At 40.9% G+C, this 278,141-nt stretch overlaps 34 protein-coding genes and 1 long non-coding RNA gene across 49 annotated transcripts; 20 read left to right on the top strand and 15 right to left on the bottom strand.

The window, feature by feature from the left end:
* Positions 1–293: 293 nt before the first annotated feature.
* On the bottom strand, positions 294–3,673 carry LOC106648502 (nuclear hormone receptor FTZ-F1 beta). Its single transcript, XM_014365429.2, has 8 exons — positions 3,519–3,673; positions 3,351–3,443; positions 2,974–3,215; positions 2,452–2,874; positions 1,755–2,372; positions 1,222–1,680; positions 640–1,152; positions 294–560 (listed from the first exon to the last, which is right to left on the bottom strand). Exons 1-8 carry the CDS (start codon positions 3,637–3,639, stop codon positions 294–296), a joined length of 2,736 nt encoding a protein of 911 aa, XP_014220915.2. The 5' UTR covers positions 3,640–3,673.
* A 24,662-nt stretch (positions 3,674–28,335) lies between these two features.
* On the top strand, positions 28,336–29,360 carry LOC106648667 (NADH dehydrogenase [ubiquinone] iron-sulfur protein 6, mitochondrial). The gene is made up of 3 exons (XM_014365739.2): positions 28,336–28,611; positions 28,833–29,009; positions 29,125–29,360. Exons 1-3 carry the CDS (start codon positions 28,474–28,476, stop codon positions 29,197–29,199), a joined length of 390 nt encoding a protein of 129 aa, XP_014221225.1. The 5' UTR covers positions 28,336–28,473; the 3' UTR covers positions 29,200–29,360.
* Positions 29,361–29,383: 23 nt separating this feature from the next.
* Positions 29,384–30,976, bottom strand: LOC106648666 (protein SYS1 homolog). Of its 3 annotated transcripts, XM_014365737.2 has the most exons (3): positions 30,889–30,967; positions 30,260–30,532; positions 29,384–30,110 (listed from the first exon to the last, which is right to left on the bottom strand). In XM_014365737.2, the coding sequence occupies exon 3, from the start codon at positions 30,016–30,018 to the stop codon at positions 29,536–29,538; it is 483 nt and encodes a 160-aa protein (XP_014221223.1). In that variant the 5' UTR covers positions 30,019–30,110; positions 30,260–30,532; positions 30,889–30,967; the 3' UTR covers positions 29,384–29,535. The 3 variants fall into 3 exon arrangements, with proteins under 3 accessions (XP_014221223.1, XP_014221224.1, XP_014221221.1); XM_014365738.1 differs by lacking the exon at positions 30,260–30,532 and having other exon boundaries at positions 30,889–30,976; XM_014365735.2 differs by lacking the exon at positions 30,889–30,967 and having other exon boundaries at positions 30,260–30,877.
* A 107-nt stretch (positions 30,977–31,083) lies between these two features.
* LOC106648665 (HCLS1-associated protein X-1-like) lies at positions 31,084–32,948 on the top strand. The gene is made up of 7 exons (XM_014365734.1): positions 31,084–31,295; positions 31,437–31,526; positions 31,633–31,787; positions 31,913–32,017; positions 32,094–32,217; positions 32,296–32,579; positions 32,659–32,948. Exons 1-7 carry the CDS (start codon positions 31,225–31,227, stop codon positions 32,769–32,771), a joined length of 942 nt encoding a protein of 313 aa, XP_014221220.1. The 5' UTR covers positions 31,084–31,224; the 3' UTR covers positions 32,772–32,948.
* A 1,690-nt stretch (positions 32,949–34,638) lies between these two features.
* On the bottom strand, positions 34,639–40,790 carry LOC106648519 (E3 ubiquitin-protein ligase Su(dx)). 4 transcript variants are annotated; one of them, XM_014365451.2, is made up of 12 exons: positions 39,922–40,790; positions 38,730–38,880; positions 38,039–38,473; positions 37,541–37,946; positions 37,231–37,462; positions 36,745–37,049; positions 36,423–36,665; positions 36,191–36,350; positions 35,846–36,120; positions 35,551–35,776; positions 35,376–35,472; positions 34,639–35,289 (listed from the first exon to the last, which is right to left on the bottom strand). In XM_014365451.2, the coding sequence occupies exons 2-12, from the start codon at positions 38,830–38,832 to the stop codon at positions 35,117–35,119; spliced, it is 2,655 nt and encodes an 884-aa protein (XP_014220937.1). In that variant the 5' UTR covers positions 38,833–38,880; positions 39,922–40,790; the 3' UTR covers positions 34,639–35,116. The 4 variants fall into 4 exon arrangements, with proteins under 4 accessions (XP_014220937.1, XP_014220938.1, XP_014220940.1 ...); XM_014365452.2 differs by lacking the exon at positions 39,922–40,790 and adding an exon at positions 39,478–39,778; XM_014365454.2 differs by lacking the exon at positions 39,922–40,790 and adding an exon at positions 39,418–39,475.
* A 477-nt stretch (positions 40,791–41,267) lies between these two features.
* Positions 41,268–44,574, top strand: LOC106648534 (cytochrome P450 4C1). 2 transcript variants are annotated; one of them, XM_014365477.2, is made up of 12 exons: positions 41,268–42,041; positions 42,141–42,247; positions 42,304–42,412; positions 42,673–42,858; positions 42,939–43,008; positions 43,077–43,203; positions 43,357–43,402; positions 43,476–43,591; positions 43,660–43,728; positions 43,795–43,972; positions 44,040–44,219; positions 44,282–44,574. In XM_014365477.2, exons 1-12 carry the CDS (start codon positions 41,876–41,878, stop codon positions 44,449–44,451), a joined length of 1,524 nt encoding a protein of 507 aa, XP_014220963.1. In that variant the 5' UTR covers positions 41,268–41,875; the 3' UTR covers positions 44,452–44,574. The 2 variants fall into 2 exon arrangements, with proteins under 2 accessions (XP_014220963.1, XP_014220964.1); XM_014365478.2 differs by having other exon boundaries at positions 42,322–42,412.
* A 64-nt stretch (positions 44,575–44,638) lies between these two features.
* On the bottom strand, positions 44,639–47,557 carry LOC106648545 (glutathione synthetase-like). 2 transcript variants are annotated; one of them, XM_014365497.2, is made up of 11 exons: positions 47,093–47,557; positions 46,664–46,962; positions 46,396–46,579; positions 46,245–46,320; positions 46,039–46,172; positions 45,936–45,978; positions 45,624–45,862; positions 45,406–45,559; positions 45,233–45,340; positions 44,882–45,153; positions 44,639–44,780 (listed from the first exon to the last, which is right to left on the bottom strand). In XM_014365497.2, exons 2-11 carry the CDS (start codon positions 46,761–46,763, stop codon positions 44,654–44,656), a joined length of 1,437 nt encoding a protein of 478 aa, XP_014220983.1. In that variant the 5' UTR covers positions 46,764–46,962; positions 47,093–47,557; the 3' UTR covers positions 44,639–44,653. The 2 variants fall into 2 exon arrangements, with proteins under 2 accessions (XP_014220983.1, XP_023314252.1); XM_023458484.1 differs by lacking the exon at positions 47,093–47,557 and having other exon boundaries at positions 46,664–47,069.
* A 235-nt stretch (positions 47,558–47,792) lies between these two features.
* LOC106648629 (far upstream element-binding protein 3) lies at positions 47,793–54,989 on the top strand. 2 transcript variants are annotated; one of them, XM_023458483.1, is made up of 12 exons: positions 47,793–48,772; positions 49,315–49,393; positions 49,728–49,907; positions 50,038–50,167; positions 51,377–51,655; positions 51,739–51,871; positions 51,959–52,171; positions 52,244–52,355; positions 52,417–52,869; positions 52,950–53,167; positions 53,251–53,509; positions 54,090–54,989. In XM_023458483.1, exons 1-11 carry the CDS (start codon positions 48,683–48,685, stop codon positions 53,482–53,484), a joined length of 2,121 nt encoding a protein of 706 aa, XP_023314251.1. In that variant the 5' UTR covers positions 47,793–48,682; the 3' UTR covers positions 53,485–53,509; positions 54,090–54,989. The 2 variants fall into 2 exon arrangements, with proteins under 2 accessions (XP_023314251.1, XP_014221152.1); XM_014365666.2 differs by having other exon boundaries at positions 47,794–48,772; positions 52,241–52,355.
* A 266-nt stretch (positions 54,990–55,255) lies between these two features.
* Positions 55,256–58,730, bottom strand: LOC106648630 (GMP reductase 1-like). Its single transcript, XM_014365668.2, has 6 exons — positions 58,644–58,730; positions 58,187–58,306; positions 57,828–58,085; positions 57,563–57,751; positions 57,272–57,474; positions 55,256–56,930 (listed from the first exon to the last, which is right to left on the bottom strand). Exons 1-6 carry the CDS (start codon positions 58,728–58,730, stop codon positions 56,741–56,743), a joined length of 1,047 nt encoding a protein of 348 aa, XP_014221154.1. The 3' UTR covers positions 55,256–56,740.
* A 3,028-nt stretch (positions 58,731–61,758) lies between these two features.
* On the bottom strand, positions 61,759–92,873 carry LOC106648526 (dual specificity protein kinase splA). The gene is made up of 7 exons (XM_014365463.2): positions 92,064–92,873; positions 76,823–76,920; positions 71,356–71,938; positions 65,790–66,065; positions 65,214–65,716; positions 63,409–64,289; positions 61,759–63,334 (listed from the first exon to the last, which is right to left on the bottom strand). Exons 3-7 carry the CDS (start codon positions 71,681–71,683, stop codon positions 62,872–62,874), a joined length of 2,451 nt encoding a protein of 816 aa, XP_014220949.1. The 5' UTR covers positions 71,684–71,938; positions 76,823–76,920; positions 92,064–92,873; the 3' UTR covers positions 61,759–62,871.
* Positions 92,874–92,969: 96 nt separating this feature from the next.
* LOC106648564 (EARP-interacting protein homolog) lies at positions 92,970–94,984 on the top strand. Its single transcript, XM_014365521.2, has 7 exons — positions 92,970–93,080; positions 93,157–93,454; positions 93,541–93,766; positions 93,837–94,048; positions 94,127–94,308; positions 94,404–94,694; positions 94,782–94,984. Exons 2-7 carry the CDS (start codon positions 93,404–93,406, stop codon positions 94,942–94,944), a joined length of 1,125 nt encoding a protein of 374 aa, XP_014221007.2. The 5' UTR covers positions 92,970–93,080; positions 93,157–93,403; the 3' UTR covers positions 94,945–94,984.
* Positions 94,985–95,022: 38 nt separating this feature from the next.
* Positions 95,023–96,721, bottom strand: LOC111693218 (RNA-binding protein pno1-like). Its single transcript, XM_023458457.1, has 3 exons — positions 95,923–96,721; positions 95,711–95,800; positions 95,023–95,620 (listed from the first exon to the last, which is right to left on the bottom strand). The coding sequence occupies exons 1-3, from the start codon at positions 95,962–95,964 to the stop codon at positions 95,090–95,092; spliced, it is 663 nt and encodes a 220-aa protein (XP_023314225.1). The 5' UTR covers positions 95,965–96,721; the 3' UTR covers positions 95,023–95,089.
* Positions 96,722–96,974: 253 nt separating this feature from the next.
* Positions 96,975–101,916, top strand: LOC106648616 (serine/threonine-protein phosphatase 2A 65 kDa regulatory subunit A alpha isoform). Of its 2 annotated transcripts, none has more exons than XM_023458456.1 (10): positions 96,975–97,432; positions 98,046–98,237; positions 98,305–98,524; positions 98,613–98,773; positions 98,851–99,063; positions 99,135–99,349; positions 100,604–100,798; positions 100,885–101,128; positions 101,232–101,475; positions 101,568–101,916. In XM_023458456.1, exons 1-10 carry the CDS (start codon positions 97,349–97,351, stop codon positions 101,570–101,572), a joined length of 1,773 nt encoding a protein of 590 aa, XP_023314224.1. In that variant the 5' UTR covers positions 96,975–97,348; the 3' UTR covers positions 101,573–101,916. The 2 variants fall into 2 exon arrangements, with proteins under 2 accessions (XP_023314224.1, XP_014221130.1); XM_014365644.2 differs by having other exon boundaries at positions 96,976–97,432; positions 101,563–101,916.
* A 543-nt stretch (positions 101,917–102,459) lies between these two features.
* On the top strand, positions 102,460–103,524 carry LOC106648618 (60S acidic ribosomal protein P1-like). The gene is made up of 4 exons (XM_014365648.2): positions 102,460–102,661; positions 102,753–102,906; positions 103,144–103,239; positions 103,437–103,524. The coding sequence occupies exons 1-4, from the start codon at positions 102,590–102,592 to the stop codon at positions 103,448–103,450; spliced, it is 336 nt and encodes a 111-aa protein (XP_014221134.1). The 5' UTR covers positions 102,460–102,589; the 3' UTR covers positions 103,451–103,524.
* Positions 103,525–103,628: 104 nt separating this feature from the next.
* LOC106648585 (synaptotagmin-11-like) lies at positions 103,629–110,755 on the bottom strand. The gene is made up of 7 exons (XM_014365578.2): positions 110,143–110,755; positions 108,673–108,887; positions 108,451–108,602; positions 108,022–108,383; positions 107,833–107,938; positions 104,236–104,627; positions 103,629–104,149 (listed from the first exon to the last, which is right to left on the bottom strand). Exons 2-7 carry the CDS (start codon positions 108,813–108,815, stop codon positions 103,865–103,867), a joined length of 1,440 nt encoding a protein of 479 aa, XP_014221064.1. The 5' UTR covers positions 108,816–108,887; positions 110,143–110,755; the 3' UTR covers positions 103,629–103,864.
* LOC106648586 (serine/threonine-protein kinase NLK) lies at positions 104,669–107,566 on the top strand. The gene has a single exon (XM_014365579.2). The coding sequence runs from the start codon at positions 105,928–105,930 to the stop codon at positions 107,239–107,241; it is 1,314 nt and encodes a 437-aa protein (XP_014221065.1). The 5' UTR covers positions 104,669–105,927; the 3' UTR covers positions 107,242–107,566.
* Positions 110,756–111,640: 885 nt separating the features above from the next.
* LOC106648584 (BUD13 homolog) lies at positions 111,641–114,016 on the top strand. The gene is made up of 3 exons (XM_014365577.2): positions 111,641–111,903; positions 111,997–113,519; positions 113,752–114,016. The coding sequence occupies exons 1-3, from the start codon at positions 111,800–111,802 to the stop codon at positions 113,922–113,924; spliced, it is 1,800 nt and encodes a 599-aa protein (XP_014221063.2). The 5' UTR covers positions 111,641–111,799; the 3' UTR covers positions 113,925–114,016.
* Positions 114,017–114,663: 647 nt separating this feature from the next.
* LOC106648582 (DNA-directed RNA polymerase II subunit RPB1-like) lies at positions 114,664–122,256 on the bottom strand. The gene is made up of 4 exons (XM_014365576.2): positions 122,041–122,256; positions 121,330–121,599; positions 119,293–121,234; positions 114,664–119,210 (listed from the first exon to the last, which is right to left on the bottom strand). The coding sequence occupies exons 1-4, from the start codon at positions 122,116–122,118 to the stop codon at positions 115,738–115,740; spliced, it is 5,763 nt and encodes a 1,920-aa protein (XP_014221062.1). The 5' UTR covers positions 122,119–122,256; the 3' UTR covers positions 114,664–115,737.
* Positions 122,257–122,397: 141 nt separating this feature from the next.
* On the top strand, positions 122,398–124,639 carry LOC106648522 (mitochondrial intermembrane space import and assembly protein 40-B-like). Its single transcript, XM_014365459.2, has 2 exons — positions 122,398–123,591; positions 124,030–124,639. The coding sequence occupies exon 2, from the start codon at positions 124,041–124,043 to the stop codon at positions 124,458–124,460; it is 420 nt and encodes a 139-aa protein (XP_014220945.1). The 5' UTR covers positions 122,398–123,591; positions 124,030–124,040; the 3' UTR covers positions 124,461–124,639.
* An 851-nt stretch (positions 124,640–125,490) lies between these two features.
* LOC106648521 (myotubularin-related protein 10-B) lies at positions 125,491–129,286 on the bottom strand. Its single transcript, XM_014365458.2, has 11 exons — positions 129,163–129,286; positions 128,744–129,096; positions 128,292–128,483; positions 128,065–128,214; positions 127,866–127,990; positions 127,612–127,767; positions 127,229–127,533; positions 127,018–127,164; positions 126,773–126,945; positions 126,525–126,695; positions 125,491–126,446 (listed from the first exon to the last, which is right to left on the bottom strand). Exons 2-11 carry the CDS (start codon positions 128,804–128,806, stop codon positions 125,973–125,975), a joined length of 1,956 nt encoding a protein of 651 aa, XP_014220944.1. The 5' UTR covers positions 128,807–129,096; positions 129,163–129,286; the 3' UTR covers positions 125,491–125,972.
* An 819-nt stretch (positions 129,287–130,105) lies between these two features.
* On the bottom strand, positions 130,106–132,315 carry LOC106648503. The gene is made up of 4 exons (XM_014365430.2): positions 132,062–132,315; positions 131,563–131,987; positions 130,833–131,273; positions 130,106–130,772 (listed from the first exon to the last, which is right to left on the bottom strand). The coding sequence occupies exons 1-4, from the start codon at positions 132,101–132,103 to the stop codon at positions 130,106–130,108; spliced, it is 1,575 nt and encodes a 524-aa protein (XP_014220916.1). The 5' UTR covers positions 132,104–132,315.
* A 1-nt stretch (position 132,316) lies between these two features.
* On the top strand, positions 132,317–136,837 carry LOC106648544 (arrestin domain-containing protein 17-like). The gene is made up of 6 exons (XM_014365496.2): positions 132,317–132,711; positions 134,013–134,168; positions 134,916–135,130; positions 135,206–135,603; positions 135,679–135,938; positions 136,068–136,837. Exons 1-6 carry the CDS (start codon positions 132,594–132,596, stop codon positions 136,205–136,207), a joined length of 1,287 nt encoding a protein of 428 aa, XP_014220982.1. The 5' UTR covers positions 132,317–132,593; the 3' UTR covers positions 136,208–136,837.
* A 579-nt stretch (positions 136,838–137,416) lies between these two features.
* LOC106648587 (lon protease homolog, mitochondrial) lies at positions 137,417–141,872 on the top strand. Of its 2 annotated transcripts, none has more exons than XM_014365581.2 (11): positions 137,417–137,813; positions 138,045–138,278; positions 138,355–138,527; positions 138,687–139,036; positions 139,102–139,293; positions 139,370–139,674; positions 139,750–139,889; positions 139,966–140,248; positions 140,324–140,930; positions 141,002–141,301; positions 141,387–141,872. In XM_014365581.2, exons 1-11 carry the CDS (start codon positions 137,569–137,571, stop codon positions 141,615–141,617), a joined length of 3,060 nt encoding a protein of 1,019 aa, XP_014221067.1. In that variant the 5' UTR covers positions 137,417–137,568; the 3' UTR covers positions 141,618–141,872. The 2 variants fall into 2 exon arrangements, with proteins under 2 accessions (XP_014221067.1, XP_014221068.1); XM_014365582.2 differs by having other exon boundaries at positions 138,747–139,036.
* A 269-nt stretch (positions 141,873–142,141) lies between these two features.
* LOC106648590 (gonadal protein gdl) lies at positions 142,142–143,352 on the bottom strand. Its single transcript, XM_014365586.2, has 2 exons — positions 143,160–143,352; positions 142,142–143,096 (listed from the first exon to the last, which is right to left on the bottom strand). Exon 2 carries the CDS (start codon positions 143,058–143,060, stop codon positions 142,536–142,538), a length of 525 nt encoding a protein of 174 aa, XP_014221072.1. The 5' UTR covers positions 143,061–143,096; positions 143,160–143,352; the 3' UTR covers positions 142,142–142,535.
* Positions 143,353–143,501: 149 nt separating this feature from the next.
* On the top strand, positions 143,502–145,752 carry LOC106648589 (poly(U)-specific endoribonuclease homolog). Its single transcript, XM_014365585.2, has 4 exons — positions 143,502–143,641; positions 143,716–143,929; positions 143,993–144,431; positions 144,506–145,752. The coding sequence occupies exons 1-4, from the start codon at positions 143,578–143,580 to the stop codon at positions 144,740–144,742; spliced, it is 954 nt and encodes a 317-aa protein (XP_014221071.1). The 5' UTR covers positions 143,502–143,577; the 3' UTR covers positions 144,743–145,752.
* A 99-nt stretch (positions 145,753–145,851) lies between these two features.
* Positions 145,852–159,161, top strand: LOC106648588 (alpha,alpha-trehalose-phosphate synthase [UDP-forming]). 2 transcript variants are annotated; one of them, XM_014365584.2, is made up of 7 exons: positions 145,852–146,375; positions 153,095–153,200; positions 156,024–156,180; positions 156,513–157,789; positions 157,876–158,203; positions 158,283–158,576; positions 158,656–159,161. In XM_014365584.2, the coding sequence occupies exons 2-7, from the start codon at positions 153,124–153,126 to the stop codon at positions 158,878–158,880; spliced, it is 2,358 nt and encodes a 785-aa protein (XP_014221070.1). In that variant the 5' UTR covers positions 145,852–146,375; positions 153,095–153,123; the 3' UTR covers positions 158,881–159,161. The 2 variants fall into 2 exon arrangements, with proteins under 2 accessions (XP_014221070.1, XP_014221069.1); XM_014365583.2 differs by lacking the exon at positions 145,852–146,375 and having other exon boundaries at positions 150,828–153,200.
* A 3,993-nt stretch (positions 159,162–163,154) lies between these two features.
* LOC106648504 (UPF0746 protein DDB_G0281095-like) lies at positions 163,155–164,091 on the top strand. The gene is made up of 2 exons (XM_014365431.1): positions 163,155–163,166; positions 163,243–164,091. Exons 1-2 carry the CDS (start codon positions 163,155–163,157, stop codon positions 164,089–164,091), a joined length of 861 nt encoding a protein of 286 aa, XP_014220917.1.
* A 585-nt stretch (positions 164,092–164,676) lies between these two features.
* On the bottom strand, positions 164,677–169,952 carry LOC106648677 (X-ray repair cross-complementing protein 5-like). 3 transcript variants are annotated; one of them, XM_014365752.2, is made up of 13 exons: positions 169,850–169,952; positions 167,362–167,449; positions 167,174–167,290; positions 166,888–167,108; positions 166,656–166,796; positions 166,504–166,588; positions 166,301–166,441; positions 166,052–166,235; positions 165,776–165,909; positions 165,570–165,710; positions 165,363–165,496; positions 164,957–165,299; positions 164,677–164,896 (listed from the first exon to the last, which is right to left on the bottom strand). In XM_014365752.2, exons 2-13 carry the CDS (start codon positions 167,380–167,382, stop codon positions 164,882–164,884), a joined length of 1,677 nt encoding a protein of 558 aa, XP_014221238.2. In that variant the 5' UTR covers positions 167,383–167,449; positions 169,850–169,952; the 3' UTR covers positions 164,677–164,881. The 3 variants fall into 3 exon arrangements, with proteins under 3 accessions (XP_014221238.2, XP_023314240.1, XP_014221239.2); XM_023458472.1 differs by having other exon boundaries at positions 167,362–167,452; XM_014365753.2 differs by lacking the exons at positions 167,362–167,449; positions 169,850–169,952 and having other exon boundaries at positions 166,888–167,098; positions 167,174–167,238.
* Positions 169,953–170,087: 135 nt separating this feature from the next.
* On the top strand, positions 170,088–171,222 carry LOC106648679 (testis-specific gene 10 protein-like). Its single transcript, XM_014365755.2, has 2 exons — positions 170,088–170,239; positions 170,460–171,222. Exons 1-2 carry the CDS (start codon positions 170,222–170,224, stop codon positions 171,198–171,200), a joined length of 759 nt encoding a protein of 252 aa, XP_014221241.1. The 5' UTR covers positions 170,088–170,221; the 3' UTR covers positions 171,201–171,222.
* A 59-nt stretch (positions 171,223–171,281) lies between these two features.
* On the bottom strand, positions 171,282–172,915 carry LOC106648678 (proline-rich protein PRCC). Its single transcript, XM_014365754.2, has 3 exons — positions 172,636–172,915; positions 172,486–172,542; positions 171,282–172,389 (listed from the first exon to the last, which is right to left on the bottom strand). The coding sequence occupies exons 1-3, from the start codon at positions 172,699–172,701 to the stop codon at positions 171,436–171,438; spliced, it is 1,077 nt and encodes a 358-aa protein (XP_014221240.1). The 5' UTR covers positions 172,702–172,915; the 3' UTR covers positions 171,282–171,435.
* Positions 172,916–173,419: 504 nt separating this feature from the next.
* LOC106648675 (glucose dehydrogenase [FAD, quinone]-like) lies at positions 173,420–176,133 on the top strand. Its single transcript, XM_014365750.1, has 3 exons — positions 173,420–173,724; positions 173,792–174,103; positions 174,174–176,133. The coding sequence occupies exons 1-3, from the start codon at positions 173,479–173,481 to the stop codon at positions 175,461–175,463; spliced, it is 1,848 nt and encodes a 615-aa protein (XP_014221236.1). The 5' UTR covers positions 173,420–173,478; the 3' UTR covers positions 175,464–176,133.
* On the bottom strand, positions 175,482–179,331 carry LOC106648676 (kynurenine/alpha-aminoadipate aminotransferase, mitochondrial-like). Its single transcript, XM_014365751.2, has 7 exons — positions 178,651–179,331; positions 178,284–178,471; positions 178,027–178,197; positions 177,693–177,953; positions 177,417–177,596; positions 176,752–177,087; positions 175,482–176,659 (listed from the first exon to the last, which is right to left on the bottom strand). Exons 1-7 carry the CDS (start codon positions 178,748–178,750, stop codon positions 176,582–176,584), a joined length of 1,314 nt encoding a protein of 437 aa, XP_014221237.1. The 5' UTR covers positions 178,751–179,331; the 3' UTR covers positions 175,482–176,581.
* Positions 179,332–190,631: 11,300 nt separating this feature from the next.
* Positions 190,632–191,042, top strand: LOC106648505 (zinc finger protein 77-like). The gene has a single exon (XM_014365433.1). It carries the CDS (start codon positions 190,632–190,634, stop codon positions 191,040–191,042), a length of 411 nt encoding a protein of 136 aa, XP_014220919.1.
* A 16,774-nt stretch (positions 191,043–207,816) lies between these two features.
* LOC111693581 lies at positions 207,817–208,487 on the top strand. The gene is made up of 3 exons (XR_002763433.1): positions 207,817–207,899; positions 208,098–208,260; positions 208,383–208,487. It is a non-coding gene; the product is annotated as an uncharacterized LOC111693581 (long non-coding RNA).
* Positions 208,488–219,794: 11,307 nt separating this feature from the next.
* On the top strand, positions 219,795–270,377 carry LOC106648680 (retinal homeobox protein Rx-B-like). Of its 2 annotated transcripts, none has more exons than XM_014365756.2 (6): positions 219,795–220,635; positions 220,723–220,998; positions 239,997–240,223; positions 268,024–268,130; positions 268,258–268,439; positions 268,603–270,377. In XM_014365756.2, exons 1-6 carry the CDS (start codon positions 220,425–220,427, stop codon positions 268,860–268,862), a joined length of 1,263 nt encoding a protein of 420 aa, XP_014221242.1. In that variant the 5' UTR covers positions 219,795–220,424; the 3' UTR covers positions 268,863–270,377. The 2 variants fall into 2 exon arrangements, with proteins under 2 accessions (XP_014221242.1, XP_014221243.1); XM_014365757.2 differs by having other exon boundaries at positions 268,024–268,121.
* Positions 270,378–278,141: the final 7,764 nt, after the last annotated feature.

The raw sequence follows: 278,141 nt of genomic DNA on the forward strand, positions 1-278,141 counted from the left end.
ATGTTCAATTAGTTTACATAAGAATCGCTTGGACGTAAAATAGCATTAAGTTATTGCTATATTCATTTAATTTTATTAATTGATATAAAAATTTACACGATTTGAAGCACGGTAAATCGGAAAATCTTTTTCGATGCGATTCTCGGAAGTACCCTTTTTTCAAATTGTAAGTACTTTAATGACTTACAATCTTTTGAAAATAACAAGCAGCTCTGTAATAAAAAAAAGTTCCACGAAGAACCCTTACGAGCATGAATTATTTTCAATTCAATAATCTAAAATTGTGAATGTATTTAGTGATCACCGCGTAAAAGCTCCATAAGAAGATTGAAAGAACAGCCTTCTCCTTCTGCCCTCTTAGCACTGAGTAGTTCTTTACCCACTTGACAAGTTCGTTGCAAATCGGGAATACGTAGTAACAGCTCGCCAAATTTAGCTGGCATCTCTGGGTACTTTGCATTAGTATATTTTTGTAAAGCTTGGAGAGCTTTTTCTTGCGAGTCACGCACTTTTTCAGGTTCCTTCAATTCATTCGTATCCGAAGTTAAAAGCACTATCACCTGCAAAAATTAGTTATTTTTATAACACTTTGAAACTCTTCATAATGAGATAACGTTGTGTGTGTTTGTGGTTTTTTACCTTCATTCCAACGTATTCGTACTGGTCAACCCTTAATCGTCTCAGATTATTGGTGAAAGCAAGCATACGTTCAATGCACGTCGCTAAACCAAGCTGTTTAGCTTGTTCTAATGTGATACTTTTTCCTAGAGACACTCTAATTTCACCAGGAGTACTCATACTCCTAAAGCAACATGAAAAAAGCAAGAGTTCGCACCAAGAATTGATCAGAAGGCATATTTGATCGTCAATAGAAATATGTTTGAACAGTGGCAAACTTTTGCACCACTTGACTATTTTATATAAGCGATGATCGGCTATATTGCAGAGATTCGAAAGAAAATCTGGCTGATGAGAAGAGTTTCCATTAGAGTTGGAAGATTGGCGCGGTTCTCGCGTTGACGGCAAGGAAGTTGAGTCTAGACGATTGCCGTTTGTTCCTCCCATTATAGTCGAGGTTGAGCCGTTTGACGAAAATGAGTCATGCATATCAATACTGCTGTTTGTGACATTCAAGCTCGTACTCGTCAGAGACTGAAAATTGTTTAATGAATGTATCTTTTACGAAGATAATGTCAGAGCGAGGGAGGACAAGAGGCATACCTGTGAGAGACTAAGAGAGGCCATGCTTTGACTGCCGCTCATTCGATCGTTGTCATTATAATGCCACAGATGCTCGACGTCCATGATTTCTTGAAGCAGCGCAGGTACGAGGTTGTGCGAATGATGCTTGCTCGAATGATGATCGGAGGAGGAGGCGGGACTGCTTGGACTAGCGAGGCCCATTTTTTCATTGATCAAGGCACCTTGAGCCAGGACACCGGCGGACGAGGCAGAGGCGTTGCCCATGAGACTCGCTGGCAACGTGTAAGTACACTGATACGTACTTCGTCCGCCTCGCGTTCGGTCCTCTCTAATGGCCTCGAGTTTCATGCCCATGTTGAGGCACTTGTCGAATCTACAAGCCGGACACTTTTTGCGCGTAGCCACGGTTACGGGGCAACCAGCACCGCGTAGACAGACGTAGTTTTTCCGATTTTGTACGGTCCTTTTGAAGAAACCCTGACGGCAAAACAAAGAGACAATTTACAACCTTTATACTTGGATCGAAATGCTATGATAGTCGATCGGCTTACTTTACAAGACTCGCACGAGAAGATTCCGTAATGGAAGCCACTTATTTTGTCGCCGCATATAGGACAAGGACTGTTGATGAGCTGCTGCCTGGTCGAGATACCGGACGGAGCCGAAGGCAATCTGCCGTCGTCTTGATCGTCGAGATGCACGTCGGCCCCCGAAGCCGCCGCCGCTGCCGCAGCCGAGGCAGCGTCGAGGCCCTGAGCGGCCAAAGCGGCAGCCGCGGCCGAGCCGTAGGCGTGCTGCGTCGCGGCCTGATTCTGCAGGTGCTGCTGGAGCGCGGCCGCCGCGTTCTGCTGGTGCATGGCGTGCCGCTGCTGAATCGGCGAGTGCGTCGGCGGACTCAGGCTGCCGTAGCTGTAGCAGCTGCTCGAGGCGTCGCTGTTGTTGCGCGAGAGCGAGTGCGACAGGGAGAGCGACAGCGACGAGGAGGAATTGTTGAAGCTGTGCCGCGACAGAGAGAGCGAGGAGGAGCCACCGCCGCCGCAGCCGCCACCGCCGGCCCCGGGGACGGGCGAGGCCGAGCCGAGGGCCGAGTGACGAGCCGCGTGCGGCGACTGAGTCGGCGAGCTGAAGACGCTGTAGGCCGAGTGGATGGCCGAGTCGGGAGAAGGAACCTGTGCGGGTCATGAAAAGTTACACATCGAAGGTGTCCGATGAGGCTCGAAGGAGACAAAATCGAGCGACTCTACTTACCTGAGATCTCGTGTGACTGTGCTTGGTCAGATGATGACGCGGTACGAGTATGGGGCTGTGACTGGGCGTAGAGCTGTTGCAGCCTCCGAGCAATTTACCCACCAGCAGTGGCAAATCGCTTTGCTGCGCTTGATCCGCGCTCTGTTGCACCGGTTGATGCTGCTGCTGCTGCTTTGGAACTGATTGGGCTTGTTGATGTTGCTGCTGTTGCTGATGGTGATGGTGGGGTTGATGCAGCTGCTGAACGTGCGAGACGCCGACCACAGTCTCGTTTAGCGCATTGCTCGTCGTCGATTGAGCCTGATGATGTATGCCGGAAGTCGAGCGAAAATCCGACTCCGTTTTGATCGAAAACTTTTGATCCACCATGACCGGACTCGTGCTGCAGACTTGCACACCCTCCATCGACGTCTCCTCGAGATCCTAAACAAACGTTCGAATCGTGCGCGTTTAATAATAATAAACTTGGTAGTTAGTTGCGCGTTGATTTTTCCGCCATCGATGATTGCAATTATTACGTACTTGATTGGTGATGGTGTTGGACGACATCTCCTGATCGGAAAGCTCACCCTCCCACGACATCGGCCTCTCGGGTTGGTGCTGATACTGGCTCGAGGAGTCATTGTCGTCGCCGCAAAGACCCACGGAATTCTCGCGTTTCTTCTTGCTGCGCAAATTGACTCCGCGAAAATCGATGCGACTCACTTCGCCGTCGCTGTCGCAATCGTCGTTCGCGACGCAGCCACCGCTGCTGCTTTGGTGGACTCTGCTCGAGTCCAAAGTTGTGACGCTCGTCCCTTCGTGGTTGCTGCTGCTGCTGCTTTCGACGACGGAGCTGACCGTCGTCGTCGTCGTCGTCGTCGTCGTGTTGTTGCTGTTGCTGCTACTGTTGTCGCCACTGTTACTGTTTATTCTACTGTTATTGTCACAGCTCGACACGACCGAGACGGTAACGCCGTTCTGACCGCTCACGTATTTACACACGTTTTTACCTGCAAAATATCGCACGTCGTTAATTAAAGTTGCGCACGAACGATTTGACGTATCGTTCGCAACGATGCACTCACCATCGTGCAAGTCACTCGTAACAGGTGGAGGTACATTGATGGTCGTCACCGAGACATTTTTGCCCGGTTCGAAGTGGTGATGATGGAGCCTGGAGTGGCTCGACAAATTCGTCGTCGACATGGACTTCCAGGAGGAGGACTGCGTCGTCGTTGTGGCGGGGCTTTGTGCTTGCTGGGCCGCCGCCGACCACCAGGCTTCGCCGCCCGAGCCAGCAGCCGCAGCCGCCGTAGAGGATCCCGTCTGTTCCGACATCCTCAGCTAGTATCGCTCACTCTCTCGAGTCTTCCGATTTTACTTTTCGCCTCGATTAGCCAGCCGTCGTCGCTGCAGTGGTCCTCCGCTCGTTGCTGTTTCGACTGCAGACATATGGCATTTTCGGTCAAATTTGTCGCATAAAAGTCGAGCGAAAAAATTCCTTGATCTATATCCCTACCGATGATTTTGTATGCAATAGCTTGTATTGATGATGGCGATGATGATGACTGTTGTCGCCGTCGATGACGATGCCGTATTGTAACACGGATGACGTTGATCGCTGGCTCAGCAGCATCCTGAGCTCTCCGCGCTTGGCTCAATATCCTTGGATCCCCGCGCGGACCGTTGTCCTTTTTTTTTTTTTCGTTGTCTCGTGGAGTCCGCGAGAGTAACCCCGGCCACTCGATTGCTTTGCCGCGTGCGAGATTGTGAACTTGACGTTTTTCTTTCAACCTTGAGTACCGCAATTTAGATCGTTGCCATACGGAACCATCGATTATCCTGTAATCAAACAATTATTTCAAGACGTTAATAAATGAGATAATTCAAGAATTCAAATTCAAAAGCAGGATAAAAAGAAGGATTTATATAAGCACTCGTTATCTAAGAATGAAAATTTTATTGAAAACTTAGATTGAACCCAACTCTCGTTTGAGTGATGGATTCTTTTCAGTGCAAATAAGCGATATTCACACACGTGTGTGTACCTTACAACTGTAGGTTCATCGTGGTACACAACTGCGGAGAGTGTGCTCGTACGTATGTAAATCCTTTGGTCGCTATTATTTTTTCGTTTTGCTTTAATGGTAGCCGCGCGCGAGTCGATTTTGTCCTTCGATCGTGCGCACTTGCGAGCGTTGGAGAGGAAAGGGAATTCCACGCAGTTCTTGATTCGTTCGCACGCACACACACACAAAATATCTTTTCACGTATTGAAGCATGCATTTAATCATATAATAGAGAAAAAAAGATACGTTGTTTTTAGTTTTTTTGCCACGCGCTATAATCGATCGATATAATTTGCATATGCACTCGGTGCGGCGGTATTCGCGAGTGAGTCGCAAAAGCTCGGGCTAAGAAGGACTCGTGCGTCCAAGGTCATTGTCGCGCAGTAGAATACCTTCGATCCGCGCACAGACACAAACTGTGCGAACGAAAGAAGGTATAAGATGCATGCATATGCTGCGGTGCGGTGCAGCGCATTCGTCAGCGTGTTTTTGTCTGTGCGCGCGCGAGGGGACTTATTCAGCTGGGCGCGCGAGCGACTGCAAGAGCGACGACACAGTCACCCGCACCCGGCCCAGCGCTGCATCATTATTATTATTATAATATGCTGCACGGTAAGCATACGTGTGCGCGCACATATACAAAGGTATATAGGCGCACGTATAAATAAGGACACCGAGGCATTTACGGACTCGCTTGGCTTCTTGGCTCTATACGTTTGTATGAGTGTGTATATATATAAGCACTCGGAGGGCAACCGCTCGACGAGGAAGAGAAGAAAGTACAACAGCAAAAAAAAGGGTATATAACCGCAAGAGAAGAGAGTGAGCGAACACACACACATATATACTCTCGCGCGTGCACGCATGTAGCATATATGCACACGCCTCTTTTCTTTGTGCTTCGCGCGCGAGTAAAGTCCTTTTGCCATACTACTACTACTACTACTACTACTACTACTCTCTTCGAGCATGCCCCTCTCCTCCTCCTCCTCCTTCGCTCGTTGACGCGGCGCGCGCGCGAGAGAGGCAAAGTTTTCGGAGTCCTTCGACGAGTCGCAGCAGCTCGCACGGCACGCACTGCTCGCACATAGTATGTGACGAAGATGAAAGGGTTTTATGCACACACGAGCAAAGATTCATTTGGCGCGAGCGAGCGAGAGAAATTTTTTATGTATGGGTGGGTTATACATACGGCATAACGCAGCGCTGTGGTCCATGGCGACGCTCTCGCGTCAGTAAGAAAAGTTTTGGACGCAATGAATACGTGTAATTTTTAAGACTTTTTCTTCTTTTTTTCTTCGTTGCTCGATATTGAGACAAAACGACGACGATGGATATAAAATTGCCGCGCAAGCTGCGGAGCGAAGAAGCGAGCAGAGAGCTGCCGGAGGTTGTTGCATATGGTTGCAATGTCGTGGGGGCGAGCGCGCATGGTAGCGAGAGGAGCAGCAGCAGCAGCAGCAACGGCATCAGCCGGTTTCAATCAATTTTCGAAGGCCGCCGCGGCTCAACTCGCGCAGCTCACTTGGAAACGCAGCTCATACACTCGTATACGCAGAATATAGCGCAGATCGAAGCGAGAGAGCGAGAGAAGATAGTCGTGTAGTGCAGTCCGGAGCGCACGTAGGTATACAACAGTGTATGGTATAGCGAGGCACTGCGCGCGAGCTCGAAAGAGACGAAAAAAAAACAGAAAGAAAGATGATAATAACGATGATGAACCGGCGAGCTCTAACGAAGTGGTAAACCTTCGCAAAAGGAGAGATGGAGAGAGAGAGTAATGAGAGTTTCTCGTATCGTACATTCCATCAGCGGCTACTACCCGTTCCATGTTGATGCAGCGGCGCTGTATATATGCGGCCTGGCTAATCGCTTTTGTAGCTCAGGCTGCTGCAGCCGAGCAACGTACATATATATATATATATATATATATATATAAAATACTCGAGTCGCGCTGCGCGCAGTGCACAGACACTCCGTCAAGAATACCAAAGGCAGGCAGGCATTCGGGGCCTCTCTTTCTTTTTTTCTTTCTTTCTTTCTTTATGCGTTTTTTAAACTGGCCGCCGTTGTATGTAGCCGAGAGTGCCGAGCTCTGCCTTGCTCGGAGAATCGACTAATCGAGTCCTCCGCGTGTAGGCGACACAACTGCGGTATAAAGAAGAGGAAAAAAGTTCAAAAACGTCCCACAAGCTCTGGAGAGGCAGATAGCCCGTGCAGCAAGCTTCAAACAAACAGAGACCTGCTGCAGCTCTCCTATACAGTCGTCCCTGTTTTTAAGCGGCTTTTTTTTACGCGATTTCAATTATACGCGGTTACAGAATTGAGACCGAAAAAATTTTTTTTACGCGCACTGATTTGATTATACGCGGATTCCTTCGCGAGTAGCGCCAATGATCATCGCTTATTCTATTGTTAATCAACTATATTCATGTACAAACAAACAAGCGACGAAGTAAAATCAGCCGAGGAGCCGACGCTTACTGTGGCAAATGTAAAAAAACTCTTAAGTTTGATGCAGAAAGCCATTGATGTGGCCCTCGAGTATGATCCGATCATGGTGCGTAGCATGAAATTTAAGCATGATTGTGAAGTTGCTGTGACTGCCTACGTTGAATTACACAAAAATATTATGAGACGTGCTAAACAGACACGCGTTACTGATTTTTTTAAGTAACATTTACATGTATTTTTGAATAAAATGTTTTGGAAATCGATAATTTGTCACATCTTTGCATGTAACCCCCCTTTTCCCATAAGAGCAATGTTTTTTTTTACGCGATTTTTTGTACGCGGTACTTTTTTGGTACGGAACTACCGCGTAAAAACAGGGACGACTGTATAATATACACACACTAAAGCTCGTACGCACGTATATTTAATATGTATTTGTACGTAAGTGGCTGGTCGTGTGATCCTCGATGCATATTATAGTATATAGTCAATGCCGAGTGAGCACAGCTTTTACACGCAGCTTGGAGACTCCGGCCGGGTTCTTTATTTCATTTGCGCGCGTTTTACACGCTGCACTGTGCACCTCTCTCTCTCTCTCTCTCTCTCTCTCTCTCTCTCTCTCTTGTGCGCCATGCAACATCGGCGAGCTGGAAAGAAAGAGAGAAAGAAGAAAGAGAAGAGAGAGCGCGCACTAAGGTCAAGGCCCTCGGCGCCCTACCCGCAGTTGGGGTCACGTGATGCAGCCGCTCAAGGTCTCCTATCCCCACTCTACCTGTCGAGGCAGCAGCAGCAGTCGCAAGTCGGGCGCGCAGCTCGAATCCGCTTTTTGCGGATCTCTCTTGTATATATGGTGCTTTTAGTAATAGTAGTAGTATAACACGGCCTATAGCAAATATACCGCCGCGACGATGCACTCGCTGCTGCTCGATGTACATTGTACGACTGCACAACGTGCACTGCATATAGCCAGTTTGGCCCATTACTCGACTCCATTTTCAACTTTACAAGCTGCTTAGCGGGTACAAAAATACGGAGCTAATTGGAGCACTTCGCGACGACTGCCTCATTTGCTTCATTTGAACGAAGACATATTAACAAGTTTGTACTTTTATGACTACGTGCGTTGTCACGTGCAGCATCGCGCGAATGACGATTCTCGCATCGTCGGATGTTAAACGAATACAAGAGTAAGTTCGTCTTATCGATGTTTTCGGATGCGCACGACCAAGAATCGCACTGCTGTATAATAGAGTTCAAGAAAGACACGCGACGCACGACTTTGGCACTATATACGCCATCATCCAAGTCACCCCTTACTTATGATATCGCACGACCGATTGTGTACCGCATCGTGTTCTCTTGTTCTCCCGTTCGTTCTCTCTCGTATAGGTGCACTGATCGTGCTCACCGTTTACATCGATCGCGCATTGAAAGTCGCGACGCGACAATAGTTTGATTTGGAGTTCATTGCCAAGCGAAGATGTAAGAAAAAACAACATGTGATGCGAATGATTACGAGTGAGAATTTATATGGTCGAGCGTGAGTTAATTTTCGAGCTACTTTACGGCGGCTCATCGACATTACTGAGCAGTTCCTATGATATGTACAATGTATATAAAAGTACACGGCTACTTTGAATGTCGTGGCCAAGTCATGACTCACGGCATCGATAGCTCTCGAGTTGCGCGGTTAACTATGAGATGAGCGCAGTCGCCCATTAACCCATACGACACTCCTTTTTGCTCCTTTCTCGTAATGACTACTTTTCTTTTAAAATTACAGCGCCTAATGGAATGCGCATATGAAAATGTTGGTGTACATTGTAGATTATACACTGCTGAAGAAACCTCAAGTTTAGTCGGACATTAACATTACAGTAACCTTTTTTTAATGTAATTTTAAATAAATGCATTGGCGCAGATTTACCTTCTTACATAAACTGCCGAAAAAATGCATGAAAACGAAATCACAATTAAAGTCAAGCTCCACCGATAGATGGCGAGTGCACCTTTAACTGTAAATCTGCAAGTGGTAAAGTGAATCTAATTGTATAAGTCGAAGTACGGTCAATACTAAACGACAAACAAGGCGTTTGCTAATTTGCGCTTAAAATTTCCCTTCAGTCAGAATTCATTATCAAAAAACTCGCAGAAATGAAAAACGAGCGTCTCGTTCCATCGCGAGTTGATTGAGTACAACAAACAGCTGAAAAAAACTGCATCGTGCCTGCCTACGTGTGTCAGACAAACGTGTCTCGAGTCGCACACGTCGCCGCGAGTCTTTTCTCTTACATATACGCATACATTTCCAATAGAGCGAACTTCGGGGGGTAGTGCAGTGCAGCAGGTGGCACACACGATCATACGACGTACACATACGAAAAGGGCAACGAGCCGACTATTTCGAGACAGCATCGAAGAAGCATATTATACGATAAACGCATTTGTACGCGTATTCGCTTGAAGCACACGTGTGTGCATTTGCAGTAGTGTCGCGCACGTACGTACACACATACGCTTGATAATTTAAGCTCGTGCCTCGTTGCTATATTTACAGTCCGAAAGTAGCCGCGCGCAAATTATACTCTATACCAAGTGCTGCTGCCGCTGCTGTGCGTGCGCGTCTATGTATAAGAACTATAAATATATGTATTAAAGAGCGCGAGAAGTCATCGAACGACCGAGCGCGGCCGGGGTCGTTCGTTAGCCGGAGCTGCAGCACTGCACAAAGTAGTAGTAGTAGTAGTAGTACTGCATCCGATGCCAACGACCGTCCGACGGTCTATATATTATGCGATCTCGCGCGCAGCTTATGCCGAGGCCGTTTCCCAAGCACGGCATAGTCTCTTCGCGCTACGCTCTGCGGTGTCATCGCTCCCGCCACACACACACACACACACACACACACCAACACACACACACACAAGTGCACTGCTGCTGCTGCAGTCGACGACGCATCGAGGCGCGCGCGCGTTAAACGATACCGTACTATACTGCTATTCTCGAATCACAACTTGCTGCGCGCTAAGAAACGACGTAGAAAAAAATGGCCCTTGACGCGAACAAGAAGAAGAAGAAGCTTTGACCTTTCGGAGCAGCGCGAGGCAATACTTATTATTATATTGTTCCAAGAGAATCAATGATAACATTGCAGATTTACTACTTCCGCTGTATAGGAGAAAGATCAAAAGTAGGCGTAAAAGAACTTCCCCTAGCTCTGGCAAAGTAATGCGAAAATGATACTCATGTTTGCTCGCAAGTCTTATGCCTCGAAATGCCCCGCTGCAACGCACTGCGCGTAAACATCAATATTGCACGCAAAAATAGTTAAATACTTGCTCACGTTCTCGGACATTCCGGCGCAGCATTGGCCCGTGAGTATTGTGCAAAATTGTACTATCTAATAGAATACACAGAGCCAAGCTGGCCTCTTACGTATAGAAAGGGATATAAATAATAATAAAAAGTCACTTTCCTTTCACCCGCTCCCTGCGTAAGACGTAAGATTATAACGTCGCAGAGCGCGATATCACGCGTATTACACGTTTCCCCGAGGCTTGTTTTCTCATACCGTCGCCTATACCTAGTCGCGAGATCGCAATTTTTCCAGCTCGCAACAACGGCGGCTCTTATCTAATTATAGAACCGGTGGGACCGAGAGCAACTGTGTACCATGGTAGCATGAAAAATGTACATACAAGTGAACCGCGGACAATTTTCAATTCTAGATCCTAGATCTAAGTGGAAAAATTTCGAAGATTTTGCGGAACGCCCACGCTCGAATGGTAACGAGATCTTTCGCATCCTATCGTACTACCACTGTGCGACTTGGGTAATAAAAACGCCAGTGAACGACTCTGTCGCGAATATACTTATAAAGATCGTCTGGACACGAGAAAATCGTCTCACTGGCGGCTGAGACGCGTTATAGCGCATTTCCTCATTTTTACACAAACCGAACGCACGAGCATTGCCGAGTTGACTTCGCTATCGATCCAGGTCGTTAGAATTTACACGTTGCTCAATTAAAGTCAGCTCGTTGCGACCCGCAGACAAAAAAAACGGTCCCATTCGGCTCGAACTGTAGCCGCGTTTATGTGATAGAATCCAGTACCTCTGACACACTAACAAAAAAAGATTGGAAAAAATTACAACTTTTATCGTAAATAAATTTTATTTTAATAATAAAAACAAAGTCATTTTTAATAACTTGCTGCTAAGTGGAGTTTGCTACGACATGACGAAGAGAATATGAAGTTGTGCTCGTTTTGTTGTTTACGTCGCCCATGACATGCATGATCTCCTTGTGTTGCTCCGTGTTTACCCATCCCACGCTACACCAATGGCTGTGCGTAGCTGGTCGCCCATTATAAGCTGGCGCCCTTCGCATAGACACAGTTTTTCAAAATAATTAGCGAGCAATGCACAGCGATTTTCGTCAGTCTTTCCGTTTACTATTAGTGTGATGTGTAGAATCATCCCAGAAAAATTAATTGTTGAAAAGTATGGAATTCAATGGTTTATTCAATGCCGCCGAGTAACTTTTATCTTATGATAATAAAATTATCTAAGTATCACAACAACATACTTTATCTTATTGGGGTTATTTCAGAGTGAAAAATGAACCTACTTATGTGTCACTTGGGATAAATGATTGTGAATTGATTAAGCTGATGCCTTGGCCACAATTTTTACCGACCGAGCACAAAAAATGTATATTTTCATAACTTTTTTCCAGGCTGATTTTCGAAAAACGGCTCTGTGAAGCCCTCCGTATTGTTGCTGTGAACAACTGCGACAAATTTCAGCCAATTTCATCGGATAGTTTTCCCAGAAAAAAGGATCAAAATTTTTTATCCTGCAAACAGTAATCAAAAATTGCGATCCTGTTTTCCGGAAAAACTACCCGATGAAATTGGCTGAAATTTGGTGCAGTTGTTCACAGCATCAATACGGAGGGCTCCACAGAGCCGTTTTTCGAAAATCAGCCTGGAAAAAAAGTTACGAAAATATATATTTTCTGTGCTCGGTCGGTAAAAATTGTGGCCAAGGCACCTTGAGGAGATCTGGACCCCACATTTTTATCGACCGAGACAAGCAAAGTTTCTGTTATTTTTAACTTTTTCTGTAATTCGAATTTCGACAAATGGTTCTATGGCAACCTACATTTTGTTGCTAAGAATAAGCAGTTCAAAATTTTCAATCCAGTTTTCCGGGAAATCTGCTGAATGGAATGGGCTGTAATTTTAACTACCTATTCTTAGAGACAAAATGAAGGTCGCTATAGAGCCATTTGTCGAAATTCGAGTTACAGAAAAAGTTAAAAATAAAAGAAACTTTGGTGTCTCGGGCGATAAAAACGTGGGGTCCAGATCTCCTTAATGCGGTACGTAACTCTAAATGGTCTACACATTTAAAATGCATACAGCGTTTACGAATTACGTCAGTAAAGATAGATACACGCATTTTCACACGGCCTCATGTGAATTTGGCGTGGCAAAAATCGCCGAGAAATTTCTCAGGCTCGGTCAGGATCCGAATTGTCAAAGTTATTTTCTGCCACCGCTACACTTGGCTGTGTTGGGCGAACGTTGAAGTGATCGAATTGCTGCTGGTATATGGCGCGATCAGAATTTGGTTGGCAAGAATGGCATGACACGTTATTTGGCAGAATAACTACCTTCAAAGTTGGCCGTTGGAAAAAATTCTTAAATAGCTGCAATGCCGTCGGTTGGACGGTGCAGGTCGACGTTCGGGACAATTTGGGCCGTACACCGCTTCAATGGACCGCGGCTATTGTCTTACCGAGTTGTGTCGATTTACTCTTGAATAATGGCGCTGATCTGTCACAATTCACTTTTCCCACTGTGAGTCACTTTGACGAAATATATTTAGATTATCGTAATAATGATAAAATACTATGGCGTGACATCAGTCTAGTCATCGGAGGTCTTGAAAAGAGAGGATACGAATTGGACGAAGACGCCTATCTGACGGTTAGGGCACTATTCATCAAGTATAAATTGTTTCGCTATTCATCAAGTACAAATCTTCAACGATCTCTACACGACGAAGAATTTGTGAGGGGGACGAAAAAAGTGATGTGGAATTCGAGTCTGTTATTCTACGACTTGGTTCAGTTGAGTCCCAAAGAGGCGGCGAAAGTATTCACATTTACGGACTACCTTAAGTTTACAGACTCGGAAGAATATTCCAGGCTGTCTATAAGACTTGATCAATTTTGTCGTGAGCATCTGTGCAAAATCGTATCAAGAAGATTTTTACCGTCCAGGTGGGCAGTGTATTCTTTCTGGGAGCTGATACGCTGCAGACTACCAATTCAGTGTTGTGAAATGGTCCTCGAAGACCTTTCGAGCCAAGATTTAGTTAATATTATGGTGGCGGTTGGAGACCTAAGCTCATGAAGGCGATTGCATTATTCTCAATTTTCTAATCTTATTCTAAATTTGTTAATTTTTTTGATGATTCAAATAAATAAAGTAACACTTCATCATTCAAAGTAAAAGATATCGAATTGTATATTCATTGCTCTGGCACCTTATCAAGATAAAAGCGCAAAAGTACGAGAAGAGCTTCGGGTTTTTACACCGATTGTAAAAAGTGGCGGAAAAACTGTATTTTTCGCCGATGCACGCTAAGACCTCAGATAAAAATTAGCTCAATATGTTTGAGAACCAAAATAATATTGCTTTTTATGGTTGTTAAGGCTCCTCTATACAGACGGACAAATACCGACATACCGATATTATTTTGTACCCATTTTTTTTATTCTCTAGACAACCGTTGAAATTGAAACTTCGTGGGATTATGAAACTTATAAAAATGTGCCTCTGGAGCCAGTTTTCAATAAAATGTTTAATAAAATCATTTTAACTAATTGTTTGAGAATACGTTACTTTTGAGGTTACAAAAGGGGGATAATAAAACATCAAGTTTGTTTGAAAGTAGCGGTCATTTAATTGAAAACTGGCTCCAGAGGCACATTTTTTAAGTTTCATAATCACTCCCACAAAGTTTCAAGTTCAATGGTTGACCAGAGAATAAAAAAAACAGGTACAAAATAATTACGTACTTGTTATCGACTGAGTGTGTACAGAGGGCCCTTAATGTCGCAAAGAAACTACAAAAAAAGTTTCAAAGCCCTAGCTGTGCTGAAACATAAAAAAATTAGTTCATACTTGGAAAAATATGAATATCTATTAAACAAACTGCAAAAAAAGTTTAAAAGATCTAGCTGTGCTGAAACAAAAAAAAGAAAAATTCATACTTGGGAAACGTCTGAATTTTTGCAGAAATCGCCGTAACAAGGAGAGCTTTTCAGGTCCGGGTCATGGATTTGCTCCAAATATTTTTTGCGTTATCCTGGTACCCAATACTGAAGCTCCCTGTGCTTAGTTTGATCTCATGTGCCTTAGGGCCCATTTTGTAGAGGACTTTCAACATTATAAAAAAATCTTTGTTATTTTCTATATCGATATAGAAGTACCTAAACGAAATAATGCAACGATCAAAATTTTTTAAATTTTACAAAGAATCTGCTTGAATTTTTTCAGAATTTTTGGGATCATCTATCACTTAATTCAAGAGGCCCAAATTTGATGCTTTTTTAATAGATTTTATGACTTCTTGAAGAGAGTGGTAGATGGTCCCAAAAATTCTGTAAAAATTTAAGCAGATTCTTCGAAAAATTTAAAAAATTTTGATCGTTGCATTATTTCGTTTAAGTACTTCTATATCGATATAGAAAATACCAACGATTTTTTTATAATGTGTAAAATCCTCTACAAAATGGGCCATAAGGCCCATGAGATCAAACTAAGCACAGGGAGCTTCAGTATTGAGTACTAGAAGACCCCCAAAAATATTTGGAGCAAATCCATGACCCGGACCTGAAAAGCTTTCCTTGTAAGTTTTCGAGTAAAATCATGCGAAATGAGTGTGAACCAAAAAGATATTGCTTTTTATTGTTGTTACTGCCGTAACTACACTATAAAAAAAGTTTCAAATCCCTAGCTATTCCGGGACATAGAAAAATTGTAATTCACACTTGAGAAAAATCGGAATTTTGGCGAATACGCGCTAATTCCTCAAGTGAAATAATGCAAAATGACTATGAACCAAATGATTGTTGCTTTTTATTGTAGTTAATATCGTAAAGAAACTACAAAAAAAGTTTCAAAGCCTCAACTATTCCAGAACATAGAGAAATTTTAAAAAATTTCTTGTTTTGACTTGTCGTCAAAATAAATTCTAATAAAGTTAGGTGGTATCTTAAATTTCACGATCCATTCCTAAGAACTAGATGCATTGAATGTCCGCATAGTGTACATCTAGCCACTATTATCCTTCAATTCAAAATCATAGGCAATAAAAGTGAGAAAGTTGAGCCACCCTCAAGTTTCAACTTCTAAATTGAGTATTTCGATAAAAAACGGAGGATAACCAATGCAAACAGCTCCCAGTAACGTAACAACTGATATTGTATGTACATCACGCATATTACAGTCGTGCAGCCCATGTTATCTAGCCTGCGCCCAGCTCAACTGGAAATGCGAGCCGCTTTTATCCGTGCATGACGCCGTTAAACTCGCGGCAATGGTCGGTACGACTGGACGATACATATACGCTAACGCAGAAACGACATAAGCTATATAGCAGAACGATTCGGCACACATGACTCGTTATACACATACGCGGCTTTATACAATACGCACGTATAACCCAGAAACGTATGTACGTTCGTTTAATTTCGTCGTCTCGAATCATCGGCGGCGGTGGCGGACTTTTCTCTTTGTTTGTGATCGAGCAGCACTCGCGATTTCTTTCAATTTTTCTTCGTTACAGACGCAGCGACCACATGTACTTATTGCCCATCTAAAATTTTACATTCGTAATTGTTGTATCTCAAAGCGCGAGCTGTCAAATGAAAGCTCAAAAGTTCAAGACAAGTAGCCAAGGATAAGTAAATAATGTAAAATTATATAAGTTGTAGTCTGTAGTCAGAGAAAAATATATGTATTCGATAATTAAATGTTACCTCGGTCACATATGTCAGTACGAAAGGAAACTGGATTGTTCAAGTTTGTGAGATAATTTATAAACGCATACTTTTATTCTCATATGGAGTATGGCTAAGAGATTTTATCCAACTTGGCTAGTTTGTACGAGCGAGTTGACACGGACACAGACATTTTGCATGTTGAGCGACATTATTGTCGATGAAATCAGCGACAAGAAACGCAAGAGATGAATCAAATTTGGTCTGCATTTCGCGAGCTAGACCGTTCTAATTAGCCGGAATGTTGGCTAACCACTATCAAAGTTTCGAGAAAGATTTGTTCGAGCGAGAACTAAGTTAGTTCGGATCTCGTAAAGCTAGACAGCTTTTTTATGGAAAGGCAGACGACGTCAGATCCATAATTGCCAGGCCATTCAACGGAATTTACGCTTCAGCTTATGATACCGTAATTGGCGTTCGCAAACAAGAGTATGGGGTAAATGAGTGGTAAGTGTAGGTGCTTTGGTCGTAATCTCAACGCGTGCTAACACCGAGACCATTTGCGATCGATTTTTTTACCGTTTGTTTGTCTCTTTTGTCGCGTCGCACGAGCAAACAATATAATATGCCTAATATAATTCTATCCCGTGATGTAATACTTGCCTCTGATACAATTAGATGTGCAATAGGATCTGGCACGATTCTATATTGAAAATTAAGCTCGTATGAAATCAACGCAAAGCACAAAACGATGTGAATAAAGCATCTCATCGATGGATCAAATAATAAGAGAATTGCAAGAAAAATATCGTTTGAAATGTTCTCTTTTATAGTTATCGAAGCACCGAAATTCGCGTCTCCTTTCTCCAAACGGGGTCTCTTCTTCTTACCTCTTTTTCTTATGATACACTCACTCGTATAATACACGCACACGCGCGCACATGACAACACTCTTTTTTGGAACGCTCCAAAATTGAAGCGCTCAACGAACCTTTGAATAAAAAGCGATATGTGGTACACAGCACAGGCTCCGACATCGTCGCGTCTGCGAAAGTCAAAAATTGAAGCTCGCGCGCGCGTCAGTGTATATACGAGGGAGAAGGAGAAAGAGAAGAAAGACGAGACAGAAAAAAATATACGATGATCGAAAAGTAGCCGCGGCCATGGCACTGCGGTACTCGGCGGCCTACGTACCCGAGCGTGGTCGCATCCAATGATCAGCCAGATCCCAAAAGAGCAAGAAGATTGCGTCGGACGCGCGTGGAGGGATCGATGGCGAGAAAAAAGGTAAAAGACGCACGGAAGTACAGCGATCTTCGTGCGCAGCAAATTGTCAAATATTGTGTCGGAGCAGCGGCGCAAAAAAAACCAACAAAAAAATAAATACGCCGGCACTGCTGTGCGTTGCAAATCGAAGAAATCTGCGCACGGAACTTGGCGCGATGAAAAAATAAATAAAGTAGAAATTGGCAGCGATTAGATTGCGAAATGCAAACATCTCGGATATAGTCTGCGTACAGATCGAGTAAGTGTGCAAGGAAGAAGAAAGGGTGAGAGACGGAGAGCGCACAAAATTCTACGGAACTCGACGTGTGCATCGTGACTCATGCGAGAGTGACTCAGGAAGATACGATTAACAATTATATAGTGTAGAATTTTTACCGTAACTCGGAGCAGCCACAGAGACTGTATCTATATGTATGTATATACGTGTGCGGCGCGCGAAATATATACGTAGGCCACGATTTCGAGTCAGCGCAAAGAGGCACACACAGTCGAGGCAGTGCGCGCGGCTCGTATACACAGGCACGCAGGCAGGCAGTCGCACGTATATACTTACGCCTTTATACACGAGAGAGAGAGAGAGACTCCATTCACTCAAGGTCATGGATTTACAGCTACTTTTGTACGGTTTCGAACGTGAAAGGGTTCGTTCGTTTGCGGATTCAACACACAACGAGCCTGTGAACAACGAGTGGTATATGCTCGGCGATGTAGCTCCTGCGCGTCACTCTTCGAGAGCAGCTCGTTTTGCTCGGCCAACTTGTATACCTGTATCTATATCGTATTGCATACAACGCAGCAACTACTTTGTGAACACGAGACACAATAAACGCTGAGACAAACTGCGAGGCTTTAATCCTCGCAGGTAATCACGAGTGGCGACGATTCACAACTCGCGAATCAATCAAGATTTATTTCATTGATTCATTAATGCCCGATTGTACCTCCTCTCGCCTCTGTAAGTTGAATATGATTATGTCGATTGGAAGGAAAAAATGACCCTCTGTCGAGAAAATTTAGTAGAAATCAACGTACGTGGTATGGCAATTTAAATACGTATATGGATACGGAGCGTACGACACGGTGTGCATACAGCTACTCGCCGTATGTGCTATACTCACATCTTCGAAGACAAAGGAGCGCGTATTTTTTGCGTTCAAAATATGTATGCGAGCAAACCTTAGGTACAAAAAATGAGAGATAAATTAGACGTTAACTTTTGTAAAACATGTAATCATTTAAGCCTAAAAACACCCGTGACGGGGGAATGCAGAAGGTCCTCCTCTCCTTATTGGCGCGATGCTTTTTTTTGGAGCTCTTTGAGAACGACACGCAGCTTCGGACTCATCGATGATCCTGGTATAAGTACGTACACGCACGTGTATCGAACGATTATTCATCCTTCGGGTCAGTTTTTGGACAAATAAATAAATGTCACAGTTGTGTTTTTTGTAACTGAAGTTACGCACTCAATTATTCGTCAATAAACAATTTAGTTTTTTTTTTGAATTTAACGCACCGAATATACTATAATAAGATTGTACTATTCGTACTTAAAATAAAAATAAGTGGTCAAAGAATATTGCTCTTTTTTCCTTTGTTCAAACTTACTCGTACGTTATGCGAAGTTTAACGCTTGACCGATCCAACAAATTAAAATCTTCCTTTTTGTTTCGCCCTTTTCACAGTTTAAGACGCATCTCAAAATACGAATAAGAAGAGAAAGAGCTGTCGTGAGCAGCCAAATGAGAAGGCAATCAAATTTTTACGCCTTGTAATTTCGTATTCGTTTTGTTTTTACGGTCGTAACACCACGCCAAGTGACCGGGATTTTACTGTATATGAATCCTCAAAGCGAACAAAATATATATTAGGAGCTTTTTGAAAATTTATATACAGTAAAAAGTTAATATCTCTTAGATCCAGCAGAGTAACGATAACTAATATCGAAGAAAAAAATACTGTAATACGTCTCTGCATCGGAGCTCCGAGTACATTTGCTGCGTGTACGACAAGTCGTCCGTTTCCCCGAAAAGGATTCGCGCAGAGGCAGGCATGGGCAAGAGAAAAACGAAGAACGAACGAGAGAGGAAGAAAAAGTGACGAAAATACAAAGCGTGAGAACCACTGATGAGCATCTCGCGCCTGTGTGTGTGTGTATGTGTGTGTGTGTGTGTACTACACGAGTAAGCGAAGGAGGAATAAAACACCATACAGAGGCAAGAGCATATAATGCATACAGGCGCGCGCACGCACACAGACACAGACTGTAGCTCTCGGACGCTCATGTATATCCTTGTACCACACGTGTATATGTATAAGGTAGGGACGTTGTGTTCAGGCGGTGTGCGGTGAGGTGTGAGGAGTGGCTCAAGGACGGCGACTTGTGCTGGGCGCACACGTTCGATTTCGTATCAGCACGACGACGACTGCCTGGGCTCGCTCTCCGACTACATAGTGCCGTCGACGTCGTTTTCGGCTTCGTCTTCGCGCAGTGTTGCTCTGCTCGGGGAGAAAAGGAACGTAGCGCGTGTGTGTTCTCTCTCTCTCTCTCTCTCTCTCTCTCTTTCTAGAGTGTCGGTATAGGTATGTTAACTGCGCGGCTAGTGTGTAGTCGAGAAAAGGAGAAAGACTCGAATCCTCGAGGTTCCTTTTTATTTTCCCATTTCGCATGAATGTCGGTGAATCATATGCGTGCGAGGGGCCCTATAATATAAGCTATTCGTCGAACGAGTCGAAATATTCTTTTTACTGGATTATAACGATCCGCATGCAGCATTGGTATAAATTTTAAATCTTTTCTGCGGCATAGCAAAATGAAAGATGACTGAACAAGTTGCTGGTAAAATCCTGCCGAAGGTTTACCCAAAGTCTGATGATATATTGACTAATTGATTGCTCAAATATATGCATTACGTATCCTGAAGGCACATATAAAAGAGACCTTTACAACGAGACGATCGACTTATTAGAAGCTCCATTTTAAAATGTCATAAAAAAATTACCAAGTTTCGTGTTCGAGTATCGAAGCATTTTAGGGAAAAAGAAATGAAAACGCACCATGGTTGCGTAATAATTACCCATGCAGATCACACACGAGTTACATCATTGTAAACGGATTAAATATGAAGAGCCATAAGTATACCTTATGAACGATTACTCATAACATTTTGAATCATTATGAGTCTTTCGATATAGGGGGTTCGAGTTGAAGACTTAACGCTTTGGCGCGCGTTATGTGTGTACTGTGTAGTGCTCGAGTGCAGGGTCAAACGAACGAGAGACTCGGCGTAACAATAGTCGCGCTGCAGTCAACAGGTGCGCGCGAGCAGATCTATCTTTGTGCGAAATAAAACTTTGAAGTGTTTTCGCGGCTCGAGCAGTACATAATGGATCAACTCGACAAATGAGAAAACAAAACGAGTCTCATGATTTTACTTCGCTCTTTTACGGAACTTTGAGCGCGAAAAAGACTCATTGCGGCGCATTGTAGATCGCGCTTACAAGTATACGCATAGCAGGCACGAGCTGCAGACTGCACTTCTCGTCCTCCTGTATAATGTATACTCGTGTATTGCACGGACACACACACACACATAAACGCGCGACGCTGCAACAGCAGCAGCAGCAATTCGTGCTTGCAGCAGCAGAGGTCAGCGAACGTTCATATACATAATATGGCTCGCACAAACTTACGCACATGCATTCACGCACACACAAGTTCACCTATTATTGCGACTTAATAGACGTATGCATGCATGCGTATGGTGGCGTGCGAGTGTATGTACATGAATTTACACGTTGCAATGAGCCAAGTGTGCACAATAGAGAAATACGAGGCACGAAGAGAGTAGAATTGCGAAACTCGACGAACTACCGATCGTTGTTGCTGCTGCTGCAGTTGGATTACTTTTTTTTTATATACCGGCAGCAAGAAAATAAGTATCTCGTCGAGGAGAGGAGATTCAACAGAGTGACATCAACGCGGTCGGGCTGCAGTGTCACATAGGTATACCGCATGATAATATAATCGATGTAATAATCTAGGCGCGTGAAAGTTGATCAAAGTTGCGGTACACGCACTGCACTCCGCACGCAGCAGTTGGTTGGCAAAATATATGGAAATAAGCGCCATTTTCCCGCGTAACCAATTCGTAATTTCCTCGGCTCGGTTACATATTACACGCGTATTAGGCGGGGTAAGTATAAAATTATATACGAGACGTACTGCAGCTATGAACGACGATTCGAGCGGCAACAAGAGATATTGCGTCGTCAGCCGTCGTCGTCGCGAGCACACACACACAACCGCGCACCGAGAGGTCAACGTCCGGGACGTCCTTGCCGAGACGCCGCCGCGCGCGGCCGTCGCTGTATACAGCCGCACACTGCAGCAGTACTGCCAGTACATATACCGCTCGTATTGATATACATGTATAGCATTGCACACACATACACACACACACACACACATACATACAAACACTTACTATCATGTGCGCAGTCATACGCAGACACGGAGTCTATCTGTGCAAACTGATCGTAGCGTGTGTGTGTGTGCGTGTACGTGTCCGAGATGGCAGTCATAGGCAGCAGTGCATCTTTCGCCCGACGAACAGCAGAAGTAGCAGCAGCAACATCCAGAGCCGCCCCGCACAATCTTATTGCACTCGGAGGTCTCTCTTATATACTCTACTCGGGCTGCGTGCGTGAGCGTGGGTACCGTTTGCTGCGGCACTCGCAGAGCGCAGCGCAGTGGTCGCCAAGAATCAGCGAGATACTCCGCACGCGCTGTAATATCATTGAAAACGTCGCGTCGACTCGTTGCATATAGGTGCAGTGACTTTGATGTACAAATACAATGTAGTTGGAGCGCGGACTACAATTTCTGCCGGTTGTGGTCGATAGGCGACATCGAGAATAAGCTTTTATCGAGGCGAATCGTTTGAATGCGACTTTGATAGGGACATAATGTAATGGCACACGCGATGCGCGAGCCACCGACGACGACGACGACGACGGCGATCGGCTCGATGATCGGCATAAAAATTTGTCGGTCAATAAGCCCCTTACCTCGTCGAGAGACGTTGGCATTGGTTGGCTCGTTGATTGATACACGCATGTAGCAGGCCGCAATGACAGATGAGGTATATATCCAGCTTTGGATGCCGTTACCGATCGCAGTGGCTAATGAAGAGATAATCGAGCCTCGTCGAGCGAAATTCGTTCCCAGCCACACACACACACACATACACCACAAGTTACACGAGGCACTTGGTGAACTATATGTAATAATCGATCGTGGATCAAGACCCATTCGCACATTTATAATATACGAGCTCGCCGTGTGCACGACGGCCATGTAATCGTTGGTCGAGGCTGCTGCTCGTAACATATGCACACTGTGTGCACCATAAGCGAAAGCCCGCACTACACCGAGGTTCGCGATCTAGCCAGCAGGATCACAACTCATGGAGTCGTCGCAGCACTGTCTTATATACTATTTCTATATCTTTATGATAGACGAGTAAGAAGTTAACCGATGCACTTCGTCGTCCGTCGCGTCGAGTTGCAGCAGCAGCAGCAGCAGCAGCGGGATAATTCAGGTGTAGACAAGCCCCTCCGAGCACACGCTTGTTTCTGTCTCACTCACACACAAATGCAGACACTCGAGTGGCGAAAAAAAAACTCGGGAGCAAAACCTGTATATAATACTCGCTCGGGCTGACACTCGGAGAGCAGCGCAGCGCAGCTCGGTCGCGACGTTATAACGCGCTTATCCTGTAGGATAAATGCTGCTGCTTATAGTAGTAGTAGTAGTAGTAGTAGTAGTAACGCAGGTAATGCACGCACACACATACGGTCACGTCCCCGCATGCGTATATATATATATATATATATATATAAACGTGGGCCTATATGGTACCGCGCGAGCAAGATATATACTGCGTGCGTGCACCACTGCTGCTGCAGCAAAGCGATCAGTGTTAGTATATATATAGCATGTACACACACTTACACCCTCGTTGCTGCTGCGTTACAGGCTCCGATCGTGTGTCCATGTGCAGTCTGCAGGTATTATATATCTATATACACCGAATGTGTCTCGGCGCACTTTCACGTCCTTCGCCAACAGTTGCTGCTGCTGCCCATGCCACTGCTGCTGCTCCGCTCTATACACGGTGCTACTGCTGTTGCTGCTGCTCTGTTGCTACATGCACTTTTTTTGTTACACGCACGCAACACACTCAGACACAGGCGCGAGCGCGCACATGCTCACACACATATAATATATAATATATGTGATACAAAATTTACTTCATAATATACACAGCGCGCAAATAAAGGCGATGCAGCATCGTTTCGCACGTCTCACCTCAGTAACTGTGCACACTCGGAATCAACACTGTACCGCGATCGTAGAGCGTTTCTCGGTAGGCAGGATTTTTGTCGAATCTCGAACGACGAAGAATTCGAAAATTTTCGCGGAACGCGAGTAGTGGTATCGGTCGCGCGTTTCGCTCGATCTCGGCAGCTGCAGCAGCATCGGTATTATACGATCAACGGGAGCCAGTGATCGCGCGTATCGTATACAGCTCGATAATGCACAACTGCAGCCTGTGTACAAAGGTTTCCAAAGGGGGCCCCGCGAGCAGCAACTTTTCTCGATGCACACTCGCGCGATGCACTTTGGTATTACAAGTATATATACTCGATGGTCGTTCTACTATTGGTTTTTCGCGCGATAGCCCGCAAAGTATAATAGAAGAAATATTTTTTATCGCGACGATATGTACAGTATAACGTAGTACGAACGCGGGGCGGCGAGCTGCTCGACGACGCGGCGCGCGGCACACTCGGAGCGCAGCACGTCAGAGCTCGGCGGCAGTAACGTCGCGACTATATATGCACGGCACACACAACACAATGTAAACTCTGGAAATCGCGCAGCGCACGAGTATTACCGAGGTAGGTAGTAGTATATACTGCGGGGCTGAGTGTGTGTGTGTGTGTGTGCCGCCGCTGCTGCTCTTAGTGTATGTTATATAGTTGTTGCGACTCCGACTCTCCGCAACCTTTCTATATACGATTCGCACATACATACGAGTATAGTGTATATAAGGTAGGCATACAAGCAACAGTTCGCAATGTATATAGCTTGGCAGGAGCGCACCGAGAACAGACCCATAAAGCCATCGGCTGGCGCGCGACCGCCGCGCGATTCCCTATACAGCAGTCCTCCGTGTGTTGTGTATAAGCTGTGTGACTTTATGCAGCCAGCAGCAGCAAGTAGTTTGTGCTTGGCGCACACACAGACACGGGCACACGCGTAGGGATTGTTACAGTGCATCGTCACCAGAGGGATCCGGTTACCGGGGGAGTGCTGCGCTCCTGCTTGTATACAGCAGATATTAATGCACGCGCTTTGGATATTCGCGTGTCTCTCGGTCGCAGCGCGCACCATTATTATCCTATATGCTCCGATTCCGCAAGTTCGAACTTGGAGATTCCGACTGTCGTGCGAGCAACTCGACCTACGCACTTTTGCCCAACGACGTCGCGTGTATCGCAGCAGTCCCATGCAGGAGCAGGTCTGTACATATAGTGGATCGACTCGTGCGATGACACTTACGCACTCCTTGTAAACACGGCTCGTCATCACACACCACCCGCACACGGCGTTATATGCACTAGATACAGATCGCTTCATAATCCATCTCGTTTTCCCTGATACTTATAATTATTAATTTAGCTTTCATATAGTTTCAACTTTACCGCCACCTTAAGCGACTGATAATGTACATAAACGCCGAAAAATGAGAGTCACTTTTTTATCTTTCCTCACGAGCGCTATATAAAATTAATATATACTGAAAGTTCACAAGTCGAAAATAAAAATAAACCACATAAGAAAAATCGAATCCCATTTTTATCTACAAAATAAGATCGACAGTTGGCCAGTGTACGCCATACGTAGCAGCTCATCTCGTGGGCCTCAGAGCGATCTGGTAATGATCCTCGGATAGGGTATTAGCATAAAAAAAGTTAATGATATTTTTGAAATATCTCTTACATGAATCATATATGAATTATCAATGAATATATTTTTTTTTGCTTTTTCATTGCGTTTTCATTCAAAAATTTATCGTTCCAGAAAATACAACTTTTCAAACGGCCAAAAACGCGCCGAAAGCGCTTGAAGCTGTGCGAGCGGACCGCGACGTCATACTTATCAGTACGTCACAGTTATGCGGACCAATCAAAATCGTTTGTGGAGTTCAAAATAATTTTCAAATTTTTTTGATTTTTATTCTCGTATTAAAAATTACCTGACTGTTTAAAATTGTTTATTTTTCCTCTCCCACATTCCTTGATACGTATATTTTACTATAACGTAATTATTTCAATGATTTTTTTTTCATGTAGATACCGTATTTGTCGAATCGTCATTGACAAAAAATCACAACATAAAACTAAAGAAATCCTCGAAACAGCGATTTATTAGCAAGAAACTGACGAGAATAGCCCGTCGAGTTGACCCAGGCATGCCGTACGTCGAAGCTCGTTTCATGGGCCTCGGAGCGATCTGGCAATGATTCACTGTGTTTTTACTCATAAGCAGCGTCGATGTACACTTAATTCGGATAGCGTACGTCCAGCGTGGCAGAGACACTCGTGTGAATAAAATGCACAGCAATATAATAACATGTCTTCCTTTTCCCCTGCTTCCCTATATGGAATTGCGCTTTCTAATCGTTACCGAATTTAATGACTTTGACTGTACATAGCTAGTTAGTTGCATCTCTTATAGCATCATCCACGTGTTTTTTTTTCTTTACTGTGACTATGAAAATTGTAGTACAGGTTACGGCGGTGCAGCGTGAACATCGAGAAAAGATCGCATCAACTGCAGCGAGTGATTTTTGTTCAACAAGTGAAAATAATAGAATATTACGTGCTCGCAGGACAGCACTGCATCTTGTGCTTTTTATTGAGTGGTATGGTCGATGACCTCTTCAAAGTCTACAACCGATTCGACGTGAATTACACCGATGAATCAGCACTGACGCATTTCCATGTGGCCTGTATGTTTGACTGTGGCGACGTCGTCGAGAAATTCCTCGAGCTCGGCCAGGATCCAAACCAACTTGTGCCAGAAACAGCTGATTCGCCTCTACACTTGTCTTTCAAGAACTGTTGTAGTGAAGTGTCTGAATTGTTGCTGAGAAATGGTGCCAATCCCAACTTAGTTAACAAGGCCGGATTCACACTCCTGCACATTATTTTCAAAGACTGTTGCGACGATTATTCCGTCTCGATGCATATGCTCTTCAAGATCTGCAACGAGCTGGACCGGCCGGTGCACATCGACCCTAGGGACAAGTTTGGCAATACTCCGTTACACTGGGCCGTACGCCACCGCAACAAGAAGCAGGTCCAAGTGCTGCTGCGAAGAGGCGCGATGCGAATTCAACCGATATCAAAGGACAGACAACCCTGCACATTATTCTTCAGAATCACCATTCAGGTGACTTGGCGAAAATATTATTGGAGATCAGTGAAAAAAAACATCTTCAGGTGCAAGTCGATGCTCGAGACGAATTGGGTCGAACACCGTTGCAATGGGCCGTGGCGAGACTATCGGCCGATAATGTCGATGTGCTCTTGGATCGTGGCGCCGATCTGTCCAGCTTCGTTTTTCCCGACGAGAGTTACTTCGCCGACCAAGTACTAGCGCCGAAGAATTATATGATCGACGATTGGCTTGATCTAAGATTAAGACTGGTGCCTAATCTTCTGGTCTGCGTCGAACGTTTAGAGAAGAGAGGATACGAACTGGATCGAAGCGACGCCCTGACGATCATGAAAACATTCGTCAAGCACGGCCTGTTCGAGAGGCCGACGAATTTCAACGAGCGTTGGTACGACGACGAGGAGCTCGTGAAAACGACCAAGGAGACGATTGTCAAACCGAGTTTGACGCTCTACGACCTGTTTCGGCTGCGACCTGGACAGATTGCGAAACAACTCGCCGCCGAGGAATACCGGGAGTTCACGATCTCGAACAAAATGTTGATGCTTCCCACTAGTCATGAACGGGCCTGTTTCGTGCTACTGTGCGAGAAAATTTGGAGAAAATTTTTCTACAGCTGGGCGCTGGAGCCTTTCATGGAGCTCACACGCTATCGGCTGCCGATTCTCTGCTGCGACATGATCATCGACGAACTGACCAACGAGGATTTGCGTAATATTTGCCTCGCGGTGGCAGGACAAAATTAGTTATGGCGTTATAAAGGCATTATTTTTAGAATCTTTTGGTGGTTTGTGTTATTAAATTTGTCAGACTTTTCATGTAATTCAAATAAATCAAATATTTAAGTTAATAAATTGAATTTCGATTATTCTATTCATATGATTCGATCGAAGCGCGTCAAAAGACTGTTTCTGAGAATTAATACAATAATCCAACAGAGTGGCATAACAAGCGAGTATGGGGCATTTTACAGCCCCGCTCTTTACCCAATATATTATATGCTTTTCCTACATGACATTTTTTTAATAATTATATTTGACCGTGTATTTCTAAACTCCTTCTTTCAATTCGTGAGATCGTACAAGATTCAGCGAGCAGTGCAAGCACTTAAATGACGTTCCGAACTATATATGTCATAAAATAGTTCATCGAATTCAGGTACACACTACAGTAGTAGTTAGTGCTCCGCCGAATTGAAAAAGAGCTTGACTTACATAATAATCCAATACGTTTAAAAAAGTTTAACTCTCAATACGTCTCGAGTAATATTGCACTTGCGGCATGCAAGCTCACGGATAAGCAATACAGAAAATATTCTCTATGCAAACAATTTCAATTGGGTTTTTTCAAGATGATAAAAAGAATAATAATTTAAGAAAAAAAATAAAGTCGTTTATCAATAAGTTTAATTCGAATTTTTAAAAAGTGACTGTCTATTCGGCCTGAAATAGGAGTTGTGTCAAATAGACAGTCTCATTTGAAAATAATTGTATTTATAATATTGATTTTCGATACACTTAACCTTTTTCATTAAACCGAACAAGTTGAATGGAAAAATTTTAGTGTTTATTTAGCCACGGACACTTTTGTTGCTTATATTTATCCATGCGGCCGTCGTGACATCGATCAGCACTGCCACCAACTCGGTCGATAAGAACAGAGAGTAGAAGACCAAAAATATGGCGTCTAGAAGTGTCATCCGTTTGATCCCTAGTTGCGAAAAACTTCAATGTAAATCGGCTCCCCGATTACTTATTCCATGCACCAGACATTATGCATCTTGGGAGCCTCAAGACAAAGTTACACATACTGGCCAAGTAAGCGAAGAAGTCATTATTGATCTAATTTTTCTTTTCATTCGACTCGACTAGAGGTTACGTCAGTTTTGTTCTGCTACATTTTGCTCTCGACTAGAGTTTCATTATTTTGTTTTTGTATTTTGCCCTTGAAGCAATTTATAAAATAAACATTACATTGGCTGGATTATTATAAAGTCAGCAAAGATTATAATTCTTTGTCTTTTTTTTACGTTTTGTAGAAATTCGATCCTAAGGATCGTAGGCTGGCAAGATTTGTCGACAGGCCCAAAGAAGTCAACAGTAATTGGGCAATAGATTTAATCGCAGAGGTACCACCAGAACCCGTAAAGGCTAGAATTGTATCCTGTGATGGTGGTGGTGGACCACTTGGTCATCCTAAAGTTTATATCAACTTGGTATGGATATTTCAAATATATTTGGCATTAAGTTTTATCAAATTTGATAAAACATTTAATAAATCAAAAAAAATTAAACTGCTTTTAACTTATATATTTTGTATTAATATTTTAGGATAAACCAGGCAATCATTCATGTGGCTACTGTGGATTAAGATTCTACAAGGAAGATGACCATCACCATCACTGATGAATCAATTTAAAACTTGGTAGTTGAATTAATAAAGTTATTTTGTAATATAAATGATTAGTTACTACTGTATGATATTTGAAAGCAATGGCTGCTTATAAAATGTTTACCAATAAAATTATAGTTGTAAAAAAAGAATAAATTTCAACAGAACTAAAATACATAACTTGATTTTTTTGTGTAAAAACTATAATAATTTTATTATAAAACTTGAATATCAAGAAAATTTATAACACTATACAATTTGTTGATTCACTAAACATTTTACAAATATCTTTCAAACACTTAGGGAGTCAACAGTTAATTTTACTGTACACATCATTACAAAAGTTACTTTCACAAGGCTGTCTTTTGACTTAACATACTCAGAGGAATAGCTTTCAACTCAGTTTTCATACACAGAAATTCTCCACAAACACACATGATAGTCGTAGTGACTAAGTTTAAACACCACCAACTAAATGTTGTTGGAAAGCTGCCATTATAAATCCAGCAGCAAATTAAATGTATTAAATGAGCTGTACACGCAAAGTCCATACACTGTTTTGTTCTCTGAACAAGATACCACAATGCTAATGCACCAACAATTGAGTTAAGAATAAAAATAAAAATAACTAAGTGTCCTCCAAAATCTCGTACATGTATTTCTTTGTACTGAAAAGCATAATCTAGAGATTTTGTAGTTCCAAGGAGAGTAGCTATCATTATTATCATGATTCCCAAGATAAAATATATAAGACATTGTACAGCAATAATTTGAGCAACAATGAGTATAGGATCCCAAGTGGTTTTCCTAAATTGTCCAGTTAAACTATTCATTTTGAGATTTCTTTTTTCTTTTTTTTTTAAAGATTTGTCTTCATTACTTTCCAAAAGTAAATTGTTATCTCCACTTCCATTAGTTTATTGATCTGAAAAAAATATCATAATTTTGCATTATGGTTTATGTTGACACAAGTTCAAATGGCAATTGAAAAAATTTCGAATCACTATCAGAGTCATATGCATTGAAAATACTATTTAGCACAATTTTTTAGCAACATTATTACTGCAAACTAACCAGTGACACGACATAACCTCCAGGGTAAGGTGAAATTATTTTGTTTTGACACTGTTTGAAAAACTAATTGGCTCTAAAAAATTTTGGTGAAAGCGATGTCTTTCCATTAGCTGTCACACTCAGTAAAGCTTATCAAAAAATCCGTTTTAACTGTCAAATGAGTAATTTCCATATAAAGTGACTGACGATTGCACTGATTCAATCTGAGAGCGAAATTAATGGCGCAATATTCGACTGCTACGTCGTATGCGTGCAAATAAACTGACGATTTGCCTGGTGGATAAATATCGCAATTGATAATAAATTGAAAAAGTTAAAGTTAATCTTTTGAAGCGAGTATCATAATTCAGATTTATGCATAAATTGTCTGCCAATGGTCAAATACGTGGATGACTGCAATTACATACGTCACACGTTAATTCTGCAATTGATTGCTTGTCAATAAATCACTGCTCGTGTTCCAATGGTATTTTTGTAATAATTATTCTGAATTATAAATTAAACACTTGTAATGTCTATTAAAAAGCTCAATTGAAAAACAAACATAGATATTGTAGTTTATCAAAGAGCATAAGCTACCGATAAATTAGCAATATATCTAAGGCTGATTGTTTTAATTTACAGTATACCTTGATCTTGATTCGGTGAAATATTTGCCGCGACGAGCTTGCAACGATCCTGATTTTTGACAGATCGCCAATTAATTGATGACAACACTGCGCACACAGTCCGACGCGGTCGCCAGTCGGTCTGCTTCGTTTGACAGCACTGCGATGCTGCTCTCTCCGCCTGCACGAATCGTAGCACGCTCCGCTAGTCTTTGATCGAATACGTTACAGTGCGGACGTATAATAACGCCTGACGCCTATCTTGAGCCAGCTGACGCAATAGGCATTAGAAGCGTGACATATTCATCCTTCATAAAGCGTTGCTGTGTGTGCAGAAATTAAATCATTCGAAATAGCATGTCGTCGATTTTCGACTTCTTCCGCGGTATCTTTGGCAAAAGCTCAACTCAGGAGCCGCAACCACATAGGTTAGTACCATGTATCGAGTGACGGCTAAGGGAATAATCTAGAAAGTTCCGTGCAAAATAATGAACTACTCTGTATGCACTCGGCGATACTTTTTTTTTTACACATTTACATTCGAAATTCATTCGATCTCTATTTTGTAGGCTCCGAGATGATCCGAGGTACGGCAATAATTTCAGAAACCCCATTTGGCAAACCGACGACCAGGATGAGGACGACATCAACGACTTTAGGTATGTGTACTGCACAACCATTACTACCCATGCGTACTTGTGTACTTGTGTAGAGTTGTATTATATACGGTGCATATGTTATATACGTAATCGTTATTTTTTTCAGAGGTCAAAGCAGATATCAGTTCAGAATATTTAGCGATCCGTTCGAAATGACGAGATTTTTCGAAACCCAAATGGATGATTTGATGAAGAGCTTTTTTGGCGGTTTCGGTCTTGGTAACTTCGGTGATCGTCAATTCGCCATCGGTCCTTTTGAAGGTGGGTTGATTATAAAGTTTAAAATATATTTCACTGCAATTTAAATAAAGACGTAAATTTTCAAGAAAAGTATTTTTTCGTTGAAAGAATTTTGTACATAATTTCATCATTCATCTATACAATAGGTTCTGATAATATGTTACCACCAACGGTTGATGACAGTAAACACAAAGCAGGTCCAAGAGATGAAGTGTTAAAACCTCAATTTGTTAACCCGGAATCTCATGGATGTAAGTATGCCTTGAAATAAACATTTTTACTTCAATATTTTAATGATTACGAATTTAATTTGAAATATTTTTATAGTTGACAATTTTTCCATCCAACTTCCTGGTGAGAATGCAGATCCAAAGAGACTCAGAGAAGATCTTTTAAAACCATCTTATCAATTACCCGATGGGAATCAACAGGACACAGATATTGATGGAAAGTAAGTATAAACAGTATTAACAGATTATGATTAATTACTAAATACATTTCGTACTTAAAATTTTTATTTTTAATCTAGAGTAAATTCAGATGAACTAGCCAAAGTTTGGAAAAGCCCAAACAATTCAGTTCAACCTTTTTCACCAAGCAGAAAATCGTTCTTTTCTGCATTCAGTAGTTCTACACAAATGATCAGACGACCAGATGGAAGTGTAGAACAGCGTAAAACAGTGAGGGATAATGAGGGCAATGAAGAAATTAGTGTTACTAGACAAATAGGAAATAAATTACACACAATTACTACCAGAAAAGCTAATGATGGGTCAGAAACTCAATCAGAAGATATAGTAAATATGGATGAAAGTAAGTTTTAAATCTTCCACAAAATCTCATTAATTTTTGAAAATTTATTCTATATATTCATTACTATATTTATTTTCAGATGAATTAAAAAGTTTTGATGAAAAATGGCAAACTCTCCAATCTCCTTTGAGAGAAAGTAGTCAAGATGATGTTCCATGGTATTCATTTTTTGGACCCTATCCAAAGCTATAATAAAATTTAATAGAATAATTTTTAGAAAATTAGAAAATGTATATAAATTGATTGTTCTGACTTTAGTATCTTTTATGAATTAATGCTGAGTAAAAATTATAAAAATTAAGTTAGCCACATGTTTAGTCAAATATTTTTAATAAAAGAAAAATCAGTTCAAAGTTTCTGATAACGATATATTTCTGTTTTTTAATTACATTGTATCCCTTATAATTGAAATATATGTACAATTGACGTAAAATCTACACACATTTGATACTGTCATACTTCATTATGCAGTGAAAAATAATGACATTAATTTTTTTAACACTGGCAATTACTTTTTTTGATATAAGGTGATATCAAGTATTTCTATTAAAATATCTATAGAAAATTAATAATTTTAGACATTTCAACAACTTGGCATTTTATTAGAAACCAATTCCTATACAAAAAATTTTTCGAATAACTTTGAATACTTTATTATTTATGTTAGTGAAGATATTGCAAAAATCGACAGATGCTTTTATTGGAGTAATCTTAATTTGTCATTATTTTATTAAAAACGTAAAATTGACTTGACTTCTAATAAAATTTTTAAATTAAATTTTATACACCTTCAAAATTCGTACTTTACCAAGCAATATTTATTGATTTTTTTTTCTTTTATCTGATCGTTTGTATCTTGAACGATTCAAGTGATAAATTATATTAAACACTTGTATTCTTTAAATAAATAATTTCATCATAAATCTAATTTATATTTTCATAAAACTTCGAGTATTTACATACTTTGTACGATTCATTTGTACAAATACTCTATGTACAGCTGATCATGTTTAGCACGCATCAATTATGGTACAGATAAATTATTATTTAACAGGTTAAATTATTTGAAAGTTTTTTTCGTAAAACCTCTAACTCTTAAGTAGCAATCTAACACGGACAACAAAGTTACTCTAGTTTTTTTAACATTAAATGTACAGAAACTACCATTAGTTGACAATTGGGTCAAAAATAATAAAGTATTGTACTATTGAATCCATAATTAAATACAAAAGAATTAGTTGGGTAAGTGTTGTAGATTCACCAGCAACTTTCAGAGTTGTTATACGTAACATGACAGAGTAGATGTTTAATTTTTTACTGTAAGCAATTCGCGAAAAACGCTAATTCCTATTCATTCTTTAACTTTGGTTCAAAAAATTCTTAGTGAAATTTTAGTAGATAAATTAGTTAATTTAAAATATTTCACTTAAGGTGCAAAGCTAATAATTACAATTTTTCATAGTAAAATAGTATAGGACTCATATTTCCATCTAAAAATAATAATTAACACACATAATACATACATCTGAATCTAGCGATATTTAATGAATTGAATCATGCTCGATACAGTATTTTTTAAATGTTAAATTAACATTAATATGGTTAAAAATCACGCTCAATAGTTTTAGAAAAATATATTCTTTATAAAAATTTATGTTTTACTTTTTTTCTGAATTGATAGACTCTTTTAAGAAAGATTTTCCTACACTTTCAATTAAATTTAAATATTATTAAAAGAAATGTAAAATTAGTTTTTTGATTTTTTGAAACCCATAGAAACCAAAAATTTAAAAATAAATATTTTCATAAATTTTTTTAATATACATTTTTTTTGTCTCGAACTAATAAGGGTATAGAAAAATTTTAAGTAAAAAATTTCAAATACTTTATATAATTAAATAAATCATAAAAAAACATTAAAGAATTTATCAACTGGAGATGTAAAAATATTTCACAAAAGTACCAATTGATTCTTGTAACTTTTTTACAAATAAAATTCCGCACTTTAGCGGTAACAAAATTAATTATTTTTCAATTAATTACAATTGAGATTATTGAAGTTAATTTAAATATTTTTAATTTTTGATACACTATGTATTTACATTACATCATTAAAAATTCAAAAATTTGCGTTTCGCTAACAGAAAACAATTAAGCGATCGCCCTTCAGTCTCATTACCGAAAAACATAAAGATTGAAAATCTTTAGAATTCTAATTTTTATTTGAAAGGAATGTTTGGTTTTTATCATCTCAGAATGAAGTCCGTGAAAGATTGTTTTACTAACTCAGATCTCATTCAAAACATCAAGTATATTCACACCAGACAGAAATTTTTTCGATCCATTTAGGACCATTAATTTTTGTAATCATCACGGCTCAAAATAATTTTATTATAATTATGTGGCACGGTATAAATTTGATGTGTTAGTTGTGGTGGAATTTAAAAATCATTGTCAATAAAAATATTAATGCTAAAAACTAATATACTTAGGATCGTCAGGAAAATTAGCGTAATTTTTTGAATGAGACTTAAAGTTCATTCCTGTCCAAAACCTTCAGTTTCTTCTATTGCGTAATTGAGCTTCTCAACCATTTGATCATAACTTTTGTAAGGAGGAAGATCGAGTCGGTTGAAGCATGTGTGGGAACGTGGTAACCATGTCTCTTTGCCAACTTTTTCAATACAAAATCTTTGTGGACCGTTGCTTCCTACATAGTTTTTTGAAAATTATGAATTTATGAATTGTACATGAACAAATCATTAAATAAACGTAATTTCTCAAAAAATACAATACCCATTAGCTCGGCAAATCCCCCAACTGGTACTCTACATGTTCCTGTAACAAACTGTAACAATCTAGCTCTCTTTTCATTATCGGCTGTCCGGACAAACTACAAATAATAAGAATACATGTAGGTTTGAAAATAATCATTAATAATAATTCACTTTTTTTAAAAATTGAACATTACCTGCCAAAACCACACAACTTGTTTGCTATTACGCGTATAATGTCTGTAAATAGTATTTCTCTGCCAGTCATCGACGTCGATCTCTTGCATTCCACACAGCATTAGTTCCAGCTCTCGCTCGTCAAAATATTTCAACCATTCAAGCGGTACAACCGAGTTGAAACCATCTAAAAATGCTTTTGTTTGTTCTTCGATACCTCGGGTCATACGCCATTCAGTCATTAATCTAAATTAATTTTTTATATTTTAAATTTTTTCTTCAATATTGAAAAAGATAAATTTAATCGTGTAATACCTTATATATTCTTCTTTATTGTCTTCTACAACTTTAATTTTATCACCGTTTTCTTTTAATTCATGGTGTATTACTTGACCAAGAATTTCAAAATCAACACCATAATACAGTTCAAGACCGCATTCATCAATATTATTTTCTTTTATCCATACAAGTGATTTATAAAATTCAGGGTCAATGGACTCAATATCTTTCATAATTAATTTTTTATTAAGCATGCGCTTGTAAAATGGCATAGTAAAACCACTGTAGATAAATCGACCATGATAGAGTGCCTAGAAAATGAAAATGGTAAATTTTAAATGATTCTATGAGAGTATAAAAAATATTATATATTTGACTTACCATTGCTATAAACCTTCCTATGAACTTGAAATAGTTCAAATGATCTGGATTTACATACGACGCGGGATTTATTTGTAAACTATAATTACTTTTGTTGGCATACTCGAAAAGACAATACATTGGATTTAAAACCTCATGGCTCAAAAGGAAGAACCACTCTCTGTAAAAAATGCAAAGTTGTATTTTTCATATGGACGCAATAAGATGTTTAAACAGTCGAATTATGTTATACCTTGAAACTCCACCATAATCTAATCCTTCTTCTCCTTTAAAAATTATGTACAATCTTCGCCTCAAAGCAAACGCTTCAGCGTTCATAATTTGATTATAAGAATCTTCAAATAAAGTTTGTCTAGTTACACTTATTTTGATGTGATTGGGGAATGCGTTGGTTTGACATAAAAAGCGGAATTGTGAGAGCTTCCATCGAAACGACCTCTCATATGCTCGTGGAACTCTGCATATTCCTTTTGGGCTATTGTCAAAATTGATTAGCAAACGATTAATAAAATAACATTTATTATAAAGATATTATAAATTTTGCTGCATTATACCCTTTTGGTGCACCAGGTCGAGGATCTTGAAATGTAGTAGTTCTATTGTTATGGTCAACAAAATAACGTACTCCATCTTCAGTCATTCGTATTTCCCAACCATCGGGTAACGGACCTTCATCCATTGTCTCTTGACCTTGTGTTCGCGGGTCTTCCCATTGCGTTGTCCTATTTTTATGATTAACATAGTAAGGTCGTCCTTCAGGTTGCATGCGTCTTTCCCAACCCGCAGGCAAAGGACCCAGGCCATCATCTTCTTCAACGGCTGTGGATGTTGACGGTCCAGCAGCCATTGCTTGATGAGCCTAGAAATTTTTAATGAAATCATTTTCAGTACAGGTATACTTCTAACAATACATCAAAATGTTATCGCGATGAATGTGAAATTGATTAATATATCTTCAATTCTTCAGTTTAAGTTATTATCAATCTTAGTAATAGAAATTAATAAATTAAGAAAAATGAAAGATCAACATTTTTACGAACCTGAGGATACAAGAATCTTTGGTTCCCTTGTTGCACAACATATTGGCGTTCTCCTTGCCATTGTTGAAAATGTTGTAATCGTTCAGTGTTAGGTCGTTGCCATGTTGTGCTTCTAGTGTTGTGATCTACGTAATAAATGCGACCCCGCATATCTCGACGCATTTCCCAACCTGGAGGTAGTGGTTGTGGTCGTTCCCATGAAGTACTACGCGTATTATGATCAACATAGTACCTATTTTTATGTAAAGAAAAGACTAATGTAAATAAAAGTTTTCAAACTTCATTGATAAATTAAAACGGAAATACAAACCGTCTTCCGTATACATCGAATCTCATTTCCCAACCAGCGGGTAAAGGCTCATCTTGAGGCAAGTTTTCAGCCTGACTTGGCATACTTGATGAACAGGGTTGTGGAGCAGCAGCATTTCTTGGTAATGGTGAACAACTTGCTTCAGGTGTTATGTTATTAATAATTGCATTACTATGATTGGTGGAATTGTTTGTCATAAATGGAGTATATAAAGCCACAGCTCGACTACTACTCGGTTCATTATCACTGGGTCCACTGCAATCTTGCAAATTATTTAAAGAGTTTAGGCGCATTAATTGGGGAGGTTGAGGTAGTGCGGAAGGTAATTCTGAACTTGTTGATCTAACGCGAGCACGCATTCCACCATTAAATATACTATGATTACTGGCAGAATCAGATATTGCTCCTGTTGAAATTGATTAAAAAAACAACATTTTAGATTTTAAAAGAAAGGTTTTTTACAGCAGTACAAAAAGATATAAGCAAATAAACACTAACCTGAATGTCTTGGCCCATTACTTGGTGGAGGAGCTATTGGCAATGGAGGTGGTACATTACTCATATCAAGTCTCATTCTATCAAATAATGTTATTAAATCGCCTACTTTAGTAGGACAATAATCATGATGTTTTCCTGTGACCAAATCCAATGTAAGTTCTAAACCTTCCAATTTTCCATTATAATGTACCAATAAGTCGTAAAGAGAAATTCTTTTTTCTCCAATTAGAGCATCTTTTCGAAACGAGCTATGGTCTAATAGACGAAAGTGAAGTTGAGAATATGGTGTGACCAGAACTGTAAATTCTTCATTCCACTTAGGTTGCAAAGTTGATTTTGCTACTTCTGTTTTCCGAGGACTTTTATCATCAACGGAAAATTCAATGTATGGATTTGGTTTTAAAAAAGTAGAACTTCTTAGACTTGCTGATTCAACTATATGAAAATATAATGATTAAATCACATTAATAAGGTTCAATTGAAAATAATTTATTAACATTTTTTATTCAATATTATTATGTGAACAATTATAGCTTTTAATTTTTCAATTGCCATGAATTCTGAGATAATTTCAACAAATTCAACTATATAGCGAGCATTTATAAGTTGTTATGAAGAGTTCATTCGAATAAACTAATTAATTGTTCAACTTGACTAAAATAAAATGCAATTAGATTACTTGGATACGTACTGGTAATACTCAGCTGATGAAATCCTGAGACATTTGAGTTGTCCTCTGTACAACTAGACATGGTAGATTCTTGCAAATTTGAACACAACGTTTGCACACTCATATCATGTTTAAAGTTTGTTTGTTTAACTATCACTTAGTCTGATGCAACCTGCACGAAAGAAAAAAAGAAAGATGAAGTTTAACAGAGATACAAATATATCTGAATATGCATTATCACATCCTTGGGCGAACGCGTTCGTTAGCCAAATGTCAGATATTAGCACAGAGTCTAATCAAACGGGAAAGTAATGGTGACTCATGGCCCAGAAACAATTAAAATATTATCGAAGTTTTTACCGCATGACAATAAGCGCTCGATGCAAATTTACGTATTAAGTACGTGCACAGTAGGAGCGAGAACGCAAAGTACGTATGTGTGTATTGTTAGACTAACATAAGTTGACGCATAACGTAAGCAATGCAAATAGTGACTTGGGAGTCTTTTTTCCGTACGAAATAAAAATATTTTCGATATTTTATGATAAATAACGTGTGCCCAATTTTTGTTTAAAACATTATTCAACTATACAGAATGCAACGAAACGCAGTGAAAGCGGCCCATTTGAAGTTTTTTTTCTGTCTTGCGTATACACCGGATATTCAAGTGTCGTTTAATTTGATAAGATACAAGCGATATAATGCGTACGTATATTCGCGACATGTTTTGCCGTCTCGCCTACTTATAAGTGAGAATGTGTATACATACACGCCTGTTAGCATGTATATAAATGCTCGTGTATATGTCGTAAAACGTAAAGTGTTGATTCTGCAATGTCGTCAAAGTATTATATCGGAGCTCTCTTCTTTCAATTTTGTTTCCGAATATGTTTTATCATAGCTCGACTCCTATCTCTCTCTCTCTCTCTTACTCTCTTGCTTCAATTCGACGCTCGTGTATGTGCGTATACGCGATGAGTCTACTTGGAAGCACTAATTAGATATACGACTATATGATTCACAAATAAACAGGCTACTCTATATAAGTAAGCGTTAAGCTCGACTCGCGTTAAAAGTCTCATAACCGTTATAGCTCCCAGAGAGGTGTGTATTATATATAAATTTGACCGAATTCAACATAGTGTTCAGGTACGCGTATAGCCCGAGAGACATCGAAATGAGCTATAGGAAATAAACAAGACACACAACAAACCTGCGCTCGACGGAGCAAACAACAATCGTATGGACGAACGATCGGAGTAATCATCGTGCATCACTACTGCGATTGCACGCGCACGTCGCACAGGATCAGCACTACTGGACATTCGACGTCCTTGGCGAAAAGTTTATAATCATCGACATGACGACACTCTAGCTTCTATACTTATACATTGACATTGGGCACGCTGCTGCTAGCTAGCTACGTAGTGCTGCTGCTCGTTAAGTTTGACGCAGGTTAGAGAGCTTCCCCGTAGTCTTAAAAGGGAGACGAGAGCAGCAGCTGCCGTGAGTTTCGCCACAGCCAAGTAAAACTGCTGCTTACTGCTGGCCTACGAGTACGATATAACTATTGTACTATTGTGAGCTGCTGCTGCTGCTGCCACTGCTGGTACACAACGCATATAGAAGTAGGATGGCATATATCAGCAGGGGACTTGACCGCGCGATCATCCACGGACGATTATGATACACTGCACCGTATAGCTCGCCGTATTAATTTCGCCTTGTCAATGTATCATTACAGGACAGCACTGCAGCGATGCCACAAAATCCGTCGAATTATTAGAATATATTATCACGATGTCGATGTGACAAGTTGCAGCGCAATGTCGCGCACTGCTCTATTCACTATGTATGCTATATATACGTTATGTTATGCACGTATACGCAACTGCACATTTGCCGTACAACACGGACTGCAGTGCAGCTCGGACGAGCGAGACAAGTCGTGGTACGTGAGGCTCTCTCTATATGGATGCTCTTGCCCATGCACTATACACAGCGCGTGTCTACAGATATATAGCACACGCGAATATATATACGTATAGGCAGGCGCGCGCGTATACTCGTGCCAAAAGACAGGCGCAAAGTAAAGGTGCGCGCGAGTATACAATGCACTACATATATAGGTATTAGCACACACTCGATCGCGCCCGACGCGACTAATATTTTTGCATTGCATGTATGTAGACGCGTGTCCCCTGCAGTCTATAATGCACATGCACTTGCACCGCTGCAGCTGTGCACTATTGCAGCCTAGTCCACTCGCCGAGCGCGCTCCAGCTACGACATTGTACATATATATATAGTTATGTAAGTCGCTCCCGAGGAGAAAATAGCGCTCGACCGTAATCGGCAATTCGACGAGTTTCCTTACCCTCTTCGCTCTTGTAATTAATCCTAATTCTGTACTGGACTGAGAGCGAAAATAAACATTTGATGGCAATCGCGGATGTTTTCTCGCTCGGCGGATGACGTTTCTGAGTACTTGCGCGGGGGATCGGTTGCCGATCACACTCGAGCGTCTTCCGCTGCAGCCGATCACCGGCGCTTATTACAGCATTTTTAAATTTCTCATCGTTTCTTTTCTTATTTTCAAACGTTTGATCCGTCGATTCAAAAATGAGGACACGAGAAACGCTTGAAAACATCGATTCTTCGCTTTTTACACCCTGAATTACACAGATTCAATTTCAAACAATTTTAACCAGATTTTTTAACATTTTGGTAGTTAGTTAGTTACCGATCGAGGAAGACATTTTTCATAATTGTGCAAAAATCATCCAATTTTTCGCTCAGCGTCGAATCGGCTAGGTTTATATGTCATGTAAAACTCACACTAAATTAAGCCGTGAAAAAAAATCATTATTGCGTTTTGTCCGTAAAAATGTAAGTTTCCATGACAAGGAAAAGTGTACAATTGCCCGCGATATGTACATTATAAAGCGTCCTTCGTCCTTGATCGTACGTGAGGTGGATCGGTGAACTTGGTCAAATTCGCTTATTATTCCCGAGATGTTGGTCGATCGGTAAGCGCACGATCATAGCTGCGAGTCTCAGTATTACTCGATTACGCGCGATGGTATGATCATCGCAATCGCAAACCGATCGTTGCGAACAACGCGCGGCACGGAAAATTGTTTATCCAAGTCGAGTTTTGTGCAAAGATGTGGCTTTTCTTGGCTACGATTATTGTTCTGGCTTGTGCAGCCTTATACCTGGTGATATTTTACTTCTGGAAACTCGGCAAGATTCGCAAACTTGTCAAGTGTCCCGGGCCTCCCTCGATGCCGTTCATCGGAAGCGCTCACTATTTCATGGGCAGTACCGAAGGTAAATTATCTCGAAAACTAAATAACTATTTTTCACTCGAGCTTCATCGATTTTCATTGATTTTTTTTCTCCCGGTCGACGCTGTGCTCGATTGCCCAGACATCTTGAACGAGTTTCGCAAGTGGATGAACATGTATCCGTCGCCCTTTCACGCTTGGCTCGGTACTCGACTATTCTACGTGGTGTACGAGCCTCAACAGTTAAAGGTCAGTCAAATGATTCGCTTACTTGAAAGTAACTTTCCGCAAAATTTTCGTAGCAGCGATTGAAATTTCCACAGACGATCCTCGCCAGTTCCAAAGCAATCGAAAAGGAGGACCTGTACAAATTCGCCAGGCCTTGGATGGGCACGGGCTTATTCACCGCACCAGGTATATAGTATATAATTTGACCATAAGCGACTTTTGGCACGCCACACGATAATATAGAAATGCGCGTATATAATTTCGCGTTGTGCCCGCGCGCATACACGAGCTCTGAATACAAGTCGTTTTATTTGCCTTGTTTGGCGCACGAGCCAATAACAGGCTGAACGATACGTGAGCAGCATCGCTGCGCCGCTCGACCACCGATTCTTTATACTTTATTGGATTTTTCGCACGCGCAAATCGATCGATTCCGTGTGTTGCAGCGAGCAAGTGGCGATTGCATCGCAAATTAATCATGCCGACGTTCAATCCGCGGATTCTCGAAGGTTTCGTCGAGATATTCGCCAAGCAAGCCAACGTCCTGGTGAAGGAGCTGCGAGTCGAACTGGACGCCGGCGAATTCGACATATTTCAATACGTTTCGCTGTGCACCCTCGACATCATCTGCGGTACACACACACACACGTGTTACTTGCGGCTTGAAATTACTAATTTGCGTCTTTTAAAGCTATTTTCTCGATCTTTATAGAGACTGCCATGGGCGTGCCGTCGAGTGTCCAAGTCCAACGCAAATCGCTCTACGTAGACGCGGCAAAACGGTAAAATGTGACAAAAATATGCATTTCAATGACCCTTGACCTTTTAATGAATTTTACTTCCATTGCAGACTCTTTGAAATAATGTTTTCGCGTATGCTGAAAATATGGATGCACCCGGACATCGTGTTCAATTTAACGAGAGACGGAAGAAACTGGCGCGAAGGTATTCGATTCGTTCACGATTTGACCGATCAAGTAAGTCTAGCTCGAGGATCTAAAGCTAACAAACATTTTTATCGAAACGCTTTTACTTCATTTTGGAAGTTCGATCAAACAGAGTGTTATTCAAATAATTTTTCGATTTCGCCCAAATATCGTTAACCAACGGTTTATGTTGCGTTGTTTTAGGTGATAAAAAAGAAAAAGTTGGCTTTGATGTCATCGAACAAAACTCGTGAGTTAGAAAAGTAGATTATTTTTCGTGTGCACTCAATACCATGCTAATCGTTCAATTTGAATTATAAAAGCTCAAGACGGAGAGTTCAAAAAAGCATTTTTAGATCAATTGATGGAGCTGACTAATGAGGGTAAAAAATTTACCGACGAAGAGTTGAGGGAAGAAGTTGATACGATGATGATAGCTGTAAGTAAACAACTGAAACACATCCAGTAAAAAAAATTTCATATTCAAGTTCATTACAGATGTTTTAGGGCAATGACACAACGGCATTAGTAAATACTTACGTACTCTTCATGTTAGCTTTATTTCCCGATGTTCAAGTAAGACGACAATGTTTTAATTTTATTGATCATCGAGATAATTAATACTATTTGTTGAACGTTTAGGAGAAAGTTTACCAAGAACAATTCGAAATATATGGCGATAGCGATCCCAGTGATGTGCCTGTGCGACACGAGGATTTGAATCGTATGGATTACTTGGAACGCGTTATCAAGGAGACGCTGAGACTTTTTCCGATAGCGCCAATAGTCGTTCGAAAAATTACCGACGATTTGAACATTGGTTGGCAAACGCTGATTTTCTTCTTTTGTCCGATGCGAAGATTATTAATTAAGATACTTTAAATTAGGTGAACACACCTTGGTGAAAGGAAGCTCGGTAGTTTTGGCTTTTTTAAAAACTCACTGGAGCGAGGAGTACTGGCCAGATCCAATGAGATTCGATCCCGATCGATTTTTACCCGAGGAATGTTTAAAGAGACACCCTTATACGTTTTTGCCTTTCAGTGGTGGACAACGAAATTGCATAGGTAGGACTTTTCGTTAAATACTTCTCCAATGCTATAGTTTTATTTGCTATCGTCTTTTTCAGGAAGAAAATACGCTATGATGGCTATGAAAGTTTTATTGGCAATGATCGTGAGAAAGTACGTTTTGATAAAAGATCAAGTAATTTTACTGGAAGACATAAGATTGAAAATTGACTTGATGTTGAAACCCGTAAAGCCAATTACTTTGAGAATAGAAAAAAGGCATGCATAATGATTAAACGAACTTGAAATTAATTCAACTAATTTTATATATTTCTGAAGAATAAAAAATGTTACATAAAATATTGTTTTATTATCCATAACATAATATATCATAAGCAACTTTAATGTTTTTATTAATATGTCAAGAGACTAAAAATAAAATATAAAATATATTTGATTTGTAATTTGTATAAGTAACAAAAATAAAGCAATTAATCAACAAGGTATGGATTATCAAGCGCTCCCGCACCACTAACAATGCCACCTTCATCTGCATCTGCAGGTTTTGTACGAAGTATGTGTCCAACTTCAGTATTGTAAAATATTTGATTCTCATTGCTGAAACATAATATTTGATTAAAAATGTTGTCAACGCGAGATAATTGAATTTTCAATTCTGAAAGTTAACTTTCACTCTGTTAAAAAAAATCTCATCTCACCCCATAATAACACCATAAATACCAAGTTCTGAAATAAAATTTTGCATTTTCACTTCTTCATTGGCCTTGATTAAATAATTTTTTTGTAGAGGAGGAAAAATTCTCTCCATTAATATCCAGGCTGATCTTTCTTTGGAAGTTTTCATACTATCCAATTGCAGTTTTATTTCTTCATTATAAACATTATTACCACCACCTTCTCTTTGTGGTTTTAAAACATATTTTTTTGGATTCTTCAGAGCCATAGCAGTTGCTTTGTCACCCTGTTCATTCTAAAAATAAACACATTTTATAAAATAATTTGTACTATTGTACTTTTAATTTTTATAAGATTAACATTTCAACACTTACCAAGTCTAATGAATAAATACCCATAAATACATCTCTAATTTCATCTACTTCTTTGGGATCTGTAATAAATTTTTCCAGAATTCCTGGAACAGCTAGTTGTTGTTGCACCTACTCAATAAATATTAAAAATTATTTTTTCTTTATTCTAAAATCCTATAATTTAACTTCTTTACCTTCTTTGTACCAGCTAATTGATAATGTATTGATGGACATTTAATAGAAAGTGAACGTTCTATTAGCAGCCTCACAGACCATTCTTTTTCTGAAGTATAAGCTTCAATTTGATAGGCAGTTCGATAATATACGACTGCTACTTCCATATTGTTCCTGTAAATATGATCAAACGTTACAATATTCTTGTGTAAAAACAAGTTAATTTTCCAATACTTACACAAGTAATTCTTTATTAGGTCCAATTCGAGCAGTTTCAATTAAATCCTTCAAAGTTTTTCTGATCACAACTATACTTGGATTTAAGGCGTGTACACAAAATTCTATCACTCTTTGATCATATATATTATATACAATATCTTCAACAACAATCATAATCACAGACTCTTTTGTATTATAAAGTTTCCATGCCTCTACTAAACCCATTGCAAATCCTTCAGCTGAATTATTATTTGGAATCTACAAATTTAATCAAATTCAATTTTAATCATAAATTATTCACTACTGAATAGCAAAAAACATAATCACTTACATTTGCTACTTTATCCATATGACCTAATTCTTTCAGAGCAAATCTATAAAACATTTTAGACAATTAAAATTATAATTAAAATTTTTTTAGTATTTTAAATTACCTCTGATACTCAGTTATAGGAACACTCAGACCAGCAAAACTAGAAGAAATCATATTTGTTTCAACTTGTTTTATTTTATGACCATCAGTACTGTGCATCATATAGTCTGCTCTAAGTAATCCTAAGCTAATAGACTAAAAATTCAGAATCATGTCATATTAATTTTAAACATTCCATTTTAAAACATTTCCAGTCATTTTACATACTTGCGTAAATCCTTCGGAATGGACTTTTTCATAAATATCAAAGAGTTTTGAAGTAAAAAAATCTACTTCGATGGTACTGTAAAAAATAAATAACATGTTTAATTAAAAATTTTTTATATAGGCTTAAATCAATAACATATAAAATTATTACTTTTTTAAGGTACTTTGTAGAAATTCATAGTCGTGAGCCACTTTATGCATGAGAGCATTAATAGATGTTTGTATTTGTTTTGCTTTATTAAATTCTTTTTTGGGGTACTTTGATGGCAATAATAGAAAAGGAGCTATCTGCACATGATCTTCGCTAAAATCCTTTTTAGATTTCATAATAACTCCTGAAAGAAGAAGGCAAGTTTTAAAAAACTATTCTGTTTCATCATAGAAAGATTATCAATAAATAATATGATTAACAACTATACCATGCAAGAAATTCCAATCCTTGGCTTTCGATGCGAATGCTTTCAAGTCAACTTCTGGTAGATTAATATCCACACAAGGTTCACTCAATGATAAATCCATTATGAGAACAAATAAATTTTAAATTTTAAAAATACAATTTATAATCAAATGATAATATTTTTTCCAATATAACCCCAATAGTTAATACACTTAAAGACGGCTCTCAATCATAAGCATTGGTATCTAATTAAGCTTTAGCGTTTCAAGAGCGTTTTATAAAACTTTGATTATCTCTCGGTGACACGATAGGTATCTAAGTCTAAAGTATACAAACACGTGACTGACAACTGCATATGGGTTCTACATATGTTGCATTGTCAAAAGTAACCTGTCGCTGACAAGCGTGCGAATTTTAAGAGCGGCATACATTAGCAAGTCAACAGACGAACATAAGCGTTGAAAGTCGCACGAAAAGCTTTTTTTTCGTGAAAAAACGAGCTGTTAACTGAGAACGATGGACTTGTACAGATGGTTTGATAAGAATAGATATTATCAAAACTCGTTTGATAATATCTATTCATTGATTTTAGGAAGCCATAGTGGCATTGCTTATTTAGTTTTTACTTGAAATCATTGTATTTTGAAAATCGTAGTTTCAAATTATTTTTTTGTGTAAACACATCTTGAAGCGGAAAAGTATCGAATAAAATACCCTTCAATTTCATCAAGTACTGCATCGAATCGAATATTTATTGTACCAATATTGCATAATTAATTAGGAAAAAGGTAAAATGCAACAAGTTCTGTAAACATTTCAACTATTGATCAATATTTATCGAGTAATTAAATATAAAATATTTTTGTGAATTTTCATTACGAATCTTTTGCGGTAAAACATTGATAAATATCCTGACAATAAAAATTATGGAAAAACTGTTTCAATAATTGCTCAGAAAAACTTATTCATCGCATTACGCATACAGTATACAGTTGTTAAAAAAAAGCAAGTTCAATCTAATTTACGAAATGGGCCTATTTTCGGAACAATTTTAAAGCAACTAGCGACATTCGCGACGCTCGTTCGTACTAGAAAGTTGCGTGACTCGCGGGACCGAGGGGGCAGGGCAGTGCAGTGCGCAAAACACAGAGACTCTGGTCTCTGAGAGAGAGACAGAGAGACCGCTGAAACGGCTCGAGAGAATCAAGCCTCGTCGCCACGCTCAAGTAAATCTCCTCCATTGATTGAATTGCCATTGCCTACGAAGAGTCCACCGCTTGGGACGATTGACTTGCCCATATACGTTTTTGAATTTGGACCTGTATCAAAGTTGTTGGTGAAGTGGTGACTACTGGTGGTGACGTCAACGAGCGTCCCGTGTATCAGTGCAGCAGCGATTCGTGGGTGCGTGCGTGTTTCGTAGTGCGCGTTAGAGAGCGTGGGCGCAGTCCGAGAAAGTCGTGCCTCCCTCCGCTTCTAGAGCAGCAGCAGCAGCAGCAGTGCGAGAGCCGATTCAGTGGACACATAGTTAAGACTTTCGCTCGTGTGCTACGCCGTTCTGCATCTCGAGCATCGAACCTCAACCAACCACACATCCTTCCTTATAACTAAGAACTAAAGGTCGCCAGAGCCTCCATCGAGGCTCTGCCGCATAAAGTCAGCCACAACGGGTTCGTCATCGAAGAAGAAGCGGCGCAGCTCGCGCGACCGTGACGACGAGGATTATCGGCGCAGCGACCGAGACAGGAACGACCGGGACAGCGACTACCGGCGATCGTCCAAGTCGTCCTCGTCGCGCGACCGAGATCGCGGCGACCGCGACCGTAGCAGCGGCGCCGGAGACAGATCGGATCGCGACCGAGGCGAGCGCGAGCACCGTAGCAAGTCCCAGTCGAGCAACCATCAGGAGCACACTCCGCCGCTGCTGAATCAGCAGCAGTCCCAGTCGCTGGCCGCGTCGGTCCAGCAGCAGCAGCAGCAGCTCGGCTCGTTTCAGCAGCCTCAGTCGGCCTCCGCAGAGACGTCTCAAGACGGCAGCACGATGAGTGGCTACGACACCAACGCCGGCGGCCCACCTCAGACGTTCTCCCAGAGCTCGGCATTCGCAGCAGCTCTTCAGCGCGCTAAGCAGGTGAGTGAACAGCTTGTGCATAAGCAGCAACCCTTTTTCACCCGGCCACGCTTGGCATCTCTCTTTGATTACACCTCGTAAGGTACACGGCCAATGACTCAACGACTCATCGTTTTATTTCATGCGTCTAGCATACAGTACACATGCATGGAATGGCGGATTGTATCTGTTTCCCCCACTCCAAAATCACACTAAATTTACTGCTTATCGACACTTATTAAACTTTCATGGTCAAAAAACTCTTTTTTATACACTTTTCTCCGAATGATGTTCGAACCAGTTAAAAATTATCGGATAAATATTAAACTTTAATTAACTATTAAAGGGTCAACTTAAGTTTTACTTATTATTTCAAACTTTTTCCTCAAAAAATAAATGTGCTACAGAACCAATAATTATATGGTAACTAATGTCAAATTAGTTAATAACAAACTATAATAACTGTTATTTAAGTTACCAATTTGCAATGACAACTGAGGTATAGTGAAACATACAGTGAAATAAAATTATTTTAATGAATTATATATTTTTTTCATTTCAAGATTGCTGCAAAAATAAATCCACAAGGAACTCAGAATAGCCTAGATCCTGCCAAGAAAAGACCCCTTGAAGATTCTATAGGTAATTATTTACTACGTCAACCACAGTTTTCTTGAGGAGATACCAAAGTCAATATAAAAATAAATATGTTCAAAAATGTTTTCTGAGATTTTCACTGAATATTTTTTTAAATAGTAAAACGAATGTCTTCATTTTGTTAATTTCTAAACTTGTATGAAAAAAAATATTCAGAAATATCTCAGAAAATGGGTTTGAAAATACTCATGTTTATCTTAGTTTTGATATTTCCTTGAAGTTTTTTTTTCTTTTTTAAAATTACTTGAATTATTCATTGACTAATTTAGTTCAAAAATACTTTTATCTTCTAAAATTGTTTTCATTTCTATTCTTTTAGAACCAGAGGCCAAAAAGCTGGCTCCTACTATAGCAGATCCATTATTAAGCATGCGAGGAAATTTAAACCCAAGCTTACAAGATCAAATGAAACCAGATATGACACAATCTATAAACCCTGCAGCTATTGGAGGTATTTGCAATGAAGAAATTAGAGTTCCTGACAAAATGGTTGGATTAAGTAAGTTCAAATTTAGATCATATCACAAATAATTTGACAAAAACTTGAATCTTTAAATCAAGTAAAATAACATTGAAATAAATCATAATATGTTAATGTTTTAAACAATTTTTGTAATAATTTTTTTCAGTTATTGGACGAGGAGGTGAACAAATAACACGATTGCAAAGTGAAACAGCTTGTAAAATACAAATGGCTACTGAAAGCGGAGGATTACCAGACCGTACATGCACGCTTACGGGCACTAGGGATGCTGTCAAGTAACATATTTTCCTTACTTTTTACTTATTTACAATACAATCTGCAATATATCTTATTTCAAATTTAATCTTCACAAACTTTTAAGAAAAATGTTTCTGAAAATATTTTATATATTCATGTGAAATATGATTTAAATCCTTCAATATTTTTTTCACTCTCTACTTGAAATCTATATCTATAAATTTTAAGAAATATCATAAATCATATTTTTTTTAATTTAACAAATTAAATGCTCAATGTAATAAGCTCTTTGAAAAAATAGTATAATTAAATAGTATAATTATAATCAGCAAAAGGAAGGTAAATATAGTAAAGCAAATTTACTGAGTGTTCTATTGAAAAAACAAGTTGAATCCTTTTTTCGCGTATTTTATATGTTAATAAACATTCTATACATGTGGCCATATGTTTAATTTTTTATAATAATGTAGTAAGCCGCTGTGTAATACATTTAAAACGATATTTTTTATTATTACTCATGCATACAAAATTATTTAAATATGTGATATATAGATTAATTCATGAATTCTATACTTATTCTCATTGATATACTTGAATTGATAAAAATTAATACCAACATTATTATTCATATTGATATATATATATCTATATTTATATATATATATACATGTATTTTCCATATTCTTATTCTTATATATTTATGTTTGCTGTACACAAATATTTTATTATACAAATTTATGATATAATCAATTAGTTCTTGATCCTGGATGTGAGTATACAGGTAGACATTGTTATTTTCATTGGAGTGAATTGAGATTATTATTTGATGAAATTCGTATTTACTAATAGTCTTTTGCTTTCATTCACTAGGGTTGAAATGTGTTTTAAAGTTTGCTTGAAAATTGTGAAGACAGACAGTTATTGTAGATATATGTGTGGATACGTTATTCATGCTATTGGAAGATGATATCGTTTTGTCAATTTGGAACAACTCATCATGTAACCAATAGAAATCATGATTCTGTATAAAAAATTAATCTTTTAAATATGATGATGATAATTTTATGAATATTAATGCAATAGAGATACGAATATCAATTTTATGAACATTTTTCTAAAGCACTTATTAATGAACACTGTAGTAATTATATATATTTACTCAATCTAAATATGCAAATGTATTGTGATATCATTTACCATAATTGCTAATTTTTTACTAAGTCACTGGTGATTTTCTTTTGTTACAGTCGAGCCAAAGAACTTATTACAACTATTGTTAAGAGAGCCCAATCCGAGAGTGACCAAATTCCTGGAGCAAATCCACCTTTTCCTGGTACTACAAACCCAGTTGTCTCAAACATTATGTCAGGACATCCAGGTATTCAAGAAATAATGATTCCTGGATTGAAAGTTGGCTTGATTATTGGCAAAGGAGGTAACACCATCAAGCAACTGCAAGAAAAATCTGGCGCTAAAATGGTTATCATTCAAGATAATCCAGGTCAAGAGAATGAAAAACCATTAAGGTAAAAAATATTATTGAATAATCAAATAATTAGACATTTTTTAATTGAATTATTTTTATAATTTAATATTTAATATTTTACAGAATAACTGGGGATCCCCAACAAGTAGAACACGCTAAGCAACTGGTTTATGAACTGATTGCTGAAAAAGAAATTCAAATGTTCAGTAAAGGTGGTGAGAGACCTTTCATCCCAGCTGAAGGTGGAGGAAATGAGGTAATTGATTTTCTTTAAAAATATCAATGAATAATGCATTTTATATTGTTGAACACAGCTATAATATTTTTCTTTTAAAATTTCCAGGAACTTATTGTCCCCAAAGAAGCAGTTGGTTTAGTAATTGGAAAAGGCGGAGAAGCTATTAAACAGATGCGACGAGAAACCGGTGCTAAACTTCACATTGTGGTTCCTCCAAATGAAGATGGCCCAGGTGATAGAACCTGTGTTATTACAGGTCCACCAGACAGCGTTGCAGAAGCAAAACGACGTATTGTAGAAATGATTGATAGTTGTGTAGTAAGTTTTTTTTTTAATGTCAGAAATTTCATTATTTTCCGATTAATCTAAAGTCAAAATTTTTTATAGCAGAGACGTGGCAATGGATTCCAAAATAATTATTGGAATCGCCAAGACATGACAGGCAAAATTGAATTTAGCTATACAGTTCCGCTTGCGAAGTGCGGTATAATCATTGGCAAAAGTATGTATAAGAAATACTTGAATCAGTATTTAAAATTATTCATTAAAATGATATATTCTAGGAGGAGAAACAATCAAACATATAAATGCTCAGACTGGAGCTCATTGTGAAATAGATAGACGAAATCCAGGAACAGAATCCGAAAAATCTTTCATTATTAGAGGTACTCCGGAGCAAGTAGAGCACGCTAAGAGGGTGTTCAGTGAAAAACTAGGCACACCTATGCCAGCTGGTACGAATGTTTATGGTGCCCAAAACCCAATGGGATATTATCCAGGATGGAATGCAGCACCTGGATATACCGCATGGCCTGGTACTCAAGCCACCGATCCAAATGCAGCTGCTGCTGCAACATCAGGTGGTGTACAAATAGACCCAGCCACTGGTCAACCAGATTACAGTGCTCAGTGGGCTGAGTATTACCGGTCCCTTGGAAAACACAGTGAAGCCGAAATGATCGAACAAAAAGCTAAGCAACAACAAGCTGCAGTAGCTGCAGTCAAAGAAATGCAAGGTAAAATTTCTATTTCAATAAAATAGAATGAAAAAATATTGTTGGAATATCATACAATCTCAACATTTTTTTCATTTTAGAGCAAAAGCCAGCTGTACAACAGCAACAACCCCAACAACAACAGCAACAGCAGCAGCAGCAACAACAACAGCAGCAACAACAACAGCAACAGCAACAAGCTAACGCTCAACAAAACGGAGGACAAACTGATTACAGTGCACAATGGGCTGAATATTACCGAAGTATTGGTAAAACTGCCGAAGCAGAGGCTATTGAAGCCCAAATGAAAGGTGGTAAAGTAAGTAATAATGTTGTTAACATTTCTTTAAATAAAAATTTCCCTCGATCGTTTTTCTAATTTAAAATTTTGTGACAACCCAGTCTGGAGCTAGTCAGCCACAGGCTCAAGCACAACCTGCTACTATGGCTAATGCGATGCCCACTACTACTACTCCAGCGTTTCCGCAACCATACGTCTATCCAGGAATGAATCCTGCCAATCCAGGTTATTACACTCCTGGTGCCCAAAGTGCAGCGACGCCAGGACAAACTCCGGCATTCCCTGCAATGAACTACCAGAACTATCAGTATCCTCAGACAAGTACAGAGAACTAACTCTGCTTAAACGGAAACTATTAAAGTGAGTTCAATTGTACTTTATATTTGTAATAAATATATGCTTTAAGAGAATCGGTGAATTCTATTGTGCATTTAAAAGATTGTAAATAAAAATTTTTTTATTCTAAATTCGCAATTCATTTGGTTCACACGTTCTCTGAAAGTTCGATCGAATTGAGAGATTATTTGAGGTAAATGAAACCCATCAGTTGGGTGTTACCATCAATTAACTCTCTTAATGTATTCGTATCTGAGCTAAAAAAATCAATGGTGTAAAAGTTACGAAATCAAGTAGTATTTAATGCAATGGGTATCATATATTTTGTGTATATATATACAACTTATTTTAGGATTTTAAATTTAATTCATCAATACAATACATTTCGGTATATCGTACTAACATAATTATTATAAAACAATTTCTATAGATATGATATAAATATTCAAAATTATATAAATATATAGAATTTTTATAATATACTTAAATATTATATAATATTCATATTTGCATAAACATATACATTACACCTTTGAAATACTGTGATAATTTTTATATATAATCAATGAATTTTTACAATAATCATTTCTTTATTCCCATACAGATAACAATAGATTTCCAAAAGGATGTATTAATCCAAGAAGAATCACTTGATTATACATTTACATATATATCAATATATTTATACATATTTATGTGTATGTAAGCGTGTATATATACATTACTGATTTTTAGAATATCATCTCATTATATATCTATAAGTTTAAAAATGACTTATATTACATCTCATTTACAGCAGTTTGATTGTACAATAATACTAAGTTTCTGTATTTGATAAATGTGAAGCATTTGAATGAAATAACTTATACTGAATTATACTACATTTTTATCATAGTGTATCATGACTGTAAACTTTTAATACTGTGTTACCAATGCAGTCTTACCTTAGATGTTGTGTTTGATTTTTTTATGACCGCTAATTGATTAAATTTTTGGCTTCAGCGCTAAGAATTTATTGATAGTATGCATCAGGTCATGCCATTTTAGCTGCATCTGTAAATTTATTGATCATTGAAAATCAGTTGAGAATTGAGCAATTTTTGTAATCAGTGGATGAAATTGAAATGATTTAGTCTTTGTTAGTACACAGACGTGAACGATTTTTTAATATCTTAAGTATAAATTGTAGACTAAGCATTTTACGAACTATAACGTTTTGTTACACGTACGTTTTCAGCAAGATGATCGATTGTTGAAAATACAGATAACATAGTGAAAATGGATGTTTGAATAACAGCAAGCTTATATTATGCACTTGGGTGCTGTGAACAGAGACTTAGTTATACATGAAACGAAGAAGAGAAGACCAAAAAGTTAGATGATCAAAATGACTTCCTAATGATGCACATGAAAAGCTGACTGAATGATATGAGAAAAATAATTTGATTTTTTATAAATAGAAAAAAATTTATGTAATTCATATGAATAATTAAAAATCACATTGTAAGAGCACCCAATAATTTATTTTAATTATTTTTTGTAAACATACATCCATAAAATATTAAATTTATTGACATTTTATGAACATCATTTAAAGTACAAGTACTAGCTAATTTACATTAGCGCTGGTATTTTTTTCATCAATATTGTTCTATTACATAATATGGTATGCACTGATTATGTTGGGCTGTAAAAAACAATTCATACACAAATACTGATAATAAAATTTACAATTAAAAATTGGGCAAGTGCTAGTTTATCATACTTTCGAAATATTCATCAAGAAAATTATGACTAAGTAGAATTTGTTCAAGATGCTCAATACATTCGAATGGACTGTTAGGAACTCTTTAGATAGATATTAAAATGCAACATGATATTTAAATTCAGTATAAAAAGGCGTTTGCGACACCTTTCTAGCAACTTGCTTGGATGCATCATATCGTTACTATGAATTGTAACTAATCGAGGCAATGTGCCCGTCGGAAAATAAATATCCAATATTCCATGTTGTGCAAATGTACGATCATCTTGAAAGCTCCTTTTATATTATAAATCATATAATTTGAGTCCATATTTATTTTAACAATGATAAATTATTAAAAATCGTAATTTATGACTTAGTTGTGTTATTATGTATACTTTGAGCTTCATGCGGAATAAATAATAAATAAACAGTTAAAAAATCATGTCAAGTGCAGGAGCTTACAGTGAATTACTCCTGTAAAATCAATTCCATTATTATCTGTATAATAAACACGAAAAAATTTTAATACTTTTTCTTCTACAGAATATACTAAAGAAAATGTGGCGCTTTCACTTTTTCATCTCATATTTGCAATACTATTATAAAATATACTTATATTTAATTTCAACGTTATCCGTCGAAAAAATCGTCAACTTTTGCACAAATTTTTCCAAACTCCTCTACTTATACCAATGATTTACAAGTTTTGCTCGATCGCAAAGTTCGAGAAAACCAGTGCAAAAGATGTCGACTTGTACGTGGAATACCCATTAGCAGTTGACAGATTTTACAAATCGTCAGCAATTCCGGAGCATACAACACATCCACGCTTCAACACGCCTCTCGCAAAACTCGACGAATCAAAAATCAGTTTCACTGTATTTTTTCCTTTGTACTTCCGCTGCAGTATCCGACAAAAAAACTGTTAACGAGCGTTGTAAATGCAATAAAGCAGCTCTATGCTTATATGCCCACCTACATCGAAGTATCGTGTGCCTTTGAAAAATTTTCAAAAATACATGATCATTTTACTTTGTATGTACACAGTCGACGATTACACAAACGATCTCGCGCGCGAGCATCAATAACAAAAGTTTTCAATCAAGACCGACGTCTTTATACTTGTGACTCGTGTAATCGTGCGCTCGTACAACTACTCGAAAACATATATACCTATATGTATATTCTTGAAAACGTTTGATCAATCACTCGGCAAACAAATACATTGAGCGACGCACACGACTGTATATATATTTAATATACGTTCAAAGTGTTTTGTGCACTTGGATTCGTGTGCGGTACGGCACTCTTATTTACAAATCGTTTCTTCCCTGTACTTGGCTATTACTCGTTATTTTTTCATAATTCGCATTTTACAATTAGATTTATAATGATAATAATAATAGTAATAATGATAAATTTTTGTTAAGTGTAAAATGGCCATAATCCGCATTCGACGTATTGGACGCGATATATTACAAGAAAAAATCCGCTCGCGATACAATCGTCTACATGGGCGGTCCGTAAATGTTGTTGAGCTGTTGGGTGCATCGGATGAAGGTCGCGCGTTTCGGGAGCTCCTGGAGGCGCGAGGCCCCGACGTAGGTGCAGGCCGAGCGCAGTCCACCCATGATGTCGAGCAGCGTCGCCTCCACCGGCCCTCGGTACGGTACCTCCACGGTTTTTCCCTCGGACGACCTTGTGGAAATTATTTTGACGTTAATTATGAATCGATCGAGGAAAAGTCGATCAAATTTGATGCTATTAATCGGTGAGATCGAGTACGATTAATTTTTACAATAGCAATCGATTAAATAACTATCGAAAACTCGTAAAAAAATGTTTCTACCCATCGACTCGGATACGTCGTCAATGCCGAGCTATAATTTTACAATTGGCAATAGTTTGCCGCATCAAGAGAGATAAGATAATCGTCGATGTAGGTAAAAAAATATAAATGTTCAATTTGTCTATCGAACGTCACAAGTCGTATCTTTTCATAATTGTATTACAGAAAGAGAGAGATAGATGAGACGTACCTGTAATCGGCGACTCCGCCGGCGTGCTTCTGCATGGCCGTGCGCGAGGCCATGCCGTAGAAGAGCTTGAACTTTTGGTCGTTCTTCACGATGACTTCGCCCGAGCACTCGTCGTGGCCAGCGAACATGCCGCCGGCCATGACGAAATCGGCGCCAGCGCCGAAAGCTTTGGCAATGTCTCCGGGACACGTGCAGCCGCCGTCCTTAGACACGACAAATCGACGAGAAAATTATCGTACGTTGGCGTCGATCGCGCGAGAAGAGATATTTGATTTTATATATAATACTCACGGAAATGATGTGACCTTTTAGGCCGTGCGCGGCGTCCGCGCACTCGATGACCGCGCTGAGCTGGGGATAGCCGACGCCAGTCTTCATGCGCGTCGTGCAAACTGAGCCAGGGCCGATTCCCACCTTGATTATGTCAGCGCCGGACAGTATTAGCTCCTCGACCATTTCTCCGGTAACGACGTTTCCGGCCTGAAATATATTTGCCCGAAAAATGTCATTTACGCGTGGCGATTGACGTACGGGAGCTTTTTTTAGAAGAACTCACGATAATGGTGTGGTCCGGGTACTTGGATCGGACTTTTCTCACGTACTCGACAAAGTGCTGGGAATATCCATTGGCAACGTCGATGCAGATGAACGTGAGCTCGGGCACGGCTGCCAAGACGCTCGACAGCCGCTCGAAGTCTTCGTTGCCCGTCCCTGAACTAGCGGCCATATTTTTCAGACACTCGGGATTCTGAATGGCAAATTCTTTCCACTCGTCGCACGTGTAATACTTGTGCATCGTCACGAACAGGCCGTGCTGCAATCATTAGAATTCGCGCAGTGACGAGAGTCAAGGACAATGTGTGGCTTTTGTTGCAGCGAGACGATTGATTTTTTTATTTTGTTTTGTTTTGTTACCTTTGACAGGGCTTTGGCCATTTCGAAGGTCCCGACCGTGTCCATGTTCGAAGCCATCACCGGGACGCCTCGATAGGTGCGCTTGGAATTGCGAAAAGTTATCTCTCGGCAGAGATCGACCTGCAATAAAACGTTTTCTTTTTTAATTGCCTCTCGTCTTTGACGATCCTCGCGACTTCCGGGCCTTCGCAAGCTCTCGTGGCTTTCAAAACACACACACACACACACGCGGAAGTCGTGTATGCTTGACGCGAGCTGCTACTGCAGCTGCTCTATTTATAAAGATCTCTCGGAACCTCGTGGAAAATCGAACTTTGTCCAATTTTTGTCGATTCAATGCGGAAACGCGTGTGTGCGAACGAGAGAATCATTTCATTATCTAACTCGATAATTGCCTCGCTGAAGGTATCAATTTGCGCATGGTAAATAATTAGGGATATTTCGAGCGTATACTCACATCGGAACGACTTTTGAGGGTGCTCCGTTTGGGCCTGAGCAAAACATCTTTGAAATCGAGTTTAACGTCGTTGATTATGTTTGGCATCTTGAGCGCGCGTGTGTTTTGGAGCGAGTTTCGAAGAGCGTCGAGCCAGTAGCAGCCCGTACTGTTTATCGAACGAACGGAGAGACACGGACTGACACGCACGGCACTGCGAGAGAGCACAACACTCGGCTGCTTTTGTAGCAGAACGCACGCCAACTGACTACTGTACGGTATATACGTCAAAGCACGCCTGTAACCATAATCCGACTTTTGCTCGTAAACGCGACGACGATAGAAATTGTGGCTGATCGCGAGTCGTTGGAACCGTCGTCCGTGGTTGGTTCAGTCTCGCCGAAAAGCTACGGCCATTGGCTGCTGCTGTTGCTTTTTGCCACTCGCTATTCTCGACAAAGAGCTTAAAGCTCGACTTCATTGGGCGCTCGAAACGTCGCAAAGCTGCGCGCGATTCTTATAACGCCTTCGTGTCTCCTTTTCAAATTGCGCCTTTCAACATTTAAACTCGAGATCGCTTCTAGCGATCGATGATTTTTAAAGCAATAATATTGACAGAAAGATAACTCTTCTCTCGTGTTACTTTCCAATCGCGTTAAAAAGTTGCGGGCATTCCAATAAAAAAGACTATTATACATTTCAAATAACTTGTATTTATTGCACTTGTGCTTAAGGACTTATTAAAAATGATTATATCATTACACATGATTTTATAATACTTAAACATACAGATGAAAAACATTATAATTACTTTATTTGAGTTATGTTCAACATAAGTTTATTTTTTTTCTTTTTTATGACTAGATAAAAAAAACAATAACAAGATTTTTTTTTAATTGTACCATAAATTTACGACATATATTATAGTGAGAATCGTTAAAAGTAACAAAAACAATGAAATACGTCAATTCTCAAAGTACAAATCATGCAAAAAAGATTCGCGTAGATAGAGTGTGTTTTGCTTTTCGTATTACAATTTCATAGTCAGTTTTGCGATTTGTTTTATCGGGTCCTAAATAATAAATACCATCAACTTAACATTAAACTCTTTCATCGTTATTCTGTAATGAAAACAACGCGTTTCGATTTAATTCATCTTCGCGATTAAAATTAAAAAAAGAAGGCATTTTCGCGGAAAGTCGATAACTTTTTTTTACTAACATAGAGACCATTAGAAATTAATTATTAACTAATATCGTATGAATTTTCAGATACAGTAACGTGTAATTTGTTTAAACTTAATGTTGAAGAAAATATGTTGTGCTTCAATATTACGTACTCGCATTCAGCAACATACTCATTCATTTTCAAATTTACATCATAAAAATGTCTACTGTCTAAGCCTTCCGAGTTTACAGTATTAATTAACATCAGTGAAGTACTCAAATCAATTATTCATACAAAGTATAGTTTTTTCATGTAAATTATTTGTACGTAACTGTTTACTGATTGTTTTTCAAAAAGAGTCTGTATTCGATCGTTACAACTATTCCATACTTTTGTTGTATACAAACACGTCCTGAAAATCGTTTTGTACATTAAATATTGTTTTTAGTGTTATTATTATTATTATTATTCGTATTATTATTGTTATTATTATACTAAAAATATTATTGAGACAGTAATTGTTCACGATATTATGCCGTTAAATTGATATTGATCTAGATTTACCTTTTTTAGCTAATTAACAAATTTCGTAATTTTCGGCTTCCAAAGTGTTTCTTTAGTGATTTGTAAATTTTCACGTTTCTTCCGAATCAATGAAAAATTGTTATTAGGCTCATGATTGTAGTCAAAAATACCCCCAATTTTCTCTTCATCGAGCGTATTGGTCAGTTTTTAACATGCAACTATCGTCGACTAATTTTCAACAGCTTCCATTAGTAAGCGCGTACACATGATTTCTATAATTTGTGCTCATGTCCGATTTTTAGTATTCAGTCAAACATTTGAAATACTCTTATTGAAACGTCTAAATTAATTGAAATTCGCAACGGTTAAAAAATTGTTTACACTAAAATAATCGCCAGTAAAATGTAGAAATCATAAAATTCCAACTACATCACTGTATTTGCCTGGAATGCAGTATAAGAGTTTTTTCTTTTAAAAAACGAAAGAAAAAATTGTTCATATTAAAACTATGTATGGATATGTAAAAATAATTAAATTTCCTTTCGCGTATTGGATTTTAAAAAATATTTGCACATTTAATTTATCAACAGGATCTTCTTTACAGGGCTAAATTAGTTGTTTTATATCTAAAATTAATGCTAATTTTATTATCAAAAAGGATGTTCATTCTATGATTTAACTGTACACACTTATGCAGCGAAACACCTCTTCTTATGCACAGCACCAAGCAGTTTATTTTTGTTTCTTAACATCAAAGTATGATTATTATTTCATAGAAATTATAAATTTTACTAGGTATGAAAATGCAATTGAATTTTTAGGACTATAGCAAAAAAATAAACCGATAAATTTTAAATTTATTCAGTATGTAGAAAGTTTTACATTTTAAGTGAATTTTTACTGACCAAAAATTTGATTAAACATGAATCAAGTAGCAATAAAAAATTGTTCTCCTTGATCTACACTTTTCATTGCTTAAAATCTATATGTTCGTTGTCCATCATGACTTAGAGGATATCACGTAAATTTTTGATTAGTTTCTGCTTCAATGATCACGAGTTACATTGATCCGGTCAATTCCTGATAATCAATGAATATTTCTCTCTCGAAACCGTTGCATTGTCTTCATCAAGTTTACGATTAATTAAAGTTTTTTATAATTAAAACTTTGTGTCAAAATAGAAGGATACGATTTAAAATAAATTTTAAGAATGTAGATGTAAAATGAAGAAAACTTGGTTCATTAGAAAGTATCGTTGAAAGTTACATTGTATTTCAGCAACTTTCAACAACAATGATAAAATATATTGAAAATATTTACACAATATTTTGGAATAATAGACCACTGTTTCTCATAAGATTTTCTTTTACCATAACATTATATAAATTTATTCGAATAATATAATAAGAAATTAAAAATCATTCATATACAAAAAATTTGCATTTAATTGATTAGTGACCAGGTGACTAAAATTTTTAAAAAAACGTAACAATTCAATAAGATAAAATTATGTACAAACTATAGTTACATATCGTAAAAATACGAAAATGACGATTATGACCGTATTTTGGTGTAATTCATAATAACGTGACTCTGACGATAAAAATAAATCTATACACTTGACACTTTCTAAATGGCACTAAACAAGTTCCAATAGCTCACTCGATAACTTTTTCCAAGCATCCAATATTCTATTATTATCAAAGTTTTAGAAATAAATTAGCATTCAATTTCGCATGCATCGTCGTGTTTATTGCCAGGAATTCTGGATGAAAAAAGACGTGTATTTTTTTTATCGTTAAAACATTCAAAGAACCGACTATTTTGCGAATAGACCACGAGTTCATTACATAGAGATTTACAATGATTTACACTGGGACGACAACGAGTCGAGAGGTTGCACACAGTTATTTTTTTGACTATTCGCGTGACATTATTTGCGAGCGCAATTATATACTTTTTTACCAGCATTCGTGTTTTTCATTAATACTACTTATGTATGAATCAATAAATTATGAAACTACAAAGGCCGAAAATTTCAAGACACTAATCTCACATACGATTCCACGAAAGTTCACGTAGCACATGATAATTCTAATTGCATCGATAACGCTCCAATATAATATAATATTCTCTCAGATTTTCACAGCATTCTGGGGGGAAGAGGGAAGGTTGGGGGGATTTATTATAAATGTTTAATCGTCAATCTACTTTCATATGGACTATAAAGGTATTTGGGAGGCTCTGAATTCTCGGTTGCGCAAAGTAAAATTTCGTAAAATAAACAGCGTAGACTTTGTAAACATCCAATATGAAGAAATTCGCACTTGATCGATGATCCTCACAAGCCTAGCCGTACAACTACTTTGTCAAAATGTTACCTCATCTAAGCTAGCCGTCGATCACTACACACAGTGGGTATATATAAGGCTGTTGGATACTTTTTGGTTGTCCCAATGAAAAATACAACACGTATTAATTATAGCGGAAGAGAAGAGGTAGAGCAAGTGGCTAGCGTTATTGGTCGTAGTCGAGGGCAGTAGAATGACGCAGCGCTCAGCTGTAACCATACTGCACCTTTCTGCACTGGCAGAGCCACTTGATTATCCGGGCGTTCCTCTCAACGATGCTCGGCTGATCGGCGGAGCTCCGCTGCTGCTGCTGCTGCAGCGTCACGGGATCGTCGTTGGAGCCGGCACAATTGTTGCCACCACTGGCCCACTGGGCCTGCGAGGGCCAAGCCGAGTAGGGGCCAAGCGCCGAGTCGACCGAGCTCACGCTGTCGAAGAAGACGGGCGAGCTGCCGCGCGACGACGGTTCGGTCATGCGCCTGTAGGACTCGGGCTCGAGGCCCAGCCGATCGAAAAACGACTCGAGCTGCGTGAGCGAGCGCTGCTGCTGCTGCTGGGGTACCTTGCCGCCACCGCCAGGGCTATCGTGTCGCCAGTACCTGTCGGAGATGTCGGACTTGGAGCGGAGTATCGGCCGGTTGCGTCCCTCTTTCCATCCATCGGAAAATCTGTTGGAATTAGAGCCACGTTGAAATAATCGAATGAATTCGGAATGAAATTGACGCGGAAAGCAAAAAGTTACCTGGAATTGCCCGTGGGACTGTACTCGTCCTGACTGATGCTACCGGCGCTGTCGCTCTCGGGCGTGTACGACTGCGGCTGTGGCTGCTGCTGCTGCTGGAGCTTGCGATGTATCGAGGGACTGCCTCCGGTACCGTAGCTGGCGGGGCTCCTCCTGGATCGGTCGCGCTCGGTCGAGTGCTGGGTCGAGGCTCCGCTGTCCCTCCTCGCGTGGCTGCTGCTCCAGCAGTCGCGACTGGGCGGCTCGCTGCGGTGGGTGCAGTGGCCCGACGAGCCCCCGGAGTCTCTGGTGGCCGTCGCGCCGTGGCTGAACTTGCTCGAGCCCGAGGACTTGTGGGTGCGCGCCCCCGAGGACAAAATGCTGCTGGCGTCGCCGGCCGAGCGTCGGGCGTTGTGGCGCGAGCTCGAGCCGCTCCGGTAGTAGAGCGAGCCCCTGTTGAAGCTGTTGCGATCGTCCGAGTAGTCGGAGCCGGTCTCGCAGTCGGGACAGGGGCTGTTGTTGTGGCTGTTGCTGTGGCTGCTGGTGGCCGCGTGGGTCGTCTTCCTCGAGGAGCTGCGCGTCGAGGCTCGAGGCGACAGAGAGGCCCTTCGGCGACTCGTGCTCGAGTTGTGCAGATCGGGCAGGGACTTGTGGCACGAGGACGACGATACGACCACCGGCTCGTGGCAGCCTGCGTCGAGCTCCAGGTCGTGATTGCTGCCTCCGGCGCTGTAGCAGCCTTGCTCCTGGCCGACCCAAGTGCCACCTCCTCCACCTCCGGGGCTGGCTTGGGACTGCTGACTGCTTCGGTTGGCTCGATTCCGACTGGACGACGTTCGGCCGTACGAGTGCGAGTTGCTTCGGCCGAATTTGAAGCGCACCTCGCCCCCCGCTGCTGCCCACTATCGTGACAAAGGACACACAAAGATCAGCTTTTTGCTCCCAATTTCGCTGCGTAAATTAATTCGTGTAATAAGGGAACTCGAACGAAAAAGGAGCTCGCGTAGCGCAAAGTGCCGCAAAGAAGGAGGCAGGGAGGAGGAAAAGCTCCTGCATAGGATCGTACACACACACGAGTGTGTCCGTATACGCTGCGGAGCGTTACAAGGTTCAATGTCAGGCTCGCTACAGACGCGTACATAGGTATATTATTGGCATTCGATGCGAAACGTCCTTGCCCCGCGTCGATCGCGCGAGCACGAAGAAACGCTGCTGATGCTGCTGCGCGTGTTACGCGTATATAGCATGCATCGTACATTGTGTGCAGCTATATAACAGCGGCGGCGGCGCTGGCCGGAAGTTCGTTCCAATGGTATATACGGCAGCTCGAGAAAGATGCGCGAAAGATGCGAAGGCAGCATTTACTCGCACGAGAGAGAGAGAGAGAGTGAGAAAAAGAAGATAAAAATATCAATTTGTGCACCATTGACAGAGCGCACAAAGAAGACTGTCTCTCTGGTATACAAATATATTATACGCGCGCAACAACTGCAGCCGTGTGCAGTGTTTCTCACGATATAATGACGAGGAAGGTCGGCCGCAGCAGAACATAGGTATACACATATGTACGCACTCGACTGCAGAGAGTCTTGTGCGAGCTGCCACGCCTACGGCTGATTGCGCGCCGAACCCGATTGATTTTGCGCGCCGATACTCGATACCGCGCGTATATCGCGTTTTACGTGTCGAGTTACGCGGGTCGATCGCGATACGCAAAACCTTTTCCCGCCGTCGGGCTGCATGATTCGCGCATCGTTGCATTTCGTAAAAGAAAGGAGCTAGCTGCGATGTATTTTCTATAATGAAGCGAGTATAGGTATACCGACCGCTCGCTCGTCGTCCCTGCAGGAGACGCCGAGGGACGGCGACAGACTCTCCCCCGGCGAGTAGCGGAACTTGCTGCCGTCCTCGGGGTAGTCATCCACTGCTACTACGTTGCCGTTGTCGTTGCCACTCATCATCGTCATCATGCCCGCCGAGTACTCGGGCGGCGGTGGCGGGGTGGGGGTCTGCTGCATCTCCGGAAAGAAGACGTTCTCCTTGCTGTCGCCGTTGAGCAGCCGCCTCAGCTTCGTCTGCAGCTGATCCGAGCAGGGACCGCCAGTTGCGCCGCTGCTACTACCAACGTTGCTGGAGGCGGAACAGTTGATGGGACCGAGGGAGCGTCGTTGGAGACTGCCGTTGTAGACCGTCGGTACCAGCCGGGGACTCTTGGGCGGCAGAGCCGGTGCCAGGGGCAGCACCCGTTGCGCTTGACTCGTGCACTGCTGCTGCGGACTCGTCGTCGTCGTCGTCGGCATCCCGGCCACGTTGGGATCGCCGCCATCCACTGTACACGATGACACTTTTGTAATGCAGCTTTCGAGCTTGCGAGCTCAAAATAATAGTCAAGTATCACTCACGTCTGTCGCAGGACGCCTGTTGCTGGTCGTGTTGCTGCAGGCAGGTCGTTGCCCAGCAGCACTGCTGCTGCTGTTGTTGATGTTGATGCTGCTGCTGGAGCGGACTCAGGGGGCAGGACTTGCGCAGCAGCCTCGGCGGGGCCGGCGCGGCCGTGACTTGCGACACCTGCAGGTGGCCGCTGTTCTTGAGCTCCTGCTTGCGGTCCAGCACCGTCTCGCTCTTGACGTAGAACGCCTTGGACTCTTGCAGCAGCTCCACGGCGCTCTTTCGCTTTCCTAAACAGAGAAAGAGACAGACGGACAATTAGACACGCGTTCAAATATATGTAAGGAGGTCAAAAACCTCCGGCTGTGGATACTTTTCGAAAGTAAGCACGCACAAGTACGTATTACGCACGATTTTATAATAATTTATCATCGCGTTCGAACAATGGTCCTCCCCGACGCACAATCATCCGTTCTAATTAGTGGACTGCTATACGCGCGCATTATCCTGAGACGCGCAGCTCCGTGCTATAATAATGGACTGCTATTCGATCTATAAATATAATATGTGTGCTGTATGGGAGAGCAATTTGTGCGCTACGCAACAATAGGTGCGCAGCCAATTCTCATGCGTCGAGCTATATAATATCTGTGACGATCGTTGATCTAGCGATCATCGCTTCGTGAGAGGAGGTAAAAATTCACTCGACGACGACGACGACGACCTTCGCCCTCGATATCTCTACACACGATCCTATATATATGTACAGCAGCAGTCTCTCGTGGAATCGAAGCGAGCTGCTGGCTCGGCTCGAATTATCATTATAATACGGCCCGCCGAGCGTATACGGTACTTTTATTATCGCGCTTTGTGTCAAACTTTTGCTGATGCTTTCAGGAGTCTTTTGATTATGTTTTATCTTTTGCCTTCCGAATTAACGGTTACAAGTATATACGAACCGGTGTAATACGCACGGACTGTGCGGCCCGAAGGACATTTTCAAGTGGCCCGACAATAATCGCGTTGCTTCTTTTTCTTCTTTTTTTTTGCTCGTAAAATTTGACCAAATTCGCCGACCCCGACAAAACGTGAGAATTGCGCGAGTCGAGTTCGTTTGAATTGCCCGTACCGATTTGGAACACACATGACCCTTTTTTTTCAAATTCACATAATTCACGTGTGTCACATTTATTCACTTCTTTTCTCTTTTAGTCTCTCGACTCGACCGGCTGCATATTCCAGAGACACTTTTCGGCATACTTTGCCCATTAAAAATCTAAGTTTATATGCCCGCGTCGGCCTCACAGAGGTGATAATGTCGCGCGAGCAGCACATCTGTTATTCTCGAATCGGCAAAATATATATTAGGGGGGAGAATCGCCGCAAGCATGTGGGCGACGATTGAAATTAAAAATACGATTCTCGGATTTTTGTTCCTTTCGGCGATTGCTTTCAGCGAGCTTTTTCCAAATTGCCACGCATACGTAAACACGGAAACCCCGACCCGAGCCTGGCTCGAAACTCAGGGTGGTTCATCGGAAATCTCGAGCGACTCCTCGAGCATATTATCGACAGGTAAAAAGTGCTTGAGCGAGCAATAAGCTGCAGGAACAATTTAACGGGCGATAATCGACCAGCTGGCAGGACTCGAGAGGGAGGGAGACATCTCCACTAGAGAATAAAATCTGCATCCGCTCGAACTTGAATTCGAAGCAATCGTAGCCGGTCGGTGCCTATAGCGCGCGCGGCAAGAGCACTTTCGAGTGCGCTCGTCGAGTGCGCGTCAGCTATAAAGCCTCGCGTTGCATAGGTATATATAAAGAAGAGAAGAAGAGCAAAAGAGGCCTGAGGGCTCCCCGAGCAGTAGGCCCGACGACGACGGCCCCGCAGGCATGAACCAATCCCGCCGTAAGTGTGTGCGAGCTCACGGCTACCACATGGCTCCGAGTCTCCTCGAGTACCCAACACCATGGAGTGTATACATACACACACAGGCGAATGGAGCACAAGACAATGAGTGTGCCGAGTCAGATGTGGCCGTGCGTATATTCTTCCTCCTCTTCTCCGCGAGGCACCGCAACAACAAACGCCTTTTTAAAACGAGCCAACCTCGAGTAAAGCGCGTATGATCGACGCCTGCTGACTCAAAGCTGCTGCTGCTGCTGCGGCACGAATGTATGTAAACACGGATACGACTCGGCACAGACCTAACATAATGTATTAGCTTGGATATACGACGAGAAAGTGAATTTTGAAGCGACCGACCAACTCGTTCTGGAGCCGCAAAAACTAGCGAATTACTACATCGCGAATATAGTTGGACAAAAAATATGTGCCACTTTGGCGACCGTGAACACCCCCACCCTCGCTTTGGCTAATTTTTTTTCGTTGAAATAACGTAGAAGCACTTTGAGAGAATGCCTTCAAGTTTTTAAAATGTATAATACACATCTCGTCATCGTTTCCGTTCGTATATATAAAACATAAATCTGGAGCTTCGTGTTCTCTCTCCCGAGCACGTGTACCATTATTTTTATAGACAAAAAAATGAAGTTGTTATATGTCGAAGCAGCTCGACAAAAAGTATTAAAAGTTGTGACCGCGAGAGCAAAAAAAACGGAGTACAATTTAATTGTTTTTGCACGCAGACTCCCCCGGACAATCAATCAGACACACAGATACGATCTTTGTTACGATGTTTTGTTACATCCATAATTTCAAACTGCTGGCCTCTCGCTTTCAAAATGACGGAGCAAATATACTGATTTGAAAAAAGAACCAAGAAACAACAAAGCAACGGAGTGATTTCCGTATTACACTACGAAACGAGGGACAATTTCATGTAAATAAACGCAGCAATGATTTTATCGGCGCGGCGTGCACGTAAATATATAATTATGCAACTGTTGTGTGTCCATTCGCGGGCGTATACATATATCGTGTAATTATACTCGTTGCGCTGCACGTAGCAGCGGTACGTAAAAAAAAGTGCGTTATAATTTTTTTTTCTTCTTCTTTTTCGTCACGACTGTGTGATTCTTTAACGGAAAAACTCGATGCATTGTCCAGCATCGAGTCCGGATACTTGCTGTCGAGTTAAATTATATTATTCTTGATATTTTCATGAGACAGATTTTCTTGAAATTTTTCAAATCGGATATTCTTGAGTAAAAATTTTTCAGGAAGACTATTCGAATGGCACTTTGGATCGCTATTCTAGTATATACCATAAATAATAAAATAAAAAATAAATAAATTGCCATATAGTTACCATTCGGAGCGCGACACGCTTGCATTACAACGCAGGCTAGTATAGCCGCCCCATGCCTGGACGAGCAGGAGAGCTGCTCGTCACGAGGACCGTTAGATATTTAATGAAAAGCAGCTGTGCTGCCTGCCTCTATGCCTATATAGAGAATCTACGCTTGCGCGCCTAGTTTACGTATATACAACAAAGTTAAACTGCTCGTATTTTATAATATAAATACGAAATTAAAACGATCGCCGCGTTGCACACCCCACGCGGAGCTATAATATAATGCGAGGCGAGCAACAAGCAAGGCACGGCGCTGCTAATAAATCAGTCGACAGCTGCGCTGCACGAGCAGTTTTACACGTATACGATCCACGCGAATACCCCAAAAAAATGAAAAAATAAAAATAGTTAAAAGTAGCTGCGAGAGACTAATAATCAAACGATTTTCACGAGATCTCGATAGTACGAATTGGGCATGCCGCCGCGCGATCAATAGAGGGATCAAATTGATATTGCCCGTACTGCTGAATAAAATTCAAATGAACCCGATCCCGCGAGTGGTTTTGTATTTTTTTTTTTACTGCACGAGCTGTGCGGCGAGAGACTCGAGCAATTTTCGCGTGCAAATAGCCCTGAGAATCCATATCGTAAGGAAATATCAGAGTGGAGTTGCAAGTGGGCCGTGACCCATTTATGAGCAAGAGATAAAAAAAAAGAAGAAAAATTATATACGCGCAGATAAAACGAGCAAAATCAAAGGTCCGAGCAGCAGCAGCAGCAGCAGCGGGTCGGGGCATTTAATGATGATTTTGCCGATACGAAGCCGCGATAATTTGAACTTGACTATACATCGAATAAGGTGCAGCTATACATCGATTATATACACAGCGAATCCTTGCACGATGTACAGAGAGCTCGTGTTCTTTTTTATTTTTCAACTTCTCGTCTGCCGTGCTCGCGCACGCGTGCGTCCTCCTCCTCCTTTTCTTCTTCGTCTTCGTTTTTTTTTGTCCATCTTATTCCTCTGCTCTGGTCGTCCAAAAAATGCATGACTTGCCCGAAGGCGCGTAGCTGCTGCTGCTCTTAGCCTCTATTTAGCGACCCAGATTCCCGATTCTCGCGGCACACACAGAACACGACTCGTGTGTGTGTGTGCCCCGCGCAACAAGAGACGCGCGATGCGATGATGACGATGCACCTCTGTTTGCGCGCGCATTACCGGTTTTTCATCGTCGATGACGGCGACGGCATATGCACATGTGCTTCGGTGTATATACAAAGGCGCCAATATACAGGTTCTCTCTGTCTCTCTCTCTATATATACTTTGTTGCGTGAGAAAAAATACCGTTAACGCGCCGGGGCCGCTTCTCTATCTAGCTGCTCACTTATTCTCTCTCTCTCCCTCTGCATCGAGAGCGTGAAAACTTGAATGGACCTCGAAGCTCTCTGCGATCGAGCGCAAAAATTGTGCGCGAGGATGGAAAATCATCCGAGCGATCCTATTGAAATATGCATGCGGCGCTTGTCCCATTTTCACTTTCTGTTCGACGATACACACACACACACACACACACACAGCTGGTAATTTATAAGGTAAGACCTCCTCTAGAAGCGACACCTTAACCCCGTTTCCTTCGCGCAGGTTTGCACGATAATCTTTTATATGTCTGTGTGTGTGCGATATAAAAAATGAGAATGCAGCGCGCGACTCGCGTTTCGTTCGTTTCTTATTCGGCGCAGCTAGGAATAAAATATTTTCGACAAAAATGTGTGTGCTGTTGCCTTTTGTTTGTGACAAAAGCAAGATATATGTATAAGAAAAAGTCGAGCGCGATTCAGCAGCGCATAGCCAATGTACGTATAAGAAAAGACTCGGCACGAGTTTGCTATATGCAAAAAGTCTGTTGCCTCTGGTAAAAGCTGCACTCGTAGATCTCTCTCTCTCTTTCTCTGTCTTTGGCGCGCACAAGTATTATATACACGAGAATCGAGTGCGAAGTGTGCAGTTTTGCCAGCGATCGACGACATCTTTTCACGCGCGCCTCAAACGCATTTATAAGCACCTACTACGCGCCGGCGACTTTCGCTTCGAGAGACAATCGTTATAATGACTCTGCGCGGCGGGATTGAACATTTTCTCGAGCTGCACTTTTGCATGCACAATCGTTGGGATTTTTGCTCGGAGCCTGGCAATTATGCTCGCACGAGTGTACCTACACTCAAAACGTGCTCGATGCCTATTGTACAAACATTCGGAGCTAATTCCTCATTTTAGCGTTACGACGTTACAAAGTAAGAGAAGAGGGCAGAAAAAAAAACTTACCCGTGTGATCGGCAGCTACGGCATGGTGCATCGAGCGATTATTGTGAGTGTTACGCAGCGTAGCGGCGGCATAGGCTGGCGGCGGCGCGACTACGGCCGCCTGCTGCTCCTGCATCTCCCAGTAAGCTCGATTGTTGCTGTAGGCCTGTTGCTGCTGTCTGTGCAACGATCCTCCGTAACGTTGCTGCTGCTGTTGATGCAGGTAGTGTTGCTGCTGCTGCTGCTGATGCTGACGATGCTGCTGCATGATCGGTGACGTCTGTTGCTGATGCTGTTGCTGCTGCTGCTGCTGCTGTTTGTAAGGCAGCCTAGCCATTGCAGTCATCATTTCGATGGCTTTGAATTTTTATCTTTCGTCGTCGTCGCACTTGGACGCGGCACTCGACGTGTGTGCGCGTCGGGCCAGACGCACAACACATTCACGCGCTCACACTTAAAGAGAGACGAGACGAGAATTGAAATTCGCTCGTCTTTACTCTTCCTCTCTCGCGCTCGTTGATTCGGCACTTTAGCCGAATTTATTACGTCGACGCCTCATACCCTTCGTCGCTCTCGATTGTTAAATTATTTCTTTTTCATTACCCTGCAACAGAAACAACGGAGAAACGATTGAAAGATCGCTCGGCATGATATATAAGACAGCAAATTGAGCTGAAATTGATCTGGTCGGCTCGCAAAGAAATAATCGAGCTCTATTAAACGTTGAATTATTCCTTAACTTTTGTCTCGACGGCTTAGATTGTACGTATCGACTCGAGAGCCAAAGTCAATGAACCTATAGCTTCGAGTGAACGTCGAGAATGTTATCGTTGTGCATCGAGCTAGCTTCGATCGGATGCATTTTTAACTCGAGCAAAAATTTACGATTACCTTGACTGTAAGTACGCTTGCTGGATATAAGCAGGCGTACGCAGAGCCACATTACGGCGCGGAAAGTATTGTCGGTCAATTAAAGTTAAAGAGCGGAAATTGATGCTCGGCCAGAGTGAAACGCGCCCGTTTATAATATATATATAGTTGATATTAGCCGCAGCTGCTGCTGCCGAGCTCGATCTATCCTTTCCTCGTCGATATATAAATGAAAGTGAGACGTTACAATTTTATATTGCACACGAGGAGTGAGCGCGAACGAAACGAAAGGAAAACATTAGAAAAGATTATGCGAGAGGAAAGATAATTCATAATTATAAATGCGGGGCTTGCACAATAATCGACGATTCCACAATTTTTGAATTATGCGTAAACGCGACGAATATATATCACTTTTACACCGTAAGTTTGGCGACAATTCTCATTTCATCGAATGCTGACCAAAGCGTTAAAAGAAACCGAAACAAAAAAAAGAGCAGAGAGGAAATAAGAAATCGTACGTTGTATTGTAAGTTCATCAATTGCTACGTGCAAAGGTAAGAAAAGCTGAACGCTAGGGCTATGATTTCGCTTTACAGTGCCTAAAGCGATAAATAAGCAGTTTGCATTTAATAAGAAAAATACATACGATCGAGCAACGCAACATTGCAAAGAATTTTTTGTCGAAAAATGCGCAAGCTCCTGGGAAAACCGAGCTAAGCGAAAAAAGGCTGATTTGTTGAGGCAGGCATAATTTAAAGCCATCAAAAAGACAGAAAAGAAACGTATCGTATTAATAGAGCGAGCATAGACTCGATGGCTCCACAGCTATACAGTAATCAGATCTAAATATTTTCTCATCTCTATCTCTATCTTTAGGACAAAAAATGTGTATTTCACGAGCAACGTACACTTTCAGAAATGAAGTTTCCATCTTCCTCTCATGAGAGAGATGTCAAACGTTGATCTGGCGCACGGGCCCATCGATCGTTTATAATATAGCTCCATCCTTCGATGTTTAAGAGATTATTTTCGACGGTCGCCACATCCTTGGACACAAGAGACTGTTTGGCAACAATCGTACGAAGGTTTAAATTACGCTTGCGGACGGCTCCAGAAGTTGGACCGATGATGGATTAACAGCTCTCGGTGCGCAATTAGCAGCTTCTTGCGGCTGTTTCGATATACTTGTGTATAAATCGAGGGGATGCGCGAGCGGTAAAAAAACTACGAGAGATAGAGAGAGAGAGAGGACTTTTGGCGAGTCATCACTGACAGAAGAAAACGAGTAGTAGTCGCATTTGTCGCGCTCCTATGTATGTAGCTCAACTTTCTTCCTTGCACGCGCGCGGATTAGTGTGTACGTCATGCCGTAAGCACGCACGCACGGACTCGGCTAGCGTGAAGTAAAAAAAAAACATAAAAAAAGCTGTACACAGAACAATGTACATACGAATTCGCAGTAGAGTGGAAGATGGCAAAAGTAGCTGTTGCTGCTCCGAGTTTTTTCAGTAATACGGGCACGAAACGCGGCTCGTCTCGCATTGTGGCAGATAGATAATAATGAAAGAGAAAAAATATAATACGAGCGAAAAAAAGGCAGCAGCATAATATATACAGGCGCGTGACTATGTCTACGCATGCGGCGCGTATAGTACAGTGTGTAATAATGAATATCGGGGATTATCAGGTGTATCGGCGCACGTACACGGAAGCCATCGAGCTGTGTACATGGTCTCTATCCGATTGTGTTATATTATATACCTGTACGCAACAGCGACGCGTATATATATAGGTACGAGAGCTGCAGTGCACTCAAGATCATCCGACCGGAAGATCAATATATGAGCGCGTATGTGTGCGTGTGTGTTGCAGGGGAGAATTTACCTGCTATGCGCGCAATTTTACTCTTGCTGAACCACAGCACAGCATAATGTATATAAAGTCTGCACGCAGATAGGTGGTACACGTGTGTATGCTTGCAAGGATGGTATTACGGTGGGCTCGTGAGCACAGCTACGCTGCTGCTGGTGGCTGTTTTTAGAGTAAGCCGATAGCCGACACATGCCGATACCTCTATACATATAGTCAGCAAAGCTCGTTGGCCGCGAGAGAAAGTCGCGATTTTTGCCATTTGTGCATCGGCACATTATTTGCTAGTTGTAGCCTACAACGAGCTGAACAAAAACAAGCTACTACAAAAATTTAAGGCCGCAGGCCCGATCGAGTGGACAGTGATGCAAAAATGATGCGGGAGAGCCATTCTGCCTACTGATTATACGAAGGTTACGAACGTACAAATGATGTGGTCGTACGTATATTATACAAATATCTACGAGTGTCATACGAAGGTTTGAAAATCTGTGCTTTGACTTAAACAGTTATTTTGACTTTTCCACTTGCAGATTTTACAAATGAAGGTTCTCGCCACCTAGCGTCGGAAGCTGGCTTTTAATTGTCATTGAGTTTCAATACATTTCTTATACAATTGATGCAACAAGTAAATCAGTATATTAAAACATTAATTTTCAATCAAATTTTATCGAATCCTAAGTAGAGAATTTAATCTGCATTAAAATTTGAAGTTTTTTTTAACGATAAATCGCCTATTTTTCAATGAAATTCTATGCGACGCGCCCGAGAGCAAAGTACTCGTAAAGTATTCTAGGCAAATTCGAGCTGGCCACGATGGTTCGCGATGATCAACGCAAAATCGTCCATCAACTATTTCAGCTGTGTCCAGTTACACGGGATTTTGAGGACAAATCCCGCCGTACCAGGTAGTATAGGATCGAGGCACGCGTGATGCAGCACCGAAGAATTTCCCGGATGCGATATGAAAACGAACGAACGCGCTCATTTTTCCACACGTACATTACCGCGCAATGTCAAATATGAACACGATGATAATTTTTTTATACTATCTTCCTTGGTTATTTTTATCAATGGTGAATTATGTTTTGACGTATCTTTGATGTACAAAGCAAGTTCAACTATACTGACAACGCTCGTTAATTATATCAAAGGTCAATGCGATCAAAGTAAAAAAAAAACCTCAAAATGGACCATAGCAGGTAGAAAGTTTATTCAAAACCGCTAGGACAAAAGAGTTTTTTAATTCAACGCCATTAATTGTATCGCCGGGAAAGTTTTGCACTCAAAAAAATCTGTGATTCGATCGAATCGCGTACGCTATTATACAGCGTCGAAACGTACGAGTACAATACATCGCGGACTAATTGATGAAAGTGATGAAAAGAAAAGAAAAGGTAAATAATCAAGCGGGACGAATTGGACTTTGTGAAACTTGCCTGTAGCTGCGTACGTGAAAAAACTAATCGACTCGAGTCGAGAGCTGGACGAGAACGAATCGGCACGAGTCACTGGTCACACATACACACGCGTACCGATACGATAAACCGACAGCTCATACCGAACTCGAAGCAACAACGATCACTCGCATCCTCATTATATGCTCCGGTGTAATAAAAGTAAACACGATATGAATGCGCGAGCTCTGGCGTAGGCATGCGTATATGCTCGTGCTCGCGTGCAGGCAGTTTACAGTTTACTGATCGGCAAGTAGCATGAGGCGGCTCGCACGATGCCGCCGCCGCCACCGCCGTATTATATACATAGGCCGCCGCGGCGGTGCGTGCGGAAAAGTCCGTATCAAGTACACAAAACTGGGGGGGACCCCTCGCGCGCCGTAACACACACATACATAGGCCAGCTGCTGCGGCGCACGCCTCGAAAACAATAACACCTGCACATTTGAGGCAAAACGCAACGATCGCGAGCCGAGAGGAAGGAAAATTGCAGCAAGCGCAGCTGTGTGTATGCACTTGCGAATACGAGCCGCTGACGCGTGATGACAACAGCAGCAACAACAGCAACAACAACGAGGCTAGTCGTTGCAAATTTGTGCGCGAGATATTATAATATGTTCCTGGTGTACTTGAGCGCGGTGCATTTATTTAATACACTGCGTTTTTCTCGCTCGCAAAGCTGCTAAACTATATAATATAACGCGAACGCGATATCGCCGCGCAGTGTCTTTTCTTTTTCTTTAAATGTCGAGTGACAATTTCGTTAAGCTCGCGCGAGTGCAATGACAGCTGTAAGTGTACACACACACACACACACAAGATCGTGCCGCGTAAAAGTAATTAGCAAAACAATTGTCGACGTCGTTGTTATTATGAAACTGTGTCGAACGAGGGCATCGCTCCGTAGATAATATAGCATATAGTGTCGGATCGGCTTGGCTCGCAGCAGGCGCGGAAGGGGACCAACGCGCTACATGACGCCTACACAATGAAGCCTTCAACGGCAACAACAATAACAGAAGCGGCGCAGCTGCGATAAATTTATTGCACCGCCGTTGCTACGACGCTACGATCTCTCGAGTTTTGTCCTGTATCTCTAAGCATTCGGCCAATTTCTCTCGACTTTTGGACTATTCGTTTCGACGTCTCGAGCTAATTGGCCTCGTGGGCGTACTTCGAAAAAGCTGTCTATCATTTTCGCATGTAGTGCGTTCGAATTGCAATCGAGGATTGGACAATACGGAAATTCTCACGGGCAAAAAAGCTCACTATGAGCTAAACTTGCTTACCCAACAAATCATTGATAAGAGATGAGCTCTCGATTATTTCCAAGTTGTTTTTGGCAACCAGTCGTACCTTGCCATACTTGGTAGTTTTGTCAATGTACCTGTAAACAAATAAAAAATACAACGTTTAGTTATGTGACTAATAAATGATGATTGTATAATCTAGTTCGAGTGCATTATGGGTAAAATATACCTCGCAGAGCGAATATCAACGGTCCAAAACATTTCAGTGGGCGAGTCCGAAGCCAGCTGTATTTTTTGCCCTTTTCGTGTAAAATTTTATGGGCATCTGGCGTACTTTACTAAAGCCTCGTCAATTTTCATAAAAATCCCTTATTTTTCCGGAAGCGACTTATAACGATCGTACACAAGAAGTAGGAGTCGTTGCGTAAGAATGTAAATAACTCATAGGCTCATCAGCGCACATGTGCGACACAATGTGGACCGCAGAGAAGTCGAATTTGCTTTCGCATGCGTAGGATCGGCAACAACAATAGGCTGCCTGGGCCCTTTTGGAAAAAAACATTTCGGAGAGCTGCGAATGGAATCCTGACGTTTGATACACAGCTACACTTATATAGCTGTAAAAATACTAACGTCGCGACGTAATCGACTTCTTAGCTCGTTCGCAACATCCTCCGACACCCACGACTCGATTCGGGGCGACCCACGCTTATACATTCACATGCCCGTTGTAGGTTCTGCGAGACAGCTCACACAGACACTTGCATATTATTATGCAGATAAATATGCAGAGCTGTCGCGTGGTAGCCTTTCTTTTCGTTCTCGCGGTGACGCGGAGCGAGTTCATATTTCGGGCGCTAGTCCGCCAACTGTATATAATATACCGATCGCGTAATTTACATACTTCTGAGATAAAATTGTTTTTTTATTTATTGATTGACGTATCGATACATTGATCGCGCAATCATTGTGCGTACCGAGAAACGTGAATCGATCGCCAAACACATTTATTGCAAATAATTGCGTGCGAGTTTTTTCGCGCGCTCGCTCTTGAACCCCTTGTCGCAGCTAATCAACGACGGCAAAGTAATTTCACTTCCAAAACACAACGATGATCGCGGCGCCTGTGCTAATAAATAGCCACTATCGACTTTGAACTTATGGCCGCAGGCGGACATCGCTGCAGCCGGACGAGCGTGACAAGTATAAAGCAGTAACAAAAGTTTCTACGCGCGTATACATGAGCGTATAACGTTACGGCTCTCGAGTCGAATAAATTTATAATATATGAAAAGCAGCGGTACGCGACGATCCGGATATAATATAAAATGACCTATCCACGCGCGCGGCAACGACTTTAAAATGCACGAGCGTGCGTGAGCGTATACGACCAGTCGTGCATATACAATAAACAATTTGAGCGTAGTCTTTTAACGAACGCACGTCTACGCGTGCCTGCCTGCCTGACGACGTCGCGTTGATTGATATTCCGAAATTCGCGGTGCGCGCGTGATTAGGCGACGAGCTACGCTTAAATTATCATCGTTGTTATTATTACAGCTGTGCTCGCAGTGGGATGAATAGTATAATAATGCGAAGAAGAAGACGTCGACGTTTCGGCGCGCGGGAAGCGATTAGTCAACGATGAAAGTTGCATTTAGCGCGCGCACCGCGACGTGCGATCCTTGTCTTTGTTCGGAAATAAACGTGTATATATACGTTTATATGTTTAGGCTTGCGAGGCTGCTGCACGACGACGAGCAGCAACAGCTCTGCAGCTGGGGAAAAAGCCAAGAGCTCTCTCGAGAGACAATGAACTCGAATTCTCTTATGTGCTGCTGCGCGCGCGAATTTTCACCGTCTCTTAGACACGGAACATCTGCTGCTGCTGCTGTTCGTGCTCCATCTGCGAATGTATATTATTATATAGGAGAACTGGAGAGGGGACATTTTCACGCCTTCGCAGCCAAGTCGATTTCGATTTGTGTCAAGACATCGCTAATTTCGATCATCTTGAGTTTTATGCTTCTCGAGAAATCATTAGTCATTATCACACATGGCGTACTCGTATAGCGAGTCGTAAAAGCTCGCGAGACTCTCACAGTGGATCGGAGCAATCGATAGCTCGACGACGGGCCCAACCGTACACAAAACAGACGCTTCGCAGTTGCTCCAAAAAGCCCACCGTGCGTGAGATAGCTCGTGATCAGCGCATGTACCACACGCGGTCCTATTGGAGCACATTTTGCAGCAGCACGACAACGCGAGCGACGGAGTAATTTTAATAAACACTTGCAGCGAGCAATTCGGTAGACTCGTGCGCACGACTCTTTTATCAGCTCCCGCGGCCTTTCTTGGTGCTGCTGCTCAGCATCCATCAAAATCGCAGTTTGTGCGACACGAAACGAGTATCAAGGCTGTCGATTTACGAAAAAAAAGAACTGAAACAGACGCGCTCATTGAGAGCGACGAGCCTTAGGAGCAGTTTTAGTAGATATATAATTTCGCAACCGATTCGCGTCTCTGATCTCGTATGAGCTTGTCTCTCTCTCTCTCTCTCTCTGCTATGTGAAATATCGGCCGTGTTCTGTACCGCGTATAGAAAGATTCAGAGAGAACGCGGTATACACGAGGCATATATTAGCCGTTAGACAAGGCATAATCAGCCGACTCGGCACGTATATAGCAGTAAGTATGTGTGTATGTATGCGCGCGAGGCAATATTTATCGTACGCAGCGACCGAAGACTTCTACTCTATACGTATACGGCGTGTGCTTTATAATAGCCGCGCGCGAGTACAGTGTGTGATTGCGTCAATAGTACTTGATACAATAGCCAGCTATATCCATACTCTGTAGCCAAAGAGCTAAAGCAGAGACGACCTTTTCACGCATCGGCGAATCGTTTTCCAGCCTCGAACTTTCATACATAGCGATAAAAAAAACGAACGAGCACGAGTCACTTGTAGTAATCATTGGTTCATCGACGATGCTAATAATTATCGTGTATATTGAGGTCTCGCGCGCGCGCACCTGCAGCACGGGCACCAATTTTTTTCGCATTTACTTCGTTACGTGTATTTTTGTAGACAGTCCACGCTTTGCTGCTGCAGCTAGTGTCACCTTGCAATATATTGCACTGAACGTATTGTGATATCGCCAACGTTCCGCGACTCTCGAGTTTCTAATGTTTTTTTTATCAACGGCGTGCGTTCGAATTTCCGATCGGCACCACCACCGATCCCTTTCCAATTACATTTATTCGGCATCTCGTTACTCTTTGCCTCCGCTGCTTCTTGTATTGTGCCACACAAGCACACAAACACACAAGTTTTATTATTATTTTTCAATGGCGAAGGAAGGAAAGCTGGTACGGTGCGGCTATGGTGGTGAAAGTGGCTGCTGCTGCTCTCTGTGCTTATAACATTTTTCGAAGCGCGTCGAATTCCGCTACTACATATATACACACGTACTTTTATTGTCGCGCTCGTGTGTGTATCCCTATATACATATACGCAAGTAACAACAACAAACGGAATTACGGCGAAAAATTAACGCGAGTATATTTGGTGCATTTAGCCGCGAGCGCGAGAATCGGAGAAAATAATGCAAACAAACGAGCGCACCGCCGCCACAGCTTTCCGCACATGCTTCCGACCTTAAATACTCGCACTTAAGTACACCTTATACAGCTGCCTATATATTATACACGCATGCCTATGTATACACGCCTCGACACAAAAGAAATGAGTAAAACGCTGTAATCTTCTTACACATATCGCGTAAAGTTCGTACCAACACAACAGCACACTTTCACTTGCGCGGCGCGGCCTGTTGAGTCATTTCGCGGCTTTAAATATTAACTTTTATTTAATTAGGAAAAATACATCCGCACGATGTATATAATGTATTATTGTCGATGCGCGCGGCTGCGAATATCTTCTCTCTCTCGCTCGTGTGTGTGTTTCTTAAATTCAAGAAAGTCGCACGCGAGAAAACTTGACGACGATTCCATATAAGAGAAAAGCGAGATCGCTTGACACTGCTGCGCTGGTGTGCACCGCAAAAATATTGTACACGCGGATGTGCACGTTTAGAGACGCTCAATGGAATAACAATTACGAATAATGGAATTTCGTCAACAATCTAACTTTACTCTACGACTTATGAATGGTTCTTAATTTGGAATTACCGATTAAGACGTTATCTTAGGAAGTAAACAGATTGATCTTGGGAGGGAAAAAACGGCACGATTCATTCACCATTAGCCAAATTGATTGCTCGAAGTAAATAATACACAATATCACTCGGTACGGAAAAGCACAAAAATTATTCAGTAACTGTAATCGAGAGGCAAGTCGCACGCACAGTCACGCGAGATTCGCTGTCAGAACTGATTTTGTTTTTTGCCGATTGTATTCGGAGCGAATTCGACGAATCGTAATCAGATCTGCGCTGCATTTTCATTTTCATTTCTCGCGCGCGTGTCTAGATCGCGGTATGGCACGTGAACTATACTGGTTCGGCGCATTCGCAATAATTCCTCGGCATGTTGGCGGCATTACACACGTATATATACATAAATACGTGCCAAGAGTGCCGCGCAAGGAGAACGTACCAACGTCGTGTTCGTATAGCATAAATTGATTTATGGATAAAGTCTTGTTTTTTTTCGGCGCAGGTACAACAGCTCGACGCAAGGTGCAATACGCGCGATCGACATATTCAGTTCTACGTTTTTTTCTTTTTTATTAAAAATGCAATTGCCCAATGGGGAGTATTGTTGTAAGCGGGCACAATTGTGTTATTTACAACGTCGCGAGAGCTAAGCCGTCGTTGGCAGTAGTACACATTACTAAGAGCCACGTCCAACTCGTTCGTCATATAATGTAGCGCGTGAAAATGTTCTCGCGAGCTTCGAGTCGCTGCTGCTCTCGCCGTTAATACCAGTCGTCTCTCTCGAATACATACCGTAAAGTGCATTGCAGGTAGTTTTGCTGCCACGGAGGATGGAGAATCATCGCCGTCGACGAGCGAGTTATGTAAATTCCTATATGTCTCCGAGAGAGAGAGATTGTACGAGGAAATGCGGAAAAAGCCCCGACGACGCGTGCGTGCAGCTTCGCAAAAGGCAAAGTAACGCTCGAGTCGATGTACTCGCTAAGAGGACTTGGGATTTCAATTGTGATGCCCTCACCGTTGTACACGAGCCATCCTTGCAGTAGAAGAATTTAATTTTTAAAAAGTCCTTGAATTTTATGCAGATTTGATATAAAATCAGACGTTAAAATTAAGTCAAATGATACTGGAATTTTATTCAAGGCTTTTTAGCCATAACTTTCGCCGCTAGATGGCGAGTGCCTTTTTTCTGTAAATCTGCAAGTGGCAAGGCGAATCCAATTGTATAAGTGAAGCACGGGTTTGAGAAAATTTTCAATTCTTGTGTTGTGAAAATGATCAAGTCAATCGATTTGCAAGTAAATTGCCTTTAATCAATGCGACTTTGAAGATGACACGTTCAACTGGAAACGAATGTAAATCGTTATTGTAGCGTCGTGTACAGCACGTGTCCTTTCGAGCAATTGAACGCCCGCGAAAGCTTATCGTCAAGGCATTTGCACGCGCTGAGATTAAATTAGCCAAAAACGGGCGTCGTTGGGAGAATCTCGCGAGATTTCGACTTTCATTTGGTGTAAATTAACGCGTGAACTAGTGCAGCAGCAGCGACGCGATCAAACTCGCGAATCGTTCGACTCAATATGGACAAATATCGCGTGTACTGGCAGTACCGATAAGTACACATCTAACGAATTAATTAAAGCCTCGCGTACTTGTGACTTCCGTCGGCTTATTTGCGCGCTAAACTATAAGGTAAGCCGCGAGCGCAAAATTACGGATCGAGTGTGAAAAATTAAGGCAGCGCTGCTAATCGGTCAAATACTTTCAATATATAAAAGCTAAAGCGGCGCCGATCGCACACGTATCGGCGAGCGCGTATATCTTTGGGTGCGCTTACAGCTTACAACGAGACATAGATTACGAGCGATTATTTTGCGCGGACTGCGCAGCTGCAGTCGCACGGAGAAACGAAGAAAATGTCACGATCGCATCTTTTCTCCTGCTGGCTCGTGCGTTATATCGCGCGCGGAGGGAGTCGCGGATGAGCTGTGGCACTTTCTCGACTGCGCTTATAAACAGTATGTGTAGTATAGGTACTGCGAGAGAGCAGCGATGAAAATGAGTGTCCCGAGTGTACTGCTGCTCGTTGGCCAGCTCGAGCTCGCAATTTCACCCATTATATCAATCTGCTGGTCGTCGTCGTCGTCGTCGTCGTCGTCGTCTTCGGTATATGGTATATAACGCGGATCGCAAGACCGTCAACAGCAGCAGCGGCAACCGAAGCCAGCCGAGAATCGCTGGCGTCACCGTCTGGCCTACGGATGTGGAAGTGCATGCTTCGATGAGAAAGTTGCAGTTCATTCTTTTTTTTTCTTTTCAAACGTGATTTTCCGTGCGCGCAGCTTCTACGCTGCATAGTCACTCGCGCACACACCGGGTTATATGGCGCAGCAGCTGTGAACTGCTAGAGGTGGCGTTTCCGTTGGTCGCGGTGGGCAACGAGCTTTGTTTGGCGCGACAAATCTCGCGTTGCCGATCGATATCGGCTACTCGATGTACACGCGTAGCGTCAACAGCTTGCACACAAGATGATCGCGGAGTTCAATTTTTTTTTTGAAAAGTTAAAAGGAGGGATAACTAGTTTTTTCCAAAAATTTGGTCAGACTTATACAATTATTTTGACTTGGCCACTTGCAGGTCTACTGGAAAAGGTATACTCGCCATCTAGCGGTATAGGTTGGCTTTAACTGCGACCGAATTTTCATGAATTCATTGTAGATTAATTGTTCAACGACGATTTCTTGCAACTCGGCTACATTTATTTTAATGTCTGATTTTTATTCAATTTAAGAATTAAATTTAAGATTTTTTTCAATAGTGCATATTGTTCACCGTATATCTTTCGCATAAGACTCGCGTAGGTTCATAGCGATGGTTGAGCCTCGGAAGTGCGCGTGTGTTTCGGACACGTACCAAGTATACGCTCGGACGATCCTGCGAAGGAAGCTACTTTTCAACGCAGCTTCTGTATACGCTACATATATATAGTGCCGAAGCTCGCGTCGGCTCAATCAAAAGCGATGCGCTCGATGATTTCCCCCCATACGCCTTTATAATGTAGGTATATAGATGATTGCGATCGCGTGCGCACAATTGCTAATCATCGCCTCGACGCGGCTACCTCGACTTCTTTCACTTTCCAAAGTACGCGTCTTATGGCATATTACAAATTTGTCGTACACGATTCGTCGTGTATATTATGCTATCGACGATTATGTATACATAAATATGTAAACAGTCGGTATAGCTGGCGCGAAGCGATACACGCGTATATGGTAAGCCGCTGCTGATGCTGCTCCGATACAAGTCCAATATACGTATCCGCAAACACTTTTGCGATATTACAACTTGTCGGAACTTCCGGCGTGTTTTATCGCCCTTTCCGTGCGTTTATGGTTCGTCTTGGCGAATATATCATATTCGTGATTGAGATGGGAAGGATGGCCACCGACCTTTTCAAAATTTGTGTGGAAGAGACGACGAGGAAAGATTTTGTCGCGTATGAATATGCGCGAGGGGGAGAGGGGAAGCTTTTCGCAGCCATTACGTCAGTGCAGACATACACACACAAGTATACGCGCGGTTATAACGACCTACGGTGTACGTCGCGCGTTGATGAGAGAGCCGAGGCGCCTACACTCGCGCGCTCGGCTAAAAGGGTGAAAATTCGAAACAAAGCGACAGACGCATCAGCGTATATATTATACGGAGTATAAAAAAATCCTCTTAACCTTAGGAAGCTGTTGAGCAACGTGTACTCGCGAGCGGCTCGAACGACGAGAGAGGGAGGAAAAAAGGAGTGCTTCGCCTCTGCGCGTCGTCCCCTTCACATTTGCTGAAAGTCTCTCTCTCTCTCTCTCTCGGCTCGTATAATCTCAACATCCTTCGCGGCTGTCTCGACGCTTGGTACGCACACACATAGACACCCACCGTCGTCGTCGTCGTCGTTTCATCGTCCTTTATATCCTGTATTATATATAGTATGCAAGCCACCATCTCATTCAGAAGACGACGACGAAGAGCGAGCAACATCACGTCTGCGGTGTAGAGTAGAGGAAGCAACTTTTTTGCCATTCATATGCAGCGATGGCCTGCGTCGTCTATATTATACACGCGCGTAAATGCGCTGCTCTCGTTGAAGAAGAAAAAAGGGAGGTCGAGAGACGAAAGCGTAATAACGTGTGCGGATGCGACGACGACGACGACCACAGAGTACAGCGGCGACAATGGACGGAGCATATGCTCGCGCGATACTAAAATATTTCACTTGAACGAGACACACGAGTTTATCTAGATCTGCATAATGTAGGTATGCTGCGGTCGCAGTCGCATCTTCTTCTTCTCGGAGGCCTAAAGGTCAAAATATATAATTCGTTGCCGCAGAGTCGGTGTAAAAATAACTCGCTGGACGAATCGATACTCTAATTATAAATTCATTGTATATGAAAAATTGAACATTGTTGGAGCTCGACTACACGCGACACGTGCACACAATCGTGTGCGATTTTATAATAGCGTCGGTCGCAAAAGACATTCGATTTCGCTCGGATTTTCACGCTCCGTTAGAGAATTACGGTGCATATATAGTTGGCAACTCGACGTGTACCTACACACTTGGAGAGCACAATGGATTGAGATGCACATGCACAAACACACACGAGCTACGACGACGACGTTCGCTTCGCATGACTTGCCTCGTGCGCCAGTATATCGTCGACGCAAAACATTTCGCTTCTCTCTCATTGAATATAATAGCAGCAGCGGCAGCGAGTTTATGCATGCGCCATATCAGTGACTACTTCATTCAGAGACGTGGGTTAGTTGAATTTTCCCCAATCAACTCTGTGCGCCGCTTGGCTGCAGCAGCTTCAATCGAATATCTTTTGCACGCGAAATTATTATAGCCTCGCGCGAAAATTATTGAAAATCAATACTTGCGCCGAGGCTGGCTAGGCTGTATAGCGCTTAAACCATATGTGTAGGAACTGTTTCTCGACACGAGCTGCCTGAGATTTATTTCACAGTGTCCATGTGCACCTGCTTAAGCTTAAAGATAATTATTAATTATGAAGAATCTCGATCTTGTGTTACGACGCGAACTCACACAACGAGCGAATAATTTTCCAACGAACAACGAGCTGGATGCTGTACCGGTGACTTTTTGTTCTGCGAGCTGATTTATGATATTGGATGATGACTTTGAAACGCTTTCGATATCATTGTTCATTGTTGTAGCATGCAAATGCCATTCAGACTTTCATTTCAATCCGATAGAGTGTAATAATGACGACGTGAACATTTTGTTCAATGTTGACTCGATCATAAAAAAACTCTTCTCTAAAGAAAATGTAGTCTGCGCATAAACATGAAAATAAGTTTGAATCGAGTGGATGCAAATGTTCATTTATCAAATGCGTAAGCAGAAAAGTTTAGTTTGACCCTTCCTTGAAAGAATTGTTCCTTGAAGAATTTATATAATATGGGCCATCCGCGCGCGGCCAGTTGAGAAGTTGATTCTGCCCGTAACGTGTATACGTACAACCTTGACCCTTTTTAGCCCATGCAGCCGATCGTATCAGCAATTATCAACATATTTTCAATAGTTGGTGTCAAGAGTCAAGTATCGAAGCACGAATTTCGATTTTTAGATTTGAATAACCGCACATGGCTATTCACTTATGCGCGAGGTGAAAGGTTTGATGCCTTCCAATGCGGATAAATCGCTCGCAACAATTTGCAATGTAACGAGCAGTAAACATACGCCTATATGTGTTATGTCACATTCAAAGTTAATACTTTTTAATACGGAATACGAGCGAATTTATTTACGAGGATTATTGTATATGCATTTCAGATATCCGATGCGCACGCGAGAGCCTCGTAAAATAGTTTCCTCGCCAGCGAAAGTTTTTTTTTAAAACCGACAGTATTTTTCAAAGGTCGAAAGCCTAATTGCCACTGCGCGGTACAAAAAAAATGAAGGGGCGATAAAAAAAACTTTTTATAATCTTGGCGTTATCGCATTGCCGTTGTTGTTGTTGTAGTAGTTATACTGCATCAATGAGTGATGGCCTTCGCGTCTGTTTATATCCATCCCACTGCTATAGTGGTATTGCACAGAAGAAATTGTAAAATAGTTTTTACGACTCGTCGGTTGATGTATATAGCCGCACGCGCGCGCATTGGATTCTCATTTTCTACGTCCACAAACTGGACCTGACACTCCCGCGCGGTAATGATGCGTCGAGACTCATAAAACCATAAAATTACTGCGCTGCTCCAGCTCTAAAGGTATAAATAATAGGGTACAATAGAATTTCATATGTGCTATCAGATAAATTAAAATGTACATTCGAATGCAGAATGTGATTATGTGAGGTAACCAACTTGATGTTCTCCTTCGCGATAGGTCGCTACAATTTTTGTAAGCTGATTCGATGAAATTGATTTTTGAAACGTATGGTTAAAAACAGAATTGCTAACAATGGTGCACAACCAAAAACGGACCCTTTAGGAAAGCAGCTTTTAACGAGCTTTCAAAACTCCTCGAACCCAACGCTTCCAAAGAAGTTGCACGCTGTAAAAAAAGTTCAACGGAGTGCGGTATGCACGATACGGTAAAACTATAATACGCAATTGCCCACTGATGTGTTGAAATTTAGGCCTATTAAGTATATAAATTTCGCATCATCGAGGTAATTGCGAAGAGCATAAAGAGCCGGCAAACTGTATTGTATAGAAAGAAACGGCGCTCGTGGCTGCACGTCTCACACACATAGAGGCGCGCGTTAATATAACGAAGCGACGACAAAGGCGCGCATATAATCGTATTAATAAGGATACGTCGAATTATCGAGGGTAATATCGGTTTATAGACAGATGATAGAAATAAGCGGCGACTACATAGAATATATAGCTAAGGTATAGAAATTTTCGATTAGCTCAGAGTGAGAGAGAGAGAGAGACAAGCGACTGACGTAATTGCACCGGAGGATAATCGCGACGAGGCGTCGATGCAACACACGAGCTATATGCTGCTATATAAGAGTAAACGCGTCGACGATAAGCGACACGCACGTATACAATACAATGCCACGCACAAGTCGTTGTCGAATCGACTCGTGTGTATCGAATAGGCTCCGTCTGCGTCGTAAAAAGAGGCTAGATTCTCTCTCTCTGTCCCAGGACTAGCTCGAGAGACAATGGGCTTTTCCGCGCGCGCCGAATCTTTTCTCACAGTCATGCCGACTCGACACATTGGCAATTAGTTGCTTAACGCTCTCTCTCTCTCTCTCTGTATGGGCTCGGGTTCAAGTTTAAGATGCGCGTTCGGAATCAGGGGGCGGGGGAGTACACACATAGAGGAAAACGAGGCTCAATTAGGCAGCCACGGAATAAAATAAGTGCCTTGGCGCGCAATGGATGACAATAATTTCCCATGAGGCGGCGGCGCAGAATCGCTAGAGCTCGCGAACTCTGTACCTACGAGGAAAAAGGAAGAAAAAAAGGAGGAACGAACGAGAAGCGCATTTTTTCATCGCTTTAATTGGCTCGATTCCTCGTATTCTTGAAAATGTACGTGTGCACGAGCTCGAGATATTTCGAGGCATCTCTCATACATATTATACTTAAACTTTATGCGCGCGATTCTCTCGCTCGAGCAAACGAGTAAATTAACTTTTCGACGCGCCGACGTTCGCTGGCATATCGTGCACTTGCCGTTTCTCTCTCGCTGCGTGCCCTACTGCTGCTGCTGCCACTGCACACACGTGCTTTATTATATGTATATTCGCAGCTCTCTCATGTATATTTGCAATAAAGAAAGGTCGCCCGGGCTAAAGCACAGCTGAGAGAGAGACACGACACACGGGCGATACGAGCTCGACGAGCCTTCCGGCTAACAAAAATTTTCTCGAGCTTTCACTTTGCCGCGATTCGGCCGCGCAAATAAGTCCGTAATATAACTTCTCTCTCTCTCTCTCTCGAAGATGAATAATAACTCGCGTATCGGCGGCTCGATGTAATGTGCGCGTGCAAACGCGTGTTATGTGTATGTGTGTGTGAGTGACAGCGAAAGGGGCCGCCGCGGATCGTTCGCACGCTTTTTCCAGACTCTGTACAGCTTTATCGTCTCTCTGTGTTTTATTTTTACTTCTTTTCTCTCTCGCTCTTCATAAAACTTACGACGCGATTTACGAAACATGTGTGTGTGTGTGCGAGACGTATGGTTAAAGGCACGTCATAGATCACGAGGAAAGATATTTCATCTCCGAATTGAGAGAAGTACTAGAAAAGGAGCTTCAAATATATATAACGAAGAAGACGCGTGCACATCAGCGATTCGATTATAATATCAGAGAGCTCGCGACTCTAAGATATATCTGAATTAATTAATGTCGGTATAACATTTTCAATTGCCTCTCGGTCTCGGAGAACGGAATTTTCGAACTCTGAGGAAGTGTCATTGGTGGAACAGATGGATACCGTATTTGATTTGATTTATAGTTATTTGGCATTCGGCGCATCGTGTACGCAATCGTTTACTCAATTTATGAACAGAGAAAGTCTCTGTAAGAGCAGTGACTTGGCCCGACCTTTGTCTTTTCACTCGTTTTTGTATATAATAGTCTCAGTCGACATCTATTTAGATAGCCACATTTATTTTTAAATTTTCAAAGTGGACAAAGATACCGAGTCTATATTGCTAGAATAAACAAGAGGATGCCAAATAGCTGCTTTATCAAATAAAAAAGATGAACTTATCGATGCTCCTGGGTGCAAATATTTCGACTCGAAACGTCGCTCCTCGTTCCGGAATAAGGAAGCAATGGGCTGGTATCTATTTATTGGCGATGTTAACAATGACTCGATTATCTTCTCATCGTTGGAGTCGTGCGCGAGATACGCTCGAAAAAAGTATATATATAGATAAGAACTGGCAGTTAGTTAAACAATCGGCTATCGGAAATGATAAACTGGAATACATATGTAAGGCGGCGTAGGTGTTGAATTTTTCCAAGCTACGACGACGATTGCGCAAATGTGGCAATGCGTGTATTATAAGTTGAAAAAGCGACGCCGAGCAGATGCCGTCGACAAAATCGACCTTTGTATCATTGGGCCGAAAGGTTTCGAGCTACTAATACGTATCGCACTCGAGAGTGACTATAGGTACTTGATATAGCGAGTATTACGAGTTGACACTGTGCCTAATACGAGCCGCAGCTGACTATCGTTTCCCCGAGTTGTTTTTCCGGCTTTTTGCGCGAGGAAATACATTGGCTCGATGTGTAAGAGAGCTGGTAAGCAGCTTCGAGCGAGCCGAGTACTTATTGTAATCTCATAGGCTGACTAGTCAAATTATAGCTCTCGAATCAATAGTACGTATGACTCTTTTTATGAAAAGGCAATGCAGAAAAAGCTCGGAAAACAGTTGCGAGTCTGCTAATCATTGATAAGCGACGAGAAAGTGGAGCATTTTGTACACTAGGCGACAACATTATCTTTGGCGTTGAATGCAGGTCGAGTTTGTGAAAAGTGCGCAAAAATGCAGGTGCTGTACAAGGGGACCCACAGTCGGAGAGTAGTGCAAATATGTGCGCACTCGGCGTGGCAGCAACAGGAGCAGCAGCAGCACCGGTTGGCCCGAGCTTATCGGAAGGCGATCGGTGCGATCTCGATTCCACTCGACTACTATATATACATACATACATATAAATATGCTGCTCGCTGTGCCTGTGACTCGAGACTCGCACATATAAATATAGGATGTATATAAAGTACACATGTGTACACACGTGCAAAGCATAAATGTGTGTGAGAGAATTATATATACGAGAACCGGATCGGCAGCAAAGACTCTGAGCAGCAGCAGCAGCAGCACCTTTTGAAGCTATTCTCACTTGGCTGCTGCTTATATATATACCTACTCTCGAGGAGGAGGAAGAAAAAAAAGGCATATCGCTATAAGGCCGGTTAAGAGTCCTTCGGCGGCCGCAGCCAACGGGCGAGAGAGAAAGAGAGAATGCCAACAGCTGCTTATTGGCTGCAGCAATGCAATGCTATACAAGCTTACATTATACCTATATGTATATGTACGTGTCCGGACGTATGCACGCGCGCGACACACAGCTTGCGGATCTCCGTACGATGACTTTTGCAGCAACAGCATCTTCTTCCACGACGATAGGCTCGAGTTTTATGCAGCTCCTATACTAATGACGAAACTGATGCGAGAATTTGCTAGCCTACGCGTTATGATTTCAGTCTTATCTTATTCGATACGAGACTATAAAGCTCGAGGAATAGGAAGGAGGAGGACCCCCCAGGAGCCTCGATTGCAGCACGATGCAAAAAAGTGCAACCCCATTTGCACCAAATAGACACGCGGTATACTCTAATTTCGAACGAAAGCTTGATATATGCAGCATGAATGTTCAAATGCAAGTAATGATTCGAAAGCCTCGAATACTTATATCGCAATAATCGGACGCCGGTTTAGAGAGGCACTATAGGCCGACCGTCTATTAAAAACGAATAGCACCGAGAACAAGGGCGTATACGTAGAAGCCTGGAAGACGGCTAATTGTTTATTTGTGTGGCGCGCGACAACGCACATCGTCCTGCTACTTTACGTGCGTTATAATACATCGACGAAGCAACGAAGCGACCGAGTCGACGATAAGCTGCACACGGCACACGGAGCATCAGCATCGAGACGAGAGAAAGAGAGAGAGGAGTCGCTGCTGCTGCTGGCCTTGTGCAAAAAGGAGCGCGCCGAGTGCACGGAGCTAACTTCGTTATAAAGCCATACTTGTGCATTCGTTGCAGCGACGATTAGCAGCTGTCAAAATATTTCTCCGTCACTTTGTGCCGAGAGCTTATATAGCTTTGCTTCGATTCGGAATTGACATGTGATATACAAAAGACACGTTCTGCAAGACTGTCTGCAGCCTCTCTCTCTCTCTCTCTCTCTAGAGAAAGAATGAATCTATGCAATTGTAGGTGATGATTATTGCAGAAAAAAAATTACGCACCTACTAATTGTAAATCTTAAGGTATCTTAATATTACGAATAAAAGCAGCAACGACTGATACTCACAGTTCCGACAAAAAGCCCAAGACGTTGATGATAAAAAAAGCAGCACAATGTATATCGATAATATCACGAATCAGCTGTATCTATATGTACGTGCACTTGAGCAATGTGTGTGTGTGTGTGTCACCGCGAGCACACCAACCACTGTCGAATATTATACGAAAGAGAGATTATATGTTTACACGCACACTGTATAAAGCTAATTGCACTGTGTCTCTCGTTGATAAATGAGTCTACTGGCGGCTGCAGTTGTCGTATGTAGGCGTAGGCAGCACAGCAAGCTCTCAAAGAAAATCAGCGAATTTTGTAACAAGGACAACTGCTGCTGCTGCATGGGCACCTGTGTGCTGACTGCAGCTACTGCACGGAGAGCAGAGGCGCACTCGCCAAGTCGCGCAATACAACAACAACAAAACGACAAAAAAGCATCAGCCAACGCAGATTTAGCTGCTGCACACACGAGTGGCTCGCGCGAAGAGAGAAAGGCACGTCACTGCAGCCCGTGGCGATCCAATGTTTTTCCCTGTCTTGCAATGTTTATAAATGTGCAGTCCCGCGGCCGAGAAATGCATATGGACGCGGCGCTCTACTCGTGTATATGTACGACCGATATATAGCTACAAACGATTGTCGTCGTCTCGTGCTCTCGGACGAACGACCGAGCAAGTACTGCTGCCGCCTTGGAGGCTCGCGAGTCTCCGAGCGACTACTCCGCGAAACTCGCAGCAGCAGCAGCAGCCTGACATAATTCACGCACGAGCCAAAGCACTGCCTCCTGAGGTGCCGAGGAGACCGGAGCTACGCAGATGCGGACTAGAGTGGAAGACTCGCGGAGACTGGAGGTTGCTCGCTCGCGACCGAGCCGCTACCGCCACCACCAGCAGCCGCAGCACTGCCGCAGTCTGCTCGCTGCGCTACATGTCATACATCGACTTTCGTGCGATACATTTGCATCGATTGCTTATGCATCTTTATACCGAGGCTCCTGCGACTCTTAGGCAAAAATTAATAACGATAAAAGTTAATTAAAAGTAACAAAGTACATTACGTGCACAATCATTCTACTGTTGTTCTTTTTCTTTTTTGACGTTTACAGTTCTACACCTTCGATGTAGTCCTATGTGCGAAAGTATCGCAACACGTGGCGTCCTCTCTCTCATTTCCCATATGATTTTGACAATTGATACAATACACAACTGACAACGAATAACATCAGCGACTTAAATGGCTGTGTTTCTTTTCTGCATTCGTAATTCGTCTTTTTAATTATAATTTAATATAATTTTAAGGACAAGGCAGTTGGATATTAATAACAAAACAACTTATTTATCTCAAACTTTACAATGAAAGACACGGACAAAGATACACCAATTATATACGGGCTAGAATTTCAGGTGACGCTAAGCTTTTAGACTCATGTTTTAGCTTTTACTTTTCAATGAAAACAATAATAAAAATCAAATGATATTTTGTAAGACAGGCTCGAGCTTTGGCAGCTCAGACAGCTGAAACAGACTCTGTGCGTTTTTTGGTTGGAACTCAGTCTCTCAAATTCAGTAACAACCAAGTCCATTTGGTAGAACTGAGCGAAGGAACAGGAAATTTAAAAACTCAAGTATTCCAGCATCCTATCGGAGAGATATGGTCGATCCAAGCATCACCCACTCAAGTTGATAAATTTATAACTTGCTATAATTCATTAATAGGTACAGAGATTAAAATTAAATAGTATGCTTCGTTCAAAAAAATTTTATTATAATTAAACCTTTTCCAAAGATAATACATGTCAAATGAAAGGAGCTCTTTGGAGTATACCCAAGGACAATGATACAAATGATATAGTTCCACTGGAAAAATTGGCAGATATTGATACTACGCCTTATGGAAATGAACTCAAAACTATAACTTATCACCCAACTGACAGTACAAAAGCTGTTTCAGTTGTAGACAATAATTTTGTTTTATGGGATTTAAATTTCAAACCTCAAGTATGGAGTAACTTGGCTTTGTTAATCAAAAATAAACTTATATTATTTAATTATTTAATGTTTATATTAAAATGCTAGGTGGTAACAGTTGGAACTTTAACAAGCAGAGGACAGCCAAAATTTACAAATGGCAAATGGAATCCTCACCATCTTATGGATCAATTCGTCACTTTAAATGAAAATTCTATTAAAGGCTGGGATTTTAGAGATCCAAAAGAATTTACTTGGACAATTGCATCAGCGCATTCTCAAATAATTAGGTAGTTTCAAGTAACATCTATAAAAAAATTTGTTTTCAATGAACAAGATAAAGTATATTTATTACAATCAAGAAATTTCTAATTTTAAATTTTAGAGATCTAGATTTTAATACACTTAGACAGTATTATTTGGCAACATGTGGAGATGATGGATTCATGAAATTTTGGGATATTCGTAATACTAATGAACCTGTTTTGTCACGAATGGAACACTCTCATTGGGTGTGGTCAATTAGGATTAATAAATTTCATGATCAATTAGTTTTGACATCCAGCAGTGACTCAAGAGTAATTTTAAGTAATGTTGCTTCAATTTCTTCAGAACCCTTTGGCCAAATAGTATCTGAAGAAGATGCCACAATGGAAGAAACTTGTTCAAAAGAAAAGTAAGTTGAAGTAAAAAAATTTTCATTACCATTTAAAATTTAAACAAGAATATAAATTCAAAATATGACCAATTTTATGTTTGGTAGGTTGGAAGATGGAGTGCTAGCAAAATATGAAGAGCATGAAGATAGTGTTTATGCTGTTGAATGGTCTGCAGCAGATCCATGGACTTTTGCATCTTTGAGTTATGATGGTCGATTAGTTATTAATAGAGTACCTCAGAAGTATAAATACCAAATTTTATTATGATTATAAACATTACAACCTATTTACAGAAATCAATTGTTGCAATAAAGCTATTGCTGATTTTTAACATGTTTTTTTAATAAAAAATAAGCAATTATTCAGCTAAAATTACACAACATAATTGATAATTTATGAATAGTTCTAGAGTTTAGAATTTTTCTACCATTCTACTACTAATATTTCTGAGCTGTCCATAAACTTTAGCTGGAGGAGTTCCTAAAATTAAATTACAAATTGACCTCCTAGCTATTGCAATATTTTGGAAAGATCCTAAAATATGAATTTTAGAATCTGCCAAAACGATTCTTGTTTTTGTGGTGTTTTCAATGGTGAACTTTGTTCGTCCCATTTTTCCAGCTAATCTACCAATAGCTCTAGATAAATGATCGCCTTTCAACAAAGGTTTGACATCATTAATATCAAATGTTTCAATGAATAAATCATCCAAACGTAATAAAGCTAGTGCATCCGCAACTTCAAAACCATACATAAATGCTTTCACAAAATCAGCTGCTTTTTGAAGATTGGCAATATCTGGAGTATCTTCATTCAGCTTAATCTCCACGTTTCTTGTTTTCAGATTACATCTAACGTTTACCTTGAGATGTGTGACGATTGGGGTAAAAATGTTCAACCAATTTTCTTTCAAAGGAGTATATCGATGAGCAGGGATAGCAACCTATGTGAGAAATGGATAATCATTAAATGCAATGAATTAATATATAAATGATTTGCACAGATGTCAAAAGAATGAAAAATTTCTACTTACTTTTCTGATCTCTGCATCATTTACCCTCTTCCTTTTGGAGGGTCGTTGTTTTGATTTTGATTTGCCTTCAATTTCATTTACAACCTCCACCTATTAAAGTGTGATAATATTAGTTACTGGGCACAGTCATTTTATGATGTTATAGGAAGTGACTTATACGATTTCAGGAAAAAAAAAGAAACCAATAATTGAAAAAGCTGACGAAATTTTACCTCCATCTCAGTTTCAGGGCACGGACGTTTTTTTGCAGACATCTTTCTAGGTTTATTTATGAATTTAACTTAAAACATTTAGCTTGCTGCTATTAAGCACGTGTAGCCTTTGCTCCTTATGTGCGTGCACGGACTTGCACGGACCGGCGTGTATATTCAAGACGGCACATGCTGGACTTGTATGCCCTCTAACGAGAACCTCCGCAACTCTGAAGTCAATGCCGCGAGGAGATGTTAATTTATTCAGATACAATTAGTAACGAGATTACTTTTAAAATTGTACAATCTATTTTTATTTGTGATATAATTACAAATTTTCGCAGTTTTTTATTGGGTTTTGCATTGATGAGAATAATTTCAAATATTTTTTTATTCATGAATTTTCCTCAGTAAAAGAAATTTTTTTTTGTTACATTTCATCAAAAAAATATTAGAAGATTAAATGAATAATGTTTTCGATATTTTTTTAAAACGATCGATTAGAAAGTTATTTTAGAAGCTCAGAAATATATTTTCTATTCAGTGTCCGAAAAGAACATTCCCATGTGAGCACATTGTTAATTTGCTGATATAAGTTAGTGATTATATCCTAAAGCAAGATAAAATTCGAAACATGAATCGTTCAATGATGGATTCGATCTATTCTACAATTAACTTTTGCCGATCGAGTAATAAGCGGCTCAATGTATATAGCATATTGTGAAATCGCTTGGATGATAAAAACCGCAGGAAAAAGTTAACTACAACAAAATCCATAAATTGACAAGTATATAATACGCATCTACGAGTCGAGCTATTTCCGCGGCTATATATACATTACGCTCTCATTGCTCCGTTCTGGCGCGGAGTAGAGGCGCAAAATTGTGATCAACCAAGTATAAGCCGTCAATCTAGCGGTATTCGCGAATCGTAGAGTATACGCCTATATACGTATATAGTCTAGTACGCCTATGTGTGTGCGAGCAAAGTGCGAACTGGTCTGGTCGAGCCGAGTATAGCCGAGAGAGCCGCCAGTGAATTGTGATTCATGGAGTTGAGGGGCCGCGCTCAGTGTACATAGCATAACCGAACTCCTAAGACGCGTCGCTTTAGTCGAACTTATATATCTACAAAATATACATATATATATACAACACACATTACATGTACATGCGTATTACACTACACATCAAAAATTATGCTTTAGCACAGTGTGCTCCCGTGGAAGATAAGTGAAATTGCATTGAGCCGAACCCAAGTATAATTTTCTCTCGCGAGTATAAGGCTAGAGACAGTGTAATATACAAAATATCGAGCGTCAACACAGTAGTTGAGCAAACACTGCGTAAGAGCGAGAGAGAGAGAGAGAGAGATAGAAAGAGAGGAGCCTATATAGATACAAGTATTATTCTGTGCGAGTGAGACGAGTAGCTACTTCGCAGGCAAAATGGCAGCAAGCGACTCGACCGCTGACGACAGTCTTTATCCCATTGCTGTGCTCATTGATGAGTTGAAAAACGAAGATGTTCAGGTACGCTAATAAAACGAATTCCTTTGACCTGAATCAACTCGATGCACATTGATCCACGAGAATTAGCCTGTATTTCGAGCGAGCATATCGCTGAGGATGCCGCCTTTGCCGCCGGTTTACTGGCAGTTTCTCCCTCATATACGTGTCCCTTCTACGCATATCTCTCAGCCGAGGATAATATTTGCTTTCCAAGCGCTTGACGTAATGTCACTGCAATTGTTTTTATGTCCTAAATCCTGTTGCAACTGTTGATCATTGATCTAAGTGCCTACTACCAACAAATACGCACGCATACACTCGCGTGCTGCTGTCGTCTTAATGATTCGCTTTTCCAATTTAAAATAATTCTTCACCATAGTGGGTGGTGTCTTTTGGATCTCGTGCAACAAAAACACGTAAATGTACGTGTTTTTCGTTAACTGTTTAGTTATTTGAACAATTCAATTGTATTTTTTGAAAATTGAAGTACCTATCAATCATATTTTTGAAGTTTTATAAAAAAAACCAATACAGTTGAAATCTTATGAATCTCTTTTGCACAATAATTAAATTTTTTACATTTAAATACAAACTTACAATATATGATGCTAACAAAAGCAATGATAATTTTCAGCTTCGATTAAACTCAATCAAGAAGTTATCAACGATTGCTCTTGCACTCGGAGTTGAAAGAACTCGAACAGAACTCATACCATTTTTAACAGAAACTATATATGATGAAGATGAGGTTCTTCTGGCACTTGCTGAACAGTTGGGTACATTCACACCGCTTGTTGGAGGACCAGATTTTGTGCACTGTCTACTAGTAAGTGTCAAAAAAGTTTAGATCAAACTTTAACTGTTGCTTATATCTAAATTATTACATTTTTTAGCCTCCCTTGGAATCTTTGGCCACTGTAGAAGAAACTGTAGTGAGAGATAAAGCTGTAGAATCATTGAGAAATATTGCTAGCCAACACAGTCCAGTTGATTTAGAAGAACATTTTGTACCACTAGTGCAACGTTTAGCTTCTGGTGATTGGTTTACATCCAGAACTTCAGCTTGTGGGTTGTTCAGTGTCTGCTATAACCGCGTTAGCCAACCAATCAAAGGTAATTTAAATCAAAAATATTAGCTCATATTGTTTAGATATACTTGGACAACCTAAAGTAAAACATTTCTTTGCATTGAATTTTACAGCTGATTTGAGAAATCATTTCCGCAACTTATGTCAAGATGATACTCCTATGGTTCGTCGCTCCGCAGCTGCAAAATTGGGAGAATTTGCAAAAGTTGTTGAAAATGAATACTTAAAAGCTGATCTAATTGCTATGTTTGTCATTATTGCCCAAGATGAACAGGTAATTTTTTTTAAATTGTACTTTCTTACAATTTACTTTTCACTTTTTTCTAACTAACTAATGATACATTCTTTCAGGATTCAGTACGTTTACTGGCAGTTGATGCCTGTGTTAGCATTGCGACGTTACTTCAACAGGAAGATGTTGAGCAGCTGGTTATGCCAACGTTACGTCAGTGTGCAACAGATCAGTCATGGCGCGTGCGTTATATGGTTGCTGAAAAATTCACTGATCTTCAAAAAGCTGTTGGTCAAGAAATAACTCGTACCGATCTGGTACCTGCCTTCCAGGTAAATTTTTATTTAAAAAAATTTTATTTAATTATCTAATATACTCTAAAATAAAATGCTATTTTAACCAGGTCCTGTTGAAAGATACAGAGGCAGAAGTAAGAGCTGCTGCAGCAGATAAAATCCGCGAATTTTGTCAAAACATTGACCCTTACTATCAAGAGAGTATAATAATGACAAATATATTACCATACGTCAAAGAACTTGTTGCTGATCCAAATCAACATGTTAAATCAGCATTAGCCAGTGTCATCATGGGTCTCAGTCCTATACTTGGGAAAGTAAAGTAAGTTACTCATAAAAGTTTAATATACATTTTTGGCTTGAATTGTAATTGATCTGCTTATGTATGCATCAAAATCAAGCAGTTGGTTTGAATAGAATATTTCTAATTTTTTCATTAATTCTGTAACTTGGATTTGAATAGTCAAATAATGTTCAAAATATTGTGCACTCTTCAATTGTTCTAATTTATTGATCTAAAAGGAAGTTTTATTTAGACTTTCTTTTTTCTAACTCTATTCTCGAACTATATACTCGATTTATTTACTCGATTTAATTTGTATAGTTGATTATTGCACGTTTTTAATAGCAAAAAAATATAACTATATTTAGGCAGCAGGTTTCAAATTTGACTTTTAATGCAAAAAATCAAATAGGCAACTCGAAAAGCAATAAAGAATGTCCGATATTAGGAGATGGACAATCTTTTTCTTACTTATTAAAGTTTTATCTAAAATTGCATGTATTTTTCGATTGTGTATATGTTTCGTTGTTTCGTCAAGTCAAAAAACGTCGTCATAGTTGTCATCATCGCAAAAAAAACTCGTGTTTTGCAATCGTCGACAAGCGGAAGTTATAGTACTACCGATCGCGCTATATAGCACTAACAAATATTGGCGACGTCTATCAAAACGCTTTTGCGCGCCTGATCACAGTGCGAATTAAGCTGTTGTTCGATCGGGAGAAAAACGTATATAAAAAAAAAGGGAGCGTTTTTGTAATTTATCGCCGCGAGTAGTGTGCTTGCTTCGAGGCAAGACGGATTCCGGCGACGAGGATGACAATTACGCGTGTTGCGTTATCCGGCCCGAGAGAATACGGATAGGACGTAGTCGATTGGCTGGTCAAATGAAATTCGTGCGCACTTCGAGGTAGTTCCGAACGAATGTGCATACGTGTGCGTGTGTGAGTGAGTGCGTCTACGTTAATCAATGTGGATGTTCGATCGACGAATTGCATTTTAAGATTAGTTCACTTTTGTTTGCATCATGAGATCGGTCATGTTCGAATACTTGATGTGCGCTTGGCGTACGGGCGACGTTTTGTATGTCATAATATCATCTTGACCTTTGATACTTCCTTATATTGTTGTTATTATTGTTGACAAAAGTTATTTAAAAATATTTTATAGTTGCTTGTTTGAATTAAAATATTCTGATTTCTTTGACTGAATCATTTTTTCGGTGGATGTGTTACGCATTTCATATGATGACATTTTTACTTGAATTAAAATTTAATCAATGTTTTTTTATTTCAGCACCATCGAGCACTTATTACCTTTATTCTTATCTCAACTCAAAGACGAATGCCCCGAAGTTCGCTTGAACATAATAAGTAATTTAGATTGTGTGAACGAAGTTATTGGTATTCAACAGCTGTCACAATCGCTTTTACCGGCAATTGTTGAGCTGGCAGAAGATTCGAAGTGGAGAGTTCGATTGGCTATTATTGAGTGAGTTTATCTTAATATTTCAACGTAATTAAACGTTGATAAAAAATATGAGCAATTAAATGATGCACATTTTTTTATCACAACAGGTACATGCCGTTATTAGCTGGTCAGCTTGGAGTGGAATTCTTTGATGAAAAATTGAATTCATTGTGTATGACTTGGTTGGTCGATCATGTTTACGCCATCCGAGAGGCAGCCACGCTCAATCTTAAAAAGCTTGTTGAGAAATTTGGACCAGAATGGGCACAAAATACAGTGATTCCGAAAGTTTTAGCCATGTCTAGAGACCAGAACTATCTTCACAGAATGACCTGCCTCTTCTGTATAAATGTAAGTTCATTCTAGTTAGTTGCTATATAAAAATTTGTTCCGTAAAAAGCAATATTCATTCAATTGATATCTTTGAATTATTGAAAATTTTTGGAATTTTCAGGTATTAGCCGAAGTTTGTGGTCCAGAAATTACGACGGATGTCATGCTTCCCACAGTCTTGAGCATGGCCAATGACAATGTAGCGAATGTTAGGTTCAACGTCGCCAAAACTTTGCAACGGATTGGACCACATCTGAAACCAGCTGCAGTTCAAACACAGGTTAAACCTGTTCTTGATAAATTAAATACGGATACCGATGTTGACGTCAAATTCTTTGCATCTGAGGCGATTGCTGGCATTGCAGGTAAATGTCATTCAAACAATATATTTTTATTTTACAGTTAAAAAAAACTTTCTGTAACTATTGAATATACATGACGCTTTTTTGTAGCATAGGTTGAAGTAATTTTTCACCGAGTGCATTTACCACGTACCCTCAAGTAAACGACGACAGTTTACATGAACAAAATCAACACATGGTTTCCACAAAATAACAGTACTTTTGTCAAACTCTTCTTTATAAATGTGAATAACATTATTTCAAGATGAGAACCAATGACAAAAGAAAAAATATTGCATAAACTTTTTAGAGAATAAACATTACACAACTTTTCAGTTTTGTTGTATTTGTATATCTTAATATAATATTATTATAAGTATTGAATATTCGAATTTATTGGTAACATGTATCTCGTAAATATTCAAGTGATTCTCTTATTATTAAATAAAAAAATCTAAATCACAATTCAGAATTCGTTGTTTCATTTTCCATTTTTTTTTCATATTTAATCTAACATTTTTTTGATTGGATAAAATTATTTTTGTAAATTACTTTATGAGTCGATGTTCAAAGCTGCAGCATCACCCGCAAACTCTCATTCGGTCCCTTGATCAATATTTTTGCTATTTCACAGTTTCAACTTGTAAAAAAATGTTATCTATTATGTCAGTTGAACCTCTTGTTCATTCTTATGAACATATTTTAAAGGTATTCCGAATTTTTTTTACATGTTTTGCTTACTACTAAAATTTTTTTTATGCGTAAGCAAGCATGAAATAGAGTCATCCGAGTAGTATTTAGAAAAATACTTAATAAAAATTGCTGAAAAAGCGTTTGAAAATGTTTGTTTTTTTGTTTACTCATGCTCCAGTATTTTCTCACGTTCATGAATAACCAAACCGCAAAAGATTATAATGCATATTTAAATCGTCCGCCTTGTTTGCACGGCGCTGCCGGCTGCAAGCGACAATAACTTGGAAGGGGAATTGAATTGAAATGCGCACAAAGACAAACCGCCACGAGCACATAACCCGGTTCTTTTTTCGTTAGCGTCCGTCGTGAACGATAATCCACGTGCTTGTTCTCTTCTGAAGCTAAGGCCTAACCTCGGGCGACCTGCACGTTTAATTATTAAAAAATGTCGACCAAAGCCGAACTCGCTTGCGTTTACGCTTCCCTCATCCTCACCGACGACGATGTCGCCGTCACTGTAAGTACCGAAACATATTTTATTTTGCAAAAATTAATTTTTATTCGGCCATTGCGCGAACTGCAAATTTCACCCATAATTTGATTTCCAGGGTGAGAAGATCCAAACCATCCTCAAGGCTGCCGGCGTAGACATTGAGCCCTACTGGCCCGGTCTTTTCGCCAAGGCTGTAGAAGGTCTTAATGTCAAGGACCTGATCACCAACATTGGATCAGGAGTTGGAGCTGCCCCAGCTGGTGGTGCTGGTAAGTTTCTGTTCATATTCTTACTTTGACTTTGTTCCTCTGTTCATCCACCGACCTAGATTTCACCTTGCTAGAACGGTCAGCTTTTGAGGAAAAATTAACGATTGAAATGCCTGCAAGAATGAACTAGGTTCATTCGAGGCCTCTCATATCTACAATATTTCAATTTTGTTTGAGATTTTATTTACAATAGCTCAAGATATGTCTTTTATAATAACAAAATTTATTCAATTATAGCACCAGCAGCCGCTGCCGTCGCTGATGCTCCAGCAGCCAAAGAGGAGAAGAAGAAGGAAGAACCTGAAGAGGAATCCGATGACGACATGGGATTCGGTAAGATACTAAAAACTACTACTTTTATTTGGTTTATTATTAATTTCAATGAGCATACAATGATTATTCAAGCGTGTTAGACTTCTGAAAATGTCATGTAGTCAAATTTCCTAAATGAGTTTCTGCATATGATTATAATTTTTTTCAAACTATATGGCCTTACATTTACTAAATCATTACTTGTATTTGTGTTTCAGGTCTCTTTGACTAAACCATGGATCATGGAAATAATATTTGTACAGTTTTATTGTACAAAAATTAAATAAAACAAACTAAAAAATCATACACATTGTTTATTTATTCTTAATTTTATTAATTTTTGGGTACTTATTTTGATTTATTTTGAGTCATTGCAAAAATCTGGATTGTAAAAAAAATTAAGCATAAACTCCGTTCGAAGCTTTTTACTGTAAAAATCATTAAGAAAGTTATAAAGAAAATTCGTTGAGAACTGCAGACTTTCATTAGTTAAACAAATCGTATATATTATTACTTTACTTGACTAGAAAGCTAAAAGAAAAATAAGCAAGTCAAAGTTAAAAGTGAAAGAGAGGACTTTCACACGTTACCGGAGTTTCTGCAGTTAAAAAGTACATATAATTGCCTATCAATGCATCGCTTCATTTCATTTTGGTTCGTTGAGCGGAAGCCATTGAGCCGATGACGTTGCTCCGCTCAATAAATTCTGGAAGATTTGGGCGTTAGAATGACTGTCTGCGGACACATGGCAGCAGGCCATAATTTGAGAGGGAGTCCGGCAGATCGAGAACTCTATGGTGCTCGTGGCCAAGAGTCCAAGCGGCATGTCAAAATTCAAAGTTTCGCTCCAGACGGGCGAATTAACATGGTCGCAGCGACGTACACCAGTTTTTTTTCGTTTGAAGCTTTTGCCGTCCCGCAGGACGTTGACCTGAGTAAACAGAGAACACGGGGTTGTTAAAATTTCGTAATTTTGATAGATCTAGTCTAGTCGAGTCTGAAAAGCGACGGTCTTACCTGCACGTAAATTTCATAGGTCGGACCGTCCTTGGAAACATCAACGTCATCGTCATCGTCGGGGGTAAAAAATAAATCTCTAGCGCGAATTATCACGACAGTCAGTCTCTCGGCTTGGCTCTGATAGGTCATGGACACCATGAGCTCGCCGTAGGATTTGGCGTCCTCGAAGGGCAAGCAGCGCATAAAAAATTGGGTGACGCTCTGGGGTTGCTGCTCGTCGTCCACGAGTTCCGGCATGAGCTGCACCAGGGGCAGGTGCAGGTAGCCAAGCTTGTGCTGCTGCAGGTACTTTTGCTGCTTCGATACGTGATCGTAGAGCACGATTTCCAGCGTCAAATCGTCGATTCGACGGTTCGTGGGTACTTGGAAAACGAAGTAGTCGCTGCATTCTGTAAAACATCGTTTGCGTGATAATGATTAAACATATTACTTTGACCGATCGTGATTACACCCGTATTGATTTGAATTGGCGCGCTCTACAGCGTTAAACGTTCTACTTTGAATGCAATTAATCTTTTTATACCTATCGATTTTATGATCGTCAGAATAATTAAATGCGTAGGTGTCTTTACGAGATTTTAACAAAAGCCCCGAGGAAAATATCATTACAAATTAAGTGACCACTAGAAAGGGGGGTAAAAGGGTCGATCGGACTTGGAAATTGGCTCAATGAATCCATAACCACGCCCTTATATGCATGCGTGTTTCAGATTTCAGGTATTTTAGTATTTCAGTGGGGCAGTTGATATGCCTTACGTGATAATCATTGCATTGTTCCAGGGAGGGCTAGCCCAAGAAAACAAGATTCATGGCAATTATGGTGTGCCGTATTGGCATCGTCCATTGGTAGTCGTGGAGGCGTCTGCAATCGCGACTCGTGACGTGTTTCACGCGCGTCACCAAACGCTATTATATACATTCGCCTGACGCACGGCATCAGCTCTATCCTATTTTCCGTTCTGGTGCCTCGTAGAGACGACCGTTGTGGGATTTGCGAGGCGAATTTATTGAGCAGCAGCAGCTGCGCACAGCGAGTCGCGACTCCGTTCAGTGCAAAGCAAATAGTTGTAACATCATCGTGAATCTAGCCGCTAGAGAGCGAATAAGTGGTATCTCTACGTCATAGGAGGATTTACGATCCTCGCTGCGACTGCAGTTCGCTACTGCTCGAAGTGAGAAGTCACTATTCGAACTGTCTGTGCAGCAGTTCGGGTCGCTCTTCGCGTTCAGCAGTCCGTTCGTGCGATTTTCTCTCGTCCTCGGCCATATGCACCCTGTATACTGCATATGCTTGATCATGTATGTATGTATATAGATATGTATAACTATATACGTGATAAGCGTTGGCTAGTGACCGAACTGGCTATCTGCTGCTAGCCCCTAATTAGTGTCTTCGTCCGCGGGCAAGCCTGGGAGAAAGAGAAAACGACTTTTCGGACCTGTACGCAGTCTGATTTACGTTGCCAAGTTTACTCTGCCAAGTACGCCGACCATTACTAAAAACTTGCCCAGTAATCCACTGCGATTTGTTCACGATACGCGATCGTTCGACTGAAATGAAACATTCATCGTTCGACCAATCAATGATTGATATTGCCTTGTCTCGAGCGCGATAACGGTAGCAGTCGCCAGTAAAACGTTCAACGTCAACTTCCTGAAGTCTTTACGTCCAAACTGCCATTGGGAATCATGTCTATGCGACGAGATGGTCTCATGATTTCGGGCATGTCTGGAATTGTCAACAATGCCAACGATCAGATCCTCAGCGCGGCATCGTCGACTGCCCAAGCTTCGTCTCACTGCTACGCGCCCAACATTAACAATCAGAATTCGCTCGATAATTCTCATGTGAAAGTGCATATAAATAACAGACCAACTGTTCAACCCGATCGACCCATTGGATATGGTGCATTTGGAGTTGTATGGGCTGTTACGGATCCCAGAGATGGCAAGAAGGTGGCACTCAAAAAATTACCCAACATCTTTCAAAGTGTCATTAGTAGTAAACGAGTCTTTCGCGAGTTGAAGATGCTGTGCTTTTTCAAACACGAAAATGTTCTATCTGCACTTGAAATCTTGCAGCCACCGCTCTTGGATTTTTTTCAAGAATTATATGTCATAACGGAACTTCTTCAAAGTGATCTCCATAAAATAATAGTTAGTCCTCAACAATTAAGCTCTGATCATATAAAAGTATTTTTATATCAAATTCTTCGAGGACTCAAATACGTTCATTCTGCTAAAATTCTGCATCGAGACATAAAGCCAGGTAATCTTCTTGTAAATAGCAACTGTGTTTTAAAAATTTGTGATTTTGGTTTAGCTAGAGCAGAGGAAAATGATCCACGTGCAGTGATGACGCAGGAAGTTGTAACTCAGTACTACAGAGCACCTGAAATTCTCATGGGAGCTAAACACTATACAAATGCGATAGATATGTGGAGTGTAGGTTGTATATTTGCTGAACTTTTGAAAAGAAGAATTCTATTTCAAGCACAAAGTCCAGTGCATCAATTAGAAATGATCACTGATTTATTGGGAACTCCAACTTTATCCGATATGAAATATGCTTGTGAACCAGCTAAGTCTCATATGCTAAAGCGTGTACCTAAACCATCTCAAATCAATACTCTCTATAATTTAGGGGCACACGCCACTCATGAAGCGGTTCACTTGCTTTGTCAAATGTTAGTGTATGATCCCGATAGGAGAATGAAAGTAGAAGAAGCATTGAACCACCCATATTTAGACGAAGGAAGACTGAGATACCATTCATGTATGTGTTCATGTTGTTTTACAACAAGTGCTGGTGTAAGGCAATTCACTGAACATTTTGAGCCAATAAGTCCACTTATATTTGACAGTACATGGGAGAAACGACTAACAACTGTTCAACAAATAAAAGAAGAGATGCACAGTTTTATTTGTAAACAAAGTGACAATTCTCATGTGCCATTATGTATAAATCCACAATCTGCAGCCTTTAAGAGTTTCGCTAGATAGTATGTCTTTTGTATTTAAAAAATTGTGTATATAAGTTACATTAATGAATTGTTCCATGTACAGACTCTACCATATAATGAAATATAATGTGAAATTGTAATATATTTAATATCATAAATAATTTTTATGCAGTACTTATTAAATATATTTTAATTGTAACTTTTAATTCTTTGCATCAGGACATGTAATGAATATCAATTAACTGAATTATTTACTCTAACTTTTAATTTATATTTATGTAAATATATAATGTTAAACAAAATTCTATGTTAATTTGATATAGAATTCAATAAATGATTTGTATTGTGAATGTTAAAAATGAGAATAGTGGGTTAAATTAAATTTTTTCCTGACTCAAAAGAAAAGGACTTATCATTTGAACAATGAAAAATCATTGAACTTATTGAAAGAGAGTATTCATGACATGAAATAGCCAGCCAAATTTTTTAAAATAGTTCTTTTCGATTAATTATTTTGTTGTTTTGTCGAAAATTAATTTTTAATGATAAAAATATATTGTAAAAAATTCTCTCAAATTCGAAATACGTTGCCGAACTATATTATTTTGAAGGAGTATAATATAATAATTACCTGGTTTAAGGGTTTGCTTGATTATTTTCGTCTTTTTCACGCAAGTTCGGTCTGGAATGAGTCGTATTTTTACGTAAGGATTCGTCGTCTCTATCAAATCGTACACCTGAATAAAAGATACCAAATTAAATTTCAAATTAATCAAAATAAAACAGAATCGCACAAAATTCAAAGGATAACAGAAGATACCTTGAAAATCTTGATACGAAGCGCATCCTCGATTTTGTCGTACGCGACGCACATATCGATCTTGCCGCAAGTCTCCAGAGGCGATCTCGGACAGGAGAGGTCGTCGCTGCAGCAGCTCTCGCTCTCGGTGCTGCTGCTCCCGGCGCCCCTCGACGTGATGGTGGCGTCCGCGTCGTTGTCCTCGGAATCGGCGTAGCTGCTGGACCGACTGGACACGGACAAGCCCTTGACGAGCACCATCCGCTGGTCGCTCCCGACCAGCACGACGTCCCCGGTGGGCAGCGGCGCCGGGGCTATCAACGACGTCGAAGCCGACACTGCCGCGCGCTCCTCGTCGATGCTCTCCGATTGACGGTGGTTGACTAAAAAAAAGTACGATTATTAACAATTAATTATTTCGGATATTCGGATTACTTGTATAAAGCTTACTTTGATGCGTCTTCATGATTTTGTTAGCTAATATCCCTGCGACGCATTGATTATCTTTTTCGCAGCTTTTACCCATTTGGATTTGGATATTTGCATTCTTTTTCGATGATTTCTCTGCCTCCTCCGATTGGTCCAGCAAGTCTTTTTCAAACCTGCAATTATTTTTACCGTGAATTAAAGAGAGAAGATTTGGATTAAAAGGCCAAATTATCCATGACCTACCAATTAAGTACTCGTCGTTTGCGAGCGCAAATGGCGTAGACGATAATTGCCGAAACAGCCCCAGCTGTTGCTCCGATGCAGCCCAAGATGGCCATAATCTCCGGGGCCCGGAGATCGGGACCAAAGAAGTTGTAGGCACCCATGACTATAGTTACATATGTTTCTGATCTTTTGTTATATTGTTACGAGCCGAGGTTTTGGAGAGCTTGCAATATCTGCAATAATATTTTTAATTAATTATAATTCAGAGTTTTATATGAGTACTCGATAGAAAATCGTATACACCAAGGGCAATTGTATTTTTTATAAATAAACAGTCGTATAAAGTTCGTTGACTGATTGTGAAAGTTTTATTCGTGCAGTAGAAACCAAAAATTTGAGTCTTACGAAAATAAATAATTTACACAAAAAATGCTCTACCCTCGCATTGAGTTTTTTCCATTTATAACGATCACGAATTTATCATCATAGTATTACATTATGTTCAAGGGATACGTTATGGTGCAACGCGATGACGTAGCTCGCAACTTGTAGCGCCATTTTAACTATATACAAGCAGCAGCAGCAAAACGCATATAACACGAAGTGCAACAAGTTTCTTCGAGTCGATCGAAAGCTCGCGAACTTGAAAGTGTGCTTCGAGTTAATGCGACCGATTAAGCCACTATAAAGTTAATCATAGAAGCATATGCGCTTAAAATAATTTTCTCCCAATGCCTCAGGGAGCATGTAGAGTATTCGAGAATCATGTATATAAGGGTGATTGTCAATTAGGCGGCATATTCCGACTGATTTTTTGTACTTTTTTTTGGTACGCGAAAAAATGAAATATTTCAAGTAGTTCTATAATCAAAATAGTGCAATTATCGAGGCTAAATTTTAAGGAAGAATATTACATTTTGAATGAATAAAGTCTTCGTATGTTTGTTGTGAATGGATGGAAGGAAAAAATTAAGGGCTCAGCGCGATGGTAAGGATATCGATTGACATCCCGTTGTCATTCAATTTGGGAGAAAGGAGCTTTTTGATTAATTTTTCAAAAAAAAAGCTCTCATTCATAGTCTTCACTTGTAAAGTTTAAAATAATCAAATAATTTGACATATACATTTAGGGGATGCAATAAAGAAAAACAAAGTTGATTTGTTTTTCAATCAGTGCTTTATTTATGCTACTATGCTTGCTAAAATTTATGACCTTTTTTCAATAAAGTACTTTTAATAAAGACGGATAGCAAAGGTGCATTTTATTCTTATCTTAGGAGGCTTTCCGGCTTGTCCACGTCAACAGTTGCGTGCGCGGCACGCCGATATCGATTACTCGCGCGACTCGTGAATTGCGCGGATAAGTCAAAGATCCAAGCGTGGCGGAGATTCATTCATTCGCTCGTGCAGATCGAGGCAATTATTTGCAACGGCCCCCGCGCACACAGAAACATTTACACAGCGAAACACATTATTCGATCGTCTTACCTTTGCGTTGCACAGATGATTGATTATTAAAGCTCCAAGTTCGTAAAGAAGTGACAAATGCTTGAGGTCGATAGTATATAATCGTCTATGTACGTCCGCTAGCAGGTCCTGCGATGCGCCATAGACTGCGAGCTTGCGACGGACTTATCTTCGGCTCCCTATTCGCAGGCAAACTACGAGTCGCGTGGGCGACAAAACAAAAGGGCCATAGAGCGATCGAGCCAGGAGAGAAGCACTCGTCGGATCGAGCGGAAATATTTTTTTCATTTATATTTTAGCTTTCCCCCGCGGCGGGGCTTGCGACATGAGCTCGCTTGATAAATACGCGGAGTTACGAGTTAGTTGCGAGGGTGCGAAAAAAAAAGAAAAAGATAACGATCGACTCCTTGCCTAGAGCAGCTTTGCACACTGGTCGTCGCCAGGACTCCCCGACCGACAGCTATATTATATGCGAAGCGAGCGCGGCTCTAGGGCGCAGCCGTCGACCAAGTTACGTGCGTACTTGCAACTTATATATTATCTGCTTGGCCACGACCACCACTATATACATCGATTCTCTCGACGCGCGTACCTACACGATCGTGTGCGTATAGCTGCGAAAGCTCAAAGCTCTGTGTGCTACTGGAGCAGCTTCGTGCGCCGACGCTTCGCCAGAGTATACCGTGTGCTTTGGAATTCCTTTAAGCGAGAGTCAAGGTCAAACGCAGGCTTTTCTGCGTTGCTCTCCTCCTATCCTGATCCTGCGTTATTTTACATTCGCAGCTGCGCGTCGTCGATTCTTCGCACCTGTAGGATTATTTTCACGCTCGCTGTTTCACCGAGCTTTTCTCGGTGATTTTCCATCTATCCTCGTTTAATGATGGTACATTTTATTTCGATTAAGAATTGAAGAATTTAGAACAGAAAGTAAATTTGAAAAAAGGAGATGCTTATTTATTAATAGACTACACACAATCAACTCGTTAATATTTGTATTTTCGAAAACTGAAAGTACGTTAAAACATTTAATTGGAAATTATTCAACTTATTATTGCACTTGGTTAGAAACTGAATGAGATATTTTATCAAATAACCCAATAAATATTCCATTAGAGCAGAATGATAAATAATATTAATACAATTTCGATCATTTTTCGATTGTGCAGCTACAATTTTTTCCGGAATATATAATACTTACACCTCAAAATATCAAAACGTTTCTATGATTTCTGGAATGAATATATACTTTTTAAAATTATCCGTCTCCTATTATATCCTAATTACCCAGCTGGGTTTCATAGATGACTACTTCGGTTTGCATTTTCTAACATGCTCTAACATTTTTTAAATTTTTAATACAATTTTTCCTTACAATTTTTCGTATTCAGGTTTCGAAGGTTTTGAATCTCGCGCGCGGTGGCCATATTGAATTCTGTCACGATCGGGCACGTAACCAGTAATTATTTGACCACAGAGAGCTGCAGCATTTCTCCACAACGGCGTCGTCGGTCATCTAGTCTCAACTCCTATGTTGTTTGTTGTGCTGTGTGCAGTACGCGTCAGGTGTGAAATTGAGAAGCATCAGACTAACCTTTTAAACTGTGATTTTTCAAAAAGTACAGTGGAGAAAGAGAGTATAGTATAGAGAAATATAGTATTACCATAGACTCCAGTAAAAATGTCAGGCGCGCCAAAACTTTCTCAAGCCGAGTATCTAAAAAAGTATCTGTCAAAAAATGGAGATGATAAAAAAAAGAAAAGAAAAATTAAGGTTAAGAAAACGTAAGTTAATGTTTCTAATTTCATTTATTCAAAATTGCTTAAAATACCGACACTTTCGAATGATAAAATTATTTTACATATTTTCCATTGCAGAGTTAAAATTATTGATGATGATATTGATGATTTCAAACACTTGAAGAATATGGGTGAAGAAGAGATTATTTCTTCACTCATGTCACAGGAAGATGCTCCACAAATTGTAATGGTTGATGATCGTGGGCCGACAGATTTTAGCAACAAACAGAGATGGAAGCAAATCGCAGCAGACTCAATAGAAGAATCTGAAAGTCAAGTTCAAAAGAAAGAAATAGATATTGACAATCATAAAAAAAGGAGTAACAATTCTGACTCTGACATGAGCCCACCAAGATCTAATAGTAATAAGGATCATGAATACAGCAGGACTTCTCACAAAAGAGTATCAAAAGAGGAGAATCACAAAAGGAGTAGAAAAAATAATTCTGATTCGGATCTAAGCCCTCCAAGAGCTAAAGGCAAAAAGACTCATGAAGACAGCAGGACTTCTCACAAAAGAGTATCAAGAGAGGAGAATCACAAAAGGAGCAGAAAAAATAATTCTGATTCGGATCTAAGCCCTCCAAGGTCTAAAGGTAAAAAGTGTTACGAAGACAGTAGAACCTCTGATAAAAGATCAGCAAGAGACAAGAGAAAAAATAGTTCTGACTCAGATCTAAGCCCGCCTAGATTTAAATCAAAAGAATATCAAGAGAGGAGAAATAATTCTGACTCTGACTTGAGTCCACCAAGATCTAGTAGTAAAAAGAGTCATGAAGATGGCAAGGTATCGTTCAAAAGAAAATCAGGTAGAGAGAATTACAGTAAAAACAGAAATCATTCTGATTCTGATTTAAGCCCTCCAAGGTCTAAAGGCGTAAAGGCTTATGAAGACAGCAGAACTTCACACAAAAGAATATCAAGAGAAGAGAATTACAAAAGAAGTAGGAAAAATAACTCTGACTCAAATCTAAGCCCTCCAAGGTCTAGAGGCACAAAAAGTTACGAAGACAATAGGACCTGGGATAAAAGATCTGCAAGACACAAGAGAAGAAATAGTTCTGACTCAGATTTAAGCCCACCTAGATTTAAATCAAATAATAAATCTAAGTTGATTTCCTCAAGAGACGCTGAAAAGGAAAGGGAACCTAAAAAAATGAAAAAAACCTTAGATGGTACATCAGCTGGCCTTCAAAATATCAAATCTTTGAAAGAAGAAGAAGAAGCTAAGAAAAGACGTGAAAATGAAATGATGGAAAAAATGTCACGAGAAATGAGTGGCTATGGTCAATCTACTGTTGTTCGTGATAGAAAAACAGGTAGAAGAAGAAATTTGGAAAGAGAAGCTGAATATCATCATGAGAAGCAGCAAGAACAAGAGGAAATAAATGCTAAATATGCACAATGGGGTCGGGGGTTGAAACAATCTGATGATCACATGAGTAAACTTCAACAAGATCTGAAAGAGATGGACAAACCTCTTGCAAGGTATGCAGACGATGAAGATTTAGAAAAAGAATTAAAAAGTCGTGACAGAGATGATGATCCTATGTTGGCCTATATAAAGGAAAAAGAAATTAAAGAAGGCAAAAGAGCACCAGGTAAATATTTTGCTTATAAAATTAAATGTTATTTTAGTAACAAAATAGGTTGATTTGTTACAGTAGTCTCAATCATTTTTATTATAAATAAACTAAGGAAATTTTAGTTGAGATATTTAAATGAAGATTTCCAATCATTTGCTTAATTATTTAAACAAATTAATAACTGTACAAGCATTTTAGATCATTTATTAAATTAGATATTAAAAGTGAGTGTTTGTTATTTTTTCAGATAAACCAAGCTATTCTGGCTCATTCATGCCCAATAGGTTTGGTATTAAACCAGGTTTCAGATGGGATGGAGTGGACCGAAGTAATGGGTATGAAAAGAAGTGGTTTGAACAACAAAACAAAAAGAAAGCAGTTGAAGATGAAGCTTACAAGTGGAGTATTGCAGACATGTAAATTATCTCCAAATAATAAGCAGTGTAAATAATGTACATACAATTATTAAAATTATCTTTTTTAAAGAATAATAATTATTTGTTGTTATTCGATGAGTCAGTTTTGTCATTTCCAAAAAATAAATATAAAAATATTTGATTTTGCATGAATTAATAATGTAGCTCATTGATGTTACGTTAATTAAATTTCCTATTGTTATTTTTTATTTTTGAAATTTACTGTTATCAAAAACAACTAGTGCACTGTTACTTAAAGTTTTTTGAACGTATTTAATACATTATTTCTTTTATGATCATTTGATGAACAATCAGGTTGATATTCTTGTTAAAAAATTCTTTCATGACTTACTTTCATTTTTATGGACTCAAAGCAGTTTACTAAAAAAATATTCAACAGTAATCTCGAAAACGTGACTTACCTTAACTGTTATTACTTAAGTAAAAACCATTGCGTTTAATTACGAAAAGAATCAATATTTCCAATCATTCTCTACGTCATAGAAAGTGTCTTAGTTTACTTAGTGATGCAATGAAAGCCTGATCTTCAAGTAGTTTGATTTTTTGAGATTTTGATCGTTGAAAAAGAACCTTCCAAAGGCTGATTATGAGCTTGTGAAAATTGTATGATTTTATAATCATTTCATTATCAATTTATCTAGCAGTTCAACATTTACTTTTAAAAAGTACATAATTCAATGATCACAATTTTAGGGCAATAAGCATTAGAAAACTAGAAAAAATTTGGTTAAATCTTTTTTATTTTTATAAATATATAATATTTTACATTTTCTTTGTTTCTACAAGAATATAACTTGCTGCAAATGAAAATTGTTTTTTTAGTATTATTATATTTACTTAAGTATCATTTTTACTTGTATTTTCAAATAATGATTCTTAAATTATTTATGATAAAATAATCGCTTTATAGGCATCAATTGTTTATATTATTTAGGCACATATCACACATTATCTCTATACATACTCACACAAATTTGCATTATTATATGCATATAATGATTGTTTTAATTCAAAATAATGATAATGATTGCATGTTATGCCAAATTCACGCAAGGATGCTTATGAAAACATATGTATACTGTCAAAATAACATGTCATTTTATATTTTTTCGAATAATCTCTTAAAATAAGCTTTTTGATTGATTGAGATTTCAATATTTTTAAATTAATTTATTCTCATAATCATAATATATATCTGGTTATTCTCAAATAAAATTAACCAATTTACTTGGGGAAGTATAGTTTCAAGTTAGAGCTCTAACTTGACTATAAATTAAAATTTTATCCAGACAAAAATTAAAAAAAAAAAATTAAAATCAATTTTTCTGTCTCAACCTAAACTCATACTTTCAAGTTTAAGACATATTTGTATAAATTAAGAGGTAATTGAGCTAAAGAGCAGCAGTGATTTTAAACATAAATATAACAAAAAGATTTATTTAATGTAAACAATCACTTATGGTCTATTCAGTAGAAAATAAATTTTCTTATTTGTAGTTTTCTTATATATAATCTCATTAGAAATACAACTCTAATAGTATTGAGAAAGATGATGCCCTCACCAAGTGAATCAATCATAATGCTGGGCAAATTCACCTAACTTAACAAAAATAAGGACTTCCATCAATTTTTTTCAATTTACATGAAGTCTATTATACAGTAATAGTTATAACTCTGATTAGAGTTAAATATGTAACAAAAAAATTACTATTAAAATATCTTTTGTGCAAAGATACTTCCAACATAATTGGCATCAACGATACCAAATGCGTCAAATTGTCGACGCCTCCTGACTTTTACGTCGCACCTTCGTCGTTTTCATCGGCAGGAGAATTCTCGGAATAAGTTGGACTGGTAGGCGAGTAGCCTGGCACTTGTGGTGAGTACGCTGGCGATGTTGGAGAGTAACTCGGCGACGTTGGTGAATAATTGAAGCTCGGAGGAGAATACGTAGGAGAAGTTGGAGAGTATCTTGTGCTTGATGGTGAATAAGTAGGCGAGGTCGGTGAATAGTTTGGACTACTTGGAGAGTAATTTGTGCTAATAGCACTGTGTTGAGGCGAACTTGGTGAGTAACTGGGTGAAGTTGGTGAGTATGAGGGACTTGTTGGTGAATAAGTCGGTGAGGTTGGTGTGTAACGAGGAGGAGTTCCACCAGCAAACGATGGTGAAGTTGGCGAGTAGCTCGGCGACGTCGGTGAGTAATTTGGAGACGAGGGCGAGTACGATGGAGAAGCCGGTGTATAATTGGGTGACGTTGGTGAGTAGCTCGGGCTCGTCGGTGAGTAGCTCGGAGACGTAGGCGAGTAGCTCGGACTCGTTGGTGAATAGCTCGGACTCGTTGGTGAATAGCTGGGACTAGTTGGTGAATAGCTGGGACTCGTCGGCGAGTAGCTCGGACTGGTTGGTGAGTAGCTTGGTGACGTCGGCGAGTAAATCGGTGAAGTTGGCGAGTAGCTTGGACTCGTAGGTGAGTAACTCGGTGATGTAGGCGAGTAGCTCGGGCTAGTCGGTGAATAACTCGGTGACGTGGGCGAGTAGCTCGGACTCGTCGGCGAATAACTAGGCGATGTAGGCGAGTAGCTTGGACTAGTTGGCGAATAGCTGGGACTCGCTGGTGAATAACTTGGCGATGTAGGTGAATAGCTTGGACTAGTAGGCGAGTAGCTCGGTGAAGTTGGAGAATAGCTTGGACTCGTCGGCACGTATTTCGGGCTGGATGGTGAATAATTTGGAGACGCCGTCGAGTAATGATCGCTCGATGGAGTTCTACTAGGAGATGCAGGGTACGAGTACCCGGACGGACTCATTGGCGAATATCTTGGAGATGTTCCTGCTGGCGACATGTAAGGGCTCATATTTGGTCCTGGACTGCCCGGGCTTCCTGGCTGGCCAGGTGAGAAGGCAGAATAAGCCGGCGATAAGCCTGATGCATCTGATCCAGCTGCTGGTGAGAAGCAGGCACCTCCAGGAGTCATGCCACTGCCGAGGCCAGGAGACATGGCATAGCCAGGAGTTCCCATCCAAGGTGTCTTGAGACCCGATGGACTTTGACTCGGGGTTGCTGCTCCAAATAATATTCCAGTGCCACCCATGATGTTGGCTTCTTTGTTCGTTGGAATCTCAATACCTTGCTTACATTTTTCTGCGTCGAGTAGAAGATCAAAGCAACCAGTACCAATACGAGGCAGCTGACCCATAATGATGTTTTCTGAAACTCCTCTCATCGGATCTACTTCAGCATGTGAAGCTGCATCCATCAACACATCTACTGTTTCTTCGAATGAGCATCTCATCAGAGCTCCAGTATCTTGCCTGTTAATACCGTGACGTGTGATGGCCATAAGATGACCTTTGGCCGTCATGACATCACAAAGTAAAGCCAAGTGGCGATAGTTCACGTATAATCCATAGAACTGCAATACAGCGTTCATTTCTTTCTCTACGGATTTTCGTACGGCCTCGATACCCAGAACTTGGAATATCTCGCAGATGTCATTAGAGAATGTACGTACTGGATCAACGTCTCGTTCGCTCAGTACCTTCATTAAACTTGTACCGTCTGTTTCGAGTAGCCACTCTGCAATTGCTTTGAATTCGCCGCTTTCTGTGATTGTGATTCTTTTTTTAGCATCTGTCTGTGGCAAGTGCATGTACACTTTGCCGATTGCCTCGATACCCTGTAGCGTCATGTCACTGAGCATGTTTGCTTCGATACACCGCAAAAACATATCGTCCTCCATTTTATCAGCAGCTTCTTCAGTATCGGTGTTGTCAGAAAACTTGGTATCTTCACCATTCATTATACGGATGCGGAGTACAAGTTTTTCGGCGTTGTCGTCGTTGAATATGCACATCAAATCTTCACCAAAACCAGCATTAATTTTCTCGGCGATTTGTTCCATGGTCAACTTTTTATCTGTCATTCTCTTACGATCGAGTTCAATACGTAACAGCCACGGTGAAATTTTAGTTGGATCAAAGTCCGGCATTTCGTAGTAGACATTAACGAATTCTTGATCTTCTGCAATCACAGTGCTCTGTGGTTCCGGATCATAATAAATTGCTGTATTAGCGGTAACCTTCTTTAAAGTAGTATGCTCAAGCCTGCACAAGACATTCTTGGCTTTTTCGGCATCTCTAGCTGCTGATCCTGTGAGGAAAACGGTTAGAGATGGAGCCTTTGGTTTTTTACTAACGTTGATGATTTCTTTCAAACGTGGTACACCCAGGGTTACGTTTTTAGCCGATACACCGGCAAAATGGAACGTGTTCAACGTCATCTGAGTAGCTGGTTCACCAAGTGATTGCGCAGCCAAAGCCCCAACCATTTCACCTGGTACTACTTGTGCTTGCTGGAATCTAGTTTCAATTTCTCCTATTAACCACTCAAAAGCTTCACTTGATAATCTGAATTCTTCAGAAACTACTTTGGTGCACAAGGTCGAGCGAACCAAACATTGGAAAAGTAAAGTTGCATTTTCATTAGCCTGCTTGCTAAGACGATCTTCTCCAGCTACAATAACGCATTTATCCAGAAGTTCTTTAACTCCATTGATTACTTTTATCGGGCTCAAGTCAGTTGGAGCTCGTTTATTGATACGGAAGATTTTCTGCACGTTCCATATCATTCGCTGTAAATTACAAGGAAGTACAACCTTTGACTCCCCACTTGGGAAAATTTCTCTAAGAGCTGCTCTATCTCTGGAAAGTTGTTCCCATTCTCGCTCTAATTCTGAAACGACTTCTCCAGAACCCATCATTTCTCTAACAATATCCTCACTGAATATACGTCGCAGGTACCTTTCATTGCTAGGATCAAACTTGAATTTTTTCTCAAAAGCTTTATTACTTAGCTTTATAGTAGGTAAATTTTGAAATTCCACAGTTTCTCCGCACAGTCCATCCTCACCATATCGCAACTGAATGAGCTGACCGACCGAGTTTCTGACTGTACCGTCATAGTGAACCATCACAGACTCCATAGCCTTTATAAGACGACGCTGAATGTAACCGGTTTCAGCGGTTTTTACAGCAGTATCGATAAGACCTTCACGACCTCCCATAGCGTGGAAATAAAATTCTGATGGTGTAAGACCAGCAAGATATGAATTTTCTACAAATCCTTTAGATTCAGGACCGTAATCATCCTTGATGAAGTGAGGCAATGTGCGTTTGCGGAAACCAAATGGTATACGTTTACCTTCAACGTTCTGTTGTCCGACACAAGCAATAACTTGTGAAATATTAATATTTGATCCCTTAGAACCTGAAAATTTGAGTAAAATACGAATTTAGTAAATAAAAATTTTTACCAGCAATTCTGTTTCTTCTTTTCATTTCAAACTTACCTGCAACGACCATAGCTTTCAAGTTATTATATTCAGTCAAAGACTTTTTAGCGGATCCACCAGTTTTGTCACGAGCATCATTGAGAATTCTGTTTACTTGATTTTCAAAAGTCTGACGCAGAGTATTACCGGGTGTGGGCTCAAGTTCCATATTGTGAGCTTTCTGAATGACTTCTATGACATCCTCTTTAGCTTTCTTGATAGCATTTTGAATTTCTGAATAAGTTTTAGGATCAGCAATTGTGTCTCCAATACCAATTGAATGACCCTCGTATAACAACCACTGATTTATGACTGTCTGTATATTGCCATAAAATCTGCCACAAACCTCATGACCCAACTCAAGCATGCAAATATGCAACAAAGAACCTGCTGAGGCACCAAGAGATTTTTTACATAATATGCCCATGATAAGTTCTCCATGTTCAACCATAACTTTGGTATCTCCAGGTGAAATCCATTTGTAGGGACCATCATCTTCATCATCTGGATGTGTACTGTGTGTTCTAATCATGTTGACATTACCAGGAATAATTAATGAGAACAATTGCTTTCCAGACCAAAGAGGTTTTGGTTTTAAAATGCAAGGTTTAGGAATTTTACAATCCCAATTTGGCAAAAACATAAGCAAGTTCATCATTTGCTCTTTTTCAATAAAAACATCCCTCTTAGTCATTTTTCTGACAGCTGTTAATGTATCTTGCACAATTCCCATAACTGGTTTGTTTGCTTGTGGAGTTATAATTTGTCTGGGAGTCACATGAATATTTTCTACTTCAGCTCTGGTTTCCATTGATTGTGGTACATGCAAATTCATTTCATCTCCATCAAAATCTGCATTGTAAGGTGACGTACAACTTAAATTCATCCGGAATGTACTCCATGGCAAGACTTTGACTCTGTGACCCATCATACTCATTTTGTGAAGAGTAGGTTGCCGATTAAATATTACTAAATCACCATCTTTTATGTGCCTTTCTACTTTGTATCCATACTCTAAATGTAAATCTGATGGGTTGGGATGAAAGCGTAAATCAATACGATCTCCATTGTTTCTTATAATGTACTTGGCACCAGGATAACGATTATGTCCTCTTTGCACGAGAGATTTCATGTATGTCTCATTAAAAGGAGTGACAATTTCTGGGAAAGTCAAGTTTTGTGCGATACTTCGTGGTACACCAACTTGATCGATTCTCAAATTTGGATCAGGTGTGATAACTGTACGTGCAGAAAAATCTACACGTTTACCCATAAGGTTACCTCTAATGCGACCTTCTTTACCCTTCAATCTGGCCTTGATAGATTTTAGCGGTTTTCCAGATTTTTGCATAGCCCTAGGCATTCCTGGCATGTCATTATCAACAAGCGTAGCTACATGGAATTGAAGCATTTTTAAATTTTCTATCAGTATGTGTGCAGCAGCTCCACTTGTTTCATTTTTCGATAGCTCATTGTTTGCTTTAATTATATCAGCAAGTTTGTGGGTTAAATCATCTTGATTTTTAGCTGAACCGTACATAACAACAGCTGGTCGGACAGCAAGAGGTGGTACTGGTAACACTGTTATTATCATCCAATCTGGCCTGGCATACTTGGGATCCATACCCAAAATAAATGATTCTTCATCAGTAATAGCTTTGAGAATTTCCCAAGCTCTTTCTGGAGTCAACATCATTTTTTTCTCCTGTGAATCTTCATTAACTTCTTTCCATTCAGCAGAAATATCCAAACCAGATCTTCGAAGATTTGGTTGATATCGCCCACATCCACCATGACTTGGTTTTTTATTTGGATCGGGTGCTTGTCCTTCTTTAGACATATCCATTTCATCACCTCCTTCACAAATTTTTTTGCTCTTACACAAATCGTATACAAACGCTAAACGTTTTCGTGGCTGACCCTTGGATTTCATGATAATTTCTTTGATTTTAGGATTTTGCTAGAAAATAAAAAAGGAAGTAAATTCGATTTGATCAACCCTATTGTATACAACACTAAGTATTGCTATATTTAAATTTTTTAAAAGACACTTACCGGACTGACCAGCAGTTTGGAACAGTAAAAGCAAACACATCTTAAAATCTTCATGGTTTTTGTAATAAATCCAATATGATATACAGGTTTTGCTAAATCAATATGACCAAAGTGGCCAGGACATTCAGTCATGTTGCCGGCACAAGTCTGACAGCGAGAATTTCTGTCAACGACACCTTGTCGTGGGTCCATGAGACCTCTTTGTTTTGGTCTTCCACCCTCCATCGTTTCCGGAAAGGCAATGCCATTTTCGACAACAGACATGCGTCGCTGAAATATCACATTATATAATTTATTATTGCGTTACAAAAATAATTGCAGAAGAAAAAAACAGTATTTGGTGAGAATAATTGTTTTGGTGTAAGTAGTATGCAGTAGTTTCAATAAAAGTAATGTATTCACGGAGCGTCGGTCAACCTAACCTTAAATTATTAAGCATATCCTTTGCACACGAAAGAGAGCCGTTTTGGTTGAATTTGTGTAATTTAATGTTACATTAAAAAAATATCACAGTAAGTGTTATTTATTCGTCAATCTGATTTTACTTGGGAAAAAATCCACATCATAATAGATTAAGCCAAGAGTATTTGATTTTCATTGTGAATAACAACAAAGTACATTGTGCGTACATTGGTGTTCTAATGCCATCAAATAAATCATTGTTTTCAAATAAATATATGTAAAATAAAATGCATATAATGATAAACTAACGATTTCATCTGGAGAAAGAATGCCAAACTGGACTCGTTTGACCGTCCTCAACGGAGCTTTCGAATCTGATGTAGACATGGTTGTATAGAGATGCTACTTGCTACACGAACCCGACCATACTACACGCTGCACAGCAATGTCGGCTTTTTATACCGACGACGTGTCGCTTTATGCGTTCACAGCGAGGTTCACTGGCGAAGCTGCGCAACGACACTGTTATAGCCGTTCTTTCGAGTATCGGGGCTGAAAGCGCATGAAATTCGAGTGGAGGGGACGAAGCGGGCTCGAGAGTGGAGGGGCTGATGTCGCCAGTGGCAGTGGTTCGGTGTTCGCGGCGGTGGAATCGAAAACGGATTTTACAATGGCGAGGTCACTTATGCGTGTTTTGTGACGTGCACAGTTTAGAATTCGAAACTCTTTACGCAAGTTCGGAGCATTTTTCTATTCGTTGAATTACTTGATTTTCATCGGAGCAAATTTCAAAAGTTAAAATTATTGTAAAAATTCATAATGCCTTATTAATTTACCCACAGTTTAATAATTTAAAAAAAATGTAGCATTTCTTCGTGGTCCCTAAAAATTCATTATGACTGCATCGAGGCCATTGAGAATTCATGAGTACTGCAGCACGCAAAAATAGGTAGCTGTACAGTTACAATATAGATCTTCATTAATCAATGACGACTCCGCCAAGAATACTGTCAAACATAGCTTGCTGATAACTCATAAATTATTATACTTATCCTTCTGAACTGCAATGGATGGCTCATAAGGAAAGTCCCAACTCCGTTTGGGCATTCTTTATCATGATTTTTTCAAAGATGCATTTACTGTTGCATTTACTGATCTCTTTAATGATGCATAATTACTTTCAGAAAATCTGAAATACATGGTATTCTTGAATTTGCGTAAAAAATTGCGATTCTAATCTCATAAAGACCTACAAGTGAGAAAAAATTAAAGATTTTCATTGAACCTTCCACGTAAGTCTTAATGGCTATCGCTCAAAATTAGTTGGGAAATTGTGCAGTTTTCCAGACGAAAAAATTTGACTATGTGGTATCAAAAAATGTCGCCAAGGAAACATCTTTGACGAGAGACTATACGAGCAGTTGATACTGTTAAAAACTGGAATAGTCATAGGCCGCCGAACATTAATAGTTTGTCAAATAAAATGAAATTTCGTGATTGAATTGATTGAATTTTCTCTAAACATTACATTTTCTCTAAAATTACACAAGGAAATAAGCTCTAATTGCAAATTCTAATGCTTCATGTAGAGCCATAACGTTTTTCAGTAAACTTGTAAAAAATTATCTTATATTTAATTAAATATATAATACATTGTTACAATTCGTTTATCGGTACTGTAAAAGTTTGTAACCTGCATCTGAGGCTTCTTGCGAGTTGCAATGTCTTGCATCATACAGAACGTCAACGGCAGCACTCAATAAGAGCTTCAAATATACCTACAGTTTAAAGGGATAATTCAACGAAATTACGATAGGACATTGGAAAACATTCATTGGCCACTGAAGTTAGTTCAAAATCGTAAGTATTAATGTCATTTCTTTCCTTACATTATTTGTTAAAATCGCGTATTTACATGTTTTTTAAAAGTTTTTCATAACCTCTAACTACCCGGTTTTCAATACCTTTTATAATTGATATTATATGAGTATTAAATATATGATCATCATGATTATGTGTTAATAATGATAATTCATTTTTTTTTATTATATTCATATATGTTTTCATGTATAAATATAATTATGTATTAATTCTGCATTTATATTTGAAGTAGTAACTTGATCTTTGAAGTTTGTAAGCGTAACAATGTATTCATGTATTTTATTGATGTCTGCTATTAAATAAATTTTTTTTAACTATCGCCAAAGTCTACTTGAAATAAAGATTTCCAAGATATAATTGATTAGCTACAAACCATCCTAATGAGATTATTAAGTTTTGTATCATTTTTTATGACAGATTCATTCATCATGCCTGTTGTAAAAAAAGAAGGAAAAGATACAATTATTTTTGTATCCAAAGAAGATCATTCAACTCCTAGTTCGATAGTATTACCAGAACCTGAAGCAAAACCTGGTTTATTACTTCCAAATGGACAAATTAATTGGAGTTGTCCATGTCTTGGTGGGATGGCCACTGGACCATGTGGTTTAGAATTTCGTGAAGCATTCAGTTGTTTTCATTTTTCTAAAACAGATCCAAAGGGTTCAGACTGTTTTGATGCATTCAAAACAATGCAAGCTTGTATGTCAAATTATCCTTCTATTTATGCAAATAAAGATACAGATTCTGAAGATATGAATTCAGATGGAAAAACTATGCAAGAACTTTCTGATAATGCAAGTTCTGGTGAAGTGAAAAAACAAAACGATCAAAAAACTGATAGTTAATAAAGTATCTTAAATGTCAAGTGTTGAATTGTCAATAATTATATGTTTAAAAAGATTATAGTTCCATAATGTATTTTAGGTACAAAATGATCAATGTTTTGATATTACTTATCATGATTTTTTTCTTGACTTTGAAATATAATTAATGCCGTATAGTGTTCTTTGTGAGATCATAAAAACTAACAGTTTATATTAGACTGTTTTTAGTTTTAACCAAAAGTATAATGTAAAATTGATTATTTAGAGAATAAATATCTTTTATTTATTTCAAATGATACTTAAGAAGTTTTGGTTGACAAGATTTTTTGTTGCAATTCTTAATTACATTACTATGTTGTTTCATTAAGTTTGTACACTTTTATTGATATTAATAAAACCACTTTAAATTATTTATAGTATTTTATATTTTAAATGATGTTAAACGTACTACCTAATATTGTTGTATAGAAATGATTAGTTTAACTTGTTATTTATGAAATACTCAGATTTCAAAAAATTACCAACTACCTATGGATTATTAGGTAAAAAATAGTCACTTCAATAGAAAAAATAAAAAAAATAAACAGTTTACAACAAAAAATTCAATTGGTATAGTTATCATTTCAATGAAAAACTAAGATGTCAATATAGTTATAAACCAAGCCATAGAAATAGAAAATTCTAATCTTTAAATCTTGCAATGTTTATAATCTTGCAAGTATGTGTATAATAATTTGTTTTTACAAATATTTTAAATTATAAATAGAATGCTCAATAGTATTAAAGATCTTTTGATAAAAGGCGAAATCAATATTTTTATTTTCAAATCACAGGTAGCATTTTCACACTACTTCAAAAAAAATTATATTTATACATCTTGTGATAACTAGATGGTTGTAAATATAATCACAAAAGATAAATTTCTTATATATTTTTAGTCTTGATATTTTACATATCTAACATGAAATATATGATATTTAGTATATACAACCAATACATTAGTTTTCTTTTCTCACAATAAATATATTTATATCTGATAACTTACTATATTTAAAGATTAATAATCCAATAGCGCGTTTATTTTGTACAAAACATTAAATATAATTAAGACAGTTCAAAAATTGAAAAACATAATTGACTGACTTATCCCAAATCGCCTCATTGTTGAATACTTTTACTTTGGTGTTCTTCATTTAACGTTACTTTTTATGTTCAGGAATTCTTACAGAATTTCAATTTGAATACTGAACAGTATTCTAAATAATTTTCAAAAAATTAAAATTAAACAAAGTCAATTTAAAAAAAAAAATGAATAACTGTACTTATCAAATTTTTGAAAATTTAAACTACTTTATTTGAACTAGTATGATAAATTATTGCAAAGTGCACTTCTCTATCGATGAGCGTGTATAGCGCTCCATTTTTTTATACAGCATAAAACGTCTTTTCATGTATGAGAATAGATAATTAGCTCAAAGCTAAATGCCATCTAAAAGTTTCTCATGTAATTACAATAGAAAAATTACTTTGAAATCAATCTGTAGTTGTCAACAAACTCTGTGAGTCAATCATACTTTCATTCATAATGAAACTTGCATTCATAATAGGAGTACTGACATTATTTCCTGATGATTTATTACTAAATGGGTAAAAACTGTTGATATTCATTTGTAACAAACAAGTGGAAAGTTGATCAATATTTGAAGAAGTTACCGTTGCTTCATTGGCATCAATTTTTAATTGTGCTAAATCATTTTGCAACAGTCTTGCATACATTTCAATTTGGTTTTTTCCACCATTGTTTATAATCAAATGTGGAATCCATCTAAAGTAACATTGTGACCATATTTCTAGATTGGATATTCCGTGATTAGGTTTAATTTGATGTAATTTAGAGTCAGCCAGTGCAGGTGCATATAGAGGATTATAAAAAAGTTGGATATCATGGTCACTGAATTGTTCACGCCAATCCCATACACTGCGTAAAACAAGTTGATTTGTAGGATCCTAAAATAGTATAATTCATCAAGTTTTATGAATGCTCTCAAATTATTAAAATAATTTTTTTCTAGTTTTCAAACTTACAGAAGCTGCCTTAACGCGATCTCTTTCAGAATTAAATATGAAAGTTTCAAAAATTGACACATGTGTAGAGTCCCATAATGTTGTCAAATAAGTTTCAGTAAATTCAAAATAGGCAGGAAATTGTTGACATAACTGCCACACACAATCCAGGTATAGTAAAAATAAAGGTGCCTAAAATAATTTATAATTTACTTATTAGGATGATATTTGACGAAATTCGACTGTGTAACTTATAATTTTGTTTCAACCTTTTCTGATCCATCATTTTTTAAATGACCCAATCGATCACAAAATGGATGACCAGCTGCAACCCATTCTTTTTGGATTAATGACTGAAAACCTACTATTGTTCGAAAATGTGGATCAAGCAACAATTGTACCAAACTAGATATTATACAGCAAAAATCTCTTCCGGAACCTTCTGCAATTTTAAATGATATATAAATTAAAAAATTACCAAATACAGAAACTAGGAAATATTTATGATTTATACCTTGCAGTATAACTGGAACACCATCATTTAACTCTTCGCAAGCTTCCACAGATTTTCTCAAACAAAGAGAAACATGTTTTAACCATTTTGTATTTTCTAATAACGAGTAGAAGTTATTTTCTTGATGTATGAACTGCCTAATGCTGTCTAAATAAAATAAATTGAAAATTTTAATGAAAATTTAAAAATTATAATTATTTTTACTATTTACCTGGAGAACACAATTCAACCAATTTTGTAAAACTATATGATACACTTTTAATACTTATATCTTTGTTTAATTCAATAATTACAGGTTGAATTTTTTTTGGATGATTTTTGCGAATGTTTTCTAACATAATGTTTTCTTGAGTCCTATCTGGAATACTTATACTTAATTCTGCCATTTTTACTAATGCAGCACCCGAATCATTTGACCAGGACCATATCGGTGGTCGGCTGCCTTGAAAATGCCAAGCTGCCTTAGTTAACTGATCATCAGTAACTGATGCTGGTACAATAATATACTCTGATAAACTGAAATTTAAATTAAAAATATATCCACTTTTACATTTAGTGATTTATATTTAGTAATATATATCATAATTTTAATACCTAGTACAAAGTCTAAATTGTTCATTGGCTCTGGAAATCCGCCAGCTTTTCTGCAAAAGATTATTTTTTCTATATGTTCGATCTAATTCACTTTGCCAATCTGTTCTTTTTCGAAACAGTTGTATTTCTTTATCCAAACTGCTATAATAAGGTTCCCTAAAAATTAAAATTAAAATAATTTCAAATTTTACAACATTAAAGTGACAGGTTATAATTGATTTAAATTTTACTTTCTGAATTTCAATTGTACTTACGAGTACTCATAAGCAAATAATAAATAATGCTTTGTAGGAAATGCATGATGAAGTAATGCATTTAAAATATTTCTTCCATCTCCGATATCAGAAAATTTAAATGAAAATGACCATGTCCTCAAGTTCTATAAATTTTAATAAAATAATCATAGAAAGATTGAAAATTTAGATTTTATATTTATCTATAAGATATACTTACTTTGCATACTATAAAAATTCCTTTGACTTTAGATGGTACAGATACTCCTGTTGTTAGTTTTCTTTTTTTATCGCCAATCAAATAAATATTATCAACATTTGATAAACAAATATCTGTGTAACCTAATAAATGGTTTTGTTGGTGAATATCCTGAAATTAGAGGACAAATTATTAATCAGTTTGATTACATTCATTAATAATTTAAAAAAAAATACAAAATAACTCACATCAACATTCTCTTCTGCAGTAACAAATGTAAGTTTAAAATTAGTAATTGCTAACAGCCCTGAAATTCCTTGTTTTGATTCACTGACAGGTTCAAACATAAGAACATTTTTGGCTTTAGCAACAATGGCTTCACCCGAGAGTAATTTAATGCTACTTTCATCCGTTAAGTCTCTTCTATTAGAGTCAAAATCCTAAGTTCAACATAGTAAAAACAATTTTATGAGAAAAAAGAATTATTTTCATGTTCAATGATTAGTGTGAAGCTTCCTAGTACAATATATCCAACAGAAGAAGATGATCAATTTCTAAAAAGCAGCTTCATTGCACAGTTAATCTTATGTAAGAAAAATATGAAATCAATACTTTGACCCTCATGGACCCAACCCATGAAATTTTATCATTCAGGAAAATAAATAAATTCATAAACAATCGATTAATTATGATGGATTACCTGCATCTCATGTTCCTCGAAGCCTACATAGCTTATGAAATTGTTGCAGTTTTTGACATCCATAGTGGAAAACGCAAGGACTTTTCTGCATTCGGTATAAATTTTTTTTAAATGCGTAAAAAAACGAAAAATCCGTCCTGCCTGCTGAACAGGAGACTCGCGAAAAACGTCGAGAGTTGATATAGCCGCCAGACCGTAGCCGTTCCAAAAACTGGGATAATTCTCAATATTATTAAATACGTGTAGGTGGATAAGATATGATGAATATACGAAACGTCACTTTGGTAAACAGTTTGCGACCCCCTCTCAAATGGATACGCATCGACGATATTTCTTGTATTAATACGTTTTTGCTAAAACACAATTCATTTTTTAGATAGAATCATAGATGTCTTTGTTTAAATATGTTAAAATCTTACAGAAAACCAAATTTCTGCACTAGTCAAATAAATTACTCGATGAACAGCATTATACAATTTGATGGAACGAAAAGTCAACACTGATACTGCAATGTTTCTGTAGAATACAAGAATCTAACCTGTGAATTGCTTACTTGCTTACATGCTATATCTATACATAATTTATAATGAATGCTTGTACCTATATATACAATATTGAATACACAGTGCAGCGGGCTACGGGCGACCCATCAGCTACAAGCATTAGCAAGATAGCAACTAATAAGCTAACAGTTTTTAGCAAGATTTAAATGCAGGTCAATTTTATTGACACAAAGCCTCGGCACAATAAAATAATAAAACGTACACGAAATTGAGATATCGTTCAAATTCTGATTAGTGTACACAGGCAAGGTTTTGCAATAATAGTTTAATTAGGCGTTGAATTTTCTTAGCTAGTTATTTAACATAAACTTACGCGTAAAGGAAAACTTTTTTCTCTCAAATTGTTTGAGCAATACTAAACAGTTTAAGAAGCTGTTGAAGAAAGAAAATGATAAAAACGTCCAATTTATAAAGAATAATTTTAGATTACATATTAATTAAGTAGTTAAATGAATTGATTGCACTTTAATTTAGAAATTTTATAAAGAAGTTATAAATTTACACATTTTGATAAATTTTTATTCAAAAAGATATTAAAATTCAAAAAATACACAATTATTGATTTTTTTGATCATTTAAAATTCATTACAATATTATCAATAAATGTAGTGCAAAGTAATTTAAAAGTTCTCTTCTAATTTTAAAATATTTATCAGCAAAAACAATTCAATGAATTATCAAATTTTTTATAGTAATTTAGAATATCATTAGATTCAGAATGATTAATCAACAATGGATATGCAACTTGTATTAGTGGTCAAAAACTTACATTTTCTGTTAAAAATGTAAAATATGTGTATTAAAAATATTTAACTTTCATTTCATATTTGAATTCCATCTTTCGTCTTCTATTTTCAGTATTATAAGTGAAATTACGTAAAAAGCTATCAATCTTAGTTTCAGATTTATCGCTATTGAATAAGCAATTAGTCTGTATGGTTGTCGCAGTTCTGGCTTGAATAAATTGATGCTCTGGATAGTTGTTGAAATTACTGCCACTAGATATCTGTTGTTCAAATCCATTGTATTGAAACATGTTAGGCTGTCGTTTACTAGGGAATTCATTGCACGTTGTTGAATGCATCCTTTGATGATATTGTGAGTCATCGCAGCTACCAAGATGACTGTAAAATTGTTGAGGTGCCATGAAACCATCCATGGTCTCATTTTCTTCAATGATTTGATCATTGTCAAACATCATTTCATTGTTGAGTAAGCTTGATGGAGAATCGCTTAATTTCTCTTCATAACTACTGCATGAAATATACTCGGGTGGCGACGGTCTAAAACGAACAACTGTATTCGACTTTGTTCCAGTTGAATCGATGGGCGGCGAACTTTTTTCGGTAATCAAAGTACTGCTCTTGGTGTAGGTTCTACAAGGGGAAGCATTTTTGCCGAAAGGTGATCTGGTCTCGACGACCTCATTTTCATCCTTCATCGAGTAACAAGTTGCAGCGTCCGATCTATTTGAAAATTCCAAGTTATGGTAAAAAAAAGAAAGATGAACTTTGAATTTGACGTACTTGATACTTTTACAAGTTGGAGACGGCTCGGTTCTGTCTACCCAGCGTCCGACATGACCCGGCGTATAAAGTTTGCTCTTCATGTTTTCTTGTGTCAAAGGAACACTAATACCATACTTTTCCCAAATATTGGTGAGATTCAAATTCTTGGTTTTGGCGGTAGCTTTACCATTACAGCCCATTTCAGAGGGCAAGGAGCTGATATTTTCCTTCGAATCCAGAGCATTTTTCTCATTAGGGTTGAACGTGGAATTCCATATTTTATTTCTAGGTTGAGATTCGGTACCGTAGACCAACTCATTACGGAATCTGGATATAATGGCCATCGTTTGTTCCATTGGTTTGGTAAATTTTTTCAATTTCCGTCTACGCTTCGGTGCGGGACTAATTTGTTCTTCTTCCATAGCTCGTATAACTTGCCAAGCCTTAGGATTATTTTTTCTGGAATAATATGTATGAATAATTGTCATTGATCGTAAAATAAATGAGAAAGAATCAAGCTACTCTTTTAATTTGAAGTCTTTTTATTTATTGAACTGTAATCGTTTGTAAAAAGAAATATCGTTTAATTTTCCGATGAAATTTAAAAATTGGTATAAAATTCGCACTCTCGTTTAAAAATGAATTTGTTTTTATTTAATATAAAGATAATAAGAGTGGCAAAAGTGAAAATATTTATCTAAGTCAATCATTGATATTAATAGATTCAAATTCGTCACTCAAAGAGTACTTTAGATCTTCTCTTTGCGCAAATTCGTCTTCCATTCTCTTGACGAATTGCTCGAAGTAATCGTCGTCGTCTTCATTATCCGAAAGAAATAGGGACTTGTACTCGGCGTCGATTGGATCGTCTCTTTCCTCGTCGCAACTTTCTTGCCGATCGCACGTTCGTTTGAAATGTTCGCTGTATCGTTCCTTCATGCAAGGGTCGCACAATTTGCCCGTATCACGGCCCGATTGGTGTTTGCAGCCAGTCTCGTAGTTGGCGTTAATCAGGCGAATCGCCGCCGAAAGGATTCTTTTTTTGTCGATTTCCACTTTTTCTTCCAGGGTCAAATCCTTTTGCACCGGCGTTATTTTGGCAGTCGACTTGGACGTCGAAGGTTTATATTTTCTTTTCTTATTAGTTGACTGCATTATTGATACAGTTGAGATCTGAAATCGTTCAAAAAGCGATTATAAATGTAAAGAAAATAACTGCCGCGTTAATCGGTTATTAGGTAACATACGCGTTCAGATACAACTGATAATCGAAAGAGTCGCCAAAGCATTTGGAGCAGCTTCGTAAATTCGAATTTTTCGAAGGTGTGTAAACATTCGGTAGGGTCAGTTATGGCTTGTGTAAGACCGCAAGCATCCGTCCGTGCGTCAAACTGACGGGGAGTGGGAGACTGCCGACTGAGTCGAGCCGCCCGTACCGAAGCATAGGTAAGGTATAGTCAACCAACACCGCGCGTCTGCTTACTCATTAGTCGTAACTCGAGTCGTGGTCGCCTCGGGAGCTCTCGATGCTCTGTCTTGCCTCGGTATCAATTTTGCATTAATATATAACCGATGCATGTGTGAGACGCAAACCGCCGTCCTAGCGACGGGACAAAACGAGTTTTCATTGTTTTTTTAGGAATGAAGTATTATTAAAAATTGTTCGTTAATAAGTTTAGTGTACGATTCATTTTTAAGACTCGAGTGTAGCAAGAAGAGTGTGTGACGTCAGTGATTTGTTTATTTAAATCGAAAGTACATAATTATACGTGCCGTGCAATGCCGAAGTTAACAGATTTTTGCGTTAAATTCGACCGAGAAGGTTCAACGTTCCAGCCCGGAGAAACGGTCACTGGTAAAGTTATCGTCACATTGACCAAGCCCAAGAATATCAAAGGTGAGAGGAAACGAGCATTCGCATATCATTGTATCTCATTTTTTTCTTTGTATCTCTTTGTCAATCATCTCGTCGTGCGTCGGTGTGTAACGCGTATATTTATTATGGAATGTTTGTATGTAATACATTCATCGATGATCAACAAAATGGCATATGCTGCTCTTTCATTTTTTTTTCTCTTTTGCTGACCCATTCAACAGGCTTGCATTGATCTTCGAACGAGAGTATCCACCTCGTGTTCTGGCCCGTAAAAAATTATTTGCGCAATCGATGCTCGCTTATTCGAAACTATCCACACTCGAATGCTCGTGGTTTCCTAATAATGCATCGATTTTTAATCAAGGGTGAAGATTTACTTGTCCAAAAATTCTGTTTGCACAGCTTTTGTTTGGACACGACATGGTCTTTGCAGACGACGAATTCGATCGCGGAGAAAAGAAGCGAGCGGGAATGACGGCTGGCTTATTCCTTGAATCTCGCGTGTGTTCGATCGAAAGTAGCCGCGGTTACGTAGAAAATGTTTTCTGCCTAATGAATCGGTTATCGATCGTTAAAGGGTCAACGATCTGCAAGACCCCTCGAACTTATCTTTTTGTATTTACTCGAATAAGGCAAATGTCCTGTCACGATAGTAAATGGGTTTTTTTTATTATTAATTATTGATGAACTTTTATTTGAGCAGAAAAATTATTCTGATCAATAGGAAAGTTACATTGTTAACAAGACCATCGAAATTGAAGATAAATACTGCAACTGAATATTTTATAACATTATAAATAGTATTAAAAAATGATAATTACATTTCGTCAAATACACACGCGTGATGCAAAATTTGCAATATTTAAGCAAATGTTGATGATTTCGGAGTCACTCGCGTGCATGTGTCTTAGAAAATCGATAGAGCCTAATAAAGCACACACATCTCTTGCCGAGCTTGTTTATCGGTGTAGGATTTCCCGTACTTATACATCTGCAAATGCGATACACATTAGCGTGACTCACTCGTATTCTTCCGGTATACTTATATTGTGGGGCACTGGCGTTGCCATGCTTCTAAACGCAAAAGCAGAAAAGCTGTGTACACCTACCCAGCGATTGCGAAATTTCATTTTTTCACATTCGCCGAGGGCTGTATATCGTGTTACCCTCATGATTTGTGTTCCATGTATACATGTGTCTTTGAGTGGTAGCGGCCAGCAGCTGCGCTACATACTTTTATCACCTGCTTTTATATGTATAGGCCTATACCGAGAGCGCTTGTACTTTAGTATACTTATTATTGTTCTTTTTCGTGTACGCAGAGATAAGACTCGAGGCTCGTGGCGAGGCCGAGGTGCACTGGACAAAGAGCCGCAATGTCAAGGACAGCAGTGGGCGCAGCCACCATCACACGGATCACTATCGCGGTACCGAGCACTACTTCAACGTCTCCAATCGTCTCTTGGGAACTCCCGCGGGTAATGATGATATTACTTTATTTTTATATATAAAATACATCGCATCGCGCGATCATTTAGAACGTTTCGTTGAAACGACGCGAGTCGAGAGCTGAGATTCTGAATCAATTAACGCTTCTTGTACGAAAAAGTCGTCGAGCTTTTAGACGCACCGAGCTGATAGCGTCGTCGTATCTAATTACCGATCTACCACGAACTTGGTTTCGAATATATTTTTCAACAAGCGACTATATTCTACGTACAAAGCTGAGCTGACCTTTTTTGGTATAATATTCCACACGCCAGTTCAGCGTGGTCCAAAATAATTGCAATTATTCCCTTTATATTGACGAATTGAAATATCTGCTTCTTTATTTGTATAAATTACAGTTTAAACGTTTATCACATGTGACAGAAGTTATCATTAAGGAGATATCAAAGTCAGACTTGAATGAAATGTTTCAAACACGTTTTTTTAGATTCCTACTAAAAAGCTATGTGAACATCGAGATTAAAACGAAATGAAAACATTCACGTACAATTTAGAAAAAAAATTTAGTGAAAATATCAAAAGATGCGTTCAGAAATATTTAGCCTGACTTCGGCATCTCTTTGATTGGCTAGTTTTCTATAGTAATTTGGGGAATGACTATCCAATACCTCCACAACAAACGGACAATTGCTTGCGCTTCTCGACCAAATTTCTCAAATACTTGCTTTTGATATTAGAAATTCATGATGCTTAAAATTTCTTTTTTTTCGATGCAGGATCGAATCATGCAACGATTCCAGCTGGTACACACATATTTCCATTCACTTTTCAACTGCCCAACAACATTCCATGCAGCATCGAGCACGTGTACGGCCACGTTCGTTACACTGTCAAAGCCGTACTTGACAGGCCATGGAGATTTGACCACAAAGTCGTGCAGGCCTTTACCGTCATTGCTCCCTTTGATTTGAACGCACAACCACACCTAACCGTGAGCTTTTGTTATTTTTTAAAAATAGTTAAAATGAACCACTTCTTAGAACTATTGCAATTTTTTTCTTTACAGACGGGTATAGATGACGAAATAAGGCGAAAATTTCTCAGCTGCTGTTGTTTCAGTTCAGGTGGCATGACTATTGATGTTAAAAGTCGAGTATCTGGCTTTGTACCGGGAGAAACCATCGACTTGATTGTTAGCTACGATAATACTTCCAATAGAGTTGATTTGAAAAAAATTTCAGTCAAATTGCAAAAGAGTGTAGAATTTTTTGCATCTACACCTTTCGCAGATAAAAAAATATGCACCACGACGATAAAAAAAATTAAAGACAGTGGAGCTTTTGAAAAACAAGGAGTAAGAACATTGAAGATAGAGGTGCCTCCCTTACCCCCTTCGCGTTTAGAGCATTGTCATATCATACACGTTGCTTACAATCTGGTTTTCGAAACAAAAGTTACAGGAATGTGAGTTGTTATTTCAAATTTTTATAGAAATTAATAATCGTTTAAAGTTATTGAATTAATGCCATTTTTTTCTAGGCACTTTGGCGCGTCGAAATGTTATCCCATAGAAATAGGAACTATACCTCTGTACCAGCAATCTAGCGATAGTTGTTTGAATGCTACTTTGAACACAACAAATATTAGTTCTATAACTCCAGCTTTACCCTCAGCGCCGCCGATTGATCAAATAAGTGCGAGTTCTCAACCGATGCCACAAACCTCAACGCCAATCGGCTTCGTAATTATGAGCGTACCACCATACCTGGCAGGTGCAGCTCAAGCTATGCCGGAAATGCGTGAGTTTTTCATACATAATATTTTTGCTAAATACATTCATTTATCGTTAAAAAAATTACTCATTATAATTAATAATAATTACTTAATCTCTCGAATAAAAAGTAACGAACGAATTTTATATTTTTCAGCGCCTCCATCTTATGAAGAATGTATATCTGGTGGTAATTTAATTTCAAATCCAAATGAACAAGGCATGCATGGCCAAAGTATTCCATTTGCTCCAAAATATCCAGTGTATAAATTTCCTATGCCATCATCTAACGAGTAAAAAACTACTCCATAAATATCCACGTGAAAATTTTTCACGCACTCTTCTTTAAATCAGTATAAGTTGTCAATGGTCATTGTGATAAAATTTCCAGACTATCAAATGTAATGCTTAAAGGATAAATTAAATAAGTTTTTTAAAAACACGTTCAAGCAAGTATGCAAGTACATTCTTGGACTCGAGAAATAGATACGTGCTGTGCACCTACTAACATGTTTGTTTACTTACAAATGTTTTTCTATTTTAAATAGTTAGAATAATAGGGTGAAACGACTGTTAAAACAAGTTTATTACTATATTCTGTGCCTAGGCTGCAATAAATAAAATTTCAGGACACGTGTTATTAGTGTAAAGACGAGGTTCATAATTACGAGCCCTGGGTTTTTTTTACGCAGCCTAAATGCATAAAAAAATTTTCGTAAATTTTTTTACAAATGTTTGACAATATTACGTAGTTTGAGTTTTATATTTACTTAAAATAGCAATTGAAGGAAAAAACTACAATGCTTCAAACGTCATTGTACCAAGTGAAATGTAGGTACCATATGGGTACTCTCTTAATTTATATACTAACGTTATAAAATTTTTTATATTGTGAGTATTATAATGAAAATAAATAAAAATATATGGATAAAGAAGAAAGAACGACCAAAATGTTTTCTTTTTCAATAATTATTTTTATGATTCATGTTAATTTATTAAAAATAAATCTCTCTTCGATATTTATTAATTCGAATGTATGGTGAGTATTTAATCAATTTCCTACTTTAAATGGCTGAAAGTGATTGATAATATCTGACCTTATAAATTTGAATCGCGAATTTCCAGTTAAGTCGCACCGAAATTGATCTTGAAATCGTTTTCTCAGACGTGTATTAATCGCGAACTATTTCAACTTGATGGGTGAGCCGTTACGTTTTCAGTACGCGTTATATTTTCATTGGCTTTGGAGTCTATTGGAACATTCAAGTACAACCGATGTGCAACCGTTGAAACAATAAAAAACACGAATTATCAAAATTCGCACGCTTGAAAATCTGCGTCTGTAGAACGCGAGGTAGATTGTAGAATGTAACAGTTGAAAGAATCGAGATATATAGCGCCTGTCAATCGGCAATCGACGTAAGCGTGCGATTCCATGTGGGTTCGAGTTAGGCTCGCTCACACAATACAGCTCGAAATTGCAAGATTTCGTCAGTTTGCCAAATGCTAACTCGTACGGCGTATCGCACGACGACAAAACGTTAACCTTGCGCGCTGAGACGAAACCGGTTCATTCTCGAGAGTTCGACGTCCGAGTTTGTGCTTTCTGCGTGTGTGTTTTTGTGCATTTTTCATAGAATTTTCCAAAGGTTTTTCCAATGCGCTTGGCAAGTGCAAAAATTTTGCCGCTGCTTCGGCATCGGGCTGCTTTCACTAGGAATATTTGCAATGCTGGCCATCGAGTTTCTATGGCCAAGTCGGAGTTGGCCCAAGAACTGGCTAGAACATCGTCGTTTACAGGACTCATGAGAATTGATTCGAGGTTCCTCAGGCAAAGTGCATCAGTAATAAGTGTCAGACAATTTTCATCAAAAGGATCTTCGGATAAAGACGACCCACCAGGGTCAGTATATTTACTTCATTTAGTTCATAACATCTTTTGTTTTTATTATATTTTTACGAAAATATCAATTGCCTAATGTTATTTTACCATTTTGGTTACAAGTTTATCATTTTTTCTTATAATTAGATTCAAAATTAAATATTTTTAATCGTATGCCCTTAATAAATTTTAATTGCAAAGTTATAAATTTTTTACAATTGATTAGTCATCATTATTGCATCAATTTTTTAGTGAACTCGATGCAATTGATGTACAGCCAGAAGATTATCCAACAGCTTTGCCAGCAACCGTTGTTGTTCCTGAAGTGTGGCCAAATGTACCTGTTATTGCTATCAATCGCAACCCTGTATTTCCACGATTTATTAAGCTGATAGAACTTACTAATCCAGTTCTGATAGACCTCATAAGACGTAAAGTAAAATTGAATCAGCCCTACGTTGGAATATTTTTGAAGAAAAATGAAGAGTAAGTAACTGGGATATTAATAAAGGGTGATAATAAAATTAATCTTTTGAGTACTATCATATCAATTTTTTTTCAGAAACGAGTCAGATATAGTTGATAAAGTGGATGACGTATATAATATTGGTACTTTTGCACAAATTCACGAGGTTCAAGATCTGGGAGACCGCTTGAGGCTAGTAGTGATGTCACATAGACGCATCAAGTTGGTTGGTCAAATCATTGAAGATATTACTCCAAAACCTACAGCTGGTAAAATATATTAAGCTACTAAAAAATTTTATCCTATTTTTTTTTATTGATGACATGGTTTAGTAAAACTATTTATTTAAGTAATTAGTAGATTAGAAGAATGAGTGTCAATTTTCCTTTTGAGGTGAAATCATTTCATATTAATGTGTACTTGTGTAGAGTCAGATGAGATGAAATTGACGTTTCCCTTATTAAATACGACAATTAACGTTCCTGTAGACGAAACCATGGCTGGAGGGAAAAAAAGTCGTAGAGAATTAAGAAGGAAGAAGTTGGAGAGTAAACTTGCAGAGCAAGTGGAGAAGGTAGAAAAAATGGAGTCCATTATTGAAGCAGAGAAATCCTCAGAAAAACCAATTGAAGCTCCTAAACAAGTTCAACAACAAGAAACTTCAGAAGCCCAAACAACAGCTGACCCTCAGGCTACACAAGATATTGTTCAACCCTTACTCATGGCTGAGGTAGTCAATGTCACTCATGAAAAATTCAGATACACAGAAGAAATAAAGGTATGAAAATTATTAAAATTTTTAAATGGTTTAATCCATTAATAATTTTATTTTATTTTTTATAGGCCTTGACTCAGGAACTAATAAAAACTATCAGGGATATTATCAGCATGAATTCTTTATATAGAGAATCGTTGCAACAAATGTTACATCAAGGACAAAGGGTTGTTGACAACCCTGTATACTTGAGTGATCTAGGAGCAGCTTTAACCGGAGCAGATGCTGCAGAGCTGCAACAAGTACTTGAGGAAATGGATGTCAGTTGATATAAAAAAATTTGATTATATTTATTTGAAGTTTATCTTTTGATATTAACTTTTTGTTTGTTTACAGATAACAAAAAGGTTGAGACTATCATTAGCTCTCCTCAAAAAAGAGTATGAACTGAGTAAATTGCAACAAAAAATTGGAAAAGAAGTGGAAGAAAAAGTCAAACAACAACATAGAAAATACATTCTACATGAGCAACTAAAAGTTATAAAAAAAGAATTAGGTTTGGAAAAAGAAGATAAAGATGCTATCGCAGAAAAATACAGAGAAAAGATAAAAGACAAAGTTCTTCCAAAGCCTGTCATGGATGTTTTAGAAGAAGAATTAAATAAAATAAGCTTTTTAGAGAGTCATAGTAGTGAATTCAAGTAATTTAAATAATTTGAATTTAATTAGTCTTAGACAACCGATTATTGTTTATTAACAAGTAAAATTATTTACAGTGTCACAAGAAATTATCTTGATTGGTTGACTTCTATGCCTTGGGGTGTAACTAGTCCGGAAAATTTAGAAATTACACGAGCAATGGAAATTTTGGATGCAGATCATTATGGAATGGAAGATATAAAAAAACGAATATTGGGTATACATTTATACTTTTAAAACAAATTTTAATTATTGATCATGTAGAAAAATCGAAAACCTCAACATTTTTTTAGAATTTATTGCTGTTAGTCAATTGAAAGGATCCACTCAAGGAAAAATTCTATGCTTCCACGGACCTCCCGGTGTTGGAAAAACTTCTATAGCTAAATCGATATCTCGAGCCTTAAACCGAGAATATTTCCGATTCAGTGTCGGTGGTATGACTGATGTTGCAGAAATCAAGGGTCATCGACGAACATACGTTGGTGCCATGCCCGGAAAAATTATTCAATGTCTGAAAAAAACGAAGACTGAAAACCCTCTAGTTCTTATAGATGAAGTGGACAAAATTGGAAAGTCAGTATAGAAAAATATAAACTACAAATTTTATTTTGTATCATATCTCAAACTAAATATCCACTTATTTCATAGGGGATATCAAGGCGATCCAGCATCAGCTTTGTTGGAAATGTTGGACCCAGAACAAAATTCGAATTTCTTGGACCATTATCTTGATGTACCAGTAGACTTATCTAAAGTCTTATTTATCTGTACAGCTAACGTAATTGATACTATTCCTGAGCCTTTGCGTGACAGAATGGAAATGATAGATATGTCTGGATATGTTGCTGAAGAAAAACTAGCTATTGCAAAGCAATATCTGGTACCTCAGTCAATGAATAACTCTGGATTGAAAGATGATCAAGTAGTAATTGACGATACTGCCTTGAATTATCTTATAAAATCGTACTGTCGTGAATCTGGTGTTAGAAATCTACAAAAACAAATTGAAAAAGTACATCGTAAAGTTGCATTTAAAGTTGTCAAAAAAGAAGCAGAGAAACTTGAAATTACAAGTAATAATCTTCAAGATTTTGTTGGAAAGCCCATCTTCACTCATGATAGAATGTACGATATTACACCTCCTGGAGTAGTAATGGGCTTAGCATGGACTGCCATGGGTGGCTCAACGTTGTTTATTGAAACAACTGTCAGAAAACCAAATGATACTTCTAAGAAATTTGCGGGTTCATTTGAGGTAAAGTACTAATGTTTCCTCGAATTTGAATTTATTGCCTTTATTTACTAAAAGTCCAATTCAATTTTCAGGTCACTGGGCATTTAGGTGATGTGATGAAAGAATCGATAACCATAGCTATGACAGTAGCACGAAACTTTTTACAAAAACACGATCCGACGAATACGTTCCTGTACGACGCCCATCTACATCTTCACGTACCTGAAGGAGCGACGCCTAAAGATGGTCCTAGCGCAGGTACAACAATAGCAACAGCCTTCTTATCTCTTGCCAAAAATAAATCAATACGGCAAAATATTGCAATGACTGGCGAACTCAGTCTCATGGGAAAAGTTCTCCCTGTTGGTGGTATCAAGGAAAAGACTATTGCTGTTAGTATTGAAATATTTCATATTTTGTTCCTTTAAAAATTTAGTTATTCATTTTCATTATTTTTTTAACATTCATAACATCTAGGCAAAGCGCGTTGGTGTCACCTGCATACTCTTACCTGAAGAAAATAGAAAAGATTTCGATGATTTGCCCAAGTACATTACAGATGGTCTCGAAGTTCATTTTGTGGATAGCTTTGATGACATATACAGAATATGTTTCTCAGAGGGTCAAAGTAGTCAAACACCTGTACAGCCTAAAGAAGATACGTCTCCGCAGTATATTGCAAAAAAACAGGCTCCATTACAAGCATGAGAGTCAAAAGTGTTATTTTCATTCATTTTGAAAATATGGGGTATTGCAAAAGCAATGCCTCATAATCTTAAAAGTTAAGACCATGAATTTATTACATTCGATTTTTTTTTTATTATTGAACGGGTATTACCTTCAAATTAAAGCCGATATTTAAGACTCTTGTTACATACAGAGAATACTGAAACCAGAGTAAAAATAAAAATTCGAAATACATTTTCCGATGTTTCTACTGAATATTTTCGTGAAAAACTTACGTGGATTTCTCGAAAATAATGTTATTTATAAATCCACGAACTTTTTTGGAAAATTATTTTAAAGAAATTTAGAAAATGGGAATGAAAATTTTTATCTTTACCTGGCCAAGTCTTTCCTTTTACTCATATACAACTTGCATGACAATGATCATTTTATGTAGTATTTATTGTGTACTACTTAAATTTCTTCATTTTATGACTTTCAAAGTTAAACTTTGAACAAATTGAATATATAAAATGTTTGGAACGTAATAGTTAAAACAATAAAAAGTAATTTAGTCAGTCTTTTAATAGCACAACAGTATCAAATGATCAAGTTCGTGATATTTCAAACTTGTTACAGAGTAATACATATTTTTGCAAAAAGAGTATCCTTTGTAAATATGTACAGTAAATGCGTTTTACAAACATAATTTGTTGTTAAGATGCTTCATACAATTTTGTATAATATGAAAGTTAAAGATGATATAATTTTATCTAGGAAATGCAAAGCTTTGTACAAAAATATATTGTTTAAACTAATAATAATTTTCTTTTCATTCATTATATAATAAGTGTATGTTTAATTGAATGACAATGATGTTAATAATGAATGATGATGTAGTGAACATTTTTGGTAATTATTCAAGTCATCTATTTTTCTCATTCTAATTTAACGAAAATACTATCCAGGAAAATCCATTTTGCTAAGTCTTATAATAAAGTCACAAAGTCTCATTTGAACTTGTATATCCATAGGATTGTTTGTGATGTAAAAACCAGGTATACCAGCTTTCTCCAAGGTACTCTGCTGATCAGCAACTTTTTGATCAAGTTGCAAGACCAATTTCATATCTTGCTGTTTTAATTCTTCTCTGTGTCTTTGAAACATGGCCTGTTTAACAGCTTCTTTTTCTTCATCAGAGTGTATATTTGCTAAAGCTTGCAGAATTTCATTTTTCTGTGAACTAATTAATTGTAAACGTTGTTGAAATAGATGTTTCTCCGTTACATGCTGAATTTCCATCAAACCCTTTACAATTTCAAAAATGGTATCATTTAACAAATTATTAGCCAAGCCAGATAAAAGTTCATAGGGAAGTCTCATCTGATACTTGATTGGTAACTCGCGAACCATTTGTTGTAATTGGTCCATTAAAAAATAAACTTTCCGCTGAATATCTTGCGGTGTCAGTTCGTCGGCATCCATGTTTGACAAGTAGAAATGGAATAAACAAAGTAATAACTGTAACAAAATAGTTACAATTAAAAATAGATACAGGTTATAAAAAATCCTTGCGGACCTTACCTTATTATAATAATAAATTTGTTGATTCAATTAAATTGGATGGGATGATTTATTAACAATTGCTATTAAATATAAAAAACACTCGAAACATTTCATCATTTTCACGCTATTTCTATTCACATTGGCATTTATTTTACGATAGTATAGTCAATGCTCGAATGCTTTTCGGAGCACCTTGATACAGTCTTCCGAGCTGCATGAGTTACTTCAGTTGTTTGTCATACATTGTTTTGACCGACATAACCCTCATTTTAGTTATGTGACATTTTAACTGTTAGAAATAAATCGTTAAATCATTCATAAAGTTACTCATTTTTTTCATGTATGAAACTTGTAAATACCGCAAGATCTGGTGATTAGATTTTAATATAAGTGCAAGTATTATTTCTTTGTAAACATCGAAATCATTAATCTAATCATGCATGTCATTCAGAGTTTGTTTTATTGCCTTTTATTTGTGTTTACATTTCACTACGTAAAAGGTACGGTTGAGTAATCAAAGTTTTTAATTTTGCAAAATGAAATGATTTCCCAATAAATATACGTTATCATGTAGGCTATCAGCATCATCATTTCCATCATCATCATCATAACAACCACAATAATCATCAACCTGTTGATGAAATAGGTTCACCCATTAGTACAAAAGAATTAAGAAAAGTTTCAGAAGTAATTTTTGAACTTCTTCCTTCTGGACTTTTCCCCTCTATTGATGTTAATTACCAAGGACAAAGAGAGACTAAGGATGCAAAAGATGAAGCTCCTGAACCGTAAGTTAGATTTATTAGTGGTAATTTAATTCTCAAGATTTATATCTTTTATATATTTTTCAGTTTGTTTTTTATACCCTTGGATTTGTTTGAAGTTTTACCCCCCATAGAACTGATGAGAAAATTGTATGACAATTATAATTTGAATTCCCATTATCATGAGCATGTAACATTGGAAGAAGATATAGAAGAGAACCAGTTTATTAATAGTTTACTGGAACAAGAACTCCTAGTGTATACCATGGACTTTTTAGCTAGCAAAGGTTACTTTGCAAAAAATTTTCATGAATATAAAAGGATACTGAAGGATTTGTGGTTCCGACGATTCTCAAGATTTAATGAAACTGCTTTGGGTAGCTCTGGCTTTGAGCATGTTTTCTTAGTAGAAAAGAAACATAATAGATACATCACAGGTCTTCATAATTGGATATTTTTTGCTGACGAAGAAAACAGTAACAAAGCAAATTATCTTGGATATGTTGCCAAAGTAGATTTACATAATGTAAGAAAAATTATGATTCATTATGCTTTTTATTACATACTGTATGCAATATTTTTTATTTTTTATTTTTACAGAAAGCAGCAATATTGAAATTTTATGTGTCATATCTGGGAAAAACTAAGTTAACATCAATGTTTATTGGAACACCACCAGAATTTGAAATAGCTCTATATACGCTTTGCCATTTTGCGAGACCAAATAAGGTTTGCAAAGTAACTTTAGGTAATGTTAAAGTAGCTATTATGACACATTCTGAGAGTATTGACAATCAACAAGTTATTAGTACAGCATTTCCTAAGATTTACGCTTAAATTAAAAGTAATAATCTAATTTTGAGACTTGCTCAAATTATACATTTTAGTAGGGGAAAGTTAAACTTTAACATAATCTTATAGTAAAATTTATTTACAATATACAAAATAGTTTTAATCACGATGGAGTAATTAAAAATACTGTAATCATAACGTATTTATATAGTTGAGTAGTTTGGTGATTGTCATCACGACTTGTCAAAAAAATTCAAATTCATCTTTTACTCTGCCAAAATTGTTAGTGTTCAGTCTTCGTATATATACTTGGACAAATTTTTTCTCTAGATTGTTATAACTATAAGATCTGTTACAACAACTTTTCATTATGAAAAGAAAAGTATTAATTCTTAATTATGATTAACATATAATACCTAAGTATTACTAGATAATTATTGCATAATAATATAATGAGCCCACTTGACAAAATCAACTATAAGACTGGAAAACGTACTTAGAAAATAATACAATTATGCATTTTTAAAAGAATAGATCCTGAAACTTGTAACGCTGGATGATCAGTTAATTAATTGTAATTTGAATCTCCAACTACATAGCGAGAAAGCCTTGTTAATTTTATGATAGGCGCTGCTAGCTGTATCGTATTGATGTACAGGTTTGAACGAAGCCTATGTAACTAAAAAAAAAAGAATCATGTGAAAACATTGACTTGTTTGCAAGAAAAAAATGAAATTGAGAAGGAAAAAAGACTTGATGTACAGTCAATGAAGTACGTAAAACTTATGTTGTGAAAAATAGTGTATTTTTTTACCACAATAAAGTAACTTAAAATGGAAAAAAAAAACAAGCGTCGAGTATTCTGTCGCTTATCCGGCTATATCATACGTGCGTGATTAAAATTGATTGAATAATTGGGCAATCGCGAGAGGACGAATGCGCGCAGCAAAAAAGATATAGCCCGACGCTCGCAGTGTATACGAAGGAGGGAAAATGAAAAGTGTGCATCATCCCTATGAGTATAGTTATTGGCCTCTGACCAGGCGCGTCGCGTGTTGCCAGAGTCGCGCCTACACACCTGTAAACAAAGTTGTTTCGCGCGCGCTCTCGACGCAGGTAGCGGAGCCCACGAATAATCGATCCGCGCAGCTTCTAAACGCCGCTGCTCGCTCGCTCGGCTCCCATGACATAAGCCAATAATAGCAAAAAGGTAAAACCGTGCGTGTTTGTGTGTTGGCGTGTGTGTCGGCGCATGCTATAACACATTATCTCATACAACGGCAGCGCGCACCTATATAAACATCATCGCTCATATACCTATATATTTGCGATCCGCACCGGCGAACGTTCCCGAAAGGTTTTGCGCCGTCTGCTCTGCTGCTGGCTGTCGTTGTGCAGCAGCAGCAACTCAGTATCCGTTCAAACACCTTTATTCGACGTTTAATCGTCGCATCGCCGCTCTTGAGCTTCGTCACGTTTCGCGTTGCAGCGACCCGTGTATATAGCCATCGATAAAAGTGCAATTGTGCTTTCTTGTGGTGCGAGTGTCAAATCATAGTGTAGTATACCTGCAAGATCAAAAAAACAACAACGACGAACGATCTACTCGCGTAGAGATAATTCGTGGAGTGCAGCTACTGAGCGCAGCAGCAGCAGCAGCCAAAGAATCCACTCATTTGTAAGTTTTATTTTTAATGTAATTTTCAGATGACTTTTCCGTCGAATTGGTACAAGTTTGGAATAAGAAATGCGAAAGTCCGTCCTCGAGGGGGTCATCGACGAGGTAATATAATATCGGACGGTGTGGCCGACGACAACGGTTAAGGATTTCAAAGTGCAGTATATAATAGCGACTAGGAGCTTTGAGAAGAGAACTTCAAACGACGAGCGAGACTCGCAATACATCGACACACGCACCAGAGAACTTTGAAGCTCGTAGCTTATAAGCAGCCGACAGCTCGCGATGCGAATATTATATATACGCATCTACGTGTGCGATATGCAGACCACTGCAGATTTACCCTCGCGGTCGTTTCCCGCCTCGACTGGAGCCGAGAGAGAGAGAGAGATAACTCGGAGCGAAATTTTATCTCTGCGTCAGCAACTATAATAAGTGTGTAACAAAAATTTACGACTCCTGCTTAAATGCGAATCCACGTGCACTCGAGTCTCGAAATATTTTATATAACCGGGAATTTTCGTTGGATGCAGGTCTCTTCGTAGAACGGTGCATAAATCACAAAGACGGAGCATTCATATCTATTCTATTAGACGGTGCGCGTGTCAATTTTTACATGTAGCGCCTAAACGTCATGACACGTATGTAATACAAGTCTTCCATCCAGCACGAGAATAATCTAGATAATTCAATTATAAGTTAAGAGTGCGTCAACGCGCGCGAGCGACGATATTTAATTAGAGCTGCCACCTCGTGTCCATTCAAATGAGCGGAAATTGCGGCGTCGGATACATAAGTACGCTCGATCATATCATCGGTAAATTTACAAAAGAGACGAGTCCAAGTTTCATCGAATGTAGTACAGAGTATAGCAAGGATTATAATGTAAAGTGACGCATCGGTGGAATATAGTTTCCACTCTTGGACACTACGATGGCTTGTTATTTTTCAATTATCTCTCGATTGCTCATTACATCGGTGAGCAGGTTCAACCTTCCCGCGCATAATTCACGCACTCTGCTTTGATTGCATTATTTTCACCCGCGCGACTTTAATGATCTTTGATCGATCACGAGCCTCGTCCGTATACGCGTGTAACCGCGGAAAACTTGGTTAATAATTTTACGCGCGAGAATTAGCCGCGTGCGTGCGGGGATATATTTACTTTTATATTTACGTAACGCACGGGCGCGCGGGAGGGACTATATGTTCAAAAATCGTCATCGAAATTGTAACTGTGTCAAAGTATTACGTGCCAAAATGATCTCTCTCTCTCTCTTTCTCTAGCCTCTATAGGATGACTCGGGTGCAGAATCGCCTCGACGTTGCTGTCGTAGTCGTAGCCGAGCGTAAACTCGCGCAAGATCGCTGATTAGAGCCAATCCTTGATATTTTTACGAGACGTCGAGTCTATTATTATATATGATGATGATCGGCGTTGACGAGCGAGCAAAAGCTTTAATATTATGTATCCGCGGTATAATGAATAATAATGCAAACGTAAATATTTACCACACTTATGAACTTTATCTGCTCTGCAACTTGAGATGGCAAAAGGCCAAAAAAAATCTCAAGACTTTTAACGACGACACGCGGAAGACTTATATTATACTTTCGCGAATAAAATCACGGTTTATCTCGACGGTACTTCTATATACATTGTACAGCTACAAACTATTACTATATATCCTACGCTTCGGCAATTTTCATTTACACTATCAAATCTTTATTTTCGAGATCCATTCCTTACTATCGAATTGAATGTGATGAATTGGCAGGATTGCTTGGCATCACAAAATATTTTTCATAATCAGTTAAATTATGGATATAGGTTTCTTCGAGCTGCGTACGATATAGTAACTATCGTGAAATACAATCGTATTCGGAGGCCTTGACATCAGCTGTTATTTACAAGCGAGGCATAAAATGTTTACCCGAGTAGCAAAGTTCTTGCCCGGTCAGACTTTGTTGTCGAGCTTAATTAATTGTAACTCTCTCTTATTCTCTCTCGCGAGAGCTCGCGAGCAATTGATAATCGAATATGCAAAAACCCAGACTGATTTTGATGTTGTTGAGACTACTATCGCTCACGTGGTTTCTACGACGATTTATCGCGTCACCTATAACAAATTAGGGTTTTCGGAGCGGGAAAAATTGATTAATATTTTGATTTGCAGAACGAAAAGAAGAGCAAAATAAGAGACGCGACACGAGGCAGCTATTTAACATTATATATTGCAATCTGTAGACGCTATCAGCAACACTATTGGCATATTCAGGCTCCCAATAGAGACGTATGATACACATAAACACATGGTAGATAATATAGCATAATGTAGTCTTCTCTCACACAATAATCAGGCCGAACGAATAATTTATGCCGATGTTATTTGAGTTTTTCCGTTTTTCCCTTTTTTCTCGTCATGAGAAAATGATCAACAATTATATTCTCTGCCTGCGAGAGTAATGTAAAGCGAGCGCAGTTATCGAAAAATGAATAACTTAATAGATAATGATTCCCATCGAGCTGTAACGTAGCGGGCACGTATAACGTTATTACTTCATTCGCATACATGGACTCGATCGTCCAAGTACACAGATTCGCAGTCGAGGTCGAAAATCGTGGAAACTTATTGAATCGCATGGAAAAAATAGGCGAAAATTTAGTGTAAGCCGCTGCAGCGAGCTTTGCACGAGTGCGGACTTGTCAACACGATCGCGGCACGACGCAAGCACGTGTCGAGCAGCCGCTCGACTCTGCTCCGCAGCTAGTCTTAGTCCATATCTCTCGGCATCGCAATTAACTATGTACCGATCCGCGACGTCATACATAATGCGGTTACATATTATATTATGCGCTCCGAGTCCGTGATATATCTGGAATATATGGAGGAGAGCTCGAGAGCTTACGAGTACGAAAAATGCAACCGATCGCGCGCGCACACAGGCTTGAGTTACTTACTGCACACACAACTATACTTTGTCAGCTGTACCCTGCATGTAGCTTCTTATTTCAATATGATCCCGCGCCGTATATTTGCCACCTTTGATGTGTCACATTGACACTGCTGCTGCTGCTGCGTCGCGTCGCGTATGATTGACAAGTTCTAATGCGCGATTTGGCTTTGACATTTTTCGTTTTCTAGATTTGTAAACAAAGCGGGTAGATTTGTGATCGCGCGTGGAGTTCACGTGCTCGTCTTATACAGAAGTATATTAATTCGAATCACCGCCGCTACAAAACCGTGTCCGAAAAATCTTATCGTCGAGATGGGCTCCTTTATAACAGATTATTGCAAAATCATTTTCTCGTTTCCGTAATAACTTCGCATCTGACACGCACCAACTGACTGACTACCTCATGATGAAGTTTATATGCATCGCATGGCTCGCGATCGGCCGTTGGTAAAAAATGTCCAATACGTCTAAAGTTAAAAAGATTCATTACATGTTTACGTTTTCAAGTATTGACAATAGAAATTCATTAGAGCAGAAAAGACAAATTTTGAAAGATATTTCGTTGACAATTTCGGTCCCAATTATTATTTCGAACACGAGCAAAAAAAGGGAAAACCCACGTTTGATTGCGGCAATTTCTCTATTTTACAAATTTGATCCATTTCTATGAAGATATAATCTTAGAGACTGTATTAATTTTTTTCATCTTGTATTTTTATGCGAAAACGCAGCATCATTGATACCGCTATCATTTATCCGGCTCCTACTAGATTCATGTGGTTTTAAATATTATCGTCGAAAGTGATTAGAATTATTTTAAACGATGTTGTAACACACATTGGCCGACGTTGACGGCATACATTTTGGACTTTACCTCGATGACGTGCTCCTCGCAGGCCATCCGACGATGGCTAGAAATTGTTTGTCGCGAAATTTTGCTCAGGAACCCGAGAGCCCGAGAAAACGCGACGCTATCTCGAGCTGATTTCAATAGTAAAACGTAGTATAAACGTAGAGCGTATGCATAAGGCCTCGAGTGACATTGGCTCTGCGTTTGCCCTCGAAGAAGAGATCCTGTGACACAATATCGTTTTGCGCGTTGTTCGAAAACTTTGCGTCGTTTCGAATCGGTAGCGAACTCGGATGTATTTCGTTTCACACGCGCGTGAAAATCAGGTACGATGTTGTCTTTTTTTTTCATGCTCCATAAAACTTTTATCATCTCGAGCCTAGTCCGATTGACGCATTTGCTCGTTGGTCTTGGCCAATCCGAAAAGAGGCTATCTCGATCGTTGTCACCTAGAAAAGCAAAACAGTTGTAATCATCATATTTAGGGGGCCACTCGTAACGAGAGTAAGAGAGAGAGAGAGAAAAACTAGCTTTGAGTTTTTGAAGCAAAGCATCACAAATAAACAGGTTGTCATCGCGGGTTGAATTATTAATCGGTCGTAAAAACGCGACGCTTGAAGAAAAAGCTTCGATAGAATTATATATCATTTTGCAATCGGTATAATATAATACGTAATCGCAGCGAGAAGTCTGTTGACTCTATTGAGCCTTGTTGCGTCTGTGCAAACACAAAATAATACTCGCTGTGCGAGCGAACGAGCGCGACTTTATCGCGTCAAAACTTTGCCGCTTCCAGATCATCGAGACACATGATCCAACCTGCGAGCTACGCTGCATATACGAGTCGATGAAGCAAATCATAAATTGTAATTTGACAACCAAACGAAAAGGTAGCCGAGGGAAAATGAATCGTTTCAATCAGTCAGGAGTTGGTTATTATCGAAAATAAAAGCCGACGATGCAAAACGTCGAGTGGTTTATTATTGTTGGTCGATTGTAAAAATTACTCCATCGACAAGAGACGAAAGAGACGGTGGAAATTAAAAGCGGCCGAGTTAGAGAAGGGTCATTGCTCAAAGCGAAAAAAAAAAGAAAATCATGCTATCGCCGACGACGATGCTGCGCCGATGAGGCAAGGTAGTCGTCACACGATGCGCCACAGCCATTGCATCGCGATCGCGAGAGCCGCGCGGGGGCATTTCAGCGAGAGAAGATCGGCTTTCCTCGGGCGAACAAGAAGAAGTAGAAGAAGAGCCTCCCGCTCCGCGAGCTCGAAGATAAACACCGTAGTCACGAGCGAGTGAGAAAGAGTGAGAAGGAATCTGGAAAAAGGAGGAGAAGCGAGATATATTGTTGTAAAGACGAATTAATATTCTCGCTGTATCGCGAGCTCGTGTGTGTGGGTTTTCGATTGTAAAATAAGCAACGCGAGCCGCGATAACCCCGTTGGCGTGTACAGCAAGTGCATTCATCCTTTTTTCACCCCAACGTTTTTTTTCGAGCTTGCCGCCGATGGCCCTCCTCCTCCTCCTCCTCCTCCTTCTCTCGTTCGATCGTTTACTCGCGTTATACATGTATTATATGACACGCGGGTGAAAAGGTCAAAAGTCCCAGAAGCAACTGCGAACGCAAATATTCTCTATAGTCTTTCTCTCTTTATTTCTTCATCGTCGCTCTCTTTGCCTCGATTGCGGGTTTTCGCGCATATAAGCAGCTTCGGGGAGATTGATATAACACAGCGTACTGGTTCATTGATAAGCCAAAAGTCTGTCTGTGTGTGTGCATACGAGAAAGAGTAAGCGAGGAGAGAGAGAAAAGAGGCAAAGATAGGGGATATGACGTTTTTTTGACGCGAAAGCGCATATCGAGGGATCGTCGTAAGAAATCGGCGTAACGCACAATCACACGGGCAAAGTTCGTCTAGACCGGTGGGTGTCAAGAAGCTGCCTCTCTCTCTCTCTCTCTCTTTCTTTCTCTTTCGAGCTCCTCCAGTTTCGGCCTCTGTCCTACGACGCTACATCGACGGTCGCCGATCAATCAGTCAGTCGGTCTCTCGAGTCCAATCGTCGACTACACGCACCTTCTCGGCAGCGAATCTCGAGCAGCAGCTTTTCGGACTACTTGTTGGATCCCCACTTTTCGTCGCGCTCGCGCCTACTAGCCATCCATAGAGATCTACCAGAGCAGAGGCAGGCAGGCGACGACAAATCATACTCGCTCTAAAAAAAAAGCGCAAAAAGCAAAAAATGGGCATCTAGAAATAGAGAAACACAGAAGTGGTGGAATACATAATACACACGTATACGCGCAAAGTCGCGCACAGATCGGCATATCGGCGTTTCTTCTTGTGCGTAGATAAAGATTGGCTGCATGCAGTCAATAGATATCATTACGGAAGGCTCGACGGCGTCGTTGGTCGCGGTTATAAAAGAGCGCGGCGCCGGCGGCGAGAGTCAGATAATCAAGCAGGCCAAGACGGAAGAAGATCTGAAACTAGGCAAGAGCAACGACGACAACAACAACCAAGACGACGAGGCCAAACTCGCCAAAAAGAAGCAGCAGCAAGAAGCGACGGAGCAGCGACCGAGTGGTCTTCAGGATTGCAAAGTGTCGCAGGAGTCGTTGAATCGAGCTCTGTCCTGCTCGTTCACGTTAGCCGCGCGAGCTGCCAATGTCGGCAGCAGCAGCAGCAGTGTGAGTAGCAGTAGCAATAACAGAAAGCACGTGGCGCACCAGCACGCCAACAGCCTCAACAGGAAGATACAGCAGCTGACGGTGCAGTCGAGCAGCGCGAGCGGCGGCGATCTCACCCCCAACAAGGAGGACTTTCGCATTCTATTCCAATCCAAGTACCTGTTCGACGTCAACAGCAACAACTGCTGCAATAATTACAACAACATGTCCGGCACAGAGTCGCGCAGCTACAGCTCCTCGGGCAGCATGATCGTCGTCAGCAACCGGCTGCCCTTCGTCCTCAAGAGGAACGATCTCAGCGGCAAGCTCGAGCGCAAGGCCAGGTAAGAAAAAGCTCCATATCTCACTCTCAGCTTTCATCTCGATTTACTCGAGCTTTCAAGCTCTCCGGTCTATACTCGCGAGCGATTCGGCCTCGATCTAGCTCACAAAAGTGCATTTTGTCATCGATCCGTTGAAAGAGTCATTCGCATGAATGTTTCTTTTCTTTTCTTTCGTCGAAGAAAAAGCGCACCAAGGTTTACATCAACAAAAGAACACAGTCAAAATAAAAAAAAGTGTCGCTATTAGTCGCACGTATAAAAGTCTCGATCGCGACTTCCGAGATGAAAACAAATCGTCGTCGTCGCGAGCTAAGAAACACGTGAGAGAGTGATGCAACGCACCGCGCATTCGACCGCAGAGAGCGAGAGAAAATCGACGCGAGCTAGCCGCGAGTCGCCGAGTCAAGTGTAAGGTGAAGGTAATCGCTCTCGAGGTTCGCGAGCTCTGCATACGGCTGTAATACATAATTGGCGCGTTCGTTTCGCGCCGCGCGGCGGCGGCTGCTGCTGCTGTTTTTTTTGCGCACGCACTTTTCTTTCTCGTCGACGATCGCGACCAAAACCACGCGATTGTTTTTTTCTTTCTCGCGCCGAGACTACGTGTGCGCGATCGAATTATTGCCTTTTCTTAATGCATGAAAAGTATAAGCGACGCATTATCTCGGCGTACAATATCCTGACGAGCCAGAGCGAGAGTCGGGGCGCGCTCGGTCATGCAAATCGCCGCGAAACATGTAAACATCATCATCAGTAGCCGATACGAGAACGCATCATCATCGACGGATTTTACAGACCAGCTCGGGCTCGATAAGACTGTAATCTTTTTTCTGTTGCTGTACCTACGTGCGCGAACCGTGTTAGTTTTGATTTTCTTTACATTTTTATCGTGTTTGTGTCTCTATCGAAAAACAATATTAAATACGCGCGCCAATTTCCCGCCACATTTCATAATATTCTTAACGCTTTCGACTTAAAACTATACTCTACTCGCATCCTTATCGTGGCGCGATCTTTTCGATACTAATATTCAGCTAAATTTTTTTGCACTTTCTCGTCGAATACGAGATTAGTTTTATAAAAGAATTCTAAGCCTAATATTTTCATTGAGATCTTGAAAACTCGTACATTTGGAGTAAAAATTAACGAGAAAAAAGCACGTCAAAATAATGCAAGTTATTTGGAACATCGCGTGTACACGTACACACGAACGTGTCGGGAGGGGATTTTTAAACGCAATGTGATTTATCGAAAAACAGACAGCGCGCCGCCTTTGGCAGATATCTCTGGAAGACGCTTCGCAAAGCTCTCTTCTTCTCTCCTCCTCCTCCTCTTCTTCTTCTTTTTTCAGTCCGCATTTTTCAATAATCAGTATGTCGAAAGAAACTTTTGACGCGATAAGATATGTACACTCATAAACAATGATCGTTGTTGCTCCAAACAATTTTTTTTTAACAGCATCGAATTGCCTCGTTGAAATTCAATTAGAGCGGTATATTTTCCAACCTGCGCTTCGGCATCGCGTAAAATGTATTCAAGTTCTGGCTTTTCTCAAAAAAGTTTCGATCGAAATCGATGCAGTCGCGGCTTTATTATCCGATTATGCAAGAATTTTACAGTTAATGTGGCTAATTTTACGACGTCTCGTTCTCTATCGTTCGCGAAGGAGCTTAAAAAGATGACATGTTCGAAGCGACACTGCCTAAAAATAGGGAAATGAACGCCGATAAAATTGAAAAAAGTAGCAGCGCTCGTACACTTGTACACACGTTTAAGTGCAATAAGGAAGTAAAGGCCAAATACGTATTTGCACCGGGAGTGTGGACAGGAGTCTTAGTCGTAGTCGTGATTTTTTTTTCGCGCGAAATATCTACACGCAAGGTCGATCGTGTCTATCACGTGCTGCGCGTACGCTACGCTGCAGGGAGAGATATAAACGCATACAAGTGCATTATAGGCCGTCGAATCTAAACGATACCGTTATTAGTGCGAATTAATGAGATGTATTATTCCTCTCTAAGCACGAGTACGCGTTATGGCAATTGTGTGTACGTCTGAAAATTTTTTTGCTGAAAATCCGAGACGAACACACAACATCGGCACACGTGATAAATGCATGTCGACGCTGCTGCTGTTGCTGCCGATCCGTTGCTCTCGATACATGTGCCGAACTAATGATCTCGCTCGTGCTGCGCTACATATCTCCGCTGTATTGGACGTCAATGTTTCGGGAAACGACCTTAAAGAGCAATGATGAAATCACAATTCGTACGCGAGGTCGATTCGATACTATGTTATACAAAGATCTGCAGGCCGTGTACGAGAAAAACGTTACGTGAATTTTTATCAGCGGCACTTGCGTAAAAAGTCTACAGCAGGCTAAACATTTTCGAGCCCGATGTCTTTATTTAGATGTGTTAGCGGAAATTGCGCTCGACGATCGGCTCGGCCAATTTCACTTATCGTTTGCAGTGTGTATCATAATCCGAAAGCGACTCCAAACGGGGTGAGCTTTAATCTAAAGAGACTTTGATCGTGTCCTACTTTAGGGGGAGAAGAAGAAGACGCGCTACTATATGCTCTCGCCCCGGCTTATCACCAACGACACATTAATTTTTCACAACGTAATGTAACGTTATTATCCCATGAGAAAAAGAAAAACGGTCCAATAACTACCGCAGCATCATCGTCACCTCATGATCTTTATGAAACGTTTAAATGATTTTTACAGCCGCGAGCAATAAATTAAATACAGACATATAATGAATTTTCTTCTTCCTGATCTCGCTCGTACGTGTAATGTAAACTGTTATTGATTTGCTTCAGCGCCGGGGGTTTGGTGACTGCCGTCGCCCCGGTCGTCATCAATGGAAATGGCATCTGGGTCGGCTGGCCGGGTATGCACATGGACAACCCCAACGAGCAGATACCCGAGTCCGATCCCACCGACCGTACCCCCACGGCTGGACTCTTATCCAAAAAGGTACGTATACGAGATATGCGTGGACATTAGTCATTCACTTTTTTTGCTCGTTTACTATATACACAAGAGTCGCTGCTGTTTATCTCGAGCGAGAGGTCACAAAGTTCATGTCGCGCAGCTCTCGTCTTTTTTTTTCTTTATACATTCATCGAAATAATGTCACGCGTGTTTGATTACAGACGTCGACGTCATCTTTCTTATATTAATTTCCCATTATTATCTCGACTTCGGCCGAATGAAAAAGCGAGATGTAATTGTTCGATCGTTAAATTTCACACGTATGCAGTCGAACGAATGTTTTTCTTGACGATGCTCCCCCGAATCGGTTGCAGGTAGTAGCGGTGCACGTTGAGCCGACGGTCTTTGACTCGTACTACAACGGCTGCTGCAACGGCACGTTCTGGCCGCTGTTCCACTCGATGCCCGACCGGGCGACCTTCATCGCGGACCACTGGAAGGCCTACAGCACCGTGAACGAGGAGTTCGCCGCCAAGACCGTGAACGCCCTCGAGATGATCCACAAGGAGCAGGCGGGCCAGGTCAGTGGCACCCCCCTCGTCTGGGTCCACGACTACCACCTCATGCTCTGCGCCAACTGGATCCGCCAGGCCGCCGACGAGAAGAACCTCAAGCTCAAGCTGGGCTTCTTCCTGCACATCCCCTTCCCGCCCTGGGACATATTCCGGCTGTTCCCCTGGGCCGACGAGATCCTCCAGGGCATGCTGGGCTGCGACATGGTCGGCTTCCACATCCAGGACTACTGTCTGAACTTTGTCGACTGCTGCCAGCGCAGCCTGGGCTGTCGGGTCGACCGCAAGAATCTGCTGGTCGAGCACGGGGGTCGCACGGTGCGCGTCCGCCCGCTGCCCATCGGCATACCCTTCGACCGGTTCGTCTCCCTCGCGGAAACGGCGCCCAAGGTCATGTCGACGAATCTCAAGATCGTCCTGGGGGTCGATCGACTGGACTACACCAAGGGCCTGGTGCACCGGCTCAAGGCCTTCGAGATGCTGCTGGAGAAGCACCCCGAGCACCGGGAGCAGGTGACCCTGCTGCAGATCGCCGTGCCGTCGCGCACCGACGTCCGCGAGTATCAGGACCTGAAGCTGGAGATCGACCAGCTGATCGGCAGCATCAACGGCCGCTTCACCACGCCCAACTGGTCGCCCATACGCTACATCTACGGCTGCGTCAGTCAGGACGAGCTGGCGGCCTTCTACAGGGACGCCGCCGTGGCCCTGGTCACTCCGCTGCGCGACGGCATGAACCTCGTCGCCAAGGAGTTCGTCGCCTGTCAGATCAACACCCCACCCGGTGTGCTGATCGTCTCGCCGTTCGCCGGCGCCGGCGAGATGATGCACGAGGCCCTCATATGCAACCCCTACGAGATCGACGACGCCGCCGAGGTCATACACAGGGCCCTGACCATGCCCGAGGACGAGCGTACCCTCCGAATGAACCACCTGCGCAGACGCGAACGAATCTACGACGTCAATCACTGGATGAAGTCCTTCCTGCAGGTCATGGGCTCGCTGGAGGAGCGCGACTCGGTCGGTGCCACGGTCATGCAGCCCGTCACTATGGACGACTTTGACGATTATTTGAGCAAGTAGGTGCAGTCGCCCTACCCTATACTGACTTGCCTGTTAAAGGAAGGAAAGAAAATATAACGCGACTGATTTTCTCCACCCACAGATACATCGGTGACAATCACAAATTAGCCTTACTGTTGGATTACGACGGAACCCTGGCGCCCATCGCCACGCATCCCGATCTCGCGATTCTGCCCCTCGAGACGAAGAACGTCCTCCAGAGGCTGTCCAATCTCCCGGACGTCTACATAGCCATCATCTCCGGCAGAAACGTCAACAACGTCAAGTCCATGGTAGGTATCGAGGGCATCACCTACGCCGGCAATCACGGCCTGGAGATTCTGCACCCGGACGGCAGCAAGTTCGTCCATCCGATGCCGGCCGTCTTCGAGAGCAAAGTCGCCAGCCTCATGCAGGCCCTGCAGGATCAGGTAAATTATACGCTTGCAAATAATATCGAGCGATCGAATCGTTATCTTATTTTTTTTTTTTTCCTTACCTTTTCCGCAGCTGTGCAAAGATGGAGCTTGGGTGGAGAACAAGGGTGCCCTCTTGACCTTCCATTATCGCGAGACGCCCATGGAGCGTAGACCACAGATGGTGGAGCAGGCCAAGAAGCTGATCGAGGAGACGGGCTTCAAGGCCTGCGCGGCCCATTGCGCCTTGGAGGCTAAGCCGCCCGTCGAGTGGAACAAGGGCCGAGCCTCCATTTACATTTTGCGCACGGCTTTCGGGCTCGACTGGAGCGAGAGGATTCGGATAATTTACGCCGGCGATGACAACACCGACGAGGACGCCATGAAGGTGAGCGAAGACGATTATTAGGCTCGTTATTATATAGTCCGCACGCGAAGAACGTTCATTAATCCATCTCCTTGTTCAGGCTCTCAAAGGTATGGCCGCGACATTCCGCGTGGCTTCGTCGCACATCATACGCACGTCGGCGGAGCGTCGCCTGCCGAGCACCGACTCGGTCCTCACGATGCTCAAGTGGGTCGAGAGGCACTTGAGCCGCCGCAAGCCGCGCAACCACCACGACAACTCCTCGAAATTTCGTCGGGCTCAATCCGGTATTACTATGGAAATGTCTTTCACCCAGACCACGTAACAGACATCGCACTCTCCCCGACTTTCATTGTCTTAGATAATGACATCCTTTTACTTTTTACCCCTCTTACTTTGTAATCCGTAGGCGACGTCAATGAATATCATGACTATCGTATTTGTTAAAGCAATTTTTTTTGTATTTATAAGAGAATGCCGAGAGCCGCATGTAATCGATTACCTTTTTCTGACACGATTCTCAAACGACACGTATCAGAAGTACGAGTGTTTGATTTTCATAAAAATCAAATGTCAATTACCTTTAGAAATAATTTTAATTTTAATGATTCATAGAGTCTGTTGTTAGCACAAAAACAAAAAAATAAACTAGCGTGATACCAAAAAAAAACATACGTATTTTATAATGATATTCTAAAATAAAAAAAATTTTCAACTTCAAAGCTATTTTCTAATGCCATATTTGCGACTCTAAAAATACATTTGTTTCTTTACATTAATGTTGACCTATGATAATTCATATACTAAACCCTTTCTTTTTTTCAAGAAAACAAAACAATACAAATTGAATACACATTATACCAGTTTGAAACTTTATATTCCAGTGTCTAGAACCAAGAAAAATTATATTTAAAGAAAAGTCATTGACATGCAAACGAAAACTATTTGTGGACGAACAAAAAAATCAAACTAAATAAGGAAAAAATTGATTTTCAATTGCATGAAAATGATTAGCGTTGAATTTTAAATAGCGTAGACTAATTTTATATTCTTTGAATTCAACTTAAACTCATTGCTTAAGTTATGCCAAAACTTTTATACAAATACCGTTTTATTGTTTTGCATAAACGGTTGTATTTCATTATAATAACACACATTTTTAGAGTTTATCTGTTATCTAAAAGCTAGAGTGACAAATTACTACGTGATGAGTATTTCCCGTACTTATAATGAATAGTACGATTAATGGGTACCTATTAGTAAATAAAATAGTTATTGAAAATATCACTGATGTACCTATTTACATGAAAATTTTATGTGACCATGTTTACGCAAAATGAAAAGAAAGTATGAAAATATTGAATTGGTGTCACGTGCTTGAAAGTAAAATAAAAAAAACAATTCTTTTTTTCGAAAGCAACATATATTTTGTACATAAAAATTGATAGATACAACAAGTAAGTATGGATTTAGCTGATCATTTGTTGATGTTTAATTACAATATATTGCTGTACTTTGAGTGAAAAATAAATGCATTTTTTATTCTTCAAAATGTTGGGTCTTTAAACATGTTATCCATATAGTAGGTTGTCATAATAAAAAAAAAATTATAAAACAAAATAAAAAGATGGAATTAATAAAAAAAAAACTAATGTTAATTTTAAAATAAAAAATGTTTTCGTTTTACAAGAAAACATTAAAAAATATTTTTTTGATATCAAATTATGAACAACAATTTGTATGCTAATGCAAATTATATTTATTTATACATTGACTATAATAATTTTTTAAAATATCACTTTTATATTCTAGAAGTCAATGTAATGATGTTGAAAAGTTAATGCTTAATGTTTAGGTATTTTTCTAAATCAAACATAAAGTTAACTAAAATGATCGCCTAAAATTCTTTCGTAAGTTCTAAGTGAGTTGAGTATAAGTTGACGATAGTGCGATGGTAAAACTATGATAAATGTCTCAACCTATACAATATGTAATTCTGAAAGATGTCTAAAATCTAATTATACATACATATTCAAAAACCAATCTAATACCCAAAATATATACCTTTTGTTATGCTCGTACCGATAAAAATAACAGTTTGATAAATTGGATTTCTAAATAAATTACCTAATAATAAAATGGTATAAATTTTGGAAGTGAAGAAAAAATTTGTTTTGAAAGTTTTATGAATAAAAGAGCGATTACAACAAATAAGTCAAGCATGCCTTGAAAACAAGCGAAAGATTTTAGCCAGGAGTTTTCGAGATGTATTTTAATAAATGTATTTCTATTTTTTAGTTTTTACATGATGGACTTTTCATTTATAGCCTGATAATTATAATATAATTATTTGAAGCACAAACAAAGTGTACTTACAACGTTTTTTTTAAACTAATTTATTCATATTCATTTTCGTTAAGTGGATTTTTGTCTAGCGTCAAGTTTCATTTTTAAAATATTTCGATATTTTCGTTATTTTCAGTTGAAATTTCGAACACAATGTTTCAATTTGATTATATTAATCTGGTTATATCATGGATAATAATGCGTCAGTACAAAATGAAAGTTTTACGAAAGTTATCTGGACATCATAAATACGAAAAAACGAAATGACATGCGCTTACTTATTTTACAAAAAAAAAATCGGATCTAGTCTGAAAAATAAATTATGCAAGACACACGTGATTGAACATTCGCGCGAATACGTATGTATATCCTTTTTTTGAACATGTTGCCGGGCAACTTTACACGCCCATCCGAAACCTTTCATTTTCTTCCTTTTTTTACTCGTACTCGTCACCTCGAACTTATGTTTCTCAGTGGTATACAATGAAATTATATAAATGTAATTTCAGCTATAGGACACATTTACAAAAACGAAGGTTGTTTTATCGGATTATTATGTTGCATTAAAACGATCGTGATATAAGCAATATTGATTTATGAAAGTTTGATGAAATAATCTTTTTTGTTCAAAAGCATAAAGGAGAACTTTTTTCACATAAAACGCAGTATTTTAAATCGGATATTTTGTAAAAATATTTTTTGCTGCGTACTTTTCTATAATCAATCTTAAAAATGTCTTATAGAAATAACTAGACATCGATTATAAATTTGAATTAAATTTTACCTCAAAAGTGTATAAATAATTTCTGAATATATCTAATAGGAACCCGATATTACTCTGCCTAATTAGGGCCAGCTTCTTTGACGGTACGGTGAAACTCGTTTAATTAAAGGATAATTTTCAAGTCACTTTTTACGCCAATGGTGGAATCAACTATACAAATATTTTGACATCCTCCCTGAAAAAAGACAGTTGTAGTATTTTTTTCTTCGCGTTTGTAACATTGATCAATGTCGCATTTGACGTAAATTACCCTAATATGTATATAATCAGGAAACCGCAAGAAGGCAAATTTGGGAAGAATTGTATTCTACGCTACTTTCACCCGAATAATGAAAGTTCGCCGGTACTTTTTGATCTCGTGTTATAATACAATACATAACATGGTACACAAAACATTATGTAACGGGTGCGTATGGACTCTTGGAGTATGACAATAAAGAATTGTCAATCTAGCGGCTAACCGAGTGATATCCGGTTTTATAAGAAAAGCTTCCGATAAAAAAGTTTTGAGTTAAATTATCTCAAGCTTTTCTATGAGAATTGTGACGACTGACGAGTTATAAAAACTATACAAAACTATACGAATTGTCTCAAGCTTGATTTCACACTTTGTAGCACATTTTTTAAAATTACGCCACGCGTTACAGATAAATCAATCCACATAAACTATTAAAAAGTATAATCTGCTAAACGATGTTAAGAGCGCACATAAAAAAGGTACCAGGGTTGCATATTTACCTTGAGTTCAAAGGAGTCGCTTATAATCGATCGAAAGAGAAGGTACAACACAGCTGGCCTGCTGGTATCGAGTCCGATGCTCACCGAAAGTCGCTGCACGCTGCGTTTTGAAGAGCGAACAATGCCATAATGAATTATCCCCAACGAGGCACACAGGATAGAGTAAAAAGCCTCGATCGCATGCACGCCCGAAGCCGCGCGTTAAGGCTCGCTCGCGCGACGAGAAGGGCCTTTTCCGATCGATTTGTACTTCAACTTCGGAGCTCATCAGCGGCAGCAGCAGCGATATGCTCGAAGGCAGACACGCGCGCGCGTATAATTGGACCAAGGTTGCAGCGAAAGCCCGCGGAGCCAGCCGGAGCACGTGTAGCCGCAGCGCAGCAGCTCTTTCCTGATCCGGCGATCCGGCCGCCACTCACACACACGATTCCGCGAAATGAAAGTCCTCGCGCGCGTACGATCGAGAAAAGAAAAAAAGCCAGTCCATTCTCTTCCTCCCCCTCTTTTGCATTGAATTACAAAAATTTCCTGCGCGCGAGAGATCGCTGGCGGTGCGGCTGCGACTCGGTCGCCAGGGCATTTGCCGATCGAATATAAGTTGTGCGCGGCCAAGGTATAAAAAGCTTGGAGCCGACGGCCGACCGGCACATTAACGTCTGAAAACTCGTGTCGAGCACATAACACATAACAATACATCGAGTCGAGGGCTCAGATAGAAAAAGGTTTCAAGCATGATCGCTCAAGTAAGTCAATGGAATTCAACTCGTTGCATTATAGCTTTCTTACAATATATTACAAAAGAAATAAATGAATTTTCAGCTGACGGTTTTGGCTGTCGCCGTGGCAGTGCTGATAAATCCCGGCCAGGCAGGAAACGCCCCGGCTGGTTACTCCAGCAACGTGTATCACGGCCAGCAGCAGTACAATCAGCCACAAGCTGGATCCGCGGGCCAGGCGGAGGCCACCTCGTACTCGCAGCAATCGATTTACTCGCCCCAGCAGTACGAGCAACAAGCTCAGCCTCAGCAGCAGCAATACAGAGTGGCACCGGAGTACGAGCAACGTCAGGAGCGACAGCAGCAATACATCCGTCAGTACTCCGCTCCGGAGTACCAGCAACAGGCGCAGCAATACTCCCAGGCTGCCGCCCAGTACCAGCAAGACCAGCAGCAAGCTCAGCAGTACTCTCAGGCTGCCGCGGCCCAGTACCAGCAGGAGCAGCAGCAACAACCGATTCAGCCGCAATACTCCGTTAACCCGGAATACCAGCAACAGCAATATTCGCAGGCTGCTGCAAGCCAATACCAACAGGATCCGCAACAACTGCAGCAATACACCAATCCGGATTACCAGCAACAGCTGAGACAACAGCAAGCCCAGCAGCAGTACTCGAATGCGCTGCAGTATCAGCAGCAGCAGCAGCAGGCCCAACAAGCCCAGCCACAAGAGTACTCGCAGGCTGCGGCAGGACAATACGCGAGGCAGCAGTTGGAGCAACAATCGGCTGCCCAGCAGCAATACGACGACCAGGCTCAGCTTCGACAGTCGGCGGCCCAGTACAGCGGACAGCAACAGCAGCAGCTCTCCAAGACGTCTTACTCGCCCGCCACTTCCGTGTCGCACGTATCGTTCAGTCAACCCGCCGCGGGCATCAAATACTCCTATTAATTGATTCATATAAAATATGAATCAATTCGACCGTCGCAAGCATGCGTGTGAACTATAACTTTTAAATAATACTGACTTGTACATAAATACACATTAATCATTTACTCTTCGTGTAAAAATCAAATCCTACCGATTGTATCGCGCGAGTTACCACTTGTGCAGTTCTTTAGAACGTGTGATCATCGATCAATTTGCCGATGTACCGAACGCAACGAGCACTGTACGTCGATTTTGCTTGTTACATGCTTTATCGCTGTCATAATATTACTCATGTTCATCTTTCGTAAATAAATTATAAAACTGAAATTTCCAGAGTTTGGATGATTAAGACACTTTATGGCACGCTAACCTAAAAATCGCAACTTCGCCGCTACTTTTAGGCTTTTGTACCATAAAATATTGTATGCAACTGATACGGATATGCTTTTCCAACGAAACTCGTTACAGCCCTCGCCTTCGGCTCGTGCTGCAACCCCTCGTTTCGCTGAAAAAGTATATCCGTACCCGTTGCATAAAGTACTATTACTCCATTACATTAACTTATATATAATCAACAAAATTCGTACTCTTTCATAGCAAAATAAATTGAAGTTCAACTATTTATTATTTAAAAATAATTTTTGCTCACAACATCACAGCAACATACAAAGTTTAACAACTTGAAATATAATGTATTACTTTTTTTAAATAAATTGCAATATAAATTTTTACTTTATTAAATTCGGGAAGACGACACGATTAGCGACCTCCACGCGTCAATATATCACACGATGGTTCTCGTCCAGCAAGATTAAAATTCATCAAACTGCAATTATATTTTTTTTAAATGACGTTTTTGAAACGAAAAAATGAATGATATACTTACATCTTCCGATTTTAGTTCTATATTAGCGTCAGAAAATACAACTTCTTCTTTCATTACATCAACTTGTTGTTGTTGTTGTCGAACCTCCGTTTCTTTATCTTCTATCTGACAAGGATTGTCACTTTTTTTTTCAATTTTACCACAATTTGGAAATACTGATTCCATGGAATCAACGATTTCTAAAAATTGATTCTTTAATGTCGTGGGAGGTTCCAAAATCTTTTTAATATAATCATCCACTAAAAATGCATCATCAGCATTTAAAGCTCGAGCTGCAACGGTATTCCAATGATATTGTTTATGAACATTTGGAAATATACCTTCTCTTAAATACGTTGGTTCTCTGAAAGATGAAAATATAAGTCAGCTGAAATTTATAATTACAGGTACATTTTAAAAAACCTACTGTTCAGTTATTGTCATCGAGTCAATAAATTGATCCATAGCTTTTATTTTTTCTGAGTTTGCTTCATTCTTTACATAATTTGGTTCAATTACTCTGGTATCATGCCCAAAAGGCAATTCTAAATGAACAAGGCACTAAAACACAAAAGAATAGATGCAATAAGAATCTTGAAAAAATATTTCAACAATTCAAGTGAAAGCAAATTACCCAAATAGAATCTGGTTGAATTTTTGGAAAAAGTACACCCATTCTTGGAGCGTTACCTTTTTCATGAACTTTACGTACAATTGCTACATAATTATTTTTAACCATTGCTGTTACAAAACTGTAAAATGCTTTTGCGTCATCCTGAGAGGAAAAACAATATTTTTAAAGCAGTTAGAAAATAATTTAAAGACATGAATAATGCTTACTTTAGTTTCTGGAACAATAATTCTTGTTCCAATTCCAGTCCAATATTCAAGTTTAATATCTTTTTGTGGTGCAAAACCATAAATTTTCATTCCCTTTTCAGTTCCTTTAAATACCATTTGCATTTCATCATCATCTGATAAAAGTTTAAAAAAATTAATGTCAATTGATAAATTGCAAAATTTAGTAAAAACTTCACATGCAGAAATCCGCACAATTATTTATATTAAAACATATGAAATTTTTACTTTTTAAGTATTAAGTTTTTAAAATCCAACCTGAGACTGGTATATATTTTTGACCAAACTTGTATGCGTTCACCAATTCATCAGATTCCACTTGATTCCTAGTTTTATCTGATGTTGTGACTTCTTTATGAAGATATTCTTTTTTTGGTTCTTCTGCAAAATTTTCTACTAATGCATGCATTTTCCATGTTTCTAATTTTTTGTATTCAGTTATCTGAAAGTATAGATTTATAAAATTTTTAACATAAAATTTTATGATATTGAAAAACATTTATTTACCTTTATATATGAAGCACAACTCATTACAATTTCATCCCATTCTAATGGAAACTTATACGTTGCTGGATGATTTTGTGTAGGTATAAAAAAGCGAAGATCCTCTTTCATAAAATTTATCTCTTTATATTGTACAGATGCATACTATAATGAAAATTAACTTCAATACATAATTAAGTTGTTGAAAATATTGCTCCATAAACTACCTGTGTTACTAAAGCTTTTGCCATTTTCTCACTCGCAGAGTTTTGGTCTTCACAATCATCATTATTATTTAGCGGATTTTCTCCTCTACAACAAAAAGTACATTTTTTTTTCCAATACATTAAATCTTTTTAGGTTCACCATATAAACTTACACCAATATGACATGTAGTTGTTCAAATTCAAGTAATCGCTTTTCTATTTCCTTGATGTTTGATTTGACATTTGATTCAATTGATTCATCATTCTCTTTGAAATTGTTAAATATAATAAGGATACATTTAGCGTCAGGATCACTGAAATGAATAAGCTATATTATATTCAAATTCAAATGCAAACATTATGAGCTTGCTTGAAAAAAAAAAAAAAAAAAACAAAACTACTTACGTCACTTTTCTTTTTATTAGATCTAAGCCAACAAATAAAGCATCAATCCAATTACAATCATATGGTTTACTTTTTAAGCTATCTACGTAATTTACCATTTCCCAGTCAGGAACACAAAAATGTTCTTGATACAATTTTACATTTGGAAGTTGTCCCGGGTTTTCAGTGACATCCTCACCCATTGTTATAATACCACATTCATCATTCGGCTCTAAAAAAATCTGTATTCACAAAATTTTGACATCATGTCATAAAAAAAATTGTTAGAAATAATATGAAGTTTTACTTTTTTTTGTATCAACATTTTCATTGCATATTTAGCTTTATCTAAAAAACTCTCATTATCTTCTGGAATTATTTCCGAGCTAGAGCGACCAACATTCGATACCAAAACGATGTAGCTCTGTAAAAACACAAAAATTGTTCCAAATATTATTTAAATTGATTAAGAGGAGGATAACTTTGAGACGTTACCTTTTGCTTTTTAGGCGGCATTTTGAACGGACACGTTTTATTTACGTTCTTTTTACGATATAAATAACAAACGTACGATGAGCCTGGTCTGCTGTGAAAATAAAATACAATATTAACAAAGAAAATCGCGCAGCGTTGTTCAAAACTCGACGATAAGCAGCTTGCGCCGCACGCGGCAGCACACTACTGCTCGTCCGCGTTGCCGACATGCATGCGCGGAATTCAGCCAACTTCCTAATTATTCACACCGTACGTATGTTTAGCCTCTAAAGTATATCTAAAATGACCTTGAGAAATACACTATCACTATTATATTTTAGAGGCACTTGTTAGATCGCTGATTTAATACAATCATTCTAGCGTGAATAATTTGGAAGTTGGCTGTTCTCGCCCACGGCGGTATAACGCGGTCGTTGAGCAGTAAATCCCCCAGTAGAAATTTGGCCAAGTTTTGACCTCAAGTTAAAGCGTAACATGAAAAATTATTACTCATCTCTACGTGTGCTAGAATGAAGTAACAGAACCCGAAAGGAAATCGTGGTGTATTTTTAAATTGGTCTTTAAAAACGACTTCACACACGATTTGTAGAACTACTTACAAACACCAATGAGTGAAGTAAACTGGTGGACACATGGTTTGACTTTTTGCAATATATCATGAAGGTAATTTTGAAAAATTAGAAAATATAAATTAAAAATGGCTCATTCATTGACATTTTGGTAATATGAAACAATAGCCACGTGGCGGGTTTAAATGAAGAGGGTCAAAATAATCGTATAAAAAATGAATTAAGATTTTGCTAGGAGCAATTCATGATTATATTCTCGACATCTCGAATGGGAGAAAGTCTACATAAGCTAGCACGATGATCGAATCAATCCTTCAAATATTCCTAGCAGGTTTCTCACTGGACGGCGTGACACTGCAAGTACCGATCTATACTCACATCCGACTCGTGTCGCGCGCAATGTACGAGCCCGTGCGTAGACGATCGAGTAACGTTTCTTTTTGTACATACGAAGAAATGGTCTTGTACTTCCGAAAAAAGTGTACGCGTGCGAAAGTTTTGATAAAAGCCAAAAGGGAATAATTGTGTTAGCCGCAAGAACAAGCTATTTATGAAAGTTTCTACGTTTCTTGCCTCCTTCTTCCATCTCGAAATTCGTAAATTCGGTGCGAATCAACGACTGCAAGTATAAAAGTCGCGAGCCCGAGTTACTCGAGAAGTAGTGGGCATCGTGTGGTTTTACCGATATCTAGTCCTCGGCCGTCCGATCGTCTATCATGTTCCTCAAGGTAAAATAATCATTAAAAAAATGTATGCGGGATAAATAGTGTTGAGTGTAAACTTTATCATTTGTGTGAATAGTCGAGCTTGTTGATTTGCTGCACTTTGGCTATTACGAGGGCCGAAGCCCGAATCGTCGTCGATAGCAGCGGTAGCAGCAGCTACGGTGCACCGGAAGTCGCACCGCCGATCAAGAGCAGCAGCTCCGACGCCACCGCCGCCGAGAAGTACCATCCAGGCCAGGTGATCGACGTCCTCTACACCGAACTGGATCCAGCCCAGCAACAGCAGCAGCTGCGCCTGCAGCAGTCCCAGCGTTCCCGCGATCAGCCTCAGCTGCTGGTGGCCCAGGCCAGTTACGCCGTGGCCCCGGCACCCGGTGATCGCGAGCCCAGTGAGCAGCAGCAGCAGCAGCAGCAGCAGCAGCAGCAGCAGCAGCAGCAGCAGCAGCCGTTCCTGCCCAGCAATTATGCCGTCGCGTCCAGTCCGCTGCAGCCGATCACTAACTACCCTCCTCCACGCGCCACTAATAATTATGCCTATGTTCAACGGACTCGCAGTACTCCTTATAGTTCTCATTACAGTCCCATAGGGATGGCAGGCCCTCGGCCCACTGGTCCACCACCACCACCAGCCAACTCGGAGCTTTACTACCAGCAGCGAGAGCAGCGAGTTCAATCGAGTGCCGCTGGGCCCCAGCAAGTTCTGTACTCTCAACTGCAAACCGACGCCTATTTCCCGGCAAACCAATGGTCTCCAACTGCTCCAGTCTTGTCTCACGCGAGCTTCAATTTGCCTTCGCGCGCTGTCTTCTCCCGTGCTCGATGCTTATCGTAGCGCCATTACCCGGTTTGATTATTAATTTGGTAAATAACTGTCTTTTTGTCATGTTGCAATTATCGCGAGCCTTATACTAATTCTTTCATTCAACTTTCATTCGGCATTCAAATTTCCAATCAAACTCCAATCAACTAAGAAGTCAACTAACTATTCATCTCTCTATTTGTTATTTAAGTAATTCATGTAATCACTCATGCAATTAACAGTTTTGTAAAACAGTTATTTTTAGAATAAACCGCAGCAATGCGATTATCGTGTATTATGCAGGTTAGATCGTAAAATAAAAAAATCAAAGATTGTAATCAAAATAACATTGTAATTAGAATAACATTGTAAAATATTGTATCAAATTAACGTACCCGGTCTCTTATGAACTTGAAGTTTTCTCATCGTTAAAAAAAACAGTGTAATTAGAGTTTATGCATGTGCCACTGCAACAAGATATAACTCAGTAAACATTAAAAATGATGCGAAAAATTACTTTCAAGTGACAACTTTGAACTAATGCAAATGCATACAAATAGCAGAATAAAGCGTGAAGCAGAATGAACTCTAGTGTTTAGCGCCCTCTAGATTATTTTGAAATTGTCTGTTGTGTTTATCGTGGACGCTGTCTGCAGGTGTTATCTCAAGCCGCAGCATATTTATTGTCAAATTTTTGTGTACAGGATTGTATGTTTTTATTGTTTGACAGCTGAAATCAAACTTAACATCTGTATACTTTTCCAATTATGGACTCAATTAGAGAGGCAAGTTAAATAAAATAATATTTCAACTCGTTTTATTCATCACGTAATTGTAAAGTACTGCAATCATCATACAATAAAGCATAATGTTTTGTTTAACATAAACTTTAATGTCAATATCCCTTTATAATCAGTTATTCTCAAGATTAGTTTTTACTATTTTATATCTATTTTTCTATCCTTTTATAATCTCTTTTAAAATTTAAATATAATTTACTTGCAGACGGACAGCATTCTTAGTAATATTTCCTCTATTCCTGCAGAATCTAATCACGAAGATTCAGATCAAATTATTAAGCATTTATTAGATGCAGTTTCTGATATTAATACTGAAAATTCTAGTCTTGGAAATGAAATTATTGAGTTACTCAGTGCGTTTAAGTTTGACATCAAGTCTATGTCTGCAGATTTAAAAGATAATTCACAGACAGCAAGTGCTATTTTGAAATCAGAAGGCCTATCTTCCATTGATAATAATGCATTGAAATTGTGTATGGAAAAGAGAAAAGTTCATGAGCAGATGAAAGCCAGGGAAGAAAGATTATTTAAAGCAAAATATAATGCAGCTTTTGCTAAATACAACACATTACAAGAGAAATTGAATAAAGTACAAGAAGAAGTGAAACAAATTGAAACTAATTTGCAGCTAAAAAGTTCTCAAGATGAAAATGCAGAATCAGTAAGAATTTTATGGTCTAATCGATTACTTGATTACAAAAATGCTATTGCAAAATTGGAAGAAGAATTAGAAGCAATACAGTTTCAAGACATTAGAATCGATGAAACTTTAAAAAAGTCTTCACTTCTATTGGATAAAGTTAATGATCTTGCTCAATTAAATAATGAGCTAGAAAAGTATGAAAATCTACCTACTAATTTGTTGCAGGCAAAATATGTTTTAGAAAATAAAAAACGTGAGTTGGAAGAAATTGAGAATTTGATACATGATAAAATGAACAATTAGAAAAACGTGTAAAAAGATTCAACCTTTAATTAAATAATACTGAATTATTCTTCATGGTATTAAGCTATAATAACCACTGTGTTCTGTAAAACAGTATAATTTAACAAGTTCTTTCATTTTACATAATGAAAATATATTTTTATACATAGTTTTTAAAATTAACTTAAAGTAATAAATATTTATAATACATTTACAAACGTCTTTCACTTTTGACCATTCTGTTATTAAATTTAGATTAAAAACCATATTTTGATCTACACTGTTGTCTGGCACTTTTATTGTGGGCCCATTGATTCTTAAGCTCTAATTCCATAGCTTTTGCTTGATGAGCCAAATATGTAATTTGATGTTTCTTCTTGGATGCACCTCCTGGACCAGAATTAGCAGATACAGGTCTAACTACTTGTTCCTCAGTAAGTGCTTTTACAAGCCATTCTCTTTCATCTGGTTTCATATCTTCTCCATTTATTTCTACTATATCAACATTGCTGAATTCTTTTTTTCTTTTAACTCCCCTTTTACCACATAAGTATTCAATAGCTTTATCATCAAAAGCTACGTTGCCTTCTTGATCAACATGATATTCTTGTTCAGGTATAGGTAGTTTGGGACCAAACTCTACTTTATTTTTCAAAATTATTTCTTCCCTTGGTAAATTCATAACGGTACTGGTTAACAGGTTACCAGGCTGTTCAGTGTGCTGAGTCCTAGCATTTTCTTCAATCAATTCATTGTGATTTGCAGTACTTATTCCAGCCATTTCATTGAGTTCTTCAGTACTAATTGGTTTTAAATGTTCATCAGGTATTTTTGAAGAAGAAGACAATGAAAAGAAATCCATCCCAGTTGAAGCGCTACTACTTGTACTTTCTTTTGTATGCATCTCATCTTTCTCATCTTTTTCTTCTACCTCTTCTTCTTCATTTTCAGAATCACTGTAATAACAAGCCAATGACGATAATGAAGAGGATGGTTGACTGACTACTACAGGAGCTTCTGGTTTCTTTTGAGTAAGAGGCACAGCTGATTTTGTCACTTGGCTAACAATTGGTTTAGTTGGAACAACTTTGACTTTATCTTTATTATCTGTAGATTTTTTTGTTAAAACATGTGGAACGAAAGAGTTCTTTTTCCCTAAATCCGCAGCACTTTTAGGTGGTGGCAAAAGATCTAGTAGTCCACATCTTGTCTGAAATCAATAGTTTAATTTATATGTAAATAATAGCTCTGATGCATTAATGCAACTCTAAGCTACGTTAACTAAAAAAAAAATTGTATATATTACCTTAGCTGGTTCTCTTTTCGTTTTTTTTTTGTTAAGTTCTTCTTCAAGGTCTGCAAACTGCAAAAAAAAAAAAAAATCAAAAAGTTACATGACGATGATACACTTTATATCATGCAATGAGAAAATAATTAATACTGAAATGGTACTCACATCTGATGGAGAAGGTATGTGTATTTTTACAGAGCTTTTTTCTTTCTTGGGTAGTTGCCCGTCCATTTTTCAATGTAAATTGAGAGAAACTTGGATGTTACAATTGTTTTTGTCGTTGTTGTTGCAGTTGAAGCTTTCAAAACAAGTTTTGTACTGACATTTAAGCCTTGACTAGGTTAATTTTCTGTGAAAGTCAAAGCATTTACGGAAACACTGTATGGGAACTCGAAATTGACATCAAACTGCTGCAATGCAGGCTGCTATACTTTACCCCTCTCCAGGTCCAAATGCTCCGATGTCGTCAGAGAAATAAGGTGCTTCTGCAATGCTGAGCGAATAGCCAGTGAGTCAAATGTCAATAACATACACGAAAAGCTCGAAATCTTACGACGCAGTAGCAACGCTAAACTCAAGCTGTCGCCATATGTCGCATTTCAAATCAACTCTAGGTTGATGTATCCACGCGTATCGTTGCTAAATGAAATAGCTCAATTTTCGATTATTGAAAGTAATGAATAAATGTTTACACCTATAACTGTATCTTTTGCTGTTGAATAAATAAAAAAATAATGTGACCATATAGTAAATTATCATAATGATTCAATAAGGTATTATATTAGTTTAAAACAGCTGTTACAACAGTCCGAAGAGTTATTGTATCAACGAGTGTCAAGTAACTTCCTCACATAGTCGCATTAAACGAGAATTTATTCCATGAATAAGTTTCATTTATTTACCACTAGTAAATATAATTACTACTATGAATAATATGCGCATAAAAGAGTTCAATATTGCTTCGTCAGATCACTGTAGTTTACCGTCGAGCGCATGCATAGTTAAAAAATGGCTTGGACACACGTTGATACATCCAACGGATGCTTCGAAAACTTATTCGTAAACACCTGTCAAGCGTCGTTTTTGACTCTTTTGGCGTTCATCACTCAGAATTTGAACAGTTCAAACGACGATCCTTTACGACAACGTCAGATAAATCACAGAGACTCGGACACTTACGACTTTATCGTGGTCGGAGCCGGAAGTGCCGGCTGTGTGTTGGCCAATCGTCTGAGTGAAATTAAGCAATGGAAGGTTCGCAAATTGTAAAATTGCATTTATCCAGTTCCTGTAACTGTCGAGAAATTTCTCACTTTTGCAGATTTTATTGCTCGAAGCCGGCGAGGAGGAGCCAAAGGTGGCCGAAGTTCCTGGCCTCATGTCCGTGTTGAGCAAGAGTAGCATCGATTACGACTATAAATTTCAGCCCGAGTCGTCGGAACTCTGCCAAAATCATCCGCCCGCCTGTACCGAGCCCAGGGGAAAAGTCATGGGCGGCACGAGTACCATCAATGGTCAGGCCTACGTCCGCGGCAGCAAGCACGACTACGACAATTGGGAGAAACTCGGCAATCCCGGCTGGGGCTGGAGCCAAGTTTTGCCCTACTTCAAGAAGTCGGAAAATTTGATGCAGGTATATTTTTTCCATTTTCAAGTCCTTAACGTTTGTGAATTATTCAATGGCGCGATTACTTCCATGACAGAAAATACCATCTGGAGATCCCGCCGATCACGGGACTGGTGGTTATTTGAGCGTCGAGTTCGCGGACGAGGATGAAAATATAAACAGCATCATCGATTCTTTGAAGGAGACGGGTTTCAAAGAGGTGGATTACAATTCCGGAAATCCATTGGGCGTGGCGAAGTTGCAGTACACCATGAAAAACGGAGCTCGTCAGAGTACCAATACGGCTTTCATTCGGCCGATTCGAGGACAGAGAGAGAATTTACACGTACTGACCGGAGCTCAAGCCACGCGAATCATCGTAGATCAGGACACGAAGAAAGCAACCGGCGTGGAATACGTCAAAGCTGGTGGTACCAAAGAAACGCTGAAAGTTTTCGCGAAGAAGGAGGTGATAATTTCGTGCGGGGCTATCGATTCCGCCAAACTTTTGATGTTGTCTGGCCTGGGTCCTGAACAAGAGTTGAGTAAACACGGGATAAAAGTTGTAAAGAATCTACCGGTCGGTAGAAACTTGCAAGAGCACGCGGGCACCACACCGATTGTATTGAGTCTTAAAAATAAGCCACCAACGGCTACTTCCTTTCAATTTGCCGATCTGAGAAAAGAAGATGTAAACGAATGGATAGCCAAAAACGCAGGTCCACTGAGACAACCAGGCTTATTGGGAGCGGTGTCTTTTCTTCGGACTCGATTTGAGAAGCATCCCGAAGTACCCGATGTACAGGTTCACTTCTTGGCGACCGTCGACGACAATCAGGTGTCTGGCGACGAGGAAAAACCAACTTATCAATCCTTCTCCAACTACAACCAGATAGCTATGTATCCTCTTCTGTTGAATCCTAAAAGCCGAGGATGGATAGAATTAAATCGAACAGATCCAACGTTTGGTAAGCCGCTGATTTATGCAAACATATTTACCGATGCTCGGGACGTTCAAACGTTAAAGGAAGGAATACGTCTGGCCACAAGACTTATTAAGACTCGATCGTTTAAAGAGAGCAATTTTACCTCTGATAAACCACCGTTTTTTGGTTGCAAGAGTATGATAGCCGACGATGAAAAATTCAACGAATGCCTGATAAAAAAATATCATATGCCCATTTGGCATCCTAGTGGAACCTGTAAGATGGGACCCAAGACAGATGCTAATGCGGTAGTTGATTCAAATCTCAAAGTTCATGGTATAAAAAGCTTAAGAGTCATAGATGCATCTATAATGCCATTAATTACGAGAGGAAACACTAATGCACCAACCATTATGATTGGCGAAAAAGGAGCAGACATGATAAAAAGTGATTATCGTTAGAGTCGATCCATTTTTAACTATTGGTTATCAATGCAGTCGTGAAGTATTTATCAGACTTAGTAAAGATTTAACATATTGATTTATTGTGAAATTCATATTTAGCATACTCGTAATATATATCGAGTAAATTTTTTAAATTTTGTCTGCGCAATAGCATTTATTTGAACATTTATTTGAAAATGATTATAGAAGATATTATAAAGCGTACAGTGTAGTTAAATTATACTTGAACTGATTGAATTTTAAAATAATATTAATGATGATAAAATATGAAAAAATAACTATCTAAATATTTGCAATTTTTGTTTTAATTAATGAGAAATATCCAATTAGCTAAATAGGCAAATTATCATTCAGGTATATTATAGTTGTGCATTCTTGTATGCACAATTGCATACTTTTTTAAAGGAATATTCTCTGCTAAAAATACTATTTTTTAGATACACGTGTGCTGCGATGAAATTCCGATCAAAGCACTCTCATTATATTGTCAAGTTTTCTTATGTTATTTTTAACTTTAATTTTTTGCAATCAAAGCTTGGAGTAGTTGATTTCTTATTTATCATTTGATGATATTGGTAAAGATTTTATTGGTAAGAGAGTGGTTTTTAATTGTAGTTCTTTGATTATTTATTTTTGAAAAAAGAAAATCAATCTGTTTAAAAGATTATTTTTAAGTTTATTAATTCTGAAATCATTTTAAATTAAAAAAAATATAAAAACATAATATTTAAACATAGATAAATTAGTATGTGTCGATGTATTCAATTTCATGGTTTAAAAAGAATGATCCATTACTTTTGCATACTATTACATATTATTTACATGTATTGTAAATTGTAAATCCTAAGTTAGTTTGACTAACTTATAATCTATTTTGTACGTCAGTGACCTCAACATTTGGTAAGTTATCGGCAGTCAAATCTTTCAGAGAATCTGCACAGTTATCGATTCTTTGAATATATTTACATTTGTCGTATAAGTTGCGTCGAAGTTAAATTCTTTACTCGATTTCTGCTAAAGATTTTGATATCACAGAGCTGACATGTCATTATAATTATCGTGAATATCTAGAATAATTATTATTCAATTTCCTTATATACGATATTTTTCTACTTTCACGTGTTATTGTGCAAGGGTAATTTCCTATTTTTTTTCAATTCATCTCGTATGAGCGAAGCCAATCGTTCCATTGCCTGCAAAAGATAAAAATCATTGATAATCACACATATGTTTTGGGAGGAAATCGTTTGTTAAAATCCATCATCGCGTTGAAACAGAAGCTTACCAAATTCATTTCTTTGTAGGAGGCTCGAGCGAAACTCGCCCTGATGGCGTTACAGGGCTGCGTCGCGTCGACCATGAAGGCGGCACCCGGAGCCACGAGGACTCCGTGAACGACTCCTCGGTGCATGATCATTTTCCACGTGTCCTTTATTTCAGGTACTCTGAGCCATAAAAATAAGCCGGCGCTAGGAACGTTGAATTCGACCAAGTCTCCCAAGTGTTCACGAGCCAATTGAACAATCGTGTCCCTTCGATCTTTGTAAAATTTACGTATTTTACGGTAATGATCCATCATTTTGTCGTAGCCCCAGCTTTTCAGTAGTTTGTACAAAATTACCTGTAAATGTAAGATCATTTTATTATTTCTATACAACTTGATTATGGAAATTACTCAAAAATATAATAATTTGCATTATTCAAAAGTTCGAAGATCGTTGAAATGTAATTATTTCAGCAAGATAACTAGTAATATCGATGCAGAATTTTGAGTTAAATTGCACGAAACTATTTTGCATTAAAAATTAAGCAAAGTCATTAAACGAGGCAAGCAAGTAGGCGTTCGAATAAGCTTCTTGAATTGAGTCTGCGCCGCACAAAGAAATTACTGCGACTAAATTAAGGCGCATTGAAAGGAATCAGGTATTAGCAGCGAGCGATTTGACTAACCTGCGAGAGAGTTGGAGCGTGCAAATGACTACTTTGCATGTGAAGCTCGAAACTCTGTATAAGCTGAGCCGGCGCCGTGATTATTCCTACTCTCAAGCCGCTGCTCAAAACCTTGGAGAACGAGTCGACCCTTATTACGCGACCCTCGGTGTCGAGCGACAAGAAAGATCGAGGCGCTTCCTGCGAAATTCACAAGCAGAGTTTAACTCGATTATTTTCCAAAGTTTCGGCTGGAAATAGTGCACGATCCTGTGGAAAATCCAGAGGCGCACTTACATCGGTAAAGTACAAGAAGTGGTAGGGATCGTCGTCGAGAATGAGAAAGTTGTACTCGCAGGCGATCTTGTAAATGTCGAGGCGCCTCTCGAGGCTCATGACGGTGCCCGTCGGATTGTTGCCGGTCGGATTTATGTACATGAGCTTGGGCATCGGCAGGCCCGCTGCCACCCTCTCCTCGAGTCTCTGGCGCAGATTTATCGCGCTCATGCCCTCCTCGTCCTCGTCGATGAGGATGAATTCCGGCTCGTGCGGTGCGATCTGCGCGAAAATTCGGTAAAAATTAGCTCCACTAGACAATGCGATGTTTAAATAGTACGTCGGAATAGCTTACCACCACGGTGACGCCTGGATAGAGAGGATTTTGCGTTATTATCGGTTCTCCGGGCCCGACTATAGCTTCGAGGACTTTGCTGCATCCGTCTTGGCCGCCTGCGACCACGATCATCTCGCGATTTTCCCAATTCGGTGGCATGTGAGCTTTTCTTTGGAATTCTCGGAAAGCCTACGAATACACAGATATTCCATTTAGTCTTTTTCTATTATTTTAAACCTCGATTTACGGACATTCAAACGTCATGAAAAATTTACCTGTAGGAGCGGGGGATATCCTTGGCTTGGTATGTACTGAAGGGCAGCACCCAGTTCTTCACCCTCGAGCACGAAATCGGTTCCGTCGTTGAGTTTAATCGTCATCTCGGTGAATGGAAACATTTCTTCGTTTGGCATACCTTCGGCCAGAGAGATGACGCTATTGGAAGCCGAATAGGCCATTTTTGCTGTGAAAAACGGGCTCACGATCAATTTTTGATTCTACGATCATCCCACGAGTATAAACACAAGTTTGCACGTTTCAAAATCACAATGAGCTCAGCAATATCAACTTTATTATACTTCGATGACGAGTAAAAAAATAACTCAAAATGGATCGGCAATTCAGAATATGATAAAAACTTACTCAGTTCCCTCGTTGCAGCCGTGCGCCTTCGTTTAGATAGATGGGTTCTAAATTGCGTGTAGTCAATCTTGAACATGTCTTTTCTGCCGAACTTATGCATCTTGGTATATAATTCAAAAACCAATGAACAAATTACAACGAAATAAAGAATTAGTCAAAGTCCTTCTTTTCGATCTGCTACGCTTCGAATCACTGAAGTGTCGTTGAAATTATATTTTATATAATCTTCACAGCGCAGTGTTTGGACAAGAAATTATGATCGAATGTTAATTTGAGTCAGTCAAAGTGTAAATATACGGTCTCTTGTGGAGCACGAGCAGAACTGTGTACTAAAGAATGTTTGAATACATACTAAGATAGCGGGAGGCTCGCGCGGGCTTTTATATTTAACCGATACGATAGTTAAATTGCGTCAGATAGTATAATATGTATCCCTAATCGTATCACGAAATTTTTGACTCGTGTGTTGCGTTCTCTTCAATGTCCGTTCAATTCTTTTTTTTTTTTTTTAAGATGATCTATAAAGCTTTCCGGATTCTCAGATTTAATTTTCTCGATAGTACATACATTCGTCTATTTAATAATTTTGACTAATTCAGTCAGTGGCGCAATTTTATTTAGTGCTACAAAAGTTTTAGCCTCTTCAAATAAAATGATATCGATTATGTTAAATACATTTATTGAATACTCTATTAACATACATGTAAAGGATCGATGCTATTTAGTCTAAATTTACGTTTGAGTTCAAATTCGAAAATTATTATTTATGCTGTGATAGCTGTGTCCGTTTGACATCACTTGTACACACATAGGTCCTGAACGATGGTAAACAATTATTACTTATACACTCTAGTAAAATAACAATAATAGCCACCATAACATTCACATATAACGTAAACTATACAAATAATTTTAAAAGTTATAGAAATTTCACACGAATAATTTTTATTTCTAATAAAACAAAATTTTTGTTTTCCGATAAATTAATACTTACTAATGAAGAAAATTTGACTTCAATTTAATTACTCACCTACTGGTGGAATTTATAAAAAGTTTTAAACTAAATTTTTTACAAAGAGATGGTCCACCCAGGTGTTACAGTTTTTTTAAATGATCCTAATTTTCAGATTGTTTGGTCATGAAAACGCACGACTCGCTAAGGTCAAGGCAACTTAAGGTCGCTTACGTTATTTCTCTGCTGATGCAAACTCGCATCATCGTTTCGTCGTTCATGTTCTAATTTTTCGTTGCCGCTGTAAAAAACACTGCATAATTTTATGACATTAAGCATTCGTCAATAAACAGGAGAAAAATTGAGTTTTCACAAACGACTGACGAAAGATCCTCTCTTGAGCACGCGAGATTTTTGTAATCACGTGCTTACATTTGCTTAGTCCGACGAATGATATCAAGAAGTCTGATGCAACTGGGAAAAAATTATTTCATGTACTACCAAATTACAAAACTCTGAATCTCGAAGTTGCATTGAAGTATGATATAATGAATTACAAAATATTGAAAAATATTTATTGTTTTGTAAATGAGATGGAATCGTACAGTTTTCATCTCTGTACTCTGAATGATAAGGTAAAAACTCATACTGAATTGTTCTACCGGATAAATTAACTGGGTCAATGATCGAAATGAGAAAAAATTTCTTTATATTTTTATCGAGTTCAAAAATAAGTTCTAACTTAAAAGGGTTTCGTATTATAATATTAAAACATATAATCGAGGTATTATCGCTGAGTACCTTGACATATGATGCTCTATTTAAGAAAATTGAAAACTTACAATATTCATGTTTGATTTTTGTTGTCAAATCATCTTTGTTATTAAATCAATCTTTTTTATTATTCATAAATTCTTTCATTATTACTATTGTTATCATAGCAAGTTACGCACGGCCAGTTTATGCAACACTATGTTATGCACTTTTCACGTATCAAAGTGTAGACTGCATCAAAGAATAAGAAACGCAAAGATGGGCATGATTTACTTCCCCCGGTATCCTTATCCAGAGCGAGTGAATTCAACATTTAATTTGTTGTCGCAAACTATTTCCACGTAAATCAATTAGGACTGATCAGCCTCCGGTAAAATTAAAAATTTTCGAAATTATTCGATTTTAAGAATTACATTTACCACTTAATTGCTATGACTCCCAACTTGATGGCTTTTATATATTTCATGATAGTCAATGCGAACGAATTTACATCGATTCTGCAGATTGTTTCTCGGCAGTAATAAAAATGGAAATCAATCCCTCGAGAGATGGAGAAAAATTTCAATTGGATTATTAAAATTAAATGCCATTAAGTGGTCAAAAACTCATTTACTTCGATGTTTTTTTTTCAACATTCAAAAAGTGTAAAAAGTGACAGGACTGGACGAAAGATTTTTTTGTGCAAAGTGATAGGCCGCGCGAATTTTTGTGACAATTATGTCGGTGGCCGAGTAGTAGTCTTAAGAGCGATTGCGTCAAGTGTAAATATTGATAGAGATATTTTTCAACAAAATAAACGGAATCGCGAGTGAAATAAAATGCAGATAATCGAAATCTGAAAGAAGTAACGATTCTTCGCGGACTCGCACGTATGCATACAAGCGGAAACGTCGTTGGTGTGACGTGCGCATGTTGTGAGTATTTTCCATGGGTAGGGTACAGTACACCGAATTACATTAGATGTTTGAGCAGTGTGGCGCAAGTTCCGGAATGATCGGCGCTGCAGAAGAATCTCTGGTACTCGCGTCGACGCGTCGTGCAACAACATCGACTCTCGGCAGAAAAACAAATCCAAAGAACAGCGATAATAATAGGAAAGTCAATTGCGATACGTCGTCGGGTGTACATGCGCGTACATAATACAAATGTTTGCAGCGATTGACCGACGATGCTGCTAATGATGCCGATGATGATTACGCGCACGCCCCGTCCTACCCTCGCGCTTCACGTATTTACGGCATCGTATGTTTTCATTGTCATATCTCTTTACTCGACTGCAGTTCGTATACACACACAGACACAGATGCAGCTCTTACGATGCTCGGCTCGGTTCGGCTCGAGGAGCAAATGACGTCAGCGTGATAGCGGCGCAGAGGCGTGTGTTTGTCCACCAGCACGAGCTTACATACTTCGTTTTTCAAGAACTCGACATTTGTTTTTAGATTCGCTCGGCTCATGAATAACAATGTGCAAGTCTAATCGGTCACTCGCGAGGCTCGTATTTTACGATATAATATTGCATCTTTTTTTTCGGGGCGTTCAATTTTAAGCATCGATTCCACTCAGCCGATGATGGCTGTGGCGGTTATCTGCGCTGCATAAATCAACTTGTTCACACAATCTGCGAGCATCTCGGAGTTTATATATTATGTACCACCACCCGATTGGTGCACATTTTTTTCCATGCAATATTTACATTGGCATGTACGCGATGATAAAATATTTTATTTGACAAAGGCGATTGTGTATGCGTATACGTGAATCTCGAGAAATGCATTGACGCGCGAGCGAGCGGCTTTATTTTTCTCGTAACCCGCCGCTGCTTACAACACCGACAACTATGTGTGTTTTCGATGCATCCATCAAATTCGCACTATAATCGACGAGTTTTCTTTTTTATCGCTTTCGTCGAATATTCGAATGGAAAATTCGCGTACTGTATCAATCGTATAATGTATAGTTGCCAATTTTTGTCGATTATTAATGGCTTTATTTAATCGTATAATGGGAATAATTGTACGAACGAACTCAGGCGAATTAATATCCACATTTTGCTGATATTTTTTTTTATCGTCGATTATCTATGTACTGAATGTCAGTCACGAACGTATATATAATTCTCATGAAATTAGCGCACGTAAACGATAACAGAGATATTGCGAAGGGTTATTAATTGAAGATCAATAAATAATAATATGTGGGGAACGTGAAAAAGTATTCGCCGAAAAATTAATAATCGCGAGTAAAAAATGTACTCGATACGAGAAAAATAAAGACTGATTATTTTTCCTTTTCAGCATTCGTATACGTGTGTGAATCAGGCGTTGAATTTTAATGAAAATATAGCATCCGGAATTTCACGATTCGATCGCGAGTCTTTGGAAAGGCGTGTGCGCGCAGATACGTATAGTTGTCGAACGTCTTTCGAAAAAGCTAGTGCGAAGTCAATCGAATTAATTATCCTCGCAGACACGAAGTAATGAGTCGACGACTCGAGCCAAGGCGCAGCAATCACGAAAAAAAGTTCAACAGCAGTAGCAGAAGCAGCAGAAGTAGAAAAAGCTATCGAGTTGGTCCATAAACAAGGCAAATTAAAAGGCAAGAAGCGTCCGCCTCTCGCACCTTCGGAGCATGCCGACTACTCGTACGTGGGTGGGTGGGGGAGAGGCCGAAGATACCGGAAGGGCAAAAACTGGCCAACCCTCCTCTTCCTCCTCCTTTTCCCATCAACGTGTATACACCTTCTCCTTCAGGACTCGAGCTTCTCAAAGCCCTCTCGTATAGTTAGACTAAAGCAGCCGCCGCCTCTGCTGCAGAGACGGAGAAACGCGACTTAACGAACGGAGAAGTTCATTAAAAGCGAAAACGACGTTAGCCGGAGCTAAAATTACCTTCCGATTTCAGATGCGCGTACTTCTCTCTCTCTCTCTCTCTCTCTCGCCGTGTCTTCTTTGACTTTGCAGGCGCATGGTGGTATTGCGCGAGTTTGTCTAAGACTATCGAAAGTCCCGCGCACACTTTTTTTTTCATTCAATGCTCAAGTTAACTTGACTTGACGCGCGAGTTAACTTTTAAATTAATTACCACTCGCCGATGCAACCGTTTTTTCCTCTCTTTCTTTCTCTCTCTCGTTGCTGCGCGACAATTTCTGATTAATTTATGCAAGCGTGTTCCAAAGGGCAATGTCACAGCGCGTCTTGGAAATTGTAACAAAAAATTACACTGACTCGGTCAAAATTAACTGATTAAACAGTATATATAAAAAATTCGACGCTTATAGATTTGCAATCTCAGCGAATTTACACGCATATAATTTAACAAAGCTATTAGCTTGCTGAAAAACAAGTTCGTTTAAGGACATTTTTATATTGTAATAACGATGGATCATTGATTGTACAATTATGGGGTGGCTTATTAGAGCATCACAAATAAATTACAGTGTAAAAATTACTGGTAAATTTCAAGTACTTTTAATAAACTTTTATCTTACATTTACTTTGAAATTACAAAAGGTACTCTCAAAAACCATAATCATTTCTATGTGAAAAAAGCCCCAAAATAATGGAATAGTACTAATATTATAAATTAAAATAAATATACTTTATATTTGCATACTTGACCAATAAATGTGAGTTTTGAAGTCAAGACTTGAAAAAACTTTTGTTATTTTATGAGATTTAATTTCGATAATCACATTCAAAGTAACGCATTATAAAAAATATTTTGAAAATACAAAACTTTAATTAATGTTGAACTATGAAGTCAAGTGCGCGATAAATTCCATGCATTTCGCCTCTGTTTTAGGTTTGCAGTAGTTCACAAGTTACCGCGTATGGCCGAATGTACGGAAACCAAAAGAGAAAAAGCAACGTTTGAGCATTCAGTAAAAACAAGCAAACAAACGCAGCGTAATTTCTGTGCTTTTCGAACCACGAATGCGTGGCGAAGAATAAATATACGATTAAGTTGTGATCTAGAATAACTCTGTCTCTCTGCTTCGATTATGAACTACTTGAGAAATTAATGAAATTTCAAAATCATCAGGCCAGGCAATTTGTAGAGCCAGGCGTAACGTGGAGAGCACGAATGTCTCACAAGATGAAGACAATCTCCCGAGAGGAGATGGCCTCTCTCCAAGCCTTTTTCCAATTTACTGAAGATCCATTTCCTATCGAAGTGAGCATCTCCGACGATATATATCTATAGATATGCTTATAGGGGCACAATATCGAACATATAGCCATATCGCGAAAGGAATCACGTCGAGTGCGATGAGCGCAAAAAGAAAAATGAAATTAAAATTGATTACGTACCGGTATAAAATTCTGACTGGAATTTCCCAGAGATTCCATTCATTTTGCAGGGATTTCGTGTGTGTTAGCACATAGCCGCGCTAAAGTGCCCGCGTCGACGTAAAGCCATTCGCTCGAGTTGGCATTTTATTTTCAACCATATTTTAATTTCAGCTCCGTTTAAGCTTATGAAAGTGTACTTTATTCTACAATTTTTAAATTGGAAAATGGGGGTTTTCTACGGTTTTATATACGCACCAATAAAGTGACAATTGATAAAGGGGTCACAACTTTTATTTACTCATTTTTTTCTTTCAACTTTTGCATTGCTTTCGTGAGTCGTGATAATTTTGTTATGCGTACAGAGTGTTTTGCGGAAATGACGAATTACGCGTAAGCGTCATTAGTACACTGTACATTGTATTAACAAAGAGAGTCTATATAGCCGCTACTGGAATTGATTGCAGGAAAATTGTGCTTGCAAGATACATAGTGCATTTATAATTATCTGCTTTTTAGATTTGTTGCACTTTCGTTTCGGAGCTTTAAACGCGATAAGGCCGCACGCGCCTGATGCAAATTATCGTTTGATAATAGTACATATAGTAAACACACTCGATCTAAAAAAGAAGAAAAAAACAAAATAATTTCATCTTTCGTTAATTTTGCATCAGCTGCTTCGTAAGCATTATATTGCATCGAGAACGCGATGATAAGTCATTTTCTAGGGAGTCGAATTTGCATCTTTCATTGATCTTTAAAAAATGAAAAATTGAATCGTGAAGTAGCTATTGGAACGGTTCACACGCGTTACAGCGCCTATTCGCGAGTAATATCGTTGCAGAAGAAATACGATCGAGATTTTTGGGGTTTGTAGCTGCGGCAATCGCCTTTACATGGAATTGATTCAAGCGGCGCTTCAACACGCATACACACACATTTCACTTACAGCAAGCTCGATTTATAAAGCACAACATATGCGAGTAATCAGTGTCGGAGGTGCGAGACGTGGTCTTTTGTCTAGATCGCTCGACTATTTGGCCGTCTGCGGCAGCTCGTCGACAGCTGATCCTCTCTCTCTCTCTCAGGAGAGCCTTGTCAAGGAAGTGGATGCCGAGGTGCGAATATATTCCGTCCATATAAGCGGTTGCGCACTCGTCAAGTTGCAGGAGAATTAACAGGTTTTCTCTGCCGAGTAGCGCAAGATCGTCACAATGATGCGTGTACGAGCTCGCGCGGTGCGCGTTCGAGAGATTTAAATTTTAACGCTCAGCCCGGGACGAGCCTTCGAGCGTGTGCGTAAAATGTGTGTGTATGTGTGTGTGTGCGGTACAACAAAAGATGGGTGAAAAATGGAAAGGCGTGAACCGTGTGTTGCGCGTTACAATGCTCGCACGCTGCATACATGCTTTGGACAGGCTGCGGGGAACCTCCTAATTGGCCAGACCGCACGCTGCGACCATTTTGTTCTCGCTGCTGCTGCTGCTGCTGCTGCTTCTTCTTCTTCTTTGCCTGGGGTGTCAAAATACTGCTCTGCTCGCGACGCGACGCTGCACTCCCGATCTCTCTCTCTCTCTCTCTGCGCGTCTTACGAGGGATCATGTACGCCACTCGAACTGTATATAATAGAGAGAAACTCGAGGACGTGTCGAGGATTAAACTCGATTCGTTAGAGCTCGTTTCTCTGTCTCTCCCTTCGGCACACGAAATAATGTATTTAGAAATTGCGCCTAGATCGTCCATGTACACACACACACGTTTTTCAAGCTCATTATCCGGCAATATCCATGACACGCTGCAGCAGCACCTATTAGCGCGAGTACGAAGCAGGCGTACTTTTCACACCAGACATTCGAGAGCTGAAACTATGGCCAGAGAGGATGCTACGCACGACATAATTGCCAATTTCCATTGGTAAATGTTGCAATAAGTTTATTCTTTTACGACGCATGGCCTGAGCATCCAAGTCCTCGAGTGGATTTTTTTTAGTAAATATAGTATTCAACGGCTAGCTACTTATCGCGTTTCATCAAGAGCTTTGCTATGCGTTAACGCAGACACATCGTTATCTCAAAAGGTAAGGTACGAGATGCATAACTCAACTTGCGGTTAATTGACGCTCGCGAGCTTACACTTTTTCAGTGCAGATGTCGGACGAGTTGCGTATACCGAAGCTCGAGACATACGCGCGTATATATGTGTTTTCGTCAATTCGCTATTCGATCGACGATAGCGTCTCGGCGACATTTCAGCTGCAACGGATCGTATCGTTAGCGGACCGAAAGGAACAAAAAATAATCGTTTACACCTTTGGCAAAAGGTCTAGTGGCTCTCTACGGTGCGCAGGCATTACTCTAAAGTAGCTCGTACATTGTGTAAAGCCATAAACGCGCCGAACCGACTGCACTCGTGGTACATAGCTTGGGCGTAGTTATTGTTCAGCGGCTCTGAGATATCTCACGATACAAATCGTACATGATATACGTCACGAGCTAGGTAAGCTTGACTGCGGCTATTCGTGTTTTCTCTAGCCATCGAAGCCCTAAAAGCATTTCTTAGTAAAAGCGCGTGTGTATCGGCCTCGACATCGTACACACGCGTATAATCTTAAACTCTCTTTTTACTTTACTCATGGACAGTATATAAGCAATCGTCTCTATTATTTCGCACTGCAAGTCGAGAGTTGGAGTTATCAGCTGAAAGAACGACTTGGAATTTCTCTCTCTAGAGCCTCGCGTCGCATCATCGATCGACTGCGATGTATAATCGTTGGCGTTTTATCACGGGGAAAAAGCTCCGGCAGGCTCAAAGACTATTATATAAGACGATGCTCGCGATCGATGAGCTGTCGCTGTGCGCTGCGCTCCATTGAGAAATCGAGAAGTAATTAAATGAAAGCATTTGGCTGGCAGCGCAGTCTCGAGGAAGCTCGAGAGAAAGAGCAGCCTTTGCTCCTTGATGAGCCTCTTAACGAGATTCTGCTGGATTATCAGCAATTATCGAGGCTTCGAGCAACGCGTTAATTGCTTTATCCACAAACTGCCACTGCAAACTTGTATTCTCTCTCGCTAAAAGTCATATATTCGCGGTTAAATACGTTTGCCGCGGCAAGAAGAAAGAAGTAGAGGAGCTCGATGGGCCTGGCAGTGGCTCTGGCTTGGTAGTAGCTCGACGTCGATCGTCCTATATACGTGCAGCTCATCAACGCTAAGCGTCGTCGAATTCGTTTCCCGACTGCGAATCTCCGAGTGACTGAATTATCCAGCTTTTAATTCATCTCGCACTTAAATACATTACATTTTTTTCACCTTCGCTCTTATTCCGGTGACTCGAGCATTCATCAATTTTAGGTATTTTTGTCTTGCGTGATAAAAAGAGCTACTTATGTCTCTGGCAAGCAGTAACCAACTTATACTCTCCGCTCAGCTGTCGCTTCGCACTTATACGCGGCTAATTAAATTTTAGCAAGACTCGCACGAGCTCGCTACAGAGAAAGAACTACGATAAAGTGTGTGTGGGAGGAAAAAAGAGACGAATTGCGTATAGGCCGGGGCGCTTGCGCAGATCACCACTACCACCAGCCAACCGACCAGCCAACGTCGAGGACTATGGACGAGGACGAGCGAGATATATAAAGTCCAATTACTGGGTAATTGCGTAAAGACGTCAGTCTCCTGCAGCTTAAGAGGATTCTCTTGGGCGCGCGTGGCCCATTGTAGTACATAGCAGCGCGTATTAGTACATAGCAGCTATATATACACGCGCGTCGGCCAATCCGCTGTAGGACTAAGCGCGAGCTTAGCGCGGCCACGAACACAGCAGCGGCGGCGGCGGCGGCAGCTCCATTAAAATTCGCAACCCCTCGCACCGACGCAGCAGAGAAAAATTTCACGTCGTGGGAGCTTTTTTCTCGCCGCCGCCGCCAACTTGGACAGCTCGCGCGCGCGGGCCGCCGCCTCGATGGAAAAATGCTTAAAGCGTACCGCAGGAGGAGGCGGGTGCAAAAAAGCTGCTCGGCAAGCGTGAAAAACTCGATAAGTCAGGGGGAGGGCAAGAAAGCAAGTCGGCCGGAAAGATTGTCCGCGCGTCGTGCGTATACGCGGCTGCTGCTCTTTCAGCTGCACTCCTAGACGACTACGACTTGGCAGAGCGCCTGAAAGAGCAAACGTTCTCAGCGCCATATATTGAATTAGTTTGCCCAGGAAAAATTGAAAAATTTCTTAAACTGAAGCAGCTCTCTCTCTCTCTCTCTCTGCAAGCTCTGATTCTCAGCGCCATATATTGAATTAGTTTGCCCAGGAAAAATTGAAAAATTTCTTAAACTGAAGTAGCTCTCTCTCTCTCTCTCTCTGCAAGCTCTGATGTAGATATAGATGTGCAGAGTGTACCGAGTGCTCGATGACTCGGGATGTTTGCGGCTGCCTCGGCAAGCTGAGCGTACGTATAAAAAGTCAAGAGGGAGGAGAGACGAACGACACAAGTTTGCGAGAGAGAGAACTGCTCTCACCGTGAAAACTCGCTTAGTGAGATGAAAGAACGGCTAACGACTTATTTTCGATGTATATAAGGAAAAAGTTAAGGCGAACATCTTGATTCGCTCGAGCGCTATCGAGCGCTGCGGCCGAGGTTCGGCTAAGCGTCGCAGCTTCCACGCAGCCGACTCTCATCTGTTGCAGTTGAGTTATCCTGCCCGAGCTTATATCGCATCTTTTTCGAATCGCAACTTCACGCTGTAGGCGCACAAATAACGAATTCTCGTTACAGCAACGAAAAAATAATCAATTAGCATTAGGCGAGTCGCGAGTGTCGGAATAACAAAAGCTGTATGTTATGTCCCGCGTCGAATGACAATGAGCAATTTTATATTTTTCAAGAGGCTTCGAGGTATACGTCATCAATTCAACGCTCATAGCAATGCTCTAAGCCGTATACAAGCCAGAGAAGGAGAGCGATTTAAAGAGCACAAAGCAGAAACAATTTCGCAGTCAATTTGTCGCTTCATAATCTCTCTCTATAAACGCGCTATCATTCCCTTAAAGTTGTTCGGCCCGTTGCAACCCCCGCACTTTGACTGCTGCTGCTCCCCTTATTTAGCCCGCACTCTACGTTTTATACACACACATCTGTGTACATAGCAGCATGCAGGGATATAAGCCATTGGAACAAAAGCTCGGCTATACAGGAGTAAAAAAATTGTGTCTTCTCGAGCGTATTAGAGATCGCATTTATTTTATGTAAGAAAATTCGATTCCACCGAGAGAGAGAGAGTAAAAAGTACAGAAGAGAAAAAGACATCGTCGCGCGCTGCGGCGCAAAACTACCCGAGGCGTAAAATCAATGAAAAGTCAATCATGCTGCGGGGGCGACTCTCTCTCTCTCTCTGCGCGTATATAAACCATATACTTAGTTTCGCTCATAGAAGAGCCTAGCCGCAAATGGACTATAGGCAAGGACGACGACAAACTGCACAAGGGGCCACGCTCGCAGCTAGCAGGGACTTTATTGGATTTTCTCCTCTTCGACGCAGAGCCTACGCACAAACACAGACACATACTCGAGACGCGCATAACGACATATTATCATGCTAAAAAGTCGCTTGTTTAGGCCTAGCATGCGTGTTTACGAATACTCATCTCTCACACCCCCGTGTTTAAGGAACGTCGGGACTTGTCGAGTACGGGTGCAGTCAAGAGTCAAAGCTTGCGATGAATTTTTCGAGCTACGACTTGTCTTAAATAAGGGACAACTAGCCAAGTATATTTTGCCATTATCTTTCCTTGTCAAGAGTCTATAATAGTATTTGTCATCATTAACTTTTGTATTTATCAATTAAACGTGTTTATAAACGAAATACACATACTCTAAAAACAGATGATAATATGTAAACAAATCAAAACTCTCAATTCTCTCAGTTCTCGATTGACCGCTGTGATAATTGATCGCGCTTTTCCAAGTATTGCAAGATGTCTTTAATCGAGCCAGTGATCGCTGCGCCGGACAATGACGAAGCGTCGCGGACAGCTGAATCCACCGTATGCAGCGTCTGCGAGACATTGATCGAGCCAACGAGCTGCAGGAACAAAACAAAATCCGCATCCACGCGGGCTTTCAGAGTTTTCAAGTGTCCGGACTGCTCGAAAACATTTACGCTGCAGCAACATTTGAAACGGCACGTAAAGACCGTCCATGGCCACCTTAAAGAGCTTAAGTGCGACCAATGTAATAAGAGCTTCCGCGACTCTACGTATCTGAGGAAACACGTCGATGTGGTGCACAAAAAAGTAAAGTCGTTCCAGTGCCCCCAGTGCAGCAAACTGTTTGGATTTAAGGAGAATATGAAGAAACACTTGCGCGCGTGTAAAATACAGCTATAGATTTGGCATAATTTCAACTTGATTATATGTAGCGTAGACGTTTCTTTTATTTTTGACCATTATAATATTCTTTATTATATATACCACATGGAAAGTTAAATTTTCCAAACAATGACGATAAAATATTGTTTTATAAATATTTATTCTTTTTAGTTGTTTAATCTTAATGCATTTGACATTGTTAAAAATTTAGACTTTTTTTATAATGATGAATAAAAATTCATGCATTATTCGGACTATGAAATGTTTTTATTTTATTTAATTATAGAAAAGCTCTTGAGTATTCATTTATCTTCGTAACTTCCTACTTGGCTCATTTAGTTCATAGCAAATGTCACGTACGTTTATTTGCAGGCAACAATCGAATAAACATCGAGAGAAAAAATATTGGAAAATAAACTTAGCGATTGAGTCGATATAGCTTCTATTGGTAAAGTGATTTTTTAGACACGCACGCGAGATAATGACATTTAAAATTTCTTACGTGTGTAGTTAACGCGGGGCAATGTTGAAAGGAGGGGAGATTTCAGGGTTACGGTTTGTTATTCAGTGCAAGCTCTCGATTTACGAGAAATTTCAAATGTAGCACTTTATGCTGGGCAAGTTTAGCTCGTAGTTATCGAATACCTGCACTTACTCAGTAGCCATGGGATTGCAGAGAATTTAAAATTGAGGAATAAAATGTGTGAAAACACACATTGATCGTTAGCTTGGCCTACTATTTCACCTAGCTCATAACGGAAATGAAAACTCAGAGAATAGAAAAGCCTCGTCTCGTGCTCACGTTGATTTTCGTCCAAGGATAAAGAAGAAGCTGTAACATCAGCAGCAGAAGAAGCGCGACGGTGACGGCGAAGACGACGAAAAAGACGACGAGGTGAGCAAGGCGAGAAGCGAAAAGAAACGCGCGAGAACTCTAGGCAACGGCACTTTGATCGGTAACTCAGTTTATACGAACGATACGCTTGGGCAGGGGAGGTAAAAAGAGAGAGAGAGAAGAAACATCGACAAGGCCGACGTCACAGGAAATATCGAGCTTTCAGAAAAAGGCGAAAGGGAACGTTTGCGCGCGCGTCGGCAGAATATACGTCGCTCTCTCTCTCTCTCTCTCTCTCTCTCTCTTGTAGCCTATCTCGCATCCGAGTTGGCGATTTTTCATATCTACCCGGCAAAAGTCTAAACGTATTTTCGTCGCAGAAAAAAAGAATATTACATCTATATCGGCGGCAGCAGCAGTTTCATTGAGAGCCGATAATCGAGTGATCGGTGCTGCGCTCGAATCAATGATCGACTTCAATTTAATTCGAATGTATATAGTATGTATGTGTAAACCAATTGGTTGCTTGTCTAAATTACTGCCATCTATATAGCCCCGCATCTAAGACGTCTTACGATCGGCAAGGATTAGAAACTGCATTTCTGATATTCGCTCCTTATTAGATCGCGCGACGTACTTCGCTATATATATCCAACGAAACGGATTCTCTCCTCGTTTCCTCAGCGAAATCGTCGAAATTAATTAAATTTTGCGTCGCTTCGAGTATTTTTTTGCAATTGATTGGTAAAAAGAGATAATTTGAAAAAGTTGATTTGAATATTACGGTAATGCGATGCGAGTATACATTGGTAAGTATTTCACTAAAAAAGCTCTATACACGCCTTTCATTCGTGGTAGAAAAAGTGGAATTGTCGTGAAATAGGCAAATGAAAAATGCCACAAACAAAACGTGAAACAGAGAAAGAGAGTCGCAGGCAGGCAGTCGCGCGCACGACACAAGGGAAAAGCGTTGATTGAAAGAAACACGCGGAAAAGTAGAAAAAGTCAAGGTATAAATGTGTATGTGTGTATGTATGCTGGGGCAAGCGATAGAAAATCAAGTCTCGGTTGAAAAAAGACGCGAGCTCGTATGCGTTTGTGGGGATAGATGCCGCTGCGGCCGGGTCAGCATGGTGCTGTGCTGCTGCTGCTGCTGCCGTGCTCGAGAGGGAGCCGAGCGAAGAACGAAAAAAGGGATGAACGAATGCCAAGGGCGCTCTCTTTCTCTCTCCCTCTCGCGAGCTCGCAGGAAAAATGGGAAAAGTGGCGGGGCTGTGTGTGCGAGAGAGAGAGAGGCTGGTGGCGATGGCATGGATGGTGGCGCTCTCTTGAAAGAACCAATTCTATCCTAATAGAAAAATCCTCTCTCTCTCTACCCTCTACATGCCTCAGTCGCTCGCGCGAGCTGTGCTGAACCCAATTTGTGCCGCAAGCCGCAAAACGTGGCTTGACATTGACTTGCCTCTTGCCTCTCTCTCGCTCGCTTCTTTTTCTCTCCTTTTTATACCAAAGCGAATCGAATTTATAAAAACCCATGCAGATATATAACTCGGTCCGGGACTCGGCTTGATATTTGTGGCTCTCGCTTGCCTCGAGTCTAGTCTTGTCGCGCGGCGCAGCAGCTTTTCCATACGCGCGCACAATGGCAGAGATGAAGTGTCATACAGAGCTTCCATTTGCAACTGCGAGACGCGAATTTCTCTCTCTCTCCTCACTCCTTTCGCTGCGCCGAAGCGGAAGATTTTCGCTGCGCCTCGAGAGTAGACGACGCCGCTTCAGCGACTTTTTTTTCCATCAGGCACGCGCGTTTTACGCCTTTGAGACTGCACCTCTCAACATTTGTATACGCATTTACGGAGTTGAAAAATATTCTTTAGCTCTTCATATGTGTATGATTGCACGCGCTTATCCATCTACGAATTTTCGACTTTTATATAAAGCCCCTACGATTGGCAATTTTGAATATTCCCAGCTCAGGACCTTAACAAAACGGCCAAATTCACTTTAGCATTGAAATCGTGTTCGAATTTTTGTGTATTGAATATAAGAGCTGCTTTTTTACTCGTGTCTTCGAGTCGTCAAGTGGAATCTCTTTGTTTCGAAAAAGCCCTCCGTAATAACCACGACGTACCCTATGAACATATTTTCCGCCGCCAATGACAAATTAGTTCAGTAGTTGCGCTGCAAACAAATCTGCGTTTTGCGGAATTTTTCATCGAGGAAAATTTCATTGTTCAGCATTGTCTAACCGATAAAAGCTCTTCAATTTACTATACTCATCCAATTTCCGATATAGGATTATGTTGTAAACAAGAGATTTTGAAGAAAAAGAAATTCGTTCGTTATAGGTCGAGGCAATTGGGACGAATTATACAATTGAAAAAACTTTTGAAAAGATTTCAAAAAACCAATCTCAATGGTCATTGATGAAACTTTTCGATACTCGTTTACCTTTTTTTACGGAGTCAGGTCTAAACGATTTAGAAAAAAAGAATGCGAGCACTAATTGGAGACCTTCATTGAAAGTCGAAACAGTCGAGTTAATTAAAAGCTCGCCAAGTGCCTGGCAATGTCAGAGAAATACTCGCGCGCTCACGAAAACGACGCGCCAGCCAAGCCCACGTCGACGGCGTGCGAGACATCAAACGAAATGCAATCGCTGCTGCTGCCTGCTGCTGCCGATAGTACTAGCCAAGCACTGGGAGTCGTTGAAAAATCTCAGCAAGACGCGTAGGTCGCGACGCGATATCACAGGCAATCATGGGTGTAAAATCGAATTGTGTGTGTTTATTATACACCGATGACAGAATCTCTCCTTTTTCTCTCTTATCTCGAAGCAGATGATCTTTGGACTCGAGCGATGCACATGTGCGCGCGATCGGTGAGCGGTAATTACAAAGTATACGTGTAGAGCCAAAGGAGCCTCGAGGTTTGACCTGTCCTGCAGCAGCGGCAGCGGCACATGGTCGTCGGCCGACAAAAAAAGGGGTGCAAAAGGACATCCCGCTGCGATAAATACCGTAGCGCTGTTTTGTGCGTCGCTCGCAGCACGAGTCCATATACCGTACATACATAAGATCGCAGAAGAGAGCACAGATCTGATTAGAGATAATGGCGAGTGCACCAGAATGGCGCTCGTCGCAGTGTGTGTATATGTTTGCGTTGCGTTCGAGCGCCAGAGGCAACAGCGATTCTCTAATCGATTTTTGATCCGAGTTAAAGCTTCACCCAAAAGCGCTTTTCACCCCCAGTGACGCTATCCCAAACTCGCTTATATGCTCTACGCAGCTCTCCTGTTTCAACGCTGCTGCTTTGTGGGAGGTCTCAATCTGTTCGGCTGCTGCGATCCTCGCTCCTTCTAATATTACGTATTTTTCTTTTTCTAATTCTATTTGCTCGGCAATTTATACGAGCCATCGTGTGTGTTGGTCTTTAGGCCGGGTGGCTCTCTTCATTCGAACTCGACTTGCCACATTAACTATTTATATTATACAAGGTAAAGTATGTAAACCATAAGTATTTTTTCAATTTGTAGAAAAGTTTATTTTGTTTCCATAAAAAAGTCATGCATCGTTAAAAGTACAACTATAGTATAAATGTGTGAGTATAAAAATTGAGGGATGATTGCGCTTAGGCAGCGACGGGCAGAGCCGATTGGCCGCACTTCTGGAGGGCCTCGATGACCTGGGCGCTCTCCTTCTGGAGCTGGAGGAAGGCGTGTCTGGAGGCGCAGTATCCGAGGGAGGCTGGCACGGTCAGGGCGAAGCCGGACAGCTTGGCGATCTCGACGGTCATGGCTGGGATCCTCTTGAGGACGATCCAGTTGGCCTTGACTTGGGTCTTGGCCAGGCAGCCGACGGCTGGCATGATGGTGCCGAGGCTCTCGACGCTGTGGACGCAGGCATTGGCCTCGTCTACGTTGCTCTTGAGCTCCTCCAAGATTTCGTAGGCGTTGTTCCTCATCTCCTCCATGGTGTTCTGTCCATCTTCCATCTTCTGGGCGACGCACTGGTTGGCTTTGGAGGCGACGTTGAGGGCGTCCTGGCGCAACTTCTGGGCCAAGTTCAGGCACTCGGAGTTCTCGATTTTGCCTTCGGCGACTCCGTTTTGTACGGCTGCGACTTCAGCGTCCAACTGCAGAAACACAGATTGAGAGAGTGAGTAAACGGATCGCTGGATAATACCTAGAATTAAATTTGGAAGAGTGTATACGTACTTTGGAGAGAATTCCTTGCAGGTAATCCTCGACGGTCTTGTTGACTTTGTCGGCGCTGGAGTTGATGGCGTCGGCGGCTTGGTCCATGAGTTCTTGAGCCTTGCTGAGGCTGTCCTTGACGGCTTTGAATCCTCTGTCGATCATGGCGTCGAAGGCTTTCTTGGCCTCGTCGAGATTTTTTTTGGCTCCCTCGACGAGAGAGTCGAAGAAACCGTCTCTTTGGACGACATCGTCTTCTTGGCAGTAAGCCTGAGACGCCAGCTGATTTTTACACGATAATGATTAAAGTTAAAACTTTTTTGCTCTTTACTTCCTTCAGCCGAAAATCGACGAATTTGCAATACTTACGCAAGCGAACACGACGAAGAAGAGGGCAATTGGGAACTTCATGTTGATTTTTGACTTGTTGCTTTGACAGTTCAGTCGAAACTTAACAAACTCCGACTCGGGCCCGAGCTTTTATACAGACTCACTTCTCCATTTGGCGTGTGCGTTTCATTACTCTCGCGAATCAAACAAACATTAGCATACGGATTAATTATTATTGTATGATATCATTGATTGCGACTCACTGTCAACGTGTTAGTATCTTTCCGAAATAGCTGTTTAAACAAAGCGTTTGCTTTTTCGAGAAAGCGCTCGTAATGATAATTACATGTCAATATTTTGCTAGGTCATGATCGTTTTTATTCAAATTATTCTTATTTAAAACATTTTTTAATTTTTATTTTAACGTTACGATGCGTTTGAATAATTTCTAAATCTATTTCAAACAACTAGAATTATATAGATCGTTTCACGGACATAAGTTCCGTGTGCAAAAATGAAATATTTATTTCCAAAATAATCATACATGATCCTAGGCTGTTTGAAAATTTAAATATTCAGAGTCTGGATTCCAGACCAATAAAATTTTTTCCAAAACACTTGTAATTAGCAGAAGCATAGCCAAGGTCAATAAGTACTTGCTTTTAAGACTAATTTAAGAAATTGAAACACTTTAAAACCTCATTGCATGTATTGTATTTTTTCCGAGTTTTGAACTAACGAGATCCAAAATTAAAAATTTGGTTTTTGGCAATGTACATTTTGGTAGATTATTAATAGTATATTTCTCAACGGGTGCAGAATGGTTTTTTTAGCAAAACGAGGGATTATAGCACGAGCTGAAGACAAGTACTGTAACGAGTTTCGTTAGAAAATCATATCTGCACCAGTACTATTTTTTCCTACGAGAACCTAAAATTAGCGTCAAAGTTGGGAATTTTAGATTGGAGTGGAAAAAAGTAATATTACTCATTGTAAGCTAAAAATTACTAATTTTCGAGAATTATTTTACTATATGTCGAATTATTATTTATTGGCAACTTTTTCTCTATATTATTTTATGGTTCAATGGAATGAATTTTTTTCGTGTATCACTATTTTGTTATATAAATTTCATCAAAACCATCATGTATTGATGCTCCATAACTGACATGTTAAGATTCCATTATCATTTCACCTCTAAATTCGCAAGTTAGGAACGCAGAGATAGATTTCTCTTTTGTATTCTACCATCATCAGATAAACATCGTTTTTGAAATTAGTAAAAAATAAAAATAATCATTGAAGACGCTTGATTGTTGCAATTATTGGTCTTCGTAACAATTTCAATTATTAAAAATTCTAAAAGGTGTATCTTAATATATTTTTTAAAATAATTATACAACGTGAGATTTTTAGTTTTATTATAAATTTATTTATTAGAAATATTCACCAACATACAATATATTTCAATAGTTATACCTTGATATATCATTCAAATTTATATGACGAGAAATTTTTAGTTTTATTATAAATTTATTTATTAGAAATATTCATCAATATATTCTATACATTATTGGTTTCACTAATCGGCTATTCTATAACGGTAGGTTTGTCTGTGACATTTATTCAAGGACTTGATCACTTTATCGGCATGTTCCTTCAGTTGTGAAAATCCGCTTTTACTGACGCAGTAGCTAATGGATGGAGGTGTTGTTATTAAGAGACTGGAGACTTTCGCAAAATTTGAAATGGCTGAGGGCACTTTTTTCAAAACAATCCACGTAGCTTTGGCTTCGTTCTATAAGTTAAGAAAATATTAAAGATTCAATTACTTGTGTAAGTAAAATTTTTTTGGATAAAATAATAGCATTACTTTGGTCAAGCAAGCGATAGCAGAAGGGACCGATGTAATTGAATTGATGTTTTTGGTACAATTGTTGGCATCATTTACCACTGCCATAAGTTCACCCAAGGTGTCGTGGGAGTCTTTCTTCAATTTATCCGATAAATTTTGAGCGTCTTGCAATTTTTTGGAAACGCATTGATTGGCCTCCATGGCGAATTCAATAGCAGATTGACGTACAAAATTAATCATTTTCGAACAATCAGAAACATCGACGCCTTCTTTCTCACTTTTATCTTCTAATTGAGCTAGCTCGTCTTCCAGCTAAAATTGTTCAAAAAAATAAAATGTTTTTTTGTTCTCATCATTCAAAAATAAAATAAGTCAAAAATAATTTGATTGGAAATGGAATTACTTCGAATAAAACATCTTCCAAGTAAGATTGAATTAAATCTTTAACTTTCGATGCAGTTTCTACCAATTCCACTTTATCCGTCAGTTCATCGAGTTTTTCCAGATTATTTTTTAGCGTTCCGAACCCCTTGTTTATGATATTATCAAAATTGCTTTTTGCTTCAGCAATTTTTTGTTTCGAAACTTCGAGTAAATTACTGAAAAAGCCATCTCTCGAAACAACATCGTCTTGGCATAATGCTTGTGAAACGAACTAAAAGAATACGCATTACAAATTACTAATAAGACATTAGTAGTGCTTAAAAACAATTTCGAATACTCACGCATCCCAATATCGCGAAGCAGATTACAATTGGAAACTTCATGTTTTTTGCGCAATTCTTCGTGCGTACATACTTTGACAAATTTTTGGTGGAACAGATTTGTTGGAACAGATTTGAGCTTTTATATATATTTGAAGACATTTAATCGTTCGACAGTTGAGATGATTTACATCATCTATTTTACAAATATTAACATTGTTTATTCGACTCTGCATAATATAGTAGTCGAAAAATTGCAATACGTGCGAGGTCGAAGAAACTTTTGTTTACGAATTACAAAACTGCCGGTTAAACTCGTGTAAAGTTATGCATTGATTATAAGTATAATCGTGATTTTTCCATCAAGAAATAATCATCGTCTGGAAGTGGGTCAGTAGCATCTTTTTTGAAGCCTTGAATAGATAACGCGTAATTTTGGTAGGTAGTAAAAAATCGATCAAAACTTTTTGGTGCTATACTCAAATAAATCTGTGCGACAAATAGAGCGCGATGATTTTGTTTTTAAAACAAAATTATAATAGGAGTAAAACTACCGACGACTAATAGGTGCGTATCATCGTTTCACGACTACGAATCGTATCAATGTCTTGGTGAAAATTATTCGCGCGAGACACGTACGTGAAATGTAAGCGTCGCTTCTGCTCGTTACGTAACGCGGCCCGCAGAGACACAGCATTATACAGCGTTAATTCTTTGGGCGAGCCGAGGAAAAGAACATCGATGCGAGTTTGGTTTTCCGCACGGCTGGATTTCGTGTTATCTTTAATAATCGTCGTGCGCGAGCTGTTCCGCGGGTGAACGATGCGTAACCGATTACACACTCGTAATTGATTTTACTGCCTCGCACAACGATTTTTATATATACAAACAATTTGCACTCGGAGTAAATGTACAGCCAGACAGAGACGCATTATCAATAATATCGATCTCGATGAATCAAGGCGTCGTCGTCGCGTTTTTTTCCCGGCCCTACGCGTGACTGGCGACGAGCGAAGATGTTTGGCTCGTGGACAGTTCGATGTGGTTGGTGCACATCAAGAATTTCGTCGCGCGTTATTAATAAATATACATCCACGACGGTACGTCTGTAAACATCATGTGTGTCGTGTGTGGGTGACGCGGGTGTGTGCACGTAGAGCTCGAGCGAGGGACTATCTACTAAATATGTGCGCCCCCAACTTCCTTTTTCGCCTTTCACAGTTTATTTAACGGCGCCCAGGGCGCATATATACGCGCGGGCTAAATACGTCAGGTTAAGCGAAAATTGGCCCCGGGCCTAGACGACGACGACGACGACGACGACGACGACGACGGCAACGACGAGCCCTAAACGACCATTGAGAGCTTCCCCCTCGTTTGCCTTAACTCGTCTACTTACGCTGGTATATATAATGTGGGGCTAGGCCGGCGAAGGGGCTCGAAATGTAATTTTGCGCGCCTTTCGTAGCTACAACGTACTCGCGTGCTCGCGTGTGTATACCGCGATTGATCTCTCTTTCTCTTCCTCGTCGCAATCGAATATCGCAACAGCCTCCGCATGCGAGGTGTAGCATAATCAACCGATGATCTTTATCTATACACGAATTACGACTTTTCAATTGCGCGAGCTGCAGCAGAAAGGATTGTCGCGTATGTATATAAAGTTTTTAATCGATTTTCGCGATGAATTTCCAAGAGACTTTCCGGAGGACGGAAGCTGAATATATAACAACAAAAAATGTATTCGTGCGCAGCCGAGAATTGATTGAATTCTGTATCGTTGATCGATGCGCTTGTTTTCGCCGGCGATTCGTCGCAGCACCAAATGGTGCAGAATAACAAAGCTCGCAATTTCAATCGCGCGGCCTTCGTTCGTCCCTCTATTTTATTTTGATTGCAGTCGCCCAGTCCTCTATACATGGATGAATATCAATATGCATATTCGTTTTCCCTTCCTGTATATATTCGCTTTAATTTTCGTTTGATTACACGCGATGGTGCAGCCTCCGCAACTTGTGCCGCTGTTATATATCTTGAAGATGAGACAAATCGAATATATCTAGGGAGGCCAAGTCAAAGGATCGGGGCTTGATTACAGGGCGAATGTATATATAATTAACACGCGCTTCTGCCGATGACGTGCATTGCCTCGCTCCGAATCCACGAGGACAATGAGAAGCCTTGTGTCTTGTTACTACTGTCAAACACAATCTCTGTCGCTCTAGGTATAACAGAACACAATCATTGGTATGTATAAAGCTCTCTCATGTCTCTGTTGGGCCTCTCACCCTCCGCAAAGAGGAGCCTGCATCCTCCCAGTAGCACTGATCCCCTAATTATATTGACTTCGAAATCATGATACTCTATAAACGGGACTAATCATCGATTTAAATTTATCGACTCGATCATCGACGTCTGTAACAACAAATAGTGGAAATACCAAATGGCTTGTTGACAGTCTTCGAAAATGAGCCAGTCGATAATTCATCATCGTGTTCGTACAGCGTGTAATTTGCTGATGGCAAAAAAATCAATTTTTAATTTTCAATTCTTTTTTTTCCAATCATTAATTTCATATTCTATTTTAGTAGTAATTTTTTCATACGAATATGGACTTGAGTCGATGAAAAATTCCACAATGAGCCAGCAACTTTCGAGGCTCGAAGCAAAAGTCGAATGCAATGCGAAAAATGTCAAGCCAACACGCGTACGTAAGCTGCGCCGAGATAATAAAAGCTTAAATCATTATCTCTCTCGACACTTATGCACGATACGCAATCGACTGCATATTTCTCGTCGTAGGGATTCTGCAGAATTTTGCGCACCAATTGACAAAAGTACATTGCACCGCGCGTGGAGCGATGATGATTAATCGCAGACGACGACGATAAAAAGACGTTTAAAATTTTGCCACGAGCATCTTCTACTACTTGGCTCGAGTTACGCTAATTTCACACGTGCTGTTATGACAACTGTTAATTTTTTTTACAATATGTATAGTGAGTGCGATCGTTGATTCAATGAAATGATTTCCGACAGTTCCGCACGTGCCGTCGACCAAACAATTGACACAAGAATTAGGATTTGATTTTTTCGTATTGTTTCAAAAAACAAATGAATATTGATTTTACGAAAATTGGTATTTTTTTCCTTTACCAGTTGTCAGCACTCGATATTGTATAACTTTTTTCACACATTTGGCCTGTAATTTTTTAAATACTTGAGAAATAAAATGAAAAGTAGTTGGTATGAAACTGATAGGAAAGAAAAATAAAATTGGAGTCGATGAAAAGTAATGAAGCCGTTAATGAGTTTTTATTGCGCCGTCGCGAGCTAGAACACGCTAATTAAGTATGTGTGCGTGTACGAAAGGTACCTTAAAGGTATGTGTGTATGTGAGCTCGCACAAAAGAGCTGCTATGTAGGTTTATCACGAGAGTAGCGTGTATACATATAGGTATGTACGAGAGGGCAAAGGCGAGTAGCAGCAACGCAGCAGCAGCAGCGGCAGCGGCTTTGATAAATTGACGAGTTCATTCCCGCATGGCTTCGTCGTCAGTGTGGAAGCAGTGGAAGCAGCAGCGGCAGCACGTCCTTGTAATTATGAAGCAACGATGGTTGACTTGATGAAATCATGCACTGCAAGGATTAAGAGAGACGGGCGGCTCGCTCGAAAAGGGAGGGTTAAAGCAGCTATACGCACAGAGACTCGTGGAGGGCTGCTCTCTACGCGCGGTATATATAGCTCGCAGGCAGTTTCGTTTCTCTCGCTCTCTTGTCTCTTGCAGAGAGAGAGAGAGAGAGACAGACCCCCTAACAGTCTATTACATCCTCTTTACTTTATCTTCCAACAAACGGACGCTTTTACCTTTTTGTAATTTTATGTACAAAAAGCGGGGCTTTTTTCGCGCGCGCCTGGAACAAAGGAGTCCAAGCAAGAATTAGTGTCAATTGTCAGCAGCAGGTTGGACGAGATAGCGGATGATGACGACGATGCTTATGCGTACCACCAACAATTTCTGTATATGTATACGAGCTTAATTAACTCGGCAACGCTACGAACGTTGTAGTTCCGCCTCTCGTCCTTTGCAGATACGGTCACGTCAGCCACCACCGTAACATGGCTAGGCAAACGTCGAGTAATTAATAAGGGAATAGATCGTCTGATCGAGGATGATGTATCGCGTAGTAAACCAGATTTCGTGTCGTGTCTAGAGGAGAAGATGGAAGACGAAGGGAAACTCAAAGTTTACGCGAGCTTTACCAGATTTTTCACTATTGTCTGGGTGACGATCGACCTGATATTATTTTCATTCACGCTTCTTAGAAATAAAAAATTTGTGCGATAGACTCGGCGTCAAAAGGCCTCGATGCGAGTAAAAAAGTGTGCGGGTAGTCAATAAAAATATGACATTAGAGCTGTACCTCGAACGCATTGACACGCGAGCCATCCTCATAATATAATGAAGAGCATATAGTAATACAACAGTTCGAGTGGATAAACTGGGAGCGTACGAAATGAACAAAAAATGAACTGGCCACTGGTTTTTAAGCGCTCATGAGAACGGCATAACCAGTGTTGGGTATGCGGTCGTGGATGAAGCATCTCAGCAGGGCGCGCGTAATACGCAGCAGCGAGTAGTATTTGCTTTTAGAAAGTGTATACCCGATGGCCGAGAGATACGCGCATTGAGTGCATTGAGCTTACACATAATAAGTATATCTATAAGCGCAAAAATAATCTTACCAGGAAGATCGAGTACATAATATATATAGCGCCGCAGTTATACGCACTCTTTATATAGGTAAACGAGTCAAAGTAAAGGAACCCAAGAGTAGAGAAAGAGAAGTGGCCTAGAATGTATATAGGTAGCTATATGTACTAATCCCTGCGCGCAGCCAAAGGAGCAACGATACACAAGAGAACGATGTACCCGCGCGGCGAGCAGAATAGACATCGCGCACGCGTTTGTGCATTATGTTATGTGGGCGCACTTTGCGCGTCTCATACACAAGTGTCCGAGTTCGGGCTTGCCACTACTTATAGCTGCTTGCCTATAAGCCTCTTTTATTGCAGCGGGCCATTTTGCTTCTTTCAGCTTCTTCTCTTACACACACACACACACAAACTCTATAAATCTCGAGGATTTGTAGGTAAGAAATTGTTGAACGAATAAGTGCCTATTACTTCGAGGTACGCTTCTAACCATTAGACGCATTTTGTCAGCTTTTTCTCTTTCTATGTAGATTATAATCTAAGAGGAAACCCCACCGATGTACATTGTACAACCCGCAGAAGACGGATGTCGTGTGTCTAAATCTGCCAAACTCTAAAAAAAAAAAAGGAGTAACGATTTCCGAGAAAGCCTCTCTTTGCAAATTTGCGTTCAGCTCTTAAACGGCTTTCTTCCTTGACTCGCGCGTTCGAGACTTAAAAGCTCTGCATCGATCTATTCGCGCGAGCACAGTTACACAGTAGCCGACGAGAAAAATAGATTTATCCGGATACTTGCATTATTTTCGTCGCTGCGATGCAGCATAGAGGTTGCCTCTATGTGTGGGATACGAACGAAAAGTGGCAGATGATGTACACAATGGCAAAGGAGAAACGAACGATATAATTTACTCGTACTACTGCGTGGCATTTAATACGATCAAATGATCTCGCGAGCTGCATATGTGCGCGCGTGTAATAATGAGACCTCGATAAACGTTGTTGCTCGCTCTATACACAATCGCAAAACCACTTGAGTGCATTACATGACAGGCACACGCAGCAGCAGCAGCCGAGAGAAGCAGCTTAAAACCGCAAAAAATCAACCCCTCGACCGACGATGGTCGGTGGTGGGCTCTATGGGCAACTGCCGTGCACCAATCGAACGCACCATCGCACCCCTCTTTTCGTCGAGTCCCCTCTACTCTCTCGCTCTCTTTCTCTCCCTCTGGCCTACGTACCGATTTAATGTGCAAGTATTTTCTCGGTTTATTATTGGACCGTACACAGGCAGATAGTTATCGTCCTAGTCATTATCATCGTAGCCATTGTGATCGTCCCGATCAAAGAGAGATAAAGCTTTATCCGCGCCTACAGCTGCACATGATACGATCAGGCCTCGCGTAGATGAGCTTAATTTATTTACTCTACTCTCTCCTTCGATTTGATGAAAATTTTACTTTTAAAGCAAGTACTAAGAAAGTGCCATTTGAAATAAGATCTTGTGGCAATATTCGCATGACATTTTGAAATTCTATGTACACATCATAAAACCAGTTTGAAATTAATGATAAAAATTGTAATAAATATGAATTATCTAACTGATTGATCAAGTTTTTAAAAGCAAGCTGTCGTCACTAATTGAAATTTATAAAGTATTTACCGGACACCAAAGGTATCGTCGATCGTAATAAAAAATTCTTTTTCAGCAAACCCCGAGGAAATTTTCTTAAAACATATAAAAAAGAAATGAATAGTCTCTTTCTTGTAAACTCCGCGCAAGTAGCGGTTTAGATTGCGGTCAGGGATCAAAATTGCTTTCTTTTTACTTTGACGTCTTGAATGTCAGACGTTGTCCAAGCATACTTACTTTTGTTTACATCAAGTAAATTTCGATTATAAGGCTTGAAATAATTATTCTGACAAAGATGTGTGTAGCTGCGAAACTGTGTTCAAATGATTTTTGTATCATAAAAAATTTGATTATTGGCTAAATATTTATCTCCAATTGAAACGTCGAGCTTGCCTCTGTTAAAAATTTTCTTTTGAAGCGCGAATACACGTACCGAAATAGCTGTTGAATGAAAAAAGCTTATAGCTCGTTATTAGCTTTCGGCCGAGAGGTATAGTACAAGAGGTAGTGGGTCGCGCGCACGCCATCACAACAAGTAAATATTATTCCGTCGAAATCCCATCGCAGCGCAAAGCTTCTTTCTTCGGGGGCTGTATAGCGAGAAGTTCTTTTGGCTTGTGCTGTACATGTACGTTTCAGCGCGTGCAGCGTCATTATTTTTCACGCGTTAATCCGTAAGAACCAGTAGTCGGCGTGTACTCGTACGTGCATTACATTATATGCTTGTAAATGCGAGCGAAAGAGAGGCACGATTTATATATAATACTTTAGCTCGCTTTGGGAGGCTTTCATGTCTTGCCGCCGTCGCGCGCCTATTGTCATCGCACAGGCTCTCGTCGAGAGAGCTCGAGAGTGCGAAAAACTTCCTCGAGAGTGTATTATTGTGCACAATGAAGCCAAGAAGATAAACACGGCCACAATGCCGTGTTTTCGAGCTTCCGCGCATATTTCAATTTCTTACACGCGTACTGAGTGTATTTATACAGAGATTTGTGCCGAACGCGCAGCTCTCATTGTCGAGGCCGTTTTCTAATGTCATAAGTGCCCTCGCGAGCTCTCGACGCCTATATAATATAAGAGAGTAGTACTTGGTGCGTAATCCGCTCTGATTATCCTTTAACCGAATAAATGATACTACTTGAATTATAAGTGATGATCAGCAGCACGATAATTAGGTAAGGGAGAGACTAAAGAGTCTGGGATTGCGACAATTAAAATGATTGCTGTGCATTGTGTTATCGTCGCTTTTATTATTGCGTTGGACTTTGCGAGTATATATTGATGTATTCTGGTTTTGTCGCGTGAATTATGTTTCTGAGAGACCCCGTTACCAGGCTGAGTATGGAATATGAAGAGAAGTTTCCCAAAAAATGATAGAGACTACTTGTCGGAAGCTTCGTTTTCATTCGATAAAATTTGCAAGTAGAATTCTAAGCTCTATTCTCTTTCTCTACACATACAAGGCTGTTTATCATATATTGGCAGCTGCGAATAAAAAGTAAAATGTGTCGCTCGCTCGATATTATCCACAGGCGCCGACGAGTCCACAATCGTTCGACAATTCGATATGGTTATTACGCGGCAATGCGAGAGCTCATTATAAGCGCGTCAAAACGTATAGGGAATCAGCTCAGCACGACTTTGCGCGAGTCACGCGGTACATGCAGAATGGCAAAAATTTAAAAGCAATCAAAAAGCTGTGTGCAGGATCAATCTGGCGTGCGGCAAAACGAATCACACACAAAGTGCGGAGGGCAGAGTCGACGACGCATAAATGCCGGCATTAAAATGCGCATAAAACTGGCCGCTTGATGAGCTGCTCGTCGGCGCCCAATGATTTTGCATTTACTATTCGCAGCGGCGCGCGTTACACACGCCCCCTCGTTCCACGAGCTCCTCCGCAGCTATACACAGACGTCGTCGTAAAACGGGGCTCTCTTTTCTCTCGACGAGAGATCTCGTTGTGGCTTTTGGGCTTTTTCGATCGTTCGATTGCGGGGATAAATTGATCGGGGCCACTCGTTGCAACCGAACGCCTAAATCACATACTACACAGCCGACGCGAGCTTTTTCCTCATTAGACGCGTATACGTCGCGATTGACAGCTCTCAAACTAGCCAATTATACATATATTCATCCAGCATACATCGTTATTCGCTTTTCTAGCTACTTTATATTTTAGCTGATCGACAACTTTATATTTTGCAAGGCTAATTATCGTGCTGCTGATCGTCACTTATAATTCATATATCATTATTATTGATATAAATAGGTTTGCGTCGACAAAGATCTCGAGTGTACAGTAAAAGTTATGCATGTATACAATAAGACAAACGAATTTTTCGATATATAGTCTCCGAAGAAAGGAAAAAAATTTACGCTGACTTCCCCTTAAAACCAAAATACCAAAATAAAATCAAAATACGTACAATTTCCATTCTCTGTGTCCCTTCTTCATTAATTTTCTCTAGCAAAATTAAATGTATAAACATTGTAACTTCGGGATCCTTACTTGCGCGTAGACAGCTTAAGCAATAACATCTAATAATATAGTATATTCAACCAAGTTAGCTGCGCATTTTATTAGCCGTTACTACTTAAAAAAAAAAGTAAGTATCTCACAAATCACTGTCATAACATTTTATAAAATATGTGTACTAGAGCCAAAAATAATAGAAATATTGTCTATTTGTTAAGAACCGGGTCGTTTCTACGCTTTTACAGACTTACTTATATGTTTACGCTATAATTGTTCAATCGTCTCAATTTATTCATCAAAGTATAATTATGTACTCTAATTTTTTCAGAATGGATAACCTATTGTCGTGCCCGTATAATTTAGCCCACCGCATTCACAGGGATGATTTCCCTGATCACCTCACCCGATGTCGAGAAGAAAATAGACACCGAGGCACGATGGAGACTTGGCCTTTTAATGAGAGCCACGTTGTAAACTCTATTGAGATGAATGTGAGTTGAATTGAAAACTTAGTTAAAACGATTAGTTTAAATAATTTCAATTCTGTTATTTTTCATTTTCATATGAACATTTGCGAATCTCAACACGTTAATGTGAGACACGTTAATCTAAGGGGACGGGTTGCTACCTCACGAATCACTCTACGGCAGATGTCACCCTCTAACGTGACAAGTAGATCTTATGAAATTTATGACGAAAGAATGATTCGTAAACTACAAGAACGTATACGTTAATGATAATTGATTAAGTATGGAAAATGTGAAATCAATCAATGAGAATGTGAGATAAATATCTAATTAATTATTTTTAATAACAATTTCTAGTTGATTTTATATATTTTATTGATCCTAATTATCTATAATTTAAATAAAAATAACAACGAGATAATCCATATAAAAGTATATCACGTACGACTCCAAAGTCCTCGAGTGCGCTTATTATGCTCTCTCGGTTCAATGATTTATTGTCACGATTTAATGGGTTAAAATTACGAATATGATCTTCTGTAGTAACCATAAGCAACCAAATTAATACTAAAAATTCATCCTGAGGAATCTTGCTCTGGTAATAATGAAGAACGTGAAAACATCAACATAGATATAGTACGGCGAATTTCTGGAGACGCATTCCTAAAAATTGATAAAACATTGAAATTATCTTTAGAGCGAATGAGTAAATTTAAAAAAAAGCCAGTTGCCAAAATATGCAAGAGTCACTGAAAAAAGGGGCTCTAAGTTATACAATTATTTTGACTTTACCACTTGCAGATTTATAGATAAAGTTATACTCGCCACCTAGCGGTGAAGGTTCAAAGTGATGCAACCGTATATTGTTATTCGAGGATTTAGTTCGGATAATCAATCTTGTTTATAATACGTAGCGAAATGAGCAAACGTGTTATTGAAAATGCATTTTCAGCGACCAAAGACTCCGATAAAAACGAAATTTGTCGAAAATTCGAAGAAGCTGATTTGATTAGGCTATAGCCGGTCAATGCTTGTTCAAATATAATACAATCATTGGAGGTAAATTCAATTATAATTTCTACGACAAATACTCCTAATACTTTTAAAGATTGTACTTTTGTCAATTGTACGTTTGTTAATTTTATATTTATTAATTCAATCCAATCCAATGAAGAATCATAATTATAATTAATATTAAAAAATCAATTTAATAGTAAATGAACATATATAATATATATGGGTAAGGCTCAGAATTTTTTAAATAAACCTGCGCTCGTATGTCACCGATCTTGACGCGCTTTTGGTATGTTATAGTACATGGTAAAAAGGTCCCAAAACCAAAATTTTAGACCCCCTCCCCCCTCCTACCCCCCTCCACCCCTATAAACGTATATTTTCTATTTATATTTTTTCTGAAGGCCTGAAGCAATTAAAAAATCTGAAAAAATTCACAAAAATACTTTTTAATAAACTGAACAACCTTGAATTTTTTCAGATTTTTTGAGTGCTTCAGGCCTTCAGAAAAAATGATTGAAAATTTTGAAAATTCATATACGGCGCTACGATGCAATACAAAGCCCGATCTTTTTTTTACACTCATTTTTTGGCATCAAAATACACAACCTCAAATTTTTTCAGATTTTTTCAGAGAGAACTCTGACGTCTAGAGTCGAAAAACCCCATTTTTTAACGAAAATAATTTTTTAAGAACGATGCGAAGCCTTGAAAAATCTGGAAAAAATTTTTTCTCGTTTTCTTCATCGAATTACATTACCTTGAATTTTTTCAAATTTTTTAATTGAAGGCGATAGCATCTATGGCTGAAAAACGCTTTCTTTATGAAAAACGGTTCCTGGAACCCAGAGGTTCTGGTAAAAAAATTTGCAAAAATTTTTTTCGAATTCCTTGCTAAATTTTAATAAATTTTGATCGTCGCAAAATTTCGATTGGATCTTCCTAGTTCATTCTAGAGCATAACAAAGATTCGAGCGAAATTCTGAAGACATTCATCAAAGTTACATTATTTTTAAAATTTCTTTCGCTTCGGGCTAACTTCACGCAATGGCGGAACTTCAACTTTCGCCCCTTGTACCTTAATGTACTATTTTAAAACGAATTAATTATTAATCTTGAAAATGCAAAGTTTGAATAATTATGAAAAATTGAAACTATTTGTCACTAATTAAATACAGCATACAGTCGTTGAACATTTATTCTGCACCAAAAGCCGGCTCGCGTATAAGTATACCGATAGCGAGCCTTAGGTTGAATAATTTAAAATTTAAAAAACATGGGCGTATAATATGCATGAAAAAGTTCATCAGCGCTCGTCGTCAGGGAAAAGATTTATATACACAACCATATTATGGCGAGGTTGGGATTTTTTCGTCCGAAAACAAATTATTGCATCGAGCAAACAGTATGGATATTACATAGTCGCGCACGCGTTCACGAGCTCGTGCGACGAGGCCGCAGCTAGACAGAGAGACAGATACAGAGAGAGAGAAAGAGAGAAAGAGCGGCGGATATATTTTGCGGCTTGGCTCTACACAGGACTCCACATTTGCGGTGGACTTACGCGTTACGTGGCGTAAGTACTATATAGTTGAAGGGACGATCGAATAAACACACACACACACACACACACACACACACACACACACACACACACACACACACACACATAAACACGAAGCACAGCTATATATAGCAGAGGCCAGCCTGCGGGCTCAAGTGCGCCAAATGCCGCCAGTGCAGTGCACGAGGCAAGAGACGAGAGGCGAGAGAGCCGCGAGCTTTTCAGTTTTGTAGATGAGAACGAAAATGGAAAAATGGCAATTCGATTTTGTGGTGACAAACAAGCAAGCCGTGTACTGGACCAAAGCGACAAAATCGACTATACACGTTCTGTACGTAGTTAATTATTATTTGCTGCGAGACGAGACTACAAAAATATATCTCTAATACGCGCACGTCGTTTGCGGCCAGAGGCCAGTACAGTTGGGGATCTGCTAAAAGTCGAGCTCGCGAGCTTTTTTGCAACTCGGCGGCAGCTTGTTTGCACGTCGTCGTCGACGCAACGAGAAATTAATTGGAAAAATTCCCAAGCAATGCAGGCGCAAAATTACCCGCGACTCGCGAGGCCTAATGAATCGATTCCCGACAGCTCTTTTTGCAACTGTGAAATTTCTTATGGGACTTTTGGTAAGAGAGATCTAGTGGGTAAAAATCGAGCGGGACAATAGTGAGGTAAAGTAAAGTCAACAAGTCATTTTCCAGGATAATATGCTATAACCTTTTAATTTACCTGGATTAGAAAATTAAAAATCATGTCAATCAAAACTTTAAAAAAGTGGAAAGAGCGATTTTCAGGCCGCCGGGTACGAAAAATAGCATACAGGCCTAAGACGCCAAACTTTTTTGTCGGTCTGGGTCCGTAATATACTATTTGATTCTCGCGGCTGAAATTTAGGAGAAACAAAATTATAAACTAAAATTTATCTTAAGTTTGACCGATAGAAAAAAATCTTTACGTGGGTTGTGTTAGTTATTTTTTTATTAAAAACTATTTTGAGCCGTGTTATTGGTAGAAAGAAACGACATATTTTAAAATAAAGAAGAAAACTTCTTATAAATTTAAAGAAAGGTTAGGTTTGCAGAAAATTATAAACAAATTATAAATAACTATTATGCGTAAATTATATACAATTTGTATATAATACGTACATTAGACTGACAATATTTTTTTTTTTTTTTTAATCGACGGGACGCCCCCTCAAAAGTTTCAAACCCCCAAAAAATGACCTCTACCAAGTTTCAGCTCATATGGTGAAAAAAACCCGTGCCACAAAACGGGTGTGGATTTACATAATATTAACTAAAAATCGAGAAAAGTGCATTTTTTTCTTCAAAAAACGGCTCAGCAAGATCACCTATTGAAAAAATGTGAATGCATTGTTTGATAGGTTTTGTCTCACCTTTCCAACGCCCTATTCAGATTTTAAAACGGCTTTAATTTCCTCGAGATACAGCTGTTTTTGTGGGATGCTTTTTTGTACCTGAAAATTCAGTAATTCGGCTTCGGCTCCTCGAAAAATCACGTTTATCCTCACACTTTACAACGTTCTGAGAAATCTATAGGAGCTAACGAAAAGAAATTTACTCTAATTTTTTTGGTATAATTTTTGCAAAATTTTGGTTTAAATTTCGTTTTGGTAGCTCCTATAGATTTCTCAGAAAGTTGTAAAGTGTGAGGAAAAACGTGATTTTTCGAGGACCCGAAACCGAATTACTGAATTTTCAGCTACAAAAACGTATCCCACAAAAACAGCTGTATCTCGAGGAAATTAAGGCCGTTTTAAAATCTGAATACAAAAACCTATCAAACAATGCATTCACATTTTTTCAATAGGTGATCGTGCTGACTGCCGTTTTTTTGAAGAAACAAATGCTTTTTTCTCGATTCACACAAAAACCACGTTTTTCGGCACGAAATCGCTCATAACATCTGAAATAATGCACCAATCTCAATTTTTCCGCCAGATTCTGAAAGGTGATAAAATTTTGCATCGAAATACATATCACTCATAGTTGTCAAATTTTTTGGGGTTGGCTCAGACATTCGTATAATACGAAAAAACGACTTTTTTAGTTAATTATTTTAACCCATCAAGTCCCAAGAGGACGTTTTTTCAACCCTTTATTCGTCCACTGTATTTTTGGTAAAAATGGGGTCAAAAAAATATGCGAGTAACTAATTCTAATGTAAAATTTAAAACCCATTCAGAATCTGATCTCAGATTTTTGAAAAAATGATCAGGTCAAAAGTTAAACTTGATTTTATAAAAAAAAACGTGATTTTGAAAAAAAAATTTTTTTTATTTTTCGAATTTCCAAATGAAAACCATTAGAAATCTTAGGGGTTTCGTGAAAATATCGCGTCCTCAATATCTAAACTGAAAGTTAGCGGGGTACCGATTGAAAAAATTAATGTTTAAGCACAAAAAATGGCGGTTGAAACTCGCAAAATTGAATGGAAACTTATAGAATTTTTACTCAAAAACGAAGGACTTGAGAAAAAAGTGTATTTTTTAACTTTATTTTCTTCAATCTAAACCCCACTAACTTTTAGTTTAGGTATTGAGGACGCGATATTTTCACGAAACCCCTAAGATTTCTAATAGTTTTCATTTGAAAATTCGAACAATAAAAAAAATTTTTTTAAAATCATGTTTTTTGAGTATAATCAAGTGTAACTTTTGACCTGATCACTTTTTCAAAAATCTGAGATCAGATTCTGAAAGGGCATTAAATTTGACATTAGAATTAGTTACTCGCATATTTTTTTGACCCCATTTACACCAAAAATACAGTGGCCGAATAAAGTGTTGAAAAAACGTCCTCTTGGGACTTAATGGGTTAAATCTACACCCATCTTGTGGCACGGGTTTTTTTTCACCGTTTGAGCTGAAACTTGGTAGAGGTCATTTTTTTGGGGGTTTGAAACTTTTGAGGGGGCGTCCCGTCGATTTAAAAAAAAAAAAAAAAAATTGTCAGTCTAACGTGCCTTGTCACCTGGAAAGAGACTTTTAAAATTCCCTCCCTGATGTAGCGAGCGCATTAGATGTCATCACAGCGCATGTATTTTCTAATATGAAACCTATTGTGTGTCGTCCACGTGTTTGATGTTCGATTCAAAGGTTAATTCATCAATATTTCTTCCTCAAAATGTCACCAGAAAACGATTGTTATGAATATGAATTAAAAGATAAACTTCAAAGTATTAAAAATGTTGACGCCAGACGCAAAGAATTCTGCGTTCATATGAACTCATGGGAAGAAACAAATCTTGGGAAAAAGGTTATATTATTAGAGGTATTGAATTGTAGGAGTTTATTTCCCAGTTTCAAAGATACTACTTATATCTTAAAATACGCATTGAAACATCACAGCTTCAGAATCATAATGCTGCTCCGAGAGAATAATCTAAACATCCACGAGGTCATTTTCGAAGACGGAAATTCTGTGCTTCATTATTTAGCCGAATTAGAGGAGTCCAGTGAGAGAAATTTAATGTCTATTGGAGGGACCATGGAACTTATTAAATTTTTCGTAAAGGATTCAGATAAAAATTACATCGACGAGCACGGCTACTCGTACTTTCACGGGGCCTGCATGGCTGGCGACGTCGAAGCAGTCCGCCTATTCATAACTGAAGGAATAGACGTCAATCTTGACACGTGGAAATGCTCAGCGTTGCACATTGCTGCCCAATACAAGCATAAAAATATTGTACAACTTTTACTCGAGAATGGAGCTAATCCAAATCAAGAGGACCACTTAAAGTCGACTCCCCTGCACGCCCTCCGTGGATGTGTCTATGCGAATACTCCAACCAAATATGCTTTTGTGACTGTAGAAAACCAGTTGATGATATCGTTGACATGCTGATTAAGAAAAAAGCAAACATCGAGGCACGGAACGAGTACGGAGACACCCCCCTTCAGCTAGCGGTTTCCTGTTTTCATTCCCAGCTGGTTCAGTCACTCTTGGAACACAGGGCGAGTCTGGACAGTTTGAAGGAGGAAAAATTATTTAGCCCAAATTTTGAGTTGATTGAATTGAAAAACTATCCTTTGACATTAAACTGTATCGAAGTAATACAGTTATTGCAGTCAGCTGGCTACAAACTGGAATTCAATACTAGACTCAAGATGCTCAAATGCTGGATGAGAGTACGCGGGACCGATACTGAACATATAATTCCCTTAGACAGCTCAACCGATTTTGAAGAATACAGCATAATTGTGGATCATATCTATATACATGAAAGATTTGGTTTCTTTTTTAATCAAGAAGGTATCGATTATTTACGAGAACAAAAGATAACATCGAAATCAAGAGTTCCTCTAGATAAGATCGACTATGAACCTTCGTCATGGCTGATCGATATATGGGAGGAAGACATTGAAAAGTTAGATAAAATAAAGCTAAATAACGATATTTCGCTTTATAAAATTTGCCAAATGAGTTACGACAAGGCTTACTCAATTTTGAAAAAAACGAAGAGTTGGCACTTAACGCCATTTCAAAGCCTAAATCATAGTTCTATGAATCTATTGGTAAAAAGACACGTCGCAAATATTTTAATAAGACAACATTTGGAATTGTTCGCAGCTGATCTTTTTATGACTAACTATTGTAAATTGAACCTGCCGTACACCGCATGCCGAATTATTGCAGAATATACGAGTTACGAAGATCTATATCGTCTATGTGAGCGAACAGACGAAGAGAATCTATGATTATATCTTTAATAAATGTAATTATTTTTTTAATTAAATATTTTGTAATATTATCCTGTATGAAAAAAATAGTTTTGTGTAAACGGGCCTGAATTATCGTAAATAAAATTTAAAAAAAAATAATTTCAGTGCCCCATATTATCAATTGGAGTAAAAATGATTCCTATCTCGAGAATTCGCTGCCGTTGCAATGTTCCATTTGGTATATGACTGCTTCTGCTGCAGCTTCTGCAATAAAATCTTCAATTAAAAATGTTCCCTCGTAGCCATGCATCTCGTTTTTCTCCTTCTCTCACTATCTCTCGTCGATGTATACGCCCGGTGCACGAGATTTGGCGCTGCCATAGTTTTTAGCACGCTTTCTTATGGGAAAAGGCCTGCAATAGGCCACGGAAGGAAGCGATTGTCGGTGGCCGAGCAGTGCGTGAGTCCATTGCGCTTCTGACCTCTTTTGTTGTACCGCTTCGTTTCAGGACTGTACATGACAGCTCGTTGTAGACACTCTCGCGGTTTGTCCGAAGCATCGCCGGCATCGACGTATGTAATTTGCTTTCTCGTAAGCTGCCGTCTCTCTCTTTCTCTCTTATTTTACTTCTATATAGCTCTCGACCTTTCGTTCGGCTCCGAGTCCGTAAATTAAATATATCAAATCAATGATCTTACATGTGCGTTTGTGGCATCTCTTATGTATCGAGTTACAGCCGCGGCTCGATCGAATTAGTCGTGACGCACGAGTTTCCGCAAATGGTTCCAAGACAGCCACGAACAGCTTGAAAATTCCCTTATTCTATTTTATTCAAAAATTTTCGAGCATTTTTTTTGGCAACTATAGCACGCGCGTTCGAACTAGTCACCGATTTGTTGATTAATCGTTATATAATAAAGTACCGTTATACATTTGCAATAAAAATGCAAATGCAGTTTGTATTATCATAAGTTTTTAAAAGAGTGTATAATGCATAATGCATTTGATAAATCAGCTAAGTGCTACCGGTGACATGATTGATTAAAGGCGAAACTACTTTTCTCGTGGATTTTTATCAATCATCCCGTATGCATATCTGATCCACTTAAAATTTCGATTAAATGAATTTTGTCCGAGCAATCTCATATTTCTCTTTCGGTATAAGATACATAAGATTGACGAAACAGCAGAGCGAGTATAAAAAGACGCATCGAGTCTCTCTCGTTCAATGGATGTAAATAAAGCGATACATTTTAAAATCATAAACCTTTTATAAGAGAGAGAGAGAGAATCGAAAGTATAACGGCGGCAAAATATATGTATAGGTAGATGGGTAATTTCAAAGCCGCAGCCGCAAAGTAAGGTAAAACGAGAGGCGAGCGCGCGCCTGTACTTCTTTTTTCACGCAGGCACGCGAGTCTTCTTATATATGCTTGCAACAATACGAGTTGTACGCGCCGCACATCGACGACGATTATAAGCTGTTTACATGTGTATCGATGGCTATCGCGGCTGCAGCTTCTTTTCTTCTATAAAGCTATACAAATTGTGTCTTACTTCCTTCACGAGATCGTTATCGACTGCACCCGCAGCAGCTGAGCAGTAACCTTTGTAGCCGAGCGGATAATAACGCGTTTATTATACACTTTATCCGCTGATTTCGTTTCTCGAGCTTTTGTGCATCGCGAGCCGAGAAACTCGCTATTGTTACACAGTTGCAGTTACGCGGTTATACGCGTGGCAAGCAGAAATTTACGCGCGATTGACCGATTTTAGCCGCTTTTTATCCGTCAACAAAAACGGGCCTCGCTCTTGCAATCATTTCGAAAGTTGATCCATCGAAGAAGCTACTTACCGTTGAAGAATCTCGATAGTTACTTTATATATGAATTCATTAATCGAGATTTCTTTTCCTTATTCTACGCAGTATTTGATTCAATTTTAACGCAACAACAGCAATCAATGAAATGCAAAAATAAATTTTACTCTAGTTGAACTTTTCTTATCATTCAGCTGAATTTCATTGAAGATCTTTTCCAAGTTCAATTTTTCAAAGAGAAATAGTGGAGCGTTAATATCGTATTTACGTGACAACAGAATTTAACCGCAATTCAAAAATTATTATTACTTAGAGTTATAGCGACGGTTATAATGTGATCTTCTTTAATTAAACTTCAATCAGATTGTTTACCAAATTTGTGGCTCTCGCAAATTCCGTATTAACTGGGTTAAAATTATGCATTAATTGAATATTTTATAATATAGGTTTTATGTAAATTTCATCGATACTTTTTCAACACCTTATTATTGATGGTTTCATTTTGTTTTCACCAAAACTGTCATGTTCAGTCAAATCGCAGATTGAACATAAATTATAAACTCGTGTCCAAGTTTTATGAAAATTTTGCGTTAATGCTTACTTTTCATAATTAATCATAATAAAACATTTTTTGAATGGTGGAAAAAAATTTTGGTCGACAGCTTGGGTATGATTCGCAACAAAGTTGGCATTAAATTTGGTAAAATAGAAGAATTTAATCAATTTTGTAAGTCAATTTATAAAAAAAAAAGTTTAAAAACTAATGCTACATCTACTGGATGGATTGAATTAGAAAATATATATAATGACTACACAGGAACAGTCTATTTAAATAGCATTAATATGTATTATTCTGTAGTGTAAAGAAGAAGAGATTATACAACCGAGACTGACTGTTTCAAGCTCTAGTATGTAATGTACGGATCCGTCGGATCAAAAGTTAAAAATGAAATTGGCATTATGAAGTTAATAAAAGCAGTTGAGATCGTTGCGGGCGCTGACAAAAATTAAGGAATGCGCATAGGTATAATATGCAAGGCTCGGTGAACTTGGCAACGATTCTGTGTGTACGTGAATTATATGATGATCGGGTGTATCAAGTGACGCGTGAAATTCTTTGCTTAGCGAGCGAAAGCCCGACGGTATGTGTAGCTATATGTATACTGCACAGGGAGATAGAATAAGCGCCCAGGCACGTTGATCTTTTGTCTCTCTGGCTCGGCGCAGGGCTGAAAACTCACGACTCCCATTTCTGTCCGCTTATTATTTCCGTTTTCTTGCCGGGGCAATTCTTATCCTCGCGTCCTTTATTACTTCCGACATGGATGCAGTGCAGCTGCGTAATATTTTAAAATTTTCTTCCTGCCATCGCGACTCGAGAGCTTCGATGAAATTGCGCGAACGATCGAATTTATATAGCAGAGGCGCGCGAGAGTAATTGATCGATCTGCTGGAGAAAAATGCGTTTTAATAATTTTAATAAGTACTTAAGTATAATTGGCCCAAGCCTATGAGTTTTACAACGAAAGACGTCGAATTTATGTTATATATTTTGCTCGCTTGACTTGATCTGTCGCAATATTTTTGCAGCATCGTCGTGTATATAGTTTTAACGAGCCACGACCGAACGGTTATGGGATTTATTGGCCTTTGCCACGTATAATACATGAACAAATTTATACGTAATATTACTTCGACTTAATATGGCTCTCATTGTGAGCTATGAGTAAGCCGAGGGACATTATTAAGGGCTAATGGGCTGCCAAGCGGGTGTGTAAAACGATATCTACTCATTTGCATGGGACGTTGGTGTAACGAAGTTGAAGCTCGTCGCGCGGCGAGTTGATCAGCTCTCCGACATAATCCATCGACACTTGGCCGCATACACGTAAACAAGGATATACAAGGATCGTTATTATTTATCAGCCTGTGTGCTACTCAACTCGACTGCAGCTTAGACAATTTCGAGGGCCGATCTCGCTGCATCGGGAGCAGCGAAGATCGAGCGCTGCTGCTGTACGTGCCATGCGAATTATCGCGTGCGCGGCGGCAGTCGAGGATAATTCGAGTCCTGGTCCGAGGCATCCAGCCACTCATAGGGATCCTGCGGCTGCTGCTGTGGCGCATATGTCTCTCTCTCTCTCTGTACGATATAGTACTATAACTAGTAAAACGTGTATATGTAGGTGAAGCTCGGTCCATGTATAGAGAGAGTAGACGTCGAGGCGAGTGAGCACCACTGGGCGCGCCATGTTGGGCCGGGGATTGGCCGCCTCGGGCTGCCTCCTGTAAGCTCGTCCACGGGCATTGGCGGGCCACGCCTCCCCGCGGCGAGCTCGGCTCGGCAGCTCGGGGGACGGCCCCTCCACGAGACGCTCCGTCTCTGTCTGGCTCGTTGGGCTCGCTAGTCGCTCACGGGCCGCCGCCGCGCAAACGTACACATTTTACCTGCAACACAGGACAGCGAGCGAGCGCTTGGCAAAAGTTGGCTCGGTGCAGACTGCCGGGCGCTATTGCTCGCTTATCCAGCCGCGGGGGTGGTTGTGTGCTCCACCGCTGCTATTAGCTCTCCCTTGTGCACTTTGCAGCGAGCGGCTTACATATAGTACTTGCTTGTTCCAGAGACAAAGTGTGCCGTAATTTTCTCTCCTCTCTCTTCTCTCTTCTTTCTCTATACCTATCTGTACTTTTGTGTATTTATATTTTGCGACGTCTGACCAGCAGTGTTTACGTATCGCGCGTGTTTATACTTTCAGTGTTTTCCGACCTTTGCAGAAAAATAAATTTGCAAATGCGACTCGCGCAGCAGTGAGTAATTTTATAGTTGCCACGCGCACAATTGCAGCCAAAAGTGTCGTTGATCGCAAGTAATCGCTTGCATCGTCGTCATGCAGAGAGTTTCGTTGCGCGAGTCCCAGCTCGGCCCTTAAAACATTGTTGGAGCTCGTCGAGTGCCACGCAAATTGTACCGAAGATATTTGTCGTAACGAGTGCGCGAGTCGTGCCGAGCAGTGTGCCGAGTAATAATTAAAAATTAAGCAAGAATATTCGCGTAAAAAAGAAAGAGCTCGGCAAGTGTGATAATCGAAAGGAGAGAGGCATGATATCGGTGGCCACGACGACGAGCCTGCAGCAGCAGCAGCCTCAACCACAGTCGCAGGAACCGCCGCCACCACCTCCACCGCCGCCGCCACCGCCTCCGCAGAGCATGGACTCGACTACGCAGTTGATCGACTGCAGCAGCACGGCCAGCGACAGGCCCTGCAGCAAGACCACCGACGTCAAGCCCCAGGGCCTCAAGTCCCTAAGAGGTTAGCACCATCGCGATTTATATCTCCCCGCGAATCCCTTCGATGATTCCTCGATCGATCGTCATCCCTCGATTTCGCTTGTCTTAGGCTCGCAGTCGTACAACAGCACACCGCGACACAGTATCGACGCGATTCTGGGACTGGCGGCCGATGCAGCGGCGGCTGCTGCGGCCCATCATCACCAGCAGCAACAGCAGCAGTTGCATCAACAGCAGCAGCAGCAGCAGCAGCAACAACAGCAACAGCAACAACAGCACCAACAGCAGCAACACAGTCAAGTTTCCGAGAGCAGAAAGCGAAAGAGTTATCCCGACATGGACGAACAAAGTCAGCAGAGCTGCAAAGAGTCGCAGGATAATACCGGTAAGTAGCTATATGCGATACGATAGTTATTACGAGTGCGGTCATTACTGCAGTGCGCACATACAAGCACGTGCGCTGACGGAAAAAACAACGCAATACAAACATAGAGGGAGAGACGGGCTTTCCGCTATTATTACGCGAGCTGTATAGAGGAGCTATTTAGATAAGCCACGATGTGCAGCATGTTTATGTACTACTACTACTAAGCTGTGCGTTATGCGCGTTGCACGACCATCGTCGCGAGTAAAAGGTTAAAGCGCACATTATGCAGGCGGCTATAAGTGAAAAGTGTCGTGTCGTGCATAATGCAGTTATCAAGCTCGCTCAAGTAGTAGCTCGGCAAATTCTCTGGGTGTGTGTGTGTGTGTGTGTATGGTAAAAGGGAAGCGAGCGAGAATCGGCTTTTTCGTCCTTATCGACGCGGCTCTCTCTCTCTCTCTCTCCGGTGCGAGTCGCGCCAGGGACTTTTGACATTAGTTATCGTCGCGGACTCGGGCGGACTCGGACACTCGTGTTGTTTTTGCGCTGCTGCTCGCGAAGGGGGAGTGCACCGATGTCTGCGTGTGCGTGCACTTATCCTCCCGGCAATGGAACGATGCCGTTAAACATTTTGCCGTGTGTGTATACTCGAGAGTAAATGCAGTTCATAGAGAGACACCTTCGAACAATTATTGTACTACTTGGAATTGGTTTATTACGAGCGTAAGATAGCTGTCGAGGCGGCTTAATCAAACGCCACGACGCGAGAGAGAAAGAAAGAGAGAAAAAAGTTGGCAGCGCCAAATATCTTATCGGCCGCGGCTCCGACATTCCTCTCTATACATTTTGGCCAATTTGTGTCGAAGCTTGTTTCGTTCTCTCGCTCTTCTCTCTTTCCTCGCAGCGGAGGCAGCTGCTGAATTTCTCAAACTGCTCCGAAATGCAAAGTCTTTTCTATTTATAGCTGTTATTATTGACGGCAATGCACAATATATAATAGATAGATCATAGGAAGTACAGCGCAATCGTAGTTTTAGACTCTCCTGTATGGTAAAGTAAAGAAATGAGCGAGCGATATAGCATATTATATTGTATACGCGTAGCCGACGGACGAAATTACCTTCTCTCTTGCTCACCTTGACGACGTGCCATCGCCACTATACGGCTCCGCGCATATTATATACGCCGCTGTTGCTGCTGTACGTTATAGTCATATACTCATATACGCGCGGATAGGAGACGCGCGACGAATTATCGCGCCGAGAGAAAGAGAGAGAGAAGAAGTGCGTTGCATATATATGCAGCAGCCACACGCCTGCTTGTATACTTTGCTTGGCTCGCGCGCGCGCGCGCGCCTACACACGAACAAACACATACACGTATATATATATGTACATTGATTTAATCCGCAGTCTTGTAAGCTAATGGGCCGCCGCCGCATGCGTCGTCGCGGGCTTCTGATGCAGCGCTCGGGCAAAAAACGGCCAAATAAAAGCGAAAATGAGAAACAACATTGATATACGCACGCGCCACGCAGCTATATGTATGCATGCAGAGGCATTCGGGTTTCTCTCTCTCTCTCTCTCTCTCTCTCTCGTCCAGTGTGACTTATCTTTTCACTCAAGCGGGTCCGTGTATGCGTGTGTGTGTGTATGTGTTTGTTGTCAGGCCACAGCGACGACGACGACGACCACAAGTCAGCAGCAGCACACAGAAAAAGCCTCTGGCTTTTAACGTTTTAATGTTTCAATCGATTATAATATACGCACGGGCTCGTATAAATAATAATTTAATTGATCGCCCCCCGAGATTCGTCGAGAGAGAGAACGAGAGAGATTTTATACAGCGACCTTTCTGCCTTCTACCTCTGCATATTTTCGTCGCCTGTATATGCACTTTGTGCGTCGATCCAATCATCGACGCTCCTTTCATTTCCGTTTTATCGATTGCCTCCTTCTACCGTATACGCATTACGCACTTTTGTGCTCTCTCTTCGCTCTCTTTGTTTCGTATCAACTTCTTTTTTGTTGTTGTTGTTACTGTTGTTGCAACGGCTCGTTGAAAAATAAGCACGAGTACACGTGCCTGCCTATGCGTGTGCACTGGTGTGCATTGCGTTGCGTTGAACTGTGCGCGTACATATACGCTCGGCGTGTAATTGGAAAATCGTTGCTATCGCCAGCTGATCTCTCTGTGCTCTGTATGTGTGTGTAGGTGTGTGTGTGTGTGTGTGGGTGGGTACACACATGCAGTTGTACGCACGCCATAGTCTACTCAGGCGTTTAGCCTAGCCGATCGTCGCCGCCGACTTGCACAGTGCACAGCAACACTGCACACATACGGCTTTGGCCGCGCGAATCAAGCTCGTCGACTGCCTACACCTATACATTTGCTCCCCGGACGCAATAAACGTCGGATCAATTAAGATCGCCGACGGATAGTTGGCCGGCGATTAAATACATATTCAATTGCTTCGCTCGTATATATATATATATATATATATATATATACCTGCACACACATGTGAATACACACATGTATACAGACGTCAACGCTCGGGCACGTGTATACCTGCCTCGGTATATGTACAATACAGGTATAGGCACGGTGAAAGCACATTATGTACGATTTACGCGAGAGCTTGTTTACGAGCCGGTCCGAGCGTTTTTATTCTTACATTTTTTTCTTATTTTTTCCTTTTCGATGATGAATTTCGAAAATAAGCCAGCTAAGCGGCTACTGTGCCAATATCCGCGAGTGAATATTTATGATCGAGGAGCGAAATGAAAAGCAGCAGCAGTTCTGTGGTCAATGCCGTACGCGAATACATAAACACACATAATATACACACACGCGTGCGGCCAGTTTAATGATTTAATGGATCAATTAGCGCGCGCAAGTACTTACGCCTCGGTATTAGCGCGCGACCAGCTCGAGGCTATCCTATATACAAAGATTGCTCATTATGATGTACGCGTGTATATAGCTGCTGCGCGACAAAAAAAAAATACCGATCGATCGCCCAAATGTGTCGTTTACTGCTCCGAATTCCGATCATTGCGAGGAAAAATACCAAATAAGTGTACACAAATTTATAGCACGATACAGAGACGGAATTCCGAGTTGCATATTATATAAGCTACACGAGCATTAATCATAATCGCGCCCAACTCCGATGTCTTATTGGCTCTCCAGTAATTTTCTCCAATTACACTACGATGATAATTACGCCATTATCCACGCCAAATCAATTAACGAACGTTTATTCATCCTCTACTCTTATGCGTGTATATTATTGACGTTAACTCGCAGCCGATCGGAAAAACGCAACAATTGTACAACGAGCTTGGCAAGCTAATGGAATTATGCCTCTTCGAGATGAATATTTTGCCGTAATATTTTTGAACGAACGCGTCATGCCTCGATATATTTTTTATGTTGTGTCACTGCACGCGGGCTTATAATTGCTCGGATTCGGTCGCAACTCTCGTCTTGGCGCGCGTACGTCAAAATTTTCTACATATACCGGTTGGATTTGGAGGGATTACGCGCGGACTTGGATTCGACACATTTCATTTCGATCAATTTGATCCGGAAACAGCAGCCAGCTAAAGAATCGCCACTCGGGATCGCGCGCATACCGATCCTCTTCTTCTCCTTCTGTACTTATTCTTCTTCGTTCATCTTCGTCGTTGTCGGTCGCTGGACTCGCTCGACTCCCATATAACGCCTAAAGTAACTATTAACATCTCACAGGTCTGACGTCATAAATTTTTATCGATTCGCGCGTGACTCTGCGCTGCTGCTGCTGCGAGTGCGCGCGCTGCTACTCAGCCCGAGCGCCTAGGAGCTTTCGAAGGATCGAGCAGCAGAGGAGGAACAGGGAAAAAAGCGCACCGCCGCAGCTGCGCACTTTTGGCCGCAACTACGTCGACTCCGTTCGGCCAATGTAGTCGACGATAACAATAATCCCTTACGGTGTCGATTGGCTAGTTGAGTTTTTATTCGAGATCGAGTTTACGAATTAGACGTCGCGTACGCGAAGGAATCCGAATTGGCCGTGTGCAGTTATTCCGGCTATGCATGTCATTGCCGGTCGGATCAGCTCGATATCGAGTGGGGATGATGGCGGTGGTGGTGGGCCGCGTGAGACGTTGCTCGAGAGGAGGAGGAGGAGGGAGCTGTGTCTGAACGCGGGGGTGGCTGCGCAGAGATCACAACACTGTAGACAACTCGAGGTACACGAACAAAGTCGGCAAAATAATTTCTAAACTAGCTGCTCCGTCGACGTTTCGGAGCTTCGGCGCCGAGCGAGCTTTAGCTTAATTAATTCTAATGTGTCTCTTGTGCGGGATATGAGATTTAGTTGCTGCTGTTTGTTGTCAAAGAGGCGACTCTCGTGCGAATATACGTATATAGCTCGAGACTCGAGCGTTTGGAATTACGCGCGCCGCTGTGTATTAAGTACGGTATATATGCAAGCTCTTTAACCCAGCAGCAGCGGTGCGCGCAAAGTTATGTAGTAGTAGTAGTAGTAGTGCAACTCGCTGCAACTCGCCGACGAGTCTGCAAACTACAAATTTCCAGCATTAATTGCATTTATATAGGCGCGCCAGTTGAGCCTAGTATAGTCACATGGACACACACACATAGGTGCTATATAATATTGTAAATTGCATAATCTCGATGCAGCAGCAGCTATGGCGCTCGTGTCAGCGAGGATTATTAAAGCCGCACATATATACGCGCTCCTATCGCAAATGAAATCATTTCTCATTTGCCTGCAGTTAGCCTCGTTATACACGTAGCTATGCACACACAAGAGCAACGAGCTTCGACGCTACACATTATATGTGTACACGATTATGGATCGGCGAAAAAAACGCCATTGGAAATTAACGAGCGGCTCGCTTTCTCTAATGAACGCGACGCTGAGCAATTACCCTCGCAGCAGCAACAACAACGGCTAAGAACGTAGGTACGTCGAGTTCTCTGTCACCGGCAGCAGCCTTCCCCTCCGCATCCACACACACACACACACACACACACACACACACACACACACACACACGCAACAAGCACAAGAGAGAAGAAAAGTCTTATCGGTCACGCCAATCCCCCGAGCCGAGCGCGAGTTAGCCAAGCGCAGGCCGAATTATTCAATTTTCTTCGTTAGAAAACAAAGCTCGAGCTTTTGAGCGCGCTAAGTCGTTGCTGCACGCCAACGCCGGGCTGCTACTCCTCCTCCAGCGGCATAATATATGGAACACAACAGAAGCGGTGTACTCTGGCGTAATAAAAGTCTCTCTGGTCGACGCTGCCAAAGTCAAATAAGCGGCCGTACGTACGAGGGCTTATTCTGCAAAGTAAGCGTTACAGCGATAAAAGTCCCTATGAATCGTGTGTGTGTGTCTATATATATGCAGCAGGCAAGGACTCATTAAGAGGCCAAAGTTTGAGGGCTCGAACCAACTCGTGCACAGTATATATACGATCAAAATCGCGTGTCAAGGGACGGCAAGACCAATTGGCCTTCTGGTAATTTGCGCCCCCCTTTTCTCACTGTTTTCTGCACTCTCTCGCGTAGGATTTTTCGTGCGCGACTTAATTGCTCCGGCTTATATATCCTATACATGTATACACTCGCAGTTCGACGTGTCTATGTGCGTCGACGATTTTGTTACTCGGGCATTTAATTAAGCTCACGCTTTCGAGACGATTGTTATTATTACATGCACGAGCTCGAGCTTCCATCAACAACTTCGTCATCGTCATTGACATCTGGACGACGTCTTGTGCTCTACCCGACTCGATGCAGCTCACTTATACGTCCATGCCCCTCCGTGGGGGGGGGTGCGTAAGCGCCCTACGTTTATATACTGGACTAAAAGTCATTGGATTCGATTAAGAAACAAATTTTCAACGAGCGGAGAGCCGTTTATCCACTATTACAGAGCATGCAGCGCGCCTAATTGTTGCTATACACACACACGCACAAGTATTCAATATCACCGAGTTCATATTATATAGTGGGTGCATCTTTCCATCTCGCTGTTCTCTGCTCCGGGGCTGGCCCTGCTCTCTCGCATTATTATCAGAATGGAAATATTATTGAGTTGTCTGTAGAGCCCACGCGGAGAGCCTCGACTTTTGGCACACATCTGTTCGATTATGATTGAAAAGTTACGAGTCGGCATAATGCGCTTCACATACAAATGATTCGATTTTCTTTGCCTCGTAGCTTTATGCCGTATTAATATGCCTAAGGGAGGGAGAGACTAAAGAGTCTGTGATTGCTATCAAAATGATTGCCGTGCATTATGTTATCGTCGCTTTTATTGTTGCGTCGGACGTTGCGCGTTGACTCTGGTTAAGTTGGCTGCTTTTATCCGCGATACTGCTTACCGCGCGCAGTCGTGCACTTTGGATTTCCGAGTATCGAGGCGCAAGCGTCTCCTTCGGCCCGATTCATTATCGAAGAATGCAAAAACTCCGACTCTTTCTCGCTTTTCTGCGTATTACTTTTGCCCGCTGTATTCGAATTAATATGCCGTATAGTCGCTCATTTTATAAATATACGCGCTGCGCGAGATACAATATGCGCAGCATAAAGGGAGAGAGAGAATCTTGTCGGTGACAATAAATCATTGAGCCGAGAGAGCACTCGACTCAAGATTGAGCCGCCGCGGCTGCTGCTGCGTGCATTTCTGGCAGCGTGTATAGCTCCGAACTCGATTTTCACTTATCTCAGTGAATCCTTCTCGTATGTACGTATACAGATATAGAGGGTATTATGGCTTATGCACAGAAACGAATACCAGTCGCGAGCGATTTTCCGGTGCGAGGCTCGATCATAGCTCGGCACGCGTGGCAATGATCAAATGTCGCGCTATCGATTCTTAACGCGCACCTAGTCGTTTTCGACGACGAGCTGCTGCTAATTGATCCGCTGTCGATGCCGAAGTCAGTCAAGCTCGCCGCAACGCAGACGACGACGAGAGCCGCACAAAATGATTCGCACTCGCAAAGCTTTTCCCTCTTCTAGAAGCAATAGGAAGCTGCGAATTCGACGCGTGAAAAAGTGCCTGAATAAAATGGTAATTCGCAGCCCCTCGTTGTTGTCGGCAAACACAACGCGCGTATTTAGAAGAAGGTAATGCGCGGCATTTATTGCGATCGTCGTCGTCGTCGCTCGGCCGACGAGCAGCCCCGACACTTCAAACGTCTAAAAGCCCCAAGTTGCGCATGTACTACTCGCTCGCAGCATATACACATTTGCTGATAAAGAGACTCGATGGTCTATTGAGGCTGTTGGCTGCTTTTACCGGCGGCGCGACTGCCTGCGAGTATAGAGGCGAGGGTGCGAGCCGGAGCCGCACATAGACCGGAAAACACGACACGCTGCGACAATGAAAAGGGGTTCGCTTATACCTATGTGTGCAGTCTATGTACTTTATTACAGCCGCATTATTATATTGAATACCAACGCGATCTGCCAACAAACATACATACACTACATTCGGAGCAGAAAAGGGTGCGCGAGTCCCTTTCAGCGCCAGCGAGCGAGTAACTACTACGATCCAAGAGAGATGGAACACCATCATTTCCGTGTACACAAAACAATTTTCAATTATTTCGACAAATTAGCCGGCTCATTTGTGCCTGCGCCTGTGTGCCAGCTAGCCATTATTACAGCCATTCGTACGTATATAATATGCGTCGTCGCGGCGCTTGTGATTCGTACGTCAAAGTTCGAGTCTCGCAACTGGCAGCAACCTTCAAATATTAATCTCTACTTCGTGACAGTTCCTACGTGTAAACTGTGATTAAAAACGATTGCTTTAAAATTAATTTATTTTTTGGGTTATTTGCTCGAAAAAGTGTATGAAAATTCAACGATAATTAATTGCAGCCTCCGCCACTAGATGGCGAGATATCTTAATCTGTCAATCCGCAAGTGGTAAAGTGAAAATAACTGTATAAGACTTGTGACGTGGATCTGAATAATTCGAATTAGAAAATTTTTTAATACTAAGACATATTTTTCCATCATCAAAAACTTCAATGTACAAACTAATATTAAAATGACTCTAAAAGCAGCCAGCAAACAAGCTGAGAGAAAATCAAAACATAGAAGGCTAGTGGAAACATGGGCACCTATACAAAATTACAACAAAGAAATGTAATATTAAATGTAAAAGCAATATAACTTATATGTACAAGAAAATAGAAATGAAGTGAATTTTCAAAAGAAGAAAAGAAAAACGAGTATCCGAACGAAGTTATTAAAATTTTTGTGACGGCGACGAGCTATATCGAGAACGATTGTTATTGAAGAGCGAAACGAGCTGCGAATACTCGTTCGTAACGCTGTATTATACGCGCGGTCAACGAAATAATCCAAGACGAGTAGCTGGAATAAAGCTCGCCAGCCAACAATGAAAAACAGCAGAGCTATCGTAGACGCAGTCGTCCGGAGCGACGAGTATAATACATAAGTAGTGCAAATCGAGTTGCTCGCGCAGGCGTACAAGAGGCTCGAGTCGAGGCGCGACGTTAAGGTCGGAATAAACGAGCCATTAATTAGTTTACACAAGCTTGGCGAGCGATCGTCGATAGGAAGAGGTAGAGCAGTGCTATACACACACACACACACACACACGTATACCACGCCAGGTTAATTTGCATTACTGCTCCAAGCTATATATGGGGCGCTTGCGAGTATAAGTCTTGCAGTCCAGAGAGATCCGCTAGCCATCGGGGGTTAGACGGGCCGAGGAGGAGGAGGAGGAGGAGGAGGAGGCTAGCTTCGTCCAGGCTTATCCCTCTTATCAATTCAATTAAACGGTCGGCCTGGCGCTTATTTCGCTGGTTGAGCTGCGCTGCCGGTTCTTTCGCCAAACTCATAAGAGACCGGCTAGATTCTTTTGCCTATACTCGTCGTTGTCGCCTCTGCTCCACTGTATAAATACTCAACGCGTGTACGTAGGTGTTAGTCTGTGTATTCATATTATAACGCGTACGCCTCGTTATCGCTTAATAATTTAATTGGTTGGTTGTGCGACTTTGTTATTGGCCTCGGCTGGCGCGTCATGAGCTGTATCGTCGTCGTCAACTTTTTTTGCAGCTCTTTCTTTTTTTGCCGTAGCTCTAGCTGGGCGATATATCGCAATTACCCTCCTCGCGCGCGCTACCTTCGTGAGGGTGCAAAATCTTTAATACGATCTCGCCCGAGTCTCGAGTCTTGAGCGCTACAAGGCCTGCGTGCGATGAATTAGTCGCGCGTCGCACTTTCTATTTTCAGCTCGTACTTGGCTCGCGACGTGCACGATGTGAACGACGGATAAAAGTGCAGCGAGCGTAGATCCCTTCTGCACGTGCACTCCAAGTAAAGTCGAGATCTCGGGTCGCGCATTATATTACGATCTCTCTCGCCCCGCGCATTGCAGCAGCAGCGGCGGCTAATTTTTTTCCAATAAATTTGTTTGCTAAAATTACCGAGGAATTTTTTCATTAAATAAATTGGATTTTGATATTGCTTCTGCAGCAGCTTCTATAGCACACGTAATCGATCGGCGCGCGTCCCTCTGCGCGATGCAGCGCGTTGAGTGCAGCTCGCCCTCTCTCTCTCTCTCTCTCTCGAGCTTATATATCATAACATTGTATAGCCTGTAATTTCATTATAACTCGATCGCGTAATTCGACTTCATTATAAGTGGGCGCAAAAGCAACAGCAGCATAAGAGGTGCATCAGGTAGCTCGATCATCAGCAGCGCCGCACTTGGTATATAGCCGTCGCCGCGTCGGCGCAGCAGCAACACACGCTTTCGAATTACCGCCAGACGAAAGATAGAGAGAGAGAGAGAACGAGTAAAAGAGAGGGGAGCGCGAAACTAGTTTTGACGTTTAACCTGCAGGGACGAGACGAATATTATAGAGCTCTATTGGGACTCGTCACTCGAGCAAAACTCAGAGAGAGAGAGAGAGAGCTCAGAGCTCTTCGAAGCTTGTAAAATATTATTCATCGTGGACGAGATCGCGATACGATCGGCAGCTATGCCAAAAGCACTTAAAAATCCACCAATCACTGCCTGCTGCTCGATGCATTAGTAGCTGCTCTTCGACATTCATCCCGATGCGCGTCCAAAATTATTACGAGCCCGCTCGTGCTGGTGTTTGCGTTGATGCGTGGGGGCCAAAAAAGCCTCGACAACACAGGCGCGCATTTATAACGTCGTTAAAAGTCCCAACGTCTCCTTTTCGTTCCGGGCCCGGAATCCGGTTTTGCTCCTCGATAGCTGACACATACCTTAGCAGCTACCGCGCGCTGATGTATATTCATTCGATTCGCGACGATTCATTCGGATGATCCGACTACTCGAGCATTCGTGTTCTTCGCATACATATTCGTGCGCGCGTATACACGCAAAACATTATAATGTAGTCGATATAAATCTGAGAGAGAGAGAGAGCAGTGCTGGTGGTGCGTAGCTACAGTAGCTCGTCATTAGCACCTCGCTACACAGTATTCGCTCTCTCTCTCTCTCTCTCTCAGCGCACGGCTATATATGCCAATATATATTAATCGCCGACTAATTTTGCTGCCGTACCCGGAGAGCTGAGTCGAGCTCGGCAAATTGCTCGACTCGCTGCTACCGTCGTGTTCAGCTACGCGGCCGAGTGCAGCTACCGAACTATATTATATATTATGTTCCCCTCCATTCGTTTCCGCTGCATTGTAAAAGTTGTTGCAGTACTGCACACTGTGTAAAATATACTTTCCCATCCCGACGAGTGGATAAACGCGTGTCGCGTAATTACCATCGCCAGCTACGCTACGAGCTATTGTGCGCACTCGAGGCAAAAATAGCTCGCTTCGCGTCCAAAAAAAGCAGCAGGCAACGATACTCGCGCGTCCATCGATTTGTACGTTTCGACGGCAGTTTGCGACGCGTTGCTTCGTAGCTCCTTTTTGCCGCGTGAGAATTTGCGCTAATTGCGCTGGCCGCCGCCGCCGATGATGATTGAGCTGTTTCTTAGCTGTCTTAACGCGCGTATCGCTTTAGAAAGCTGCTGTGCATATAATGCCATTATTGGGCGAAGGACTTGTCGACTCATTACCGGATTAGCTCGCCTCGAAGCGAATCGGCCAATCTCCACTACTGCGCAGCACAAGACCTCCGTTGAGGCAATCTCTCGTGCGACGATTCAAACGAGACATTTAAATTGCGCGACAACGCGATTACTTTCGCCTAGCCGACTGAAAGCTGTGAGCTTTTTTTCCCCTACTGATAAAGCTCGGCTAATTAATAAAGTTTCTCGCGCCGAGCGAGGCCAACAAAAGGCAGCTCGAAACAACAGCTACTACTGCGGTGTACAGTCAGCTAGTAGTGGCAAACAGGACAGTTTTCGAGGGTTACGGCTGGTTGGCGACCTGCATGGCTGAGCAGCGAGCTGCAGCACGAACCAAGAGTGCAGCGACCTCGACGACGTTGCGCGCGGCACAGCTGACAATTATGCTGTACTATAATATCGAGTTGCAGTGTCGCACTTGACGCGTCACACCGCGTCGCATTTTATACATCGAGACGGAATCGAGAGATCCCTTGGTGCGCATTAGCTCGACCGCGCTGACGAATACACACGTTTTCTTCAAATTTTTTAATAATCCCAGCATCCAGTGCCGATACTTGTAGCCTCTTTTATATATTTCACCGATGCCGCACTCGGGGGGATTATATCGAGGCGCGAGAAAAGTGCGAGGCAAAATAGTGAGAGAGAGAGACGAAAATGACCTGCCCCCGTGAGCAAACTCCGTATTTATATTTATACAAGATCGCGTTAATAATCACACGGGCTGGCGCGTACGCCTGTAATGTAGATGCATCGTAAAAAAGAAGCCGCGACGAGGAGAGAAAGAAAAACGAGGCGTGAAAGTCGTAATCCTCTTTGGTTCGGCGGAGCGGGGCACAATATTTTTACCATAAAAACACACACACACACACACGTGCGCGCACTTGTGCGTGTATATAGTATAGCTCGTGCTCCGAACGTGAATTGCGACGTATTGTGCGCGTACGGATCATAATGCGAGCGTAGATTCTTATTCTCCAGCTCTACTTGCACATATACGTAGGGGCGAGCGATTCTCCTTTGAGCCGCTTCTTCGAGTATGCGCGCGTGTAATCGTACCCTCCTCTCGGTTTTGTCATTTTTTTATTCAGCTTCTTTTTCCATTGGGATTATGTTCGCCGTGTACATATATACGCAGCAAAATGGAAAAAGTGAGACGCGCGCGACGATAAACATTATACACACACGATATATACACGAGCGCGCGCCTGTATCGCTCGGACTTAATTAAATTTTATCCTTCTGTTATCTTGTTCAATTACCTTTTTGCTATGTGTGCATATACGTGTATAATGGCGCAGTAATGCCGAGTACAACCCGCATTATGAACGGATGAAGATTTCGTAATGAATGTATCAAAGCGAGCAAGATAGACATGTGCTTCGACGTAATGCTACCATACAGCTGCAGCAACTCTCTCTACCTATATACACACACACATACACCCAAGTACAGCGTACGTAATATACTTGTGCTGCTGTGTGTGTGTGTGTGTGTGTGTGTGCTCAACATCGAAGAAATGAGTGTAAGCGTGCAAAAAACCGATTAGATCTCGCTGCCATTTGCATATAATTGCATATTATCCAGAAAGAGAACGAGTATATAACTATAAAAGTTAGAGAGAGAGAGAGAGAGAAAAAGAGCAAGAGTCGTGCACAAGCGGCGCTGTGTAAAGGCAACACAACAAAAAAATTAAGCGTCTTATTCTCGCCGTTGAAGGAAAATTAATTGATAAAATTAAATTAGCTCGCAGCGTCCTTGTTTCGCGTTTCCCCTTCTCCACTACCACGTCGCTTACCTCCCCTCCGCTGCTGCTGCTGTTGCTCGATCCTTCGCTGAATAAGAATAATTTCTTTCCTTTTTACATTTTAGGCCTGGAATTCGACAAAATCTTACTCTCTATACGACGTTAGCGTGGTTGTCAATGATTCAGGGGCTTTAGAAAATTAATTGAATATGAATTAATATTGTTACTCTTTTCTATTTTATCGATCGTCTCTCGACCAGGTTAAAATATTGCATCCTTAGAAATGAATTATTGCTCGCGTTGTTGAAGTGCTCGAGTTAGCGCTTAGAGAGTGCATTAATGTGAGTTAGGGCCGATCCGTTATTATCGCGAACTTTGCCATGTCCATCGCAAGTGGCAGCTTTGTTGAACCGCCTCCTACGCTTCCTACTACGAAAGAGCCCTTGTACTATAGTCGGTTGATCAGTCAAAACGATGAGTCAATTTAGCTCTCGTAAAAAGCCGATATATCTCGAATACAACTAATGCACAAACCTAACAACACGTGTCGCTTGAATTAATACGTTTATTTAATTCTCTATATCTATGACGATGGGAAATAACGTTTATGCTGATTTTTCTCTCGAGCGAGTTTGTAATCACAGCCGATGCGAGGATGTGGTCAATTAAGTCGCGGCGTCGAATAGAAAATACGCCGCACGCTTAATCCGTGGCAGGCATTGCATCGTCGTCAACGAGCTTATTGTAAATCGTCCGATCGCCGGAGCTCGTCGAAAGGTAATACGCGTAAGTCGATGCGGCGGCAGAAATATTTTTCGCGACGCAGCAGCAGCAGCAGCAGCAGCACATGTGCGTCTCACGGTGAGCCTCTTAATATTATATTATATATTTAGCTCGGCAACTCTGGAAAGAGAGAGAGAGAGAGAGAGAGAAAGAGAGAGAGACGCTCGTTCGCCTATAGCCGTGTAAACCCGATTACAAGAGTATATACGTGCGAGAGAGGCGCGAAAGAAACTTAATCGAATAAAGGCGCGCTAGATTTGCCAAGACGATAATCTACTTGACGTGATCTCTTTTTCTCGCGTACTTACCGACACACACACACACACACACAACTCTTTCGAGCTGTTATCTTAATTCATCGGCAGCTTGGAATATGCTATACAAGGGACCGCGAGGTAGTGAGTAGGTGCAAACCTGCAGCCAACCCGAAAGAGAGAGAGAGAGAGAGAGAGAGCCCGAAACTCGTTTTGTTTTCTATCCTTTGTGGGTTATTCGAGCATTAATGAGCCATAAAGCAGCGCTATGGTTACGCTCGATTTTCGTGACTCGTATGCATAAATGCATACCCGGCAAAGCTGCCAGTCGATAAGCGTGCGACCCCACCCGCCTCGAACTTTGTAGCCACCTGCAGCAGTTGTACCTGCGATTCGATCGACGAGCATTACAACTTTACATCTGTCGATGGTGCGTTCGCGAGCAAATTCATCAAACGTATTTATGTATTTCTCTCTTGCCCCTCGGTTCATCGTGCTTAATAAAATAGACATTTCATATGAAAATTAAATTACAATTTTTACATCTTTTAATTAATGCTTTTCTATTTCATAAATTAAAAAGACAACGTAGGTGTTTAGGCAAAACAATTGGAAAATTAAAAAGTCGTCGATTAAATAGAACAGCAGTTGGTAAAAGTCTTAGGGCGACGATTTGCTAAAATGCACACGCGACACGGCACGTCTCGTTCTCTGTGTCTCTCGCATTTTCTCCTCGTCTTCTTTTTCTACACGAGCTGCACACAAGGAGTTATGTTCCGGGGCTATTAAGCACTCTGCGCGCTCACGGATCGCTGCCAACAACTGCTATACGTACGGGCCTGTATAATTTCAGCCTCGCAGTCGAGAGAGGACTCCATTATCCTATCTCGTCGTGTCAATCTCCTAAGTAGCTTCTACGTCCTCGCGTATGTATATGGCCGATTCTCCGCGAAATCTAATGGCCCAGAAATATTCTCCGTGCTTTTCATATCGAACGTGTCCCCAAATTTTATTAGAAATTTTATTCAAATTTTTTCAACTATCTGTGATGGCTCTTTTTTAGAGACTGGTGTTTTTCCTATAATCTGGCTTATTGATTTAGAAAAATCTTAGCTTGGCGTCTCGTGTGATTCAAGGAAAGAATGTATTTATCATTCGTATGCATCGAATATGTACTCTATATCATAGGTGACAAGACTCATATAGTGAGTGCAGTGGGCGCGTGTCAGGGTGGACAAAGGAGCGGCTATTTCTTTCGTTGGCGGCTAGTTTTAGAACGAGTAGCGCGATATACGTAGAGAGGGTGGCCGATGATGATGCAAGATGCATACGTCCATCGAATTCCTCATTCAGACCTCGAGCCTCATTGTAATTGAATGAGATGGCAAGCGCAGAGCTACTTATGCGAGAGCCGACAAAAGGACTAAGATCGATAATCGCTGAGAATGGCCAGGAGATCGGGACGTTTCAGTTGGCAAAGTGCATCCCCTGCACCGCGGCGGCAAGTGCGTATCGACAGTCGTACAGTCAATTATCGTCGCTTACAATAATAGATGCATTAGGCTGGCTTTCGATTTGTGCAGAGTCAGTCGATTGCAGGCCGATCGGCCGATGGAGATCTGCCGACTATATACGTGTGTCGATCGTGGACGGAGCACATGAATTTCGTTTAATGACGCTTCGCTGCGTCGAGCAATGGTATGGGTCGCTGCTATTATATATCGAATTATCGATGTAGGATTGGCCACGTATTATGTTATAACGTAGCTACACTCGAGCTGGCGCGTAAAACCACGAGCTGCGTAGATTGAATTATAAAAATTCAGTGAGTCAAGCGAGCAAGTAGCTGCCACGCGACACGTCGAGTCGCCGGAAAAAAAAACATAAAAATTCAATTTGGCGCACGCGAGCTAGCCTAGCTAGCCATGCTTAGCCACTAAAATTTTCCTCCTCATAAATTTTCCAACACGCGACGTAACGTCGACCAGCGCGAACTAACTCAATAATACTTGGCGTGGCAGCTCGAGAGCTCGTTGGGTACGACGACGAAAAAAACAACAACTGCGCCGCGGACTGGGCAAAGTCGTGTGGCTGCATAAGCAGTACCTACCTACAAAGTGAGAATTAATCGGCTGAATCCGTGCACAGGTGTGTGTGCGTGTGGGTCTGTGTTGTAGTGTACAGTGGGTTGCGCGCGCAGAGGCGCGAGTATGTACGGCGCGCAGGGGGGTGCAAACTAATTAATGGCAGTGCGAGCATAAGCTCGTTACTCACGACGATAATAACTCGAGCCCCGTACCGCTGCCGCTGGTCGCTGTGCAAACACATGCACTGCACACGCACACACACACACACACATATATAGAGCAAACTATAGGATACAGCCAAGGGGCCACTAAACTCACCTGACTCGGCCAGCTCGTGCAGCAGTCAGCTATCGATAGGGTCTAATGCAGCGGTGTATTACCATTAGTCCGACCAAATCAATCTCGTCGCTCGCACCAATTTCAATCCTCCCGACGATTCATCTTCCTTTCTTCCTCTCTTCCTTTCTTCCTGCTGTTCAGCTCGATGCCTCGCCAAGTCCAAGCAAAAAAGCCCCAGCTAAAACGAGCAAAGAAGACGAGTGAAAAGTCGATCGTGCGTTGACGGGGCGTCGTTGGCTGCGCTCCTCGTTGCCGAGGAAAAATCGCCGCGATCGGCCACGCGCGCGAGTAATATTGGGTACTCGTGAGCGGGGCAATTAATAATTTTATAAAATGAAGGAATAAAAAAAGAGAGAGAGAAAAAGCCACTCGAGCTGCGTCAAACTGCGCGATGTTAATTAACTTTCAATATCACAACGATGTGGTATGCACACATCCATATACACACACACACACACACACACACACACACACACACACACACACTCATACGTGTGTAGCAAAATTTAATTAAACGTCCGTTCTTTACGTCGCGCGCGCGTGCGTGCTATATAGCCAGCGCTAAAGCTTTTATTAACGAACTTTTCAACGTCATATCAAGCCAATGGAATATCTCTCACGCGTCGCCAAATTACACGTTTTAATATAATATACTTTTTTTAAACCAACTTTTACATTAATCGGCCGGCGATGTACTATACATATAGCAGCGGCAGCAGCCTGCAACTACCATATTATCCATATTAAAGTTTCACCTTGGTGCGCTTTTTTTGGCCTGGGATCGAGTGTCGTCGAACTCGGGGTCCGATCTGCCGCTCGATTCGATGCTTATTATACGCGCGAGATTCATCGCATCGAGTAAGAGCCCAAATAATTATGTCACGTTATGAAAAATTTGAAAATTCTCGGCATAGACTCTGAAAATAAGTAATTTTATTACTTATACTATTGTATTTGCTGTTAGACAATTATTTGTCCTTTACCACTTGTAGATTCCCAGTTGAGGGTGTTCGCCATCTAGTGGCGGACAATTGAAGTAGAATCATTGTATTCGCCGTGGTTGAAATCTAATCAAGATTTTTTGAAACAGCTCTATAAAATGCGCCAAATAAGAAAATTTCCAAAAACAGGCGAATCAATGGCCACATTTTTTAAAACATTTCAAATTGTCGTTTTGGTCAGGAGGCCATTATTAATGTTGAGCATTTCTACCAGGATTGGATACAAACTCGTACATGATATAACTCGATCTCGTCGAGTTACTCGGTGTCTTGGATTATCTATCAAAATAATAAAGACGATCGCGGGGGGAGGGTTCCTAATATAAGGTACATAACGGAGCCGGCTCGAGTAGCAATAGTATACGCCGCGACCTTACACGTCTGCGTATTTGTACGTATTACCTTTTTGTAAAATTGAATAAATAAGCTGTCACGTGAAGGTAAGATCGTCGAGTCGCCGAGGCGAACTTTTGTCGTCCTCGCGCACGCAACGAGTTCTCAATGTAGGTACACAAGACAAGACTCGTGTGTTGCTCATCCGTTTGTAATATCACAATAGCTCTCGCACACGTGCATTGTACAGCGCATAAACATGCGCTCGTGCTATTTATGCATCGTTTTCTTGCTGTGTGTACGCCTAATTGCCGAATGTTTGACTAATCCTTGCAGTGGTATAGAGAGGCCTACTACTGCTACATAGCATAAGTAGTAAATGTATTAAAGTAGTAATGTTACAAGTTTTGCTTAATACGGTAGACATCATCGTGTGTAGATATCGCGCTCACTCGCCGCAGCGTTGCGTCGGCAAGAAAGAGAAAAGAAACCCGATCCAGCTCTACGTGCATATAAAGCATCGTGGACTACATAACGGTATTATATATCTCTCTCTCTCATTATTCTGTTATTCGTCCGCGAGCCCATCAAAACGTTACGTTGTGTACGTATATAGCAGCAGCAGTCGGTATCGCATGTGCTGCACTCAATTGGCTCTCGCAGAGTACTACTACCACTACTACTACTACCACTACTGCGCCAAAGCGCGTCTCGTCTTACACGAGCTACAAACAAAACTAAACAACGTCTAATCCTCTGCCCGTGTATAAGCAGCAGCGGCTTTTTTTTTATTTACCTTCGGTTTTATTATCGAGCCTCGGGGCTCTTTAATGGCCCTCGTATGCTCGCTCTCGACAAAGTCGATCCTTTTCGAGAGTCCCGCAGTATACAGAAATCGCAGCGCGCCCCGATGCTCAAATACCCCTACCTATAATATAATACAATATTATGCACGTTTAAGCAAGGATGTGTGTATTATCGATTGTCGTTGCGGACTATTAGCACGGCGCATATACTCGGTAAGCGTCAATCAATTCATCCCATTACATGCGAAGCTGTACGTTATCTCGAGATGCAAGGCGAAATTGACACGGAGCCAAAGAGCGATTAGCTCGCCGCAAATCGATCCTAATTCAGCCCCGAGTGAGCTAGTCTCTACCGAGAGAGGCTTAATTATCTAGCTAATGAGGGCTCGACGTAATATACACACACCCAACGGGCTTCCGATCGAAGCCTGCAACTACATTAGCGAACGACTTTGCTTTCTCGCGATACACCTACCCGTATATCACTGCAGTTCGATCTTTGCCCCCGTAATGATGTCGATCCGTTGTCGTTACAGGCGAGAGCAGCAACAACTCGACGGGCGGGGGGAGCGACGACGAGCTCTGCCACGGCATGCAGGACGACTGCAACTCCGGCAAGAAGAAGCACCGGCGCAACAGGACGACCTTCACCACGTACCAGCTGCACGAGCTCGAGCGAGCCTTCGAAAAGTCACACTATCCCGACGTCTACTCGCGGGAGGAGCTCGCCATGAAGGTCAATCTGCCGGAGGTCCGAGTACAGGTGAGTCTCTCTCTCTCTCTTCTTTCCGTATTATTTACCTGATCAATGGGTGTGGGCGAGCAGCTGATTTTTACCTGACATTCGCCACCTGCGTAAACATTCGGCTCGGTTTTGACTACTCACCTTGTTTTATCGGCTACCCGACTTTTCTTTTGATCCTTCTCAATTGCGCTCTAGTATAATTATTATATTTTTCATATGCGTTTGGTTAACTTTGATTTCGAATGAAAAAAATCAAGACACATTTTTGAAAATTTTCTTTATTCGATTGATATAATAACTGTACAAAATTAAAAAAAACACCCGACATTTCAATCATCGCTTACTCTACCGCTATCGCTATCGCTTATCGCCTTCGAAGCTCTCGCGTTTTCATCGTGGAAAAAATCAAGACACATTTTTGAAATTCATTTCATTGACGCCGCCACGACAATGTGATATAAATCTTTGTTGGCGAGTCCTCGGAGGATCATGTCGCAGCACTCGATCGATGTAAGTCTGTTGTGTATGAGCTCCATGAAAGGAGCCAATGCCCATTGCCGGAAAAATCCTCTCGATACTTTCTCGCAGAGATGCGCGGCGCAAGCCTTTTGATTGCTCTCGGGCAGCTCCCACAATTCGTCAAAGTGCGCGAAAAGGAAGTAGTCGCGCAACGTGACGCGTTTCGCCGCCTCTTCGGCATCCAGCCGAGTTAGCTCATAGAGCGTCAGACTCGAACTTTCCAATGGCTCTTGCTCTTCCTCCTCCTCGCTAGAATCACTAGCGTCGCTGGAATCACTCACAACTCTGTTATCGAATACTTTGATCTCTTTGGCGTCCGCCACAAAGTCCTCGTCGTCGTACCAACTTTTGTCCGCCGAATTTTCCTCGTTCAAGCCGAGCTCGATGAACAATTGCATGATCGTCTGGGCGTCGTCTCGCGTCATTTCGTATCCTCCTTTCTCGAGGTAATCGACGACGAACAGTATGTAGCACGTTAGCTTCAATTTATGATAAATCGAATCTTCGACCTCTGGATCTTCTACCGGTTCCAATGCCTCGACAAACTGATCCGCACTGGGTAAAGCGAAGCCGGCCAGATCTGCGCCGTTTTGCACGAGTATATCGACCTCCCTCGGCTTGAGATTAACCACGGCTATTTGCAGCGCCGTGCGACCAGACGAGTCCCGAGCATCCACCTGCACCGTCTGCTCGATGTCGTTGCAGACCTCGAAGAATAGCTTCATCATGCCGTCGTCTTTGTATCTCATACAGATAACGTGCAGAGGTGTGAATCCGGCCTTGTTTGCCAGATTCACCTGGGCTCCTTTTCGCAGAAGAAACTCCGTCAATTTCTTGTGTTCGTTCCTCGCGGCCAAGTGTAGTGGCGCGTCGCCTGTTTCTGTCGCGACACAGTTGACACTCTGACCCGACTCGAGAAACTTTTCGACCTCGTCTTGCAAGCCGTACTCGCAGGCCACATGCAAGTGCGTGTAGCCATCGACGTCGCGACAATTCACGTTACTGTTGTATATTTTGAAAAGCTCACGGACGATTTGTCGGTGTGCAATATTCAAGTGTTCGGACGCGAGGTGCAGCGGGGTGGTGCAATTCAACGGTTGGTTGCTCTTGTAGCCGCTGCTAGTTACGAACTTGACGATTCGACTCATTTTTTCGGCATTTTTATAATCTTTACTCCAGTATTTTATAACGAGCGAGAGGACACACTCGACTTCATATTCCTTCGTAAAAACGTCCTGGAGTTTTGGAAGTTGAGCCTCGCGATCCTCGATCAAGGCATAACGTTTGTCAAGAAAAGCACATAGCTCTTTCGAGACATCCGTATCCATGTCTCGGTCATTGCAATTTCGATCGAAGGGGATGCACATTTTTGTAGACACTCGTAGCACAGAACGCACACACAATCGTTTGTAATTTTACGGTACTTTATTTTTGTTAAATTCTCTATTCACGTGAATCACTAACTGTAATCGATGGGAGCTTGCTCGATGTTCTCTGTACGGTGTCCTAACGTGTACTGCTTTATATATAGACGAGGATGTCTATATTTAGAGAGTCAAAAACACATACGTTCGAAGGCAAATAGATAGAAAAAGTCGTTTGATGAATGAGTCATCGCAATACCGTTGGCATTTTAGGCGCCTAACTTTCTTTTTTAGAAAAGGATGTGACGTTAGACCATATAAAGCACAACACAGTTATCTTTAAAATCGGAGATAGAGGCAGTTGGAGAGCTGGCCGCCAGTAGACAGACGGCTTACGCAGACTCGACTAACTATTATTACGCTCGAGTTACAAAAGTCGGCCAACAGCAATTACATTTGGACCTAGCAAGTATAAAGTATTAATCCGCAACGAGCGTTTGATAAGGCTTAAGTTTGTTAATTAGCTGCAGCAGCAGCTCGTAATTCAATGCAGTATGTATACACTGCGAGCGCCGACTATAAAGGCGAAAGGCGCGCACGAAAAGGGCCGTGCTAGGTGCTGTTTACCTTATAGGTATAACGCAACGTTCCACCGAGTCCATGGATGCAAATCTCCAACAAACTTGTGTGGAAATTGCAAACTCCGATTTGGCATGGCGAACTACGCGCGTACAGAGTTGCTGCTGTATCTGTGTACAGGTGCGCGCACGCACACGTACACAAAGTCGAGCTAACGGCTTGCCGCCGCCGCCGCCGTTTCCGTGCAAACAATCGAGCGCGGCCAATCGTGCCCGACACCGACACTCCACGCAGATGTATTAAACTAAATTAAATTAATTATGTTCGTGACGGCGATAAAACGTGCGCAACTTCTCTCTCTCTCTCTCTCTGCATATTATACGCACCTAGCAGTAGGAGGCATAGCATGTGCCGAGCATCGATTAGGCTCAAAGCTTTGTGCTTTGGTGTACACGCTCGACTCCCAATGCACACGGTGTATCTGCCCGATCGGTCGAATTAGCTGCTGCGTTATACCACTCGTATACGCGGTAGTACACTGCAGCTGTTTATGTAGTCGTTCGGAGCTTTGAGGCTCCATAAACTTCGACAACGCTATGACCGAAGCCTCGTATTACGCTCGAGCTAACTGAATTATTCGATTCTTGCGTCACTTCTCTCATTTCTGATCATTCTCTTATCGTTTCGACACGGTCCAAATCAGTTCGGCTAAACTTTCGACTAAACATTGACTAAATATCATCTGAACTGATCGAATCAAAGGCGTTATCAACAGTCACGAGTTATCCCCAATGAATGATTCGAACTTTGAGTTCAAGGTCATAAAGTCGCATATGCAATTTATTGCAGTTAGCCGCGCGAAAAAAGTTTGCGCTGCTATTATGGCGATAAAATCGCAAATGTCAAGGATCGTGCAGTTGATTCGGGTCAGACGAGTGGATGTAATATTTATACGCGCTGCAGAGCTCCATGGGCGCTAATTAATTTTATTCCGCCGTTTGACTTGGCATTTTTAACGAACTTTAACCCGGTTGATTAAAAAAATTTTGCGCAGCGCGCTCGGTTGTCACCGCTTGGCAGATAGTAGCGTATATTACAGGTACGTCGAGGCCGGGCCCCGCCACGCCGCTGTGGTAAACAAAAAAATACATTGATTAAAAACTGTCGAAGGTCGTCGTCGGTCGACCGATCGAAAAAGGGATTTTTAATCAGCGAGGCTTTACATCAAACGAAAATGCATTTATTGCTTGCGATCGTAGAGCTGCTACGCAATTTTCCGAGCTCTCTCTCTCTCTCTCTCGTCGAGCTTGGCGGCGGCTGGGGCGGCTGCTGCTGCTGCTGGGGGCTTGGGAACGTCGAGAGGCGCGCGTAGGCGGGAGGGAAATCAATAAACGCTGCCACGCGAGCCTGCGAGTCGTCGTGTATACCTACGCGTGCTCGTGCGCAAACACACACGCACCTATATAGTATATATTCGGGGCCGACTCTACACTCAGTCTCCAGTGCGGCGCAGACCTTCTAAATATAGATATATTTTCTACGTACATAGGCGAAAGCGTCGCGGGAGAGCCAACTGCTGAAAAAGCCAAAGCCGTTTGATATACGCCCACTACAGCAACTGCGTCGCGCGTACCGAGAGCAGCACAATGTACTACACATCTACAGCCACTCGAGTGCGCGGCTGGACGCGGCCAATCGACTGCGGCGCGAAAATCTCAATTAAAATGTTTAGTATTATATATAGCAGCTAGTCGGCTTTGCGCGAAAAAGTCTCGGGTTTCTTGACTGTTAATTTGCCTCGGTGGGTTGTAGTCGTCGTCGTCGTTGTTGTTGTTGTTGTTGTCAAGCCGGCAGCGGATTGGCAATCCCTCGGGACGAGGTTGTTCGCTGCGCTCGCCAACAGCTCTGATCCCTTAAGCTTATTAGTGCACTGCTACGCTGCGGATTGCGAAGCACGAGCTCAGATGGAGGAAGAATAAAAATCCACGAGTAGAGCTGTTGGCTCCGTCTCGGTCGTTGGATCGTCGCGCCATCGGGGAATCGAGTCGAGTCGAGAGCGCGTGGCGAGATCATTTATTTATTTGGCTCGAGAGAGCAGCAGTGGCGCACCCCACGCGATCGCTTGTTTGCGGCCTCTTAATTGATCGAATTATCGAAACACGCGGCATTCCTAATTAATCTTATTTGTCGCTCACTCTGGCGGCTCTAGAGTAACAACGTGCTCGCCAAAAGTCGAGCTTTAGCTATCCCCGCACGAGTAGGACGAGCACGACGATCGACTTTCCGGTAAAAGTGAAAAAATCATTACTCCGAATCGAAACACAATGCTAGAGCCGAGTGAGGTGCACCAACACGCGAGAGTGCAGTAGTATAGCTGACAAGACAAGTTTGATAAATTGATAGCAAGTTGGTATACAGCTGCAATCGAGTCTCGTTGGTGGCAAACACGCCAAGCACAGTACGTTTATCAGCAAAAATTAGCCGAATCAAGTTGGGCATACATAAAGAGAGAAACTAACTAGACTCTCGCGCATGCACAGACAGATCGGTAAATCAGGCAAATTAGCCGTCGAACAAATTAAACATTTCGAAATCCAATTACGAGTCGCGTGGCGTACACTAGTACTACTACTAGTACTGCTACACTGGCACCGCACTAGTAGCGACTTCCATGTTTATGTATTATTTACTGTGTACGTAAAATCGTATCGCTAATCCGCTCGGCGAATTATCGGACGGCTCTGACAAATCTCGTTCGGCTCATTTATACTTACTCGCTCGTATGCACGTATGTAAGCTGTCAGTTGCACATTAAAAAGATGTAGATGCCATTTCTAACTGCATCGAATATGCTTTAGCTCGAGTTCCAGGCAAAGAAAAAAAGGGGAAAAAACGAGGATACCGATCGATGAGCGGTAACTCGAATTTCCAACTACCTTGAGCCGATGATGCTCGATAATTTCACAAAAACCTATATAATATTATCCAGGCCTTATCTGGTCTGCGGATGTCGTGCTTGAGGTCGATTTGCAGCCGACTCGAAAGCCCGCGATCAATTGATTCCGCATGATACAACCAATTTGCTATCAGTTTCGCGTAATGGCCTAGCGCATACTTAGCTCATCAATTGACTGATCATAATGGCCCAATAAAATGGAATACGGCGGAGAATCAGATCGCCGTGCAGTTGGGATTTGACAAATAGCCCCCGCCTCTTGCTCGCGATCGAAAGGTTTACAGTGCTTCAAACGTTTCCACGTTCGATCGCGCGATTCGCTACTTCTTTTCCTAAATTTCGAATTCTTTTAAAAATTCGAGCCGATGGAGTCAAACTGCGCGAATGTACACGATTGTTGGGCCCCTTGTGCCGACGCGCGTAAAAAAGAGGGGACAAATGACCTGCAACGCACTCGGGTGCATACCTCTGAAGTCGAGGCAGGAGCGCGGAGCACGAAAAAAAAGAGGCATAAATAAGCCCCGAGTGAGTCCCACGATTATACGCGCGTATAAACACGTATGGGCGCGCGCAGTTATAAGCCATTATACGCGCAGCCCGTGCGTGCGCAATATAGGCGCTTAATACGTTGTAATAGGCGAAAGCGGAAGCCCCGCGCGTAATGCCGGCTAACTCGAGCCCCAAGACAAGTGCTATATAATCGATCGATCGCAGGGACGAAAAAGGCCGAAAAAAGAGAGACTACCAATTCAGCTTAGAATTGCGGCCATCAGCTACCTCGTACTCCTTTCTTTTGGATACAGCTGCGTATAATCGTTCCGCACTTCGAGATGATGTTCAGTATTTGCTCTGCATCGAGTCGAGAGCGCTGCGCAACTTTTTGCCGCAGCACATTTTTACAATTTCGCGTTAATTAGCTTTCGAGACGAGAGAGAGAAAGAGAGAGAGCGGGATACGATCGATGCCGATTTATTGGAGCTCTGTTGTACTATACAACGCAACGAAAAAAAGTATCGACTTGACGCGATGCGCTTTTATTAAATGCCACACTCGATGAGCTGCAATACTAGCTACTATGGTATAGTCTCTCGGTTGTTTATTTTTCTACCTCGAGCGATTGTAGCCAATCATTTGAATCGAGTTTGAATGAAAAAATCCGCCGCCGCTTCGCGAGAAAGGCAAAAAAGTAAATCAACTCGGCTAGCTGGAAAATGAATATATTGTACGTATATGGCTATAGTTGAGAGAGAGAGAGCGAGCTAAATTGAGGTAGGAATTGAAATAAAAACAATTGCCATAGGCTGCACTTGCCTATAGGATCCGGTTAACGAACGGTCATTTGTCCCTGTGCCACGAAATTGACATTTAAAACTGCGATAACTGACCAAACGAGAGAGAGAAGAGAAGAGCCCCAGCCCAAGCGTATACAACAACGTATTCCGACGTCGGATAAAACCCTCGTTTCGTCTCGTACCAAGATACGCGAGATGGAATGGAGTGCGGCTGCTGTGCGGTGTATTTTCATCGTGCCTACGTTATTTGCGAATCTGCGCAGGAAATGTTTAATTTAGAAAACGATTAAAAGTTTCCATCTACCTGCTGCGAGGCTGGCAGCAGTTCGTGTGGTGGCACGAGCTGCTCCAGCCGCAGTCCGCGCGCAGAATGAAAACCATCTACTTCATATGTACTGCTAGCTGTTTTTAGACTAGATTGATTTTTCGCGTCAGTACAGCGTGCCTATAATTCGAACTTGGCCTGCAGAGCGCTTCACTGTCCAGTAATAGTAGTAGTAGTATTAGTGCCGAGTTTAGGCTTGAAATCGCATTTTGTAGAGGCGAAATTGAAGCGCTACCGTAAATATCCTACACCGTAGCGGATATTGCGTAGAGAGGAGCGCGCTAAAGGGACGTATTTTTTTTCGTTGCTTTTTTTCGCTTTCGCCGCCGTATAGTTGTGCAGACGACGTGGGCTTTTTTTCGTATAGCTGGCCGGGTATCGCGCGCGAGAGAGAGAGCTGCTTTTAAGCTGCGATGACTTGCGCTTCAATTAGATTTTTTGCTATGTAGCTCTGGCAATTGCCACGCCGCAAAGGATGTACAAACAGAGAGGAGAGAGAGAGAAGCGGATAGCGGAGGTAGGAAAAAAAAAGAACCAAGCCGAGACTCGAGAGAGTATGACACTATGCGATCGATATAATTAAAGTTTGCCGGCGTTGCAAGTGTATGTGTGTATAAGCCGAACATTAGATCCTCGAGCGTGTCCGAACGTCGTAATATATTTATTTCATTATAGATTCGACACGAGGCTGTATGTATAGATGCCGCTCTGTGGGTATAAGTAGAAGGAAAACGAGCAAAAACAGATTACTCGAGGCTCGCGTAATTCGAAAGTCTCGCTTGGAGAGCTGTCTCGTGACTCGTCTCGAACCTCGTCTCACAGACAGAGAGAGAGAGAGTCGGGCTCTAATTTATTGTATTATTTGTAAAACTGCTACATTATACAGCGTTGAAAGGAATCTGCTTTTCTATAGTAGCGGAGATAAAGCCAAAAGCTCGTCGTGCGCGGCGCGGATCGATCGACGGGTGCTGGCAGGTATAACGATCCAACCACGATGCTCGCGATATCCAATTGACTGCGAAGAAATTGAAGGAGCTGCAAAGCTACGTAAAGAATATCAGATAGCGGTAAGCAGCACGTGACGCTCGTCGCTTATAAGCGGATATAAGCGGGAAGAAGAGAATGGCACTGCGCATATAAAAATGATGGAAAGCAAGAGAGCGTGAGGTAATAAAATAAAAGCGCGAGAAGCTACACGGGCGTCGACTACACATACATATAGCGGCACGAAAAAGCTCGTGGCGTTGGATTTTTGCATGTCTGCGTGTATTATTTGCAGGCCGAGGCTTTGCCGGGCGCCGTAGTTGGTTGCCCTGGTGACCGATGCCTGCAGCAGTTGTGTATATACCTGTGAGCGGCGGCGTCGGCGGCGCATGTGCATGCTATATAGAGGCTCACGCACGTGCTCCACAAAGTGCCTACATGTGTACATGTGTGCGACGCCCCGTACTGCACTGCACTGCACGAAGGGGGTGCAACGATACAACGATCTGCATGTCACACGTCATTTGCGAAAAGCAGCAGCATACGTTTGCTCGAGCTCGAATTAATTCGCAATTGACGAAACTCTAGCTTTGTTTTATCAATTTCACACCTCTGTGCTATACGACGAGCACAATTTGCTATATAAGCTGTGAGCGCAGCCGAGGCAAAAAGGGACGAAAAAAGCCATGAATCATAACAGAGAGAGCGGACAAAGGCGAGAAAAATCCACTTGATCCGAGCGAGCCGAGCGAACAAGTGCGCGCCGGAGAAAATAGCCTAGTCAAGTGTTGCCTTTCTCTCGTTCTCTGTGAGTTTTGTGCGCGTATACGCGTAAAGGCGCGGCCGGATTAGGCTCGATCTCCCCTTTTACCCGGAGACAAGTTCCGGTCGTCGACGGCGCGTCGGCAGCCGAGTGCAGCCGAGCGTATACTACACACAGAAGAATATATGCACCGGCGCGTTCGTATAAACGCGTTCGTTCCGTTGTTATTGAGAGAGAGGGAGGGCGCAGGCCCCCGCACCAGAGCACCGTAATAAGCGATAATACGTCGGAGCTGTCCGCTCGACGCGTGAGCTCTTTTACGCTCTATAAAGCAGATTAATATTTCATCTTTCGCCGCCAGCCATCATTCGATTAATGTACTGCACACACACCGTTGTATAACGCGCATCGTACGTATAGAGTACGCGGATTACCATGACAAATGGATACGAGACCAATGGACGCGCAATTATTTATCCTGGATCGCGTTCCAGCGAAATTAGCCCATTTTTTTGTTCACGTGCACTGCAGGAGCTGCGCGACGAGCGCGAGACATTAGTCGTGCTATACGTTACGTATAATGCGATATTCGATCACGAATACGCCCAGCTCCCCCGAACGCCAACCAACGAACGAACGAACGAAAAAAAACGAGGCTAAAGTAAATTCGATCGGTGCATAAGACTGGGCCCGAGCGTACTTTAATAGGATATAGCGCGGGCACGGAAAGAAAATAACACATTATCGGAAATTCAATTATGCAGGCGCGCGCGCGCGAGAAAGCCAAGCTGAACGATTTGCATGAAAAAAAAATGAGCGTATTTGACAGCGATCGCGAGCCCATCTCCGTCCACGCTCGGTTCCATCGTCGAATTCGAATATGCAAAGGAGAATAGAGGCAAAGAGAGAAAAAAAGGAATGCTCTCGATTACGCTACGTCGCTGGAATAATCCGACGCGATGTTGCAGGCTGCGCAGCTATTATTATTATATAGTTACGCGAGCGCACGCGATTTGTCACGTATAGTAACAGCAACAGCAGCAGCTCGCGATAATCGTGCGCGCACGACCTGACAAACAAATCCATGATCGTTTATCTATATGCCCGAGACAACGGATAAAAAATTGGGATCACGGGGATTCGAGGTGTAAAACGAGATAATGTCGGCTCGCGCCGCTCCATGGAAAAGAGACAAAAGAGCACCTGCATACAAAGAAAGCAACAAAACAGATGGAGAAATAGTTCGGAGAGTGTGATAAGATATTGGTATGATATGATAAGGTGAGATAAGTTCGCACTTGCGTTTTCTCATCTCCGTCGAGTCGTCGACTATATATAGGTCGAGCTATAGACTGACAGAAATTTCGTCCGCTGACGAAATTCGATGGCTAATCTGCGACTCACCCAAAACTCGCGTTACCTTTTGATGTAGCAAACGATTAAGTACTCGTCAGTTTTAAATTAGATTTTATCCAAAATCTATCAATTGACATATCAATTATAATCCGATAAAAGATGCGTCTTATTACAGCAAAAATGTCTTAGCGACTGGAGCTCTCTACATTATTTGAAAATAATAGCATCTCGGCGAAAAAGGTTATTATCAATTGCGAGCTGTGTTCTACTATTCACGCTCGTGTCTCGAGGCATTACTCGCGAGTCGAAAAAGAAGCTAAAGAAAAAAAGAATAAAATAAAATAAAAAGTAAGAGAAAGAGAATTATCCTCTTTTGGATGGGCTGAAAATCTATCTGCGAGTCCGCGCGTGTGTGTGGATGTAGGTATAGGTAAGTGTGGGAGGGCGCAAATTGGACGCAGACTTATTCAAGACGTTATTTGATCAATAAAAGCTAATCTTTTGGGGCAGTGCTCGGCGCGGGCGGCGGTCGGATGTACACGTGTACTACCGTCAACTCGTAGAAATTCACTAAACACTCGCTTCCACTCTCTGTATACGGAATACGTATCGTGTGTCGAAAGGCGAATTACAAGCTGCGAGCTTGCGATGTACGGCCTGTAGCGAGCTATGCAAGGAGCTGCGCACGTGCACAGCGAACTGCAGAAGCAAGTAGCTATGTGTGTGTGTGTGTGTGTGTATGCAGAGCTGCGGCTGGTCTAGCTAGTCGATCGGCGAAAAAGTCTGTATACGTTAAGGCGAAGCTCGCCTGTGGCTTGGCGCAGTAATTGCAGCAGCGTCGGGAGCACATTCGCCGCTGGAGGAGCCGTGCACATAGTCGTCTGTCGTCTTAACGCGTATCATCGTGTATAGCTCGTGCATCCTATAGTACGTATATAATGAGAAATTTCCCGTGAATCGAAGCAAACCGCGTCGGAATAGCTCTACTCCCTGCTCTGCAGAGGCAGAGAGTCGGCCGCACCCTGCGCGCACCGCCGCAGCACCGGCAACTTCCTATAACGCCGCTCGGGCTGTACACATAAACCAACAGCTATTATAACCGCACGCGTGTGTGCAGGCGCGCGACACATAGCTGTGTACTACAAGCCCAAAGCTCCGCATATAACCCAATCCCTCTCACTCAGCGACGAGCGATGCAAATTGTTCAAAATTTAGCGCGCGCATATAGCTAACGGCGTACTAGTCTCTCTCCGTACTTGGACGAGGGAGGGAGGGAGGGAATATTTGGAAACTCCATTACACTCTCGGCGCGACACTAGCGACCTCTTGGCCGCGCGCACGCCTCAGCTTCGTACCTATTACCGAGCTTTATCTCTCTCCCCCGCTCGTTTTGTCTCGTTGATTCTTGTGCTGCCTTTTCAGCGGCACCCCCGCTGCTGCTTACTCCGCTTATTCCCTTATATTCGGCTACCGCATACAGCATCGACGATATACTATTATAAACTCCAGCATTTATAAGCGATTTACCTCGAGTTCGGCATCGATGCAATTACTTGCAATGCGAGAGTAGGGAAATTCGATTAGTTGCCTCTCTCGTACGTGACAGACACTTTTTTACCCTCTTATACTGCAGCGAGGAAAAAACTCGAGAGGAGCTTTTCCTAGACGTTTCCACGATCTCGCGATAAAAAGAAATTTGTTTCCGGATTTAGAGAAAAGTCAGAGTCCTTCCTCTCGAAGGAAGACGTATCTTTCGCTGGCAGGAAGATAATTTTCTACTGATCAAGCGGGCCAGATTTTATCGAGTTTCGTAAATTCGATAATCAAGAGCTGAGCGTATTACCGTGGAGCGAGGCTGGAGGGAGCAAAAGAGTGCTGAACGCTCTCATATAATATATCATCGCAATTGAAAATTCAAGTGGACTTAATAAATGACTGCTCTCTTAATTTGTGGGCCGAGCCTCTCGAGAACAGCGCAATGAAAACAAACCACATCAAAGCCAACGACGTATGGTACAGCTCGACTATTATATAGCAAGCCCTCGACTGCGGATGAAAAAGCTGCTACATGCTCGGCTGGCTCGATATAGCTCATTACAATGTGTGTGTGTGTGTGTAACCCTCGGCTCTCGAGGCTGCCAGAAATTCGGCTGGGCGAGTTTCTTCAATACAGCTCTCGTGCGCGCGATGACACCCCCGCACATACACACACACGGATTAGGCAGCAAGATTCCGCACGCGCACTTTTGGCTCGAGATACATACACAAGTATATCGTGCGATGAAAAAGGGTTGCGGCGCAGTAATTGTCGTATATAGCCCCGACCGCACAACTCGTGCATCAATCACTCGACTTGGCAGTTTTTTTTCTACGCGGCGCACTTGGCAACAGCTCGAAAACTATAACAATTGCGAGTCTCTCTATGTCTGCCCGTCTGCTGTCCTCGTCTGCTGTTTATATACGGTATAGACTTGAATGAGCCGCGCGAGATTAGCCGGGCTATTTATTAGCGTTTAGCGTAAAGTGACGCGATCAACGCCTAGAGAGACCTTTTACTCCAACGCGCCTACTATATAGCCTAGTATAACAGCCGCTGCTTTTTTCAACTCGACTGGAGCGAAAAAAAAGCAGAAAAGGGAGAGACGGAGCATAAATTGAATTTCGGCTTCGGGGCGCACACAAAGCGCCACACAATGCAACGTGTGCTCGCGAGGGTTGTTGCCTAGTTTTTTTAGAAAACACGGAAATTTTTCGTCTAGCCGCGCATTAAAAGTAGCTCAAAGAAATTAGCCCCCGCGAGCTATTGTTATCATACTAGCTCTGTATACTACCCACGGCAACTAATGAATGAAACAATTACGCATTTACGTTTCTCTTTATTTTCTAGTTCACTACGTAGTAGCAAGTAATTTTTGAAAACCATAATGCCTGGGTAACAAAAATTAGAGATCAGCTGTAATTAGCTGACATGGCAGCTCGCCTCGAGACGTGGAAAAATTGAGTCTCGAGCTGGAAGAAAATTGGATCGCGACTCGTCCTTGTCCCTATACCGATTCCCACGAGACGTACGAGCGGCCAAGTAACGAAATACGCAGCTAATAGCAGACGCAATAGACCAAGTGTGCGTGTGTGTGGGACGGTTTATTGAGCGCGGCTTAACGCGAGCGGCATGTGCTTTTGTGCTATTTGAATATGTACGCGATGCCGCGAGGAGTCTATAGACGTCGGGTTACTTCGACGTCTAATTAGCTCGAACAATTAATAAATGTTCGCATTGTGAGTCGTAATATTCAATTGAGCTATTTACGTAAATAGGCATAGGAGGCGTATTTATTGGAGCGAGCGCGCGCGCGAGGTCAGGGCCGCGTAGCTTTGTCGGCGCATTAGTAGCTGCAGATATGTATTAAGGCCCTCCCAAGCATCAATTAACAATTAGCCCGGCGGTCCTTGTAATCGAATTACTCCACTGTGCTCTCTCTCGTTGTATATTTACGAGCGTGTATAATATTCTCGCTCGCGATTCATAATATATACGCGCATAATATATATGACATGGCAGTAGAAGTATACAGGAGTATTCGGTTCCAAGGCGCCCCCTCTGCCTGCCATCCTCCTTTCCGCCAGGATCTAATTTCAGGCCCGGCCTCCCTCTACTCTTACTTTTTTACTCTCTGCTCTGCTCGCAGCGAGATCCTTTACAAAGGTAAAAAGGCCTCGCGGGCTCTTTAATATACTTATATTCGTTTGACAAAAAAAAAGAAGAAGAGAAGAAGGACGGGGGCTGCTCGTAGCCGGGGAACGAATGTCACAGTGCGTGAAAATATATCCGTTTCAAAGTTCGAGATTCGAGCCGCCTTTGAGAGCGAGTAGAGCTGCACTAGTAGCATAGTATCATGTGTACGCGACGACGACGACGACGACGACGACGACGTTGTGTAGTATATTAGGCCGGCGGATCGCAGACTGCACACGCGTGTCCTTATACAAACACGTATATCCTGCGCGCAACTAAACAGTAATACCCACTCACGGGCTCGCGCGCGCTGTTCTTTCGACTGCTCGTGAAAAGTATAATATACTGTGTGCTGCCTGTGACTCGTCTTCTGCAGGTACATATACGGGGACAAAAATCGGATTTTTCTACCATTGGATCCTTGTTGTGTAATATACACATTCGATACACAAGAAGATCTGGCTAATCGATACGGATCACGTAGTATTGCCTCCCATTTTTTTCTTGCACAATCTCGCGCGCATCTTTTTCCCAACTTTTGGAATAATACATAAGCTACGCGACTCCGATCGAGAAGCGGCAGTATAATATAAAATTTTGACTATAAGTTGTGTGCAAGTCCATCCCGTAATCCGAAATGGGCTCGTCGTATAATGGCTCGCGATCTTGGCTAATACGCTATTACAGGCTGCGTGCGAGCGGCAAGAGACATGTTTATGCCAAGATATACAGCTGCATTATTACAGTCGTGATCTCGAGTTGCTCGCACGTAATATATATGGGTCAAAATAATACTTTTTTACAAAACCGTGCGCACGCATATCACCGATCTTGACGCGCTTTTGGTATGTTATAGTACATGGTAAAAAGGTCCCAAAAAAAAATTTTTAGACCCCCTCCCCCCTCCTACCCCCCACTTCCGGTATAAACGTCCATTTTCGATCTATATTTTTTCTGAGGACATGAAGCAAGTAAAAAATCTGAAAAAATTCATAAAAATACTTTTCCACAATCCAAACAACCTTGAATTTTTTCAGATTTTTTGAGTGCTTCAGGCCTTCAGATAAAATCATTGAAAATTTCAAAAATCGAGATACGGCGGTATGAGCCGATGTAGTACTCGGAAATTTTTTCAGTTATTTTTCGCATTAAAAAACATAACCTCAATTTTTTTCAGATTTTTTCAGATTACCTAACGCACCTTTTGAAGCCAAAAACCGATTTTTTTGACGAAAATAATTTTTTTAGGACAGTACGGAGCCTCGAAAAATCTGAAAAAAATTTTTTCTTGTTTTTTTCATCAAAATACGTAATCTCAAATTTTTTCAGATTTTTTAATTGAAGGCGATAGCTTCTAGGGCCGAAAAATGCTATTTTTAACAAAAAATGGTTCCTAGAACCCGATGGTTCCGGTGAAAAAATTTGAAAATATTTTTTTTGAATTCCTTGTCAAATTTTAATAAATTTTGACCGTTTCAAAAGTTCGATTGAAGCTTCCTAGCTCATTTTAGAGCATCAAACGAGTTTTATCATTCCTTAATGTCTTCAGAAACGTCTTCAGATATTTTGCACTAATCTTTGTCCTGCTCTAAAATGAGCTAGGAAGCTTCAATCGAACTTTTGAAACGGTCAAAATTTATTAAAATTTGACAAGGAATTCAAAAAAAATATTTTCAAATTTTTTCACCGGAACCATCGGGTTCTAGGAACCATTTTTTGTTAAAAATAGCATTTTTCGGCCCTAGAAGCTATCGCCTTCAATTAAAAAATCTGAAAAAATTTGAGATTACGTATTTTGATGAAAAAAACAAGAAAAAATTTTTTTCAGATTTTTCGAGGCTCCGTACTGTCCTAAAAAAATTATTTTCGTCAAAAAAATCGGTTTTTGGCTTCAAAAGGTGCGTTAGGTAATCTGAAAAAATCTGAAAAAAATTGAGGTTATGTTTTTTAATGCGAAAAATAACTGAAAAAATTTCCGAGTACTACATCGGCTCATACCGCCGTATCTCGATTTTTGAAATTTTCAATGATTTTATCTGAAGGCCTGAAGCACTCAAAAAATCTGAAAAAATTCAAGGTTGTTTGGATTGTGGAAAAGTATTTTTATGAATTTTTTCAGATTTTTTACTTGCTTCATGTCCTCAGAAAAAATATAGATCGAAAATGGACGTTTATACCGGAAGTGGGGGGTAGGAGGGGGGAGGGGGTCTAAAAATTTTTTTTTGGGACCTTTTTACCATGTACTATAACATACCAAAAGCGCGTCAAGATCGGTGATATGCGTGCGCACGGTTTTGTAAAAAAGTATTATTTTGACCCATATCTATCTATGGGTAATGGCTGCAATTCTGCGTGAGCTGCGTCGTGGCTCGCGCGAGGATTAGTAATACTAAACGTCAACGCGCACTATGGGCTGAGAACGAGTCGCGCGCCATTATATACATCTCCTCCGCGCGGACCTCTTCGTCCTGATTCTCTCGAGCGATATAGGTAAAGCAAAATATTTTATGCTACGCTCGCGAGGACGACTAATGCACATCGTATGTGTTACATCACCAGCGTTATTGTTATATAGGCAAGCGAGCGAGGCGCGAAGCTCTCTCACGAGGGCACATTTTCTCAGCTCGTCTTGTCCAGCGATGCTCATTTTTCGGACGCTACCTTTTGAAGTAGCTAATCGAGCGAGTGACCCTCGCTCCCTATTTCAACGCACTCCAAATAGAGAGAGAGAGGCCAATTGCAAGTACACGGCTGACATTTGATTCCACTGGCCTTTCGACTCATTTGTTTATTTGCGCCCTCCTTTCGGCTTATATAAGTATAAAGCTTGGCCGCTTTCAATAAGACGTGCTTTTCCATGCAGTTGATATATTTTTGTGGCTACTTGGACGACATAGCTGGGATTATTTGCTCGTCTTACGCAGCCGGCAGCACGCTCGATTGTAATATCTCGTAACTCGGCTCGCTGCTCGCGCTCACTTCGACAAAAGCAAATGAAAAGAGAATCGCTGTAGGCTTGTGCTTGATGTACTTTTGCTGCTACTGTTTTCTTTAGAAGCGTGGCTAATCATTGTCGAGGATCAAACGATTATCGAATGGCTGGTTCTCTGCAAACACTTTTCCATTACCAAACTCCCTTTCTTGTAATATATCAGCTCTCTCTACATAGAATCGTCTTCCAACTTTGATCGATATCTCGTCATCTTTTACTATATTGACATTTTGCAAAATCAATATAAAGTTGTAAAAATTAACGATTGAAATTATTTCGATGACAGTTTGTATTAGAAAGCAGGTTGATAATTCTCACGCCCTGAACTGTAGCAGCTTATCCGAGATTCGAGCTCTAGAAAAAAGGAGCCTAGTCGACAGTATATATAAGATAGCCGGCGGGCATGTGGCTATACAAGTACAGTACATGTATCCGTCGGCGGCCGACTTAATAATCATGAAAAGTCAGTCTGTTTGCTCGGAGTGTTTGGCGCGTTGATACGCGTGCGATAGGAGAAGAGAGAGAGAGAAAGAGAGAGTAGAGGCGGTCGCGTGCTCTTGACGCTAATACGCCGCTTCGTTCTCGTCGCTTTATTAACAAGTTATTAGGAGCTCTGCACGCGCCGGACTCTGCTGTGTGTATACGGCCATGTGCCGGCCGCCTGCAACGCAGAGACTGCAGCAGGGGGGGACTCGTGTGTTTGTCCGCACACCCACTCTATTTATTATTGTGTGCCCATAGCAGGGACACATGATATGTAATTATCATCGCGGGGACTTGTCATCGGTGTTGGCCGATATTAAATATTATGGCCACTGTTTACCCAAAGCATGTGTGTGTGTGTGCGTGTGGATCGAGTCACGTGTGCAGTCCAATATAGCATATTATATACAGGATTCGAGTCGGCTGCACTGACTCGTGTATTACGCTAGCTCGCCAGTTAAATTTCACAGTTCTCTCGGCGCGCAGGAAGCCAACTATCAAAAAGTTTGATTTACTCGAATGAAATCGGTGCTATATATATATATGTGTGTATGTAGAGGCTCGCTACGCAACTCCATTGGTAAGCTAGCAGCTGCGAAATAACATGTTTTGGTCGAATGGGACGTAAACACAGCAACACAGACTATTTAAGTACGGTGCTCCGAAACCGATTATTACATTATAATGGGAGCATTGAAGTAGCTGCACGTCGACGCGAGCATTGAAACATCGAGAGGCAGTCGTCGTCTCTTCCCTCGGTGCTTATTTATAAAATGCGACTCGTCACTCGACTCGAACATATACGCGTATATACCGCGTAAAAAAGGTCCTGCTAATAGACACGCTACTCGCCCAAAACAGCCTACTCGTTGTTCCTTGTTTGCAGTTGGCGTGTGCACGCGCCGCGATGCAGCTCTCTCTCTCTCTCTGCTCTTTCTCTCGACGCGCGGTAATTCGCATATTACGCGCAGACGTGTCGACGACAATAGCCAGAACAAAGGCTGCGCTGCGGCTGCGGGCGCGAAGAAAAAAACTCAAACTCCGTGAAATATATATGTACGCGGCTAATATAGGTATGCGCGACAAAAGCCTTGAAGAGCGACGAGCACTAAGTAAGGCCAATAATGGATCGGCTTTTTCCTCCGAGTGTGCGCGGCCGAGCTCCAAGTATATCCTAGTATTGTACTGCCTTCGACGCTGCAGTAAAGTACGTAAACTCGAGAGTAAAATTACGAGTCTTCGCCCTCTGGATTTTTTCTTCGAGCTCGGGCCGACCGTCATCAAAGTCCTACAAAACAGATATATAGAATTGTAAGCGTAACTATTAAGCTTGTCGCGGTCATAATGCACACATGCAAATTTATAAATGCGACCGTCGCAGCCACGACCAGCAGTGGTTCTCAATGGCAATCTTCTCAAGCTATACTCAAGGGCAACGCGCGTTTATCCATAAAAAAATGATCGGATGCCAAAGATGATAATATTATTATTGCCGAGGCTTAAACGTTTTCGTTTAAATGTGCACGTTTTCGGCGAATTCATTTGCGATCCATTAAAGCGAGACTTTTAATGTACTGCGCGAAGCAATTATACTCATACTCGTTTTGACTTTTGCAACTGCGATACGCAGCGGGCTTTCGAGTCCCGTCGTTGGAATTACTGCGCTCCAATCTTGTCCTTCGTATTTCGCTTCATATCTATACTAGTTGAACTAGTTGGATATACACTCCGATTGTGTGTCATCCAAGTGTCAACTAACGCTCTTATGCAGTCGGTAAATGCAACTACATAGCAGGAAGAAAAATTAGAATTTCATCAAGCCGGGAGAGCTCGAGCTATGATCCGCCCTCTGTCTCTCGACTCTGCCGTGTTATGCTCCGGCGAGCGAAGATTCAATTATAAGGCTCGAGGTTAGCTGAGCGCATAATCTCCCCAGAGACAAAAGTGTTGCGTGAAAATCGCTCGTCAGCCGAGTATAAGCAGCTCGTCCAAACTCTTGTTTATAGGTATTATAAATATAGGGTTGGTCCGTAGATGTATATAATAGAAAGAGAGAGAGAGGCGCGAGGGGTGCAAAAAGCAGCTCCCAAAGCATCGAGAGCACGACGAAGGCGGGGAGATGACAGGCCGATCGTATACGAGTACTACGACACAGCATGCACGAAGCATATTGAGCCATAAGCGACGCGACGCGAGTGGGGGGGGCTCGCTGCATGCGTACAGTAGGTATACACACACAAGAGCGAGCCAACAAAGCTCGCGCGTCCGGATTCGTCGATCCCTTCCTACTTCTTTTTCACTCTTTCGTTCGTACGTTGTAGTACGTGTGCTGTGCGCCGTACACAGCGAGCTATATATACGGAAATGCAGCGAGAGCTGACTCTCTCGTGCTGGAGCAGCTCTCCGAGATCTGCAGTCCGATAAATCCGCTCTCATTTTGCTATGCTACTTTTGATATGCTACTCGATAAGTAATGCAGACCGAGATGGGAGGAGACGACGACTCGAGAGACGTCAAACTTGGCTCACTTTGTATTACCAGCCGAGCAACGAGCTGCCTCGGTATCGCTGACAATTTAGAGAGCCGAGACTCGAACGTCTTTCGACTCTACATTACGTATCATTTAAATAGCCAGCTTACGGATATTCGACTTGTTTACTAGCAACGAGGCAGTTGCGTACGTAATTCTGCCGCTTGATTTTGACTTTTCGACCGATAAACGCAAATTCGATAGTCATTTTAGCTATTATGTTTCACGACGAATCAGTGATATTTTCTCAAACATTTTAAACCAATCGCGACGCAGAGCTCGAATATTAATAATCGATTAAAAAGTCGACGCGGTCGTAAGATAATCATTATGCACAATCTTCCTTGTGAGAATCGAGAAATGATAAATCATAATGTTTAATTTTTTGTTATGCATTTTAGCCAGTGACTTTTATAGTTTCTTCGACGAGGAAAAAATTATATCGTTAATTTTTCAATCTTCACTTTCGAAAACAAAATTATTTTTCTAATTTCTCGTAATCGTACCATAATCGAGAAGTCCAATGTACGGCTGTATGTTTACAATCGAGCGCACACGTATCTACACGTTCGAGCTAATATTTTCGCTATTGCTGACGTACGCTTGACTCTGCTCGACTAGTATAGAGAGTAAGAATTTGAAAGCAGCGATCAGTAACGGTTTTCGCCTCGTTCAGAACACAGCTCCAAGTATTCTCGTGTCGAGCAGGTATTTTCAATTATAGAAACATAAGCGAGTGTATTTGTCTCCAAGTGTGTAGAATAATGGCGGACTTTAGCAAAATTGACAACAACAATTTGAACGAATATTTGAAGCCGAAATTTGCGGCCTCGCATATTGACAAAAATAATTTAGAATCATCACCCTTTTTCCAACGCGTGGCTTTTCAATCGGACAAAAGACTCCATTCGGACCATTCGGAAAAATTTTCCACGTCCCATCTCGAATCTTCTCTATTGGACGAATCGGACCAATCGTCCTTGCCAATATCCTACGTGAATGATAATTCAGAAGTCAGTGATTACGAACCTACGGGTTTCGATAGCGTCGACAAAGATTTGAATAGGTTGAAGGAACTACAGAGCAAGATCGATGGGACGACCAAGGAAAAGCGAGTCGAACTTCTCCGTGGTCTTGAGTTCATAATCGACAATTGGTCGAGCCAACTTCCAGATATTTCAAGCATTTTTCGGCCCGAAGAGATCGATCGTCTTCTCTTCGATTCCATACACCACTGGCAAAATTCCCAGTATCACGATGCAAACCCGCGATTCGTCCAGTTCTTGATCAAGGCCGGCTACAAGGACAAGCCCGTGGCCGTCGTAAGCGACAGCGAGCCACGCTCGCTGATTCGCACCACACCGGTGCATCGCGCCACTGGACACCCGTACACCGAATTTTTGGTCGCCGAGCTTTTCGAAATATACGACGACCCGACCTCGAATTACGTCGACGCAGAATCCGGCCTCAGTCACTTCCACGCGGCCTGCCAGTCGCCGGAGTGTCGCAACGTCGTCGAGAAATTCCTCAAGCGTGAAAGCGGAGAAAACTCGACGCTGTCCAATCTGCCCGTTGAAAAAACTGGCGATTCGCCGCTGCACTTGGCACTGAAAAATGGCCGCACAGAAGTGTTGGAACTGCTGCTGAGGAATGGCGCCGAACCGAACGCGATCAACAAGGAGGGATTGACTCCTCTGCACGTCATTTGCCGAAAAAGCAACGATGAATTACTCTCTCTGTTCTTCAGAGTCTGCGACGAGATGCAGAAGTTGAAAGACGTGAACATCGACGAGAAGTCGAAAGGCGTGAACATCGACGTCCTGAACAAGTCGGGTCGGAGCCCGCTGCACGAGGCTCTGGCCAATTGCCATAATGTGGAGTTACCCCTGGAGCTGCTGAGACGAGGCGCGAATCCACAGATGCCGACGGAGGAAGGATTGACAGCCCTGCACATCATCTGCAAGAGAGACGACGATTACGCTGCCTCGATCAATCTGACGCAGCTACTGTTGCAGATCCTCGAGGGACGAAATGAAAAAGAACTGATCGACGTCCCGGACAAGTCGAATCAGACGCCGCTACATTATGCTCTGTCCAACCGGTGTGACGTCGCTAAAAACCAGATCGTCCAGTTCTTGCTGAGACACGGAGCTGACCCGAACAAGGCCAACGGCCAGGGATCGACTCCTCTGCACCTCATCTGCCAGAGAGACGACGACGGCTTGCTGGACACTTTCCTCAAGATCTGCAAGGAATTAAATCTGAAGCTGCAGGTCGACGCCCGAGACGAATCGAATCGGACCCCGCTGCAATTGGCCGTGGCGAATCTTTTGCCCAAAGCGTTTAGTGCACTCAAGAATCATGGCGCGAAGCTGTCCGACTTCGTTTTTCCCGCTCCGGATTACTTCGCCAAGCGATTCGAAGCGCATCCGGACGTCACCCAGCTTAACTTCAGAATCAATTTTGCCTTCCGAATTCTGAGCATCATCGATCGTCTAGAGAGACTCAAATTCCGATTCGACTTTGACAGCGTCCGAACCGTCATGGATATCTTCATCAAGCACAACTTGTTCGACATGCCGGAGAACGTTGACAAATATTCGCTGCAAGATAGCTGCGAGAAAAGAAATATGAAGAGCATAATGATGGGTCCGGGTGTGTCGCTCTTCGATCTGCTTCACATGTCACAAGAAGATGCGGAGGAAAAGCTCACGTATTTGCAGTACGCGTTCGCGCGTCGTATGTTCGGCCTGTTGTCGCCGGTCCCTCGCGCCGTCTGCGACGCCAAATTGTGCAAGATACTGATGAGAAAATATCTTCGTGGCTGGTCGTCGGTATTTCCTTCTTCGGCCCGCGAATCGATCGGGAAGGATCCAACGGCCCAGGTTTGTTTGAATACGTACTTGAAGATTACCAACCAAAGCTCGGCCACTATTACGGACGAAGAACAGATTGCGACGGTACCAAAAAGATACCTTGGGCGCATAGATTTTAAAAAGTTTACGAGTATATGACTTCAAAAGTTTTGAGCTTAGATGCATGTGTTGTTAGCATGAATAGTAACGAAATAAATAAAAACGAGAATGTAACTTGAAAATGTCTCGATATCTGTTATAATTATGCAAAATTCAGATTCATATTCAGATTTCAAATGAAATAAATATAGTTTTTTATAAAATAAATTAAAAAAGTGAGTTTTCATTTTTTGTACTGATAGAGCAACGATTATCAAAGTAAAATATCGCAAATTTCTTGTATGCAATACGAAATACAAATTTAAAAATTATAAAAAAAGAAAGCCTAAGATATTATTGAGGCTTTTAATTCTTCGCCAAAACATTTTATTTTGGAGCAGTCCAGAACAGTCCAGGCAGCATACCGGAAGTATAATAATATATGTAAGTAAGGGAGCGAGCAAAAAACAGAGAAAGACATCGTCTCAATTAATAGAGACGTATTATTATGCTGGCATCGATGCTGAGCCATTGACAAACGAATCGCCAAACAGCTGATTCGCAAGAGGACGAGAGCAGAGAGAAAAGAATCGATTAAGGGCAAGGGAAGCGTGAGATCCGTCTTGCGACACCGATGGCTATCGCATCATAACAAGCGATCCACGTGAAAATCTACTTAAAAAACGAGCCATGAGTGCTATTTCGTCCAAAGCGTCAGCAGCAGCTACAGCAGGAGTGCAGCGTCGGTAGCGCAATTTTCATTGGTAAATGTTATCGATCTGCGTTTTCCGAAATAAATCATCGCGACTCGGCCAAACGATTACGTCGATCGTAGGTAGATAGGCAGGCCAGAGCAGACTCGAGAGCTCGTGACATATGCACTGCCGCAGAGGGAGAGGGAGAGAGAACTGCGCAGTTAATTATTGTCGCTATTGCGGAATATTAATCAACGAGCATATGCAATTATTGCGCAAAATTGGCATAATAGAAATTCCGCCATCTCGCTATATATCTATCTACATTATACAGCGAGGGAGATATGATGTGTGCAGGCGTGCGCATATAGCCAAACGAGCGCAGCTTAGCGTACACACACAAACTCGCTCGCAAATTATGGTATTATTCGATCGAAATCAAACGTTAATTAATTCGTCGACTGTATTTAGGTTGTTTAAGCTCGTTCGAGTTGGATTCTTTGCGCGAGCAATAATAATCGCTGGGGCTAATTTAATCGTCGTGGTGCGTTGAGTCGTGCCGCGCTATGCAATAAAATCTCACTCGCGTCGAACGAAACGAACCTTTTTGGCGCTATATAATATAACTTCAAGTCATGCAGAAGCTAATCTCGCTATCGAAGATCGCTGCCTGTATGTTCGAGAGAGTGGGACAATAGCACACTTAAACAAGCACACACATGGCAGCTTTTGTCCTGGCTCATTGTGTCTCGCGGGCTCCTTCCACTTCTCTCGCTATGCATTATAATCTCCACTTCCGATCGCACTGATACATTAGGCGACAAATCTAGCGATCCATTGTGCAGTAGTCCCGACGCGATCGTTTACGCGACGAGTACGTATCGCCGCATTAATTTCTCGTATCTCTCTATATTCGCTTTGCCGAGCGTGAAAGGGGCTCTGCCGCTGCCGTCGCGTTTAATTCGATTCGCCGACTACGACGACTAGGACGATCGACCGAAATTACGCTGCAGCCTCGAATATATATATTCGTGTACGGAGTAATGCGAAACTCGAGCAATAACTGGAAATTCGCCTCCGTCTCATTTCCGCGAGTAATTGTTTCGGGTGTACGCGCCTGCCTCTAATGGAAACATACACTACTCGGGCTTCCATTTTGTGCGATTCGCAGCCACCGCCGTCGCTACTGCCGTCGCGCGCGAGAGAGAGAACGAATTTATCCGCTCGCTCGCGCGCGAGTAAGCGACGATATCGTTTGCTCTCTCTCGCTCTCAAAGCTAGCGCCTAATATATTTACACCCTAAGGACGTTAAGCCGGAGTTAAGGCTTTTCTTCTTTTATATTTCCTCCTTCTCGACGCGCCTCTCTGTATACTTGCTAGCTCCTCGTCTGCACGTGCTGCTATACTGATGTTGCTTCGTGGATGAGATCGTAACGGATCACGTACTTTTCTTACGCTTCTCTTTTTTTAGCTCTTATTGCGATCGTAAGCGAGAACCTCCCCCAAACGCACGCGTCTCGAATGAAATAATGTACTCGGGTTGCAGTATCATGATTTGTGCGCAGTAAACTAGCCTTCAATAAAAGAAAGATCACGTGGATCTTTGGACAAATTTGTCAGCTAGATAAATACACTTTGTCGAGCTTTTTTTCTGCACTCGGCGCGTAAATATATACAAGAAGAAGCGAGCAGCGCGTCGGGAAAATTGAAAAAGCTCCGCTCGCTTAAAGGAAATTCGCTTATCTTGGCATCGCGAGCGAACGAGCTCGAGCGAGCCGAGAGCAAGCGCCTCTCATTACATCTCTCCAGGCATCTTGTTTTGCGCAGACTTATCTCATTGTTGCTGTATAGAGAGCGAGGAAAAATACACGCCCTCTCTCGACGCCCCGACAAATTGCCTTTTTTACTCACTTATAAGATGAATATCGTCCTGATGAGCCGAGCGAGCGAGTAAAGCGATCTCGTAATTTTTCCTCTTACCTATACAGCGCAGCTCGTCGGAGCCCCGAGAAAAACGACGTCGAATTTCGCTATAAACTGTTGTTGCTGCCTTCAATTCTCTCTCGCTGCTCTTCTCGTAGTTCAGTCGAGTCGCGCATGCAAAGAGAGAAAAAAACATAATTGCACTTTAAAAAAGTTAGCGCGATTTTGAAAGCGAGTTGATCTAATATTCCAAAGTCCTGCCTCTGCCTCGTCGCAAAGTAAATTTACGCCATTGAAATCACTCTGATGCGCAAACAAGGATGCATTAAGGGGGGCTACATACGTGAGGGCTGCCAACGAGCCGGGAAGGGAGAGAGATACAGCCAAAGTTGAGCCAAAGCAAAAAAGCATTTCATCGACAACAAAACTTTGTAAGTAAGGCGCCGGTGGAAAAAATCAAACCTCGGGAGAGAGAAAATTGGCTGGTCGCGCGCGAAAGCAGGGCGTTAACGGAGGGCGGTCCAAGAGACTCAGAGAGAAGGAGAGAAACTTGGAAAGCTGGCGAGAAGAAAGCCGAAGCTCGAGGGGCTGCTGCTCTGTGCAGTCTTACCCCGCTGGAAATCGAAAGTGAGCGTAGTGTAGTAAGCGACGGCAGCCATTCTTCGGCTTCGGCCTGTTTCTGGCAGGCGCTTCATGAATTATTTACCATTCTCACCCAACGCTAAGGGTGAACTTTCGTTCTTTTTCGTACGCGCACACGTATACGAAGTGGTGGCGAATAAGCTCGATCGTAGCGCCATTGCGGCGCGAGAGCTTATTTATGTTTTTTTTTTTTTTTTTAAAGAGAGTTTATTTGGTCGGTCGGTCGATCACGCGTCGTCGTGCGTCGGAATGCGGCGCACAGTAGCCGCTACTGTCCGTGTCGTAGCACAGTAGCAATTTTTACGTCGAAAAATACGTATTTTAATTGAATTTCACGGATGATAAAGCCATTTTTTAATTACGTTTGTCAGAGTGGCCAATTTAAGCGACGAGAGAGAGAGAGAGAATCCATTAATTCGACAGTGACAAACGCCCTTGATGCTCGCTTATCCACGTCAGACACATCTATTAAGCCGAGTGACAGAAGAAGCAAGAGGCAAAAATGTTATTAAAAATTACGAAAAGGCCATTATGAAACGGCTCTACAGAGCTCGTTAATTCATAGATGTCGATATATTAAACCAGTCGAGATTGAGCTCGGGCTGCATGAATAACAGCGCTCATGATGAATTATTCATCCAAAGACTATTTAAATTACCATTATAGCTACCGAATTATTACAAAAAAATGCTCTGCGACGTTAAATAAAGATGCTTTTGGCTCGTGCGTGCGGCCGAATCGAATTTTCTCCACACACACATACCTATAGCATATATATATATAAGCGATACATTATAACTGTAATGAAAGATAAGAATCGAGCGAATCCATTAATACAGAGCGACAAGAAGGTAAAAGTGCTACTGGTATATAATACGAGAGGTAAGGGGCCCCGCACAGAAAACAACATAATAGCTCGCTCGAGGTTAATACAAATTCATTTAGCGGCACTTTCACGAATTAGCCATTAGCAAATTGTCTTGCGCAGCGAATATTGTAAAAAAAAAAAAAAAAAAGAGTACAGTAGCCTCGGCTTATTTTACATGGCTAATAAGCTCGCTCACGCGCCGAGATCGGTTCACTTTGTGCCAAGCTCGCTCGCTCTAGTTTTGGTACATTATATTATATGCCTCGCTGCGGAGTCCGTCGGCAGCTGCTGCCACCGCGTAATTACATACGCACGCAGCGCAGCACACGCGCAGAATAGAAAGCAATGCTGCTGCTGCTGCGGTGGTGGCTATATATATACGTATACAACATCGCGACAAGAGAAAGAGAGGAGAGAAAGAGAGAAAAAAGATGTTTTTGTAACCGGTAGCCAGAACACATTCGATCAGCGCGCGAGATAATGAGTACAAAAATTATGAGCAACGCATTAGGCCGGCCCGAGAGAGCACGAGAGTGTTTTACGATGATAGGGCGATTTTTCTCATTTTATTAATGCGCATAATGACGACGCGCGCCCGACTCGCTTATAAGCGGAATTTTTTTCACCTTATTAATATGAGCAGCTCCTCCGATGGTTTGTTATTTTCGCGATATCGTATACTCCTCTTCTATACCTAGTTGCTTCTCTTATTGCGCGATCATCGTCATGCGGCTGGAATGTCCGGGGCTAGCTCATAATTTAATGCACTTTTGATCATCATTTATCCTTGTTGACAAAATGTACAAGAGAAAACAAAAGCAATTCTGATTCATTTGTCTCTATTTTCTTTGTGCCGCAGGTCTGGTTTCAAAATCGCCGAGCCAAATGGCGTCGCCAGGAGAAAATGGAAGCTGCCCGACTCGGACTCAGCGAGTACCACCACGCGGCAACCATAAGGTACAAAATGTAATAACATATTATTACTCAGCATACGCATACATCCTCTCGCTCGACCAATCGACTCGAGATTCGATCGATCCCCGCTATACCATGGCATAATTATACCAACTTTTGTCTTTGTTGTCTCTTGCAGAAACGTCGGCGGCACGAGCATCGGTCTGACGGCCGACCCCTGGCTGCACCCTGGCGGTCTGCTGAACGCCTTGCCGGGCTTCTTGGCGGGTCCGCACGCCGGATACGCCAGCTACCTCACGTCCCCGAGGCGGCTGCCGTCGCCTCCCCCCGTAGCGCCCGGCGGCAACGCGGCCCTAGCTGGTAAGAGGCCTCCGTACCTCGTGCGTAATTTACCTTCCTTACAACACACGCATCTCTGATTCTGACATCTTATATACAAACTCCCCCTCGTCGAGAGTCGAGTCTCGTATTTCTTGTGCTTTCCAATCTAACTCTCTGCTCCGCTTGCTTTGTGTCTGTACAGGAGTGCTCAGCGGCGGCATGGCCAGTCTGGTGAGCGCCTCGGTCCAGCCCCCGGGCAGTCCGCCGGGTGGCGGCTCCGCTGCATCGGTGTCCATCTCCGCAGCCCACGACCCGCGATCGTCGAGCATCCAGGCGCTACGTCTGCGCGCCAAGGAGCACGTCGAGCATCTCACCAAAAACATGCAGCAGCACCTGCAGAGGCGGTCCTGCAGCCCGACGGGCCGCGACGACGCCCCGACCTCCTACGTGCCCGTCTCGTGAAAGACCGAGCGCCACCACCAGCTCCAAGACGCTTAGGACTTTTGAGCGGCACGACGTCTTGTGCCATGAAATAATGCGGCTCCTTCGCAGGCCGAGAGACTATTATCGATCGGCGCAGCGACGCGACGCGACGACGGATCGTTGTTTCACCGTTGTTTGCGGCGAATCGAAAGCTCGACGCGCGCCTGTGATTGTGCTTGCGAGGAGGACCTTCGGACGCCATCTCAGCGATCCAATTTGGATCGTTCGACTACAAGCAGCTTTTTCAATAAATGAATTACGTGTGCGATTACCTAAGATGTGTGTACAATAGTCAGTTGTCTTCGCAAAGCTGACTCGAAATTATCTGCATCTTGTCAAATATTGCACGCCACAGACTACTTTTGCTCTTATGTACTTGTATGATTCGGTGCAATGTTCCGTCGCGCGCAATTGTAAATCTGATCGTTGAATGCCATAAACGCTTCATGTACTATGTCGCCGATTCAAGAAAGGGCAGCTTTTTCAATGTACCGAATAAAAAACAAAATATTATTGTGCTTTCGTTGCGTCGAGTATGCAAATGAAAATTTACCGCGAGATTGTAATAACTCTGCTACAGAGAGAAGAAACTTGACTGTAAAGCAATTTGCAATTATATGGTCTCTTGGAGGGCTCGACAAAAACCCTTGAATGTAACATTTAAAACTCGTATTGATCTCCTTGTCGAATCTAATTTCGTGTGAATATATTTTTGTTGTTGTTGTTGGAATGGCTGAGACAATCACCATGTAAATAGAATGTGTGTGACTCTTGTGTCTGTAAAGGTGCTACTCGTGCACCTATCCTCAAGACACCTATACTTTTAAGGGTGAATGCATTGATTGTGTAGACAAGCGTCGTCGTCGGAACTTGCGCGACCAAAACCTGCATTAAGGACAAAACAAAAACTGTATACCATTACTGGCGTATTATAACAAAAAAAACCTATTAATTAAAATAAATTAAACTAGACCTATAGCGTTTAAAAGTGATACTATATAATAGCCATTATTTCGCGAAGAGAGAGAAGAGTTGGTGATCGCTGCGACGACGCAGCCGAGTTTCGTCGGAGGCGTGAACAGTGTACTATATAGACGTTATAATTCGATTCGAGCCCGAGCGATCGACCGGGCGAGTCGGAGGTCACCTAATAATTCGTTAGCCTAGCTACAATGTATAGCCGTAATAAGAAATGAGTGTTGAGCATGAAACAAAACAAAAAATAGTCAAAAAAGAAAAATAATACTGATAAAACGATACTTGCTTCGGGGTACACGGACGGTGTTTTTTGTATTCTTTGTATCGAGTCGATTGTTGAGCATTTTCTCGCTGAGCAGTGCACTCGATCCGTATCGAGTATACACCTAGAGAGCGAGTACAGGTACTAAATCGAACAAATTGCCACATGGTCGAGTAAAAAACTGTATGTAAGTGATTCGTTTCTATGCGCAACTCGAGCGACTACGTAAACAAAAAATATTATAGCGACACACACACTAGAAATTCATTTGTATATAGCAACTCGTGATGGAATAAATTTGATGTACATATTTAAATCGAATTGCCTTCATATGATATTCCTATGGTCCAATGTCCAATTCTTTCTTTTTAGTTTTTATTTTCATTATAAAAGTATTCATTTATAGTAGTAATAAAATGGGATTGTTTTACTTTGGGCGATTACCTTCAATGCGAATGAATCTCTCTTTTTATTCGAGGCAGCAGCAAAGTCGGCTAAACTCGTTATCAAGCAGTCGAGGGCCATCATAATAGACGTCGAGCCGACCAAGTTTTCCAACCGGATTTCGAAATTCTTTCGCTGATAGCAATGACGCGCGAGTAAGCGACTGCTGGCGTGTTTGTTGACGTATTAGCATTTCAAAGAAGAGCTTCAATTAAGCTTTAATTAATTTCGTGAAACACGAAGAGAAGATAGAGACAGAGAGAGAGAGAGAGAATGAGTAAGAGTGGGCTTTAGAAAGGAGGAGTATAAGTGAGAGAGATGGAGGGCACAGGAGCTCTGCAGGCGAGGGTGGCATAACAGTACGATTATTCGGTTTTCTTTCGACTTAATTAAAAGCCCCAGGAAACAGCCAAAATAAGCGAAGAATATTAGCTCTTTTGATGGTCGTGGAAAGCTGCAAAGACGAAGGAAGGACGAAGGAGGAGAGGAGGCCAAGCGAGAAAACGCCCAAGTAGACAGAGAGCGAATCTCAAGAATTAACTTCCGCTTTTTAAATTTCGACCTCTTACCTTTTATTTCATCAAGCGGCGCGCGAGTCTAGTTTTAAAAAGTTTCTCTTGCGGAAGTCGATCTCTCGACGCGCCCCGCGAAAAAGAGTTATAATGACTTTCGTCCAAGCAGGCAGTCAGGCAGCGCCTTGAGCTTTAGCTGCACTCAAAGCGGCCGTGATGAACTTGCAACTCGTTAAAATTTATGAGAAAAATTTTTCTGATTAATTTAATAAAATCCTATCAAGTTTGCTTTCGCGAGCTCTATATACAGGGTTTCATGCCGTTATTAATTCTAAAAAATTTCTCTACCACCTCAATTACGTGCTTTGAAGAGAAAAATTTATTAATTTGCCGTAGCTGTTATTATATAAAGTTTGTCGGAGTGCAGACTGTGTTGCCATTGAACTAATTCTGCAAATGACAAGTGAGTATTAGTAGCGAGCATCGTCTGCGTGCTTTACTTGGGCAAAACTCGAGGTTTACTCCCTCTTTCTCGACGCGAAATGTGTGTGTACGTGTGCGTGCGTGGGGGTATACAACAGCTACTGCTTTATCGATGTGCGATGCTCGGAAAATTTACTCGACACAGTCGTTGAAGCATTGTCCATTAAAGCGACAAAGCTTGCCGCGTTGGCAGCGCGTGCGCTTGTTTATTAGCCGGGGGTCGATTAAACGCCCGTTTCTCTCTCTCTCGCTCACTCACTACGCGCAGCAGCAGCAGAGTTTGCAGCGGCAGTTTTGCCAGAGTATGTACAAGGGGGAAAAGGAGGATCTTCCCAGAGAGCTTCGCATACAATCCATATCCTTTGCCTTTCAGGCATGATGGCGCAGAGCTAGCATACATAGCTACCTACGCCGAGGAAATCGGGGATTTATTAAATTTGTTCGAGCATAGACAGAGAGAGGATTCGTATGGCTTGAGAGAGAGAGAGAGAGAGAGAGAGAGAGACGAATATGTATGCATATATAAACGAATGCCAACTGATCATTTTCATTTGCCTACACGCGTGAGTTTATCTGTATGCTCTACCTCTCGTTCCTGTTTACACACGTATATTCTTTGACTAATTTCTACTTCGTTTTCGGGATGAAATAATTTTTGAAACATTTTTGAATTTTTTTAGCTCAAAGTTTTTAGCGAGAAACAGAATTACCCGAGCCATTCCAATATTGCCTGTTTCGTCTAGCTGTATTGCAGGTTTTATCTAACGAAAAATAAAAGAATCATATCCCTAACAGAAATGTTCAAAATTGTATAAATTTTTATATTTATAGTGCTTGCGCCCGTTAGGGCATTGCACTTACTTTAATCTTAATATTATTTAAAAATTACAGAAAATCTTTACAGATGTGCAAATTATAGACAAGTATAACAAGTATAACAAAAATTGTACAAATAATATAACATTAGAAACAGAAGGTAGTGCTATTCCACTCCGCGCGCTCCTTCACCCGATGCCAACGCTGGTCCATCAAGGAAACAGCATGGTCAAGGACGAAAGCGCACGGAGGCTGCAGGGACGCAAGCATGGCTCGCCATAATAGCTTACCTCAAGAGGACATGGTTGAGGAGAGCTGATTTTAATCAAGAGCAATAATAAAAAATGATACGAAAAAATTAATAGGGAATAAATGATAGAAGGTATTCCTGCCTTGACTTATACAGTTATTTTGACTTGGCCACTTGCAGATTTGCAGATACTGGGTACTCGCCATCTTGCGGTAGGAATCTAGAATAGCATAGTGCACGTATGGATGTTAAATCCAAGCATAGATTGCTTTGATAGTTGAGGGATGGAGGGCATGCAATGCTATAACAATGCCAGTAGCCAGTTAGCGGCGCTCATAGCCGAGTTTCCATCGGCGCGGTAGCTCAACACAGCCTGCGGCCTCGCGCGCGACAGTCGGGGCTCGTTATTAATTAAGGCTCCAGTCATACTTAGTTGACGAATACATAAACAGAAATAATATTTACTCGAACGTTCATTAGACGAGTCGCTGCTGCTGCTGCTGCTGCTGCTAGACACTTGCAGCGCACTAGACTCTCTTATTCGCTACGTTGTTGAATAACGAGGCAATCGCAAAGTAACAAAAGCAAAGCCGCATTTGTAAAGCTCGTTCACGTAATTAAAGAGAGAGAGAAAGAGAAAACGGTGGTTGCACACTGTGCTCTACGTCGTAAATAAGCTGAATTTTTATTAAAATAATCGTGTCATTCCCTTTTTCTCCGTACCTTCTCTCTCTTCCACGCGATAGTGCGGCGGTCCTTTGTTCTAGCTTGGCTGAAAGCATAAATAAAATAAAAAAAAGTTAGGGAAAATAAGCACTATGCCGCGGGGATGTTGGAAGTGAAAAAGAAAGGTACCTACCTACATAGAGCTGCAGTGCACTATACCAGAGAGAGAGAGAAAGAGAGAGGTGGAAGGTTTGACTTTTTCAAGAAAGAAAAAGAGACAAAAAAGGAAAACTGTTCGCACTGGGCAACTTAAATGAAAGTATGGGGCCGTTTTACTGAAAATAGCGAGCAACGGACGTATTACCGAGAAAAACTCGTTTCGCGTTTAATTAATGTAATACGGGACCCAGAAGCAGCAGTTGTCTCTCTTCTCTCTCTGTCCATGCACCTATGTGTGTGTGTATAGTTGGCCAAGAGGGAAGCATTTCGGACGCGCAGCAAGCCAACAAGCAGCGGTGGCTACGACTACGTCGACCGTCGACGTCAACGTTGACGAAGGAGAAAGAGAAAGAGGGAGAATTTAATGAGAAAATGGTGAGTTTATAAATGGCCTGTTGGACACACGACGGACTGCCGCCGCCGCTGCTGCTGATGATGATGATGATGCAGGGGTGATGTAGCCTTAAGTGGAATGTACATACATTAAAGAGGGAAGTAAATGAAATGATGACCCGCTGGCTGGAGTCGTAGTCACTCGTCAGCGTTACCTGATTTCCCAGCAGTGAGCACATTTACTCGCACTACATAAAATTATACGCAAGTAAGCCAAGTTTTTTTTTCCACGAGGATCATATTTTGCGCGAGGACACTAGCCTGTATTATCCGCTTAAACGAGTCAAAAGTTTTCATTAGCGAGTCGCGCAAATTTTTATCTCTGCGCGAGCTTTTTTTGCACTTTTTGACTATCGATGATTTGCGCGGAGCAAAAAGCAAAAGAGAGGGGATAAATTGAAATCGTTACCGAGCTCCGCAAACGCGTTATAGAACCAACAAGAGGGACAAAAAAGCTATATCGGTGGAGGGATGCTACACGTCGCGAAATGAGTGCCGAGCAAATATAGCGAACGAATTGTTTTTGCTGCTGATTGCTAGGCCTGCCTCCTCCGCGCACCCCCTATGTTTTTTTTTTTCGTTGCTCTCGTGCATATAGCTCCGGCCGAGCGAGGCTTTAGCCGGTCTTAATATATAGCCTATGTATCGTGCGGCGGTGACATCGGGTGTCCAAGTTGATTGCTCGGTGGAGAGCGGCAGCAATGTCCTGATGACATTTGCACTTCAAAGCGCCTCGTCGTCGCTCGATTTCCTATGGCAAAATCGAATATATATGAATTGTGCATCCCGGCCTTGCTACGCTATGAGCGGTTTGCGATCCAAAGCCTTTTGTAATCGATGACAGCTATATGACTACGAGCAGACGAGGGAAATATCGAGATTATGCGCGGCTGACTTTGGCAACGGCAACTTTGACCCGCGCACACAAAGTAATTGAGATACACCGATGAAAATTCGCTAAAAATAAAAAAAAAGGATAGATTGAAATGTTCCCTGCGATAACTCGATACAACAGTCGCGAAAATGGACGTGACCCGGCGAAAAGTTAATCGCAGCGACTGCAGGGATCCAGCCAAAAGAGGAAGCAGCGATAAAGCTCGTGGGGGAGAGCTCCGATTAAGCCGAGATGCCTTGGAGCCGGCCAAGTCAATCTCCGCGCGGGGGCCACCTGCAAAAAGGCCGGTAGGTAGCTGCTGCGCCCAGTTATCGCGCATTAGCGACTCGACCGTTGCGATTTGATATTTCGTTTCCTGCGCGCCTCGTACAATACATAGACGGCCTTGAACGATCACCGCTTGGCTATAGTTGGCAATTGTCAAAATCACTCACGAGCTCCCTCCTCTGCCCAACACTGCGAATATTTGCAACGTACGGAATTTCATTCGTTGCGCGTACCATAATTCGCGAGCACTGCCGCTGCTGCAACGCTAACTGCTCCACGTTACTGAGTGAGTGCGTAGCTATACGCATGTATAAGCACAGAGTCGAGAGTGCAGGGCGCGAATTCATCAGTACCCCATTACGTTCCAATCGAGGCCCTTAATTAACGGCGCGATTGGTCCGTTAATTGATTGCCTAGAGAGCGATTATAACACAGTGCACTCGACTGCTGCACGCGCCGCCGCCGTCATGCACTTGTGCGTCGTGTGCCGCGCGCGCCTCCAGTCTCTGTGTAATGGTAGTTGCAGCCTCGCCGACACGGGAAATCAAGACGAGATGGATTCGCTCGTCCCCTGCTGCGCCGAGTCGGATCTTTCACTTCATTCTTCTTTCGACACCTCGACGTTGACACATATTTTTATCAATCAACGCTTGTTCGTATATTCGTAAGTGAAGCGAGCCATTGAATAATGGCTTTTGGACACTTACGACTTTCCAAAAAATACCTGCTTTCTTACGCGCGTTATCTACTTTCGGTCGATGGATTCCGTTGCGAACAAAACATTTTTCTTTAAAAATCCATCAAAAGTCGCGATGAGTAATTATGACGATTCTCAAAACTGATTAACGAAATGTTGTCACCTCGCTTTTGACACTATTTTTCAGAAGTATTTAATATGATAAAAGCTCGCTGGTCTTAAAAGTCAATAAAACTATAAGAAATCGAATTCGCTTGGCCTTACAGACGATTTAGTCTCAAAATGGACATAAAATGATCTCAAATTGACCTTGCGACAGTTCAATGTCTTTTAAATTTTTAACTCATTGGCCTTAAAAAAAAAAAAAAAAAAAAAAAAAAAAAAAAAAAACAAGGAATTATAGTTCAACTTTCAAGGTGCTCTACAATATCGATGAATACACTGACATTTTTACATTTTTAAATAAAAATGAGTGTAAATTTTAACGAAATCAAAATGACGCAGAAATAAAAATATCAACAAAAGGAAAAACGTAAATGAAAAAATGATAAAAGGCAAATAAACTTTAAGGTAAAGAAGTGGAATGATTCTCAGCAGCTGGTAAAATAATCGGTGCTGCCCCTCAGCCGCGAACGCTCGAAGCTTCGGCTAGGGGATGTTACCCGACGCACAGTCGGTAAATGAACGTCCCCCTGTCGAGCATTATCGGGCCAGCACAAGCGGGTTCGCTACCTTTTCGGTAGATTCTTAGAAAAGAAAATCGATATTTCGTTCACACGCATGTATTTGGTGTATATGAGTTTGAATTCATCGCATGACAGGTGATATTATGATGAGTAACCCATAGAGCAATAATTAGAATCACCGTATTTGTCGGGCGAAACGTGGGAATTGGAAGGAGTTGGAGCTGAATTTCGCGAATCGCGTTAGAAAGAAATTAATTGGTGCGTTGGGGAACTCGGTATCAGCGATCGGGATAGTAATCACTGATTCGCGTGTTTGCGCGCGTATGCAGCTGGATCAAACATACACACAGACACACCTAAACGAGTAATACAATTGACGTATCATAAATTGAGCGTAAAAACAGCTACATGTTCAAAAGCGGCGAATTCGTTTGGGGGGTGAACACTAGACTATAGAGTGGCGACGACGGCGGGGCCGAACAAGTAGAAGAAGAAGAAAATTAAATGGCGAATACAATTAGTAAATCAAAGCGCAGCATAATTCGAATACATACGTACACACATGCGGCATTTGCATATTTGCATATACAGTTAGAGTCGGTTAGTGCATACGGTCTGAAAGTCGGAACGAACCCTCATTTATGATACGAGGCAAGTTTATAATGGCTCGTCGGCAACACAACTGCCGACTCTACGGTATGTCCTATCTACCTATCTGCCTATGCGTATATAAGACCAAAGGCAGAGCTGCGCGAGCGGACGATAATCCAATCGCGTCCACTCTTTGCTCCACTCGGCTTCGCTATTGTTTATGCATATGCGCGACGCTATTATCATGTATTATAATATGTATATTCAAAATCAAAGGTCCGCGTGGTGCTTTTATATATTATCATTACGGCTTTTATGAGGCACGTAATACGGCGCATATACTCGACGCGCAGTCACCCCCTACTTAAAAGCTCGACTCATCTTTCGCTGCTGCTGCTTTCTCGCTCTCGACGCACGCCTACACGTATCCTACACCTGTAGCCACTGCATATAATACGCTGTATCTATTTACCGATTTGTTTCGCACGCTACGTTTTTTATTGGACTTTTTCGATTCTCGTGCACGACCGAACTCTGAAACTTTAAGAGTTCAAGAGTAGAATCTGGCGATCTTCTAGGCCTACTCTCCTCCCTCGTACCGGGTTCAACGAGCGTCAACGAGTATTTACATAAAAGACAAAAACGATGGCCTGTCCCGGCGCGCTAGATGAAATTCAATCAATCCGCGCGTGGCCATAGAGGTGCAACTCGTTTCTATTCTGACACGTGTGTGTGTGTGTCTAGCTCGGCGCGTTTTAGCGAGCTGGAAAAAGTTCCAACACGCACTAGGCGCTGCCGACTATTTTTTGCGCAGCGAGAATTCGATTATAAGTAAGCGGAGAGAAATTTCGAATGCTTTTTGCCGTGCGCCGCGTCGTTTCGTTGTTTTCCTAGGCTTTTTGTCTTTTTTGCCGAACGCGCGCCGCTGTCGAGTCCGCTGCTGCGTCGTGTTGTTGACACGCGAACCTCGCGCCCCCGACGATCGACGACGCCACGACGTATATCCGAAACGTCGAATAACTATCGGGACGCCGTCAGCGATATTAAAAAAGAGAGTGGATGCTAGAGCACGATGTTCGTGATCGATGTAAATTGGCGC

This window comes from Trichogramma pretiosum, unplaced genomic scaffold, assembly GCF_000599845.2.
Source record: "Trichogramma pretiosum strain Unisexual culture from Peru unplaced genomic scaffold, Tpre_2.0 scaffold69, whole genome shotgun sequence".
In the NCBI taxonomy this organism is placed as follows: Eukaryota; Metazoa; Arthropoda; class Insecta; order Hymenoptera; family Trichogrammatidae; genus Trichogramma; species Trichogramma pretiosum.

What these genes read in the sequence shown, in the direction of transcription:
- LOC106648588 (XM_014365583.2), top strand. Translation starts at nt 152,554, where the DNA reads ATGCAGTCAATAGATATCATTACGGAAGGCTCGACGGCGTCGTTGGTC. An exon ending in CTGGACTCTTATCCAAAAAG is followed by an intron (nt 156,181 to 156,512) that starts GTACGTATACGA and finishes AATCGGTTGCAG; the next exon opens with GTAGTAGCGGTGCACGTTGA. An exon ending in TTTGACGATTATTTGAGCAA is followed by an intron (nt 157,790 to 157,875) that starts GTAGGTGCAGTC and finishes CTCCACCCACAG; the next exon opens with ATACATCGGTGACAATCACA.
- LOC106648519 (XM_014365451.2), bottom strand. Translation starts at nt 38,832, where the DNA reads ATGAGTGTGCAAACGTTGTGTTCAAATTTGCAAGAATCTACCATGTCT. An exon ending in AATAAAGAAGAATATATAAG is followed by an intron (nt 35,777 to 35,845) that starts GTATTACACGAT and finishes AAATTAATTTAG; the next exon opens with ATTAATGACTGAATGGCGTA. An exon ending in AAGTTGTGTGGTTTTGGCAG is followed by an intron (nt 35,473 to 35,550) that starts GTAATGTTCAAT and finishes TATTATTTGTAG; the next exon opens with TTTGTCCGGACAGCCGATAA.
- LOC106648589 (XM_014365585.2), top strand. Translation starts at nt 143,578, where the DNA reads ATGCATGTCATTCAGAGTTTGTTTTATTGCCTTTTATTTGTGTTTACA. An exon ending in AAAGATGAAGCTCCTGAACC is followed by an intron (nt 143,930 to 143,992) that starts GTAAGTTAGATT and finishes TATATTTTTCAG; the next exon opens with TTTGTTTTTTATACCCTTGG. An exon ending in CCAAAGTAGATTTACATAAT is followed by an intron (nt 144,432 to 144,505) that starts GTAAGAAAAATT and finishes TTATTTTTACAG; the next exon opens with AAAGCAGCAATATTGAAATT.
- LOC106648544 (XM_014365496.2), top strand. Translation starts at nt 132,594, where the DNA reads ATGCCGAAGTTAACAGATTTTTGCGTTAAATTCGACCGAGAAGGTTCA. An exon ending in GAAACAAAAGTTACAGGAAT is followed by an intron (nt 135,604 to 135,678) that starts GTGAGTTGTTAT and finishes ATTTTTTTCTAG; the next exon opens with GCACTTTGGCGCGTCGAAAT. An exon ending in TCAAGCTATGCCGGAAATGC is followed by an intron (nt 135,939 to 136,067) that starts GTGAGTTTTTCA and finishes TATATTTTTCAG; the next exon opens with CGCCTCCATCTTATGAAGAA.
- LOC106648502 (XM_014365429.2), bottom strand. Translation starts at nt 3,639, where the DNA reads ATGTCGACGACGAATTTGTCGAGCCACTCCAGGCTCCATCATCACCAC. An exon ending in TACGAGTGACTTGCACGATG is followed by an intron (nt 3,444 to 3,518) that starts GTGAGTGCATCG and finishes GATATTTTGCAG; the next exon opens with GTAAAAACGTGTGTAAATAC. An exon ending in ACGAATACGTTGGAATGAAG is followed by an intron (nt 561 to 639) that starts GTAAAAAACCAC and finishes TAATTTTTGCAG; the next exon opens with GTGATAGTGCTTTTAACTTC.
- LOC111693218 (XM_023458457.1), bottom strand. Translation starts at nt 95,964, where the DNA reads ATGTCTGCAAAAAAACGTCCGTGCCCTGAAACTGAGATGGAG. An exon ending in GCCCTGAAACTGAGATGGAG is followed by an intron (nt 95,801 to 95,922) that starts GTAAAATTTCGT and finishes ACACTTTAATAG; the next exon opens with GTGGAGGTTGTAAATGAAAT. An exon ending in ATGATGCAGAGATCAGAAAA is followed by an intron (nt 95,621 to 95,710) that starts GTAAGTAGAAAT and finishes TTTCTCACATAG; the next exon opens with GTTGCTATCCCTGCTCATCG.
- LOC106648521 (XM_014365458.2), bottom strand. Translation starts at nt 128,806, where the DNA reads ATGGATGTCAAAAACTGCAACAATTTCATAAGCTATGTAGGCTTCGAG. An exon ending in GAATTTTTATAGTATGCAAA is followed by an intron (nt 127,991 to 128,064) that starts GTAAGTATATCT and finishes TAAAATTTATAG; the next exon opens with AACTTGAGGACATGGTCATT. An exon ending in CAATTTAGACTTTGTACTAG is followed by an intron (nt 127,534 to 127,611) that starts GTATTAAAATTA and finishes TTTAAATTTCAG; the next exon opens with TTTATCAGAGTATATTATTG.
- LOC106648590 (XM_014365586.2), bottom strand. Translation starts at nt 143,060, where the DNA reads ATGGATGCCGACGAACTGACACCGCAAGATATTCAGCGGAAAGTTTAT.
- LOC106648675 (XM_014365750.1), top strand. Translation starts at nt 173,479, where the DNA reads ATGGCTTGGACACACGTTGATACATCCAACGGATGCTTCGAAAACTTA. An exon ending in GTGAAATTAAGCAATGGAAG is followed by an intron (nt 173,725 to 173,791) that starts GTTCGCAAATTG and finishes TCACTTTTGCAG; the next exon opens with ATTTTATTGCTCGAAGCCGG. An exon ending in AGTCGGAAAATTTGATGCAG is followed by an intron (nt 174,104 to 174,173) that starts GTATATTTTTTC and finishes CTTCCATGACAG; the next exon opens with AAAATACCATCTGGAGATCC.
- LOC106648677 (XM_014365752.2), bottom strand. Translation starts at nt 167,382, where the DNA reads ATGCCGCCTAAAAAGCAAAAG. An exon ending in CTAATAAAAAGAAAAGTGAC is followed by an intron (nt 166,797 to 166,887) that starts GTAAGTAGTTTT and finishes TATTCATTTCAG; the next exon opens with TGATCCTGACGCTAAATGTA. An exon ending in TTATTGTTCCAGAAACTAAA is followed by an intron (nt 165,711 to 165,775) that starts GTAAGCATTATT and finishes TTTTCCTCTCAG; the next exon opens with GATGACGCAAAAGCATTTTA.
- LOC106648678 (XM_014365754.2), bottom strand. Translation starts at nt 172,701, where the DNA reads ATGGACGGGCAACTACCCAAGAAAGAAAAAAGCTCTGTAAAAATACAC. An exon ending in ACATACCTTCTCCATCAGAT is followed by an intron (nt 172,543 to 172,635) that starts GTGAGTACCATT and finishes TTTTTTTTGCAG; the next exon opens with TTTGCAGACCTTGAAGAAGA. An exon ending in CGAAAAGAGAACCAGCTAAG is followed by an intron (nt 172,390 to 172,485) that starts GTAATATATACA and finishes TATTGATTTCAG; the next exon opens with ACAAGATGTGGACTACTAGA.
- LOC106648582 (XM_014365576.2), bottom strand. Translation starts at nt 122,118, where the DNA reads ATGTCTACATCAGATTCGAAAGCTCCGTTGAGGACGGTCAAACGAGTC. An exon ending in CCAAACTGCTGGTCAGTCCG is followed by an intron (nt 121,235 to 121,329) that starts GTAAGTGTCTTT and finishes TTTATTTTCTAG; the next exon opens with CAAAATCCTAAAATCAAAGA. An exon ending in GAAAGCTATGGTCGTTGCAG is followed by an intron (nt 119,211 to 119,292) that starts GTAAGTTTGAAA and finishes TCAAATTTTCAG; the next exon opens with GTTCTAAGGGATCAAATATT.
- LOC106648665 (XM_014365734.1), top strand. Translation starts at nt 31,225, where the DNA reads ATGTCGTCGATTTTCGACTTCTTCCGCGGTATCTTTGGCAAAAGCTCA. An exon ending in CAGGAGCCGCAACCACATAG is followed by an intron (nt 31,296 to 31,436) that starts GTTAGTACCATG and finishes TCTATTTTGTAG; the next exon opens with GCTCCGAGATGATCCGAGGT. An exon ending in GACACAGATATTGATGGAAA is followed by an intron (nt 32,218 to 32,295) that starts GTAAGTATAAAC and finishes TTTTTAATCTAG; the next exon opens with AGTAAATTCAGATGAACTAG.
- LOC106648526 (XM_014365463.2), bottom strand. Translation starts at nt 71,683, where the DNA reads ATGATGACTGCAATGGCTAGGCTGCCTTACAAACAGCAGCAGCAGCAG. An exon ending in CGTAGCTGCCGATCACACGG is followed by an intron (nt 66,066 to 71,355) that starts GTAAGTTTTTTT and finishes TTCTCTGTTTAG; the next exon opens with GAAAGCGAAAGAGCGCCGTG. An exon ending in GCAGGGACGACGAGCGAGCG is followed by an intron (nt 64,290 to 65,213) that starts GTCGGTATACCT and finishes TTGTCACGATAG; the next exon opens with TGGGCAGCAGCGGGGGGCGA.
- LOC106648667 (XM_014365739.2), top strand. Translation starts at nt 28,474, where the DNA reads ATGGCGTCTAGAAGTGTCATCCGTTTGATCCCTAGTTGCGAAAAACTT. An exon ending in AAGTTACACATACTGGCCAA is followed by an intron (nt 28,612 to 28,832) that starts GTAAGCGAAGAA and finishes TACGTTTTGTAG; the next exon opens with AAATTCGATCCTAAGGATCG. An exon ending in CTAAAGTTTATATCAACTTG is followed by an intron (nt 29,010 to 29,124) that starts GTATGGATATTT and finishes TTAATATTTTAG; the next exon opens with GATAAACCAGGCAATCATTC.
- LOC106648585 (XM_014365578.2), bottom strand. Translation starts at nt 108,815, where the DNA reads ATGGGTGCCTACAACTTCTTTGGTCCCGATCTCCGGGCCCCGGAGATT. An exon ending in AAACGACGAGTACTTAATTG is followed by an intron (nt 108,603 to 108,672) that starts GTAGGTCATGGA and finishes AAATAATTGCAG; the next exon opens with GTTTGAAAAAGACTTGCTGG. An exon ending in TTCGTATCAAGATTTTCAAG is followed by an intron (nt 107,939 to 108,021) that starts GTATCTTCTGTT and finishes TCTTTTATTCAG; the next exon opens with GTGTACGATTTGATAGAGAC.
- LOC106648545 (XM_014365497.2), bottom strand. Translation starts at nt 46,763, where the DNA reads ATGGATTTATCATTGAGTGAACCTTGTGTGGATATTAATCTACCAGAA. An exon ending in GGATTGGAATTTCTTGCATG is followed by an intron (nt 46,580 to 46,663) that starts GTATAGTTGTTA and finishes TTCTTCTTTCAG; the next exon opens with GAGTTATTATGAAATCTAAA. An exon ending in AATTAGCTGGTACAAAGAAG is followed by an intron (nt 45,341 to 45,405) that starts GTAAAGAAGTTA and finishes TTTATTGAGTAG; the next exon opens with GTGCAACAACAACTAGCTGT.
- LOC106648503 (XM_014365430.2), bottom strand. Translation starts at nt 132,103, where the DNA reads ATGCTTTGGCGACTCTTTCGATTATCAGTTGTATCTGAACGC. An exon ending in TATCAGTTGTATCTGAACGC is followed by an intron (nt 131,988 to 132,061) that starts GTATGTTACCTA and finishes GAACGATTTCAG; the next exon opens with ATCTCAACTGTATCAATAAT. An exon ending in CCAACTTGTAAAAGTATCAA is followed by an intron (nt 130,773 to 130,832) that starts GTACGTCAAATT and finishes ATTTTCAAATAG; the next exon opens with ATCGGACGCTGCAACTTGTT.
- LOC106648522 (XM_014365459.2), top strand. Translation starts at nt 124,041, where the DNA reads ATGCCTGTTGTAAAAAAAGAAGGAAAAGATACAATTATTTTTGTATCC.
- LOC106648630 (XM_014365668.2), bottom strand. Translation starts at nt 58,730, where the DNA reads ATGCCAAACATAATCAACGACGTTAAACTCGATTTCAAAGATGTTTTG. An exon ending in CCCTCAAAAGTCGTTCCGAT is followed by an intron (nt 58,307 to 58,643) that starts GTGAGTATACGC and finishes GTTTTATTGCAG; the next exon opens with GTCGATCTCTGCCGAGAGAT. An exon ending in ACCCGGACCACACCATTATC is followed by an intron (nt 57,752 to 57,827) that starts GTGAGTTCTTCT and finishes AATATATTTCAG; the next exon opens with GCCGGAAACGTCGTTACCGG.
- LOC106648564 (XM_014365521.2), top strand. Translation starts at nt 93,404, where the DNA reads ATGAAAGACACGGACAAAGATACACCAATTATATACGGGCTAGAATTT. An exon ending in TTGCTATAATTCATTAATAG is followed by an intron (nt 93,767 to 93,836) that starts GTACAGAGATTA and finishes CCTTTTCCAAAG; the next exon opens with ATAATACATGTCAAATGAAA. An exon ending in GAAACTTGTTCAAAAGAAAA is followed by an intron (nt 94,695 to 94,781) that starts GTAAGTTGAAGT and finishes TATGTTTGGTAG; the next exon opens with GTTGGAAGATGGAGTGCTAG.
- LOC106648587 (XM_014365581.2), top strand. Translation starts at nt 137,569, where the DNA reads ATGCGCTTGGCAAGTGCAAAAATTTTGCCGCTGCTTCGGCATCGGGCT. An exon ending in AAGTACTTGAGGAAATGGAT is followed by an intron (nt 139,294 to 139,369) that starts GTCAGTTGATAT and finishes GTTTGTTTACAG; the next exon opens with ATAACAAAAAGGTTGAGACT. An exon ending in TATAAAAAAACGAATATTGG is followed by an intron (nt 139,890 to 139,965) that starts GTATACATTTAT and finishes ACATTTTTTTAG; the next exon opens with AATTTATTGCTGTTAGTCAA.
- LOC106648666 (XM_014365738.1), bottom strand. Translation starts at nt 30,018, where the DNA reads ATGAATAGTTTAACTGGACAATTTAGGAAAACCACTTGGGATCCTATA.
- LOC106648680 (XM_014365756.2), top strand. Translation starts at nt 220,425, where the DNA reads ATGATATCGGTGGCCACGACGACGAGCCTGCAGCAGCAGCAGCCTCAA. An exon ending in AGAGTCGCAGGATAATACCG is followed by an intron (nt 220,999 to 239,996) that starts GTAAGTAGCTAT and finishes TTGTCGTTACAG; the next exon opens with GCGAGAGCAGCAACAACTCG. An exon ending in GCAACCATAAGGTACAAAAT is followed by an intron (nt 268,131 to 268,257) that starts GTAATAACATAT and finishes TGTCTCTTGCAG; the next exon opens with AAACGTCGGCGGCACGAGCA.
- LOC106648616 (XM_023458456.1), top strand. Translation starts at nt 97,349, where the DNA reads ATGGCAGCAAGCGACTCGACCGCTGACGACAGTCTTTATCCCATTGCT. An exon ending in ATTTTGTGCACTGTCTACTA is followed by an intron (nt 98,238 to 98,304) that starts GTAAGTGTCAAA and finishes TACATTTTTTAG; the next exon opens with CCTCCCTTGGAATCTTTGGC. An exon ending in CGTTAGCCAACCAATCAAAG is followed by an intron (nt 98,525 to 98,612) that starts GTAATTTAAATC and finishes TGAATTTTACAG; the next exon opens with CTGATTTGAGAAATCATTTC.
- LOC106648618 (XM_014365648.2), top strand. Translation starts at nt 102,590, where the DNA reads ATGTCGACCAAAGCCGAACTCGCTTGCGTTTACGCTTCCCTCATCCTC. An exon ending in ACGACGATGTCGCCGTCACT is followed by an intron (nt 102,662 to 102,752) that starts GTAAGTACCGAA and finishes TTTGATTTCCAG; the next exon opens with GGTGAGAAGATCCAAACCAT. An exon ending in TGCCCCAGCTGGTGGTGCTG is followed by an intron (nt 102,907 to 103,143) that starts GTAAGTTTCTGT and finishes ATTCAATTATAG; the next exon opens with CACCAGCAGCCGCTGCCGTC.
- LOC106648505 (XM_014365433.1), top strand. Translation starts at nt 190,632, where the DNA reads ATGTCTTTAATCGAGCCAGTGATCGCTGCGCCGGACAATGACGAAGCG.
- LOC106648629 (XM_014365666.2), top strand. Translation starts at nt 48,683, where the DNA reads ATGAGTGGCTACGACACCAACGCCGGCGGCCCACCTCAGACGTTCTCC. An exon ending in GAGAATGAAAAACCATTAAG is followed by an intron (nt 51,656 to 51,738) that starts GTAAAAAATATT and finishes AATATTTTACAG; the next exon opens with AATAACTGGGGATCCCCAAC. An exon ending in CTGAAGGTGGAGGAAATGAG is followed by an intron (nt 51,872 to 51,958) that starts GTAATTGATTTT and finishes TAAAATTTCCAG; the next exon opens with GAACTTATTGTCCCCAAAGA.
- LOC106648534 (XM_014365477.2), top strand. Translation starts at nt 41,876, where the DNA reads ATGTGGCTTTTCTTGGCTACGATTATTGTTCTGGCTTGTGCAGCCTTA. An exon ending in TTTCATGGGCAGTACCGAAG is followed by an intron (nt 42,042 to 42,140) that starts GTAAATTATCTC and finishes TCGATTGCCCAG; the next exon opens with ACATCTTGAACGAGTTTCGC. An exon ending in TACGTAGACGCGGCAAAACG is followed by an intron (nt 43,009 to 43,076) that starts GTAAAATGTGAC and finishes CTTCCATTGCAG; the next exon opens with ACTCTTTGAAATAATGTTTT.
- LOC106648586 (XM_014365579.2), top strand. Translation starts at nt 105,928, where the DNA reads ATGTCTATGCGACGAGATGGTCTCATGATTTCGGGCATGTCTGGAATT.
- LOC106648676 (XM_014365751.2), bottom strand. Translation starts at nt 178,750, where the DNA reads ATGCATAAGTTCGGCAGAAAAGACATGTTCAAGATTGACTACACGCAA. An exon ending in ATCCAGGCGTCACCGTGGTG is followed by an intron (nt 177,954 to 178,026) that starts GTAAGCTATTCC and finishes ATTTTCGCGCAG; the next exon opens with ATCGCACCGCACGAGCCGGA. An exon ending in ACTTCTTGTACTTTACCGAT is followed by an intron (nt 177,597 to 177,692) that starts GTAAGTGCGCCT and finishes TGAATTTCGCAG; the next exon opens with GAAGCGCCTCGATCTTTCTT.
- LOC106648584 (XM_014365577.2), top strand. Translation starts at nt 111,800, where the DNA reads ATGTCAGGCGCGCCAAAACTTTCTCAAGCCGAGTATCTAAAAAAGTAT. An exon ending in AAAATTAAGGTTAAGAAAAC is followed by an intron (nt 111,904 to 111,996) that starts GTAAGTTAATGT and finishes TTTCCATTGCAG; the next exon opens with AGTTAAAATTATTGATGATG. An exon ending in AGAAGGCAAAAGAGCACCAG is followed by an intron (nt 113,520 to 113,751) that starts GTAAATATTTTG and finishes TTATTTTTTCAG; the next exon opens with ATAAACCAAGCTATTCTGGC.